Source organism: Balaenoptera acutorostrata, chromosome 17 (assembly GCF_949987535.1).
Source record: "Balaenoptera acutorostrata chromosome 17, mBalAcu1.1, whole genome shotgun sequence".
In the NCBI taxonomy this organism is placed as follows: Eukaryota; Metazoa; Chordata; class Mammalia; order Artiodactyla; family Balaenopteridae; genus Balaenoptera; species Balaenoptera acutorostrata.
Window position 1 is genome coordinate 45525033 of NC_080080.1, and position 254004 is coordinate 45779036.

At 36.7% G+C, this 254004-nt stretch overlaps 1 protein-coding gene and 2 pseudogenes across 1 annotated transcript; all 3 read right to left on the reverse strand.

Moving 5' to 3' along the window:
- Positions 1–12911: 12911 nt before the first annotated feature.
- SLC26A7 (solute carrier family 26 member 7) lies at positions 12912–212027 on the reverse strand. Its single transcript, XM_007177491.2, has 18 exons — positions 211835–212027; positions 157790–157900; positions 151915–152087; positions 113619–113783; positions 87514–87666; positions 83763–83845; positions 81062–81209; positions 78931–79044; positions 70786–70863; positions 69507–69602; positions 61610–61716; positions 60542–60608; positions 55303–55440; positions 49962–50010; positions 19472–19572; positions 14265–14319; positions 14079–14182; positions 12912–12998 (listed from the first exon to the last, which is right to left on the reverse strand). The coding sequence occupies exons 1-18, from the start codon at positions 212025–212027 to the stop codon at positions 12963–12965; spliced, it is 1971 nt and encodes a 656-aa protein (XP_007177553.2). The 3' UTR covers positions 12912–12962.
- Positions 56571–59455, reverse strand: LOC103008250 (serine/threonine-protein phosphatase PP1-gamma catalytic subunit B-like; annotated as a pseudogene).
- A 38626-nt stretch (positions 212028–250653) lies between the features above and the next one.
- LOC103006376 (40S ribosomal protein S20-like) lies at positions 250654–251078 on the reverse strand (annotated as a pseudogene).
- Positions 251079–254004: the final 2926 nt, after the last annotated feature.

Here is a 254004-nt window from a genome sequence, read left to right on the forward strand (position 1 = left end):
GAAATATAACCAGCTGTTTATATCCTCAATTACTTTGTCACTTTCAATATTGATTTTGCCTCCTCTTGGCATTGGTCAAGGTGAAGAAGAGAATAATCTCTGGACATGTTATATTGTTTTTTCAACAGTGGCTTGAATTAGTTTTGTTTTGTTTTGTTTTGTTTTTTTTAATTTGTTTCTCCTTGATGTGCCTTTCCACTCTTAATCATGGAAAGAAATAGGATGCTATGTGGATATCCTGACCAAAGAATTTTGCTATGAAATTCATGAGATGGGGCATGTATGGCTGTTAGCATAACTGATGCCATCTTGGGCCCTTACAGTTTCTTCTGTCCTTTCACTGACTCTACTCAGGACTGTATTGTGAGTAAATCACTCTCTGTCATCAAGGGCATTGTAGTTAATATATATTGTTTGTTAATCATTAGGATCAAGTAGCCTCTACGGTCTATTAGTCCCCAAACAATGATAAAAAACTTCACTGACATATTCCCAGTGCCCACGAGACTAGTTATCAATTCATAAACTTTGACTTAGGAATGTACATTCTGTTTCCAAGCACCCACCTCCATACCCTAGGTTAACTATAAAATTATCCCAATGGCCCCTCGGTAGTGCGGAGTGCAGCTGTGAATGCTTTTGGATCGTTGTCTGTCTGATCTTGATCTCACTCTGTAAGTTACCCGACTGACCCATTGATTATATGGCTATGATGCTCAGTTCGGTGGGCACTTTTTGTTCCCTCTGTCCTCCAACAGGGTGAGGCAACTGGTTGTTTAAGTCACAGATTGGGAAGTGGGAGTTGTCAGGTCAGGGAGAGGAGAAAATAGAGGCTGGAAGGAGGCTTATTAGTAGGGGCTGGAAGAGCAGTGAGGAAGTGCTGTTGGAGACTAGTAAGAATGAAACTGAGTTACATAGTGGCAGAACAACAGAGAGAATATTGCCTGCAGGAATTTGAATATAGAAAATGAATTTATGTATCTGGCTAAGGAGAGTGTCAGGTAGCATTGAAAGTGCCATTTGGTTTTGGTTTTTGTTTGTAGCTGTGTCTTGTAAGGTGAGGGAAAGGAGAGATGAGTTAAGAGAGAAATTTTCAGTTTGAAAGCAGAATGTAAAGGAAATATAGAAAAGCTAAGAATTGCTTGGTTAAAATATAAAACCAATTCGCATTTCCATCCTGCAGAAGATTCTCATGTAAGAAATGATCTATAAATATACATATAAATATAAAGTAAATATCTATTTAAATATGAAGTTATAAAACCCCTTGCTAAGATCTCAGAAAGACTAAGGGTGGTGGCTAGTTGATGCTTAATTAGTCAAAGGTTTTCTAAAAATCAAGTGTGTTGTCCCACAGCAGTTTTATATGCTCAAAGTAGATAGAGATCTGTTCCAAAAAGAATTATGTATATCACTTTTGGGGCATGGCATCAACCCCAATAAGATTCATGACAATTTGAAGAGAATGATATTGATGCAAACCCTGCCTCCTTGGACCAAAAGGAACAGAAACAGGAAAAGAAAGGCCTCTGGAACTTTAACTTTCTATGAAAAATAGAGCAGGCTAAGACAGCTACTCAACTGCAAAACCAGCTATTTCTATCAAAAAGAGAAGACTTCTTAGACAGCAGAACCAAAAAGCCTGAAGCTGAAGTCAAGATCCAAGAACAATGGATTTGAGAATCACTCCCAGGCTGCAGAACTTGACCCTAATTAAGGAACCTGCCTTGATCCCAGAGGAGGGAAAGCTGTTGACATGTACCCAATTGTTTTTCAAAATTACAAGAAAATCATGACTGCTATGTGCTTCCCACTCTTAGTCTCTTTGTTTTTCTTAAAGTTTTTTAAAATTTTAGATTACTTTTATATTTACTGAAAAGCTGCAAAGATAATAGAGAATTCCCATATACTCATCTACTTTCCCAAACTATTAACATTATACACAACCATGAAACATTTGTCACAACTAAGGAACGAATATTGTAATTACAATATAGTAATATAGTAATTACACTACTAATAATGAAACTCCACAGTGTTTCATTATTAAATAGTGAAAATTTTCACTATTTCCCCCACTGTCCTAATGTTCTGTTTCAGAATATTCTGCAAGATACCACAGTGCATTCAGTCATCACGACTCTTCAGTTTCCTCTGTGATGGTATCTTAGTCTTTGCATTTGATGACCTTGACAGTTTTCAGGTGTACTGGTCAGGTATTTTGAAGATGAACTGGGGGTCTTTGACCCTCTAATTAAGTTTTTCAGTTTTTTTTAATGACCTAGAACCAGCCATCTCTCCAAGGAGCTCTGGTTCCTTCTCTTGCTTAATAGAATTAGAAAGCAAGATGTGGGTGTTGAATATTCCCATTGCTCCATTCTTACATTTTTTGAACAGGAGTGTCTATTATGGTTATTCTGCCCCTCTCTTACCATTGTATACTGCAGTGTGTGACTGGAAGATTATTTATGTTTCTAGTTCCCAGCTCTTAGAATCAAAAGAAGCTGGACCTGAGGAGCTTCACCCACACTGAACCAGACACTGGTTATGAGATACTGGACTCAAAACCTGATACTATAATTGGGGTGAGAATTTGGAGTCCTTGGATGTGAGTGAGCATATTTTGCATGTTGAAGGAACGTGAATAATTTGTGTGAGCAGAGGTAGACTCTGATATATTGTTTGATGGTTAAAACATTATGCACATCCCTTTGTAAAGTGGCTTTGCCACTCCTCCCATGCAGAGATAGAGTCTATTTCTCCATTCCCTTAAAATTGAACTGGCCTTGTGGTGGAAGTGACATTTTTTGAGTTCCCGAGCATAGGCCTTAAGAGCCTTGCAACTGCTGCCTTCATTCTCTTGGAATCCTATGACTTCTCTAGGCTTGTGAAGAAGCCCAGCCATCCACACAATCCCAGGTGAGCCCAGCCCTCAGCTAACTCACCAGCTGAATGCAGCAACATGAGTGAACCCAGGGGAGCCCAGCAGAATCCAGCCGACAAATAGAATCATGAGAAATGATAATTCACTATGTTTTGGAGTAGTTTGTTAAGAAGAAATGGATAATTAACACAGTTCAACTGACTACCAAAAATATATCATATTTCTATTGATCCAATATGTAAGTTCTATTTACCCAAGTCAGGATTTTTGGTAGGCAATAAAATATAGTCAACTGTAATAGCAAGTTAATATCTTAATTTTCTCTTTTCATTTTATAGTATTTTTACTGATGACATATGGAATTAATGCTTTACTGGAAAAGAGTTTTATCAGTAAAAATTCTGACAATTGTCACAAATTGGCAAGGTATTTGGAGAATTGAAACTTCTGATTCCCCCTCAGATGTCATCATAGAGATACCTGCTTACTCCACCTGAAACTAGAGATTAGTTCTCTGGGAGTCAAGGTTAGGACACTGCAGTGTAATTGTGACTGGAAACTGGCAGGCTTATATTGTTCAGTAGAGACAGCAACTTTTTTTTTTTTTTTTTTTTTTTTTAAACTTTATTTATTTATTTATGGCTGTGTTGGGTCTTCGTTTCTGTGCGAGGGCTTTCTCTAGTTGCGGCGAGCGGGGGCCACTCTTCATCGCGGTGCGCTGGCCTCTCACTATCGCGGCCTCTCTTGTTGCGGAGCACAGGCTCCAGACGCGCAGGCTCAGTAATTGGAGACAGCAACTTTTTCATGAAGAAAGTTCTATTTACCTCTCCAGATTTACTTCAAGTTACTGACCTTGTTTATTCTGTCCTAAACACCCTGGCCTTCTGAGTCCATTGAAGATAGATGCCAACCTCTTTTCCTTAGTTGATTCCTAGGTTTTTAATATCTTTACATAGTGTTAATTTGGATTGACATCATTTTGTTCATCTCTTCAACAAACACATATTAAACATAACATTTAATGAACCAGGAATACAACAATGATTACTATATAGCTGATGCCTTTAAAAGGATACAAATGAAAAATTATCATTAAATACTGTCAGTGTAACCTTAGAGGAGGGAATGGGTAGGCATCTAATGTAAATTGGGTGAATTGTAATAAAGACTCTAACTCCATTATTTGACTACTGCTGACAGCTTTTAAACCAAACACCTTTCTTTCCCCCTCTAACCCACATCTGGGCAAACTTATAGGAAGGCTTGAGTGCTTCCTTCTTTGTTATGGGAGGTTCAAGAACACTTTCCCTGGCCACACCCCCTAACCACCATAAAAATCTCAAGCTAGTCTCCTTCCCTTGGTCTCTCAAATCATTTTTTATGAGGGTAGGAGGCCCGCCCACTATCCCCAGAAAGCTGATTATGTAAGTAACAAACATTTTCAAACCTTCTTTGTGCCTGTGTGGCACCATCATTCTCAAGCCAAATTTTGAGAAAGGGTAGCCATCTTGTCTCTAAAGAGTGACCACAAAAGAGGTGATCATGAAAGGTAGCCTGGATGATGTTTGAACAGCATCTTAAACTGTGTGTACTTAGCATGTAGGATTATAATTCTCTTTTTACCTATTTATGTCTTGCCCGGAAGTAACTAATATCCTTAAAGGCAAGAAATTACTCATTCTTGTATCCATATCAACCAGCATGGTACATGAAATGTAGTAAATGTTCAAATACTTTTTGAACACATGAATGGTTTTCAGATGCCAAGAGAGAGCACGATTTTAAGGAAGAGAGGGTAGTTGAGAGTATGAAAAGCAAAGAGGATAAATAAGAATTGTATTAAAAAGTAGCTACTGAGTTTGGGAATTTAGAAGTAAATGATCATGTTTTTTCAGAATCCTTTAAACTGTGATGAAGGCAAAAGTCAGACTGCGAAGGACAGAGATGGGCAAGTTGAGACAGTAAATGTTGACTACTGTTTTAGTGAATTGGAATAAAGATTATTCAGGCAAGACTGAAGATAAGCAGAGAGAAGAGCAAGAAAAGAAAGCGTGGCCAGGTGAGGAATTTTTTTTTTTTTTTCTTTTTTTGAAGAGGGGAATAAGATAACAAAGTTGTTTTTTTTTTTTTTTTAAATAAACTATGGTTACATCCAGTCAAGCAAAAGAGATTAAGATAAGACACTAGAAAGAAGAGTTAATTGATAGATCTTGCCGGGAAAGGCAAGATGGAAGTTTTGGATTTTAAAAAATGAAGCTAAACTAACAAAGAAAGGTGGGGAGGAGAAAATTGCATGTGGCAGATTTGATCTTGATTAGAAGAAAGTATAACTCAACCAAATATACTCAAACAATGTAAGTACATATGGATATGGATGTGTGTATCTTTTAGGTGGCTAGGATCAGCAGGACTTTGAGGGAGAAAATGCATAATGGCTTCCTAAAGTGGTGGAAACAAGGTTATCTGTGGAGGGCCCTGAGGAATAGGATTTAGAAGGGGAATTAAGGATGTGGTTATGGTTTAGAACACTGGAAAGTAGGAATGGCAGAATCACTGAGCACAGAGAAGTGAAAACATTGACAGAGAGCACACAAGGCCCACCTTGTGGTAGAGACTAGGACTTTTCAGGGACACTGATGTGCAGAAATGTGACATTTTCCCAGTCTGTATACACCACAAGAATTGGGATCCAGGATCTCAAGACTATACATATTAGATTCCCCTCCATTTTCACTCAGACTGCAACTAATTTTTCTAACAATTATTATGTCCTGTTTTGCTTTATCCTCTCTCTCCTTCACATTGGTGTTAACCTGGATGGTTTGTCCTGGGCAAGTAAGACATGGGAAGATGTGCAGAGAGGTCCCGCTCACAGCTCCTCTTGGACTTGGGTTGCAGAACATTGCTATATAACATTCACTTTAGAACAATTTCTGATTTCTTTAAAAAGAAAGAAATTTTAAAAAGATTGAGATGGAGTCCAAATACATATTTTTATTAATTTTTGGATCTTCTGAACATTTAATGCAATTAAATCAATTACCCATAGAAAGAGAATCACTTTAAAAAGTGGATAAGGTATATACTGAAGTAAGAATATTTCAGAAAAATGAAACCTGAAGACATACATTCACACATCTGGCAGTGATTCATAATTGAATATTATTTTCTCTGTAGTTATGATGGTTTACATCAACCCCATTCCCAAACTAAAAGTAGCTGAGTAATATTACTGACACCATCACTTTATCCTAGCTCCATACGTGCAGAATAAAAGATTTTAATTACAATTCACTCTGGTAGCATTACACAGGAAATTTCAATGAAAGTGTTGAAAGAAAATAATCACCCATGGAGCCTTAGGCTGGAAGGGAAATCTCTCTCTCTCTTTATGAAGTGTTTCTAATAGATATGTGTGAGGAGCAGCTTGGAGGATGAGACCATTTTCTTATATGACTATATTAGTAGCTTTCAGAAACAGTATAAATTTGTGAAACAAGGAGGAGACTGAAATTTTCCATGATGAAAGATATTAAATACAAACTTCCTGTCTTAGGAAATTCACCCAAGAGTATATGAATAGGGATAGTATGTTTCAGATACTTTCTGACTCTGACAAACTCATATTGATCAAAAGGTATGGTGAATTTGACACAGTTCTTTGCCATGTTATGCTCAGTTCTGGTAACTGAAGAATAGCACTGTAGATCCACTATATATCCACAATACACTGTGACTGATGCACAAGCCCAAATAAAACAAGTGGTGAACACATATGTGACTAAGACTTAGAGTACAGGGCTTCTTTCTAATACCAGACTAAAGAAAGCCTTTGTGACAGTGATTCCAAACTTTAGTGTGTAAAATGAAAGTGGATGATTTTTTTTAAAATTCATATCCACATAGTCACCCCAAAGAAATTCTGATCCACTAGGTTTGGGGTAGGGTGCTTAAATCTACATATGTAGAAAATACCCATGGTGATTCTTGTGCAGATATTATAAGGATCACATTTTAACCAAGATTTAGGAGAGAGCTGGCACCATCATTTTCTTGGTTTTAATTGATTAAGCCTCTACTCTACTCTGTTAAGTGAGACCCTCACTACTTCAATCTTTTCATTGGCAGAGTGAAGAGGAGCAATTGAACAAAAAAGGTTTACACAAGGCAAGAATTGTATGTCAATTCCATTTTTGGCAGTTACACTGCTATTCTCAAATTTTAATTCCAGAGCCAAAGCCAAAGGCATGGGTCCAAGCTCCAGGAAAAGGTGATATGTGGGAAGAACTGTGTTTGGCTTCATAAAAACCAGTTCCACCATGTCTGTGTCTTTGGAGTGAGGTGAAAGGGTGAGGGCCTGGCCACCCAGTTATGCCTGAGGCACACTGTTCAGCTTGTCTCCCAAAGCCACATCGCCATTCTCATCCCTGCCCTCAGCAGCACCCTGAACTCCAAAAGAGATCTTTAACCACCCTTTCCTCATCAAAATTCATTCTGTGCTTTGTTTTTCCCAGCCCTTGATGACAGTGTCATAAGCTTATCAGATGAACCAGTTCTTCCTAAGGCTAACACAATGCATGGCAGGACTTACATGTGTTCTTCCTTTCTTATAATATTTACTCCATCCTAAATAAGTGGTTAATGCTGAGAATCTCAGGTCCCTTGGAAGACTGATGAAGTATATATTTGTACTCAGAAGACAGCTAGATATTCCTAAAATCATAGGGTTTGCCATGCCAACCAACCTCCTCCTCATCTATTCACTACCTGCCTTTATCCTCAGCCTTTCCTCCTCCCCCAAAACCATCTAGTGCCTAGGCATTGCATTCACTGCCCTCCCTTCCCCATTCTCTCTCAGGCTTCATTAGCCTAAGGAAAGGCACCTTTATTTAAACAATAGATCCCTTGCTACAAATTAAGAAAATAGGGAGCATGGAAGCTTGAGAACTCTGTAGCATATAAATCAAGGTGTAAAGAAGTGTAGAAATAGGGCTGTTAAATATGGAAGTTGATTTGGAAAACATATTACAGTCTAATAGAGTCTGTCTTTCTTTACTTTTCTACCTTCACAAGGCCAGAAATTGCTTTAAAATGAAGAAGGGAAAAAAGGCAGCTTTAAAAGCAAGGGAAGTAAAGATACAATTCTATTTTTTTTAATTGAAGCATTTTATTTTTTTAATGCAACAATTGTTCTTGTTAAGTATAAATTCTTACTGGACTTATTCATTAGCCAATTTCTAAATGTGGCCATAAAAACAAGAGGCTCCAAATAGGAAAAAATACTAAAAAGCTCTCTATACTTAGTAGAGAGACTGGTCTTTATTATTTAGACAGAAAAGAAATATGTTTGACCAAGATAACTTTCCTGTTGCTGGATCAATAGAAAATGAGTGAGGATTTTTACATAATGAGCACTCTGAAAGCCATAATTTCAGAGCACTTAGCTAATTTGTAGTAACCTAGTATTCTTTCCTTCTTAATAAACAAACAAAAAAAACAAAGAAACAAACAAAAAGGTGGAAAGCTCTCACTGCAGTTAGCATCAGGACACTGTTCTGCAACTGTCTCTGTGACAACTGGGAGAATTAAGCATGTCTCTTGTTATTTTCTTTAACAATATGATAGTTAAGGGAAAGCTAACTAATTCAATTCTATCTTCAAAACAGGATGGCTAATCATTAGAAACCATCACCAGAATATAATATCTCAGCTTCTGAACAACCATTGGTATACTGCAAACCCATTCTGACCACTTCACATGTTTCATGGCCAGAATCTCATCTCAGTAGCCAGGTATGGCTAGTAATATCTATGCTAACCTATACTTTCTAGCATTGAAATGCTTTAACCAGACAGTTTACAATTATTTCTCATGTTTTTGATGCAAAAACATCACATTATATTAAATATAAATAAAATTCTAGTAAGCCTAATTTTCAGACATAAAAAAAAGAATTTTTTAATATATAAGAAATTTATAACTCCCTGCTATGGACTTGTGTCTCCCTAAAATTCATATATTGAAGCCCTAACCCCCAATGTGACTGTATGTGGAGATTGAGCATATAGAGAAGTAATGAAGGTTAAATAAGGCCATAAGGGTGAAGTCCTAAGCTTATAGGTTTATAGGATCCTTTAGAAGAGACCAGAGAGCACTCTCTTTCCACCATGTGAAGGACACACCAAGAAAGTAGCTGTCTACTACTAGCTACTAACTACAAGCCAGAAAAGAAGCTCTCACCAGAAAATTGAATCAGTTGCCACCTTGGTCTTTGACTTCCCAACTTACCAAACTTTGAGAAGTAAATGTCTATTGTTTAAGCTCACCAGTCTGTGGTATTTTATCATAGTAGTCTGCTAAGACATTCCTGTTATCACCATTCCTGCCACCCTATCTCAGGACACAGCACCCACATTTCTGCCATGCTTTCTATTTTCTTTCCTTAATTTATTCTTATTCTTAGCACATATTATCATTTAACTTATAATAAAGGTATTTAAAGTTTATCCCATTTATTTTGTCTTCCCTTGTTAGAATGTAAGTTCCATGAGGGAAGGGATGTTTTTTCTGCTTTATTCACTGCCATACCTCCAACACCTAGAAGAGTGACTTATCTTCTTGTTCTTTGAGCAGTAACCCTTAAAATGCTGGAGAATATTGAACTCAGCCTAGAAACTCAGGAAAGACAAACAACAGTATATAAATGAAGAACCCAAACAAATTAAAAAATTAAATTATATATTAATTAAAATTAGAACACAAAGGATTTAAACCTGGTGTAAAAGGATTGTGTAAATGTAGGGTTGCAGCAAAAAGTAACTTTATTAGCCTTCCATACATTGGCATACCATACCTTAAAATTTTAGGTTTAAATTTTGTAAGAACAAATTACGAAGAATATTTAATCCAGGAATTTTCAACACATTAGACTTTGGTCAGTCTAAGACAGGAAAATGTAATATTTGCTTTACAGGAGAGTACATAATTTGAAATAATGCACACAAATCCATTTAAACATAATAGTTACCGTATTTCAATTTATTTCCACGTAAATTAGTTGTTATATGCTGAGTCAGTGCAAAGGATTATTTAAAAGATAATTAAATGCATTGAAAAATATAAAAATATGTGTGACATATTAGATGATACGATTTTTAACTAAAAATCTTAAGATTGTACAAGCCTCACTTAACTCCCTATTGAAAATCTGGCAACAAAATCACTGCCCAAAAGCATATTTTACATTGAATTAGACGATCATCCCACAGAATGCAGAACATGCATTTCTAGGCATACGTATGTTCAAAAACATACTAATATATTTTGGTAACCACTAAATGTCAAACATTATCCATACAAGGTATTAACACATTAATGTTTTCATTAAAAAAGAGGGATTTCTTTCCTCATTACATTACATATTTATACAATAAAGATCTGTCACATAAATTACTGCAAAGTAATTCAAGTTAGACTTTATAACACTTGAATCATATAATCAGGGGAAAATAACCTTTAAAATGAAAGACAAATGGTAAAATTTAAGGGCATTTAATTTGCATAAATATAATGTTAACTGTCTTTTTCCTGGTTACACACTTTATGGTTAATTTATATATGTCACTCTATTAGGTCCTTAACTGGTCTTATAGGTCAGTTTTAATTTTTCCCAATTTTATTTTACCATAATAAGTAAAATGAAAGTAATTTATCATATACAAAAATAAGGTAATCTCATAAAACTAATTCATCATGATTAGAAAGAGTCTAGCATCAGTACCATATTATAGTTCTTCTGTTATTAATGTCTGCTTTGAAATAAACGTTTATGTTTTAGAATCTTCTGTGTCTGAAACTCATATTCAGTTATTAAGCTCTCAAAACTCAATCCAGGGGTGCCTACAGGTCTAGTCACTGGGACCTTAGTATGCAAGATAAGCCTTAGAACAAAGGGTTATTTATGGTACATGTTTTGGTCTTCCTTTACTTTGAATATAATAACATTTGACACCAAAGTTATTAGCTTTTAAGTTTTATCCATTAGATGTCTACTATAAACACTGAAATGCATTCAAATACATCTTCTCATACAACTATGTGTCAGCTTTGTTAATAAAATAGAAGAAACCATCCATTGATTACCTGTAATGATTTTAATGCCATCTACAGTCCATAATCTCTAACAAATTAGAAAATGCTTACAGTGCATGCATTTAATAATAGACTAAATTTGCACAGAAATACATCAATTTATACATAGCAAAATATATTTCTTTCTTAACTTCCCTTGACTCATGTTTATGTGCCTATGACCAATGGATTAGAGATGGTGACTGTTGCCACCATCCACCATTGGAATAAATTAATCAGAAAAGGAGAGTGAAATTCCTTTCTTTAAGGAAATTTTACTTCTAATTATTACTTCCACATTTTTTTGGAACAGTATTTGATGGGAAGAAAAATTGGCTTCACTCATTTCAATCCAAATTAGTGATGAAAGGATTGAAGCTTCCTGTGGGAAAAATACTACCCTTTGTAGTTCATGTCAATCAGAATTGACATGGCTAAATAAGTTACAAGAATTTGAAATGTTTATTATTCCCCTTTCATTTTATTACATTGTCTGCCTAGGACTCAATGGTAAAAATAAGGGCCATGTGAATGTTTACTACACATTTGCTAGGAACCATTACATCACACGGCAGATATTAGAATTTACTCTTACAGATGTTCTCAAAAACACCTAAATTACCAGTCTTTTAATTTTGTTTTCAAGCTACTTCTCAAACTCACTTTAAAGTACTTGCTTGGCTTTTTGTTAACTGGTAATTTCTAGAACAGTTAAAATGGCTTAAGACTAAAATGTGCATCTACATCTATCTTTGAAAGTGAGATTTCTTCATAGGTAAATCAAATTGTTAGATAAAAATATGAAACTATATAATTGTATGTAATTGAAAATATATGAAGAAACATGAAAACAATAACTTATACAAGTCAGCCTGGCCTGTGGTATTTATTTGTCAATACACTTGGTTTAGTGGGTTTAAAGATAATCACTTACCTAAGCTCCCTTCTAACAAAAGAAAAAAAAAAAAACATTCTAAGGAGATCTACCTATGTATACGGATATAGATAGATAAATGTATTATATTATATTGACTATCTCTCTGAAATAGGAAAGTCCCAAACTACTATAGTTAATCCTATATTGGAATAGTACAAAGCTATTCTACTGGTGATATTTTCTCTTCTAAAAATCGTATTTGTGAAAAAAACATAAAATGTGCAACTTCCACATTCTCCGATTCCAAAAAAACTTAAGCTGAAAATGGAAACTTTTATGGGGTGGGAATGTGGAAATTAGGGCTATAAGGTCTGAAGATCCTAAGCATTTCCAATATTCACAGCAAAACAGACTAATGTCAAGGACATGGTTTCACTGGGATACTACTTATGTTGAAAACATTCCTGAAGACATCCATGCATGGAAAGGTATGGAGAAGAACGGTTTCTAGTTTGTCATTTGTTTTTGTTTGACTTACTTTCTGTGAATTTCATAATCATATAGCATGAAGTAACATTTAAGCTTATTGATATTTAATGGCTTTTTTGGTTAGGGAAAATGGCACACTTGCTAAATTGTTTTTATGTATTAGTTACAGATGATCCTGCATTTTTACAAATGGCTTGCAAATGTTCTAAATCTCTTATATGACAAAGTATTTCTCACTTTTACAAATGAACTACAACAAACTGAATTAACACAAAATACTTTGGTATGAAAAAAGGAAATAAATTCATGTTTACCTTTCAGTACACTAAAACTAAATGCATACTGATTTTTATAAAATAACTATACAATAACCTACAGAGTGAATTTGCTTACTAACAAAGATTAGATAAAATTGTTGGCAAACCTTGAGCAGTGGTTATGTGGTTACTAAGTCACATCACACTTATTTTAGTAGAGGTCATTTGTAGGATCTACATAACAAAAAATGTTGTGAAAATACTTGAGTATGGCCTCTTCGGGGCAGTTGCTAAAGAAAAGAGCTGTACTGCAGCAAAAGAGTCTCAGATTTCACTGTGGTCACTGAGTTTGCTCAAATTCTGAAATAGAAGGGGAAGAAATTAGCACTTGCTACTTACTTAACCCTTAAGTTGATATCATAGTCAAAGAACAGTAGTAACTGAAGCAAGCTGTCCAGCCAAGCTAAGAAAATGGATATTCTCTGAGGCATCAGAGTATAGAAGTTTAAAGCTCCAGGTTCTAGGTCAGACTGCTGACTTTGAAACTGGCTCTACCACTTACAAATGGTATAACTTCCCTGGACCTCAGTTTCCCTATTTCTAAAAATAGGTTCAATAATAGTATCTACTTCATGAGGTTGTGGCAAATTTAGTGAAGTAACATAGGTAAAGCTCTTAGCACATTCCTGGAACATAATGAGCACACAGTGAATATTAGATATATAACAGTAGCAGCAGCAGCAGCAGCAGCAGCAGTAATAGTAGTAGTAGAAATGATAATAATGACAATAATGTTATTATTATTATTTTGTAAATACATACTGTTCTAATTGCACATAATAGGGATGACTCAGAGAGATAACAAATGCTGTTCTAGGGATAAGGAAAGGCCAAACAATTCAAAATCAAAGAAAAATTATGGGAAATCAAAGTTCTAGGAACAGTTCTAAAACTAACCATACAGCCCAGTATTGGAAGGTAACTTTGACTCTTCACACCATGTGAGTGTTGGGCTCTGCAAATAGTATTTCCAAAGGTGGCAATATGAGCTTAGAGTAAAGGGTATGAGAGCAGCAAAAAGCTATAAGGCTATATTTAGAGTTTTTGCATTTGACAGAGGTGGATTCCAATTCCCAGGATAGTAGATCCTGGAAGACGCATTTATTTTATAAGCAAGCAGTTTGCACTTAATAGGTGATCACCAAATCCTCTAAGCAGTGATATTGTTGGAAGATCCAAATTATTAAACAATTCATAACTTGTCCACAAAAGGAATGAAAAAATTCCTTTACTCGTAGCAGAGGACTCTGAGGAGAGGGCACATTTTAATAGGTTTTTAGATGTCAGTGGGATAATAGGCTAATATAAAAAAATGCAAAGCCCTTGTATTCTACATTCCAATTTTCTTATAATTCTGGCATGCAAACTTGCTCAACTTACCTTATTTAAGTGGATGTTACTTATTGCAGCAGACACTGATTCAAAAAAAATTGGTTTCTCTGAATCTAGGTTTCCCCAGTATTTCATTGCTTTTATCAAGGAAGCTATAAGAAAACACAAGTGATATAAGGTTACATGGAGCAGCAGAAGGATCATGTCCAATGTTAGCCAAGGATACTCCCTTACCTGTGCAGTGGACTAATGATACATCCACACTCTTGTTCTTACAGTCCGTGTAAACCTGGAAGAATTAAAATAGTACACCCACAATTAATTCAGGATAGCTGGCAGGAAGGAATAAGATGAGCTTCAGAAGGCAGAATTTCTAGTAAAAAAAGCCAGTGTTTATGATACCACACCACCAGGGGGTGGCACTGTAACACATTCAGGCATACTCTGACCCACTTCTAAAAGAGACGGTCTTAGCAAAGGAGGATGAACGCCAGCAAGGCATTTACCTTTTTTTCTTTCTTTCTTTCTTTCCTTTTTTTTAAATAGATCTTTATTGGAGTATAATTGCTTCACAATACTGTGTTAGTTTCTGTTGTATAACAAAGTGAATCAGCTATATGTATACATATATCCCCATATCCCCTCCCTCTTGCATGTCCCTCCTACCCTCTCTATCTCACCCCTCTAGGTGGTCACAAAGCACCGAGCTGATCTCCTTGTGCTGTGCTGCTGCTTCCCACTAGCTATCTGTTTTACATTTGGTAGTATATATATGTCGATGCTACCCTCACTTTGCCCCAGCTTCCCCCTCCCCCTCTGTGTCCTCAAGTCAATTCTCCATGTCTATGTCTTTATTCCTGCCCTGCCACTAGGTTCATCAGTGCCATTTTTGTTTTTTTTTTTAGATTCTCTATATATGCGTTAGCATACAGTATTTGTTTTTCTATTTCTGACTTACTTCACTTTGTATGACAGACTCTAGGTCCATCCACCTCACTACAAATAACTCAATTTCATTTATTTTTATGGCTGAGTAATATTCCATTGTGTATATGTGTCACATCTTCTTTATCCATTCATCTGTCAATGGACATTTAGGTTGCTTCCATGTCCTGGCATTTTCCTTTTACGTAACTAAGTTTTGCTGCTTACATTTTCCATTTTATTTAATAAAAATAAAAACACCACCTTTCCTTCCCTATAAGAAAGATATAAAATTGTTTTCAACCATCTTTTATTGGAAGTCAAGGACCCATCTGTGAATATGATGAAACTGCTTACCTACTGCTTACTTTAATATTTTACAATTTGTACACATTCATGGATTCTCTAAACCCCATCCATGGACAGTAAATTGAGAACCTCACTATAATCAAAGCCAAGTTTGATTGCCCAACTTCCATTTTTAGGGTCCACCAAGATGAGAGATCCTGACTAATTTTCTTGGCATACTGCAGGGTCTTGCCTTCTTTAAGTCCAAGAAAATCTCAAGTAGTAACAACCTTACTGAAGGCCCTGATCTTAAATTCACCCAGACCAAAGTCAGCCGACAAAACTCAGTAAATCCAGAAGTTCTAGTAACAGTAGGATGGATTTGGTTACATAATAGTAAAGTGTCATACATATAAAATGTAGAATGCTGCATTTACAAAACATTTTAAGAGTATGCATGATACACCCAAAAATTTCCCTTATATTCTTCCAGCAATAAGCAGTTATCTCTATGGTAGAAGAATTGTGGAATAATAGGAGACATCACTCTGAGCATAAATAAACAAGCAAATAAACAAATAAATAATACATGGCCTGAGACTCGCCATTGAATAAATGGCTCCCGTTTTTGTAAGATAAAATGACAATTCAAAGTGATCTGTCAGTGTTTTACTTTTTCTTAAGCTCAGTGAAGCACAAACACATTGCTATGGGTGGTTTGTTGATGCTGATAAACACATATTCTCTATTTCACTAAGTAGAAGTGTCCTAAGTAGAAGAATAAATAGAACTCACTCCATTTTCTTCAACCTATAACTCTTAGGAGAATCTTCCTTATACCAAAGTGACTAAGAAAATAATCCAGGGAGTGTTTTTGGGAAGCAGGAAGACATGCATGGCTGAAGAGACTCTGTGGCTCTTTACTCTGGACCCTATTTCAGGGTGGCAGGAACTCAGAAATAGTATTAGTTGCAGTGATATTATTTTAACAAATGACTTTTGCAAAATGAGAACAAATAATAGAAGCTAGCATTATTGAATACTTACTAACTTCTAGAAACCTTTTTATATGCTTTATATACAATATGTCATTTCTAAGCTTCACAACAACTTGAAGTATTTCTACTTCCAGTTTATAAAAAAGCAAACAAATACTTAAACCCAGATCCTAGAACTAGTTATGTAGCTAATATTTGGACCTAGAATTTGTCTATATTTAAAGTCTATGGTCATAACATACATCATAATTTACTGTAACCATGATGAAATAAACTAAATAGTAATAAGGAAACTAAAAATAGCAAATTGATACAAAACTGCTGGTTTTGTATATTCAGAAGTGCAAATGTCATTTTCTGCCAATTTAAAAATAAAATGCATCAGTTGACTTATTCCTTCATTATGTTGTATAGTATTTTAAAACCATTAAGATGAATTCTTAAAAGTTTCTTTCTCAGCGTGCCCAAAACCTAGATTATTTGAATTCCTCTGAATTTTCAACCTTAGATCTTAAACTCACTGACAATAAGTAACCATTTCCTCCTCTTTACTAACTCTAAGTCCTGATTTGCAATATCTAGAGAGGACAGCTAATAAATACTGGAGTATATTCAAAACAAATTTTAAATACAATTAAACAAAAAATATACATACTGACTTTTCCCAGTAAAAGGACAATCCTAGTCTAGTGTTGCTCAAAACATAATCCTTGGACAAACTACATTGTTCAAAATGATTATTCCTGGGCCAGAACCAGGACTCAGAAAACTGCATTTTTTTCCTTCCAGTTTTATTGAGTTATAATTGACATACATCACTGTATAAGTTTAAGGTATACAGCATAAGGATTTGACATACATACATCATGAAATGATCACCACAGTAAGTTTGGTGAACATCCATCATCTAATATAGATACAAAATTAAAGAAATAGAAAAAAGATATTTTTCCTCTGATGAGAACTCTCAGGATTTACTCTCTCAACAACTTTCATATATAACATACAGAAGTGCTCATTCTATTTATCATGCTGTACCTACATCCCTAGTACTTTTTAATCTTATAACCAGGAGTTTGTACCTTTTAACTGCCTTCATCCAATTCCCCCTCCCCTCACCCCTTGCCTCTGGTAACCACAAATCTGATCTCTTTTTCTATGAGTTTGTTTGTTTGTTTGCTTTTGGAGTATAATTGACCAACAACACTATGTTAGTTCCTGCTAATATAACATAATGTTTCAAAATTTCTGTACATTTCAAAATGATCACTCCATCAAAAGACTGCATCTTAAATAAGCTCCCCAGGTGATCCTTATACACATAGGTTTAACAGTGTTCTTCTAGACCTTGGCAACACAGTAAATAAAAGTGCTGAACACAAGAAGCCCTCCAATGATGAGATACTCTCTGTTTACAGTCAGGATTTAGATGCAAGAAAAGTATTGAGGTTGAACCCTATGCCAAATTGTGTGAAGTTTTTATGGTGAGCAACAAGAAATTAAAAGCATATTACACTTGGAAAAGGGTGATTTACCAAAAACAGCCACTAGATTTAAGGCCTAGGATATTTAAAATTCAATTCTTTTGCATAATTTATTTCTTTTTTGAATATCTACTAAATCTGAAACAAAATCGCCCCCCCCATTTTTACAAAATGAATAAACTGAGATCCAGACAGGTTACACAATTTTCCTAACACCTCCCAGCAGGTGTGATAGATCTGAGACTACACTCTGTCACATAGTAAGCTGCTTCTCTTCACATAGTCCCACCCCATCTTTACAGGAAAGCCAGACTGAAGCTGACCTTTGTACTATCTTGAGTTTGAAAGGTTGGACATTTCAAATTTAAAATATGAATGAATAGAAACAGTTATGCAACACTATGGGAAAGCGATCATAATCTACAATGTGAGACCTTCTAAAGACTACTGGTTTTAACTCTTTAAAAGTCAATGTCCAATTTTGACTTCTGGCCATGAAGAGTAATTAATATAAAGACTATCCTATCGTCCGTAAATAAGTAGACAAATGGAGAAAATATATAAATTGTTTTCCGGCAATGGGAACAGGCAGCAAAGGACTGAGTTCTCTGAAAGAAAGAAAACAAATGAGGTGAGCTCTCAGATCATCTCAGCTTTCTGCTGCAAAGCAGTTTGTGGACCACGACATGATGAGGGGGGACCCAAGCAAAATGCAGCCACTTCACTGAGCAAGAAGACAGAACTGGCATTCAGGAAGGATTGAGTGGGTGAAATTTATGGGAGAGAGTAATGGAAAGAAGGGACATATGCAGGGAAAGAGCTCCAGAAATTGCCATAGGTTATGATTAAGTTTTTGGCTGAATACAAAGCCTCACACAGCATGAGACTGTATGAAGCCAGGGTAAGAGAACCGCTGGGGAGCAAACAGCCAAAGGCGAGGTGAACCAAGTTCCACACAGCAGAAGCTAATGGAGGACTGAGGACAGCTGAGAAATAGACACTGCTTGATCCTCAAGATCTTCTTTCATATTTAAGGTATTGAGGAGAGAATAAATGGAAATAAGAAAGGGAGTACGTTCCTTGTTGACATAGTATTTACTCAAAAAAAAAAGGAGGAAACAATTCCAGAAGTGTCTGAGTTTTCCTTGAATTGGCAAAATTAGATGTTCTATCTAACTAAATGGAGGCTTCAGTTTTAAAGAAATAAAATTTTTATTTTTTGCAATCAGGATCATGGAGACCCCATGGAGATCATGGGGTAGAGGACACCATTGTCTGAGAGAATGGAGAAAAACCCCTGCACTGGGTATTATTTCAGAGACCAGGAATGGTTTCAGGTCAGACTGTACCCATCCACGATGTGAGAGACAACATCCTGCCATCATCAGGCCACTTGCTCATGGAGGGGACTTTTCTCCTTCTTTCTAGAAGCCTAGGAGTTGACTGCCCAGCATCTGCTATACCAATTACATCTCAAGTCTATGTTCTGTTCTAACACCCCACATGAATACCCACCTCTACTCCTCCCACCCCCTCCAGATTCACACACAGCTAGAAACTTCACGGCATCTCCTGAAAAGAAATCTACAGTAGTGGGAGAAATAAAGTCTATGTCCTTTGGGGAGAATGGGTGAGATGAGTATTGAAACAAGCAGGATCAAAACCCCAGAGCTGAGACAGAGGCTGGTGAAATCCTGTTACTAAAGGGAAGGGAAAGAATCAGTCCAAACACAAGTTGTGCAAATACCTCAACAAGCATGGAGACTCCAGAATAGTCAGAAAAGGTCAATCCACTGCAATCTAGGATTAAAGAACACTTCTGATTCAGGCAGGGTTGTGTTGCTTCTTCTGTAGGAGGAACAGAGTTGAGTTAGGGAGAATTCTTAGAGATTTTTACTATTGATATTGTTGAACATTGGGAAGATTAATGGTGGCCTCGTGTTTAACAAGGCCAATTCCAAACACTTTTAATTTTTACATTTTTTAGTTAATTACTAATTATTTTTGAACTCTTTGATTTTTGAATATTCAAATGTTATCTCAGGTAATTATTACATAACTCAGATAGGAAGATGGGCTAACTTAATTACCAGTATCATTTCACAGATAAACAAACTGAAGCTCGGCAAGTTTAGATGATTCTGAAAGGAGACCTGGCAAGTTAGTGCCAAACACAGCCCAGAACCGAGGCCGCTAGACATCCTCAAAATTCTCTTTGCAGAATATCCCACATTTTCCTTCATGCATATGCCCAGAGGTAGAGCCCGATTTTGTGGTGTCTGAAGTTTATACAATTTTCGTGTCACACTAAAGAAAAGATTCCATCTTGGAGCTTGTCCCTCAGACTTAGAAGCGTTCTGTGTGAGGGGCCTGAAAATTAAGCTTCATTTGGTTCATAGTAAATCTGACTCTGAATGCACCTGGTGGGAATTTTGTTTTTAATTAGGAGTTCATGACCTCTTTTTCACTAATGTCCTCAGGGCCACAGTTTTCTCGTGTGAAATGACATATTTCTAAACAGTGACAGGCCACCACATCTGAGGTCCCTCTAAGGAGTGATAATGTTCTGAGAGCAAATCATGTAGGCCAAGATTCCCCCACCATTAGTAGGGGGAATTCAAATAAACTCCAATTCATTCATTATTATGAAATTCTCTGAAAATATAAATTTTTAATTGGAATAGTTTTTGCTATGTAAAATGTCCATGGTTTTCCTCTATAGTGGCTACAGAAAAATGGGAATATGGTTGTTTCTCAATTAGCATTGAAGGGAAGTATGAGGGAAAATGGGTATTTTTAAAAACTAAGAAATGCTAAAAAGTAATTTTTAATGTATTTTAAGAGTGGTATTCAGGTATAGGATTTGTTTCCAAGTTTCATCTTTAGATGTATATTCATATTTATTAATTGAAATAATAACTATAGAGCATGAGTATGTTCAAGAAATTTTTTGAAATGAAGTGAACGATACAAATGTGCAAGATCCTATTACTTTCTTCTAGGAGTTTATTTTAGTGCCAAGGATAATATTGGTAAATAACACATGATTAAAAATGAAAGAGAATGGATATTTAAAAGAGGAAGAAGTGTCTTTGGGGCAATCAGGGAAGGCTTCACACAAAAGTAAGCTTGAAGGTTATGTTTAATTCTAAAAGGTAGAAATAAGATGGAGTTGTAAGCATTCTAATCATATGGACAGCTTTAATTAAACACTAATGATAGTCTGAGATCTCAAACTTTTCCTGCTCCCAGTCAATCAATATTTATTGGGGGCCTACCTCATGCCAGGTACTCTAGTAGTGCCTTCTGTTTCCCTTTTTCTCCCATGAGAAGGAGGGCTGAGGGTAAGTATAGATTCAGGCTATGATACTGGCTCAAAATGGTAAATTAGAAACTCAAACAAAATGAAAAGTGACCACAACTTAGCTCTTCCACTGACCACTTGGTAGTAACAATTATAGTTCAATATTTGCCTAACTAAAATAGGACCTAGCCCTACTATGTCAGGGCTCTTATTTATAACTCAGATATAATGTGTCCCTGCTCATTATCAGAGATTGGAGAGAGGGTTTAAGAATACAGAAAAAATAAAAATATGTATCTTAAACAAAGATAAACAGTGGAATGTTGATTGGTATTTATTCCTTTTATCTCCTAGTCTCACAGACACACACACACATGCACACACATATGCACACATATAGGTTGGCACTACATTAATTAGTTTAGAGATACATTTATTCCACCTTATTTAGAATTACAGAGGCAGAATTACTAGATCAATATTAAAAGATTTGCTAAGACATTTGGCCAATTATTTGTTTGTGATATGTATTTCCTTGCAATTTTTTTATGATTCATAAATATACTTTTATCCAATTTGGAAACATTTTATTGAATTTTCAGATTATAAGAATCTATAACAATTAAATATCAGATAAGCTTTCCTACAAAAGTTCAATAATTCACAAGACAAACATACATAAAATATATATAATGGATTAGATATTTCCTTACAAAGTTAGATATAAAAAACTTTAGTAAGACTAATCGTTTGCAATGTACCATGGAGTTCAAAATTTGAAGGGGTCATATGCAATTCTCCTGAATATATCTGTTTTAGAAAATAAACTGTATATGATTTTTTAAAAGACATCTCAGACCAGCTCTTTTTACATCTTTTCAGAATGTCAATAGTGTACATATCTTTTCAAGCTCTATGTTTAAAGAAAACATATTTATACCATGGAAATTGCCAAGTGCAACAAATCAGTGCTTTTCCACCACTCCAAGCCATAACCTCCACTCCAAGAGTTGTTTGTCAAAGACTTACCAGCACATCACTACGTAAATCTGGTACTCTTGTTAAACAAAGAAAATAATCAGTAATGTTTAAAAATTCAATGGCTTGGATTAAATAAATAAATGAAACCTCTGACATATTTAGCAATAGATCTTAAAATGACAGTGATGATCTACACACAGCCTGCTGTCTCTGCCTCCATCTTGAGTTGGGATGCTGTGCAACCACTTTGAGCTAGAAACTCTGGTCTGAAGGTGCTGGGTTTGAGGTCTCTGCAGGCTGCAACCTATGAGCCAGTGAAACTAGACTAAGTGCAAAACAAAAGAAAAAAAAAGTGGCCTGGAACTGTACCAGCAATATTTTCAAGGTTCTCCTGTATACAATTTAATGAGTTTGGACATATGCAAACACTCATGAAAACATCACCATTATCAAGCTGAAGGTGTCATTACTGTGATCTGTGGGATGATTCTGCACACGAGCTGGTATTTCTCTTTCCTCTCATCAGACTTGGAGCTGTGTGGCTGGCAGGGTCTTGGTGCTCCAGCCGGGTGTCGGCTCTGTGCCTCTGAGGTGGGAGAGCTGAGTTCAGGACATTGGTCCACTGAGACCTCCCAGCTCCATGTAATATCAACCAGTGAAAGCTCTCACAGAAATTTCCATCTCAACCCTAAAACCCAGCTCCACTCAGCAAGCAGTAAGCTACAGTGCTGGACAACCTATGCCAAACCTCTAGCAAGACAGAAACACAACTCCACCCATTAGCAGAGAGGCTGCCTAAAATCATAATAAGGTCACAGACACACCCAAAAAAGCCACCGGACGCAGTCCTGCCCACCAGAAAGACAAGATCCAGCTGCATCCACCAGAACACAGGCACTAGTACCCTCCACCAGGAAGCCTACACAACCCACTGAACCAACCATAGCCACGGGGGTAAAGACCAAAAACAATGGGAACTACGAATGTGCAGCCTGTGGAAAGGAGACACCAAACACAGTAAGTTAATCAAAATGAGAAGACAGAAAAACACACAGCAGATGAAGGAGTAAGGTAAAAACACACCAGAAAAAAAAAAAAAAAAAGAGGAAATAGGCAGTATTCCTGAAAAAGAATTCAGAGTAATGATAGTAAAGATGATGCAAAATCTTGTAAATAGAATGGCGAAAACACAAGAAATGTTTAACAAGGACTTATACAACTAAGAGAAAACGAAAAATGATGAACAACACAATAAATGAAATTAAAAATTCTCTAGAAGTAATCAACAGCAGAATAACTGAGGCAGAAGAACGGATAAGTGACCTGGAAGATAAAAAAAATGGAAATAACTACTGCAGAGCAGAATAAAGAGAAAGGAATGAAAAGAATTGAGGACAGCTTTAGAGACCTCTGGGACAACATTAACTGCACTGACATCCGAATTATAGGGTTTCCAGAAAAGAGAAAAAGAAAGAGTCTGAGAAAATATTTGAATAGATTATAGTTGAAAATTTCCCTTACATGGGAAAGGAGAAAATCAATCAAGTCCAGGAGGCACAGAGAGTCCCATACAGTATAAATGCAAGGGGAAACACACCAAGACACATATTAATCAAACTATCAAAAATTAAATACAAAGAAAAAATATTAAAAGCAGCAAGGGAAAAAACCAAATAACATACAGGGGAATCCCCATAAGGTTAACAGCAGATCATTCAGCAGAAATTCTGCAAGCCAGAGGAAGCGCCAGGACATATTTAAAGTGATGAAAGGGAAAAAATATACAACGAAGATTACTCTAACCAGCAACGATCTCATTCAGGTGTGATGGAGAAATTAAAAGCTTTACAGACAAGCAAAAGCTAAGAGAATTCAGCACCACCAAACCAGCTTTAAAACAATTGCTAAAATAACTTCTCTAGGCAGGAAACACAAGAGAAGGGAAAGACCTACAATAACAAACTGAAAACAATTAAGAAAATGGTAATAGGAATATACATATCCATAATTACCTTAAATGTAAATGGATAAAATGCTCCCACCAAAAGATAGAGGCCAGTTGAATGGATACAAAAATAAGACCCGTATATATGCTGTCTACAAGAGACCCACTTCAGACTAGGGACACATACATCCTGAAAGTGAGGGGATGGAAAAAGATATTCCATGCAAATGGAAAATCAAAAGAAAGCTGGAGTAGCAATACTCATATAAGACTAAATAGACTTTAAAATAAAGACTATTACAAGAGACAAAGAAGGACACTACATAATGATCAAGGGATCAATCCAGGAAGAAGATAAAGCAATTGTAAATATTTATGCACCCAACATAGGAGCACTTCAATATATAAGGCAAGTGCTAACAGCCATAAAAGGGGAAATCAACAGTAACACAATCATAGTAGGGGACTTTAACACCCCACTTTCACCAATAGACAGATCATCCAAAATGCAAATAAGTAAGGAAACACAAGCTTTAAATGATACATTAAACAAGATGGACTTAATTGATATTTATAGGACATTCCATGAAAAAACAACAGAATATGCTTTCTTCTCAAGTGCTCATGGAACATTCTCCAGGATAGATCATATCTTGGGTCACAAATCAAGCCTTGGTAAATTTAAGAAAATTGAAATTCTATCAAGTATCTTTTCTGACCGCAATGCTATAAGACTAGTTACCAATTACAGGAAACTATCTGTAAATAATACAAACACATAGAGGCTAAACAATACACTACTTAATAACCAAGAGATAACTGAAGAAAACAAAGAGGAAGTCAAAAAACCTAGAAACAAATGGCAATGAAAACACACAGACCCAAAACCTTTGGGATGCAACAAAAGCAGTTCTAAGAGGGAAATTTATAGCATTACAATCCTACCTCAAGAAACAAGACATCTCAAATAAAAAACCTAACATTACACCTAAAGCAATTAGAGGAAGAAGAACAAAAAAGCCCCAAAGTTATCAGAAGGAAGCAAATCATAAAGAACAGATCAGAAATAAATGAAAAAGAAATGAAGGAAACCATAACAAAGATCAATAAAATTAAAAGCTGGTTCTTTGAGAAAATAAATAAAGTTGATAAACCATTAACCAGACTCATCAAGAAAATAAAAAGGGAGAAGACTCAAACCAATAGAATTTGAAATGAAAAAGGAGAAGGAACAACTGATACTGCAGAAATACCAATGATCATGAGTGATTACTACAGGCAACTATATGCCAATAAAATGCACAACCTGGAAGAAATGGACAATTACTTAGAAATGCACAACTTCTGAGAGTGTAGAGTGTACCAGGAAGAAATAGAAAATATGAACAGACCAATCACAAGCACTGAAAATTAGACTGTGATTAAAAATTTTCCAACCAAAGAAAGCCTAGGACCAGATGGCTTCACAGGTGAATTCTCTCAAACATTTCGAGAAGTGCTAACACCTATCCTTCTCAAATTCTTCCAAAATATAGCAGAGGGAGGAATACTCCCAAACTCATTCTACAATGCCACCATCACCCTGATACCAAAACCGGACATAGATGTCACAAAGAAAGAAAACTACAGGCCAATATCACTGATGAACATAGATGCAAAAATCCTCAAGAAAATATTAGCAAGCAGAATCCAACAGCACATTAAAAGGATGATAAACCATGATCAACTGGGGTTTATCCCAGGAATGCAAGGATTCTTCACTAGACGCAAATCGATCAATGTGATACACCATATTAACAAATTGGAGGAGAAAATCCATATGATCGTCTCAGTAGATGGAGAAAAAACTTTTGACAAAATTCAACACCCATTTATGATAAAAACCTCTGGAAAGTGAGCAAAGAGGAAACTTACCTCAACATAATAAAGGCCATATATGCCAAACCACAGCCAACCTTGCTCTCAATGGTGAAAAATTGAAACCACTTCCTCCAAGATCAGGAATAAGACAAGGTGGTCCCTTCTCACCACTATTATTCAACATAGTTTTGGAAGTTTTAGCCACAGCCATCAGAGAAGAAAAAGACATAAAAGAAATCCAAAGAGGAAAAGAAGAAGTAAAGTTGTCACTGTTTGCATATGACATGATACTATACATAGACAATCCTAAAGATGATACCAGAAAACTTCTAGAGCTAATCAATGAATTTGGTAAAGTAGCAGGATACAGTGTTAATGTACAGAAATCTCTTGCATTCCTGTACATTAATGATGAAAAATCTGAAAGATAAATTAAGGAAACACTCCCATTTACCATTGTAACAAATAGAATAAAATACCTAGTAATAAACCTACCTAAGGAGAAAAAAGACCTGTATGCAGAAAACTATAAGACACAGATGAAAGAAGTTAAAGATGATACAAGCAGATGGAGAGATATACTATGTCTTAGATTGGAAGAATCAACATTGTGAAAATGACTATACTACCCAAAGAAATCTACAGATTCAGTGCAATCCCTATCAAAGTACCAATGGCATTTTTCACAGAACTAGAACAAAAAATTTCACAATTTGTATGGAAACACAAAAGACCCTGAATAGCCAAAGCAATCTTGAGAAAAAAAAAAAAAAAAAAAAAAAAAAGGAGCTGGAGGAATCGGGCTCCCAGAGTTCAGACTATACTACAAGGCTACAGTAATCCAAACAGTATGGTACTGGCACAAAAACAGAAATATAGATCAATGGGACAGGATATAAAGCCCAGAGATAAACCCACACACTTATGTTCACCTTATTTTTGATAAAGGAGGCAAGAATATACAATGGAGGAAAGACAGCCTCTTCAATAAGTGGTACTGGGGAAACTGGACAGCTACATGTAAAAGAATGCAATTAAAACACTCCCTAACACCATACACAAAAATAAACTCAAAATGGATTAAAGACCTAAGTGAAAGGTCAGACACTATAAAACTCTTAGAGGAAAACATAGGCAGAACACCCTATGACATAAATCACAGCAAGATCCTTTTTGACCCACTTCCTGGAGAAATGGATATAAAAACAAAAATAAACAAATGGGACCTAATGAAAGTTAAAAACTTTTGCACAGCAAAGGAATCCAAAAACAAGATGAAAAGATAACCCTCAGAATGGAAGAACATTTCTGCAAATGAAGCAACTGATAAAGGATTAATCTCCAAGATTTACAAGCAGCTCATGCAGCTCAATATCAAAAAAACATATAACCAATCCAAAAATTGGCAGAAAACCTAAATAGAGATTTCTCCAAAGAAGGTATACAGATTGCCAACAAACACATGAAAGGATGCTCAACATCACTAATCATTAGAGAAATGCAAATCAAAACTACAATGAGGTATCACCTCACAGCAGTCAGAATAGCCATCATCAAAATATGTACAAACAATAAATGCTGGAGAGGGTGTGGAGAAAAGGGAACCCTGTTGCACTGCTGGTAGGCATGTAAATTGATAAGCCACTATGGAAAACAGTATGAAGGTTCCTTAAAAAACTAAAAATAGACCTACCATAAGACCCAGCAATCCCACTACTGGGCATATACCCTGAGAAAACCATAATTCAAAAAGAGTCATGTACCACAATGTTCATTGCAGCTCTATTTACAATACCAGGACACGGAAGCAACCTAAGTGTCCATTGCCAGATGAATGGATAAAGATGTGGTACATATATACAATGGAATATTACTCAGCCATAAAAAGAAATGAAATTGAGTTATTTATAGTGAGGTGGATGGACCTAGAGACTGTCATACAGAGTGAAGTAAGTCAGAAAGAGAAAAATAAAAACTGTGTGCTAACACATATATATATATGGAATCTAACAACAACAACAAAATGATTCTAAAGAACGTAGTGTCAGGATAGGACTAAAGATGCAAATATAGAGAATGAACTTGAGGAAACGGGGAGGGGGGAGGGCAAGCTGGATGAAGTGAGAGAGTGGCTTGGACTTATATATACTACCAAATGTAAAGTAGATAGCTAGTAGGAAACAGCCGCATAGCACAGGGAGATCAGCTCTGTTCTTTGTGGCCACCTAGAGGGGTGGGATAGGGAGGGTGGGAGAGAGATGCAAGAGGGACGAGATATGTGGATATATGTATATGTATAGCTGATTCACTTTGTTATAAAGCAGAAACTAACACACCATTGTAAAGCAATTATACTCCAATAAAGATGTTAAAAAAAAGACAGCGATGATACAATTTGATAACAAAATTAATGAAGTCTTTTTTTACATCTCCTTACACAGAATTGTTCTTAACAAATGACATATGTCATATATAATATATTACATATTTCAAAATAAGCTAAATCTAAAATCCTTAGTCCAAAAATTTACATAGAAAAAGTTATCATTAATATCTAATCCCCCAAATTATATAAATTATGAATTTTTGAGATCTTTAAGCCGTATTCTGTATTTACTAGAAAACATAATTGTTATTGGCAATATTTAATATAATTAAATATATATATTAAATATAATCTGAAAAATATTAACAACTATTTTATTTGGAAAATGTCAATGCATTGCTTTTGCTGAAGGAGATACATAAATTATTACCCATAACTAACTTTATGGCATGTGTTCTATCATCCCCATTCCTTAGCAAGCCAAACATGGCTGATCAATCATGGTAATTTTTCCACTTAGATCAAAGAAGACCTCAGAATTTTTATCAATTCAGTGCTGCAGGAAGTCACTACTAGTTCATAAGAAATTTAATTGTTGATCTGAACATAATATTCCAGTGAAAAAACTCTGTATATATTATTTGGAGAGATTGATCACTAGATCTAAATGATTAGGAAATGGTGGTTAAAAGGTACAGAAAATTATTTAAGAAATAAGTTTTTTCTCTTTTCTATCCTATCACATTTATTTCACTTGTAAATTATACTTGCCATTCTCTGTATTTTCTTGCAATTATTTCATTATTTAAGTGATGATAGATTGTTAACTATGAAAATGTTTGGGTTTAATCAATAGAGAAACAAAAATTTTCCTTCCATTGTTTCAGTGTGCTTGCTTTGTCTTTCATTTTTACATTCGAGGTTCCTCTTTTCTGCTCCTTTAATCAAAATACATGCACATTTTCACATCATCCAAAACAAAATAAAAGAAAATAAAAGAATTGTGTCATGTATTTGTGGATAATCATTTAAGTAAGCTATATTAAGAGAAGCAATTCATGATGTTTTTTGTAAAGAAAAAGACATTCTTAATGGCAAAGTTACAATTTCACTCAAATGGAAATTTAAATACAATGGACATTTCTGAAATCTTCCCCAAAATAAGTGAAATTTTCTTTTACACTCTCAGTTCTGCCATTGTAATGATTTTATGGCTATATCCTTGGGTTCTAAGCTTCTAAGTAAATCAACCAGTGCAATAAAAATCACATTGTTATAGAAAAGAGTAAAGTGAATGCACAGCTACTATCCTGCCTTATACAAAATGAGGTAAGCTGGGAGTATGTACAAAAGAGACAACTAATCTGTACCCATGTGGGATGTGGTAAATGATGGGCTTTATCTACAAAACACAACATTTCAGAAAGAAATTAACGACCAGGTGTGGGTGAGCAATTAACTCCAGACTGTGCAAGCCAGCTCTTTCCTGTGGAATATTCATTAACTCCTTTTATTAAAAAGTATTCATAGTTGCATAATTTAGGAGTGCTTCTTTTATACTTCAAAATGTTCTTGACAGTCTGTGAGTCATTCATAATTTTTTAAAAGAAGGCATTTTCTGTTGATATCAAGTAACTATTGAGAAACAGATTTACATCTCAAACTTTTCAAGAAAACAAGGATATCAGAAATATTTAGGACAAACCAAAACACTATCATTTGAAAACATGTGCACATATTATTGAGCATCTCTCTAATTCATTCATTCATTCATTCATTCAAGCAGTCAATCAATATAGAAGTATTGGGTGCTTAGTCTAATCGTTGTCCTAAGAAATACAAGCAGAATGATGGACAAGAGAGATGATGGTCCTTACCCTCAATAGACTCACAACCAAGCTAGGAAACCAGTCAGTTGAACTAGTAATCTGAAGTGTTACAAAGACTGGGAAAGTTATGCAGAAAGTGCTAAGGAGGTACAGGATAGACCTGATATTATAGACAGAATAATGACCCCCAATTATGTCCATATCTTAATCCCTAGAACCTGTGGAATATGTTGCCTTACATGGCAAAAGGAATTTTGCAGACTTGATTAAATTAAGGATCCTGAGATGAGCAGATTACCCTGGTTTACTGTGGTGAGGGAGGTCCAATGTAAGTACAAGGGTTCTTATGAGAGGGAGGCAGGAGGGTCAGAGTCAGAGAGGGAGATATGGTGATAGAAGAAGAGGTCAGAGAGATACGAAAATGCCAACACTGCTGGTTTGAAGATGGAGAAAGGGGTCATGAGCCAAGGAATGTGGATAACCTCCAGAAATTGAAAAGGACAAGGAAGTAAAATTGTTCTCCCCTAGAGTCTCCAGACAAAATACAGCTGGTTTGGGGAACTGGAAGCGGGGGGGCAGTTGAGGGAGGGGAGCTAATTTTGGTTTCAGCATCCATGATGACAGAAATCATGCCTGCTTTCTTCATCCTTGAATATACAGCATCCATAATTGTGCCTAGGACTCAGAAAATGTCCATTAAATATAAAAATATTTGCTGAGTGAACAAGGACATGATAATACAGGAATGAAAGGAAGAATGGGACATGTAACCTGAGATTTGGAGGATAGTTTGAAGTTAAGCAGGTAAGAAGGTGGTGGAGGGAGACCTTCAAGATGTCAGAAGAGTAAGACGTGGAGATCACCTTCCTCCCCACAAATACATCAGAAATACATCTACATGTGGTACAACTCCTACAGAACACCTACTGAATGCTGGCAGAAGACCTCAGACTTCCCAAAAGGCAAGAAACTCCCCCACGTACCTGGGTAGGGCAAAAGAAAAAAGAAAAAACAGAGACAAAAGAATAGGGATGGGACCTGCACGAGTGGGAAGGAGCTGTGAAGGAGGAAAAGTTTCCACACACTAGGAAGCCACTTCACTGGCGGAGATGGGGGACAGGGTGGCAGGGGGGAAGATTCAGAGCCACGAAGGAGAGTACAGCAACAGGGGTGCAGAAGGCAAAGCAGAGAGATTCCCACAAAGAGGATTGGTGCCGACCAGCACTCACCAGCCTGAGGACCTTGTCTGCTCACTCACCAGGAAGGGTGGGGTCTGGGAGCTGAAGCTCGGCCTTCGGAGGTCAGATCCCAGGGAGAGGACTGAGGTTGGCTGCGTGAACACAGCCTGAAGGGGGCTAGTGCACAACATCTAGCCGGAATGGAGTCCAGGAAAATGTCTGGACGTGCCTAAGAGGCAAGAGACCATTGTTTCATGGTGCGTGAGGAGAGGGGATTCAGAGCACCTCCTAAATGAGCTCCAGAGATGGGCGCGAGGCAGGGCTATCAGTGCAGACACCAGAGACAGGCATGAAATGCTAAGGCTGCTGCTGCAGCCACCAAGAAGCCTGTGTGCAAGCAAAGGTCGCTATCCACACCTCCCCTCCCAGGAGCCTGTGGAGCCGGCCACTGCCAGGGTCCTGTGATCCAGGGACAATTTCCCTGGGAGAAAACATGGCATGCCACAGGCTGTTGCAATGTCATGCTGGCCTCTGCTGCCACAGGATTACCCCACACTCCGTACCCCTCCCTGCCCCTGGCCTGAGTGAGCTAGAGTCCCCTAATCAGCTACTACTTTAACCCCATCCTGTCTGAGTGAAGAACAGACACCCTCAGGTGATCTACATGCAGAGGCATGGCCAAATACGAAGCTGAACCCCAGGAGCTGTGTGAACAAAGAAGAGAAAGGGAAATTTCTCCAAGCAGGCTCAGGAACAGTGGCTTAAGTCGCCACAATCAACTTGATGTACCTTGAATCTGTGGAATACTTGAATAGACAATGAATCATCCCAAAATTGAGGGAGTGGACCTTGGGAGCAAAGATATGTATATTTTTTTTCCTTCTTCTCTTTTTCTGAGTGTGTATTTGTATGCTTATTTGTGTGATTTTGTCTGTATAGCTTTGCTTTTACCATTTGTCCTAGGGTCCTGTCTGTCCATTTTTTTAAATTACTTTTTAATTTTTAATAATTATGTTTTACTTTTTATTTTAATAAATTTATTTTATTGTCTTTCTTTATTTTTTTCTCCCTTTTCTGCTGAACCACGTGGCTGACAGGGTCTTGGTGCCACACCAAGGTGTCGGGCCTGTGCCTCTGAGGTGGGAGAGCCGAGTTCAGGACATTGGTCCACCAGAGACCTCCTGGCTACATGTACTATCAAATGGCAAAAGCCCTCCCAGAGATCTCCATCTCAATGCTAAGACGCAGCTCCACTCAATGATCAGCAAGCCACAGTGCTGGACAACCTATGCCAAACAAGTAGTAAGACAGGAACACAACCCCACCCACTAGCAGAGAGGCTGTCTAAAATCATGAAAAGGTCACAGACACCCCAAAACAAACCACCGGAAGCGGTCCTGCCCACCAGAAAGACAAGATAAAGCCTCATCCACCAGAACACAGGCACCAGTCCCCTCCACCAGGAAGCCTCCACAACCTACTAAACCAACCTTAGCCACTGGGGGCAGACACCAAAACCAAAAGGAACTATGAACCTGCAGCCTGTGGGAAGGAGACCCTAAACACAGTAAGTGAAGCAAAATGCAATGACAAAGAAACACACAGCAGAAGAAAGAGTAAGGTAAAAACCCACTAGACCAAACAAATAGGCAGTCTACCTGAAAAAAATTCAGAGTAATGATAGTAAAGATGATCCAAGCTCTTGGAAATAGAATGGAGAAAATATACAAAAGGTTTAACAAAGACCTGGAAGAACTAAAAAGCAAACAAACAATGATGAACAACACAATTAATGAAATTAAAAATTTTCCAGAAGGAATCAATAGCAGAATAACTGAGGAAGAAAAACTGAAAAGTGACCTGGAAGATAAAATACTGGAAGTAACTACTGCAGAGCAAAAAAAAGAAAAAAGAATGAAAAGTATTGAGGACAGTCTTAGAGACATCTGGGACAACAATAAAGACACCAACATTTGAATTATAGGGGTGCCAGAAGAAGAAGAGAAAAAGAAAGGGACTGAGAAAATATTTGAAGAAATTATGGTTGAAAACCTCCTTAATATGGTAAAGGAAATAGTTAATCAAGTACAAGAAGCACAGAGAGTCCCATACAGGATAAATCCAAGGGGAAAAACACCAAGACACATATTAATCAAACTATCAAAAATTAAATACAAAGGAAAAGTATTAAAAGCAGCAAGGGAAAAAAACCAAATAACATACAAGGGAATGCCCATAAGGTTAACAGCTGATCTTTCAGCAGAAACTCTGCAAGCCAGAAGGGAGTGGCAAGACATATTGAAAGTGATGAAAGGGAAAAACATACAACCAAGATTATTCTATGCAGCAAGGATCTCATTCACATTCGACGGAGGAATTAAAACATTTACAGACAAGCAAAAGCTAAGAGAATTCAGCACCACCAAACCAGTTTTACAACAAATGCTAAAGGAACTTCTCTAGGCAGGAAACACAAGAAAAGGAAAAGACCTACAATAACAAACCCAAAACAATTAAGAAAATGGTAATAGGAACATACATATCGGTAACTACTTTAAGTGTAAATGGATTAAGTGCTCCCACCAAAAGACATAGACTGGCTGAATGGATACAAAAACAAGACCTGTATATATGCTGTCTACAAGAGACCCACTTCACACCTAGGGACACATACATTCTGAAAGTGAGGGGATGGAAAAAGATATTCCATGCAAATGGAAATCAAAAGAAAACTGGAGTAGCAATTCTCATATCAGACAAAATACATTTTACAATAAAGACTATTACAAGAGACAAAGAAGGACACTACATAATGATCAAGGGATCAATCCAAGAAGAAGATATAACAATTGTAAATATTTATGCCCGCAACGTAGGAGCCCTCAATACATAAGGCAAATACTAACAGCCATGAAAGGGGAAATCGACAGTAACACAATCATACTAAGGGTATTTGACACCTCACTTTCACCAATGGACAGATCATCCAAAATGAAAATAAATAAGGAAACACAAGCTTTAAATGATACATTAAACAAGATGGACTTAATTGATATTTATAGGACATTCCATCCAGAAACAACAGAATACACTTTCTTCACAAGTACTCATGAAACATTCTCCAGGATACATCATATCTTAGGTCACAAATCAAGCTGTGGTAACTTTAAGAAAATTGAAATTGTATCACGTATGTTTTCCGACCACAATGCTATGAGACTAGATATCAATTACAGGAAAAAATCTGTAAATATTACAAATATGTGGAGGTTAAATAATACACTGTATAATAACCAAGAGATCACTGAAGAAATCAAAGAGGAAATCAAAAGAAACCTGGAAACAAATGAAAATGAAAACACACAAACCTAAAACTGATGGGATGCAGCAAAAGCAGTTCTAAGAGTGAAGTTTACAGCAATACAATCCTACCTCAAGAAACAAGAAATATCTCAAATAAAAAACCTAAACTTACACCTAAAGCAATTAGAGAAAGAAGAACAAAAAATTCCAAACTTAGCAGAGGGAAAGAAATCATAAAGATCAGATCAGAAATAATTGAAAAAGAAATGAAAGAAATCATAGCAAAGATCAATAAAACTAAAAGCTGGTTCTTTGGGAAGATAAATATAATTGATAAACCATTAGCCAGAATCATCAAGAAAAAAAGGGAGGAGGAGGAGCTTCAAGATGGCGGAAGAGTAAGATGTGGAGATCACCTTCCTCTGTACAAATACATCAGAAATACATCTACATGTGGAACAACCCCTACAGAACACCTACTGAACACTGGCAGAAGACCTCAGACATCCCAAAAAGCAAGAAACTCCCCTCGTACCTGGGTAGGGCAAAAGAAAAAAGAAAAAACAGAGACAAAAGAATAGGGATGGGACCTGCACCAGGGGGAGGGAGCTGTGAAGGAGGAAAGGTTTCCACACACTAGGAAGCCCCTTCGTGGGCAGAGACTGCAGATGCAAGAGGGGGGAAGCTTCGGAGCCACAGAGCAGAGTGCAGCAACAGGGGTGCAGAGGGCAAAGCAGAGAGATTCCCGCACAGAGGATCAGTGCTGACCAGCACTCACTAGCCCGAGAGGTTTGACTGCTCACACACCGGAACGGGTCGGGGCTGGGACCTGAGGCTCGGGCTTCAGAGGTCAGATCCCAGGGAGAGGACTGGGGTTGGCTGCGTGAACACAGCCTGAAGGGGGCTAGTGCACCATGGCTAGCCAGGAGGGAGTCTGGGAAAAGGTCTGGAACTGCCGAAGAGGCAAGAGACTTTTTCTTGCCTCTTTGTTTCCTGGTGCACGAGGAGAAGGGGTTAAGAGCGCTACTTAAAGGAGCTCCAGAGTCGGGCGCGAGTCGCGGCTATCAGGGCGTACCCCAGAGACGGGCATGAGATGCTAAGACTGCTGCTGCAGCCACCAAGAAGCCTGTGTGCAAGCACAGGTCATTATCCATACCTCCCCTCCTGGGAGCATGTGCAGCCCACCACTGCCAGGGTCCCGTCATCCAGGGACAACTTCCTCGGGAGAACACAGGGCGTGCCTCAGGCTATTGCAACGTCATGCTGACCTCTGCTGCCGCAGGCTTGCCCTGCATTCCATACCCCTCCCTGCCCCGGGCCTGAATGAAGCAGAGTCCCCTAATCAGCTGCTCCTTTAACTCCATCCGGTCTGAGCAAAGAACAGAAGCCCTCAGGTGACCTACATGCAGAGGCAGGGACAAATCCAAAGCCGAATCCCAGGAGCTGTGCGAACAAAGAAGAGAAAGGGAAATCTCTCCCAGGAGCCTCAGGAGCAATGGATTAAATCTCCACAGTCAACTTGATGTACCCTGCAGCTGTGGAATACCTGAATAGACAACGAATCATCCCAAATTGAGGAGATGGACTTTGGAAGCAAGGATATATATATATTTTTTTCCCTTTTTCTCTTTTTGTGAGTGAATATGCATATGCTTCTGTGTGTGATTTTGTCTGTATAGCTTTGCTTTTACCATTTGACCTAGGGTTCCATCTGTCCGTTTCATTTTTTTTTTTTTTTTTTTTTTTTTTTTAGTATAGTTTTCACCACTTGTTATCATTGGTGGATTTGTTTTCTAGTTTGGCTGTTCTATCCTTTCTTTCTTTCTTTTTTTTTTAATTAATTAAAACAATTTTTAAATAATTATTTTTGGTTTTTTTATTTTAATAACTTTTTAATTTAATTTAATTTAATTTTATCGTTTTCTTTCTTTCTTTCTTTTTTTCTCCCTTTTATTTTGAGCTGTGTGGATGACAGGCTCTTGGCACTCCAGCCAGGCATCAGGGATGTGCCTCTGAGGTGGGAGAGCCAAGTTCAGCACATTAGTCCACCAGAGATCTCCCAGCTCCACGTAATATGAAATGGCAAAAATCTTCCAGAGATCTCCATCTCAATGCCAAGACCCAGCTCCACTCAACGACCAGCTAGCTACAGTGCTGGACACCCTATGCCAAACAACCAGCAAGACAGGAACACAACCCCACCCATTAGCAGAGAGGCTGCCTAAAACCATAATAAGGTCATAGACACCCCAGATACACACCACCAGACGTGGACCTGCCCACCAGAAAGACAAGAGCCAGCCTCATCTACCAGAACACAGGCAACAGTCCCCTCCACCAGGAAGCCTACACAACCCCTGAACCAAACTTAGCCACCGGGGGCAGACACCAAAAACAATGGGAATTGTGAACCTTCAGGCTGTGAAAAGGAGACCCTAAACACAGTAAGTTAAGCAAAATGAGAAGACAAAGGAACACACAGCAATTGAAGGAGCAAGGTAAAAAACAATCAGATCTAAAAAATGAAGAGGAAATAGGCAGTCTACCTGAAAAAGAACTCAGAATAATGATAGTAAAGGTGATCCATAATATTGGAAATAGAATGGAGAAAATGCAAGAAATGTTTAACAAGGACCTAGAAGAACTAAAGAGCAAACAAACAATCATGAACAACACAATAAATGAAATTAAAAATTCTCTAGAAGGGATCAATAACAGGATAACTGAAGGAGAAAAACAGATAAGTGACCTGGAAGATAAATAGTGGAAAAAACTACTGCAGAGCAGAATAAAGAAAAAAGAATGAAGACAATTGAGGACAGTCTCAGAGAATTCTGGGACAATATTAAACACACCAACATTCAAATTCTAGGGGTCCCAGAAGAAGAAGAGAAAAAGAAAGGGACTGAGAAAATATTTGAAGAGATTATGGTTGAAAACTTCCCTAACATGGTAAAGCAAAGAGTTAATCAAGTCCAGGAAGCACAGAGAGTCCCATACACGATAAATCCAAGGAGAAATGCACCAAGACACATATTAATCAAACTATCAAAAATTAAATACAAAGAAAAAATATTAAAAGCAACAAGGGAAAAACAACAAATAACACACAAGGGAATCCCCATAAGGTTAACAGCTGATCTTTCAGCAGACAATCTGCAAGCCAGAAGGTAGTGGCAGGATATATTTAAAGTGATGAAAGGGAAAAACCTACAACCAAGATTACTCTACAAAGCAAGGATCTCATTCACATTCATTGGAGAAATTAAAACCTTTAAAGAAAAGCAAAAGCAAAGAGAATGCAGCACCACCAAACCAGCTTTACAACAAATGCTAAAGGAACTTCTCTAGGCAGGAGATATAACAGAAGGAAAAGACCTACAATAACAACCCCCCAAAATTAAGAAAATGGTAATAGGAACATACATACCGGTAACTACTTTAAGTGTAAATGGATTAAATGCTCCAACCAAAAGACATAGACTTGCTGAATGGATACAAAAAAAAGACCCGTATATATGCTATCTACAAGAGACCCACTTCAGACCTAGGGACACATGCATCCTGAAAGTGAGGGGATGGAAAAAGATATTCCATGCAAATGGAAATCAAAGGATATTTGGGGGGCTTCCCTGGGGCGCAGTGGTTGAGAATCTGCCTGCTGATGCAGGGGACACGGGTTTGAACCCTGGTCTGGGAAGATCCTACATGACACGGAGCAACTAGGCCCATGAGCCACAATTACTGAGCCTGTGCGTCTGGAGCCTCTGCTCCGCAACAAGAGAGGCCACGATAGTGAGAGGCCTGTGCACCACGATGAAGAGTGGGCCTCACTTACTGCAATTAGAGAAAGCCCTCGCACAGAAACGAAGACTCAACACAGCCATAAATAAATAAATAAATAAATAAATAAAATTTTAAAAAAATAGAAATCTGTAGTAGCAATTCTCATATCAGACAAAATTGACTTTAAAACAAAGACTATTACAAGAGAAAAGAAGGACACTACATAATGATCAAGGGATTAATCCAAGAAGAATATATAATAATTGTCAATATTTATGAACCCAACGTAGGAGCACCTCAATACATAAGGCAAATACTAACAGCCATAAAAGGGTAAATTGACAGTAACACAATCATACTAGGGGAATGTAACACCACAATTTCACCAATGGACAGATCATCCAAAATGAAAATACATAAAGAAACACAAGCTTTAAATGATACATTAAACAAGATGAACCTAATTGATATTTATAGGACATTCCATCCAAAAACAACAGAATACACTTTCCTCTCAAGTGCTCATGAAACATTCTCCAGGATACATCATATCTTGGGTCAGAAATCAAGCCTTGGTAAGTTTAAGAAAATTGAAATCATATCAAGTAGCTTTTCTGACCACAATGCTATGAGACTAGATATCAATTACAGGAAAAAATCTGAAAAAATACAAACACATGGAGGATAAACAATACACTACTGAATAACCAAGAGATCACTGAAGAAATCAAAGAGGAAATCAAAAAATATCTGGAAACAAAGCACAATGAAAACACAATGACCCAAAACTTAAGGGATGCAGCAAAAGCAGTTTTAAGAGGGAAGAGTATAGCAATACAATCCTACCTTAAGAAACAAGAAACATCTCAAATAAACCACCTAACCATACACCTAAAGGAATTGGAGAAAGAAGAACAAAAAAACACCAAAGTTACCAGAAGGAAAGAAACCATAAAGATAAGATCAGAAATAAATAAAAAAAGAAATGAAGGAACGAGAGCAAAGATCAATAAAACTAAAAGCTGTTTCTTTGAGAAGATAAACAAAATTGATAAACCATTATCCAGACTCATCAAGAAAAAATGGGAGAAGACTCAAATCAATAGAATTAGCAATGAAAAAGAAGTAAAAACTGACACTGCAGAAATACCAAGGATCATGACAGATTACTACAAGCAACTATATGCCAATAAAATGGACAACCTTGAAGAAATGTACAAATTCTTAGAAATGCAAAACCTGCCTAGACTGAACCAGGAAGAAATAGAAAATATGAACAGACCAATCACAAGCACTGAAATTGAAACTGTTATTAAAAATCTTCCAACAAACAAAGGCCCAGGACCAAATGGCTTCACAGGCGAATTCTATCAAACATTTAGAGAAGAGATAACACCTATCCTTCTAAAACTCTTCCAAAATATGGCAGACGGAGGAACACTCCCAAACACATTGTACAAGGCCACCATCACCCTGACACCAAAAGCAGACAAAGATGTCACAAAAAAAGAAAACTACCAAACCAATATCACTGATGAACATATATGCAAAAATCCTCAACAAAATACTAGCAAACAGAATCCAACAGCACATTAAAAAGATCATACACCATGATCAAGTGGGGTTTATCCCAGGAATGCAAGGATTCTACAATATATGCAAATCAATCAATGTGATACACCATATTAACAAACTGAAGGAGAAAAACCATATGATTATCTCAATAGATGCAGAGAAAGCATTCGACAAAATTCAACACCCATTTATAATAAAAATCATTCAGAAAGTAGGCATAGCAGGAGCTTACCTCAACATAATAAAGGCCATATATGACAAACCTACAGCCAACATTGTCCTCAATGGTGAAAAATTGAAACCATTTCCACTAAGATCAGGAACAAGATAAGGTTGTACACTCTCACCACTATTGTTCAACATAGTTTTGGAAGTTTTAGCCACAGCAATTAGAGAAGAAAAAGAAATAAAAAGAATCCAAATTGGAAAAGAAGAAGGAAAGCTGTCACTGTTTGTAGATGACATGATAATATCCATAGAGAATCCTAAAAATGTTACCAGAAAACTACTAGAGCTAATCAATGAATTTGGTAAAGTGGCAGGATACAAAATTGATGCACAGAAATCTCTTTCATTCCTACACACTAATGATGAAAAATCTGAAACTGAAATTAAGAATACACTCCCATTTACCATTGCAACAAAAAGAATAAAATACCTAGGAATAAACCTACCTAAGTAGACAAAGGACCTATATGCAGAAAATTATAAGACACTGAAGAAATAAGTTAAAGGTGATACAAATAGATGGAGAAATATACCATGTTCTTTGATTGGAAGCATCAACATTTTGAAAGTGACTATACTACCCAAAGCAAGCAACAGATTCAATGCAATCCCCATCAAACTACCACTAGCAATTTTTACACAACTGGAACAAAAAATTTCACAATTTGTATGGAAACAGAAAAGACCCCAAAGAGCCAAAGCAATCTTGAGAAAGAAAAATGGAGCTGGAGGAATCAGGTGCCCTGACTTTAGACTATACTACAAAGCTACAGTAATCAAGAGAGTATGGTACGGGCATAAAAACAGAAATATAAATCAATGGAACAGGATAGAAAGCCCAGAGATAAACCCACGCACATATGGTCACCTTATCTGTGATAAAGGAGGTAAGAATATCCAATGGGGAAAAGACAGCCTCTTCAATAAGTGGTGCTGGGAAAACTGGACAACTACATGTAAAAGAAAGAAATTAGAACACTCCCTAAAACCATACACAAAAATAAACTCAAAATGCATTAAAGACCTAACTGTAAGGCCAGACTCTATCAAACTCTTAGAGGAAAATATAGGCAGAACACTCTATGACATAAATGACAGCAAGATACCTTTTGACCCACCTCCTAGAGGAATAGAAATAAAAACAAAAGTAAACAAATGGGATCTAATGAAACTTAAAAGCTTTTGCACAGCAATGGAAAACATGAACAAGATGAGAATACAACCCTGAGAATGGGAGAAAATATTTGCAAATGAAGCAACTGACAAAGGATTAATCTCCAAAATTTACAAGCAGCTCATGTAGCTCAATATCAAAAAACAAACAACCCAATCCAAAAATGGGCAGAAGACCTAAATAGACATTTCTCCAAAGAAGATATACAGATTGCCAACAAACACATGAAAGAATGCTCAACATCATTAATCATTAGAGAAATGCAAATCAAAACTACAATGTGATATCTACTCTCACTGGTTAGAATGGCCATCATCAATAAATGCTGGAGAAGGTGTGGAGAAAAGGGAACCCTCATACACTGTTGGTGGGAATGTACGTAGATAGAGCCACTATGGAGAACAGTATGGAGGTTCCTTAAAAAACTAAAAATAGAACTCCCATACGACCCAGCAATTCCACTACTGGGCATATACCTGAGAAAACCATAATTCAAAAAGTCATGTACCAAAATGTTCATTGCAGCTCTATTTACAATAGCTAGGACATGGAAGCAACCTAAGTGTTCATCGACAGATAAATGGATAAAGAAGATGTGGCACATATGTACAATAGAATATTACTCAGCCATAAAAAGAAACGAAATTGAGTTATTTGTAGTGAGGTGGATGGACATCCAGTCTGTCATACAGAGTGAAGTAAGTCAGAAAGAGAAAAACAAACACCGTAAGCTAACACATATATATGGAATCTAGAAAAAAGAAAAAATGGTCTTGAAGAACCTAGGGACCAGAAGGTAATAAAGATGCAGACCTACTAGAGAATGGACTTGAGGACATGGGGAGTGGGAAGGGTAAGCTGGGACAAACTGAGAGAGTGGTAGTGTATATATATGGACATATATACAGTACTAAATGTAAAATAGATAGCTAGTGGGAAACAGTCACATAGCACAGGGAGATCTGCTCAGTGCTTTGTGACCAGCTAGAAGGGTGGGATAGGGAAGGTGAGAGGGAGGGAGATGCAAGAGGAAAGAGATATGGGGATATAAGTATATGCATAGCTGATTCACTTTGTTATAAAGCAGAAACTAACACACTATTATAAACCAATTATACTCCAATAAATACGTTTTAAAAAGAAAAAGAAAAAAAGGGAGAAGACTCAAAACAATAGAATTAGAAATGAAAAAGAAGTAACAACTGACACTTCAGAAATACAAAGCATCATGAGAGATTACTACAAGCAACTCTATGCCAATAAAATGGACAACCTGGAAGAAATGGACAAATTCTTAGAAAAGCACAACTTTCAGAGGCTTAACCAGGAAAAATAAAAAATATAAACAGATGAAACACAAGCACTGAAATTGGGACTGTGATTTAAAATCTTCCAACAAACATAAGCCAAGGACAAGATGGCTTCACAGGTGAATTCTATCAAACATTTAGGGAAGAGCTATCACCTGTCCTTCTCAAACTCTTCCAAAGTATAGCAGAGGGAGGAACACTCCCAAACTTATTCTATAAGGCCACCATCACCCTGTTACTAAAATCAGAAAAAGATGTCACAAAAAAAGAATACTACAGGCCAATATCAGTGGTGAACATAGATGCAAAAATCCTCAACAAAATAGTAGCAAACAAAATCCAACAGCTCATTAATAGGATCATACACCATGATCATGTGGGGTTTATCCCAGGAATGCAAGGATTCTTCAATAAATGCAAATCAATCAATGTGATACACCATATTAGCAAATTGAAGGAGAACAACAATATGATCATCTCAATAGATGCAGAAAAAGCTTTGGACAAAATTCAACACCCATTTATGATAAAAAAAAAAACCCTCCAGAATGTAGGTATAGAGGGAACTTACCTCAACATAATAAAGGCCATATATGACAAACCCACACCCAACATGGTTCTTAATGGTGAAAAACTAAAACCATTTCCACTAAGATCAGGAACAAAACAAGGTTTCCCACTCTCACCAGTGTTATTCAACATAGTTTTGGAAGTTTTAGCCAGAGCAATCAGAGAAGTAAAAGAAATAAAAAGAATCCAAATCGGAAAAGAAGAAATAAAGGTCACTGTTTGCAGATGACATGATACTACACATAGAGAATCCTCAAGATGCTACCAGAAAAATACTAGAGCTAATCAATGAATTTGGTAAAGTAGCAGGATACAAAATTAATGTACAGAAATCTCTTGCATTCCTATACACTAACAATGAAAGGTCAGAAAAGGAGATTAAGGAAACACTTCCATTTACCATTGCAAGAAAAATAGTAAAACACCTAGGAATAAACCTACTTAAGGAGACAAAAGACATGTATGCAGAAAACTATAAGAAACTGATGAAAAAATTAAAGATGATACAAACAGATGGAAAGATATACCATGTTTTTGGGTTGGAAGAATCAACATTGTGAAAATGACTCTACTACCCAAAGCCATCTACAGGTTCAATTCCATCCCTATCAAACTACAAATGGCATTTTTCACAGAACTAGAATAAAAAATTTCACAATTTGTATGGAAACAGAAAAGACCCCAAATAGCCAAAGCAATCTTGAGAAAGAAAAACAGAGCTGGAGGAATCAGGCTCACAGACTGCAGACAATACTGCAAAGCTACAGTAATCAAGACAGTATGTTACTGGCCCAAAAACAGAAATATAGATCAATGGAACAGGATAGAAAGCCTAGAGATGAACTCACGCACATATGGTCCCCTTATCTTTGATAAATTAGGGAAGAATATCCAATGGAGAAAAGACAGCCTCTTCCATAAGTGGTGCTGGGAAAACTGGACAGCTATATATAAAAGAATGATATTAGAAGACTCCTTAACACCATATACAAAAATAAACTCAAAATGTATTAAAGACTTAAATGTAAGGCCAGACACCATCAAACTCTTAGAGGAAAACATAGGCAGAACACTCTATGACATAAATCACAGCAAGATCCTTTTTGACCCACTGCCTAGAGAAATGGAAATAAGAACAAAAATAAACACATGGGGCCTAATGAAACTTAAATTCTTTTGCACAGCAAAGGAAACCATAAACAAGATGAAAAGACAACCCTCAGAATGGGAGAAAATATCTGCAAATGAAGCAACTGACAAAGGATTAATCTCCAAAATTTACAAGCATCTGATGCAGCTCAATATTAAAAAAACAAACATCCCAATCCAAAATTGGGCAGAAGACCTAAACAGACATTTCTCCAAAGAAGATATACAGATTGCCAACAAACACATCAAAGGATGCTCAACATCACTAATCATTAGAGATATGCAAATCAAAACTACAATGAGATATCACCTCACACCAGTCAGAATGGCCATCAACAAAAAATCTACAAACAATAAATGCTGGAGAGGGTGTGGGGAAAAGGGAACCCTTTGCACTGTTGGTGGGCATGTAAATTGATACAGCTACTATGGAAAACAGTATGGAGTTTCCTTAAAAAACTAAAAATAGAACTACCATGCGACCCAGCATTCCCAGTACTGTGCACATACCCTGAGAAAACCGTAATTCAAAAAGAGTCATATACCACAGTGTTCATTGCAGCACTATTTACAATAGCCAGGACATGGAAGCAACCTAAGAGTCCATCGACTGATGAATGGATAAAGATGTGGCACATATATACAATGGAATATTACCCAGCCATAAAAAGAAACTAAATTGACTTATTTGTAGTGAGGTGGATGGACATAGAGACTGTCATACAGAGTGAAGTAAGTCAGAAAGAGAAAAATAAATATGGCGTGCTAACACATATTTATGTAATCTAAAAAAATAAAACAAAAAATGTTCTGATGAACCTAGTGGCAGGACAGGAATAAAGACGCAGACATAGAGAATGGACTTGAGGACAGGGGGAGGGGGAAAGGTAAGTTGGGATAAAGTGAGAGAGTGGCATGGACTTATATATACTACCAAATATAAAATAGATAGCTAGTGGCAAGCAGCCGCATAGCACAGGTAGATCAGCTGGGTGCTTTGTGACCACCTAAAGGGGTGGGATATGCAAGGTCGGAGGTAGACGTAAGAGGGACTACATATGGGGATATATGTATATGTATAGGTGATTCAATTTGTTGTAAAGCAGAAACTAACACACCATTGTAAAGCAATTATACACCAATAAAGATGTTAAAAAAAAAAAAAGAAGGTGGTGGAAATGAACCTGAAAAATCACAATGCTAAGAGAGACGTTGACAGAGTGCCTCTTGGTAATGGCATAATGTGACTAAAGTGTTTTGGAACACAACATACTAAACATGTTAATGGAAGATTTGTTCACATTTGTGCAATTTTTTTTTTCATTCAGAGCAATATGATGACTTCCATGTTATTATTTATGTAGTTTATATGTATTTACATATTTTGATTATTCAATCCAATCTTCCTCTTCTGTAAAGATTGTTGGGGGTGGTATTTTTTATTATCTTTCCTCTTTCCTACTCCCTTTCCCAGCTAATATCTCCTTTTGCTTTAGTTACTTCCAGATCTCTTCAGTGGTCCCCAAAACTCATGGATGTCTCCTGCTGGTCTCACAGTATCTTAAATTCACTATCTTCTAAAATAAACTTCCCTTTCCTTTTAGCTACCCTCCTGGATTTCCTGTTATTTATCCCAGTTTGAGCGTTTCAAAGCTTCAAATCATCATTTGCATTGCCCTCTCTCTTCCCCCAACACCCAAACAGTGCTGGTTATGTTAATTACATACTGAAATCTCTTTTAAGTCCATCCTCTATCTCCATTTTCACAAGCTTTCAACCAAAGCAGAGGAAGATGGCACTGTCTGTTACCTCCTTTTCCCTGTATTAGCACCAACCCACCCTTCTTGGTTGTGTTCCTGCAGACTGCATCTGGCTCAGAACTCTCAAATCCCAACTTTAAGCAACCTTTCCTGTACACACATCTGTCTTCGATAGGGACTTGAGTTCCTCCTCTGTTCCTAACCAACTGCACAATCCTGAGAAAGTTACTTATCTATGTCCTCAACATTTTCATCAGTAAAATGAAGAATATCCTATTACCTGTTTGAAAATGGAAGTATAGTTACCAATTATCTATTTCAGTTATTCAGAAGAATGTCCTTTGAAAACTTGGAAGTGCTATACAAATATTAGCATTGTAATTTTCATTTACTGACCTAGTGTTTATTGGACAATGAAGGATAATGCAATGGAAATTTAAAATACATTTCTTCCCTTAGAAATCTAGTTAGGAGGAAAATATGCATGAATGAAACACTTTATAACCATGTAAGGTGATATGTGACTGAGTGAGGCATGTGGTAGTCTCTCCATGTTACTATGATTTCCATCTTATAGCTGAAGACACTGAATTCCAGGCTGCACTTGACTGTATATTCCCCTCTATGGATCTGGCTGACTTCTTTGTCTACCTGAGATTGCCAAAGAGTGTGTCCCTTCAATTTACTTTACTTCTTTATTAAACCTTGAAGAAAGTATAGTGTTTGGATTGGCAAAAAAGTAGATTGTTTTAGAAGGGAGAATATAAATAAAGGATCAGATCCAGGGACGATAAAATTAGATGTAGGGGCCATGAACTGATTCATCTGATTGGGAAAGAGAACTTGTGTAATGTGTAGTAAAAGGGAAATCAGTTTGAGAAAATAAGGAAAGGTTTTAGGTGTCAAGATGAGTAGTGGGCACTTGATCCTCAGAAGGGAACCTTTATAATCTCTAATGCCTAAGAAGGCTTTTTTAAAAAAAGGTGATTTAAGATTAATGTGTCATTACATCACAGAATAGAATAAAGCTGGATGGCAACTACATCTCAGCTTCTGTGTCAACACCAACCATTTGTAGCAGCTTCTTGCAACTGCCTGTTTAGAAGATTCTCAAGTTACTTTGGCTCATAGGAGGAAGTGCCTTGATTAATTAATTCTGTCTGATGTAAGCATGGGAAACTGGGTATTTTCTATCCGTGGAGTAAGACCAAGACTGTCTCATAGCAGAAAAAATAAAAAATATGAAAGTCATACTAATTCATTTTGAATATGGTTAAGGACAGAATTAGAGTCACAGAAGTGAAAATGTAAAGGCAATAAAACCAAGAGTTATAGGTTTTACTAGTTAAATTGAGAGAGGAAACCAAGAACATGAGCAGTAGATGAAACCTGAGGATTTAAAGCTCAGGGAAGTGAGAACAGGAGGTTGCCCCTGAACAAGAGTGAGAGATGGGAGAACCTAGGATACTCTGGAGTTTCAGAAGAGGGGAGAGAAGGAAAATACCAGAAAAATATTCTGGTCAACTAGTCCCGGCTACTATAAAAGGGCCACTGGGTGCCAAAATTTCACAAGGACACAGCAAAGGTGACCATGCCCATCAGCTACTGTTCTGTGCAAAGTGAGCCTGATTTAGTGATGCAGAGGTGAGAATGCCCTTAAAAAGTTTCCAGATTAGCAGAAAAGTGAGACCCTTAAGAAATGATCATTAAATAAGTACAATAACAGTATTATACAAGCGTCCTTTGAAAGCACAATGTAGGAGAAAGTAAATTTGCTACAAGAAGTCAGAAGAGACCAGAGAAGCTAACATCTGAGCTGCATCCTTGTTGATGTGGGTCATGCAATTAATTCATATATTTAGATGATATTTATTTTATTCTATTCTATATGTTATACATTTATTTAGAATACTTTACATAAATTAATATAATAGATATTATAATATGTATTTATTATAATAAGTATTTATATAAACATTCCATATGTTCTTTATCCACTGTACTGTTAATGAATATTTTAGTTGTTTCTGCATTTGGGAGAATTATAAACAAAGCTACTATGAACAATCTTGTATATGTTTCCAGGTACAAATATTAAGAGATTCCTTTTTTATTATCTTTAGAAAAACAAAAATCAATATGTCAGCTTTTCCTGTCTTTTTTTTTTAAGTTTATATAATGGAATTTGAATTTAATGTTTTCTTTCATCTTTTTATTTTTTCCCAATTATGTTTATAAGACTCATCTAGTTTTCATTATTGTATATGTATATAGTATAATAAATATATCAAATAAAAATTCAAATGTACAAATATTCCATAGTTATATATACCTGATAATTTTTTTTTGAAATATGAGCTGTTTCCAGATTTGTGTAGTTACAAACAATACTGTGTGAATGTTCTTGTTTATGTAACTTGCTAGAATGTATAAGTGGAATTGCTGGTCATAAGGTATGGTATCTTCAACTTTATATGATATTGCCAAACTGTTTTCCAAGATGGTTGTAACAGTTTACACTCCCACTAGCACTGCAAGAAACTTTTTGTTGCTGTACATCCTCACCAATACTTGGTATTGTCAGACTTTTAAAAATATCAATTATATATATATATATATATATATATATATATATATATATATATAGTGTTTTATTATGAATTTAATATACATTTCCTCAATAATTATTATAAATAACAATAGTGAATTTAAGCATATTCTCATATGTTTATTGGTATATTTGAAAATGTCTCATTTTGTGAAATGCCTGTTCATGTCTCTTGCCCATTTTCCTAACAGGCCATCTGCCATTTTTACTCCTTGATATGCTGGGGAGTGCAATACTTTCTCCATTTTATTTGTTACACCTATCTGCCTTTACTCTGGCTTATCTTTTTATGCTTTATATGGTGCCTTTTGGTAAACAAAAGCTCTTGATAATAATCTAGTGAATTTTAATGATAATGTTTAACATTTCTTATATATATTCTCCTATATTCTCTTCTAAATTTATAATTTGTCTACCACTCCTAGGACTTTGATCCAGCTGGTACTGATTTGGGGTATGGTATGAGATAAAGGTCTAATTTCATTCATTATGGATACATGATTGTCTCATCATTGTATATTAACAAAACTGTCTTTTACTCACTGCTCTGCAGTGCCACTTCTGTCACAAATAAAACGCCAATACATGTGAGATTTTTTTCCTCACTTCTGTGCTCTCTACTCTGTCCTATTGATCTGTTCACTTATCTCTGAACCAGTACCACACTGCACTGATTATTAGGGCTTTATAATACATCTATACATACATAAGAAAACATGCTCTCCCACTTGTTCATATATTTCAACAGTTGTGCCTATTCTTGGCCATTTGAGTTTTTGTACAAAATTTAGAATGAGCTTGTCCATTGCCATTAAAATGTCCTATTGGAATTTTAATTGTGATTCAATTTATATCTATAAATAAATTTGAGGACTGACATCTTTTCAATATTGTACATTCTGATTAGTGGACATTGTATTTCCTTCCATTTTTACAAAAAAATACCATTAATTTGTGTTTCAGGTATTCTTAATGCCTCATAATAAAGTTGTATACCTTCATCCTTTGTAGGTTTATACATCTTAAATTCACTTCTAAAAGATTAGGAGGATGAGAGGGAAAAAGAAGAAAAGAAGGAGGAAGGGGGAGGATAGAATAGGAGTGAGAAAAGAGAAAGAAGGAGGAAGAGAGAAAAAAGAGAGGAGGCTGGAGTAGGCAAGGAGGAGGGAGATGGAGGAGGAGAGAATGGGAGGAGGGAGGAAGAGAAGGTGGAGAGGAGAGGGAGGATGCAGATCAGGAGGAGAGAGGGAGGACAGAAGTAGGAGGCAGAGAGGGAGAAGAAGGGGAAGAAGATTTCATTCTCTGGCCTATATTCAAGTCAGAACACTTAGTTTTTTTTAAGCTAACTCACCATTGCAAATGCCATTGGATAGAGAATTGAGCAATGTGTTTTGTTCACACTGAAATGAAAACAAATATAAAGAAGAATAACATTATAAAAATTCATTTCTGTCCCTGAAAAAGAACATCATTCTTTTCTCCATAAATAACAAAGAAAACTAGTCTCCAATGATTATTTTTCCTAGCTTTTTTTCCAGAATGATAAATACAACAAACTAAAATAATAAAATAATTAGTTCTAAGTTTATGTTAGCTCAGTAGATAATTTAAATTATCAAGTCAGACTATCTTCTTTAGAACATTTTCTGCAAGATTACATTTGTTTTGATATTTGATCAGGAATTGAACATTTGTACATGTTTTTCATTGTAGCCTATCTAATCAGAAATTAACTTCATTAACACAGCACCCTCAAAGAGAGACCGCCAACCATATATTTCATATTATACAAAAGTTAGTTGTTCACTTAATATGATAAACTCTAGGTCCATCCATGTTGCTGCAAATGGCATTACTTTATTCTTTTTTATGGCTGAGTAATGTGAAGTAAGCCAGAGAGAGATAAATATCATATGATATTGCTTATATGTGGACTCTAAAAAATAATGATACAAATGAACTTATTTACAAAACAGAAACAGACTCATAGACATAGAAAACAAGTGTATGGTTACCAATGGGGAAAGCGTGGAGGAAGAATAAATTAGGATTTGGGGATTAACATATACACACTACTATATATGAAGTATATAACCAACAAGGACCTACTGTGTAGCACAGGGAATTGTACTTAATATTTTTTAATAACCTGTAAGTGAAAAGAATATGAAAAAAAAGATAAATATGTTTGTATAACTGAATCACTTTGTTGTAACCTGAAACTAACACAATATTGTAAATCAACCATACTCCAAAAAAAATAAAAATTTTAAAAGTTAGCTGTTCATCTGAAGCTCCATGAAAATGTCCAAGAAAAAACATTCCTGATTTATGAAAATGCTGGAGATTGAAAACGACTCTATATCCTACAATTAAACTTCTTTGAAATTAAAAATAATTGATGCTTCTAAAATTATAACATGCTATGTACTTCTCAAAAATGTGTTATTGTTATTACTGTTAATGATGATAGCAATTGTTATTTCTTGAGTACTTACTATATACCAAGAACTTTACATTAATCATTTAATCCTCAGAATAATCCTATGAAGTTACTGAACTCATTTTTCATCTGAAAGTTGGAAAATTTCTGAATTTGGAAGACTTCTAAAGATTGAAATTGTTAAATAATTTGACCAAAGTCACAAAGCTAGTAAGAACTGAGTTAAAACCTGAGCTCATATCTTTCCACTCTGCACCTCATGCTTCAAACTTCTACATTATACTGCTTTTCCCATGAAATCAGATTTCATCTTAGAGGGTGACCACAAAACATCTATTTTCCCTTCTTAATCCCAGTGGTTCAACTTATATATTTTAAGTCTGATTCTGACAGTTATCAAATAATTTTCACCAGGTTATTTTACATTTCTAAGTCTCAACTTTCCTTTTTTGTAACATTCAGGTAAAGTCAGTTACATCATGGGGCTGATGACAATTAAGTTAGATAGCCCATTTAAAGGGACTTGCCCTTGAGAGACAGTCAACAAATGTGCTTCCTTTCCCTCCTCTTAAAATATCTTGTCTGAAATCTCTCCTGCAGAAGAATTTTAAATCAGATACTCCACCCTCGAGAAGGTGGAGAATGACTCCACACTCCTTAATACAGGCTGCACATAGTGACTTGCTTTCAAGGACTACAGCATGGAAAGGCGAAAAAAGAGTAACTTTACAGTGAAGAAACCTGACAAATACTATCTCATCCAGGTGATCAAGGTCAACATCAACAGTGATAAATCATGTTTATATTATGTACCCTTGAAACAATGTGATGAAAATGGCACTTCACCTCTATAGTTTTCCTCCTGAAAACCCATATCTCCAGTCCTACCATGAGAAAACTAAGAGATAATTCCACCAGAGGGGCATTCTACAAAATACCTGACCAGTACTACTCAAAACTGTCAAGGCCATCAAAAAAGGGAAAGTCTAAGAAACTATCACAGCGAAGAGAACCTAAGGAGACAGGATAACTAAATGTAATGTAATATCCTGGTTGGAATTCTGGAGCAGTAAAAGGACATTAAGTAAAACTAAGTAAATCTGAATAAAGCATGGACTTTAATTAATGATAATGTACCCATATTGGTTGATCGATTATAATAAATATGTCACACTAATACAAGAAGTTAATAATAGAGGAAACTGTGTGTGGTGTGGGGTATATAGGAACTCTCTATACTAACTTCTTAATTTTCCTCTGTAAATCTAAAACTGTTCCAAAAAATAAAGTCTACTTTAAAAAAAAAACCTTGTCTGAGCAAAAGAAAATTTTAGGTAAACAGCAGATTGAAACTTCTCTTGCAAAGTGAGACCACAAAATGGTGATAATATTATAGTGAATATCTGTAGCCTATATAATAATGAGCATGAATCCATCAAACACTAGCAGCCTGAGATCCTTCTAAGCTTCTCCATTCAGGGAGATATTTAATAGTGATATACAGGAAGTATAGCAGTATAATGATATAGAAGTATATAGTTACATAACCTAACAGGGGATCCTTTTTCAGTCTATATTTTGAATAGGATGTAAATCTTCCTGCTCTGGAATGTTTTAAGTGCCCTTCCATCACTACTATCTGTTGAAAATGCAGCTGTCAGAGAAGAGAAGATCAAGTCCCTGGCAGAGCACTCCAGTTCAAGGCATAACTATAGACTGCTATGTTCAGCCTGATAAAGGAAGGCAAACCTGCAGCAGAGATTAATTGATGCAGACTTGTTACTCCAAAACTGAACTTACAATAAGTGCATAGTCCTTAAAATAAGTAGATATCCTAGGCAGACAGTGTGTGACAAGGACAATATGAGATGCCCAAAAGAGCATCCATGCTCAAGACTATCCTTTTAAGCATTCTGAATGAAGGTTTACCCCAGGTTCCTCTGAGAGGAGGAATTCCAGAGTGCCATCTGAATCCTTGGTGTGTCCTTTAAAATTCATAATATACAAATATACATACAATATTTGCTTTATTATCATTAGAGTAGAACTCAGTTTCAATAAATTTTTTCTTACCATCATAAAGTTCTGAGTTAAAGAATCCTTTTGGGTGCCATTACGTACCAATAATCTAGATTCAATAAACTCTATTTGATTTTTAGACTCAATTTTCTGAAGTCCCAAGTAGGTAAAATCATATATGTAGAACCTTCTCACAGACGACTGTGTTAATGAGATTTGTTTCTAAGGTATACTACAAGGTAAACACATGCTAATTTGCAATTTCTGAAAACAAGTTGGAGCAACCTTAATCTTGCAGGAAAATATTCTAAGGAAAACACTATCAACTATCGATAAATAATTTGTTATAAGAATCCTCATGTCAGGTACTCTACTAGAAATGATAAAGCCCACAAACTAGTATATTATTTCAATAAGTAAATTTAAATTTTGGTAAAATAAGACCACAACTTCTTGTGGGTTAATTAGGTTATTTGACACTCTAGACAGATTTTCCCACAATACTGTTACGCATGGTGGTTATGAGCTTCACGTCAGCCACAAGAACCTACCTCTCTCATAATACAGTTTAACACTCTGTAAGGTATAGAATGGCTTTGTGATTAAAAATAGACCTAATATACAACTTGAACAATTAGGAATATATCTCCCCCTTTGGCGTAAGAGCAAGTTCTTCTCACCCCAAAATCACAGGTGGTAGTTCTTAATATTACAATGAAAGTGACATCCTAAAGATCAGGTGAGGGGTAAAGAAGGTCTGGAGATATATAGACAGGGCCAGCTTCATGGGCTTGAGCCCTGTGCAGTCACACAGGACCCCATGCTTAGAAGGGTCTCTCATTTGGCTTAATGCTCTGTTGTCACCATTTTGAAATTCCTAACAATTCTTGAACGAGGAACTTCACATTTTCATTTTGAACAGTGCCCAGCAAATTTCATATCTGATCTTGTATTTAGGACCTCTGTTGTGTGGATCACTATGAGGCCCAGAGGCAGACGCATGAAGCTGCAGAGACAGGAATGTGGAATTAGCTCCTGAGACACCAGAAGTGGAAGGGCCAAGGTCTCCTATGCATCTGACTGACTGGGAGATAGTATATTCTCAAGGATACAAGAGAAAAAAGAGATCTTTGTTATGTAAAATAGTCAAGAAATGCTTCATTGAGAGGGCATTATTTGCACTCAATCAAACTAATAATACTAGCTAAAATTTTATAGTATTGAGTAAGCCAGGTGCTATTCTAATTTCTTTGTGCATATTAACTCATTTAATCATCTCTTGTACTGATTAGGAAACTGAAACAGAAAAGATTAAATAACTTGGTTAGGGTCCCACCGTTCCTAAGTGGCTCACCCAGGCAGCTTAGCTCCAAAGTCCATGCTCTTAACATTGCAGAGAGCATAAGGATTCAAATGATTACAGATAGCTCATTCACATGTACTCATCCTGATGCACATTTGATTTGCTATCTGTGTTAATTGAGATAATTTATGGAGATAAAGAATGATGACATTTAAAAATAACGTTATAATGATGGCAACAGTTTATACTTCTCTGAGTCATTTACCATATTCTCTTTTAGAGGTAGATCTAACTCTTCTTTCTCTTGGTAAAAAGATCCTTTGATTTAAGTGATTTGTCTTATTTATTCTTCTCAGGGTTATAGCACTTAGTACACATGTCCATTAGATATATGCTGAATTAATGAGTAAGTGAACAACTGAACAAATGAATGAACAAAAGCAATTACCTAAAAGCTAACTACAAGGGCCAAATAAAAAGTATAATACAGGGGGCTTCCCTGGTGGTGCAGTGGTGGAGAATCTGCCTGCCAATGCAGGGGACACGGGTTCGAGCCCTGGCCTGGGAAGATCCCACATGCCGCGGAGCAACTGGGCCCGTGAGCCACAATTACTGAGCCTGTGCGTCTGGAGCCTGTGCTCCACAACAAGAGAGGCCGTGATAATGAGAGGCCTGCGCACCGCGATGAAGAGTGGCCCCCACTTGCCACAACTAGAGAAAGCCCTCGCACAGAAACGAAGACCCAACACAGCCATAAATTAATTAATTAATTAAACTAAAAAGTATAATACAATATAAGGTTTTGTGAGGGAAGAGGTCTCTAAACACTTTTATAACATATTATATTTACATGATAACGTTTTGGGGGCATCATGATACAAGGTTATCTGTAGCATGATATTGTAATCATGAAAGAGTTGACCCTACCTTGCTGATTTCATCAAGTGGCTGGTTGCTGGCATTTTCTTTTTGGATTATGTTCATTAGATCAGCATGAAACTTCTTTACATTCAGAAAAACAAGTGGGTTGTTTATTGAGATAATTTTCACCTGCTGCAGGGTTTCCTTTTACAAGAAGAAAAAAGGAATAGATTCAGAGTTCTGAATGAAATAAATCCTACAATGAATCGAAATCCTACAAGTCCAAATGCCACTCATTTATGGAAGCAATCTCCTGGCTGATGTTTTCATTAAAATTTCTTTGGAGAATTTAATATGCTATCATACTTCTCGAGGAAAATATGTACTTCCTCTTTATTAAGACACATTAGTAACCATGAGATAAGTCTGCAGCTTTTCAGAAAAATGGCCCTTATCCCTACTAATTGGGTTTTGGGGAGGCAACAGCCTAGACTATCCAAAGAGTATCATGAAGACTTATCCTCCTAAAAGTACCTTTCCCACTCAGTCTAGAAATTTAAAATTCCTTTACCTAGCCATCAGTATTATAAAAAATGAAAATATGTCCTAAATGGTCACTATCAGTCATTTACCTCATAATGACATAGTCTTCCTTAGGCTGGAGTATAACCTTACAAGTGACTGATTGTTCTAATTGAGAGAAAGAAACCAAGAGGTATTATCAGGAAGGTAATTTCACTTTGGGCAGGCCTAGATTACATTGGATTTAGGATGTAGGCAAGACATGAGGAAATGGGGAAGGAAAAATTTCAATACAAAAGGTGTCTGCTTTGGCCATTTGCCCAGGTCTTCCTGGCAATACCGTCTTCTCCATGACCTTTGGGGCTGGGGTCTGTCTTAGAAACTGAGAGGACTGTAAGTTCTATGAAATGATAACTCCTTACCAACTAAATAAAGCAATATTCCTTCAGACTTTAGTACTCACATAGAGGAGGAGACACATACAGGCAGAGATAGAAAGATAAAAGAAAATATCAGATATGTAAATTTGGACAATTAGTTTAACCTCTCTTAGCTTCCTTGCTTTTTAAAGTAGGTAATTTTTTTAAACAAGTTCATCATTTAATAAGTCTGAATTCATTTTTACCACATGGTATTGTACATGGTCAGCTGTTGAAACAGATTTCTTTTAAACAGATCTTAGTTTTAAAAAAGTCATAGATACTGTGAGTTCTGTATAAACTGGTGGATAGTAAGTTAGTTCCTTTGTTTTGACTCATAAGCCGCAATTTCACCGCAGAATAAAGAATGTAGGCCAAAGAAAGCATAATAGATCACTCATATAGAACAGTATTATTTCTATAATTTGAAGCTTTCTGAATGGACGGGTTCAAGCCTGATATAACTGTAAAAAGATTATTTAATGAAAAGACTATATGGAAATCATACAAAATGTTATTAACTTTAATCAATAGCTTAAACAGCACTATGTTACTAATTGCTATTCAAACTCAAAAACCTGTTTTTGAATCCCCATGAAGGCAGCAGGGGTACACAACCATGCCACCTTGTACTTAGGGGAGTGTCAATATATATTTCAACAGAAACTTTGGCTTTAGGAAAGAGTCACAAACTTTAAAACAATGGCTTTAATTGTCATTTTAAGTATACCACAGGGGAAAGTGTGCTTTAATTAAATATATATACCAGTGATGCTGGTAAGGTTGAAAGTTACTCCTAACTTTGATAGCTATAAAAACTAGTTTGTACGTGACAAGACAATGAGAGAAAAAAAGAAATCCCTTTGAAACAAACTAACAAACAAAAAAGTTCCCAGTTTTTTGTATCCAACAGTGTGCATTTTATGACAATAACGTACAGATTGAGCACACTAGGTCTCTATATCCTAAAGAAAATGAGCATTTACATTATTCATGGGCTGTACTGAATTTTTAAAAAAGATCAACTATACACTCACCCCTTACACAGAATAAACTGTCCTGGGCTGTATAGCTTTAGCATCATCACTAAAGTTGTTGGCAAAAGGAACAGAGAACAAAACAAAACAAAACATTTTTTCCTTGGGAGTGGAGAATCTTTCATTTGCTGTTATAACCAGAAAATACCATTCATTAAGTCAAAAATGGAAGGGGGGAGGCCCATAAACACTATTTGAGCAAGCTGACCAATATACATTACAGTTTTAAAAATGAAGGATATATAGTATATGTTACAAGTCTCAAGTAGGCAGTGTCAAAATGACATCTATTTCTTTGCTTGCTTTGTGATCATACCCCTTGGAGGTGTTATGGGTCTCATGGTATTTGGTTTCTTTTTCTCTGCAGTCTTTAAAATCTGAAAAGAACACATTAGTGTTTCATCCACACTCATCATGGCACCTGCATTGTCAAACCCTCCACAACAATTGGGTGCAGAAAACAGAGTGACCAATTGTCTCTTTGCGAAAAATTTATATCCGTCTTCAACCACCTGATAGGCTCTACATATAAGATCCAAATCATACTTATGGAGAAATTTTGCAACCACTTCACCAAATGTGAAGGACACGCCTCTGTCATTTTCAACCCAGCCTAAGACATCTTTATCAGGGTCAGACCACAAAAGATCACAAAGAAGACCTTGATCTGGTACATCAATTGGTCGAATAATTCACTGAATCTGCTCCGTAGACTGAAGATCCTGGTGATAAACCTCCATGACAGCAGAATATTTTCTCATCCATGATGGCTGCTATCGGTAAACAGTTCAAGCAGTCTGTGAAAGTTTTCCATAGTTTAATGTTGTATCTTCTTTTACATTGATCATAAAATCCATAAATTCTATTGATGCTGGCACATTCGTGATTTCCTCTGAGAAGAAAAACATTCTCGGAATATTTGGTTTTGTAAGGCAATAAGAGGCATATAGTCTCCAACGACTGCTATCGCCTGTCCACATAGTCCCCAAGAAACAGGTACTTGCTTTCTGGCAGGAAAACACCGTACTCAAAAAGTCGAAGCAAATCATAGTATTGTCCATGGATATCACCACATATTTTGAGTGGTGCTTCAAGTTTCAGTAGGATAGGCTGACAGTGGAAGATCTCTCCGAACTTTAAGCAAAGTCCTCTGATTTCGTTCTCCTGTAGCTGTACAATCTTACCAGGCTTGGACTCTCTCACCTCCAGCAGCCATTGGATGATGCTGTTGATGTTCAGTTTATATCTTCCATTACGTTCCCACCGCCTACCCTCCCGCAGCGGCAACAACTACGGCTCGCGCCTTGGGATTCACGCCTCCTTTCCCACACCACCAGCACAGACATGGTGGTGGCTGCGGTGGCAGGGGCTCCCTGTTTCCTCCTTCTCTCCCCACTGGAACCACGAGAGCTAACGTAGGTAAATTTTTAAGCTAGATAATGTCAAAAAGTTTCTATAGCTACACAACTGTTTAAACTCTAGAAAGTGAGAAGATTTGCTGCAAATAAACAATTCAAGAAAACAAAAACGCTTAAGTTACCAAATTAACTTTTAATCAAGAGGAAATCTCTTATAAGCCAAAAATAAAACAATCATTTGGCCTGTCATGTTTAGTTATGACAAAGACCCACATCTTAAATTGACTCACTAATCACACCACATGTTTGTGCCAATATGCTTTAAGATAATATACTTTTTAAAGATAGGTATTTATTAAGGAACAGAGACTCAAATGGGGCAAAAAAAGAAATTCTCAATAGAGTTGAATTCACTGAGTGGGGAGGGGTCTTCCAAATTGAGAATGAGTGTTTCATGTGAAGAAGGGGTGGGAGCGTGCATAAACAGAAGGGAGGAGTGACAGATCACCACTACTCTTGAAGTTAGCTAAAAATTCCCCCTAAGAGTTCATATTCAAATCTTTCTCTATCTTAGTGTTTTCCCTCTTAGTTTTGATACAAAACATTAAATAACTAGTGAGGTATAATCTAATAAAATTAAGATTTCCATGTGACACTGTTATTATTCAGGTAGGTGGCTAGACTGGAACAAATCAAGTTTTAAAGACATGGAGAAATTTTAGCACTTTCATCTTCCTACAAATACCCTCATTCACTTCCTCACATATTTAGCTTGAAAAGAAGGTATGACTTAGGTAGAATTTATTAACCAGTGTTCTTTAAACTGAAAAATACCAAACTTGAATTCTGTTTCAAAGCTAAGAATGTCAAGGCTATGGTACATGGTTGTACGTGTCGGGTGGATACACTGAGGACTTTAGAGGCCTGAGTCAGTCTGGGACTTTGCATGAGCATTAAATTCCCATGGAAAATTTAAAGGAAGAAAAGAAAGGGATAGGAAAGAAAGGTAGCATTGGTGGAAAACTTGAGCCTGGGACACCTTCAAAGAAGTCTTTGAACTCCAATAGCTTTCTATGAAGCAAATCTTTCCATACTTGTTAAAAAGCACAAGCCATTTCCCTAGGTGTCACAGAAGGACTCCTGCTGCTACTTTCTACTTCCAGTCTACTCAGAAATACCCTGACACTGATCCTTATAGGAGGTCAGTTGTCTCTGTTCTGAGGGCAATCATGAGGTACTAAAACAAGTAAAAATGAAAAATAAAGAAAAAAAAGGTTAGTGAAACATTACAAAGCAGGTTCAAAGTGAGGCCATTTTTTTTAACTGACAAAAATTCAAGTTGACATTTTCTTTCTTCACTTTAAACTTGTTTGGGTCATCCTTCAGAACAAGAAGCTAGAACTCAAACATAACTGGCCTGCCTAAACATGGATTGAGTGAGACAATTTATATGCTGTTTCCTTAAAAAGGTGTCCACTGTGCAAGAAACAAATCCTAGTGGCATCAATTACCCTCTGCTAATAAAACAGAGGGTCACTGATTGTGTTAACAAATACCATGACCCCACTTTGCTTTATTCCCTTCCCTATTCCTTATCTTCCTCCATCATTTTATTTGGAATAGACTATTAATTTAGTTTGACTGTTTTATGTCAACTTAATAATGGAAAAGAGGTTTCCAAATACCTGAACTAGTCTGGACCATGATTATTCTGTGAACTGTACATCTATGAACCATGCTATCCTCTTATCTGCATGCTGATACAAGATTTCTGTTGTTGTTCTATTGATTTGTTGCATGTTGATTGCTATATTTATGGTGGTTACACATGTCACTGAAAGTTCAAACTAATCAAAAATAGAATTATCATTTTTAAAGTAGTAATTTATCTGCTTCTTATGATACCTTGAAACTATCTGACTTTTACAAAAATTACTAATTGCACGAAGGAAAAGGAAACTAAACTTACATCATCCATTTCTGTCTTCACTTTAAATTCCATTTCTTTCATATTTTTTATACTCAGAGTCTTTGCTCTAGAATTAAGGCAGATATAAAATACAATGTCATTTCCAAATTAGTACATTAACCATGAAGAAATCAAAAGGATAAGCCATTTTGTTTTAACAATTAGAACGTGTCTAGAATGGTTTAGATGCTATATCCCATTTGTTCATAAGACACTGGTAAATGTGTATCTTTCTGGGATCCTCAGAAACAGAGACATCTAAATAGAGATTTTAAAATGTAATTCATCTCAGCTGTGCTCCCAGTTACCATATCTTCAAGCTAAAGAGGTGGATTGATAAAGAAGAGCAATAAGGGAGAAGGCTAGAAAGTATACAGTATTTAAGAAAATCTTGTTTCAAGGTAAAGGAAATAAAGAGGGAATCAATGGCAAGATTGGACCACATAACAATGAATCTATATATAGAGACTTCATAAAGATAGAATCTATAAAGGTAAAACTTAAATTTTTAAGAATATATTATTTCACAAAGAATTTCAAGGGAAGGATGAGAAGTGAGTAGAAGCATTATCGGATGATGAACATTGGGAAACAGAAAAAGAATTGATCAAAATATGGAATGGTTTACAGATGTGCAGTAGAAAACAAAAAGAATGTGTTCTTTAATAAATTATCTAGAAAAAAGTATCTAGATTAATAAAGCTTCTGAAAAATTTGTTGAGGTTATTTAACTTTTCAAATGATTACATTGTTATATGGTTTGTGTCTCATTAGATACTATATCCATTCACTTAAAAAAATAGCTCTGTGGTGCACTGTAGAGCTGTGGGGTTAATTTATTTACTTTAATAGATTTTATATATTCTATTTTGTAGTTCTGACAAAATATTTCTCCTCATTAAGACCAGTGTTGTTTTATATCACATGTAGATAAAATCTTCTCTTTTTGTCTCTAAATATAAATAAAACATGAGAGTGTAATACTATCTATTCCACAGAAATAAAAGTAACTGGCAACAGTATATTTGCTGCTGTGTCAGAATAAACAACATTTAAATAAGATCTTACCTTGGGAAACGACCAATCACAATAGCTATGGTACACACAACACCAAACAGCAGTCCCACATTGGCAGCAAAGCATATTGTAAATATATATGTACTGACCCATATGCCCTGAAAGAGAAACAGGAAACAAGATATGGGTCCTTTGTATTCTCATCTTTCTCGTGATTGCTAAATTCATCACAATCTTCTTCTCTACCATTCCTGTGATGAAATCTCTCAGCAAGAATACATTACTCAAGGAGGTGGAAACAGAAGCCCAGGAACACAGAAACAAATCCAGGCCCCAGCGGACTCCCAGTGACAGAGGTTAAGGGAAAGGCAAAGGGAAAAGGCGCATTCTTTTTATATAGATGCTGCCAATCCTTAGTTCAATCCCCAACAAACTTTCTATTTAAGATCTGTAAATAGTTGGCTTATGTGCTTGGTTCAAAAGCATTCCATAATTTCCTACTGTTTTCTCATTTGGTGTAATAATATTACAAACAAGTGTTTGTAGACTTTTGGTCATTCTCAGCAATATTCTGTTTTCTCGGATTGCTATAAAAAGAACTTATACTTATTATTCTTATAATAAGGTAGCTTATTACTATTGATACATAGGACTCTCAAAGCCTATTTTTAAAATGACTGACTCTAACAGCACGACCAAAGCCACTTTTAGACCAACCACTATAAAAAATAGTTATACTTTTATTTGCAAGGGTTCACTTGTGAAATTGTGAAAGCTAAAAACTCAAGGCCACCTTAGTTCTTGGGAATATTTCAAAAGATTGCAAGAAAATTCTATTTCTCCTTTAATTGGGATTCCAACAATATTGCAGTTTTGTCTACCACCTGAAATTACAATTTGAAACAGGATACTGTATTATATTGGCAATTCTAAGTTTATTTCTGGCAAAAATAACTTTAAAAGGAAAATAATTTGTGAAATCCAGAAAGCTATATTTTCTAAACACAAAATTCTACATTTAGCAAATAGTAGACCAACAAAATTTTCAAACTCTCTTTTCTCCCAAATTATCTGCATTACTTTATGCAAGTAATTCTAAGTTGATTTCTTTCTGTCTCAATAGCTGTATTACCATTTTAAAACATTTTTAACAACATAATTCAATTCCATATGCTAATGAAAAATAAATTTCTCTATAATCTGAAAACAGCACAGATTCTTGGAGGGGTGTAGTTTTTTTTTTTTTTTTTTATCCAGACAAGTTTGAAACAAATGTTTCTAAAAGGTATTTTTTAACTTGAAATTTTTTACTTCTCCTTTGTCTGTATTATTTATCTACACTGAGCTTGAGTGGTTCTTAATGTTGAACTATTTTCAAAAGCTAAGCCCTTGGAAGCAAATGGACAGATTTTTATCTGTAAAATTCCTTTTTGCTATAGAAGAAACAAACATTTGGGAATAAACGAGAAACTATATTTTAAGTGTTCTCATGTTAAGATCCATCACCTACAAATGTAATGCTGTTAGTACTTATTATTACACCATCCTGTCATCTAATAGGTTAGACACTGAGATGTTTTTCCTCTATTCAGGTGAATGGAGAGTCATTTGAATCTTCTATTTGTACACAGTGTGTTTTTTCCTTCCCAACTTATTACACCAGACTTGACTGTGTACAAAATAAGGCTGCAAATTTTTGATCGTTACTTCAACTTGCCATGATTGCTCTGTTTCTCACTCTTCCCCTAATGTTTACTGAACCTGCCTGGGTGTGGCAGAATAAGACTTCACCAAAAGCTTTATAAGTCCTGTTCCTCCTGGCCAACCTCCATGATTCAATATAGCATGGGGAACTGAGGATCCTGGTCCCTGCCATTTAAAAAACACAGAGCCTGGAGGCCATGATTCATCAGAGGGACCAAAAATGTTGGTACCATCTGGTTCTATTTTTAAAGTGAATTTACTCTCCCACAATATCATCTATTGTAAGCTGGGCTTATAATGCTTAGTTATTTTCCAGGCCTACATTTATAACTTTGAAAAAAATATCAAATAGAAATTAGTAACATAGACAAGTAAATAGTCCCACTGGTTAGAGTAAGGCCCAACACTATTCTGTAACAATTCCTATTAAAGATCCAAATCCTAGATGTCATAGCTATAAGGAATTGGGTTCTTGAAACACTTTTTTTTTTTTGAAACCCTATTTTTTTGCATTATGCATTCTTACTTGATCTCCTCCCTATTTGGCACTCACAGCCCCTAAACATAATATAACTCCAAAGTTGGCCTCAAGTAGGGAACACATAAACTCTTCCTTTTATAGAAAATGTATCAGTGTAAAACACAGTTCAGCAGCTACTCAATCACTTCACCTCTTTGCTCCATCTGTTATGCTGTTTTGGTGATTGATCCATATTATTAAATTTCTGTAGGTTTTAATTCTATCTCTACTGTTCAGTTACTCAAACTCTGTTCTAAGTCCATCAGTAAGGCTTCCATTTTGGATCCCTATTTCCTCATTATCTCAAAGAGGGTTTTGATCTACAACACAAAGTAGAATTATTATTAAACTGTAAAAAAATTAAAGAAATAAAAATTTCTAATTTGTCTTTATTTTTTAAACATCTTTATTGGAGTATAATTGCTTTACAATGGTGTGTTAGTTTCTGCCTTATAACAAAGTGAATCAGCTATACATATACATATATCCCCATATCTCCTCCCTCTTGCCTCTCCCTCCCACCCTCCCTATCCCACCCCTCTAGGTGGTCACAAAGCACCGAGCTGATCTCCCTGTGCTATGCAGCTGCTTCCCACTAGCTACCTGTTTTACATTTGATAGTGTATATATGTCCATGGCACTCTCTCACTTCGTCCCAGCTTACCCTTCCCCCTCCCCGTGTCCTAAAGCCTATTCTCTACATCTGTGTCTTTATTCCTATCCTGCCCCTAGGTTCTTCAGAACCTTTTTATTTTTTTTTTAGATTCCATATATATGTGTTAGCATACGGTATTTGTTTTTCTCTTTCTGACTTACTTCACTCTGTATGACAAACTCTAGGTCCATCCACCTCACTACAAAAAACTCAATTTCGTTTCTTTTTATGGCTGAGTAATATTCCATTGTACATATGTGCCACATTTTCTTTCTCCTTTCATCTGTGATGACTACTTACATGTTTTCTTAAACTTTCAACTTTCAAATTACACATACATACATCTTTGGTAACTTTTCTTCGTGATATTTAGGTATATTCTAACTATTGAGTTATCTGGACATATTCTGTCTACTGGGTGATCTAGCATATATCCACAAAAGTCTGTGCAATGTTATCACTACAAATGCTTTTCCCAGATCATATTCCAATAACCCATGGCCTCTCACTGTTCAATTCCTTAACAACTAGAGATACCTGTCCACTTCAACAACAGGAGGCCATTGTCAAGCTAAACCCAACATCGCATTTAATTATCATGTACCTGCTATATCCATGTCACCTTTCTCAACATTATTTTCTTCACAAACCATACTCCCTACTTACTCCAGGTTTTCAACTATTACCTCTATGTAGGAGATTACAAATTATGAACCATTAAAGCAGTTTCAAACAGTCTACCAAATACCTTCAAACTCAATGTGTCCAAATGCAAACTCATTAACTTCACCCCCCAAGTCTTCTTCTACTGTTCTCTTTCAGTTATAACACTAATATTCTTCAAGACACTACAATCAGAAACCTTGGAATAATATTTTACTATTTCTCCTTTTTCATCTACTTGTCCAATCATTTCCAAGTCCTATCAATTATTAATAAAAAAATACCTCAAATTATACCCTCTTCTCAATTCGCTGATAATATCCTAGTTCATACTTTGTTATTGTTCCCTTAAACTGTTCTAACAGCCTCCTACTTAACTATCTGCTTTTGTTATCAACATTGTAAACCATCTGCCATACTGCTGCCAGAATAACCTTTCTATGTAGATTTAGATAGTGTATTAAAATCATTTTTACTTTACTCCCCTCTATTAAACTCCATCCAAAGCAGTATAAAAATGAATATATATGGAGGAAAATCCAACTTTGATGAAACAAGAACATGGTCACAACTCCTAACTATAAAATACAATGTAGACTTGCAAAATTTGTAAGATATCAAGGACACTGGAAGCCAACAAATTTATCCTCAAAGTTTAATCAATTATAGATTTCTCCATGAATGTCACAATTTATAAAATTCTATACAGTAATCTTCTGATAAGAGCTTTAAGTTCTAGGGGCAATAGTGGACCACCAGAGAAGAAGGAAAGGTACCCGTATGGTATCTATTTGATACTATATAAAGAAGGGCAGTAAGATAAAATGCCATTTGTATCACTTACAACCTAGCTTCCTAACCAAAGGAGACTGACAGAGATGAAACAAGGTGAAGAAGGTAGAGGAGACAACTAGTATCAGATCATCAGAGAGCCTGTGATTTGTGAGGCTTTATTTCAACTAGGGACAAATCTTCAGATGACATAGTCAAATCAGAGTCGTGGGATGCTCCACCTCACTTCCTACCTCCTGCCCTCCCCACATTATTTTTCAGCAAATAGCTACGTCCACTAAAGATGCATCATAATCATAAAGGAATAATCAAGGAACCTATTTATAAAAATTGGAAAAAGAAATAAAGTAACAAAATAGAGACAGAGGATAGGTTTAGGCAATAAAATCTCAGGAAAAAACCCTCAAAAATAGATATGAAGAGTCAAAGAAGAAAAACTGGGAAAGAAATTGGATGGAAACAAAAATATTACAGAGATAAAAGCCATATTTAAAATTTACTAAATAGGATAATCACAACAGGAAATACATAATCAGAGATACAGTGAATAGTCCAGAGAAGCCATACACACACAAACACAAACACACACACACACATGCACACCCCAAAATAATCACGGGAAAATGTACAGATTTTAAGAAACAAATTAAATTAAAAATACATAATTCATTAAGAGAACAGAACATATATATTTGAAAAAAATATTCGAAGACATATTAGAAGAAAAATTTTGTATGTAATTCTTGATTCTGAGATCACAAGGATATGTCACTCTCTTAGAAATTTGATACTAACTGTTCAACCACAAGAAATATTCTGACAACATTACCAAACTTTATGAGCAAGAAAGAAACTCACTGAGCATCCATTTAGAAAAATAAGCTCACGTTAAATAATAAAAAATTATGTTGACTTGTGATTTCTCTGCCTTATCCCTCAATGTCTGAAGATAATTCAAGCTTAAAAAGCCTGGGGGAAAGCATTTTAGACTCAGGCAAAAACTTCCTTCTAGTATAAAAAGAAAACATGTTTTCACCATGAAGTAGCTCTGGGAATATAAGACACATGAGCCCTTCTTGGAAAACTGCTTTGTGATAACATACGAAATACAACTAGAGGAACTGAAATAAATAACTCAGGAATGTGAAACTGTATTTTTTTTAAAGACTAAAGGTAACCACCAAATGCATTTAAGCTTCCATATTCTATAATTCAATGAATGACATCATTTTCCTCCAGTGATGTTCCTAACTGAAAACTTAGGAGCCACTCCAGACTGATGCACTTCATGTCATGAATTGGTGATGAGGGATAACTAATGAAACCTCTTTAGTATTTTTCAACTCTATTCCTTCCTCTTTAATCTCAAGTGTTAGTTTTGGTCCAGGCCTTCCTCATTTATTTGCCTGAATTATTAAAGGAGTGCTTCCAATTGTTGCATACTTCATCAGTTCGATCCATCTTCCTCAAATTACTCACATGACTTTTCTTATACATAAATCTTATTCTTATTTCTCCTTTCAGTGATGCCTCACTGCCTTCATGATGAAGTCTAATCTTTGCAGGACATAAGCAGGCTCTCTCAGTCCAACCCTTTCTTAACTTTTCCAACCCCATCTGTTACTACTCTCACCTTCATGCTATATGTTCTACCCATCATTTCCTGGAAAAAGCCTTCCCTGACACCTCTCCCCTTCCATTATGGTAATGTGCTCCCCCTTACGTGATTAATGAGTCCCTTAGAAATACCTTTATCATGGGGTTATAAATAGCTTGTTAAATAAGTTTACATCTCATTTTTCTGTTTCCATGTGCCACCTCACATATATCACCTTAAAAAAGTCATTATCCTCCATTAGCCTAGTTAATTTTGGTCTCTTGGACTGCCTACAAAATACTGTTCCTTCAAGTCTCAGTTCATATTTCAGCTCTGCTGTAAGTCTTCTGTATTAACCCAGTCCAAATTAAATGTTCCAGCCTCTATTTTTCTCCAGTACTAAGTTTTTTCTTTTGCTTCCAGGTTATGTTGTATCTTGCTTCATATAATAGTTACTGTTTCTGTGCCTGCATCCTGCACAAATGTTAGTGTCTAAAGAGGGTAAGTACTTCTTTATTCATCTCTGAATTCCACATGGCACCCACTATTGTACCTTGGTAGAAGCTCAGTAATATTGAGACTTAAGAGGAATATTATCTTTTTTTAACATCTTTATTGGAGTATAATTGCTTTACAATGTTGTGTTAGTTTCTGCTGTATAACAAAGTGAATCAGCTATATGTATACATCTATCTCCCCATATCCCACCTTTTGTGTCTCCCTCCCACCCTCCCTATCCCACCCCTCTAGGTGGTCACAAAGCACCGAGCTGATCTCCTTGTCTTATGCAGCTGCTTCCCACTAACTATCTATTTTACATTTGGTAGTATATATATGTCCATGGCACTCTCTCACTTCGTTCCAGCTTACCCTTCCCCCTCCCTGTGTCCTCAAGTCCATTCTCTATGTCTGCGTCTTTATTCCTGTCCTGCCCCTAGGTTCATCAAAACCTTTTTTTCTTTTTTTTTTTTTTTTAGATTCCATATATATGTGTTATCATACGGTATTTGTTTTTCTCTTTCTGACTTACTTCACTCTGTATGACAGACTCTAGGTCCATCCACTTCACTACAAAAAACTCAATTTCATTTCTTTTTATGGCTGAGTAATATTCCATTGTATATATGTGCCACATCTTCTTTATCCATTCATCTGTCAATGGACATTTAGGTTGCTTCCATGTCCTGGCTATTGTAAATAGTGCTGCAATGAACATTGTGGTACATGACTCTTTTTAAGAGGAGTATTATTAAAGTACATGCCAGCATAAGTAATCCCCCAAAGTCTCTCAGAGCAAAGGCTCTGAAGGAGGGAGAATACATAAATAATTGCATTTCAATATGGTGAATTCCATATTAGAGCTAAACAGAGGCTACTCATGAAATAATTCACCCATATAGGAGAGAGAGAGAATTTTGGATGTTCTTTCATAGATACATTTCTCTAGAACAAGTATATTAAATATTTATGTTAGTAAAATTCATATTTTATCATTGTTCAATATAATTTAATCTGTTCCTAGCAATATCCTATTAACATAATGCTCCTCTCAATGTAACCCATTTAAAAAACAATTCATGAGACTCTTTGTATTTAGAATGAATATGGTCACTATTAATATGTTTACCCTATATTAATGCAGCATACATTTCTTAGCAATTAATGCTGGTTTTTCAAATATGTTATAAATAGTCATATTTCTACTAGCTATTCTTTGATGAACTTCACTTCCAGAATCAATTCATAATGGAAACTGGGAATCCCCAAACCAATCAAGTTAGCTAGCATTTCTTTAAAAGTTCTTGGACACATCAATCAAAATTTGACAGAATTCCATTTCTGTTTCTTATAAAGACATTTTACATTTTAATATTTTTACTGAGTTTGAAAAAAGATAGCTTGTAAAATGTAAGTTTCAAATGGCTAAAACTATTTTTTGCAAATGGAACTATTAAAGCTTATTTTGTAACATGTGTTTAAGCCAAAGATAGTAATTTTAGATCAAATTTCTACTTACCCAATCAATTTTATCCACATTCCAATATTTTTTTAAATCCCGAAACTGTATTAGCATTCCCTTCAGTCCCACAACAATAATACTTGCAAGAACACACTACAAATAAGAAATAAGTTGATGAAGATGCAAGATAAAGATTTTAATCTAAATTTTAAAGAATCATGGTATTTTTATGTCTTTGTCTTTGAAGTACTTACTAAAGAAAAGCAATAACCATTTAGAAGACTGAAGTAATATTCATTTTGTTTCGAACTAACCTATTATTGTACTTTAGGAATATAATAGCAATTCTAGAAAATCACAGGGTACATGTTATGGCATTCTAAAAAAAAAGGAAGAAAGAAAAAGAAAAGTAATGAATTATAAGGGTGAATGTTATAAGGCTGAATGTCCTCTTAACTTTATAATAATTATTCACTGCCATTTGTTTGAAATCTGTTTGTTGCAAAAATTAAATATTTATATCATGTATTTCTTTATAATTGTCTTGAGTATCAATTTTCTGGTTTCACCTGAATATATTTATAACTCTCTTGAAAAGTAAACTTAGTTATTGGGAGATCCTCTCATGAAAGTGATTTATTCTTATTACATGAATGAAGAATTAGAACAAGAAAGGACTGACACTGTCTCTGGATCTCTGAAGACCAGGATCTTACTCACATCATTTTAGTGCCCCAGGCTTCCGAAAAGCAAGGTAAACAAGTGTACTAATATTCTGAGTCACTTTGTATAACCATGCATCAAGGGTGGCAAGATGAATTTTGTTGCCTACTCTCTTGCCCAGCATGCATTTTCTAAGAGTACAAATTTTATAAAATTCTTCCAAAGTCTACTTCTTATAACAGACTTCCCTGGTGGTCCAGTGGTTAAGACTCTGTGCTTCCACTGCAGGGGGTGCGGGTTCAATCCCTGGTCAGTAAACTAAGGTCCAGCATTCCACATGGCACAGCCAAAAAAAAAAGAAAAAAAGAGTGGCATATCCTTCTTATAACAGAGATTGCCTAGCTCCATCTTCCAAATGAATACAGAATAAATCTAATTCCATGATGTAATTTTTATACAAAAGCCTAAGAATTAGAAAACAGCCATGGTACCCTCCCATACCTTCCCCATCAAATGTGGGCTCTTTCTACCTTTCCTCCATTCAACCATTACTTATGTCACATAAGGTTTCAGATTTAGGATCACTGAGGTTGTTCTTCAAAGAAAATTTTAAAATATAATGATTCTCATTAAAAATAAAGTTAAAAAGTAAATAATAAAAAGCACTACTTACCATGGGCAGCCAGTAAAGCAAGGGTCCTATTGCATAGATGACTATCAGGATGAAAATGCAAGATATTAGACAAGCCACCTGTAAAATAAAAGACAGTCAAAAAAGAAAGCTTGAACTTCCTTATTATTCCACAGTTATAGGGGGAAAAAGATAATTCTTTGTTCTTCTTGATAAGAAGAAACAAAATGTTGGCACATGATTGTTAAATTAAATAGACTGTCATCTATATTTTGTAGCTGAAGGAACCCAAATGTGACAGCTGACAAACTGGTGCAATCAAATTAAGTCAGCAATGACAAAAAAGCAATTCTAAACAAAGAAATATGACACCATCAACTTTTATCACACATCACAGCATGGCTTTTTTGTTTGTTTGTTTAATAGTGAAAATGACATTTCAGCTAAAAGTCCTTTAGCCTATAGTTGTTCAGCCTGGCCCCCCTTCTCATTTCCTAGTTGTTTGGGTAATAACTGAATATGCAGCTTAGGGTTTTTCTGTGCTGATGACAAATTTCCACAGAAGCCTTTACTCTCTTCTTTGGAGTCCTTTGTTAATATGAAACAGTTATATGGGATTAAGGGAGCAGTCTCTGCAGTGAAACAGACTTAATTTTATTAATCCTAAAAAGTCATTAGTATTGTGTTCTAACCAACTCAACTTGCTGACAAAAGGTAATTCAAAACACTCACTCCTAGCTATGCTCCACTTAATGGAGAACAAATTTCACATAAGCAAATGCTCATGTCTTAATAGAAACATTTAGCCAAACTGTCAGCCTTACAAGAGAAGAGAGGGCTTTCACAGGACCACAAAGATACCTAAAATATCTTTATGGAGAAATCAAAGGAAATAAAGCCTATTAGAGTGGCTAAAAATAAATATATAAACAAATAATCAATAGCAAGGGCTGGCAAAGACTCAGAGCAACTAGAGTTCTCAGACACTACTAGTGGTAATTCAATATGGTACAGCCACTTCAAAAACAGTTTGGCAGCTTTTTATGGAGTTATGTATGACCCAGAACTACCTAAGAGAAATGAAAACATACACCTATGAAAATACTTACATGTAAATATTTATAGCAGTTTTATTCATAAATACCAAAAACTGTAAATAACTGATTTGTCCACCAGTTGGTGAATAGATAAATTTTGGGACATCCATACAATAGAATACTACTCAACAATAAAAAAGAACAGACTATTGATACATGCAACAGCATGGATGAAATTCAAAACCATCAAACTAAATGAAAGAAGCTTGATACAAGTTCCTTCTGTATTTAGTGGAGCTCATCTACAGCACTCCCCAGCATATAAAGGGGGAAAAGTCCTTCTGTGGGAAATAAGTCATTAGAGAACTAAGGATTGTCCATAAAAGAAGTTATAGTACACAAAACTGTCACTAAACTGATTATTTAGGAGTAACTGGTGATTTTACATGATAATAATTTTTAAATAACAAAATATTATGCCTGTAACTCCACTAGACTGGAGAGAGCTAGTTGTCAGAAGGCAGATTACAGGATTCATTCAGATACCCGTGTGACTGAGTATATCCATGTTTATGTGGAAGGAAAAAGACACCAACCAGTAAGGTGCACTTCATATCAAAAGACAATGGCATGAGGAGGACTTTCAAAGATGGTGGAGGATTAAGATGTGGCGATCACCTTCCTCCCCACAAATACATCAAAAATGCATCTACATGTGGAACAACTCCTATAGAACACCTACTGAACGCTGGCAGAAGACCTCAAACTTCCAAAAAGGCAAGAATATCCCCACTTACCTGGGTAGGGCAAAAGAAAAAAGAAAAAAAAAAAAAAAAGAGAGAGAGACAAAGGACTCAGGATGGGACCTGCACCTTTGGGAGGAAGCTGTGAAGCAGGAAAAGTTTCCACACACTAGGAAGCCCCTTCACTGGCGGGGGAGGGGGAGCTTCAAAGTGTCAGAGGAGAGCGCAACAGGGTGTGGAGGGCAAAGTGGAGAGATTTCCACACAGAGGATCTGTGCCAACCAGTAGGTGGGGGCTGGGGCTGAGGCTTGGGCTTTGCAGGTCAGACCCCAGGGAGAGGACTGGTGTTGACTGAGTGAAGACAGCCTGAAAGGGGCTAGTACACCACAGCTAGCCAGGAGCGAGACTGGGAAAACGTCTGGACCTGCTGGAGAAGCAAGAGACCATTGTTTTGGGGTGCTCAAGGAGAGGGGCTTCTTGCTCTGTGTGCCCACAGACGTCAGAGCACCACCTAAGTGAGCTCGAGAGATGGGTGCCAAGCCACGGCTATCATCTTGGACCCAAAAGCAGGCACGGACTGCTACTGCTGCTGCTGCTGACACCAAGAGGCCTGTGTGCAAGTGCAGGTCACTACCCACACCTTCCTGGGACCCTGTCAGCACACTACTGCCAGGGTCCCATGATCCAGGGCCAACTTCCCTGGGAGAACACACAGCACACCTCAGGCTGTTGCAACTTTACACCGGCCTCTGCCACCGCAGGCATTCCCCACATCACAATTGTGACTAGCGTACCCCTCCCTCTCCTTGGCCTGAGTGAGCAAGAGAGCCCTAATTAGCCGCTGCTTTAACCTTGTCTTGTCTGGGTGGGGAAGAGACACCTGAGGGTAGCCTACATGCAGAGGCAGGGCCAAAACCAAAGCTGAACTGCAGGAGCTGCGCGACAAAAGAAGAGAAAGGGAAATCTCTCTGTGCAGCCTCAGGAGCAGCAGATTACATCCCCACAATTGGCTTGGTAAACCCTGCATCTGTGGAATTCCTGAATAGACAACAAGTGTTTCCAAAATTGAGACTGTGGACTTTGGGGGCAACTGTGGACTTGGGGTTTAATTTCTGTGTTTGACTTATTTTTGATTTTATGTTTATCTTAATTTAGTTTTTAGTGTTTCTTTTCATTTGTGGGTTTGTTTATTGGTTTGGTTGCTCTCTTCCTTTTTTGTTTTTTTCACTTTTGTGATTGTGTGTGTGTGTATGTTTCTTTGTGTGATTTGTCTGTTTAGTTTTGCCCTTTAAAAAAAATTAAGCATCTATATAAATACTCAGGAATATAAAACTGGTCAGAAGGAATTTTGGGTTCATGTGATCTAGAAAATATTCAACATTAAACTGATATCTGGTATTGAAGGTGGCTTAAGCTTGTTGATCTAATTAATATAGACATGTCTTTAGAGTCATTAATATTTAGCATAATACTTTATTGTACCTAGGAATCAAATAAGACCTTATTACATCTGTTGCAAGGAAAATAACTTGATAGGATGAAACTTTAAATGTAAATGAGATAAGAGCTTTCAGGTAAATGCTATAGGAATAATTATGTTCTGAAAATTATCTAAAATAGTGTCTCCAGATTTTGGTAACTATTACTTGCCACTTGGTTTTCACTAAAAATTAAGGTTTTTAAGAGTTGGGAACTCTAATTTAAATATGTAATTAAAGCTACTAAAAATAATAAAATCTTTCACTATATAATAGGAAAGTGGGACATATGTTTTGAGTAAAAAGGAGTTTTATGCATGGTCAGACTGAGATTATATTAAACTTAATTGGGTAAATGGATTTTGTTATTAAAAGTAGACTGGTGCAGGACCAGACTTGGCTCCTCTCTGCTAAGAGAACAAGTTTACTTAGAATGCTGCTTTTGATAATATATTGTGTGAACTATCTTGCCATTAACTGAGCTGTATTTGTTATTAAATATTCTTTCTGACCAAATGCTTTTTAAGAAAAAACTTTTTGATATTTTGGATGAATTTCCTATCAAATTCTAATTAAAGTTCTTTTGACTTCAGCTAGCTTTGGGATGCTTCAGAGGGCCACAGAGAGCCTTCCTTATTGCATAGGTTTCACCTGTGGTGGAGCATTGGTTGGGATTTTCCCTTTTGAACTAGCCTTGGTCATTCATTCAGCTTTATCTCCGATGGGGCATTGGTTGGGGTTCTTCCCTTTTGGACTGATGAGGTACTGGTTTGGAATCTTCCATTTTTGTGGCTGAGGAACTGTGACCCCAAGAGACTGATTTCATAACAGGACTCGTGTGTGACAACAGCAGGGTATCTTTCCCTACTGCATTGGTTTTGCCTGTGGCGAAGCGTTGGTTGGGATTTTCTTCCTTTTTGGGGGGCTAGGGAACTGTGACCCTAAGGCACCTCAGAGGGGGGGGAAAATATCTATATATATATATATATAGATATATCTATCTATCTATCTATCTATCTATCTATCTATCTATATATATATATATTAAACTGACTAGAATTGGTTGGTATGCTAAATTACATGGAAAGCATTGTCAAATGAGCAATAAACCTCCTCAGATTATATGGTATGAATAAATGTTATTAAAATAGATTTTCTAAAAATTATACAAAGTTTCTGAAATTTGCATATGTCCTGGTATAATGCTATAGTTTTAGTTGTTATCTTAAAATGCTGTATGTCACAACAACTTGGATAAGCTTCTTTGCCAAGAAGAATTCTAATCAGATCTTCAACCTTGCCTTTTTAAGACTTTTGTCATTCATAGGCAGCTTAGGTGATGATTTGCAAAACTGCCACATCTTCAAGAAGGCTCATAAAAAGGAACATTTTTTTAACAAATATGTTTCTGATAGCCTTTAGATAATACCACTAGACTGGGTAACAAATGACAAATCTGGATGAACTGATTACTTCATCCAGATCAACAGGAATTACATGGGACTGAATGAACTGATGAATATGATTTATAACTATATGACTTTGGGAAATATACTAGCCTTAACCTTTGTTTTCCTTTTCTCTTTTGTTTCCTTTTCTCTTATGTTATGACCTACAACAAGTTGATAAAGTATACCCTTGTAAACAAAGATGAAACATTTATCTTTTTCTCTCTACCTGATCCTGCCTGAATTTGGCTTCTCCAGCTGGCTCTCCTGTGGACTTGATGGTTTATTGTAACTGGATTACAACCAGTTATACTAAGCATTGTTTTTGTTTATTCTTTGTTTCCAAATTGTTTATGCTTTGTGTCTTCCTGCTGCACTATGACTTTGTCAATGTTACTACCTACATTACTTATATCCTGTCTATTTTATAAGATTGTTGTCTCTTACAGTGTGCAATCAGGCTCCAACAAAATTGATGATGGCTAAACATCCTGAGGAAATAGATCACATTTATGACTCTTATAGAATAATTGTAATAGTATGATTCTAAGTATGGGAAGAAGCAATAAGGGAAAACATTTCTTGGATCATAATAGATTAGAAAGACAGAAGATTCAGAGAATCTTTAATTATCAACAGGTCCTAATCCAGAAATTAGCACCTGGAGTGGCATATCAACAAGAATTTTTGCCTAATCTGGGATGAGCCTCCCAGTGCTGTGGGACAAAATTTGGTCATGAAATGTCTCCCAAATACTGGTCAAATTCCAGACCAAGAGGAGGATCTGAGAAATTGAATATTTCCATTAGTCTGCCATCTTCTCAGACACCCATCTTTCTGAATAAAGTTGCTATTCCTTGCCTCAACACCTCGTCTCCCAATTTATTGGCCTGTCATGCAGTGAGCAGAGCAATCTTGGACTTGGTAAAAATATCAGCAAAATTGACTAGTTTTATAATTATCAGATACTTTCATTTTTCATTAATTCTTTCCACACATAGTTATTGAACACCTACTATGTGCTAAGTCTTGGGCTGGACACTGAGGATATGGTGAACCAAAGCAGACATGGGCTGTCTAGGAGCTGAAGTCAAGAGAAGAAGGCAGACATCAATCATATAATCACACTGATGAACACTTAAAGTCCAACAGAGCTAAGGTCTCTGAAGAAAAGAACACCGTTGACCCAAAAGTGTCAGTGAGATCTGAAGAATGGGAGGAGTTAACTTAGAGGAGGCAGCCACAGAGACAAAAGGAACAGACACTGGAGTCCACGAGGAAGGAGGAGCTGTGACTGGTGAGCTGAGACTGAGGTGGAGAAGAGTCCAAGATGAGGCTGTAGGGGGAAGCACTCAGTTTTGGTAACATAAAGGTCTGAATTCTAAGACCTATGCAAAACCTTTTATGGGCTCTAGGAGGAAGTAACAAGATCATATTTGTATTTTAAAAGATATCTTTCTACAGAAATACTAATAGTGTTTCTGAACATGAAAGAGTCAGTTGGTGAAATAATTGACAAATGCAAGGTGGTTCCCACTGCTACTTTGATTGGCTATTATTAGCCTAAAAGTTGAAGGGTTTAAATTCTTCTAGATTAACTTACTGGGTATAAGTCTAGTACCTATGAGAGACAGAGCTATTTAACGGATTTCTTTGTGAAGTCTTGTCACATAGAAAACTGGTTTCACAGCCTATTTAGAACAAAACTTTTAAGACTTGGCTTGCTCAGTGCCTTCTTCAAATCATGTCAGTTATCTCCACGTAAACTTAATAGTTGTAATGCCAAAATGACTACCATGGGAAAGCATCCTCGATTTGGGTATGCACATTAAATCAGATTCCTTCTCTGTACAATTTAATGGGAATTGTTGAGCAGATTAGCGACAATCTGAACAAGCAGAACAGCATGAAAATACTGTGCTGCCAAACTTTGATTCCCTGAACTAGTGTTTTGTTAGGTACCTTTTGTTTCTTCTGAAGTCTGATGAATAGAATACCATGAAGAAATGATGAGAGGAAATCTAACACATTCATCCTTGTAAGAAACTAGGTGGAAACCACTATAGAATCCTAGAATTTTATAGATAGAAGAGTCTCCAGAGTAAGGAATGATACTTGAGTACACTATGTATTAAACATTCAAATTTAGGTTACAAGTATCTGAGAGTTTGCAAAAATGTTTATGCCAATACACATGATGAACTTATGCTTTAAATCACTAACTGTGTAAAAATCAATCAAATTGTCATGTAAAACAATGTTGAATGAGAATTACACATCTTTGATGATGAGTTGTGGCAATAATATGTCAAATTATTATAGATTCAGAATTTGTTGCTGCTTCCCCTCTGCTCCATGGTACATTCATCAAATTTTATTAGTTAATTTTATGCAATATTTTAATGTTCATTTACCCATCTTTCTCTGGCCACTTGCCCCCAACGTCAAGAACAATATCCTTTTCAAATTTACTCTTCTACAACCCCCAAAAAGGACTTAGTATAAGGTAAACTCCTAATAAATGTTTAAATTATCACATAAAATGCTTTATAAATTCTCATTCAACTCCAATTTAAAATAAATGTGAATTGTTTTATAATGGTTAGCTGTTAATATTAATTTATTAAATTAAAATATACATGAATTTTCTTGTATAGAACAGTAGTTAAGAATGCAAGATTTGGAGTAGATCTATCTGGGTTCAAATCCCAGCTCTGCCACTTACAAGCTCTGTGACTTGGATAAGTCAGTTTAACCCTCTTTTCCTCAACTTTCTCATGTGGAAACCTAGCATAATAATTACACCTCCTTCATAGAGGTACCTAAAAGATTAAATGAGTTCATTTATATAAAATGTATGACATGCATATAACTCGATATATGCTTCCACCAACACCACCACCATCATCATCATCACAGAAACATCTTTATTACTACCATCGACATCTTATCAGTACCAAGCATAATAACTAGTATATAGCAGGTTCTCAAATGTCAAATTGATTTGAGTTCCTAAAAATACATAATTGTTTCTTAAAATCAAAATGTGCACAGACATCGTATTATTCAGTTACAAACATGTACATCTCTATAGACAGGAATGTCATTGTCAAGGGCTGATTTTTCATACAGTTGTTTTCATTTTATTTAAAGGAAGTGAACAAAAATTTTAAAATTTCAAATTGACTGGTTAGATTCGCAAAACGTACAATCAGAGACACCGCTAGAGGGAGCATTTGTTCAGAGATTGACAACAATAAAGCTGCCATTAATACAGGATTTTTTTGTCTGCTCATTGAATCATTCAGCTCCTCAAGGATCTTTCCTAAGAAAGAGAAGAGATAGAATTCCTTGATACTAGTTTTAAGAAATTGAAGAAGTAAAAATATTCTCAGGACTTTAGAGAGAAGCTCATTCTTCCCACTCTCCAAGGAGAGTAAAGACCCATCAGTTCTTTTGTCCCTGCTGAAAATAAAGTTACCTGTGTCTTTGCTCCCGTGCTATATAGGACAGCGGTCCTTCCCATGGCAGCAGCACTTGGTATGCAGAAGAAAAATGAAGGAATCACATTGCTGAGGCCATGGGCCAAAAATTCCTACAGGAATGATAATAGGAGGATATATCATTTCCTAATCACAATCAACTTTTAGAGACCACTGGTAAAACTTGTCATGGAATGAGACTTATTCTGTATTCTATTTCTGTTCTCTCCACTGGTCGTAATTTAACCATTATTTTAAGAATAGCTAACATTTATTGAGTGCTGACAATGAGCCAGAAACTGTTCTAAGCACTTCATTGTTTAATCCTTATAACAATAACAACCTTATAGGGAAGTACAAGGCATTTATTGTATCTGTTGTCAATTTCTCCTCTTTCAGGTCATTAGAATCAAGGTTTTGTTCCCACCACTCCACCAGTGACCTCCACAGTGCTAAATCCAATGGTTAATTTCTACCCTACCTGGCCTAAGATTAGCATTTGACACAGTCGCTCACTTCCTCCTCCTTAAAGGCTCCTTCTAGGACCTCTCACCCTCCTGGTTTTCTCCTACCTCCCTGGCCACCACTTCTCAGTCTCCTTTGTGGTTTCTTCTCATCTAACCAATCACAAATATTGGACCACTTCCCTCTCTAATCTTAGCTACCCAAATACACATTGACAGCTCCCAAATTTATATCTCCAGCCTAGACCACTCTTCTGAACTTAGACTGACATAGCCAACCTGCCACTCAGCGTTTTCATTTGGATGGTTAACAGATATCTCAAACTTACCTAATCAGGCTATGCTCTATATATTCCCACCCTGGTTCTCCCACATCCTTCCCTGTCTCAAGCTCCAGTTGCTTGAGCCAAAAGCTTTAGAGATAGTCTTGACTACCTCTTTTCCCAGATGGTGTCCACATCCAATGCAGAATTTGTCCCTTTCTCGTCTCCTTCACTGCTACATCCTGGTCCAAGTCATCAAGTGTCATTTAGATTATTGCAAAAGCCTCCTAATGTTTTTTCTGCTTCTGCTGTTGCCAGTAAATAATACAGACAAAAATCCCTGGCCTCACAGACTGGAGTTCTAGTGAGGGAATGCCAACAATAAACAAGATGAGTATGGAAAGTAAAGCAGAGAAAGGAGTGGAAAATTTTGGAATTTAGGATTTTAGCTTACCAAGGAAGGGCTCCCTGAGAAGGGAACATTTGAATAAAGGAGGCATGTAGCTACCTGAGGGTACAAAATTCCTGGAAACGGGGACAGCAAGTACAAATGTCCTGAGCTAGAAACATGACTAGTGAACTCAAGGAAAAACAAGGCAGTAAGTGTGGCTAGAACTATGAAAGAAATATGAGATCATAGAGGAAAAGGGATGGTGACAAGGTCAGGTATGGCCTTGTAAGCCTCGGTAATAGCCTTTTAATCTGAGTACTATGGGAAACCACTGGGAGGTTTTGAGATGAGGAAAGATATGGTCTGCATTATGTACCATTGTATCCCTTGTTCCTAGACCAGTACCTGGTAAATAGTAGGGTTCAATACACATCTGTTGAATGAATAAATCTGCTTTTTTACAGATGACAAAACTGGGACACAGAAACAATTTCAGAGTGAGATTTAGATATAGGTACTTTGGCATTCTAACCACTATTCCATAGCTATCTCTGCAGACCTGTGCAGAAATGAAGGGCCACAGGGCTTGAGACAAGACACTAGCAGAGGTAGATTCAGAAACATGCTCAGTAAACTCTTTATCCTTTGGTATTCTAAGAATAGACCCTTGTAACCTTTAGTTTTTTTACTAAGAAGAGTAATATTAGTGTTTTTTTGTATTTTGAAAGTCAGCATGCAATGATAAATATATTTAGATTCTCTCCTAAAACCAAATCATCAAGATGTCCCTCTCTAAAACACAGAGTGTACTATAACCAATCCAAGAAAGTCAGATTTTCACCTTTCAATGAATGACTTAGATATTTTCTTTTGTTTTCTTCTACCCATTTGTGTTATACACATAGGAAAGTTGTATTTTTCATAAGTTCAACATTTTCTGGATCTGGGAATACACTGTACAGTGATACAATAGCTATGGAGAGGTGTGGAGAGGGGTTGGGGCATACTCCACCTGGTTGTCATCAACTGAATATTTGAATTTTTTGGCAGATCCTTGAGCAAGAGCCAGTGAGGCCACATAGCCTACAAGTGCCACTCCAAAAGCTTCAGTGATTACTGCAGAGAGGATGTTCATTGGGGGAGCTCTAGGTGGAGGAATGCTGTTGAAATAAAGACCATATTGAACTCATCAACTTTCATGTTATTTCTGTAACAACTTGCAGTGAATTCAGCTATGGCAATGACTCTGAAGTTTACACAGAATACATGAAATATCCCTGAGAAAAGCAAGCAACCTTGCCCTTAGAAGCCTTTTGTTTTCAACATTATTTAGCAGAAAAGCAAAATCACAAAGAACACCACAAGGACAGCTCCGTGTATCTAACTGGCATTCACTCACAGAGAATTCAGGTTATAGCACAGAAAATTTGACTAAACAAAAATTTCCTGTATCAGAACAAAAGCAAATATGGAGCATTCTTTCATTGAATCTTCCTAAACTTTTATTTGGCTGGCATTAGAAACTGTATTTCCTGCCTTGAATACTACAGTGCTGTATGCAAACACTAGTTTACTGTGAGCTACGATTCCTGAGCTAATCTTTAAACTTTCCGTTGAGTTTATAATCTTAATTATGTTTTTTAACATGATTCTTTCACAGTACACTTAACTATTGTTAAAAAAGAGACAACAGGCCCACAGTGGAGTGACTTGTGCTAAGCCCCATGTAAGCAAACCAAGAATTAATACCTAATTTAACTGCAGTTTCAGCCTCTCCCGGGAATGTAACCTTAGCCAGTCAATCTAGAATTACCTGGTCAGCATTAGCAAGGTAATTTGCCCTTCTGTCCCACATAGGAAAGTGACCTTGCCTGAAACAATCCACTCTTTGCTAGAAACATCCTTTTCCTGCCCTTCCCCTTCTGACTATAAAAGCCTTTCATTTTGTACAGCTCTTCAGTGTTCCTTTTGATTTGCTAGATGGGTTGCTGTTCAATTAAGAAATTGTTGAACAAAGTCAATAAGACCTCTAAATGTACTCAGTTGAATTTTGTTTTTTGACTCTATGTATCCCATGTTAAGAAAAATATCTATAAAGTGTCCAGCTACACTCTGTTGCAAAATACAGGACCACAGTTAGCTGTTTCTCAGTTGTAAATAACTGTTTAAATATTTCTTCCAACTAATACACAGTCATTGTCTTATTGTCTTTTTGAAAACCACTTGAGCCCAGTGTCATTGTTTATTTATCCCTGATGATGCTTTGTGACACTTACTTCCCCTCTTTAAAAAAAAACCCTCTGGGGCAACATGTAAATTGAATGCTCAGCACTTTCATATTATCAGTTTTATTTAATTCTCCCCACAATCTCCAGACCAAGTACCAGTAATGCAATGTATAGAGGAGAAAACATTTTGAGAAATGTATCTAAATCACAAAATGAATTCAACCTCAGCTCCATTTCTTATCAATGCCATGTTTTTTTTTTTATTATTCTTTAAGAAGATGGGTCTGGAAAAGTTACTCAAAATAAAGAAGAATTAGACTGGATGGAGGAGAGGCATGATTTTTTTTTAACCACTCCTTCAAGTTTATCCCCAAGTCAAATTGATTTGTACCATTACAAGCCCTAAGATATATGATACATAAAAGTGTTACCATTTCAAACTATAAGAACTTTTGTTTCATAAAAAATTGAGCTTGGCTAATTATTAATAATGATAAACTAACCTGGAGAAAAAAACAATAAACTAAATTTGAAGGTGAAAAGTAGAGAACCCTTTAGAAAACACAAGTTGATTCCAATAATCACTATTAGCCTATATCTTTAGCATAAAGGCTAAAGACAGGCTTTTTTTAATTATCTTTTTAATCTCTGAGAATTTTTCTACTGTCCATCCATTTTAATGTAGTTAGAAGCCAAACTTTGGGACTGGAAAATAAAAATATAGAGGACTCAGCGACTCTAACTTTATCCCAAATTTATAAATATTGGTGTATAGTACAACCCATTAAAAGAGACATCCCCTTTCTCCCCTAAGATGACTTTATTTTCTTTCAGGCTATATTTGGAACAAAATTTTGTCTTTTTAGGGTGAACACCTCTTCTTCTTGTTAATCTTCCTCTTAGTGTCCTGAGGAAGGCTTTAAGACAGGTGGGGAACATGCCCTCATCTCCACTTCCACCCTCTCTTTCACAATTGTACACCACTCATATCTATAGGTTTGCTATTTCAGATGATGTTTGTGTATTTTTACTATGTTTTAAGTGAAATAAAAATAGTCATAGGAATATGTGAGTGGAATAGGGAAGATTATATCCTACAGCATGACTCTAATTTGGAAATTCAATGCCTTGCTTTCTTTTTCAAGTAATATTCATGCAATTTCCAAATCTTTTACCTGAAGCAACGCTGTATAAAATAGTTATCAACTTCCCAAGTAAGAGATAAGCAGTCTAAGAAGTTATTTTTTTCTTTATTGTGAACTGTTTGTTTCTATCATTGTAAAATAGAAATTAATTGGAATTTTGTCCCATAGAGAGCCTTTGAAAGAAATGAAATTCATACCCACCTACCCCCAGTTGCTTCCTCCATCAAAAAACAAATGAAAGAAAGAAAGAAAAGAAAGAAAAAGAAAGAAAGAAAGAAAAAGAAAGAAAGAAAGAAAGAAAGAAAGGAAGAAAGAAAGAAAAAAAAAAAGATTACATTACCCTTTTGGAATATGACCAACTACTTCTAATCCATATGTGTTTTCCATATTGGTACAATAACAAGTAAATGATGCAGCAATAATCTGTGTGGTTCCATTTGAAAAAAGAAAAAGAAAATTATTCCTGACTTCTCAAACATCTTAAAACTATTTTTAAAAGTAAACATTGTTCATGTGCCCCATGATTTTCTCGAGTAATATAGCAGTTGCACAGATTTTTAAAGACTAAGAAGAATTTTAAAAATCAAAAAATCCCTCTGGGATTTGACAGCACTTAATTTGCAGTCTCAAAAATTTAATGGTATTACAATAATACAACTTTTCTTATATCCTTCTCAATTGTGTCTGATTCTGAAGGGGAGCAGAACACAGACTATAGGAGCGTGTGTGTGCATGCGTGCATGCTTGTGTATGTACAGATACCACAATCCAACCTAAATACTTGTCTCTCGTAATATGAAGGGATGCTTTATAACACAGAACGTTTTCCCTCCATTGCAGCAACCACCTAAGAGTTTAAGATGTTGCATCAATATTCCTAATGTAGGTTAGTAATCAATGATGATTTACAGTCTCCTTGAATAATTTTGAATTTTGAGTTTTGCTATTTCTTGAAGTAAAATATCCTAGTTAATAATGTGTCAAACTTGATACTTTTGAAATTACCTCCCTGGAGTCTCAGGTACATGACTCTCTGTTATATGATATAATGATATATAATAAGTGAAACCAAGTGTTCTCTGAAAGTATCCATGATCACCTTTAAAATGTACGTTCAGAATTCTGTTCAGCATTTGTTTTTACCAGCCATGCCACCTTAATGTTTTCCATCCATTTTCACATTCTTTTTTCATTCTTCTGATAATTTAATAGGTGCTGTAAATTTCACATGGTTATCATATCAGTTTGGTATAACTATTTATATACTACACTTTTTTGTTTAAAAAAGGCACATTACTTACCTATTTAAAGTACAAATTTACCATATACATGGTCAGAAAAAAGATATAACAAAATCACACTAGCAAAATAAGGAATATCTAACAATGCCGATAATATTATTTTGTAGGGATTTTTCCTGTGTATTTCTGTTCTCTGTGATGATATTTAACTGAATTTATAGAAGTTTTTAAAACATTGAATAGACTTAAAAGCAAAAGAGTCTTGAGGATATTTTTTTAAAGGCAGCAAAACTCTACAGGTTATACTTTAAACTTTATAGATATTGTGCTATAATTGTATTTTCTACAGAATATAGTAGTAGTTAAAAGTTCAGGCTATTAGGTTGGAATCAGAAGTATCAATGTATTCAAAAATTCCTAAGCCAATAATAAACATTAATTGCTAACAATTTTCATGAAATATTTATATCAAGTCAGAAAATACTGTGAGCTGTAAAAGAAAATACACCATAGGCACAAGATGCTGGATCCTTATTGAAAATGGAAGAATACATGGTGTTTAATACACATAGCCAATATTAAAATTAAGTAATCTAAGTCACTAACTTGGTCTTTCAGACAGTGCTTTAGAGGGTTCTAATCTGGTCATCCTCCAACTGTAGCTCTCCCCATAAAATGGGAGTTTTGTGGGGGCAAAGGGAGGTACCCAACTCAAACCTGGACTCCTCTTTCTGGACCACACCCTGAATCATCAGGAATCTATAATTTCCTGTCTAAATGGCTCCAAGTCTACTTCCAGAATACCTTCACCAGGTCTATCCTTCCAGTGTACCCCAAGGAAAGACCAAGGGACAGTTGTGGGGCAAGGGTATCCACATTTATACTTATGAATCCCACTGTAGATGAGATAGAGCTGAAGTAGGAAGAGAAGAGGCAGGCCAAGGGACTGGCTTTCCCCTTGCTGCCACATTCTGGCAGAACCCAAAGGATTAGGAGAATTCTCTATTTTAACCTGACTTTCAAGGTAATCACTAAGGTATTTTAGTCAAGATAGGAAAATAGAACCTATTTTATTTAACATTTTGATCTATAACTCTTAAGTATTTGGGCCTGCATTATTATTTGTGTCTTAGGTCTTACACATATTAGGGGCAACACTGTATAAGGAGTACCTTTTATTTTTTGTAAGGATAATTCTTACAATTTTTGTATTGAATGAACAACTGTCTTAGTCAGTGTTTTATTCAGTATTGAATAAAAAGAGTTCAAGAGTCTTCTTCCCCAAGGTTATTTTCAATTTCTGGTTTCATGAAACATATAATCAAGCTTTTTTTTTTTTTTTTTTTACAAGGTGGGACATATATTATAAAATATTATAGGAATTCAAAAGAGGCATACACTACATCCAAACAATCAGAAGAGGCTGCTTACCTATCCTCAATTGTTATTACAGAGAGTTGCTTACTTAACATTTACATACTTAACACTTAAACTATATTCACTGCTTGACTTTTTCTCTTAACAAATCTGATGAATTATTAATAAAGTCCCATTTATTCCAAACCCAAGGAAACTTCAAACTCATTCATGAGATATTTATTAAAATAACACATTTAGGGAAAAAAAAATCAATACAATTGTATACATCATTACTGAAAACTGTATACCATCATACAAAAAAGGATTTTATTTTGGGAAATCAATTCCTAATTTATGGCAAGTTTTACTTTACTTTCAGAAATAAAACCACAAAACAACACAGGATATAATAAGAATTCCTTAATACCTGTAGAACTTTGGAATAAAATATGTTTCACAGTTGTTTCCATGAAAACTACTAATAATCATAGTACCCTCCACTTGTATGGCTTATTTGAAATACACACACATATACAAGCACACACACATTATATAGATTACATATATGTATCTCTACAAATTATACAAGGCCTAATTATGGAGAGAAGCCATCCATCTTAGTTATGCAGAAAAAAAGTCATATCCCTCAGAGACAGTTGCCAATGTGCTAGCCTTATACATTTACATAAATCTATACCATTTCAACAGTATGAAGGGATATTTCAATAGCTGAAATTATTTAGACACCACTTGTCATATACATGTATATAACCCAAAGACCATTAAAAAACGAAAGCCAATTAATAATAAGTAAGTTAGTAGACTGTGGTTGGCTTAACATTTCATTTTCAATGTAATGCTTTGTTTAGTTAAGAGTTCCCATTAGAGGCACTTAAAATTTCAAAATGTATTTTTTAATGCCATAAGCCTTAGGAGCAAAGTATGATTTGTTGCTTTGACAAGTACAACAACAACAAAAAAATCTTAGAGAATCAGCCCTGGCTAGTGAAAATCATGAGTATCCTTTAATAAAGCAAAATTGGGTCAATAAAAACAGTGTCAATAAATTTATCAATCATTAATGGAAATTTGTCAATTGATAATATTTCTATGCATCATACCATACAAATAACATATCAATAGGATGTGGTATCACTTTTTGTTGCTTTAGGAGAATCATGCAGAGATCTTTTAGGTCTCATCCTTAGAAATGTCTCCTTATTTAAAATCTTAAGCTACATGTTCTCTTATTTACCTAAAAAAATACAAGCATCTGTGAAAATTGAAAACATGTGTGCCTCCTTTTTAAAATTATTGACTCAAAATATTTCCTGTCTTTACATTAATGTATAGCCACGCAAATTAGCCCTGCTTTAATAAGAGACAGGATTAGCTGTGGCTTACTTTAGACAATAATGTGAGCCTCTGCAGGTTACCCACAGCAACTGCAAGCATTGCAGGGCAGAATGCTAAATGTTGATTCATACTTACCAAGACTAAGTCAACAGGAAGAACAATTTTAATTTTCTTTTTAAACTGTTCATTCAGCTCTTTAACCAGAACAAGCACCACGATGCTCAGCAAGGATAAGAGCAGTGCTTCCAGTCGCACAGACTTGATGTTTTCAAAGACATATGCATAGATCTACAGTAATGAGGAAAAATACAAACAAAATTCAGGATCACCCACAATATATCAAAACTAAAATCTGGCCCCCAAATGAACTCAGTGATGTTTTGTAAAAAATAGCTGAAGGGGTGGGAAGTGGAAAGGTGGGACATAGAAGGGTAGTCAGTGCTGATATAGAGCAAGCTATAATTCATTTGCATGTACAAAATTGCTTTGCCCTTGATTCTTCCACCAAACACAGTGTTTGTTCCTTCCTACATAAGGACGCTACTACACTTCCAGCTCCTCCCCAGACACTTATGGGCAGAGATGCTAAAACTCATTAACTACATGCAGATTCATCATTAAGAGCAAGTGAGGGGACTATAGGCTCCCTTGAACCCCACCACTCTTCTTCAAACCCCAGAATCAAAATACACACATACTTTAAATATCAATGGATATATCTGGAAGCTAATAGCTCTGTGTAAGGAGATAATTGTGATAATCTGTATCTTCCAAATTTTCTCTTACAAAGATGTATGACTTGTATAATTTTAAAGGTTTCACATAGGCCTTAAATACTTATCTTCAAAATGTCTCAGCTCCTCCTTTTCTTCGAATATGTTAAATCTGATTTTTATAAACTCATTTCTATTCATCCACAGCTGATTTATTAAGTGTAGTTTCAAGTGATAAAAACTAGTTTTTACTTTAGCATAGAGACAATTCTTATAGTAGCCCAACTTGTTGGTGTTCTTTGCCCTCTCTTTTTAGTATCTCAAAGATAATTTGACCACAACTAAAAATATTGGATTAAAATACTATATAGACAACAGATCAAAAGAATTTATATAGACTATGTTCCTCAGCATCTCCTAAAATTCTGCTTAGTAGGTTTCCTAATTGAACCCATCTGATCCAGGGATCAGGAACATACCTGGTGTAAATGAGGTACATCAGGCTATCTGAATATGGATTCTATATATTGAATACTATCATTAACACTGTAACTCTTTCAAACAAACAAAGAAAATATACTCAGTTAACATGGAGCCTTGTTGGGTGAAAGGGATGGGGGTAATGTAGAATCCAGAATCTCCTTTGTCCACACAGTTAGAAAAAATTGGTTGTGTAATCAAATACATTAAGGAATAATTTAGATAGCTTTAATTGTTACCTTTTTCATAGCATTCTAGTATTCCACACTCCTTGGAAAGAAAATCAGGTACTACAATATCATGGTTATCTGAGATGCAGACAATATTTTTCCTCTCTGCCTAAGCTGTGGATAATAACTGTTCACAGAACTCCTACAGCAAGTGAAGAAGCAGGCTCCATTTCTCATGGTTACCCCTTACTCAAAGCCTAGGACAAAAATCCAAAATGCTATTCAAAGAAATATATTCTATAGCAGATGGAGTCAGAGGGATGTCAAGAAAATTTGATACAAATACACAGCTTTCTGATGATTTATTATGATCCTAAGATAAAATTGAGACTATCATTCAGATGATTTGCCAAGAATAAAACAAGCATCCAAACGTTTTAAAACATTTAGAGGCTTATTCCTTCTGTTTTATCCATGGTATTAAAAGTATGCCATGACAGTGTTTGTATAAAAAATCAGAGAAATGTGAAAAACTCTCAAGCCATACCAAATTTGCTGTAATGTGCATTTCGAGAACATGTGTTTGCAGTAATAAAAATGGCCACCCCAGAATGAAAGGAATGAGAAACTCTCCCCAGGGTTTTTATTGTCTGTCTGAATTAAACTACAATTTGTAGAGCAAATTACGTCTCACAAGATGCTCCAGAAGAACATGGAGGTGGGCAGAGGCTTGTTACAACCAGCACGAAGAACACAATAGAAAAATAAGCTGATGAGGAGTTATACTAATGACTATCATGTGGACCCACATGGAGAAATCACAGCTAAAGATGGCTTGTAGGAGATGGGTGACATTTGGAGATAGAAATTGGGACAGGGACAGGTGTGTGCAAACACACACACATGCACACATTTACACATGCTCATTTAATATAGGTCTAGGCCTCCTAAACACACATTGACATTTCTCATTTCTAGTATAAATCGAGTCATTTGGGTATGCTATCACACACTACACTTCAGTAGATAAAAATTCCTATTGAAGATCATCATTCATTTCCCAGACCTCAGAGAAGCAATGATAGTTTATATGTGTATAGATAAATAAGTAAACTATTTCATCAGAACTGACCAATCTGTTTTATAAAATAGGAGTTTAGCTCATTTTGAGACTATAATATTAGTAATTCTTTAAACTGGCCATTTAATATAACTTGACATAAAATGAAAAATATCAATATATATAAACAAATGCATTTTGAGATATTTCAAAGAATGAAAATTGCCTATCCAACATATACATATATTATTTTTTATAACTTTCTTTAGAGAGGAGACTTTTCTGAAGCACTTAATGTACCTTTACACAAACACATTCATACACACCACTACTTATATAATGTGTTTTTATCTGATTTGGACATTCTTAATACATTTTTTTTTTCACTGATGGATTCTCAACTCCTAGAATAGAGTCTGGCAGATAGCAGGCACTCAATAAATACTGTTGAACGAATAAAATATTTGGTCTAACATAGTAATAGCAACAACAAATCTGTAAATAGGAGTAGATGTTACCCTGAAAAAGCAGAATGACAGAAGAACTCACACTCCTCTTTTCTCACTATCAATACTTAGCTATATCATATTAAGGGGATTTGTAGTTATCATTTATTCATTCACTCAACATATTTTTTCATGTTCATTCTGTTTATATTTTTTAAATTTTTATTTTATATTATAGTTGATTAACAATGTTGTTAGTTTCAGATGTAAAGCAAACTGATTCAGTTATACATATGCACGTATCTATTCTTTTTCAAATTAATTTCCCATTTAGGTTATTACAGAATATTAAGCAGCATTCCCTATGCTATACGGTAGGTCCCTGTTGGTTATCAATTTTAAATATAGCAGTGTGTATAAGTCAATCCCAAACTCCCAATCTATGCCTCCCCCTCTATCTTCCCCACTGGTAACCATAAGTTCATTTTCTAATCTGTATGTTTCTGTTTTGTAAATAAGTCCATTTGTATCATTTTTTTAAGATTCCACATATAAGTGGTATCATATGATACTTGTCTTTCTCTGTGAGACTTACTTCACTTAATATGATAATCTCCAGGTACATCCATGTTGAGGCAAATGACAATATTTCATTCTTTTTAATGGCTGAGTGATATTCCATTGTATATGTGTACCACATCTTCTTTATCTTTTCATCTATATATGGACATTTAGGTGGCTTGCATGTCTTGGCTATTGTAAACAATGCTGCAATGAATATTGGGGTGCATGTATCTTTTCAAACTATGGTTTTCTCTGGATATATGCCCAGGAGTGGGATTGCTGGCTCATATGGTAACTCTATTTTTAGTTTTTTAAGGAACCTCCATACTGTTCTGCATAATGGCTGTACCAGTTTACATTCCCACCAACAGTGTAGGAGGGTACTCTTTTTCCCACACCCTCTCCAGAATTTTTTGTTTGTAGATTTTTTGATGGTGACCATTCTGACTGGTGAGAGGTGATACCACATTGTAGTTTTGATTTTCATTTCTCTAATAATTAGCGATGTTGAGCAGCTTTTCATGTGCTTTTTAGCCAAATGTATATGTTCTTTGGAGAAACGTCTGTTTAGATCTGCCCATTTTATGATTGGGCTCTTTGTTTTTTTGATATTGAGCTGCATGCACTCTTTGTATATTTTGGAGATTAATCCCTTGTTGGTCTCATTGTTTGCAAATATTTTCTCCCATTCTGGAGGTTGTCTGTTCATTTTTTTTATGGTTTCCTTTCTGTGCAAAAGTTTTTGAGTTTAATTAGATCCCATATGTTTATTTTTGTTTTTATTTCCATTACTCTAGGAGACGGATCTAAAAAGATATTGCAGCGATTTATCTCAAAAAGTGTTCTGCTTATGTTTTCCTCTAAGAGTTTTATAATATACAGTCTTACATTTAGGCCTTTAATCCATTTTGGATATTTTTATGTATGCTGTTAAAGAATATTCTAATTGCATTTTTTTACATGCAGCTGTCCAGTTTTCCAAACACCACTTATTGAAGAGACTGTCCTTCCTCCATTGTAGGGTCTTGCCTCATTTGTTGTAGATTAATTGACCATAGGTGCATGGGTATATCTCTGGGCTTTCTATCCTGTTCCATTGATCTATATTTCTGTTTTTTGTGCCACTACCATACTATTTTGATGATGTAGCTTTGTAGTAGAGTCTGAAGTCAGGGAGCCTGACTCCAACAGCTCCAGTTTTCTTTCTCAAGATTGCTTTGGCTATTCATGGTCTTTATGTTTCCGTACAAATTGTAAAGTTTTTTGTTCTAGTACTGTGAAAAATGCCATTGGTAATTTTATAGGAATTGCATTGAATCTGTAGATAGCCTTGAGTAGTATAGTCATTTTGACAATATTGATTCTTCCAATCAAAGAACATGGTATATCTCTCCATCTGTTTGTGTCATCTTCGATTTCTTCATCAGCGTCTTAAAGTTTTGGAGTACAGGTCTTTTGCCTCCTTAGGTAGGTTTATTTCTAGGTATCTTATTCTTTTTGATATGATGATAAATCGGATCATTTCTTTAATTTCTCTTTCTGATCCTTCATTGCCAGTGTATAGAAATGCAACAAATTTATGTGTATTAATTTTGTATCCTGCAAATTTACTTTACTCATTGATGTAGGAGATTTCTGGTAGCATTTTTAGGATTTTCTATGTATAGTATCCTGTCATCTGCAAACAGTGACAGTTTTACTTCTTCTTTTCCAAATTGGATTCCTTTTATTTCTTTTTCTTTGCTGATTGCCATGGCTAGGACTTCCAAAACTATGTTGAATAAAAGTGGCAAGAGTGAACATCCTTGTCTTCCTCCTGATCTTGGAGGAAATGCTTTTAGCTTTTCACCATTGAATATGATGTTAGCTGTGGGTTGGTCATATACGGCCTTTATTATTTTGAGGTATGTTTCCTCTATGCCCACTTTCTGGAGAGCTTTTATCATAAATGGCTGTTGAATTTTGTCAAAAGCTTTTTCTGCATCTACTGAGATGATCATATAGTTTTTATTCTTCAGTGTGTTGATGTGGTGTATCACATTGATTGATTTGTGTGTACTGAAGAATCCTTGTATCCCTGGGATAAATCACACGATCTTGGTGTATGATCCTTTTAATGTATTGTTGGATTCAGATTGCTAGTATTTTGTTGAGGATTTTTCTGTCTATGTTCATCAGTGTTATTGACGTGTAATTTTCTTTTCTTGTGGTATCTTTGCCTGGTTTTGGTGTCAGGGTTATGTTGGTATCATAGAATGAGTTTGGAAGTGTTCCAAACACTGCAATTTTTTGGAATAGTTTCAGAATGATAGGTGTTAACTCTTCTCTAAATGTTTGATAGAATTTTCCTGTGAAGCCATCTGGTCCTGGACTTTTGTTTTTTTTGGAGTTTATTAATCACAGTTTCAATATTAGTACTTGTGATTGGTCTGTTCATATTTTTTATTTCTTCCTGGTTCAGTCTTGGAAGGTTGTATCTTTCTAAGAATTTGTCCATTTCTTCTAAGTTGTCCACTTTATTGGCATATAGTTGCTTGTAGTAGTCTGTAATGATCCTTTGTATTTCTGTGGTGTCCATTACAACTTCTTTTTCATTTATAATTTTATTGATTTGAGCCCTCTCCCCTTTTACTTGATGAGTGTGGTTAAGGTTTATCATTTTTGTTTATCTTTTCAAATAACCTGCTTATAGTTTCATTGATCTTTTCTATTATTTTGTTCATCTCTTTTCATTAATTTCTGCTCTGATCTTTATGATTTCTTCCCTTCTACTAACTCTGGGTTTTGTTTGTTCCTCTTTCTCTAGTTGCTTTAGGTGTAAGGTTAGGTTGTTTATTTCAGATTTTTCTTGTTTCCTGAGGTAAGATTGTATTGTTGTAAACTTCCCTCTTAGAACGGCTTTTGTGAAGATGGTAGTGGGGCAGGATACAGAGTTCATGTCTCCCCACATAGGGCACCTGCCAGACACTGTTGGGGGACCTCACTGCCCAAAGAAATGGGAGGAACCCCCAAGTGACCAAGTAGGACGTGGGGGGAGTGAGGGGGGAGGAGAAGTGGAGGCTGGACAGGACTGGTGCCCCTGAGGGGTGGCTGGGAGGGGAGGGGTTCCCACGCCTGGAGGGACCCTCAAGGGTCTCGGAGGATCACAGGGGAGCATGCCTAGCATTTCGCCTGCCCAATTGGACCCCAGGAAGCCTGCAGGGCTCCAGGCCGGGTCTTCCATTCTCTGGGGCCCCCTCTGACCTCGTGGGTCCTAGGGGCGTTGGAAGGAGGGAGAAGGGGGAATACCAGGAGAAGCAAACATGGAGGGGCCCTCTAGGATTGGAGGATCAGGGGAGGTGTGGGGGACATTTCCCCCACGCTCTTGAGCCCCAGGAATGCTGCTGGGCTCCTGGGTCTGGTCCTGCATCCTCTGGGGCCCTCTCCAGACTCGTGGGTCCTAGGAGCCTGTGAGGGAGGGAGGTGAGGGAAAGAGTAGAAGAGGTGGATGGTGGGTGGGTGACCTTCTACAACAGGAGGATCAGGGGAGGTGCAGCAGGCCTTTCACCTGCCCACTCAACCCTGAGAAGCCTGCCAGGCTCCCAGGCCGGGTCACCTGCCCTCCGAGGCCCCCTCCAGGCCACGTTGGTCCTAGAGGAGTAGGAAGGAGGTGGGGGAAAAGAGGAGAGGCAGATGGGGAGGGGCTGTCTGGGATCTGAGGATCAAGGAAGGCATGCAGGGCACTTCCCACACTCACTTGGGCCCTGGAAAGCCTGCTGGGTTCCCAGGCCTGGTACTCTGCCCTTTGAGGCCACCTCCAGCTGTAGGGGTCCTAGGGATGTAGGAGGGAAGGAGGAGGGGGGAAAAGGAGGAGAGGTGGTTGGGGGGACCCTCCAGGGCCAGGGAATCAGGGGAAGCACTGCAGGCATTTCCCCCACCCACTCAGGCCCAGTGAGCCTGCTGGGGTCCTGGACCTGGTCCTCCACCCTCCAAGGCCAGAAGCACTGATGGGTGCCTTGTGCTACACTGAGCCAAAGCCCAACCCCCTAGCCCCCTTAGCTGTGTGCATCCTAAGCATAGGCTCCGCCCACCACCTAAACCCTGCCCCTTCCTAAGCCCCAGCCCCACACAGCGAAAGCCTTTTCTGGCTTTTTTTTCCTCCTCTTTTTCACTATTGCGGTTCTGTTTTACCTTCAGTTGTTGTTTCATCTGTATTTTTATTTTTTATCTTTCTAACATATCTTTTATTTTTCTAATCTTATTTTATTTTTTACTCTTTGCTATTTTCTGCTCCTTTTTTTCGTTTTTTCTTTTTCTCACTCTGCATGGCTTGAGGGATCTTGGGACGTGAGCTGGGGGTTGGGCCACAGCTCCTGCAGTGAGAGCTCTGAGTCTGAACCATTGGACTAACAGAGAACCTCAGACCACAGGGAATATTCATCAGAGTGAGGTCTCCTGGATGTCCTCATCTTGGCACTGAGACCCAGCTCTACCCAACAGTCTACAAACTCCAGTGCTGGATGCCTCAGGCCAAACAACCAGTAAGACAGGAACACAATCCAATCAATCAATAAAAAGATGAGATGACAAAAAAATATGTCACAGATGAAGGAGCAAGGTAAAAACCTACAAGACCAAATAAATGAAGAGGAAATGGGCAACCTACCTGAAAAATAATTCAGAGTAATGATAGTAAACATGATCCAGAATCTCAGAAAGAGAATGGAGGTATGGATTAAGAAAATAAAAGAAACGTTTAACAAAGATTTAGAAGAACTAAAGAACAAACAGAGGCAAACAACACAATAAATGAAATGAAAACTACACTAGAAGGAATCAATAACAGAATAACTGAGGGAGAAGAACAAATAAGTGAGCTGGAAGACAGAATGGTAGAAATAACTGCCGAGGAGCAGAATAAAGAAAAAAGAATAAAAAGAATTGAAGACAATCTCAGAGACTTCTGGGACAACACTAAACTAACCAATATTCGAATTATAGGGGTCCCAGAAGAAGAAGAGAAAAGAGAAAGAGTATGAGAAAATTTTTGAAGGGATTATAGTGGAAAACTTCCCTAACATGGGAAAGGAAATAATCAAGGCCAGGAAGTGCAGTGAGTCCCATACAGGAAAAACCCTAGGAGAAACACACCAAAACACATATTAATCAAACTAACAAAAATTAAATTCAAAGAAAAATATTGAAAGCAGCAAGGGAAAAGCAAAAAATAACATACAAAGGAATCCCCACAAGGTTATTGGCTGATTTTTCAGCAGAAACGCTGCAGGCCAGAAGGGAGTGGCAGGATATACTTAAAGTGATGAAAGAGAAAAAAACTACAGCCAAGATTACTCTGTCCAGCAAGGATCTCATTGTGATTTGATGGAGAAATCAAAAGCTTTACAGACAAGCAAAAGCTAAGAGAATTCAGCACCACCAAACCAGCTTTATAACAAATGCTAAAGGAACTTCTCTAGGCGGGAAACACTAGAGAAGAAAAAAAACTCCAAAGAACAAACCCAAAACAATTAAGAAAATGGTAATAGGAACATACATATTGATAATAACCTTGAATGTAAATGGATTAAATGCTCCAACAAAAAGACACAGACTGGCTGAATGGATACCAAAACAAGATCCATATTTATGCTGCTTACAAGAGACCCATTTCAGACCTAGGGACACATACAGACTGAAAGTGAGGGGCTGGAAAAAGATATTCCATGCGAATGGAAATCAAAAGAAAGCTGGAGTAGCAATATTCATATCAGACAAAATAGACACTAAAATAGTGTTACAAGAGACAAGGAAGGACACTACATAATGATCAAGGGGTCAATCCAAGAAGAAGTTATAACAAATATAAATATTTATGTACCCAACATAAGAGCACCTCAGTACATAAGGCAGATTCTGACAACCATAAAAAGGGAAATTGACAGTAACACAATAATAGTAGGGGACTTTAACACCCCACTTACACCAATGGACAGATCATCCACACAGAAATAAATGAGGAAACACAAGCTTTAAATGACACAATAGAACAGACAGATTTAACTGATATTTATAGGACATTCCACCCAAAGGTGGCAGAATACACTTTCTTCTCAAGAGCACATGGAACATTCTCCAGGATAGATCACATCTTGGGTCACAAATCAAGCCTCAGAAAATTTAAGAAAATTGAAATTGTATCAAGCATCTTTTCTGACCACATGCTATGAGACTGGCAATCAATTACCAGGAAAAATAAAAAAAAATGGAAAATACACAAATACATGGAGGCTGAAGAGTGCACTACTAAATAACCAAGAGATCATTGAAGAAATCGAAGAAGAATTTTTAAAAATACATGGAAACAAATGACAACAAAAACAAGACAACCCAAAACCTATGCAATGCAACAAAAGCAGTTCTAAGAGGGAAGTTTATATCAATTCAATCTCACCTCAAGAAACAAGAAAAATCTCAAATAAACAGTCTAACCTTACACCTAAAGCAACTAGAGAAAGAAGAAGAAAGAAAATCCAAAGTCAGTAGAAGGAAAGAAATCATAAAGATCAGAACAGAAATAAATGAAATAGAAAAGAAGAAAACAATAGCACAGATAAATAAAATTAAAAGCGGGTTTTTTGAGAAGATAAACAAAATTGATAAACCTTTAGCCACATTCATCAAGAAAAAAAAAACAGACAGGACTCAAATCAATAAAATTAGAAATGGAAAAGGAGAAATTACAACAGACACCACAGAAATAGAAAGGATCATAAGAAACTGCTACAAACAACTATATGTGAATAAAATGGACAACCTGGAAGAAATGGACAAACTCTTGGAAAGGTACAATTTTCCAAGACTGAAACAGGAAGAATTAGAAAATATAAACAGATCTATCACAAGTATTGAAATTGAAACTGTGATTAAAAATCTTCCAAAAAGCAAAAGTCCAGGACCACATGGCTTCACAGCTGAATTCTATCAAACATTTAGAGAAGAGGTAACACCTATCCTCCTCAAACTCTTCCAAAAAATTGCAGAGGGAGGAACACTTCAAATTTCTTTCTACGAAGCTACCATCATGCTGTTAACCAAAACCAGACAAAGATATCACAAAAAAAGTAAATTAGAGACTAGTAACACTGATGTACATAGATGCAAAAATCCTGAACAAAATATGAGCAAACAGAATCCAACAACACAGTAAAAGGATCATAGACCATGATGGAGTGGGGTTTATCCCAGGAATGCAAGGATTCTTCAATATACACAAATCAATCAATGTGATACATCAAACTAGCAAAATGAAGAATAAAAAATATATGATCATCTCAATAGATGCAGAAAAAGCTTTCGACAAAATTCAACACCCATTTATGATGAAAACTCTCCAGAAAATGGACATAGAGGCAACCTACCTCAACATAATAAAGGCCATATATGACAAACCCACAGCAAATATCATTCTCAATGGTGAAAAACTGAAAGTATTTCCTCTACGATCAGGAACAAGTCAAGGGTGTCCACTCTTGCCACTATTATTCGACATAGTTTTGGAAGTCTTAGCCATGGCAATCAGAGAAGAAAAAGAAATAAAGGAATACAATTTGGAAAAGAAGTAAAACTGTCACTGTTTGCAGATGACAGGATACTATACATAGATAATCCTAAAGATGCCACCAGGAAACTACTAGAGCTAATCAACGAATTTGGTAAGGTTGCAGGATACAAAACTAATGCACAGAAATCTCTCACATTCTTATACACTAATAATGAAAAATCAGAAAGATAAATTAAGGAACAATCATATTTACCATCACAACAAAAAGAATAAAATACCTAAGAATAAACCTACATAAGGAGGCAAAAGACCTGTATGCAGCAAACTATAAAACACTGATGAAAGAAATCAAAATGACACAAACAGGTGGAGAAATATACCATGCTCTTGGTTTGGAAGAATCAATATTGTGAAAACGACTATACTACCCAAAGCAATCTACAGATTCAATGCAATCCCTATCAAACTACCAATGGCATTCTTCACAGAATTAGAGCAAAAAATTTCACAATTTGTATGGAAACACAAAAGACCCCAAATAGCCAAAGCAATCTTGAGAAAAAAAAAAAAAAAAAACAGAGCTGGAGGAATCAGGCTCCCCAACTTCAAAAGATACTACAAAGCTATATTAATCAAGACAGTATAGTACTGGCACAAAAACAGAAATATAGATCAATGGAACAGGATAGAAAGCCCAGAGATAAACCCACACACTAATGGTCACCTAATTTATGACAAAGGAGGCAAGAACATACAGTGGAGAAAAGACAGCCTCTTCAATAAGTGGTCCTGGGAAAACTGGACAGCTACATGTAAAAGAATGATATTAGAACACTACTTAACACCATACACAAAAATAAACTCCAAATGGATTAAAGACCTAAATGTAAGACTGGATACTTAAAACTCTTAGAGGAAAACATAGGAAAAACACTCTGACATAAACCACAGCAAGATCTTTTTTGACCCACTTCCTAGAGTAATGAAAATTAAAACAAAAATAAACAATTGGGACCTAATGAACCTCAAAAGCTTTTGCACAGCAAAGGAAACCATAAACAAGCTGAAAAGACAACCTTCAGAATGGGAGAGAATATTTGCAAATGAAGCAATAGACAAAGGATTAATCTCAAAAATATAGAAACAGCTCATGGAGCTCAGTATCAAAAAAACAAACAACTCAACCAAAAAATGGGCAGAAGACCTAAATAGACATTTCACCAAAGAAGACATACATATGGCCAAGAGGCAAATGAAAAGATGCTCAACATCACTAATTATTAGAGACATGCAAGTCAAAACTACAATGAAGTATCACCTAACACTGCTCAGAACGTCCATCATCAAAAAATCTACAAACAATAAAAACTGGAGAGGGTATGGAGAAAAGGGAACCCTTTTGCACTGTTGGTGGGAATGTAAATTGATACAGCCACTATGAAGAACATTGTGGAGATTCCTTAAAAAACTAAAAATAGAACTACCATATGACACAGCAATCCCACTACTGGGCATATACCCTTAGAAAACCATAATCCAAAAAGATACATGTACCACAATGTTCATTGCAGCACTATTTACAATAGCCAGGACATGGAAACAACCTAAATGTCCAACAATAGATGAATGGATAAAGACGATGTGGTACATACATACAACGGAATATTACTCAGCCATAAAAAGGAATGAGGGGCTTCCCTGGTGGCGCAGTGGTTGAGAGTCTGCCTGCCGATGCAGGGGACACGGGTTCGAGCCCTGGTCTGGGAGGATCCCACATGCCGCGGAGCGACTGGGCCCGTGAGCCACGGTTGCTGAGCCTGCGCGTCTGGAGCCTGTGCTCCACAACAAGAGAGGCCGCGATAGTGGGAGGCCCGTGCACCGCGATGAGGAGTGGCCCCCGCTTGCCGCAGCTGGGGAAGGCCCTCGCACAGAGGCGGGGACCCAATACAGCCATAAATAATAAATAAATTTAAAAAAAAAAAAAAAAAAAAGACCATCCTTTAAAAAAAAAAAAAAAAAAAAAGGAATGAAATTGGATCATTTGTAGAGATATGGATGGACCTAGAGTCTGTCACACAGAGTGAAGTAAGCCAGAAAGAGAAAAACAAATATTGTATATTAATGCATATATGTGGAATCTAGAAAAATGGTACAGATGAACTTATTTGTAGGGCAGAAATAGAGATGTAGACATAGAGAACGGACATGTGGACATGGGGGGTAAGGGGAGGGTGGGATGAACTGGGATATTAGGTTTGACATAAATACACTACCGTGTGTAAAATAGATAGCTAGTGGGAACCTGCTGTATAGCACAGAGAGCTCAGTTCAGTGCTCTGTGATGACCTAGGTGGGTGGGATGGGGAGGTGGGAGGGAAATCCAAGAGAGAGTGGATATAGGTATATATATAGCTGTTTCACTTCATTGTACAGCAGAAACCAACACAACATTGTTAAGCAATTTTACTCCAATAAAAAATTAAAATTAAAATTAATAAATTAATTAATTTTAAAAAGAATTGCTTTTGCTGCATCCCTTAGGTTTGGGATCATTGTGTTTTCATTGTTATTTGTCTCTAGGTATTTTTTTTTATTTCTTCTTTGATTTCTTCAGTGATCTATTGGTTGTTCAGTAGCATATTGTTTATCCTCCACATGTTTGTGTTTTTTTACAGTTGTTTCCTTGTGGTTGGTTTCTAACTCATAGAATTGTGGTTAGAAAAGATGCTTGATATGATTTTAATTTTCTTAAATTTACAATGGCGTGCTTTCTGGCCCAGCATGTGATCAATTCTGGAGAATGTTCCATGTGCACTTGAGAAGAATGTGTATTCTGGTGCTTTTGGGTGGAATGTTCTATAAATATCAATAAAGTCCATCTGGTTTAATGTGTCATTTAAGGCCAGTGTTTCCTTATTGATTTTCTGTCTGGATGATCTGTCCATTGATGAGAGTGGTGTTAAAGTCCCCCACTATTGTGTTTCTGTTGATTTCTCCTTTTATGGCTGTTTTATTTGCCTTATATATTGAGGTTCTCCTATGTTGGGTGCACATATATTTACAATTGTTGTATCTTCTTCTTGGATTGATCCCTTGATCACTATGTAGTGCCCTTCTTTGTCTCTTGTAACAGTCTTTATTTTAAAGTCAATTTTGTCTGATATGAGTATTGCCACTCCAGCTTTCTTTTGATTTCGCTTTTCATGGAATAACTTTTTCCATCCCCTCACTTTCAGTCTCTATGTGTCCCTAGATCTGAAGTGGGTCTCTTGTAGACAGCATATATATGGGTCTTGTTTTTGTATCCATTCAGCCAGTCTATGTCTTGGTTGGAGCATTTAATCCATTTACATTTAAGGGAATTACCGATTTTGTATATTCTTACTGCCATTTTCTTAATCGTTTTGGATTTGTTCTTCTAGGTCTTTTTCTTCCCTTCCTCTTTGTTCTCTTGTGATTTGATAACAATTTTAGTGCTGTGTTTGGATTCCTTTTTCTTTTTTGTGTGTTTATCTCTTGTAGATTTTTGGTTTGCAGTTATCATGAGGTTTTGATACAGTAGTCTATAAATAAACAAGATTGTTTTAAGTTGCTTGTCTTTTATTTTCAAATGCACTTCCAATATCCTGCATTGTGCTCTCCTCGTCTCACGATTGCTGGTTTTGATATATTTGTGTGTGGATGATTTCCTACCTTTCCTGTATGTTTGCCTTTACCGGTGTGCTTTTCCATTCATATTTTTCTTTTTACTAGTTGTGGCCTTTTCTTTTCCACCTAGAGAAGTTCCTTTAGCATTTGTTGCAAAGCTGGTCTGGTGGTGATGAATTCTCTTAGCTTTTTCTTTTCTGTAATACTTTTGATTCTCCATCGAATCTGAATGAGGGCCTTGCTGGGTAAAGTATTCTTGGTTGTAGGTTCATCCCTTTCATCATTTTAAATATATCATGCCACTCCCTTCTGGACTACAGAGTTTCTGCTGAGAAATCAGCTGATGACCTTATGGGAATTACCTTGTTTGTTATGTTGCTTTTCCCTTTGATGCTTCTAACATTTTTTCTTTGTTTCTAAGTTTTGTCAGTTTGATTACTCTGTGTCTTGACATGTTCCTCCATGGGTTTTTCCTGCCTGGGACTTTCTGTGCTTCTTGGACTTGGGTGACTGTTTCCTTTCCCATGTTTGGGAAGTTTTCATCTATTATCTCTTCAATTATTTTCTCAGGTCTTTCCTCTCTCTTTTCTCCTTCTGGGACCCCTGCCATGGAAATGTCAGTGACTTTAATGTTTACCCAGAGGTCTCTTAGACTGTCCTTATTTCTTTTCATTCTTTTTTCTTTATTCTCTTCCACGACAGTGATTTCCAGCATTCTGTCTTCCAGATCACTTATCCGTTCTTCTGCCTCAGTTATTCTGCTATTGATTCCTTCTAGTGTATTTTTCATTTCAGTTATTGTATTGTTCATCTCTGTTTGTTTGTTCTTTATTTCTTCTAGCTCTTTGTTAAACATTTCTTATATCTTCTTGATCTGTGCCTCCATTCTTCATCCAAGATCTTGGCTATCTTTACTATCATTACTCTGAATTCTTTTTTGGGTAGATTGCCTATCTCCACTTCACTTAGTTGTTCTGGGGTTTTATCTTGTTCCTTCATCTGGAACATATTCCTCTGCTGGCTTATTTTGTCTAACTTTCTGTGATTGTGGTTTCCATTCCACAGGCTGCAGGACTGTAGTTCTTCTTGCTTCTGCTCTCTGCCCCCTGGTGGGTGAGGCTGTCTAACAGACTTGTGCAGACTTCCTGATGGGAGGGACATGTTTCTACCCACTGGTTTGTGGAACTGGGTCTTGTCCCTCTGGTGAGCAGGGCTGTGTCAAAGGATGTGTTTAGCAGGAAGCTGTGTGCTCAGGAAGACTTTAAGCACCCTGTCTGCTGATGAGTGGGGCTGTGTTGCTGCCCTGTTGGTTGTTTGGCCTGAGGTGTCCCAGCACTGGAGCCTACAGGCTGTTGTGTGGGGCCCCCTCTTGGTGGAAAAATGGCAGCCTCCAGGAGTGTTCATGCCATTGAGTACTCCCCAGAACTACCACTGCCAATGTATTTGTCCCTTCAGTGAGTCACAACCACCCCCTGCCTCCACAGGAGACCCTCCAATTCTACCAGCTAGGTCTGAACCCAACACTCATGAGGTCACTGCTTTTTTCACCATGTCCTGGTGCACATGAGACTTTGTGTGTGGCTTCCAAGAGTGGAGTTTCTGTCTCCCCCAGTCTTGTGGAATTCCTCCAATCAAACACCACTGGCCTTCAAAGCGATTCTCTGGAGGCTCCTCCTCCCATTGCTAGACCCCCAGGCTGGGGAGCCTGATGTGGGGCTCAGAACTTTCACTCCTGTGGGAGAACTTTTGTGGTATAATTATTTTCCAGTTTGTGGGTCACCCACCCAATGGGTATGGGATTTTATTTTATCATAATTATGCCACTCCAACTGTTTCATTGTGGTTTCTCCTTTTTCTTTGGATGTAGGATATTCTTTGTGTTAGTTTCCAGCATTTTTTTTGTTGATGGTTATTCAGCAGTTAGTTGTGATTTTGATGTTTCTGTAAGGAGAGGTGAGTTCACATCCTAATACTGCACCATCTTTCTGAGGTAGCCCCTGGAAACCTGGAGATCCCATCATGACATGGCTACTGCTATTATTTGGAGAAGCAATCTTACTCAACATGTTTATTAAGGTTCTACTTGTGCAAGACATTGATCTAAATTTTAAACCTATTATTACAGTAAATCTCAAGTAATCCATCTTTGATATATGTTATCTGATCTAAATAATCAGGTGTTTAATCACTCTGTTTTTATAAGAATGAAGCAAAATCCAAAGCTAAGAAAACCTCATATTCAGGATTTAATTAAGAAAAAAAGGAGGTCATACTCTTTAAATAGTTTCCGCGGTCATACCCATTCAATAGTTTCTCCTTGTACAACTGTTACTGAAGTTCTAAAGAAGGCCCTGCATAGAAACACCTGTGCCCAGAGAAAAATAGGTTTGTGTTTCACTAGAGAAACAACAAAGTGATAGTATAACCAGCAACATTTAATAAATCTGACAGTACACTACTTTGTAGTAGGTATTAAGTACTGATCTGAAATCTATGAATCTTAATTCCCAATATATGACTTTGAGTCAGTCATCGACCACAAATCCAGGAATATCTCTAGAAAAATGGTAACATTCATACATGCTTGTTACCATGTGTTCAGACTTTGGTCTGAAAACACATTTGGCATAATCTGTGCATAGACATTTGTCTAAAATCCAGTGACCAGTACCCTTATAGGAGACAGAAGAGGAGCAGACACACACACAGAGGGGAAGGCCATGTGGTGACAGAGGCACAGTTTGGTGTGATGCAGCCACAAACCAAGGAATGTCTGGAGCTACCAGAAGCTAGAAGACAAGGAATGATTCTCCCCTAGAACCTCCAGAGCATGTGTGGCCCTGGTGACACCTTGATTTTGGACTTCTTGCCTCTGTAAATGAGAGAATAAATTTTTGTGTGCTGTTACCATGTTTATGGTAATTTATTACAGTAGCCATAGGCTACAAACACAGTTACCAAGTAAAATGCTTCTCACTGCTGAGACAATGCAAAGAGGGTGTTATGGGCTCAATTGTGTTTCCCTAAAATTCATATGTTGAAGCCCAAATCCTCAATACCTCATAATGTGACCCATAATATTTGGAGACAGGGCCTTTAAAGAGGTAATTAAGTTAAAATGATGCTTTTAGGGTGGGCCCTAATCCAATCTGACTGGTGTCTTTATAAAAAGAAGAGCTTAAGACAGATAGAGAGACACCAGGAATGCACATGCACAGAGGTGCTACCATGTGAAGAGGCAGGAGGGTGGTCATATACAAGCAAAGGAGAGAGGCCTCAGAGCAAACCAGCCATGCTGGCATCTTGATTTTTGATTTCCAGCATTCAAAACTGTGAGAAAATACATTTCTATTTTTTAAGCCACCCAGTCTATACAGTTTGTCATGGCAGCCCTAGCAATACAGAGGACAAAGGGACTCACAGCTTTTGCCTTTGGAGTTCCCTATATACCCTAGTAAATTCCTTCCTCTTCAAGTTAACAAAGATAAAAGTAACCAAGATAAAACACAAAATGAAACTAAACAGAAAGCTTTTAGTAACAGTGACTAAACAATTAGTACCATTAAGAGAGACAGCCAACTGATTAAGCACCTGTCACAAATAGGCATGGTGGATAGCTGTGGTAAGGATTTCAACTACAGTGCCTAACAAAGGCAGTATTTAGAAGACACTTGTCAGAGCTAGAAAGACCTTAGAAATCAACCAGTTGAATGTACTCATTCTACAGATGTAGAAACCAAGGCTCCAAAGATTTGTAACTTACCTTATCCTAGGAGACTTGCCTTGTGAGTGACAGAGTCAAGACTGTGACTCAGGTTCTCTGAACCCTAGAGCAACACATTCACCAATGCCTCACACACTATTCTCTTCTTTCAGTCCAGCAAACAATTTTTCCAAACTTCCCTGGTGCTTCCTTTTTCCCTTGGGATATATGGAGGGGAGATGCCACCCTTTGAAAGAGAGACTATCATGGAGCATGGAGTCTTTGATTTTGTTTGTTAGTGGTGGGATTCAATGGCACCTATCTGCTTCTCAGACAAACAAGCTCTACCCACCTGCTGCCTTGTGCCTTTAACACCAGCAGCAGAATCACGTCAATCCAAGGGAAGCAATAATGCCTTCCAATTTTATTCTAAAAACTGTGAGAACAGGAACCATGACTGTTTTTTCTTAACATATACACATTTGGTGAAAGTATACTTGTATCTATACAGTGCATTCACCTTAGTTCCTTCTCTCCACCTCGAATGGAAAGAAATTTTTATATTATCCCTACCACAAACATATGGTGGGAGGGCAGACTGAGATGGAAAGAATAGGAGAGATTGTTTAAAATTCATCACTTTCTAGAAGAGTGGGGGAACTAACATTTCCAGGCACTAGGCTAGCCAATTATATACAGTGACTCATTTAATTACTCAATTAATATAAGGTGAGCATAATCACTTCTTCACTCTATCACATTATCTGCTTCAATTACACTGCCTGGTTTTCTTCTTTAACACTATCTGAGATTATCTTGTTCACCAATTTTTCTCCTCCCTTCCTACTTCACATGGCCCCTACCTCAGCATTTCAATAAAACTCCATGAGAACAGGGATGTTATTTCTCAACTGTATTCTCATCACCTATGAGGTGGTCAATTAACATCTGTTGAGTAAATCCATTATAGTGGTTCTTAAACTCTTGAATCAAGGATGCACACTAATCGAAATTTTCCCATCCACGTGTAGATTATTCTGTTGAATATTTCTGGTTTTGAAACCTCACATTTAGTCCAACTCTCCCACTTTTCAGATGAGACTGAAGTCTGCTGCGGGCCCCGGCTTTTGTTTTTTAAGGTAGCTTTCACATCCTTCGAGCCTTTAAACATGAACCACAATTGCCCAGGCATACCCTCTCCCTGCCCCAACTTGCTTTCAACTTGATTATATTTGTCTTTTTTTTTTTTATGTTTTTTTTTTTTTGGCCGTGCCATGCGGCATTCGGGATCTTAGTTCCCTGAGCAGGGATCAAACCCATACTCCCTATAGTGGAAGCACGGAGTCTCAACAACTGCCCTGCCAGGAAGTCCCCAACTTGATTATATTTGAATTCTACCTCTAAGCAGATCTAGATTCCTGCTCAGGGACCATTAAAGCCATCTATGATAATTCCAAAATTGATGTTGGCACAAGTTCTCTCTGTTCTTAAGAATTTGATGTCTCCTATAAACTTTGCCTACATATCTTTAAACAATTTAGAATGGTTATTGTTAAGATCAAGCTCCCCTAATCCCTCTACTTCCCAAAGTAGCACACACTAATAGAAAAACAAGACTAATATTAAGTTTAAAGCTCAAACACAGTCTGTGTTTTCATGAACACAAACACAACCCCAAAAGGAAGAAAAAAATTACAACATTCTATTATTCTTTACATCATTTTATATACATATTTCTGATCAATAACTGCTTCTTACACTGGGAATTTATCCCAGTAAACTACGGCTTTAAGGAATACATTAAGTCTCCAACCAAAATGTGATCTAGGGGAAGTATGGTATGTTAAACAGCTAGAGACAGCATGGGTGCACAAAACTCACTTGCACCAAACTCACAATCAAGCATGCCAAGGCCCAAGTGGCATCCAGCCATCCCTTGTTTAGAAAACCAAGTTTAATTTGAATTACTTAAGCAACTGGATTTTGTGCTGATGCATTTTTCAGTGAATTGTGGGGGATGGAAAGCTTAGCCCAAGATAATTGAATTGCTAAAATATCTGCCTTCTGATTTAGAATTTTAAAGTAACTTTTGTTACAAATTCCCATATAATTGTTTCATATCCAAATTAAACCTGCCACATTTTCTCTCCCCTATAACCCTGATTGATTCAAGCTGCAGATTAACATTCCTTTTCTCTCCCCTTCAATTTATTCTGTCCATTTTTCAGGGTGTATTGAACGTCCTCACAATTCACAATAGAAATATCACAATAACTGCAGAGAAAATGTGGGCTGTCATAAACTACTAAAGCATGTCCTTGATTCAGAAATCCCAGAGGGCCTGTGTCTTCAAAGTAGATTTGTTCTCCACATATAAGCTTCATTTGTACATATTTAATTGTGATCTCATTCTCTATAAAAGAAAATGTTTCATTGGCTCTGATTTCCTTCTGATGTTTCTATCCCAGTTTGTTAATATTCTTGGTTCCTGCTTCATAGCCTTCAGAGCTACCCAAACTAGAAAAGTGCTTTGCTTGTACTTCAGGGATGGGAGTGGGAATGAAATTGCTTTCTGGTTCTGAAACTCCTCAATTTTAAAAAAGGAAATAAAAACTTCCCAAAGAGGGTAGGTGAATATATTGCCAAGCTTGCCTTGTGCTCTTGGGTTTAATGTACAGAACTGTACATAATTATTTAGAAGAGTTCTCATATAAAGCCATGCCAGTGAAAATAGCTTTGCCAAATTTATCATAGGCTGCTACAGGCTGAGACACTGGCGCCACCTCAAAGAAATTCACATTTGCTAATATGAACTAGTAATTTTTGTTTTATTGTGCCTTTTGGGGGGAAACATCCTTTCTAATAAAAAGATACATCATCATTTCTCAGTATAAAAAATCAATTTTTGTATTGACAAGAATAATTAGTCTTTTCCCTGTTATCTGTGTGGGACCAACTAGCAGTCAAAAAATTTAAATTTGATAAAAATTTTTATTTGGTCTTGACCTGCTATCTTCCTGCTCTCTGATTGCCTTCTCCAGAAGCTTTTAGGCATCAAAAATTCACATAGTGAGACTTTTTCTCTAGATTCTGGTTTTATCAATTAGAGAATTTGCCTTCTAATGAGTATTAAAATAAACTTCAAAATTATTTTTCTTTTTAAAAAAATCTCTCAAAAGGGAGCCCTAGTGCACTGTTAGTGGGAATGTAAATTGGTGCAGCCACTATGGAAAACATTATGGTGGTTTCTCAAAAAAACTAAAAATAGAACTACCATATGATCCAACAAGTACACTTCTGGGTATTAATCCCCCAAAATGAAAATGTTAATTCAAAAAGACACATGTACCTCAATGTTCACAGCAATATTGTTTACAGTAGTCAAGATATGGAAGCAACCTAAGTGTTCATCTATAGATGAATGAATAAAGAAGATGCGGTGTGTATATATATACCATATATATACAATGGAATACTACTCAGCCACACACACGAAAAAATGAAATTTTGCCATTTGCAACAACCTGGATGGATTTGGAGGGTATTATGCTAAGTGAAATAAGTCAGACAGAGAAAGACAAATACTTTATGATACCACTTATATGTGGGGTCTAAAAAATAAAGCTAAAAAATATAACAAAATAGAAAAAAATTTTAATTTGAGAACACAGGAATTAAATCATTTAACTGGTGAGCCAGGGTCCAAAGACAAGTGACTCATAATATTATTGCTTCTGCTTGTTTTACAATATATTGCAGAACTGTCTATAATTTATTAAATGGGTTTATAACTGGTTGGGGGGGGATTGAGCTGAATAGATGGAACTATTTTAAAATAAAAATAAAATTAAAAACATAGCATTTCTGGGCTTCCCTGGTGGCGCAGTGGTTGAGAATCTGCCTGCTAGTGCAGGGGACACGGGTTCGAGCCCTGGTCTGGGAAGATCCCACATGCCACGGAGCAGCTGGGCCCGTGAGCCACAACTACTGAGCCTGCGCGTCTGGAGCCTGTGCCCCGCAACGGGAGGGGCCGCGATAGTGAGAGGCCCGCGCACCGCGATGAAGAGCGGTCCCCGCACCGCGATGAAGAGTGGCCCCCACTTGCCGTAACCGGAGAAAGCCCTCGCACGAACCGAAGACCCAACACAGCCAAAAATAAAATAAAAAACAAAAAAAAAACAAAAAAAAACAAAAAAAACAAAAAAAAACATAGCATTTCTTTACTTCTGATGACTAACCCTCATTAATAGCAGCTAGTTTTTACGTTTTATAAATTTTGGAATCATCTATATTTGTAAGTTGAAAAAATGATATAATTTTGTTTTATTATTTAGATTTGCTTATCTGATAACAGTCCTCTAGAGAGGAAAAGGATTAGTATCTATTACTTATATAGCACTTTTTAAATTGCACTGACATAGAAAACAAACTTATGGTTTCCAAAGGGGAAAGAGAATGGGGAAGAGGGATAAATTAGGAATCTGGGATTAACAGATAAACACTACTATATATAAAATAGATAAACAACAAGGACCTGACTGTATAACACAGGGAACTATATTCAATACCTTGTAATAACCTTAATGGAAAAGAATCTGAAAAAGAATCACACCTGAAACAATGTAAATCAACTATAAAAGTCAAAAAAAAGGATCTATTGGAAGTGTGTTCTATAATCTGAGAGGGAAGAACTGAGCATGTAACACTAACCTTATTTGATTCAAATTAATCCTTTAAAATGTTCCATGGAAATAAGAACATCTGCCAGCCCTAAGTAACCAAAGAGATAGAGATTTTAGCTAATCAAACTAGAGAATTAGATTCTCTTAGTAGAACAGAATCAGGCATCCACTAGGAAGAAGACACTGTAGAAACCATTGCAGTGGCAGATGGAAGATACCTCAACATGTAGTGACCTAAGAACAAGATAAAGACAAAAGGCTATGTTTTCTCTCAAAGTTGACCAGAAGCACTGCTATTACTGAAATTAATTAATGCACATTTTGATTGGCCAATTCTGAATTGTTTTAGGAAATTTGAGTGTTCCAGCTGAGACTATTGGGAGTGGTGACTGGCTTATTGTATAAGAGTCTCAAATAGTCTAGATATTAATTTATGTTCCAAGGAATATCAGTAACATATTCTTTATCCTTCATCAGCCTGAGTAGCTTTCATAAAGGATATAACAGTTTTGAGAACTTAGAAGCAGAAAAAATCCAAAAATGTGTTAAATCACTCTCCTCTAGGTTCTTTGACCTGATGATCAAGGCCTCTATTTTGTCCTCTGTTCTATACCTCTGTGCTGAGTTCAGCTCTCCTCTTTCACATCCCACCTAAATGATCCATGGGCAAGTTCAGATTTACATTATTATCATCAGATTCTTTTTTAGCCTAACTACACCAAAGCACACCTTCCAAATGTCCCAGTGTAACCTATGCATGATGCAAAATCTATTTCTTAATCTAATGCTCAGATCACAATTTTTGACATTGCAATATCAGCATTAATTTTGAAACCTTGGCAAGAACCAAAGCATCATTCCTACCTAGGTGCCTAACAGTGCAGGGCTCTGAGACTTTGAAAAGCAAGAGCAACTTTTCTTTGTTTTCCATCTGCACAAAGCATACAAACTTCCACCAACTGAGTAATGCAAATTTAGTCAGCCATCTAACAATATTTCTAAATCTGATTACATTTCTGTATGAGAACTTACAAAAGACCCCCAAAAGTCACATTACAGTGTCTGATCTACAAGGCAAAGAAAAAATAGCTTGCAGTTTACCTTCCAAGGAAACAAAATTTTAAAAAGCATACACAAAACACTTCAATGTAACATTTTATGCATATTGCCACCAGAGAAACGAGCTGAAAGACCAAATGTTCTCATATCCGGCTATCCAGCTTCTTTTAACACAACTAGTGAAAAGAGGAATGATTATTTGTGTAATGTGAATATGACTGAAGTAGCCAACTTGTAACCTGCACGCATTTCTTTACACTGCTCATGCACAGACAAGCATGCTGTTCCCAGCCAGGAGATCAGGACAGAATCTAGTAGTGATTTGGTTCTGTTGGTGCACACCTGGCATCACCAAAAGTTTTAACTCAGCCAGTCACCTGATAACTTACAGCTATTTTGGTCTACTTTTGTTTGATCTGGAGCTTGGAATTATATTGTTTCCACTTCCAGTTTTAGTGTTCTTGTTTTAGTTTTAAGCTTTCTTATAATGAATGAATCACTGAGCAAGATATTACCTAAATAACAAAAATTCAGAACAAGCTTCCAGCTTTGTGTTGTCAATTACTATCTATATTAACTACTTTACCAACTAATCAGAGAAACACACAAACAGAAAAGTGATACTATTTTTCACATATCAAAATGGCAAATTTTAAAAATAGTAATAATCAGAGTTGACAATGATGAGAGTAAATATTAATTGGTACAGCTTTTCAGATTGATATTTGGCAAAAATATTTTAATCCAGTGATTCCATAACTAGGAATTCATCTCAATGAAATTATCAGGGATGCAAACTAGAACATAGGAATAAAACAAATCTTCATTGAGCTGTGTATAATGGTGAAATACCACAAACCACCTCAATAACAGGAATTAGATAATTTATTAAACTTCTACATGTAGAGCTACTATTCAGCCATTCCTTGATTAAGAGCAAGAATTTTATGAATGGGAATACTCTCATTATAAAACATTAATGTAATTCAGTATAGAACATTACATTGTAGTAGACCAGAATATGCCACTCCAAAATATGCCTCTTTGGTATAAGAATTATTTTTAGCTTATTATTTTGAGAAACAGCAGACACAGGGAACCTCTGAGAACAGTATAAGTTACCCTTTCATAGAGAAACTTACATTTGTATAGAAAATCTCTGTTTGCAAGGGTGTCTTCCTCTCAGTACCAGGAAGAAAAAGATGACTCTAAATCACAAGAGATTCTTACCAATGGAGAAGGCACCGATTTAAATCTGCATAATAAACCTTACCCATGTTCACTGTATTTTTCATGGTCACCTTCTCATAACTTGCTTCCCCCAACTCTTATTCCTTTGTTTTAATTGAAGATGGTATTTAAACCCAAATCCTAGCCACTTCTTTTGAGTTACTAATCCCAGAGTTTCTCCCATGTGTATATGAAATATACATGATAATATACTTGTTTGTTTTTCTCTTGTTAGTCTTTTGTTACAGGAGCTCCAGTTCCTCAAGGATAGAAGGAAAATATACTTTTCCTCCTCTACAATATAAAATTAAATAAAATGAAGTCTGGTTGCTCTCAACTTCATTAACAAGACATTGATTGTCTTATAAAACTCCAATAGGATGTGACTTCCTGAGCAGTCATAGATTTTAGGTCAGCTTCAAAAAGAGACTAAGAAGAATGGGGAATTATTAGGATAATATGTTGAAACTGGACACGTGTTCCTCTCTCAGGTTCAAGTGACTTTTAATAACTGATTGTCTGCTATTGGGACTCCAGACCCCAATTTTGACCAAGCCTCTGATTTGATCTATACCAGGGTTCACAATATGGAAAGAATGTGGTAAGGTGTACTGTTGTTACACTGGGCCACAAGCCTGGTAGATGGCTTCCATTAGAAGTTAGCAACATATCTGGTCACAGAAAAATTCAAGCTATTTTTTTCCAACCATGTTCCCAAATTATACCGTATTTAATTGTTTATTACAAAGAATTGCTCCCCAAATTAGTAGGTTTTACTAATTAAGCTAGTTTCATACCCTTAATCCCATTAAAAATATCCTAAAAGATTTTATTTAAGCCCAAGTTGCTTTAAAATAGAAAAATTTCAGCATTGTAATTAACCAAATTTTACTATGTGAAACACACACACAAAATATATGAACAAAGACATATGGAAAAACTCACATAAAAGAATCCAAGTGGTCCAGATATATATGGCATTTTCATTCCCAAGAGATATTTGACTTGTGAAGTCACGACATGGGTGGCAGCCCCAGTTGTCATCGCACTGATCACAGGCTCTGTAAGCAGGAATGTGGCACTACCCAGTTGTAGCACAAACATGGCCACCTAAGAGGACAAAGGAAGATGAAACTTCCCAAGCTTCCTAGAAGGATTAATATCTGACACATTTTCATTTTCAGTACACAGATATAGGGAACTGATGTGAAATGTGTTCCTTAAATTTTATACATTCAATAGCTTGAGTTTTCTTGAGAACATTACTAGTTTCCAAGATTTCCCAGATGTTTTTGGGTATGATTACAAGTGCTTCAGTTAAAGTTAACACAGTCTTTTTCTGAATATTTACTTATTTTCTCTTTTCCCAATAATATATGTTACTAAAAAGAAAATATGTTCAAATCAGTTAATATATGGGGTTCTGTGGGGAAAAATAAAATTTGCATTATCATATCTATATTTTTTTAAAAATCCAAAGGACATGATTCACTACTTTATACCCAGTAGGCTTAAAACTTCAAAAGCATTGAGGAGAAAAAGCCATTTCTTGAGTTTCTGCCAGGTTCTGAGAAATGGAAACCTACTGTTTTGACTAGATACTCCATCAAGTAGGTGTAAAGGGCAAATATTAATAGGAAAACATCAGGACTTATGTGTATATGGAGAAGAGCAAAAGACAGAAATAGGTTAAAGGTATATGTCTTAAGAAACCCAGGAATCAGTAGGAAAGTCATTCTCCTTAAACTTTTCCTTTCTGCTCCTAGCATCATGCTCCACTGCAAAACTATTTCATGGCCAGACAAAATCATCTCATCTGAGTAGAAGCTGTGCATTGAGCTCTGCTGGGCAAAAGATGGCAGCAAAAATCAATTCTCTTTTCTCTACTAACTACTAACATTGCAATGATTAGTTCAGAGAAAGAACTTTTAGGAGATGGCCCACTCTTTGACTGAATGCATCCATGTAAACTCAGTCATAGAGATTTGTTGCTTTGAAAGTAACATTAAATTATATTCATGAGTATCCACACTGGAAAATGAACACAAAGTGGGTCACACTGATATATCCTCTTAATGTGTTAGTTATAATATTTAGGTCAGGTCTTAAAATTCTTGTTGGAAAATAAGATTAACTATTAAAGAAAGCAAAGGAAAGAATAACAATGAGATCTCCTTCTTTCAAGAGGTCACAGTGATAAAAATGAGAAGTATAAAGTGCTATCTAAGTACCACCAGAGCATACATTGCAAAATATATCATTTCCATCATATCACAATGCCCCTTGGCCAAAAGCAGTAATACTCTAAACTTGTATTAGGGTGGAGTTTTCTGGGCTCAAATCTGAAAACTTAAGTTCTGATTCTGGCTCTAACACATCCTAGTTTTTGTGACTATAGAAAGCCTGTTAAAAATTTCCAAGCCTCATGATCTATAAATAATTAGAATGATATCTGCCCTATTGATATTGCAGAATTGTTGTAAAATGAATGTGAAATAATATATGAAAGAGCTTTGAAACCTGTAAAATGTGCAACATATGCGATGTACCTTGAATGTCATAAGGTGCCGTATATATTTACCCAGCATGGAAAACTAGCCATGAGATTTCAAAATGTAGAAAAGGCCACACCATATTTTCCATTTCTGGAGAATATGAACAAATTTTTCAGTGCAGAAAGAAATGTATTTGAACTGCTTGCATCTATGTGTCAGTTTGTCAAATAGAAATGTCCCAAGGGAAATACCCAATCAATCAGTAGTATAGGTACAGTTGGAACACACTGATTCATAGTCTGTTGATCTTCATCCTGAAAACACAATTAGTTAAGAAAAATATTGAACCAATTTTTCCCAAGTATCTTTTACTAGTTAATTCCAAATTATGACACTAACTCTTAAAGGCCATGAGGAGGAAATTAGCATATTATTGAGGTAAGATGAACTCCAGAGAGTTGGATTTTCATTTCAGCTAAATGCAGTATACAAGCAATCCAAATCTTTGAAATTGTGAAACCTGTTTGCATATATGGAATTTTATGCATACATGGAATGTTAGAAAGTTCTTATCTGTATGCCAAGAAATCTTATTTTCATTTATTTTGAGAAGCAAACTCCTTTGGGAGGCCTCTTATAGATCATCACCATTTTACTTTCTGGTTTTTATTTGTTTCCTACCCAGCATCTACTTAAAAGGGTTAATGATTTCTCATGCCTGAGAAACAAACATCACCTAACCTGAAGTGATACACCAACAACTTCCAGCTAACCACCATCTTCTAGTAGCAACTTCTTTGCCATTTCCACAACCTGAAAGCTACAAATGGAAGGGTATGGGGAAAGTTCGAGATATAAAAAGAGTTCAGCCCTTTCAAATGTTCAAAATATATGTACCTACCTTACAATATAAATCAAAAAGGTGAAGTATCCTCCTTTAAAACTTATCCAAATACTCAAAGTATTTTTGTAATAGTCTACTCGTACACATTTTTATACTTTAAAAAAAATCTTCCCAGCAACGAATAAATTCCTAAAATGGAGAATTCTTGACTTTGAAAGTTCAACAAGCCCCTTAAGACCTTATTTCTGATACAAAATATTGTGTATGTGAAGGATGATTGCAAACATGTGAGGTTTAGCTAAAAAGAAATTACTTTCTTCTGGATGACAACATTCTCCATAACCCAAAACAATGGCAGACATTTTAAGAGGGAAAAAGAGGAAGAGGAGGAGGGGGAGGGATAGGACAAGGAGGAGAAAGAAAAGAAGGAGAAATTTAAGAACTCCCCTTTCCCCAGCACCCAAATTTCAACAGTTTATTCACATCAAAATTAGGGATCTAGCATACAGAGGCTGAGGTACACAGGTTGAAGGCAGCAAGTACCTGTGCAACACAGGCTTTGTAAGAGGTGCCCACAGATGGAACTGTTGTTTCCAAGATTTTTCTGGAATTTAAGTATGTAAAATGAGGATCCTTCTAGAATATTTCGCTTGGAGGCCTAGTGTTTAAATTTTATGCCAATGTTAAACAATTTTTAAGCTAATGACTTAATAAAGAGCTACATAAACGCCTTTTACTAATAATAAGAATGATGATAATTCTAATCTGGCTAGCCAATTCCCAAAACTTGCCCATGCAACATTTTATGAGAAAATACATTTCTTACAATATATTTCAGCTGTTTGTAGTAATGTTGATGTTCTGGGCTAATGCTGAAAACCTCTGACACACATTATCAAGGTTCACTAGCATGATACTATTTGGTAATGCTTTTATAAACACCATATGTTCTATATAAATTGAATGTATGTCAGATTTCAGGCCATTTTTTGCAAGTGGCCTTCAAGTAGTGAAAAAAGAAAAGAGTGCATAGCAAACAACTATACTACCCAAGTGGATGGAATATTGCATGCATTTCAGGTTTTGTCAGTTTGTCTGCAGTCTGGCTCTCACATTATAACAAATCACTTATTTGTTTGTTCAGTGACTATTTATTGAATACCTACTAGGGGAAAGGCACAACACTGTTGCAGAATACAGAGATAAAGATATAGTTCACACTTTGAAAGACATTATAAAGTGAGATGAAATGCTGATGTTGGGAGCAGGGAATGTTAACCAGGAGCATAAAGAACTGTAATGCAGGTGTTAATAGGAAGGTAAGGTCTAAGAAGCTGTTTGAGTGGGAGCTAAAACCCTAAAAGCCCTTTGTTCTCTACTGAGTATGGTATGCAGCTTTGAGGGAGAGAGCTAAATTGCTCGTGATAATAGGAGAACAACTGAGTACTGTGTAGGGATATGGCAGAAAAAAACCTCTGTGTGACAAGAGAACATGAGAAAAAAATGTCAAATGGATACCTATGAGGTTATGTGCTGTGGAATTCAGAATATAAAGCCCTTCTCCATACTATTCAGTAATAAAAAGGAATGGCCTATCAAGCCATGCAAAGACATGGATGAATCTTAAATGAATATTGTAAGTGAATGAAGACAGTCTGGAAAGGTCACATACTGCATGATTTCATTTATATGACTTTCTATAAAAGGCAAAACTATAGAGACAGTAAGCAGATCAGTAGTTGCCAGGGGCTTAGGTGTTGGAAAGTATGTAAAAGGCGAAACATAGGGAAATTTTTATGATGGTGAAACTATTCTGTATGATACTATAATGGTGTATATATGACATTAAGCATTTGTCAAAACCCATGAACCTTAATGTGTGCAAATATTTAGAAAATCATTTGGTGGTCAGGAGACCCCAGAATGGAATGCAGAATGTGACAAAGAATCTAACTGATGACCAATGCTTCATTTATTCTCTATATATGTTTTGCCTTTTCTAGAGTGTCATTTAAATGGACTCATACAATATACCGATTTTTCAGACTTGCTAAATGTATGAACAAACCTCACTGAAAGGAATGCAGAAAATGTGCTCATGTGAATAACTCTGGAAATTGGTAAAGAATGTAAAACCAAAGGCAAAAAAGAAACACTGTACTTGAGTTGATACAGTTATTTCCCATGGGAGTAGAGGTTAACAATTCTGAAACCACTATAAATATACACTGGAATTGAAAAATCAAGTAAATGGATGGTCGACAGTGGGAGCCAGGTTTCTCACTATTGAATAAGTTATAGACACGTAAGGGGAGAAGGCTAGAATGATCAGTATGGGAGGGATAAGAGTTGCAGACATCAATAGGAAACCATGTTTAGTTTAACACAGATATAGATGGATACATTTAGAAATATATAGGTATGTTTACATACTTTTGTTGATATACACACATATATGTCCTTGCTGTGTCAGCTGAAATGGCTTAGAAGCCAACAACACCCCTGTGGCACACCTCACACCCAGATCTTAATCTCTAATACCATTGTCCAATGAAGGAAACCAGACCTCCTTAGAAAAATGGTTGATTCTAGGACTAGGGTAGGAAATATACACTATGAGCCTGGATCACCTTGTAGTGCCAGAAAGTGAAAAAGAACTCCAAAATTAAATAACAAACAAACAAATAAATAAGTGGGAGTATATTAAGGAGGGACATAGAAGCCAACTGAAAAAAAGCTCCCAATGTTCAAAGCTAGAACAATCTGAAGAACAACATAAAGTAGTATTGAATTATAACCCAAAGGATAAAATAAATATGCTTGAATCCACACTGATATAAATGGTTGATTAAATTTTAAAATGGGAGAGCTGGAAAACTACTGTTCAGAAGAATTCCAGTAATTTATGTAGATAATCCCCACTCTTTATCTTAACTCTCCTTTAACATAACTCTCACATGTTAAGAGTGGGCTGGGCATATTGACTTCTTTCCAAAAAATGCAGTATGCAAAAGTGGAAAATAGAGTAACTTAGAGAAACCTAACAAACTAACACTAGTTCAACCAGGTGATCCAGGTTAACATTAAGAGTGATAAGTTATGTTGATAGTCGATACTCTTAATAAGATGTGATGAGAATATCACTCTGTCTCTTTCATTTTCCTCCCAAAAACCCACAACCTTAGTTTAATCATAAGAAAAACATCAGACAAATCCCAATTGAGGGACATTCTAGAGAATACTGACCAGTAGTCCTCACAACTGTCAAGATCATCAAACACAAGAAAAGTCTCAGACATTTTCACAGTTAAGAGGAGCCTACCGGGAGACAAGACAACCAAATGTAATGTGGTATACCAGATGGGATCCTGGAACAAAAAAGAATATTAGGTAAAATTTAAGGAAATCTGATTACCATATATGGACTTTACTTAACAGCCATGTATCAATCTGATTCATTAGTTGTGACTAATACACCATGCTAATGTAGATATTAATAATAGGGGAAACTGTGGGTGGGTGGGGTACGTGGCAACTGTGTGTACTATCCTTGCAACTTTACTGAAAATCAAAAATTATTCTAAATCAAGGTTTGTTTTTAAAAAAAGAAAGAAAAGGAAAGAAAACCTCCTCTACCTCTCTCACAGAAACTTCAGGTAAGTCTACATTTCTCCAACATGCATGTGTTGTTTAATATGAATTCCTGAGTTCTGCATACATGGGGACAGGGGAAAAGAGGGACTCTAGAAGCTCCAGGCAGCTGGGTTTCAGAGGCATGATATGTGTAAATAACCACACCAAGACAAGTCTGCACACATATAAAAGAGAGGAATAGAAAACGTGCCACTAGTTTTCAGAAGGAGAATGCAATACTGCTGGACAGGGATAAAATTGTATCTTGGCACCTAAGGAATCCAAGAAGAAAGAAGTTATTAGAAAACATTTCGGAAAGAGGGAAGAATATGAGTATAAAGCAGGACAGCATGGGATATGCTCAGAAGACATGGCATTGTGAGTTTAGAAGAACAACTAGCCAAAAGGGAGTAATAAAAAATAAAGCAAGACATTTTGAAGTCAAAGTATATAACACCTTAAAAATAGTGAAAAGAGAGTTTTCCAGGTGTGAGGGTCATCACTCTTCCATACATTTATTAAACACTTAATTTTGCAAACAAGTGTGGCTCAAAACACTGGCTCAAAAATCAGAGCTGTGCTTTGGTAGGATCAATCTGATGATAAAATGTGAAACAACTAGCTGGTTTAAAAGGTTAGTATGAGAAGAGTAGCAAGAGGAAAAAGGACAAAAGCAGTTAAACTAGACATAGCAGGAATGGAGAACAGATATGAGACAAATATTGAATTATCCAGTAGGCAGACTTATCATATGTTTAGGAAACAAACACAAATTATTTTTTATTTGATTTTTTATTGTGGAATATATCAGAAATTCACAGGGCTTAAGAATTATTTTATTTGGAATTGCATGTTTGAAGGCAGCCTCATAATCTTTTCAGTTCTCAGCCTTTTCTAGAAAAAAAAAGCCTCTAAAGCAAGAGGCAGTGAGAATCAGAACTGCTAGGGATGGACAACAATTTGACTCTTCTGCCTTCCATTCTGCCCTAGCTAAAGAAAATGAAAAAGTTTTAAAATGGGATGACTGGAGCATGATATTATTAAAAGAACACAGGAGTGGGGGTTGTAGGAGTGGTTGTATTTTTATTTTTCTTCAAGTGTTGTCTGGGGGATAGTTGTGAGAAGAGGTGGGAGATTTCATTGACTAAGTCTTCACATTAGAGCTAGATGGATCTGACAAAATCCATGACCAAACTAGAAAATTATAATACATTTTCTTACTCTTTTTTCATTAAGAATTGCGTTAAAATTTAAATGGCTATAGACACATTCCCTATCTTCTTGTGGGGGATGGAGGGAGAAAATGATAAATTAGAAAAGGTAAAGATAAAATCTCAATTTAATTTTGGTTATTTGACATAGTGATACTACTAGCATTAAATTGATCTTATTCTTATACAAGTTATTCAACTCATATTTATTCTGTACCAGCTGTTAGAATTATAGAGGCCAACAATCTCTGTTCTATAGAAACTAACAGTCCAGAGAGACATTCAAGATGGCGGAAGAGTAAGATGTGGAAATAACCTTCCTTCACACAAATACATCAGAAATACATGTACATGTGGGACACTCCTACAGAACACATACTGATGCTGGCAGAAGACCTCAGACTTCCCAAAAGGCAAGAAACTCCCCACGTACCTGGGTAGGGCAAAAGAAAAAAGAAAAAAAAGAGACAAAAGAATAGGGATGGGACCTGTACCACTGGGAGGGAGCTGTGAAGGATGAAAAGTTTCCACACACTAGGAAGCCCATACACTGGCAGAGACGGGGGATGGCAGGGGAGAAGCTTTGGAGCCACGTAGGAGAGCACAGCAACAGGGGTGCAGAGAGCAAAGTGGAGAGATTCCTGCACAGAAGATCAGTGCCGACCAGCACTCACCAGCCTGAGAACCTTGTCTGCTCACCTGCCAGCCGGGATGGGTGGGGGCTAGGAGCTGAGGCTCGGGATTTGGAGGTCAGATCCCAGGGAGAGGACTGGGGTTAGCTGCTTGAACACAACCTGAAGGGGACTAGTGCACCACAGCTAGCTGGGACGGAGTCTGGGAAAAAGTCTGGACATGCCTAAGAGGCAAGAGACCATTGTTTCGTGGTGCATGAGGAGAGGGGATTCAGAGTACCGCCTAAAGAAACTCCAGAGAGAGGTGCAAGTGGAGGCTATCAGCGCAGACACCAGAGACGGGCATGAAATGCTAAGGCTGCTTCTGCAGCCACCAAGAAGCCTGTGTGTGAGCACAGGCCACTATCCACACCTCCTCTCCCAGGAGCCTGTGGAGCCCGCAATTGCCAGGGTCCCGTGATCCAGGGACAACTTCCCCGGGAGAATACACAACACACCTAAGGCTGTTGCAATGTCACGCCAGTCTCTGCCACCACAGGCTTGCCCCACATTCTGTACCCCTCCCTCCCCCCCGCCTAAGTGAGCCAGAGCCCCCTAATCAGCAGCTCCTTTAACTCCGTCCTGTTTGAGTGAAGAACAGATGCCCTCAGGCGACCTACACGCAGAAGGAGGGCCAAATCCAAAGCTGAACCCCAGGAGCTGTGCGAACAAAGAAGAAAATGGGAAACCTCTCCCAGCAGCCTCAGGAGAAGCAGATTAAATCTCCACAATCAATTTGATGTCCCTGCATCTGTGGAATAACTGAATAGACAACGAATCATGCCAAAATTGAGGTGGTGGACTTTGGGAGCAATGATATATGTATATTTTTCATTTTTCTCTTTCTGTGAGTGTGTATGTATACGCTTCTTTGTGTGATTTTGTCTGTATAGCTTTGCTTTTACCATTTGTCCTAGGGTTCTGTCTGTTCTTTTTTTTTTTTTTTAGTATAGTTTTTAGCACTTGTTATCATTGCTGGACTTGTTTTTTGGTTTGGTTTCTCTCTTCTTTCTTTCTTTTTCTTTTCTTTTTTTATTACTTTATAATTTTTTTTATTTTTAATAATTATTTTTTATTTTAATAACTTTATTTTATTTATTTTTCTTTCTTTCTTTCTTTCTTTTTTTCTCCCTTTTCTTCTGAGCCGTGTGGCTGAGAGGGTCTCAGTGCTCCGGCCAGGTGTCAGGCCTGTGTCTCTGAGGTGGGAGAGCTGAGTTCAGGACACTGGTCCACCAGAGACCTCCTGGCTCCATGTAATATCAAATGGTGAAAGATCTCCGAGAGATCTCCATCTCAAGGCTAAGACCCAGCTCCACTGAACGACTAGCAAGCTACAGTGCTGGACACCCTATGCCAAACAACTAGCAAGACAGGAACACAACGCCTCCCATTAGCAGAGAAGCTGCCTAAAATCATAACAAGGTCAGAGACAGCCCAAAACATACCACCAGACGTGGCCCTGCCCACCAGAAAGAAAAGATCCAGCCTCATCCACCAGAACACAAGCACCAGTCCCCTCCACAAGGAAGCCTACACAACCCACTGAACCAGCATTAGCTACTGGGGCAGACACCAAAAACAATAGGAACTATGAACCTGCAGCCTGGAAAAGGAAACCCAAAACACAGTAAGCTAAGCAAAATGAGAAGACATAGAAACACAGAGCAGATGAAGGAGCAAGGTAAAAACACAACAGACCAAACAAATGAAGAGGAAATAGGCAGTCTACTGGAAAAGGAATTCAAAGTAATGATAGTAAAGATGATCCAAAATCTTGGAAATAGAATGGAGAAAATACAAGAAACATTTAACAAGGACCTAGAAGAACTAAAGAGCAAACAAACAATGATGAACAACACAATAAATGAAATTAAAAATTCTCTACAAGGAATCAAAAGCAGAATAAGTGAGGCAGAAGAACGGATAAGTGACCTGGAAGATAAAATAGTGGAAATAATTACCTCAGAGCAGAATAAAGAAAAAAGAATGATAAGAATTGAGGACAGTCTCAGAGACCTCTGGGAAAACATTCAGTGCACCAACATTCGAATTATAGGGGTCTCAGAAGAAGAGAAAAAGAAAGGCACTGAGAAAATATTTAAAGACAGTATAGTTGAAAACTTCCCTAATATGGGAAAGGAAATAGTCAATCAAGAACAGGAGGTGCAGGGAGTCCCATACAGGATAAATCCAAGGAGAAACATGCTAAAAAATATTAAACAAACCATCAAAAATTAAATACAGAAAAAATATATTAAAAGCAACAAGGGAAAACCAAGATATAACATACAAGGGAAACCCCATAAGGTTAACAGCTGATCTTTAAGCAGAAACTCTGCAAGCCAGAAGGGAGTGGCAGGACATATTTAAAGTGATGAAAGGGAAAAAACTACAACCAACATTACTCTAAACAGCAAGGATCTCATTCAGATTTGACAGAGAAATTAAAACATTTACAGACCAGCAAAAGCTAAGAGAATTCAGCACCACCAAACCAGCTTTATAACAAATGCTAAAGGAACTTCTCTAGGCAGGAAACACAAGAGAAGGAAAAGACCTACAATAGCAATCCCCCAAACATTAAGAAAATGGTAATAGAAAAATACACATTGATAACTACCTTAAATGTAAATGGATGAAATGCTCCAACCAAAAGGCATAGACTAGCTGAATGGATACAATTACAAGACCCGTATATATGCTGTCTACAAGAGACCCACTTCAGACTTAGGGACACATACATCCTGAAAGTGAGGGGATGAAAAAAGATATTCTATGCAGATGGTAATCAAAAGAAAACTAGAGTAGCAATTCTCATAACAGACAAAATGGACTTTAAAATAAAGACTATTACAAGAGACAAAGAAGAACACTACATAATGATCAAGGTATCAATCCATGAAGAAGATATAACTGTAATATTTATAATTGTAAATATTTATGCACCCAACATAGGAGCACCTCAATACATAAGGCAAATACTAACAGCCATAAAAGGGGAAATCGACAGTAACAAAATGATAGTATAGGGGATTTTAACACCCCACTTTCACCAATGGACAGATCATCCGAAATGAAAATAAATAAGGAAACACAGCTTTAAATGATACATTAAACAAGATGGACTTAATTGATAATTATAGGACATTCCATCCAAAAACAACAGAATACAATTTCTTCTCAAGTGCTCATGGAACATTCTCCAGGATAGATCATATCTTGGGTCACAAATCAAGCCATGGTAAATTTAAGATAATCGAAATCATATCAATTACCTTTTCTGACCACAACACTATGAGACTACATATGAATTACAGGGAAAAATCTGTAAAAAATACAAATGCATGGAGGCTAAACAATAAACTACTTAATACCAAGAGATCACTGAAGAAATCAATGAGGAAATCAAAAAATACTTAGAAACAAATGACAATAAAAACACAATGACCCAAACCTATGGGATGTAGCAAAAGCAGTTCTAAGAGGGAAGTTTATAGCAATACAATCCTACCTCAAGAAACAAGAAACATCTCAAATAAAAAACCTAACCTTACACATAAAGTAAGAAGAGAAAGAAGAACAAAAAACCCCCAAAGTTAGCAGAAGGAAAGAAATCATAAAGATCAGATCAGAAATAAATGAAAAAGAAGTGAAGGAAACAATAACAAAGATCAATAAAACTAAAAGCTGGTTCTTTGAGAAGATAAACAAAATTGATAAGCCATTAGCCAGAATCATCAAGAAAAAATGGGAGAAGACTCAAATCAATAGAATGAGAAATGAAAAAGGAGAAGTAACAACTGACACTGCAGAAATACAAAGGATCATGAGAGATTTTTACAATCAACTATATGCCAATAAAATGGATAACCTGGAAGAAATGGACAAATTCTTAGAAAAGCACAACCTTCTGAGACTGAACCAGGAAGAAATAGAAAGTATAAACATACCAGTCACAAGCACTTAAAAAACTTCCAACAAAAGCCCAGGACCAGACGGCTTCTCAGCCGAATTCATCAAACACTTAGAGAAGAGCTAACACCTATCCTTCTCAAAATCTTCCAAAATATAACAGAGGGTGGGAAACTCCCAAACTCATACTATGAGGCCACCATCACCCTGATACCAAAACCAGACAAAGATGTCACAAAGAAAGAAAACAACAGGCTGATATCACTGATGAACTTAGATGCAAAAATCCTCAACAAAATACCAGCAAACAGCACATTAAAAGGATCATACATCACAATCAAGTGGGGTTTATCCCAGAAATGCAAGGATTCTTCAATATACACGAATCAATCAATGTGATATACCAGATTAAAAAATTGAAGGATAAAACCATATGATCATCTCAATAGATGGACAAAAAGCTTTCAACAAAATTCAACACCCATTTATGATAAATACCCTCCAGAAAGTAGGCATAGAGGGAACCTACCTCAACATAATAAAGGCCATATATGACAAACCCACAGCCAACATCTTTCTCAATGGTGAAAAACTGAAACCATCCCCTCTAAGATCAGGAACAAGACAAGGGTTCCCCTCTCACCACTATTATTTAACATAGTTTAGGAGGTTTTAGCCACAGCAATCACAGAAGAAAAAGGAATAAAAGGAATCCAAATCAGAAAAGAAGAAGTAAAGCTGTCATTGTTTGCAGATGATGATACTATACATACAGAATCCTAAAAGCTCTACCAGAAAACTACTAGAACCAATGAATGAATTTGGTAAAGTAACAGGATACAAAATTAACGCACAGGAATCTCTTGCATTCCTATACACTAATGATGAAAAATCTGAAAGAGAAATTAAGGAAACACTCCCATTTGCCACTGTAACAAAAAGAATAAAATACCGAGGAATAAACCTATCTAAGGAGACAAAAGACCTGTATGCAGACAACTCTAAGACACTGATGAAAGAATTTAAAGATGATACAAACAGATGGAGAGATATACCATGTTCTTGGATGGGAAGAATCAACATTGTGAAAATGACTATACTACCCAAAGAAATCTACAGATTCAATTCCATCCCTATCAAACTACCACTGGCATTTTTCACAGAACTAGAACAAAAAAATTTCACAATTTGTATGGAAACACAAAAGACCTCAAATAGCCAAAGCAATCTTGAGAAAGAAAAATGGAGCTGGAGGAATCAGGTTCCCGGACTTCAGACTATACTACAAAGCTACAGTAATCAAGACAGTATGGTATTGGCACAAAAACAGAAATATAGATCAATGGAACAGAATAGAAAGGCCCGAGATAAACCCACACACATATGGTCACCTTAATTTTGACAAAGGAGGAAAGAATATACAATGGAGAAAAGACAGCCTCTTCAATAAGTGATGCTGGAAAAACTGGACAGCTACTTGTAAAAGAATGAAATTAGTACACTCTCTAATGACATACACAAAAATAAACTCAAAATGGATTAAAGACCTAAATGTAAGGCCAGACACTATAAAACTCTTTGAGGAAAACCTAGGCAGAACTCTATGATATAAATCACAGCAAGATCCTTTTTGACCCAGCTCCTAGAGAAATGGAAATAAAAACAAAAATAAACAAATGGGATCTAATGAAAGTTAAAAACTTTTGCACAGCAAAGGAAACCATAAACAGGATGATAAGACAACCCTCAGAATGGGAGAAAATATTTGCAAATGAAGCAACTAATAAAGGATTAATCTCCCAAATTTACAAGCAGTTCATGCAGCTCAATATCAAAAAAACAAACAACCCAAACCAAAAATGGGCAGAAACCCTAAATAAACATTTTTGCAGAGAAGATTTACAGATTGCCAATAAACACATGAAATCATGCTCAACATCACTTATCATTAGAGAAATGCAAATCAAAACTACAATGAGGTATCACCTCACACCAGTCAGAATGGCCATCATCAAAATATCTACAAATGATAAATGTTGGAGAGGGTGTGGAGAAAAGGGAACCCTCTTGCACTGTTGGTGGGAATGTAAATTGATACAACCACTATGGAGAACAGTATGGAAGTGCCTTAAAAAAAACTAAAATATAGAACTACCATACGACCCAGCATCCCCACTACTTGGCATATACCCTGTGAAAGCCATAATTCAAAAAGAGTCATATACCACAATGTTCATTGTAGCTCTATTTACAATAGCCAGGACATGGAAGCAACCTAAGTGTCCATCAACAGATGAATGGTAAAAGAAGATGTGGCACATATTTACAATGAAATATTACTCAGCCATAAAAAGAAACGAAATTGAATTGTTTGTAATGAGGTGACTCTATGACCTAGAGTCTGTCATAGAGAGTGAAGTAAGTCAGAAAGATAAAAACAAACACCATATGCTAACACTTATATATGGAATAAAAAAAAAAACAGGTTATGAAGAACCTTTGGGCAGGACAGGAATAAAGATGCTGATGTAGAGAATGGACTTGAGGACACAGGGAGGGGGAAGGGTAACCTGGGACAAAGTCAGAGAGTGGCATGGACTTATATATACTACCAATTGTAAAATAGATAGGTAGTGGGATGCAGCTGTTTAGCACAGGCAGATCAGCACAGGGCTATTCGACCACCTAGAGGGGAGGGTGGGAGGGAGATACAAGAGGGAGGAGATATGGTGATATTTGTATATGTATAGGTGATTCACTTTGTCATAAAGCAGAAACTGACACACCATTGTAAAGCAATTATTCTCCAATAAAGATGTTAAAAAAAAAGAATTGGTATGTTTAGCTATTGATTCTATATATAAAAAAGAAACTAACAGTCCAGAAAGGGAGGTAAATACATGGAAAATATTTTCTGGTAGATGAAAAGTCCTATAATGTAAGTTATGAGCAATGTCTCATAGAGGAAGTAAGGATAATCACTTAAAACCATATTAAGAGATGTCAGTGAAGATTTGTCTGAGATGATTATATTTAAGCTGAGCCCTGAATGACATACAAGTGTTGTCATATAAATGGTGTTAGAAAGGACCTTGAAGGTCTCAAGAATGGCAGGTACACAGTTGTACAGCCAAGTCCATTGTCCTACCAGATACCAGACAAGTCATGCCTAGCACACAGGTTGCTGCTACTCTTAAGGAGATAAAATGTTGGAGAGAACTAGCACAATGCCTGGCCGGAGCAGGTGCTGGATTGAATTTCCTTGCTTCCTTTCTCAGTATTAGTTTAAAAAGCTGTGTAGGGGGCTTCCCTGGTGGCGCAGTGGTTGAGAATCTGCCTGCCAATGCAGGGGACACGGGTTCGAGCCCTGGTCTGGGAGGATCCCACATGCCGCGGAGCGACTGGGCCCGTGGGCTGCAACTACTGAGCCTGTGCGTCTGGAGCCTGTGCTCCGCAACAAGAGAGGCCGCGATAGTGAGAGGCCTGCGCACCGCGATGAAGAGCGGCCCCCGCTTGCCGCAACTAGAGAGAGCCCTCGCACAGAAACGAAGATCCATCACAGCCAAAAATAAATAAATAATTTAAAAAAAAAAAAAAAGCTGTGTAGCATAGCACTTAAGAGACTGTATACTTGAGTCCAACTCCTACCCGCCAATTCCTAACTATGAGATTCTAAATAAGTCGCTTAACTTTCAATATGTTCATCAGTATATTGAGAAGTATAATATTATTTATTTCATAAAATGCTGATGGAGATCAAATATATGAATACATGCAGTAAGCTTAGAACAGAGTTTGGCACATAGTAGGATAATAAATATTATTACTGTTTTTAATATGAGGAATTTTCAATCTATAATTTTAAGGATGTTATAATCCTAAATTTATTAAGTGAATTGCTTCTTAGATTTGCCAGGTACAAACACAGCTGGAAAGATTTAGAGTAAACAGAGTAATGGTTTCCTGTCTGTAATGGTTGTGAAATAGTAAAACATCATCAAAAGGGACTTTAGATTGTCTTCCCCAGCATTACAAAAGAATAAATTTGATTTTTCTGGAAGGAGTAAGAATGATGTGTTGAATAAGCAGGCTAAATGAGTTAACATCTTAAATCCTTTCTATACTCATGATCCTATTATTTAGAAAATGCAAAAAAATATTTAGTACAAAATAAAAAGTAAATGGAAAATCTCTTATTTGGTCTGCAGCTGGTTTTTATCATTTGTGAAGACATAAGACTATGTGTTTCCAGAATGTACCAGTATGAAATAAAAGACTCTGTCACTAAACACCCCCACCTATGTCACCCCATGCTTGTGCAACTGTTGAACAAAGGAGTCGTATATCCCCACATCCTCCAGGGCAGAAATCCTGTCCTGTGGTTGCTTCAGAAAAGTAAAGCTTGGGGAAATTTCCAAAGGTAAATGGATGGAGGACAATCCCAGACTCCTCTAAGTTCTTGGAAAAAGGAATGGGCAAAGTGCCCATTATGGAGAATAATAAGAGCTACAGGGAAAAGAGAACAATGGTTTTTAAAGTGCCATAATTTTTAATGAGTGTTTGTTTCCCCAACAAAAATGCTTATGAGTGTTTTTTTCCCCAACAAAAATGCTTTGTTTCCCCAACAAAAATGGTTCCACCTTGCCTTGAAATTAACACCTCATTGCTCTATGCAAGCAATCAATTCCTCTCTTGGCTGCTACCATTTTTTGGCTAGAAAATTTTTCCTTGTTTTGAAAAGTAACAATAATAGTGCAAACTTACATCAGTAACATTAGCGTTTCTTTGTAAAACGAAACATTTAATGTATCTTATAAATAGATGACAGAAATGGAAATAAAAATATTCCCAGAGCAGTCAGTTCAGTCACAATCAGATAGTGCATGAGTTCTACTCACAGAGGTCCCTACTGTGTTACCAAACCATTACAATAAAACTAGAAAATCAACAACAATAAAGTTATGCAGAGGGAAATAAACCAGACAAAAATAATACAATGGATACATTTTTATAAATCTCTAGAAAATATAAATTAATCTATAGTGCTTAGTGGTTGATGAGAAGGGGGTTTCCTAAAGGAGTGAGAAGGTCAAGTATCAGGGGAATAATTTAAGGGAGTGACAGATATTTTCATTATATTGATTGTTGTGATGGTTTCATGGGTATATCCATATGTCAAAACTTACTCCAAATATGTGGAATTTATACTTCGATAAAGATGTTTTTAAAGAGCCCATAATGTAATCTACAACATAGAAACGTATCACATTACATCACTGTGGTGTAAAAGTACACTTTATACTAGCAACATAAATGAAATAGTAAGGGAGAAGAGAAATAGGAAAGATTTATTTTACATGAATGACAATGAATGAGAGGTATTTGAATGCATTATGACTCACATATGTACAGTTTACCTAAAAGGTGATCAAACCACTACAAGGCAACGTCTATTTATTTTGATGAAGGCAACCTACAGTAATGAATGCACCATTTTTAATGCAAGAAAGATCAAGTAGACAATAATAATAATAATATTAAAGACATAACAACATAATCAGTAAGGTAGACATTAAGAAACACTTTTTCTCCCAAGTGCTCATGAAACATTCACAAAAATTTATTATATATTAGGTTATAAGGAAAATGTTTGTAAATTAGAAAATGTAGAGCTATTACAAATAATAATCTCTGACCACAATGCAACAACAGTAGAAATTATAGACAAAATTGAAAAAAAAAAGCCTCATTCATTTGGAAATTTAAAACCCTTTTCCTAAATAATTGTTGGGTGAAAGGAGAAATATGAACTGAAATCACAAAAGTTCTAAAAAAATCAATATTGAAACACAATCATAATCTATAGAAAATATTTCAAGCTATAAGCATAGGAAAATTCATAGTCCTAAATGTTTTTATAAATAAAAAAAATTTAAGTTATAATAAATAAATTGAATTCCTAGCTCAAAAACTAGAAAAATAATAAACTAAAAAAATAGCAAAAGGAAGGAAATAATAAAGATAAAAGCAGAGATACCAATAGAAAAAAAAGATCTACTATTTCAAAATCCTGTTATTTAAAAAAATAAAGAATTAACAAAATAGACAAACCACCGGCTAATTTGTTCGTGAAGAAAGGATAAAAGCACAAATATAAAAATAAGAAATGACCAAGGGGAAAAAAGATTAAAATAAGAGATTATTTTAAAATCATAAGAAATTAAAGACCTACATACAAATGAATTTGAAAAGCTACACGAAAATGATAATTTTCTACAGAAATTTTTTAGCAAAATTCCAATTGCCAAATTTGACAAATTAGAGATAGAATGCTTAAACTGATCAACTTTTGTAGAAGAAATAGAGTACATTATCAGTAAGTCACCCCAAAGAGCACCAGGGAGCAAATGATTTCAATGGGAGATTCTTTAAAGGAGGATTCTACAAAACCTTCAAAGACTAGATGTTCCAAAAGTATGATACATTGCTTAAGAACATTGGAAAAGAATGTTAAGAAGAAAGAAAAGCATTGATAACTAGATCTGATAAAGATAGTACAAAAACGAAAACTATACACCAATACCACTGAAGAAGAATAATGCAAAAGTACTAAATAAAAATTTAATAAACAGAATCCAAACCACAATAAGAATAAAATAGAGGTGTGGCCAAGATAGTGGCGTAGGAAAACCCTGAACTCACCTCCTCCTATGCGCACACTAATATTACAACTATTTACAGAGCAACTATCTATGAGAACAACCTGAAGAGTAGCAGAAATGATGTTCCACAAACAGAGATATAAAAAGGAAACCACAATGAGATGGGTAGAAGGGGCAGAGATGCAGTACAGTCAGGAACCACACCCTAGGTAGGCAACTCACGAATGGGAGGACAATCACAATTGCATGGGTTCTCCCCAAGGAGTGATGGGTCCTAGTCACACATCAGGGTTCCGAGCCTGGGGGTTCTACACCAAGAAAATGAGCTCCCATAATGTCTGGCTTTAAAGACCAGGAGGACTTGCATACAGGAGAGCCCAGAGAGTTGTAGGAGCAGAAACTCTCTTCTTAAAGAGTGTTTGTAAAGTCTCACATGTTCCAAGTCCCAGCATGAAGGCAGTGATTTAAAATGAGCCTGGGTCAGATCCAACTGCTGATCTTTGAAAGTCTCCTAGAGAGGCAGGAGGTGACTGGGGACACAGATGCTGGGGTCAGCCATTTTTTGGAGCTTGTTCTACCACAAAATCACTGGTGCTAGCAAGTGACATTTTGAAATCCTCCCTCTAGTCTATTAGTCCTGAGGGCATACTTGTCCACCAGTGGGCCAGCACCATCCTGGGCCCACGACAGCTAGCCACCTGAGGATGCAGCCCTGCCCAACCGTGACACTGAACCACCCCAGGATCTCCCAAAATTCATGGCCAGCTATCCCACAACCACTACATGATGCAGGTTCTTAAAATAACCAGGCCAGTGGCTAGGCCCACGTATACCCTAAAAGGGCCCACACAGCTCATATAAGAGGAAACCTTCAATCATATAGCTCTGGTGACCAGAGAAGAGTGTGCTGCTGAGCCCCACATGAAGTCTCCTACATAGTCACTTCTCTAAGATACAGAAACATAACTGACCTAATAGATAGAAAGAAACACAGAGATTTGGGCAAAATGAGGAGACAGAAGAGTATGTTCCAAACAAAGGAGTAAGAAAAAAGCCCAGAAAAAGAACTAAACAAAGTGGAGATAAGCAATCACTTGATAAAGAGTTCAAGGTAATGATCATAAACATGCTCAATGACCTTAGGAGAAGAATGGATGAACACAGTCAGAATTTTAACAAAGAGTTGGAAAATATAAAGATAACCAAATAGAGATGAATAATAAAATTAATTAAAAATACACTAAAAAAAAAAAATCAAAAGGATATTAGATGGTACCAAAGAAACGAATCAGTGAACTGGAAGACAGGTTAGGGGAAATCACTCAAGCCAGACAGAGAAAAGAAAAAAACGAATTTTAAAATAAGGATAGTTGAAGAGACCGCTGAGACAACATTGGGACAACATCAAGCCAAGTAACATTAACATTATAGGGATTCCAGAAGAATAGAGAGAGAAAGGCGCAGAGAACTTATTTGAAGAATTAAATAAATTAGAAAATTTCCTAATCTGGGAAAAGAAACAGAAATCCAGGTCCACGAAGCACAGAGACCTCCAAACAAGATGAACCCTAAGAGGTCCACACTAAAACACATTATAATTAAAATGCCAAAACTTAAAGAAAGAATTTTAAAAGCAGCAAGAGAAAAGCAACTAGTTATATACAAGGGAACTCCCATAGAGCTATCAGCTGACTTTTCAGCAGAAGTTTTACAGTCCAGAAGGTAGTGGCATGACATATTCAAAATAATGAAAGGAAAAAAAAATCTATGACCAAGAATACTTTCTCCACCAAAGATATTTTTCAGATTTGAAGGAGAGGTGAAGGGTTTTACAGACAAGCAAAAGCTAAAAGAGTTCAGTACCATTAAACTGGCTTTAAAAGAAATGGTAAAGAGACTTCTCTAAGTGGAAAAGAGAAGACCACAACTAGAACTAAGAAAATCACAAAAGTAAAATCTTATTGGTAAAGATAAACATATAGTAAAGACAGCAGATCAACCACTTATGAAGCTATCAGAAAGGTTAAAAGACAAAAGTAGTAAAATCCTCTATATCCACAATAAGTAGTTAAGAGATACACAAAACAAAAATATGCAAAATAAGATTTCAAAGAAATTAAGTGTGGGGGGGATGAATAAAAATGCAAGGTTCTTCAAATACATTTGAACTTAAAAGATCATCAACTTGTTATATATGAACCTCACGGTAACCACAAAACAAAAACTTATATACACACAATAAAGGAGAAAGGAATCCAAGAATAACACTAAATATAGTCATCAAATAACAAGGGAAGAGAGCAAAAGAAGAATAAAGAAACAAAAAACAACTACAAAAATAATCAGAAAACAATTAACAAAATTGCAATAAGTAGATAACTATCAATAATTATTTTAAAAATTAATAGACTAAAAGCTGCAGTCAAAAATCCACTTCACAGAGTGGCTGAATGGGTTAAAAAAAACAAGACTCATATATATGCTGCCTACAAAAGACTCATTTCAGAAATAAAGACACCCACAAACTGAAAGTGAGGAAATGAAATGAGGAAATGAAAGTAAACAAATGAAAATGAAAAGACAGGTGAGGTAGCAATATTTATATGACACAAAATAAACTTTAAAACGAAGACTGTAATAAGACACAAAGAAGGAAATTACATGCTGATAAAGGGATCAATCCAACAAGAAGATATAACAATTTTGAATATATATGCACCTAACATAGTAGCACCTAAATACATAAAGCAAATATTAACAGAAATAAAGAGAGAAGTTAACAGTAACTCAATAATAGTGAGAGACTTTAACAACACACTTACATCAATAGACAGATCATTCAAACAGAAAATCAATAAGGAAAACTGGCCTTAGATGACACATTAGACCAGATAAACTTAATAGATACATAGAGAACATTCCATCCAAAAGCAGCAGAATGCACATTCTTTTCAAGTGCACATGGAACATTCTCCAGAATAGATCACATGCTAGACCACAAAACATGTCTCACTAAACTTAAGAAGATTGAAATCATATCAAACAGCTTTTCTGGCCACAATGGCATGAGACCAGAAATCAACAAGAAAAAATGCAAAACCACAAACACGTGGAGGCTAAACAATATGCTACTAAAAAACCAATTGATCACTGAGAAAATAAAAGAGGCAACCAAAAAATACCTGGACATAAAAAGGAAAAACAATGATCCAAAATCCACGGAATACCACAAAAGTAACTTTAAGAGGGAAGTTTATAGTGATAAAATCTTACCTCAGGAAACAAGGAAAATCTCAAAAACAATCTAATCTACACATAAAGGAAGTAGAAAAAGAAGAACAAACAAAACTCAAAGTTAGTAGAAAGGAAAAAATTCATAAAGATCAGAACAGAAATAAATGAAACAAAATAAACAAAATTGGGACAAACCTTTAGCCAGATTCACCAAGAAAAAAAGAGAGAGGACCTAAATAAATAAAATAAATAGAAATAAAAGAGAAGATACAACCAACACCACAGAAATACAAGAGGTCATAGGAAATTACTATGAACAATTATATGCCCATAAAATGGACAACCTAGAAGAAATCAATAAATTCTTAAAAAGTTCAATCTACCAACTCTGAATCAGGAAGAAATATAAAATATGAACTGACCAATTACCAATAATGAAATTGAATCAGTAATTAAAACAAACAAATAAATAAAAGTCCAGGATCAGACAGCTTCATAGGTGAATTTTACAAAATATTTAAAGAAGAGTTAACACCTATCCTTCCCAAACTATTCCAAAAAACTGTAGAGGAAGGAACACTTCCAAACTCATTCTATGAGGTCAGCCTTACCCTGATACAAAAACTAGGCAAAGACACCACTAAAAAAGGAAATTACAGGACAGTATCACTGATTAAAAATGATGTAAAAATTCTCAACAAAATAATAGCAAACCAAAATCAACAATACAGTAAAAGGATCATATACCATGATCACGTGGGATTTAACCCATGGATATAAGGATGGCTCAATATTCACAAATCAATCAATGTAATACACCACATTAAACAAAATGAAGAATAAAAATCATATGATCATCTCAATAGATGCAGAAAAAGATTTTCACAAAATTCAACATCCATTTGTAAAAATCTCAACAAACTGGGTATAAAAGGAACATACCTCAACATAATAAAGACCATATACACCCCACAGCTGACATCATACTCAATGGTGAAAAGCTAAAAGCATTTACTATACGATCAGAAATAATACATGGATACACACTATTGCCACTATTATTCAACATAGTATTGGAAATTCTAGCAACAGCAATTAGACAAGAAAAAGAAGTAAATGAAATCCAAATTATAAAGGAAGAAGTAGCAAATGACATGATACTGTGTATAGAAAATCCAAAAGACACCACCAAAAACTATTAGAACTAATATAGGAATTCAGTAAAGTTACAGGATAGAAAATTGATATACAGAAACTTGCTGTTTGTATACACTAACAATAAACAATCAGAAAGAGAATTTAAGAAAACAATCCCATTTACAATTGCATCAAAAAAGAATAAAATACCTAAGAGTATACCTAACCAAGGTGGTAAAAGAACTGTCCCCTGAAAACTATAAGATTGATGAATGAAATTGAAGATGACACACACAAAAAAAATTGTAAAGATAATACTGTGCTCACAGATTGGAAGAATTAATATTGTTAAAATGATCAGACTACCAAAGGCAATCTACAAATTCAGTCTTTATCAAAGAATCAATGGCATTTTTCATAGAACTAGAACAAGTAATTCTAAAATTTGTATGGAAACACAAAAGACCCAGAATAGCCAAAACATCTTGAGAAAGAACAAGAAAGCTGGAGGTATCATGCTGCCTGATTTCAAACTATATTACAAAGCTGTAATAATCAAAACAATATTGTACTGGCACAAAAATGACACATATAGATCGATGAAATAGAATAGAGAACCCAAGACCTCACACTTATATGATCAAGTAATCTACAATGAAGGAAGGAAGACTATATAATGGGGAAAAGATAGACTCTTCAATAAATGATGTTGGGAAAATTGAACAGCTAAATACAAAAGAATCACTCTAGACTATTTTCTCACATCATATACAAAAATAAACTCAAAATGGTTTAAAGATTGAAATGTAAGACCTGAAACTATAAAACTCCTAGAAGAGAACATAGGCAGTACATTCTTTGACATCATCCTTAGCAATATTTTTTTGGATGTCTCCTCAGGCAATGGAAATAAAAGCAAAAATAAACAAATGGAACCACACCAAATTAAAAAGCTTTTGTATAGCGAAGGAAACTATCAACAAAGCAAAAAGGAAGCCTACTGATGGGAGAAGATATTTGCAAATATATGTCTGATAAGGGATTTATATCCAAAACATATAAAGAACTCATACAACTCAATATCGATAAACAAACAACCCAACTAAAAACTGGGCAGAGGACCCAAAAAGGCATTTTTCCAAGGAAGACAAACAGATGTCCAATAGACACATGAAAAGATGCTCAACATCACTTATAATCAGGAAAATGCAAATCAAAACTACAATGAGATACCACCTCACACCTGTCAGAATGGCTATCATCAAAAAGACAACAAATAACAAGTGTTGGCCAGGGTGTGAAGAAAAGGGAATCCACATGAAATGTTGGTGGGAATATAATTTGGTGCAGCTACTATAGAAAATATTATGGAGGGTCCCCAAAAAATTAAAAATATAATTACCATTTGATCCAGTAATTTCACTTCTGGGTATTCACTTGAAGAAAACAAAAACACTAATTCAAAAAGATATATTCACACTAATGTTCATTGCCACATTATTTGCAATGGCTAAGATATGGAAGCAACCTAAGTGTACATCAACAGATGAATGGATAGAGAAGATCTGGTATGTATATACAATGGAATATTACTCAGCCACAAAAGAGAATGAAATCTTGCCACTTGTCACAACATGAATGATCTACAGGGTTTATGCTAAGTGAAATAAGTCAGACAGAGAAAGGCAAATACCTCATGATCTCACTTATATGTGGAGTCTAAAAAGCAAAACAAAGAAAACAAAATAAAAACAGACTTATAGATACAGAGAACATATGGGTAGTTGCCAGAGGAAGGTAGGGTGGGAGGTAGGGAGCGAAAGAGTTTCAGGTGATTAAGAGGTACAAACCTCCAGTTATATAATAAATAAGTCACAGGGATGTGATATACAGCGCAAGTAGTATGGTCAATAATACTGTAATAACTTTCCATGGGACAGATGGACTAGACTAATCATGGTGATCATTTCATAATGTATATATATGTCAAATCATTATACAGTACAACTGAAACTAATTTAATATTGTACATGAACTATATTTCAATTTAAAAAAAGAATAAAATACACCATGATCAAGTGGTATTTATTTGAGCAATATGATGTTGGTTCAATATTAAGGAATCTATTCATATAATATACCACATAATAGATTTAAGAAGAAAAAAATCATATACTTGTCTCTATATATGCTGAAAAAGCCTATAACAATATTCAACACTTTTTCGGATTTCTATTCAAAACACAAAATTATAAAACAATAAATAATTTCTTAACATACTAACATATATAGACTTTATTTTTAAGGCCAGCATCTTAATTGAGATGCTAATGGCATTTTGAGTAAGCTTAAGAAAAAGACAAGAATGCCCACTGTTTCCACTATTATTTAACATTATAATAGAGGTATCATCTAATGCAATTGGACATGAGAAATCACAAATTATATGAATTTGTAAAGAAGTAAAAATATCTTTAGAAAATACTAGAGAATCAATGAACAATAAAATGAATTTAAATAATGAACTCAATAAGCTATCAAGATATATATAAAAAATCAATAGCTTTCATAGACACAAACAATAACTAACTAGATGGCATAGTGATAAAGAAAGCCTCATTTGTAGTAGCAACAAAGATGATTAAATACATAGGAATAAACTTGACATAAATGTGCAAAACCCACGACAGGAAACACTTCTGAAAGACACAGAATTATGGTTGAACAAAAGGTAAGGCATCCCTGTTATTGGATAGGACAACTCAACATCATAAATATGTCAGTTTAACACAATCCCAATAAAAATATCAACAAACTTTTGTATGGAGCTAGACAAGGTGATGCTAAATTTTATAAGGAAAAACAAACGTATAGGAATAGATGGAACATACTAAGAAATAAAAACTACAAAGGTGGATTACTGCTGCAAGATATTAAACCATACTATAAGTCTCCATCTCTAAAACAGGGTGGTACTGCCACGAGGATTTTATGTATAGACTAATAGAATAGAATAGAAAGTCCTGAGCTAGATCTAAATAAATATGGATATAATGAAGGTTGCATCTTAAAACATGGAAACAAAGATGAGCTTCTTAATAAATGTTGCTGGCATAACTGGCAAGCCATGTAGAAAAAAGATAAAGTTAGATCCATCTCATGCCACACACAAGAATAAACTCCACACTGATCATGAAACTAAATGTAAAAGAAAAATTATATATAAACATATATATAATAGAAAATAATTTAATAAATTAACGTGGAAAAATATGGTGAATTCCTCTGTAAACTCAGTGTAGGAAAAAGATTTCTAATGCTGACTCAAAATCTGGGGGCAAAAAAAGAAAGAATTCATCAATTTGACTATATAAATTTTTTTAATGGAATGGTAAAATAAAGTTAAAGAAGAACTGTCAAATTAGAAGAAAACATTTGCAGCATATATCACAGATAAAGGACTAATATCCATAATACATAAAGAACCCATAAAATTTGAGAGGTAAAGGACCAAAACTGTGATAGAAAAATGGGAAAGATATATGAACAGACAATTCACAAAACTGATATAAATGGTCTTAAACATATGAAAAAGTGTCAAACCTCTCATAATTTAAGAAACACAAATTACCCTTGTAATATAATTTCTCACCTACCTGATTGGCTAAAATTGAAAAGTCTCACAGCACATTCTGTTGGAGAGGCTGAGGGAACTCTCATACATTTCCATGGGAATGCAAACTGCTACAACTCCTTTGGAAGGGAATTTGACAATATCTAACAAATGTACATATGCACGGACTTTTTGGATCCAGGAATTCCATTCTAAGACTTCACCTTGAACAGATACCATTAACATTATGAAAATTCATGTGCACATACATAGCAGCATTGTTTACAATTGCAAAATATTGGAATCAACCAAAATGCTCAAATATAGATGTGTTGAATCACTATGATATATCTATATAATTAAGTACTATGCAGCAATAAAAAAGCATGAAGGACCTTTCTATGAGCTGACATGGAATGATTTCTAGGATATATTGTAAAATAAAGTAAAATACAAAAGAATACTACCTTTCATATGACAAAATGTGGCAAATAAGAAAATACACATGTATCTTCTCATTGTGCAATAAGAAAAACTAGAAGTATAAACCTGGAATGAACGAGATGGGTTACCCCCAGAAGGTGAGTGAGACTTGGATAGAAATGATGAGGATATGGGGAGTGAAGTGTGAGGAGACTGAAATTCTATGAGTGTGCCTTCTTTTAAAATGCCCTCTTGATATAATCATAATTAAAATCAACAAATGTCAGACTCAATTATTTTTTTAATCACAAAATTATTACCTGGCATAATGTTTGCTATTTCTTAGGTTTCAGATTCCTGAACTAATATAGGCATATCTCATTTTATTGTACATTGCAAATACTGTGTTTCTTTTAAAAATTGAAGATATGTGGCAACCCTACATCAAGAAAGTCTGTGCCATTTTTACAACAGCATTTGCTCAATTTGTGTCGCTGTGTCACATTTTGGTAATTCTCTCAATATTTGAAAAATTTTCATTATTATTATATTTGTTATGGTAATCTGTGATCAGTGATCTTTGATGTTACTGTCACAAGCCTCTGAAGGTTCAGGTGATGGTTAGCATTTTTTAAGCAATAAAGTATTTAATTAAGGTATGTACATTGCTTTTCTAGACATAATACTATTTAATACTTAATAGACTATAATATGCTGTAAACATAACCTATATTTGTACTTGGAAACCAAAAACTTTGTGACTTGTTTTATTGCAATATTCACTTGAGGACCTGGATCCAAAAGATCCAACAGACCATAGGGTTTTGGTTGACAACAGACAGATGGCTTTGGAGGTCAAATAAAGTCCAGCCATTTGTTTAAAAATTGGCTAAAATATAGGTCACATGTCCAGGATCAGAGCTAATGAAAAAGAAAGCAGATGCTTGATGAAGTTACAAGACAAAATATGTAACTCTGGATCAGATCTTACAAGTAATAAAAGGCCATGAAAACCAAACTATTTTTACTATCTTTGATAATATCTTGTTTTAATCTTGTGATTCTATGGAGTTTCATTCTGGGAAATGAGACATTTATTTTTATGTTACTAGAATTCTGGCATTTACATTTATATTTTATTATCATTTAAATTATTAATCCAGGAAGCAACCTAAATGCCTATTGACAGATGAATAGATAAAGAAGATGTGGTACATATATACAATGGAATATAACTCAGCCATAAAAAGGAGTGAAATTGGGTCATTTGTAGAGACATGGATGGACCTAGAGACTGTCATACGGAGTGAAGTAAGTCAGAAAGAAAAAAACAAATATCGTATATTAATGCATATATGTACAATATACAAAAATGGTTCAGATGAACCAGTTTGCAAGGTAGAAATAGAGACACAGATGTAGAGAACAAATGTACGGACACCAAGGGGGGAAAGTGGCAGCAGGGGGGTGGTGGTGTGATGCATTGGGAGACTGGGATTGACATATATACACTAATATGTATAAAATGGATAACTACTAAGAACCTGCTGTATAAAAAATAAATAAAATTCAAAAAATAAATAAAATAAAATAAAAGAGGTTGCTCGATCTTATTGCTAATTATATATGCCCTTAGAGTTTTAAAAAATACTAAAACTACTTGTTCCTAAAACTACTTGTTCCATGCTGAATGGGATAAGAGAAGGTCCAAACCTAGGAAAAATCATAAATTCAAAGAGAAATATGAATGGATAACAATGGGACCAGAAGAAGTAGTGATAATATCTTTGCTGTGTTAACACAGAGATTTTTATTTTAAATGAACATAAATTAAGGAAAATCTATACCAAATCTATGGCAACATATCCAAGTCTGAATCACCAGTTCACATGGCTGATTATTTCTGAGATGGACACAGATAATAGATTCATGAAGGGGACTCACATAGGCCAAGCTAGGAAGAAAAGGCCACTAACCTTGCTTTTGCAAGTCTCAGAAATAGGCTGACATCATTCATGTCATGTTAAAAATAAATAGCAAAGGTTATAAGGTACCCAGGCAACAGGTTTGTATTTCATGAAAGCACAGACTCAGCCACAGAATATATCTATTGGCCTTCTAGTCTGATAATCTCCTAGGTAAAGCTACCACTCAGATGATCTGTTTTCTGAGGAACTGTGAATGCTGGAGTTCTTTGTCTTACATATTTAATTCTTCCATCCTTTTTACATAGCTAGAAGGCAATGTAACTCTAAGAATTTTAATGTTTCTTTCCCTCTAGGTTATATTTTTCTTCCTACCATCCAATTACAGGCAATCATCAACTATTTTTCTCTCTTCTTGTAATTTACACCATCTTTGACCTTGTGAATAATGTAATACTGTAAAATAGAGCCTCTAGCAACCCAGAAAACAGCCACCAAGGAAGTTAATGTATACCTAAGCCAGTTTAAAATGAGAGAGTAAGCCAAAATGGCTATCAAGTAGGCAACCCATGTCTAATAGTCAGTACTTGTCTACATTTATTTTATTTTCACTTCTGAGCTATCTAATTTTGACAACTGATTAGAAACAGTAAATTACACTGTCTGAATTTTTTTATCTTCTAAATTTATTTATTTATTTATTTATTTATTTTTGGCTGTGTTGGGTCTTTGTTGCTATGTGAGGGCTTTCTCTAGTTGCGGCGAGTGGGGTCTACTCTTCATTGCAGTGTGTGAGCTTCTCATTGTGGTGATTTCTCTTGTTACAGAGGATGGACTTTAGGCATGTGGGCTACAGTAGTTGTGGCATGTGGGCTCAGTAGTTGTGGCTCGTGGGCTCTAGAGTGCAGGCTCAGTAGTTGTGGCACACGGGCTTAGTTGCTCTCTGGCATGTGGGATCTTCCCAGACCAGGGCTCAAACCTGTGTCCCCTGCATTGGCAGGTGGATTCTTAACCACTGCATGACCAGGGAAGCCCCCATAGTCTGATATTTTGAAGAAACGGATAGACTAGAGCAGATCTGGCAACAACAAACATGCTTGATGCTGAAAGGGGCAGACTGGTACAGATCTGAATACCAAACCCTCACACCAGCAAGTCTATGGCACAAACTAAATACCATTTGTTAACTGATGTAGGCAGTAAAATCATAAGATCTGAAAATTGGGAAGGATCCTAGCAATCTAGTCATGTCTCCTTCCCATTGTAGGAATTTTTCCTACATTATCCTATGGTGATGATCTGATCACTGTGTGAATACAAGGACTACATCATTGCCTTACAAGGAAGGCCATTCCCTTTTAAAAAACATTTTATAGAAAGCTTGTTCTTGAAAAGTGAAGAACTCCTTCCCTGTAAATTCTATTTATTGATTTTAATTCATTTATTCAACTGGCACTTATAAAGTAACTACTCTATTTAGTAGACAATATTTTCATAAAGATAAAACACATATGCCCTTTATCCATGTAGAGAGACAAACCCATGAACAAGAATAAAAATAAAGCAACAGAGTAAGTGGCCAAGGTGGGGGAGTAGGGAGACCCTGAGCTCACCTCCTCCCACAGGCACATCCAAAATTACAACTATATACAGAGCAACTATTGATGAGAAAGACTGGAAGACTAGCAGAAAAGATCTTCTACAACTAAAAATATAATGAAGGAACCACAATGAGATGAGTAGATGGGTGGAGACACAGTATAGTTGAGACTCACTCCCCTAGTAGGTGACCCACAAACAGGAGGATAATTACAATTGCAGAGGTTTTCCATAAGGAGTGAGGGGTCTCAGTCCCACATCATGTTCCCTAGCCTGGAGGTCCTGCAGTGGAAAGAAGAGCACCCAGAATGTTTGGCTTTGAAGGCCATGGGGGCTTATTTTGGGGAGCGCCAGAGGACTGTGGAAATATAAACTCCACTCTTAAAGAGCACACACAAAATCTCACATGCTCTGGAACCTAGGGCAGAAGCAGTGATTTGAAAGGAGCCTGGGTTAGACACATTTGCTGACCCTGGAGAGCCTCCTGTAGAGGCAGGAGGTAACTGGGACTCATCCTGGAGACATAGACACTGGTTGCAGCCACTTTAGGGAGCTCATTCTACCATGAGGACACTGGTGCTGGCAAAGGCCATTTTGGAATCCTCCCTCTAGCTTATTAGCACTGGAACCCAGCCCCACCCACCAACCTGTAGGCACCAGTACTAAGATGCCTCAGGCCAAGCAGCTAATCAGGCAGGGACACTGCCCCAACCACCAGCAGCACTGCTGCATTAAGACCCTCTGAGCCCATAGCCACCGTGGGACAGGTCCTACCCACAGATGGCTGACACACCAGTGCAACCATACTAGCCTGAGGCCACACCCCCCCATGCCTCACAGCCAGAAATAGGGACCCAGCCCCACCCACCAGTAGACCAACATCAACTCTGGAAAACTCAGGGTCCTGAAGCCAGAGACCCTGGGACCCAGCTCTGCCCACCAGTGGGCAGGCACCAGCCCTAGGACTCACTGAGCCCTGGCACCACCCATTAGTGGGCCAGTACACCAATGTCAGATACCCAGGGCCCTGCAGCCAGAGACCCTGGGACCAAGCTCCACCCACCAGTGGGCCCACACTAGCTTTAAGAAATGACTTCAACCACCAGTGGGTGGACACCAGCCCAAGGACCACCGTGACCCTGCAGCTTGCGATGTCATGACACAGCCCACCCACCAGCAGACCAATGTCAGCACTGAGACACCTTGGGCACCTCAACCAGCCACCCCAGGAACCTGCCCCACCCACCAGAAGGTTGACACCAGTTTTGGACACCCCAGACTCCCAGCCAACTGTGTCAGGAACAGGTCCTGTCCAGCAGTGAGAAAACTCCAGCTCTGGGACCCTTAGGGCCCTGTAGCCAGAGAACCCAGGACCTGGCTTCACCCACCAGTGAGCTAGCACTAGCCACTGGACCCCCAGGGACCAGGCCCCACATACCAGCAGGCTGACACCAGCTTTGGGAAACCCCAGACACTGCAGCCAGCCACGTCAGGAACTGACCCCACCCACTAGCAGGACAAGACTACATCCAAGATTATTGGGCCCACAACCACGCACCCCAGAACCCAGTTCCACGTACCAGCAGGCCAGCACTAGCCCTGGGACCACCTGGGGCTTTGCAAACAGCCACATCATTACCAGGCCCTGCCCACCTGCAGCAGGCAGTTTTCCCAAAAGGCAGGGCCTAGCAACCAAGCTGGACAGACCATCTACAGTAGTCAGCCTGCAAAAACAGAAGGATGCATACAGCTCAATAGGGGGCACACCTACAATATATAGAACTGGTGATCAGAGAGTAGTGTGCTGCTGGGACAGATAGGACATCTCCTACAAAAAGCAACTTCTCCAAGGTCAGGAAACATAGCCAACCTACCAAATTCATAGAAATAAAAGTAACAAATTAGGCAAAAAGAGGTAACAGAGGAATATATTCCAAATGAAGGAACAATAAAAAAAAAAAAAACAAAGTGAAGTGGAGATATGCAACCTCCCCAATAAAGCTTAAAGGTAATGATCATAAAGATTCTCAGACAACTCAGGAGAAGATTAGATGAACAGAGTAAGAAGGTAGAAGATTTTTAGCAAAGAGTTAGAAAATATAAAGAAGAACCAAACAGAGATGAAGAATACAATAACTGAAATAAAAAAACACACTAGAAGGAATCAACAGTAATTAGAAGAATGGATTAGGAAGCTGGATGACAGAGTAGTGGAATTCACTGAAACTGAACAGAAAAAAGAATAAAAAGAAATGAGGACAGTTAAAGAGACCTCTGGGACAACATCAAGCATACTAACATTCACATTTTAGGAGTCCCAGAAGAAGAGAGAAAGGGGCAGAGAACTTATTTGAAGAAATAAGGGCTGAAAATATCCCTAACCTGGAAAAGGAAACAGACATCAAGGTCCAGGAAACACAGAGAGTTCCAAACAAGATGAACCAAAATAGGTTTACACAAAGGCACATTAAAATAACAATGTCAAAAATTAAACATAAAGAGAAAATATTAAAATAAGCAGGGAAAGGAAACTAGTTATGTAAAAGAGACTTCCCATAAGGCTATCAGCTGACTTTTTGGCAGAAACTATACAAGCCACAGGGAGTGGCATGATAAATTAAAGTGAGGAAGGAGAAAACCCTACAACCAAGAATACTCTACCCGGCAAGACTGTCATTCAGATTTGATGAAGAGATGAAAAGTTTTAAAGACAGGCAAAAACTAAGAGTTAAACACCACCAAAGCAGCTTTACAAGAAATGTTAAAGGGACTTCCCCAAGTGAAAAAGACCACTAGATACATAAAAATTGAGGAAGAAAAAAATCTCATTGGTAAAGGCAAATACATAATGAAGGTAGTAAATCAACCACATATAAAGTTAGTTGGGAGGTTTAAAGACCAAAGTAGTAAAATCATCTAAACCACCATAAGTAGTTAAGGGATATTTTTTAAAAGTTGTAAAATATGAAACATTAAATGTGGGGTGGGGGATGCAGGACTGTTAGAATGCATTTGAACTTAAGAAATGAACAACCCCAAATAATCACATATACATATAGAGGTTGCTATACATAAACCTCATAGTAACCACAAACCAAAAATCTATAATAGATACACACTCAATAAAAGAGAAAGGAATCCAAAGATAACACTAATGATAGTTATCAAATCACAAAGGAAGAGAACAAAAGAAGAATAAAGGAGCAAAAACACCACAAAACGATCAGAAAACAATTAACAAAATGGCAATAAGTAGATAAATATTAATAATTACTTTGAAAGTTAATGGACTGAATGCTCCAATCAAAACTCCACTCTACATAGAGTCACTGAATGGATAAAAAAACAAAACCCATATATATGCTGCCTACAAAAGACTCACTTCAAAAATAAAGACACCTGCAAACTGAAAGTGAGGTGTTGGGAAAAGTTATTCCATGCAAATGAAAATGAAAAGAAAGATGAGGTAGCAATATTTATATGAGACAAAATAGACTTTAAAACAAAGACTGTAATAAGAGACAAAAAAGGACATTACATAATGATAAAAGGATCAATCCACGAATATATAACAATTGTAAATATATATGCACTCAACATAGGAACAACTAAATACATAGAGCCAATATTAACAGACATAAAGAAAGAAATTGACAGTAACACAATAATAGTGGGAGACTTTAACATCCCACTTAAATCAATGAATAGATCATCCAGACAGAAATTCAAAAAGAGTGGCCTTAAATGATGCATTATACCAAATGGACTTACTAGTCATATATAGAACGTTCTATCCAAAAGCAGATGAATATACATTCTTTTCAAGTGTACATTGAACTATATTCAGGATAGATCCCATGCTAGACCACAAAGCAAGTTTCTGTAAATTTAAGAAAACTGAAATCATTTTAAGCATCATTTCCGACCACAACACTTTGAGACTAGAAATTAATTACAAGAAAAAAAAACTGCAAAAACACAAACTCATGGAAGCTAAACAGTATGCTACTAAACAAAATTTAAAAATCAAAGAGGAAAAAATCAAAAAAGAAATCAAAAAGTATCAGGAGATTAATGGAAATGAAAAGATAAGGATCCAAAATTCTATGGGAAGCAGAAAAGGCAGTACTAAGAGGGGACTTTAGAGTGATACAAGCTTACCTCTGGAAACAAGAAAAATCTCAAATAAACAACCTAACCTGATACCTAAAGGAACCAGAAAAGGAAGAACAAACAAAACACAAAGTCAGCAGAAGGAAAAAATATATATAAAGATCAGAGAGGATATAAATTAAATACAGACTAAAAAAAAAATTTAAAAGGTCAATGAAACCAAAAGCTTGTTCTTTGAAAAGATAAAGGATCATAAAAGATTACTAAGAAAAACTATATGCCAATAAAATGGACAACCAAGAAGAAATGGACAAATTCCTAGAAATGTACACTCTCCCAAGATTGTACCAAGAAGAAATAGAAAATACAAATAGACCAAATACCAGTAATGAAATTGAATCCATTAAAAAAAATAAAAAACAAACTACCAAGAAACAAAAGTCCAGGACCAAACAGCTTCACAGGTGAATTCTAGAAAACATTTAGAGAAGAGCTAACATTTACCCTTCTCAAACTATTCCAAAAAATTGCAGAGGAAATAGTGCTTTCAAACTCATTCTACAGCACCAGCATCACCCTGAAACCAAAACCAAAGGTATCAAACTAAAAAGAAAATTACAGGCCAATAGAACTGATGGACATAGATACAAAAATCATCAACATAATATTTACAAACCCAGTTCAACAATACAGTAAAAGGATGATACAGCATGATCAAGTGGGATTTATCCCAAGGATGTAAGGATGGTTCAATATTTGCAAATCCATTGATGTGATACACCACATAAACAAAGTGAAGAATAAAAATTGTGATTATATCAACAGATGCAGAGAAAGCTTTTCATAAAATTCAACACCCATTCTTGATCAAAACTCTCAACAAACTGGGAATAGAGGGAACATACGTCAACATAAAAAAGAACCTATATACCCCACAGCTAACATCACATTCAATGGTGAAAAGCTGAAAGCATTTACTCTAAGATCTGAAATAAGACAAGGATGCCTACTCTCACCACTTTTATTTAACATAGCATTAGAAGTCATAGTCACAGCAATCAGACAAGAAAAAAGTTAGTAATTCAAATTGGAAAGGAATAAATAGAACTGTCACTGTTTGTCCATCACATGATAAAATACATAGAAAATCCTAATGACACCACCAAAAAACTACAAAGAATTCTGTAAAGTTCCAAGATACAAAATTAATATACAGAAATCTGTTAAATTTCTATACACTAACAATGAATGATCATAAAGAGAAATTAAGAAAACAATCCCATTTACAATTGCATCAAAAAGAATAAAATACCTAGGAATAAATCTAACTAATGATGTAAAAACCTGTACTCAGAAAACTATAAGACACTGATGAAAAAGTTGAAGATGACACAAACAGGGACTTCCCTGGTGGCACAGTGGGTAAGATGCCACACTCCCAATGCAGGGGGCCCGGGTTCGATCCCTGGTCAGGTAACTAGATCCCACATGCATGCCGCAACTAAGAATTCTCATGCCACAACCAAGGAGCCCATGAACTGCAACTAAGGATCCCGCCTACCACAACTAAGACCCAGTGCAACCAAATAAAAAATAAATAAATAAAATATTTTTTATAAAGATGACACAAACAGTTAAAAAGATATATCATGTTCATAGATTGGAATAATTAATATTGTTAAAAGGACATACTATCCAAGGCAACCTACAGATTCATTGCAATCTGTATCAAAATCCCAATGGCATGCATTTTTCACAGAACTAGAGCAAATAATCCTAAAATTTATATGGAACCACAGAAGACCTCTAATAGCCAAAGCAATCTTGAGAAAAAAGAACAAAGCTGGAGGTATCACACTCCCAATTTCAAACTATACTACGAAGCTACAGTAATCAAAACAGTATGTTACTGGCACAAAAGCAGACACATAGATTAATGGAACAGAATAGAGAGCCCAGAAATGAACCCACACTTATATGGCCAATTAACCTACAACAAAGGAGGCAAGAATATACAATGGGGAAAAGACAGCCTCTTCAATAAATGGGGTTGGGAAAACTGGGCAGCTACAAGCAAAAGAATCGAACTGGACTACTCTCTTACACTATGGACAAAAATTAACTCAAAATAGATTAAAGACTTAAATGTAAGACCTGAAGCCATAAAACTCTAGAAACAGGCATTATGTTCTTTGGTTCTGTTTTTTTTTTTTTTTAATTAAAAAGAAAAATTCAGGTAGTATGCTCTTTGACATTGGCCTTAGTAATACTTTTATTGGATATGTTTCTTCAGACAAGGGAAACAAAAGCAAAAATAAACAAATGGGATTCATCAAACTAAAAAGTTTTGTACAGCAAAGTAATCTATGAACAAAACAAAAAGGTCACCTACTGAACGGGAGAAGATATTGCAAACAGTATATCTGATAATGGTTTAATATCCAAAAAGGTATAAAAAACTCATAGAACTCAACATAAAAAATAACATACAACCCAGCTAAAAAATGGGTAGAGGATCTGAACAGACATTTTTCCAAAGAAGACATACATTTGGTCAAAAGACACATGAAAAATGCTCAACATCATTAATCATAAGGGAAATGCAAATCAAGACCACAATGAAATATCACCTCACATCTGTCAGAATGGCTATTATCAAAAAGACAACAAATAACCAGTGCTGGTGAGGATGCAGAGAAAAGGGAACCCTGGTCCACTATTTGTGGGAATGTAAATAAGTGCAGCCACTATGGAATACATTAGGGAGGGTCCTCAAAAAATTAAAAATAGAAATACAATATTATCCAGCACTTCTACTCCTGGGTATTTATTCAAAGAAAATGAAAACACTAATTAGAAAAGATATATGCACTCCTATGTTTATTGCAGCATTATTTATAATAGCCAAGATATGGAAGCAACCTAAATGCCCATCAGTAGAAGAAGGAATAAAGAAGATGTGGTCTATGTATACAATGGAATATTACTCAACCATATAAATAATGAAATCTTGCCATTTGCAACAACATGGATGGACCTAGAGGGTATTATGCTAAGTAAAATAAGTCAGACAAGAAAAGACAAATACTGTATGATTTCAATTATATATGGAATCTAAACAACAAAACAATAAATAAACATAACAAAACAGAAGTAGAAATATAGAGAGAACAAATAGGTGGTTGCCAGAGGGAGGTGGGTGGGGAAAGGAAAGAAATAGGTGAAAGAAAATAGAAGTACAAACTTCCAGTTGCAAAATAAATGAGTCACAGGTATGAAATGCACAGTGTGGGGAATATAGTCAATAATCATGTAATATCTTTGTATGGTGACAGATCTTAACTAGACTTATTATGGTGATTATTTTGAAATATATAGCAATATTGAATAACTATATTATGTAACTATAAGATAAATAAGTACAATGTGATAAATGTAATTAACACTGCTGTATGTTATACATGGAAGTTGTTAAGAGGGTAAATCCTAAGTGTTCTCAGTACAAGAAAAAAATACTTTTTTCTATTTCTTTAATTTTGTATCTATATGAGATTATGGATGTTCATTAAACTTAAATTCCATGATGTATGTATGTCAAATCATTATGCTGTACACCTTAAGCTTATATAGTGCTGTATGTCAATTATCTCAATAAAACTGGAAGAAAAATTCAATTGACAAGAAAAGTTGACTTTAATAAATAAAGCACCAATTGCCTTTTCTTTGCTACTGTCTCCCTTTCTTTATTCCCAAGTTTCAGTATACTTACCTGAATCACACCTCCCAAGAAGGAAACAGCTGCAGCAACACCAATCCTTTGCATCTCAAAGTCAGATAAGCCCAGCACACTTGTGTTACTCTGTGTGGTAAGGTTCTGACTGTTCAGAGGGACAAGCCGTTCCACTGCATTAGCTGATATTAAGGATGTCAAGGCAAACGTGCCTAAAGCGGGTGGGGGGGGGATCTTCTGTTAGTAACAGACTCGGTAAACATTATTGGATTCCACCATTAAAGTTGAATCCATGTTTTAAAACCAAAACAGATCTATTAGAAGCACTCTCTTCTGCACCCCCACTATTCCACCCTTCACTCCATGGAATAAACAGAAACCCACCTTTTTATATACACATATTTCTTCCACATACAGCCACGCCATCTACTTGCTATTTCCTCCTAAGCCATACATTTTCCTACCTCTCTGCAGACCTACATAGAGAATGTCCTCAGGACAGGGATTAAGATCATGGTGTGGATTTGAATCCAGCTCCTCCATTTATCACTATCACGATTTAGAGCACATTACTTTGAGTCTAAATCGCCTCATCCATAAAATGAGGGTAATAATGCCTATATTTTAGAGTTTGAGAAGAATATAAATGAGATGATAAATATGAAGACCTCAGTAGGCTCAGTGGAAAATATGACTCTTTGCTGAATCTGGGGCTCATTGACTGAAATGCTTGCTCCTCCAATCTACTTATGAAAACATTCTTGTCTTTCCTGGTCTGGCTCAAATTCCATATTCAACATAGATCCATCCCAGGCCAGGTTAAATCTTTCCATTCCCTGTGCTCTCATAACAGAGTACACCTTTATTATAGTATAACAACAACATGCTGTGGCCCATAAAATGATGAAACATATCATTTCTGTCTATTGTAACTAGATAAGTTTCAAAGGTATTTCCCAGGAATTGTCCTGGCCTCACACAAATGCAGGACCATTTTCAGTGTGTTCCCCTCTTCCCACCAAGAGTTCTGATGCTCTTATCTTGGCACAGCATGTCTGAGAACGTAGCCACACTGGCAGGGAAATGCCATTTCCCAAAGAGAGGGTTCAGCAATTTTGGATTAAAGAAACAAATTGCAGCATGGTGCAAACATTCCCCCAACCCTTTACCTAAAGACCTTACTATGCCCCAGGTCATAAATGACACTGTGTAAAAAAGGGTCTGTCACAAGATGTAGGCATCTCAACAAATGGCATTCAGCCTCATAGGGCAAGAGAGCCAAGTCAGACAGAAACAAGGTCTCAGTGGAAAGCCGACACAGACAATCCTTTGGTTTTACAGGATAAGCGAGGCAGTATGTGCTGTGATTCAGAATAGTATGGTGATTGTAGCCTCCAATAAACCTCACCTTAAATCTCAGTACCATCTTAATCTCTTTATCTAAAGACAGAAATCATTCCTCACCCAATGGGGTTGTGATGAGACTTAAATGAAATAATGTACTATACCACATATCACAATATATTGCATGTAGCTGACACCTAAAAAAGGTAATTCTTAATAAGATTAAAACCAGAATGCTCTGTTATAGTCTGTTATTCAATGTTCACTGTTGCATTGAATTGATGGTATATAAATACATAGAGCAAATTGAATATAGTTCTCTTAGGGAGCTAAGTCATTCTCAATAAATCATCAATAAATATCAACTGTCATGATCACTCTTCTCATCATATAGTACTAAATGCCATAGGATCTGCTCTTGCCTTATTTTTTCAAGATATGCTACAATAGAATTTCTCAAAGTCTGATATTCCTGAAAGTAAAGAAGTGTGTATTTTGGTCTTTAAATCTAGAACATAGAGCAAAATGATTTGTACAAAAGCCACTGAACAAATGACTAGCGAACTGAGAACAAAAATGATCTAGAGTTAATTTTTGAGTTTAGGCCTAGCTTTCCTAAGATTTGAAAGAAGATAAGAAGGAATTGAATGGTAAGAGAGAACAGCCATCAAAAATGTTTTGTTGAGAAAAGAAAAGTGAGTCTCACCTGTGTGTGAGTCACATCCCAAGAAATTCTCTAGAGAGAGACATTGCCAGCAATGGATATGGGGCTACCTACTGTGCCAACATGGTTATGGGAGTATTGCCTCTTTTCAAAGGATGACACTTTTCTGTTTCTGAGACAGTTGAGAACAATCAAGGATGTTGAGGCTGCTGGTGACTATATGATGATGTTGTGAATGACATTTTACCTTCTCTATCTTATTGGTCTTGCTTTGTCTTTATCTCCTCCCTACTACTCCTCCGCTCTTTCCTTCACTTTCTCAACTTTTCATTCTGGTTAGGCTTTAAACCTACTAGTGGTATCCTTAAATACCACTAAACCCATCTAGTAGCTTAAGAGTGGGTGGCAAGACCTAATAGGAAGTGAATTGGGGCCTCAGAATTGGACAGGCCTAAGTTCAAATTCCTGGTCAAGTTACCTAACCTCTCTCAGCTTGCTTATTTGTAAGATGATGATAAAATATATAGCTACAAAATATGGGTAGAGATTAAATGATATTTCATATATAAAAATATCTGTCACAATTCCTACCACATTTGGTAAATAATTGTTTGCTTATTTTCTTTTCTTCTACAGAGTATTCTATGGTCTCCCTAATCTTTTCTCTAAATTAATGAACATATTTTTCTCTTTAAAATTTTTTTCTCTAATTTAGAAGATAATTATATCCTACAAATTGTCACATATGGGTTATCTTCAACAATTTTTTTTCCACTGGATTGATACCCAAGTTTCTGTTCTTTTCCTTTTTATTCTAAGTTATGTTCTTTGCAAGTCACAAGAAACAATCAATGATTTATTCCTTTTTAAAATATATAGGTATTTTAAATTAAAATAAGAAAATTGTGCTGTTAAAAATACAGCATATTTGGTGTCTTTATATTCTAGCTTTTGAATTATTTGCTTTTAAAGATAGCTCAAGCATTATTTATTATTGCATTTAGTAATTCATTATTGCATTCTGATTACCTGAGTTAGAGGTAAAATCCCAGATAAAGTGATTTTTCTTTATGAAAGCAACATCAATCTCTTAATAGTAAAATAGTAAAATGGAAGTAGGCATTCCCACACACATATATACACCAAAAGAAAGTACAATAATATTATTTAAAAGAAAAATATGTTCTCTATACTAAATGTTTGCAGAAAATTTAGGTTGGTTCCTATAATTAAGATCATAGGAAGGTCAAAAATAATTAGCTTGTATATTTCTCCTGATATATATATTATATATATATATTATATTTAATATTATTAAATTTGTTAAATACAGAGCCTTATACAAGTGGTAATGTGTATATATATATATAAATATAATACTATGAGGAAAAAGGATCATTTCTTCTTTACTGATTCTAAAGAATTCTAAATCTGTTGGGATAAAAAGAGAAATGAGGAGGTCCAGATGACTCTGTCTTTTGGAGAAGTGCTTATGCAGAAATAAAATGCTTTAAGCATTTATTGTGCTATACAGTATCTATAGTAAAGTCTGTAAATTATATGTATTTTGAAATGTATATTATTTACCTAGTAGACTACAAGATTCTTATAGCTGTTAATAATATTTGTTAAATACAAAGTTTTATATAAATGGCAATTTCAAAACCATATCACCAGTAAAATGTTTATGATTCCTTAGGAAATAAAGTGGTTTATGTAAATACATACTTAGGTATATCAAGTTAAGTATTTTTGACTTCTTAAAGTAATTATGGTCTATTGGGAAAAATTTTTTTACCTTTTCTTTTATCCTTTGTTTAACAGAGATGTTTTGAGTTCAGCTCTAAAAATAATCTGCTTTTTCTTGCTAATGACATATTTAAATGTTTTGAAGAATGAAAATAAATTTCCCTAGGAAATTAGGGAGCAGGAAATTTTGAATGTAATAGGCTTCAAGAACTTCTAATTCATTATTGTGCTTTTCTCCCTTTACATCAACACTAAAGGAAACTGCATTCTTGAGCAGCTGGTTGTAAAGAGGAAAAGCTTGGGCTTCAGATTTGGCCACACCTGGGTTGTAATCCACCTACAACTTAATCTGTGCTGTCACAGAAAACTTTATGAAATGAAGAGGTATTTTTAACCTAAATATGCAAATAATGACGTCTATTTAAAATAATTTTATTAAGATAAAATAACATATGTAAAGCTCTTAATAAAGCATCTAATAAATAGTACATCTAAGGTTCTCAAATTTAAGTACATATATACACATACATGTGTAGATAGATAGATAAGTTTTTTTTAAAAAACTGAAGATTGTGTGAAAATGCTGATTCTGATTGAATAGATCTGAAGTGAGAACCAAGATTTTACATTTCTAGCAAGATTCCACATAAAACTGATCCTGCTGGTTCGTGGACCATACTTTAGGTAGCAGTGTTGTAAATGTCTGATAATTGTTGATCCTATCCTCCATGACAAAGTTGATTACATAAGAAGCCAAATTTACATAAATAAGACATTATTTTATGGGTTAATTTCTGCATGAGAAAATGCATGTATCAATGTGGTAGGCAGAATTATGGCCTTCCAAATGCATCCACATCCTGTAAATACCTTATGTTACATGTCAAAGGGTAATTAATGTTGCAGATGGAACTAAGGTTGCTAATCAACTGACCTTCAGATAAGAAGATTATCCTGGATTGTCCAGGTGTACCCAGTGTAATCACAAGGGTCCTTTAAACATGGAGGATGGAAGCAAAAGATCATAATCAGAAAGAGATTTCCCTGCTGGCTCTGAAAATGAAGCATTTGAGCCAAGAATTCAGGAAGCCTCTAGAAGCTGGAAAAGTTAAGAAAACCAAATTGTTCTCTAGAACCTCCAGAAAGAAATGCAGCTCTACTGACATCTCAATTTTAGCCCTGTGGGCCTCATTTCAAACATCTGATCTTTAAAACTATGGGATAATAAATTTTTCTTGTAGGAAATAAAGTTTTCTTCAATAACACAAACTGACCACTGAAGAAATAGACACAAAATGGTATTACTTGCTTATAGACTGATATCTTGCATAAACAAAATGGATAAAAATGCCTCTATGGATATTTCCCCTTGAGTACTTTTATTATTATTACCATAATATTTAAGATTAAGGTATCATTTTTGTAATGATAGCAGCTTTTATTAATTTTTATGTAGCAAGTAATAAATTAGACACTTGTACATCAATTATCTCATCAATACAATCATGATTTTTTTGACATTTTACTATCAAGAAAGCAGCAAATAGGCCTTTAAAACTTTGCCCAAGCTCATGCAGATAGCAAACACCAAATGTGACACACACCCAAGTCTATCTAACTTCCAAGCCCTTGTTTTTAACCAGGCTGCTCTATTATCAGATTACTTGTTCACATTTTATTTGGTAATGAAATGCTAGGCAATGTAAGAGATATACTAATTAGAGGGCATTGTAGAACCTAGCTTGGAAGAACTTAAAAGATTGTTTAATCTAAATATTAATTACATGGAAAATAATTTTTAATATTTGAGTAACTAAATTTTATAGTCTTTTCCTCAAAGTGCTTATTTTCATTTCATTGTAAATTCAGAACATTTATCCTTCTCTTACAGTCTTTTTACAACTTAAAAATGAACAGATTCTCTAACAATAACCTTGGTTACATAGTAATATAGCAATAGATCACAGTATGTGTTGAGGCACAGAAAGTTAAATGTCTTGCCCTAATATTTGCTGATATTATTTGCTGATGATATTTGCCCTAATATTTTCAGTAATAAAGTAAGAATTACATTGGAAATGTAATCCATAACAAATGATCACTTGAGTCCCCTTCATTAGTAATATGAGAAGCATAAGCATAGACAGAAGTTATTACCTGTGGCAACATGACGTCCCATTCCAAATATGGCATAAATGATGGCAGGAAACAGAGACCCATACAAACCAAACACGGGGTGCACAGATGAGAGAACAGCAAAGGCCAACCCTGTGAAGAAGAACCACAGTAAATAGGACCATCTTATAACCCCAAGATACAGTCCATTACAAAGTAGAATGGATATTGGTTTATTTAATGATGAAAGGAATTATGATGTAATTATTCTACTTGCTCAGTGAAAGACTAGCATCATTGTCCTAAAAAACAGAAAATTTACTCATTAGCTCATATTTACATTTCAATTCTAAAACCATTCTTTTTGGCCTACTACTTTGTACTTGATTACAGAGATGGCTACAAGAAGACATTAGCTCAGAGTGTCTTCCTGGTAAAAGTGAGAATCATTTTCACAAGTTCATTTTATTCACACAATAGCATCTGTGAAATAGGCAGAACTAGTAGCAATACCGCTGACAGATAAGAAGCCTGACATGAAAGGTAATTAAGGCTGGGGCAAAAAGGATGCACACATTCAAAGGTGCCTGGTTGTCTGGCTAGCTGGCTGGCCTAAGATTGTGTATCCCAGTGTTGGGCCAGTGTGTGAATCCATGCATCTCTCATAACTGGACCCCAGCCTATATTCACGTACAATTTCTTAGAGTGAAAAATAATCAACTTCATTTATTCAAAGAATAAGTAAGGTGTACCTTAAAATTGTTCATTTTTGTTCTCCTTAGATACTACTGCCTGCACAGTTTGTCACAGGCACATAGAAAATTTTCCTAGACATGTCTAAATTACCACTAGCTATTTAAACGTGACCACAGTATGCATGAGGATAAATTGATTAAAGTGATCTTGTTTGCCGCTGATCCTTGGCATTAAACAGCTAGTTCTGAGGCAGGAGATAGATGGGCCCCAGGATAGAAATTTACAACTTGCCCGCCTGTTTACATTCCTTGGGGAGAGAAAGAGATGGGCTTCAGGCTGGACACTTACAACTAGCCTCCTGTTTACATTTCCTGAGACAGGAGATAGGTGGGCTCCAGGTTAGATATTTACAACCAGCCTCCTGTCTGTACTTTGAAATAGAAATAACAACAGAACAGGGTAAATAGCTAGGCTTTGTCTCCTGAGGACACTCTAAGATAACAGTCATGGCAGGAACAGAGAGGGGCTAAACCCTGTCTGAGTAAAGATCAAGAGGTCATGCATTTCCCATCCTTGGGGCAAGGGAGACACTGCACATGCGCAGAAAGGCTCAAAAAGGAGGGGGCACCACCCCATAATATGTGATGCTAAGGCCACCCCTGGGCTGAAATCCATTATGGAAAAAAGTTGCGCGTGCATATTGGGAAGCGTCCTACGGCAGGTCAGGTGTGGAAAAAGAAACCAGATAATTGGCCAAAGATAAACAAAGACCCTGAAGAACTGCCCTATATAAGTGACTTAACCGCCTCTTTACTGCTCTCCTCCTCATTAGGGAGGACGCCCACACCCTTTCTCTCTGGGTGTGCGTCTCTGCCTCGCTTCTATCTTAACAATTTCTTTGTGTTCTATCCCACTTGTTGTGCCATGTCTCTAATAATAAACTTTGTACCTGTTTTTACAGTTTTTGCCTCCATGAGAAATGCATTTTTCACTGGGGGCGAGAGCCGAGGAGAAATAACTTCTAGCCTCTAGCCCTTGATGGTCTGGTGGCTAAAGTTCCTGGTTTTCATCCAGGCTACCCAGGTTCAAATCCTGGGCAGGGAATTAAGCCACTGCTCACTGCTGCCTCTCCAAGATCAGTTCAGCTAGGTTCTGATAATCCGTTCAAGTTTACACGGTTTAATGATAGCCATTTGATTGAGCATAATGGACTTGACAAGCTACAGAAAGATTTGAGGAAGGAGCTGGCATTAGAACCTAGATTACCTGAACATTAGGCCAGTTAATTATTCACACTATGGAGCCTGGCAATCTGGTTCCCATATCAGTACTTTCTACTGTTTAACCTTTACTATTTTAAAGTTAAATTTAATCTCTTTAAAATAAATAAACTCTAGTTTTACATCAAATATTTTGTTTTAAGAAGTACAAGATATTTCAGTTACAATTAAAATGCATGAAAGATCTACCAATAACCAGTCCCTTCTTCAGTGTTAAAAACCTGCTTGGGTTGCTTGTTTGCTGACAATGTATTCCTAAAAGTCTGGTAAAGACAAATAAAAAGTTGTTATAAAAGAGTCAGTGGCAGAGGCTGCTCTAAAATTTCACACAGGCAGGATGAGAGGCAGCAATCTTGCTGTTGAGAAAGGTCATGTGAAAGTGCAAGTCTCCAAGCCAGGTTAACAGTATAAAGCTAAACTTTCCCCCACCCCAATAACAAACACCTCCTGGCATTTATTATAGTGTAAGCAACTGTGTAAAAACATTGTGTGCATTAAATCAGTCATATGGAAAGCTAAAAAGCAACTTTTTCTCATCCATTTTCAGAATGAGTTACCTGATAAAAATTACCTATCAAGAGACAGAAATACAGAGTGCTTCCAACTAAGAAAAAATGTTGCCCACATTTCAGATCACCCAGATCTACTAAATCAGTGATGGGGGGAAAGGGAAATAGGCATGTGGCATATTTAACAAAAGCACCTTGGCTGAATTGCATGGACACTAAATTCTGAGAGATGAGGTAAATACCAACAGAATCAAGTTTGCTGGAAGTACCCTATTTGGCTAATTTCTACTCCACCTGCAACAGCAAACGTAAATACAAAACTAGAAGCAGCTGGATTCTCTCCTCTTGCCTTGTGAGTAGGTACTTTTTGTTTGCTTTATTACAAAACTCATCTCTCTCTCTCTCTCTCTCTCTCTCTGTTCATCCCAAGTGAAATCTATAAAAAATTAGTTCAAAAACAGAATTTCTTTGGATCTCTTATTCCTATCAAATTAAAATAGGAATAATCATGGAAAACATTTCTAACTGCAATCTTTAAAAGATCTCTAGACCTATAAATGCAAAATATCACTTCAGTAGATTTTACAAGAACGATCTCAAAGACCAGAAATCATGTAGACACTTCCTTTATCTCAAATGACACTGATACTGAGCTTTCACATTAAGCAAGTGTTGTACACTCTCAGTGAGAATCTACTTCTCTGCTAATATGACAATGAACAATGGCCAAAATGAAGGAATGAACTAATTCAGAAATACAATGCTTTAAAATTTCAAGTACCCCTTCCATAGATAACTAAAAAACCCAAACCACCCTCCCATACCCACCTCCAAAAAGGAGAGGAAACTGCATAAAGTTTTCTTTCTCTGATTCATTTATTATTCTGGTTCATACTGTAACCAAAATACATATTTTCATACAAACTAAAATATGTTAAATCCTCCAAAAATAATGAAAATATTAACTAGTTAGAGTCACTTACAAATTAGTAGAATTATCTACACTTTTCTCCATGTTTAATAAAACAGGGTGTTCAATTCAATCAGAGCAGAATTAGAACTCTCTATTACTTTGGGGGAAAATTGCTGCAAATACTGATAGATATTTGTATTATTTAATCTCACTTAGATAAGAGCAAAAGCAACACAACAAACAAAAGTATAGAAGAATAAAAACAAAATGAGTATTAGGCCAAAGGGTGCCAAAAGGGGACAGAGGAGGAATGAGAGGAGAAATGGAGAGAGAGAGAGAGAGAGATTGATTGATTGGAGGAGAAAACCCATAACGAGAAATTTAGATAGCTGATTATTTTTAAAAATCAAAAATCATGTATTGGTAATGCAAGTCTGATATATCCACTAAAGAATGGTCACTAGAAGACTTTGAAAGATGCAATTTTTAAGAAAACATGTTTAATAGGTGTGATAACGGTTATTATAGTAGAAGAGACTCCATATTCCCATGTCAATATTATCAGCAGTTTCAGGGCTTATGAACACTCTCCACCTTTTGAGGGACCCTGAGTGTGAAGTTCGACATTTACCACTGGCACCTCTTGCCCCTCCAACCCAGGCTACAGTGAAAATGGCTTCCCTAGACTGAGTGCCTGACTTCTGCCAAGGAAGAACACGAAAGCAGGTAGTTAGCTCATTCTGCCTCTGCACTTAACTACAATCTCTTGGCTGAGATTGCTAGAAAGTGACCAATCACTGCTAGTGAGAATGAGAACTGTTTATCACAGAGATGATATTTTATATTTTAAGATACATATTTTTATTTCAGCTTCAGACCAGTTTTATTTGGATTTGCCTGATAGCAATTATTTAGAAAATTAAAGAAAACTGGAACTGCAAAAGATCATGTCTAGAAATTAAATAGTGTATCTGAAGTTGTTAATTGATGCTGGAATTACATACAGAGAGCTGCTCTATTGGGGACTTTATATTTTCTTGGCTTAGTGACCTCACTTCTTTATTGAGAGTCCAGGCAGCTAAGACTCAGAGGCACTAGTTTATTCCCCTCAAGCATGAATACAAGAACAGCAGTATTTCATAGACTGTAGCATTTAGTTATGGAGCTTCAAATACTACCCAGAAAACTGCAGTTACCACAACTCAATGAAACAACTATTCCAGTAGAATTCACTGCTCCCAGAAAGTCAATTCTTTTCATGAAACACCTTTGGGCTTTCTTAGGGGTTGAACTGTTCCCCACTCTGATTCATATGTTGAAATCCTAATTCCTAGCACCTCAGAATATGACCTTATTTGGAAATAGGGTCATTGCAGATATAATTGTGTAGGATGCAGTTATCCCAGAATACAGTGAGTTTATAAACCAATATGACTGATAAAAGAATGCCATGAGAAGAAACATAAGCACACAGGAAGAATGCCATAAAAAGATGAAGGCAGAAATCAGGATAATGATTCTGCATACCAAGAACACCAAAAGTTGCCAGCAAACCACCAGAAGCTAGGGGAGTGGCACATTAACAAATTCTCCCTCACAGCTCTCAGAAGAAATCAACTCTGCTCATACCTCGATTTTAGAATTCTAGCCTCCAGAACTGTGGGGTAATAAATTTCTGTTGTTTAAGTCACCCAGCTTATGGTATTTTGTTATAGGACTCCTAGCAAACATACAAGTATTAGTTTTTGGAGGGAGCAGAAAGTAAGAGGTCATTTGATGCTGTGTTGTTCAATCTCACATTCTGAACAGGACTGAAACACTTATCCTTAAAAAATATTAAATAATATTACCAACTTTGAACTTCCAATTCATAATCCCTAAATCTATATAATATCATTAAAAATTCGTATTTTGAATCATCTAAAATAGCATCTAAGCAATTTAGTTCCTAAATAATGAGTGTCTAGAAATTAAGTTGCTAAATGTTAAAGATAGTCTTCTGAAGACTGCTTACTCAAAACTCAGAAGTGAAAGGTAAAGTCCCATTCAATCTCTATTATACATGGTACCATCACTAGAAGTTGTGTTGGGAGGAGTCTCAAGGGCACTATTCTTAGTACTCAGCTTCCATAACTTTAAGGAAATGGAGCTTACTGAGTATCTAAAGGCAAATGTGAGTAAATTTGGGCCAACCACATTTGGAACTGTGGTCAGTCTTTCAAGGCTTTGTAGAACTGAATTTCTACAAGAAGTAACTTCTTCCACAAGAAGTAATACAATTTGTCTCATTAGTTTCTCCAATTTCTAGTACACAAGAGAGAAAATAGTTGTAAAAATACTAAGAAAGCTGAACCCATGCTGACCTGCTCAAGCAAAGCTCTTACAGGATCTTGGCCTCTGCGGCCAGCCCATATCTAAACTTACCTGCTGCTAAATCATTCAGTAGCCTTGTGTAAATTAGAAAAAGGGACCCCCTGCTAGATGATCTAACCAACCTTATTTGTGAACAATGACTGAGGAAATGCCACTCTCCAAAAAGCACTGATAGCTTCCCCCTATCTTCTACAAAAATGGAAAGCTTTGGTCAATTCTGAAAATATTCATTTCTCAAAATCATGTTAAAGAACTGTATTCATTTTTTGGAAGTTGCCAAAGAGAAACCAAACAATGATTTTCAATTCTAAATGTTGAGCTCACAGGTGAATTACTACATTTGGCTATAATAGAAGAGGAGATATTTATTTTAAAACCAAAGGTAAGATTTTTTTATCCTAATAAGTCAGACTACATGATAAATCATAGCATTATCCCACCAGAGTGCATCCCTGTGCACAATCACAAGGGAGCTAAGCTAGATCCAGGGAAGAGTCCACCACCATTGAAGAGCTTCCTATGCATTCCTGTTCACATTTGGGAGGGGGCAGCTCAGTGGTGTGGCACCAACCTCTCTGGCCCTGACCCAGCCTCTAACCAAGGTGCACACACTGGGGAAAAAGTAAAATCAGCACAGAAGTGCAGTCCCAAGCCCTCAGATCATAGCTACCTCCCACCTCCACCTCAAACCAAGGTGGAGACTGCCATCACACTCGAGAAACCCAACTTTGCTACTGCTCCAGCCCCTCAGGCCCCAAACACAATTGGACTGTGATGACCACCGAGTACAGTAGAAGCCTGACTTGCACCTGGCTCTGGCTCAAGCCCCTCCAATTCCAGACCACCCACTAAGGTGATGGCTGCCAGCACAGAGGAAGAGGAGCTCACGATCACTTCAGATACAGCTCTCCCACCAAAGACATGGGCACATGCAGACTACATAGGGATGCTCACACACAAGGGCACTGGGAACATGCAGACTGCATAGGGATGCCTTCAAGATCAGGATAGATAAGTGTTTCACATCATTTCATAGAGTCAGAGAAAGTTAAACAAATTAAGAAGACAGAAGAATATGTTTCACATGAAAAAATAAGAAAAAAGCCCTGAAAAAAACCTAATGAAACAGAGATAATTTACCTAATAAAGAGTTCAAAGCAATACTAATAAGAATGCTAACTGAACTGGGGAAAAGAACAGATTAACATAACGAGAATTTTAACAAAGAACTGGAAAATATTATAAAGAACCAGTCAGAGCTAAAGAAACAATAACTGAAATTAAAAATACACTGGAGGGGATTAATAGCAGATTAGGTGATACAGAAAAAAACATAAGTAATCTGTAATACAGAATAATGGAATTCACACAGTCAGGAAAGCAAAACGAAAAACAAATTAAAAATAATGAGGACAGTTTAAGAGACCTCTGGTACAACATCAAGCATACTAACATTCACATTATAGGGGTCCCAGAAGGAGAAGAGAGAGAAAAAAGAGTTCAAAAAATATTTGATGAAATTATGACTAAAAACTGAAGAATTAAACAGATGTCCAGGTACAGTAAGCACAGAGTCTCAAATAAGATGAAGTTAAAGAGACCCATACAAAGATATATCATAACTAAAATGGCAAAAGGTAAAGATTTAAAGACAGCAAAAGGAAAAAAAAAGAGTCACATACAAGGGAAACCCCATAAGACTATAAGCTGATTTTCAGCAGCAACTGCAGGCCAGAAGGGAGTGGTGTAATATAATTAAAGTCCTGAAAGAAAAAAAATGTACAACCTAGGATACTCTCTCCAGCAAGGTTATCGATCAAAACTGAAGAAGCTATAACTTCTTAGAGAAGCAAAAAATAAAAGAGTTCAGCAATACTAAACTGACCTGACAAGAAGTGTTAAAGGGTCTTCTTTCAGTGAAAAAGAAAAGGTTACAACAAAAAACAAGAAATTACAGGAGGAGGAAAATTCCACTGGCAAAGGAAAATTTAAAGACTGTGGTTCAACAATTGAAATAAGCTAGTACATAGGTTAAAGACAAAAATTGAAAAATCAGCTATGATTGCAATAAACAGTTAAGGGATCGACATGAAGATGTAAAATATGACATCAAAAACATAAAGCACTGTTGTGGGGGAGGGAAAATGTATGGAACTTTTAGAATGTGTTTGAGTTAAATAAGTATCAGTTTAAAATAAGTAGATATAGTTATAGTTCAATATACATGAACTCCGTGGTAACCAGAAATCAAAAACTTACAATAGATATACAAAAACTAGAGAGAAAGGAACATGAACAGAGAAGAACTGCAAGAAAACAAATAACAAAATGGCAGTAAGTATATAACAAACAATCAATTTAAATGTCAATGCACTAAATGTACCAATCAAAAGACATAGGGTGGCTGATTTTATAAGACAAAACCGAAAACACCATTCTATATGATTCCTACAAGAGATTCCCTTCAGAGCTAAGAAACACACAGACTGAAACTGAGGGGGTGGAAAATGATATTCCATGCAATGGGAAATGAAAAGAAAGCTCGGGTAGCAATATTCATATCAAAGTAAACTTTAAAACAAAGTTTATAATAAAAGACAATGAATGATATTATATAATAACAAATAAATCAATACAAAAAGATGATACAATATTCACAAACATATATGCACCTAATGTAAGAGCACCTAAATATATAAAGCAAATATTAACAGACACAAGGAGAAATTGACAGTAACACAATAATAGCAGGGGACCTTAACACCCCACATACATCAATGGACAGATCATCCAGACAGAAAAATCAGTAAGGAAAGAGTGGCCTTAAATAACACAGTAGACCAGTTGGACTTAATAGATATCTACAGTACATTCAATCCCAAAACAGCAGAATACACATTCTTTTCAAGTGCACATGGAATTTCTCCAGGATAGATCATATGATAGGCCAGAAAACATGTCTCAACAACCTTAGGAGGATAGAAATTATATCAAACATCTTTTCCAACTACAATGGTGTGAAACTAGAAATCAATTACAGAAAGAAAAATGGAAAAACACAAACATGGGGAGACTAAACAACATGCTACTAAAAAAGCAATGGATCAATGAAGAAATCAAAGTGGGAACCAGAAAATACCTTGAGACAAATGAAAACGAAAACACAAATTTCCAAAGTCTATGAGACACAGCAAAAGCAGTTCTAAGAGAAGTTTATAGTGATTAATCCCTACCTCAAGAAACAAGAAAAATCTCAAATAAACAATCTAATCTACCATCTAAAGGAATTAGAAAAAGAAAAACAAACAAAGCCCCAAAGTCAGCAGCAGGAAGGGAATAGGAAAGATCAGAGAGGAAATAAATAGAGATGAAAAAAGCAACAGAACAAAAAATCAATGAAACCAAGAGCTGGTTTTTTGAAAAGATAAACAAAATTAATAAACCTTCAGCCAGGCTCACTAAGAAGAAAGGAGAGGAATTAGAAAAAGAACAAACAAGCTCAAAGTCAGCAGAAGAAAGGAAATAATAAAGACCAGAGAATAAATAAATAAAATAGAGATCAAAAAGGCAATAGAATAGATCAAAGAAAATACGAACTGGTTTTTTGAAAGTATAAACAAAATTAATAAATCTTTAGCTGGGCTAACTAAGAAGAAAAGAGAGGACCCTAATAACAAAATAAGAAATGAAAGAGGAGAAATAACAACCAATACCACAGAGACACAAAAAACTGTAAGAGAATAATATGAACAGTTATATACCAACAAACTAGACAATCTAGAAGAAATGGTCAAATTTCTAGAAACATACAACCTACTAAGACTGAATCAAGAAGAAACAGACAATCTGAACAGACTGATTACTAGAACTGAAGTTGAATTTGTAATAAAAAATTCCCAGCAAAAAAAAAAAGTGCAGGACTGGACTGCTTCACAGGGAAATTCTACCAAAATATAAAGAAGAGCAAATACATAAGCTTCTCAAACTATTCAAAAAATTGAAGAGGATAGGACACTCCCAAATTCATTCTATGAGGCCCAATTACCATGATACCAAAACCAGACACTAAAAAAGGGAAAAGAAAATTACAGGTCAATATCTTTGATGAATACAGATGCAAAAATCTTCAACAAAATGTTAGCAAACCGAATCCAACAATATAGAAAAAGATCATAAACCATGATCAACTTGGATTTATTCCAGGGATTCAAGGATGGTTCAACATCTGCAAATCAATCAATGTGATACATCATATTAACAAAAGGAAGGATAAATATCATGTGATTATCTCAATAGACACAGAAAAAGCATTTGACAAAAATTCAACATTGATTCATGATAAAAACTCTCATCAAAGTTGGTATAGAGAGAACATATCTCAACAAATAAGGTTATTTATGACAAACACACAGCTAACATCATACTCAGTGGTGAAAATCTAAAAGCCTTTCCTCTATTTTCAGGGTAAGACAAGGATGCCCACTCTCTCACTTCTATTTAACATAGTATTGGAAGTCCTAGCCACAGAAATCAGACAAGAAAAAGAAATAAAAGGCATCCAATTTGGAAGGGAAGAAGTAAAACCATCACTATTTGCAGAATGGCATGATCCTTTATATAAAAAACCCTAAAGTCTCCACCAAAAACTATTAGAACAAATATATAAATTCAGAAAAGTTGCAGGATACAAGATTAACATACAGAAATCTGTTGCTTTTCTATACACTAATAATGAACTCACAGAAAGAGAAATTAAGAAAAAAATCCCATTTAAAATCACATCAAAAATAATAAAATACCAAGGAATACACTTAACCAATGAGGTGAAAGACCTGTACACTGAAAACTATAAAACATGAAGGAAGCTCTCTTAGAGAAGATACTGGAAGAGTAAGACGCAGAGATCACCTTCCTTCCCACAGATACATTAGAAATACATCTACACGTGGAACTGCTCCCACAGAACACCCACTGAACGCTGGCAGAAAACGTCAGACCTCCCAAAAGGCAAGAAACTCCCCACATACTTGGGTAGGGCAAAAGAAAAAAGAAATAACAGAGACAAAAGAATAGGGGCGGGACCTGCACCAGTGGGAGGGAGCTGTGAAGGAGGAAAGGTTTCCACGCACTAGGAAGCCCCTTCGTGGGTGGAGACTGCGGGTAGCAGAGGGGATAAGCTTCGGAGCCACGGAGGAGAGCACAGCCACAGGGATGCGGAGGGCAAAGCCGAGAGACTCCCGCATAGAGGATCGGTGCCAAGCAGCACTCACCAGCCTGAGAGGCTTCTCTGCTCACCCGCTGGGGCGGGCGGGGCTGGGAGCTGAGGCTTGGGCTTCTGTTGGATCGCAGGGAGAGGACTGGGGTTGGCGGCATGAACACAGCCTGAAGGGGTTAGCGCACCACAGCTGGCTGGGAGGGAGTCCGGGAAAAAGTCTGCAGCTGCTGGAGAGGCAAGAGACTTTTTCTTGCCTCTTTGTTTCACGGCGCGCAAGGAGAGGGGATTCAGAGCGCCGCCTAAACGAGCTCCAGAGACGGGCGTGAGCCGCAGCGATCAGCGCGGACTCCAGAGACGGGCATGAGACCCTAAGGCTGCTGCAGCCACCACAAAAAGCCTGTGTGCGAGCACAGGTAACTCTCCACACCGCCCCTCCCGGGAGCCTGTGCAGCCCGCCACTGCCAGGGTCCCGTGATCCGGGGACAACTTCCCCGGGAGAACGCACGGCGCACATTGGGCTGGTGCAACGTCACGCCGGCCTCTGCTGCGCAGGCTCGCCCCGCCTCCTCCGTACCCCTCCCTCCCTGCGGCCTGACTGAGCCAGACCACCGAAGCAGCCGCTCCTTTAACCCCGTCCTGTCTGGGCGGGAAACAGACGCCCTCAGGTGACCTACACGCAGAGGCGGGTCCAAATCCAAAGCTGAACCCCGGGAGCTGTGCAAACAAAGAGTAAGGGAAATCTCTCCCAGCAGCCTCAGAAGCAGCGGATTAAAACTCCACAAACGACTTGATGTGCCTCCATCTGTTGAATACCTGAATAGACAATGAATCATCCCAAATTCAGGAGGTGGACTTTGGGAGCAGGAGATATTAATTTTTCCACTTTTCCTTTTTTTGTGAGTGTATATGTATATGCTTCTGGGTGAGATTTTGTCTGTATAGCTTTGCTTTATAATAGCTTTATTTTACTTCACTATATTATATCCTCTTTCTTTCTTTCTTTCTTTCTATTTTTTCTCCCTTTTACTCTGAACGGTGTGGACAATAGGCTCTTGGTGCTCCAGCCAGGCATCAGGGCCGTACCTCTGAGGTGGGAGAGCCAACTTCAGGACACTGGTCCACAAGATACCTCCCAGCTCCACATAATACCAAACGGCAAAAATCTCTCAGAGATCTCCATCAAAACATCAAGACCCAGCATCACTCAATGACCAGCAAGCTACAGTGCTGAACACCCTATGCCAAACAACAAGCAAGACAGGAACACAGCCCCATCCTTTAGCAGAGAGGCTGCCTAAAATCATAATAAGGCCACAGACACCCCAAAATACACCACCAGACGTGGACGTGCCCACCAGAAAGAAAAGATCCAGCCTCATCCACCAGAACACAGGCACTAGTTCCCTCCACCAGGAAACCTACATGACCCACTGAACCAACCTTAGCCACTGGGCACAGATACCAAAAACAACGGGACCTATGAACCTGCAGCCTGTGAAGAGGAGACCCCAAACACAGTAAGATAAGCAAAATGAGATGACAGAAAAATACTCAGCAGATGAAGGAGCAGGGTCAAAACACACCAGACCTATCAAATGAAGAGGAAATAGGTAGTCTACCGGAAAAAGAATTCAGAATAATGATAGTAAGGATGATCCAAAATCTTGGAAATAGAATAGACAAAATGCAACAAACATCTAACAAGGACGTAGCAGAACTAAAGAGGAACCAAGCAACAATGAGAAACACAATTAATGAAATTAAAAATACTCTAGATGGGATCAATAGCAGAATAACTGAGGCAGAAGAACGGATAAGTGACTTGGAAGATAAAATGGTGGAAATAACTACTGCAGAGCAGGATAAAGAAAAAATAATGAAAAGAACTGAAGACAGTCTCAGAGACATCTGGGACAACATTAAACGCACCAACAATCGAATTATAGGGGTCCCAGAAGAAGAAGAGAAAAAGAAAGGGACTGAGAAAATATTTGAAGAGATTATAGTTGAAAACTTCCCTAATATGGGAAAGGAAATAGTTAATCAAGTCCTGGAAGCACAGAGACTCCCATACAGGATAAATCCAAGGAGAAACACGCCAAGTCACATATTAATCAAACTTTGAAAAATTAAATACAAAGAAAACATATTAAAAGCAGTAAGGGAAAAACAACAAATAACACATAAGGGAATCCCCGTAAGGCTAACATCTGATCTTTCAGCAGAAACTCTGCAAGCCAGAAGGGAGTGGCAGGATATACTTAAAGTGATGAAGGAGAAAAACCTACAACCAAGGTTACTCTACCCAGCAAGGATCACATTCAGATTTGATGGAGAAATTAAAACCTTTACAGACAAGCAAAAGCTGAGAGAGTTCAGCACCACCAAACCAGCTTTACAACAAATGCTAAAGGAACTTCTATAGGCAAGAAACACAAGAGAAGGAAAGCACCTATAATAACAAACCCAAAATATTTAAGGAAATGGGAATAGGAACATACATTTCGATAATTACCTTAAATAGAAATGGATTAAATGCTCCCACCAAAAGACACAGACTGGCTGAATGGATAGAAAAACAAGACCCATATATATGCTGTCTACAAGAGACCCACTTCAGACCTAGAGACACATACAGACTGAAAGTGAGGGGATGGAAAAAGATATTCCATGCAAATGGGAATCAAAAGAAAGCTGGAGTACCAATTCTCATATCAGACAAAATAGACTTTAAAATAAAGACTATTACAAGAGACATAGAAGGACACAATATAATGATCAAGGGATCGATCCAAGAGGAAGGTATAACAATTGTAAATATTTATGCACCCAACATAGGAGCACCTCAATACATAAGGCAAATACTAACAGCCATAAAAGGGGAAATGGACAGCAACACAATCATAGTAGGGGACTTTAACACCCCACTTTCACCAATGGACAGATCATCCAAAATGAAAATAATTAAGGAAACACAAGCTTTAAATGATACATTAAACAAGATGGACTTAATTGATATTTATAGGACATTCCACCCAAAAACAACAGAATACACATTTTTCTCAAGTGCTCATGGAACATTCTCCAGGATAGATCATATCTTGGGTCACAAATCAAGCCTTGGTAAATTTAAGAAAATTGAAATCGTATCAAGTATCTTTTCCGACCACAACACTATGAGACTAGATATCAATTACAGGAAAAGATCTGTAAAAAATACAAACACATGGAGGCTACACAATACATTACTTAATAACGAAGAGATCATTGAAGAAATCAAAGGGGAAATCAAAAAATACCTAGAAACAAATGACAATGGAGATACGACGACCCAAAGCCTATGGGACGCAGCAAAAGCAGTGCTAAGAGGGAAGTTTATAGCAATACAAGCCTACCTCAAGAAACAGGAAACATCTCGAATAAACAACCTAACCTTGCACCTAAAGCAATTAGAGAAACAAGAACAAAAAAACCCCAAAGCCAGCAGAAGGAAAGAAATTATAAAGATCAGGTCAAAAATAAATGAAAAAGAAATGAAGGAAACAATAGCAAAAATCAATGAAACTAAAAGCTGGTTCTTTGAGAAGATAAACAAAATTGATAAATCATTAACCAGACTCATCAAGAGAAAAAGGGAGAAGACTCAAATCAATAGAATTAGAAATGAAAAAGGAGAAGTAACCACTGACACTGCAGAAATACAAACGATCATGAGAGATTACTACAAGCAACTCTATGCCAATAAAATGGACAACCTGGAAGAAATGGACAGATTCTTAGAAACGCACAACCTGCCGAGACTGAACCAGGAATAAATAGAAAATATGAACAGACCAATCACAAGCACTGAAATTGAAACTGTGATTAAAAACCTTCCAACAAACAAAAGCCCAGGACCAGATGGCTTCACAGGTGAATTCTATCAAACATTTAGAGAAGAGTTAACACCTATCCTTCTCAAACTCTTCCAAAACATTGCAGAGGGAGGAACACTCCCAAACTCATTCTACGAGCCCACCATCACCCTGATACCAAAACCAGACAATGATGTCACAAAGAAAGAAAACTACAGGCCAATATCAGTGATGAACATAGATGCAAAAATCCTCAACAAAATACTAGCAAACAGAATCCAACAGCACATTAAAAGGATCATACACCATGATCAAGTGGGGTTTATTCCAGGAATGCAAGGATTCTTCAATATATGCAAATTAATCAACGTGATACATCATAATAACAAATTGAAGGAGAAAAACCATATGATCATCTCAATAGATGCAGAGAAAGCTTTCAACAAAATTCAACACCCATTTATGATAAAAGCCCTGCAGACAGTAGGCATAGAGGGAACTTTCCTCAACATAATAAAGGCCATATATGACAAACCCACAGCCATCATTGTCCTCAATGGTGAAAAACTGAAACCATTTCCACTAAGATCAGGAACAAGACAAGTTTGCCCACTCTCACCACTATTATTCAACATAGTTTTGGAAGTGTTAGCCACAGCAATCAGAGAAGAAAAAGAAATAAAAGGAATCCAAATCGGAAAAGAAGAAGTAAAGCTGTCACTGTTTGCAGATGACATGATACTATACATAGAGAATCCTAAAGATGCTACCAGAAAACTACTAGAGCTAATCAATGAATTTGGTAAGGTAGCAGGATACAAAATTAATGCACAGAAATCTCTTGCATTTCTATACACTAATGACGAAAAATATGAAAATGAAATTAAGAAAACACTCCCGTTTACCATTGCAACAAAAAGAATAAAATATCTAGGAATAAACCTACCTAAGGAGACAAAAGACCTGTATGCAGAAAATTATAAGACACTGATGAAAGAAATTAAAGATGGTACAAATAGATAGAGAGATATACCATGTTCTTGGATTGGAAGAATCAACATTGTGAAAATGACTCTACTACCCAAAGCAATCTACAGATTCAATGCAATCCCTATCAAAGTACCACAGGCATTTTTCACAGAACTAGAACAAAAAATTTCACAATTTGTATGGAAACACAAAAGACCCCGAATAGCCAAAGCAATCTTGAGAATGAAAAATGGAGCTGGGGGAATCAGGCTCCCTGACTTCAGACTATGTTACAAAGCTACAGTAATCAAGACAGTTTGGTACTGGCACAAAAACAGAAATATAGATCAATGGAACAGGATAGAAAGCCCAGAGTTAAACCCACGCACATATGGTCAACTTATCTTTGATAAAGGAGGCAAGCATATACAGTGGAGAAAAGACAACCTCTTCAATAAGTGGTGCTGGGAAAATTGGACAGATACATGTTAAAGTATGAAATTAGAACACTCCCTGACACCATGCACAAAAATAAACTCAAAATGGATTAAAGACCTAAGTGTAAGGGCAGACACTATCAAACTCTTAGAGGAAAACATAGGCAGAACACTCTATGACATACATCACAGCAAGATTCTTTTTGACCCAGCTCCTAGAGAAATGGAAATAAGAACACAAATAAACAAATGGTACCTAATGAAACTTAAAAGCTTTTGCACAGCAAAGGAAACCATAAACAAGACCAAAAGACAACCCTCAGAATGGGAGAAAATATTTGCAAATGAAGCAACTGACAAAGGATTAATCTCCAAGATTTACAAGCAGCTCATGCAGCTCAATAACAAAAAAACGAACAACCCAATCCAAAAATGGCCAGAAGACCTAAATAGACATTTCTCCAAAGAAGATATACAGACTGCCAACAGACACATGAAAGTATGTTCAACATCATTAATAATTAGTGAAATGCAAATCAAACCTACAATGAGATATCATCTCACACCGGTCAGAATGGCCATCATCAAAAAATCTAGAAACAATAAATGCTGGAGAGGGTGTGGAGGAAAGGGAACACTCTTGCACTGTTGGTGGGAATGTAAATTGATACAGCCACTATGGAGAACAGTATGGAGGTTCCTTAAAAAACTACAAATAGAACTACCATACGACCCAGCAATCCCACTACTGGGCATATACCCTGAGAAAACCATAGTTCATAAAGAGTCATGTACAAAAATGTTCATTGCAGCTCTGTTTACAATAGCCAGGACATGGAAGCAACCTAAATGTCCATCGACAGATGAATGGATAAAGAAGATGTGGTACATATATACAATGGAATATTACTCAGCCATAAAAAGAAATGAAATGGAGGTATTTGTAATGAGGTGGATGGAGTTAGAGTCTGTCATACAGAGTGAAGTAAGTCAGAAAGAGAAAAACAAATACAGTATGCTAACACATATATATGGAATCTAAGGGAAAAAAAAAAAAAAGGCCATGAAGAACCTAGTGGCAAGACAGGAATAAAGACACAGACCTACTAGAGAATGGACTTGAGGATATGGGGAGGGGGAGGGGTGAGATGTGACAGGGTGAGAGAGTGTCATGGACATATATACACTCCCAAATGTAAAATAGATAGCTAGTGGGAAGCAGCTGCATAGCACAGGGAGATCAGCTCGGTGGTTTGTGACCACCTAGAGGGGTGGGATAGGGAGGGTGGGAGGGAGGGAGACGCAAGAGAGAAGAGATACGGGAACATATGTATATGTATAACTGATTCACTTTGTTATAAAGCAGAAACTGGCACACCATTGTAAGGCAATTATACTTCAATAAATATGTTAAAAAAAATGAAGGAAATTGAAGATAATAGAAAGAAATGAAAAGATATCCTGTGCTCTTTGGTTGGAAGAATTAATATTGTTAAAATGGCCATACTACCCAAAGCAATTTACAGATTCAATGTAATCCATATCAAAATACCTATGACATTTTTCAAAACTAAAACAAATAATCCCAAAATTTTTATGGAACCACCAAAGACCCCAAATAGTCAAAGCAATCTTGAGGAAAAAGAACAAAGTAGGAAGTATCATGCTCCCTGAATTCAGAAAATACTACAAAGCCACAGTAATCAAAACAGTATGTTACTGGCACATAAACAGACACATAGATCAATGGAACATAACAGAGAGACCAGAAATAAACCCACACGCCTATGGTCAATTAATCTATGATCAAAATATACAATGGGGAAAAGACAGTCTCTTCAAAAATTGGCGATGGAAAAAATGGACAGCTACATGTAAAAAATGAAGTTAGAACATTTTCTCACACCATGTACAAAAATAAATTAAAAATGGATTAAAGACCTAAATGTAAGACCAGAAACCATAAAATTCCTAGAATATCATAGGCAGTATGCTCTTTGACATAAGTCTTAGCAATATTTTTTTGGATCTGTCACTTCAGGCAAGGAAAACAAAAGTAAAAATAAACAAATTGGACCTAATTAAACTTAAAAACTTTTGCACAGCAAAGAAAACCATTGACAAAATGAAAAGACAACCTACTGAATGGGAGAAGATATTTGCAAATATGTCTGATAAGGGGTTAATATCCAAAATATAGAAATAGGTCATACAACTCAACAAAAAAATAAACACCCAATTTAAAAATGGGCAGAAGACCTGAATAGACATTCTTCCATAGAAGACATGCAGATGACCAACAGGCACATGAAAAGATATTCAACGTCACTAAGCATTAGGAAAATGTAAATCAAAACAACAATGAGCTATCACCTCACACCTGTCAGAATGGCTATAGTCAAAAAACAACAAATAATAAATGTTGGTGAGGATATGGAGAAAAGGAACCTTAGTTCACTGTTGGTAGGAATGTAAATTGGTACAGCCACTATGGAAACCAATATGGAGGTTCCTTAAAAAATTAAAAATAGAACTACCATATGATCCAGCAACTTCACTTCTTGGTATATATCCAAAGAAAATGAAAACACTAATTAGAAAGCATATATACATCCAATGTTCATAGCAACATTATTTTTATAATAGCCAAGATATGGAAGCAAACTAAGTGCCCATCAACAGAAGAATACAAAAAGAAGTGGTATATATACAGAATGGAATATTACCTATTAAAAAGAATGAAATCTGGACCTAGAGGGTATTATGCTTAGTGAAGTCAGTCAGATAGAGAAAGACAAATACCACATGATCTCACTTATATGTGGAATCTAAAAATAAAATGAATGAATATAATAAAATAGAAACAGACTCATAGATACAGAGAACAAAGTAGTGGTCACCAGTGGGGAGAGGGGTGGGAAGAAGGACAAGACAGGGGAAGTGGATTAAGAGATGCAAAGTACTAGATACTGTGGACAAAGAATGTTGCCTGCCATATCAGTAAATAAAAGATGTTGCAGCCATCAGGCCATCAGCCACTGCAGCTGCCATCCCCGAAGGTGCGTCATGGAGAAAAAAACAGGACATTGGCTCTAAACAGTTAAGGTGCATATCAAAGGAATAATTTCATTAAGGCCAGACTTTTGCATCTTCCCATACATAGAAAAGTGCTAAATTCAATAGCTTGAGATGTCCTTTTTTTTTTTTTTTTTTCAAAAACTCCTACATATCCTGCTCCTCCCATCCCCTTTGAAACAGTCCCTCAGAGCTATCCGGGCTTTAGTCCTCAGTAAGTCTGTCGAGTAAATCCTAATTCTCAACTTTTAGGTTGTGAATTTTTTTCAATCAACAGTATAAAATAAATAAGATACAAGGATATAATGTACAACACGGGAAATATAACAAATATTTTATAATAACTTTAAATGGAATATAACCTATAAAAAATATCAAATCATTATGTTGTACACCTGAAACTAATATAACATTGTAAATCAACTATACTTCAATAAATAAATAAATAATATTTAAAAAATAATCATAGCATTATCCAAAAAACACCCCCTCATTAAACATATTTCATATGAATAAAAGTTAGCCATTGACAAAAACTTATTTCTTAGAAAGGCTGGGTGTTAGTAGTGGAAATGACAGAGTGATATCTGGAATACTGAGCATCAGAGGTATTTTTGTATGCTTTTCAGAACTTATTCTGAGCCTAGAATTGCTAAAAATTTATGCACTTAAAAGTTCTCACGGACTTCCTTGATGGTCCAGTGGTTAAGACTTTGCCTCCCAATGCAGGGGGGACAGGTTTAATCCCTAGTTGGGGAGCTAAGATCCCACGTGCCTCGTGGCCAAAAAACCAAAACATAAAACAGAAGCAATATTGCAACAAATTCAATAAAGACTTTTAAAAAATGGTCCACATCAAAAAAAAATTTTTTTTAAAGTTCTCATCGCAAGGAATAAGGGCTAAGTACCAATAATTCCATAAATAAAAGAAACAGTTTAGAATTGGAGAAAATACTAACAATGAGACCCAACAAAAGGAAATGAAAGATTAAATCCTGTGCTGCATTCCTTAATCGCCGACTTAAGGTTCATATGGAAGGCAAGGTGAACCTGAGACAGTTTTCTAGGTTAACAATTAGAAAGAAGGATGGTTACTTAAGGAAATGTGAAGGTATTGTGCAATTCTCTTCTCCCTCCCTCCAACGCTCTCTCCCTCCTTTTTCCTCCTAACATTCTTCTTTTTCTCTGTTTTTTAAACTAGTTTTTATTTTCTCTGATTCAAAAGGAGGTGGTGGAAATATTTGGAATCTCTTAACATTGGGACAGTGGGAAGATAAGAATCTTGAGTCACGACAAATGGCCTATCAGCTACACATTTCATTTCTTCTTCAAATGAAGTTATTTGTCCCAGGAATAGAGGCAAACTTGATGCATTTATAAATCTAATAATGAAAGCTAATTTTGGATATGTGCCCACACACGCACATACAAAGTCAGGAGCTGCACACCGTGTGGAATGTTTCTGGGCAGGTTACTGACAGACTGAACAAAGGGCATTCCGTATACTACACAGGCCACTGACTTTTAGCTCCTCCAGAGAAGTGGGCCTAGACATACCCTTACTCGATACATGGATTCTGTTTGGAAAAACCTCTGAGGCCTTAGAAATCAAAGTTAATTAGTTACTACTGACTCCTACATGTTGCTGAGAATATTCACTTCTCAATTCTAGATAGGGTATAATAACCTTCATAGGGTAAACAAAATGGACATGAGTTCCAAGTTGATCAAGTCGCCCACCATAGCTTTAGGCTAACTGAACTTTTATTGAGTCAGATTTTACTAATAAAGTGATACATGTATAGAACTTCAAAGCCTCAGTGTTTCTGTTCTTCCTATGCTCCCATAGGATGAAATCCTTGTCTACAACATGGGAACAATGTCACTCACCTGCCTCAGTGTTTAAACAGGCCATTAGCTCCTGTTACGGTAAGATGTTTGCTATATTTTAGCCACCCAACTCCATTCTCCCTTCTTTCGTTAGCAGCACACCAATTTCCTTCAAGAAGTCACTCTTTCCACCTGAAGTACATGGGCTGAGAATAAGGGAATTGACCTCTACCCCAAATCTAGGCATGGCCACATGACTCAGCCCAGCCAATAGGAGGTTTGCACTGCCCTCACCATAATATCTGGTTTAGAGAAGGGCACAGGATGCATGTATGTTCAGTGAAATCTCATTATACTTTTATTGGAATTGTTAGATGAATACATAGTTACATAAGAATTACATTGGAATGTATACCTAATACTGTGTATTACAATACTTTATGTGCTGATTAAATATGGAAATGACCTGAATGCCCATCAGTATGAAGATGGTTAATAAATTCTGGTACAATGATGTTATGGAATATTATGCAGCTGTAAAAAAGACTGAATTAGAACCATAGCCATTAATCTGGAGAGATGTCCACTATATATTGTTAGACATGACAGGTTTCAGGCTTATATTTTTTTGTATATAATTTACATAAAAATCCAAGAACAAGGCTACTGGTGTTTCTTATACATCTTTGAAAGATATTTTTTCACCTTGTACAATGAGTTCATAAACCTATACAATTTAATTTTTTATATAGACTTTTTAAAGCAATCTGAACATTATCATGAATGTTATACAAGTCTTTAGAAGATTTTTTTCTAATGGAAACAAGGTAATGAAGTTTGCTTTTTAAGTGGTCAACATAACAGTTGTATGGAAGACACACTAGATTGGTGGGAAAAAAGAACAGTTAGGAAATTACTGCTTATATCCAGGTAGTCGCAGTAGAGAAAAAGACACCATTTCTCAAGGAAATATAGTTCCATCATATATAAATAGATGTTACTCAGACACACTTAAAAAAAACAAATCAGTTCCATTGCCCTTGGCTTTAGCAGAGAACACTTTCTTCCTAGAACATGTCAGAGGACCAAAGTTGATTGATTAAATATGAGCAGGAAATGACAGGAACCTCCTAAAAGACAACTAAAGTCCTGGATTAAGTCATTCAAAGAGAGTGGTCATATTAGAGTAAGATGAGCAGAAGGCTGGAGGCCTTAGTCAACACCAGAATTCAAAGAGTGAAGGAATTGTCAGATGCATAGAAAAAGAACTAGAAGAAAAGAGTATAAAAAAGCCAGGGCTAGGCATCTGCAGCAACTCCACAGAATGGTATTCATGAAAAAGAGCAGAAGTTTCTGTTGAATTGATAATACAGGGTTCTGGTGACCTTAAGAAGATCACTTCTTGGGGAATCGAGGGTGTAGGAACCAAGGGGAGCAGTTTAAGAAATAGATATGAGTGGAGGGAGAGGAGTCAGGAAACATGAAATAGTCTTTGAAATACCTTGTTTGTGAAGAGGAGAGGGAAAGGCTTGGTGCCAAATGAGGACATGGGATAAGAAAACTTGTTTGTTTATTTTTTTATTAGTTTTCAGATAGGATAAACTTCAGCACAGGAGTGATCCAGGTTTTGTGAGCCCTAAATCCTATATATCGTAGGGGCTTCCTAGAAAAAAGATAAAATTACAATATAAAATTAATTACAAAGGCAATGTATTTAAAATGAGAAATCACAACAAATTATAAATTTTAAAACGCTGGCAAATTCCATGATCAAATATCCAGAAAAAAATATAATATTTTTATTAACTATCTGTCTGATATACCTGTATAATACCTTTTCCCCTTACAATTTTAGGTTGTATATTCAATGATTTTTGCAATGTTTTCTATAGAGAGAATAGAAAGATAATTTTGGCTTTCCTCTTGCATATCAGACATTTCTAATACATCATTTCAGTGCTGTTGGTGTTGCCTGTTTCTTGTAGCTCTGCAAAGGCTGTCTGACTTCATGTGGTGCAATCTGACAGCTCCACTTTTTCTCATACCCTGGGGTTTCCCTGTTAACACTTGCTCTGGGATTCAACTGTTAATGCCCAGACTCACCTATGCAAACTCAGAGGAACACTGAGAGGTGAGCCTTTGACCAATGAGAGAGTGAGCAGTCCATGTTTCCTCTTTTCTCCCCACTGAAAGATGGTTTGGAGGTGCAGTTGATACCTACTCGGGGGTATGCTCCAGTGATAGAGCCATCTGTCTCCCTTGGAAGCAGCCAGCCCTGTAACAGGCATTCTCTGTCCCCTGTCCCTCACTTCTGCTCTCTGGGTTTACACTCCCTAATAATAAAGTAGTACATAAGCCCTCTGTCTCAGGCTCTAATTTCTGGGGAATCAGAGTAAAGTATACTTAAGTTCATTTTTCATATCAATAGGTTAGAAATTTTTATTTTAGCTTTATAACTAGTTAAAAATATCATGTGAAATTCAAACTGTCAAACTGAAAACCTCTATTAGAATTCTTGGTAACTATAAAATTTCAAGGCATTTCAAGTTTTCTTATGCAAAAACTTAAATATTATTTGAAAATTACAGACGTTAATTAACCAGGTCATGACAATGTCCTTTATACAATGAGCTTTATTTGATCTTCATCAAGTCAGTTTTTTGTGGCAACTTACTCTTAATCAGACCCCAAAAATATCTGCAGTCACTCCAAAGCCACCAGACATAAGAAGCATGATTCAAGGGAAGTTGAGTTGGGAAAAGACAGTACTCTTAATTTCTGTTAAAATATCTTTGGAAATTCTACAAAAATATATGACCATGTGAAGACAATTGGCCTTGGAAGTGGCACATGCAAATGGAGATGCAGTACTGAACAAGATACATATTGAGAATGTAAATATAAGTGTGATATGTTTTATACATAAATTATCAAGGGCAATGGAAGAACGAGTAGCTTCCACTTGAGAGGGGTGTTTGGGAGATAATGCCCTTAAATGAGAGAATCAGCTTTTAAGAAAGGCAAACAGGATGTCTTGTGAAAATTCTGAAAGTTCAGTTATTCCCTAAGTAAGAGTGGTTCCTCCTCCTACACTGTTGGTGGGAATATAAGTTGGTACAACCACTATGGAAAACAGTATGGAGGTTCCTCAGAAAACTAAAAATAGGATTACCATATGATCCAGCAATCCCACTCCTGGGCATATACCCAGACTAAACTATAATTCAAAAAGATACATGCACTCCTACATTCATAGCAGCATGATTCACGATAGCCAAAATGTGGAAACAACCTAAATATCTATCGGCAAATGAATGGATAAAGAAAATGTGGTATGTAGTATACACATGGAATACTACTCAGTCATAAAAGAATGAAATAATGCCATTTGAAGCAACATGGATGCAACTAGAGATTATCATACTAAGTGAAGTAAGTCAGAAAGAGAAAGACAAATACCATACAATATCACTTATATGTGGAATCTAAAATATGACACAAATGAACCTACCTATGAAACAGAAACAGAATCACGGACATAGAGACCAGACTGGTGGTTGCCAAGGGGCAGAGGATTGGGGGAGGGATGGAGTGGGAGGTTGGGGTTAGCAGAGGTAAACTATTATATATAGAATGGATAAACCACAAGGTCCTACTGTATAGCACAGAGAACTATATTCAATATCCTATGATAAACCATAATAGAAAAGTATATAAAAAAAGAATGTATATATGTATATAACTGAATCACTTTGTTGTAGAGCAGTAATTAACACAACATTGCAAATCAACTATACTTTGATTAAATAAAAAAGTGGTTCCTGAGGATGCATTTGTAAAGGCTTGTTGTGAAGCTATCAGTGGAAGTACAAGCCAGGGCGGAGGACACACATGGCAGTGTCAGAGGAAGAGAAGGGAAAGATGACCAAGAAAGGACCTGATTTCATGTGGTGACCAATGATGACATGAAACAGAGACAAATGTGCAAGTATATACTTAATTATACATGACATATGCCATTTTTCTGTCTCTTCTTACCATATTTATATTGGACTCTTAAGACCTCCTGATTAGAAAGAGAAAGAGACTACCATAATGGTCCCTGGTTTTCCTGGTCTTGAAGTAGGTCAATCTGAAGGACTTTTTCTTTGTCACTCTCATCTTTTAATATTTTTAATAAAAGAGATGTTACTTATATATAGTCAAACTTCTAATTTTCAAAGAAAAACAAAGAAGTAATCTCTTAGCTTTAGTGATACAATTATATAAGTAAACATCAGACCATGAATGTAAGCAGACTGGGCAGACCAGTGCAGAGAGCTGCAGTCAGGCTGGCACTCCCTTGTCACAAGATGCAGCCTTAAAGAAGGAGGCAGGGGCTTCCCTGGTGGCGCAGTGGTTGAGAGTCTGCCTGCTAGTGCAGGGGACACGGGTTCGAGCCCTGGTCTGGGAGGATCCCACATGCCGCGGAGCAGCTGGGCCCGTGAGCCACAATTGCTGAGCCTGCGCGTCTGGAGCCTGTGCCCCGCGACGGGAGGGGCCGCGATAGAGAAAGGCCCGCGCACCGCGATGAAGAGCGGTCCCCGCACCGCGGTGAAGAGTGGCCCCCGCTTGCCGCAACTGGAGAAAGCCCTCGCACGAACCGAGGACCCAACACAGCCAAAAATAAATAAATAAATAAATAAAATCAAGTAAAACTTTAAAAAAAAAAAAAAAAAAAAAAAAAAAGAAGGAGGCAGCTTGGCCACACAAGATGGTACCAGGGCAATAATGATGATGCTTCTCTCTGTGCAGTGCCATCCTCTGGCAATACCCCAGTTTAATGAAAATGGTCATGGACCTATAGGATACAAATAACTACTAAAATGTTCTTTTACTCAATCATGGATATAAACGTTGGTTCATGTGCCTAGAGACCCAAGCAGAATGATGCAATGAACTTAAAATGCTAATTAGGCTACTTGGCATCTCTTCCCACTCCCTTTAGGATTTGTTTGTTTTCACTTGTTTCTATTTTACCTGTGTAGATGGGGCAGGAAAGAAAGGGCAATGAGACAGAGATGTGTATATTCATGCAAAGACTACCTGCAGATGTTAAATAATGTCTGTCTAACAATTGACATTGGTAGTAGCTAAGATTTGGAGAGAAAGGTTCAAAGTATCCGTCCTTGGCAAATTTGGGAGGGTGTCCTTGACATTTTTTAAGAGGCCTAGAATTTCTCTAATTTACTGTTTTGAAAGATTTTTTTGTGAATTCCCTGGTGACACAGTGGTTAAGAATCCGCCTGCCAATGCAGGAGACACGGGTTCAATCCCTGGTCCAGGAAGATCCCACATGCCGTGGAGCAACTAAACCTGTGCACCACAACTACTGAGCCTGCACTCTAGAGCCCACAAGCCACAACTACTGAGCCCACACACTGCAACTACTGAAGCCCACATGCTCTAGGGCCCATGTCCCACAAATACTGAGCTCGTGTGCTACAACTACTGAAGCCCACATGCCTAGAGCCTGTGTCCCACACAAGAGTAGCCACCGCAATGAGACGCCCATGCACTGCCACAAAGAGTAGTCTTTGCTCACCACAACTAGAGAAAGCCGGTGTGCAGCAACAGAGACCCAATGCAGCCAAAAATTTAAAAAAAAAGAAAGATTTCTTGCAAACTGATATTCTCCACCTTCTTACCTTCCTCTTATCTTCAAGTAGCAGAGTTAAAACCCAGAGGTAAAAAATATCTACCTAGAATTAAACACCTACTATGTGCCAGGCACTTGAGATAAATCAATTAACAACCCATGTAAAAATCCTCACTTCCGTGGAGTTTACATCTCGTGAGAAATAGAAGATGGTAACAATAATAACATTAAAATAAGTCTTTATGGAACACTTCTTTTGTACTAGATTCTGCCCTGACTGCTTTATTTTCTCTCCTTTACTCTTCAAAGCAATTCTGTGTACTAAGTATTATTATCCCCATTGTACATATAGGAAGACTTAATCTTAGAGCAGCTAAAGCACTTGTCCAAGTGATGTATCTGGAATTCAAAACTGAGGTCTTTGACTGTTAGCCTACAAGTACTCATAAAGCTCTTACTATGTATCCAAATCCACTTATTAAATTCCATGAGAGATTTAAAGGAACATGAAATATGAACTATAAGGTCCTTGCCTGAAACAAACATTATCCAACATAAAACAATTATATGTGCAGTTTATAGAATAATCAGTGTAGTCAAAGTTTAGAGAAGATAGAGAAATTATGAGAGACATAATCAGAGAAACTTTTATTGGAAGATTATAATTTAAGTGTGGGTTGAAGGATAGACAGAATTTTTACAAGTTTTTTCCATAGATTGCCCACATTCCTGAAGAGTTGTGAAACACTTTATTCTGGTACAACTGATTTTGTCATTAAGAATATTTTCCAGGGCTTTCTGTTGAATTTTACATTTTTGGTTTCTAAGCATTATTGCTTTCATCCTGGAAACTCTATGTTTCATACATACATTTTACACTGTCAACCATACCTTTCTTAAAGCTCTTATCCATTGGTTCCCAAAGCACCATGATGTTCACGGACCACGTCTTCTCATTCCTTTTTGCCAGCCCCTCAGCCACTAAAATATCAGTGTTTCCCAAGGCTTCTTCCATTCTGATTCCTCTTTTTATTGTACACATTAACCATGATTATCCCATCCATTCCCATGACATTAGTCATAGGATCTTAATCTTAATATATCTTAATAATATCTCTCCTAAACTCCAGATCCAGACATACAACAACTAGAGATCCCACAGGTGGGGGAGGAGTCAAGATGGCAGAACAGGAGGACACAGAATTTGTCGCTCCTCACAAGATCATCAAAAACACATTTACGAATGGAACAGTTCCCACAGAGCTCCTGATGAACAGTCGCGGTAGACTTCAGACACCTAAAAGAATGAAAGAAAGAAGAAAAAAGAAAAGAGGAATCAAAAAAAGAGACCAGAAACCCTGGAGGGAAGCTGAAGGTGAACAGAGATCCCCACATTAAAAAAGATTCCCTCACGGAGGGGAAATCAGCTGGGACAGAAGAGGAACTTCGGGGGATCAAAAGAGAATGCAGCAGATGGTCTGTGGAAGGCAAGACAAGGTAAGAACCGCACGCATGATCTACACCACAGCTCTGTGCATTCCAGCCTGAATCATGAGTTGCCTGTTGCAAAGGGGAGCTGGGTGCTGGAAAGAGGAGTTTGGAGTGCAGACCCAGGGAGAGGAGAGCTCTTGGCTGTGAAAAGACAACCCAAAGGGACAGGAGCAAGGGGCACCAAAACTGGGAAACTCTGTGGAAAAAGCATGACATGCCATAGCAAGGCATCATTGTCAAATGGTGTGCAAGGGGCGGAGCCACCATTATAACCTTCTTCCCCACCTGCCGGCTTCTTCGGCCTCTGTGGGAATTGGGAGGGGCTCCCACCTTAGTGGGCCTGCCCGCCACTCTGGCCCGGGTCACCTCCACCTGCATAGGCTCTGGGACCCTGAGCGCTGCTCACCCCAAAATCTCCTTAGGAATCAGCCCTGGGCACCCCTGCCTGGGATGAGAGTCCACCAAAGCTGGCAGGGTCAGAAGGCTTTAGCGTGGGGTTGGAAGAACAGACCCAGGGAGAGAAAGGCAGTTGGCTACACAGATACATAGAAGGGACAGAAATAGGGGATGTGCAGCTGGGAATGCCCCTAGAGGAAGCAGGGTCTGCCTGGAAGGTGAGGTGCCGTTGTTGAGAGGCACGCAAGGGGCGGGGCTGACAACGCTCTCGTACACCAGCTCCTGCCACTGCAGCAACTGGGAGTACCCAAGTGTGCTCCAAGCAGCCACTGCTTTTGCTCCCACTCACTTGGGCAAGGATCAGATGCCTTAGGTTGGCACAGACACAGAGGTGGGGTTAAAACCAAAACTGAGACTAATGGGGATGCAACCAAGGAAGAGAAACACAAATCTTTCTAGGCAGCAGCACAAGCTGTGAATTAAATCCCCAAGATCGGCGGGGTAAATCCTGCATTTGTGAAATACCTGAATAGACGAATGTTTCAAAATCTGAGACAAGTGTAGCCTTTGCAGTACTGGACTTTGGGCCAGATCAGTCTGAGCTGGCCCCACAGTGTCCACAGCAGGTCCAGACCTAAATAGAAGTATTGGAAGTCCTCCTGGGGAGGTGGCTCCAGGAAAATATTCTTAGTACTAATATTTCTTTGTTGGTTTGTTTCATTTTGCTCACTTGTTGGTGCTGCTGCTTTTATTATTTTTTACATTTTATTTTTTATTTTCTACTTTTTAAAAAATGTTTTTATCTTATGTTATTTTCTTAATATATATAAAGTTTTTATTTTTATATTTTTCCTTTAATTTTTTGGTTGCTCTGTGGCTTTTGTCTTGTTTTTGTTCTTCATTTTATATATATTTTTCCCCTTTTCTTTTTTTTTCAATTGTTTTTAAGTGTATATTCTATGTTTTATTTGCTTTGCTGTTGTTGTTGATGTTGTTTGCTTGCCCCCATTTCTGTTTTATTTTTCATTCTTTGTTTTCATTAGTATAATCCTTATTGACTGTTCTTATATCAGAATTCTCTTGTTTTGTTGTCTGTTCCCTTGGGTTTTTTTCTTTTCTGTGCGTGTGTGTGTGTGTTGTGTTGCTGTTGCTACTGTTTGTTTGCTGCTGTTCTTGTTATTTGCCCTGAGCTTTGTTTGTCTGTTTTTGTTCTGTTTTGTTGTTGTTGTTTGGGTTTTTTGTTTTTCTTTTTTCTTTTCTTTTCTCTATTTTTTGTCAGGCCACACTGTGCAGCTTGCAGGCTCTTGGTTCCCCAACCAGGGGTCAGGGCTGGGCCTCCTGGGTGGGAACATAGAGTCCAGGATGTTGGAACACCAGAGAATTCCTGGGCCCAGGGAATATTAATCGGTGTGCGCATTCCTGAAGGTATCCATATCAACACGAAGCCCTGACCCCACACAACTGCCTGCAGGCTCCAGTGCTAAACACCTCACACCAAACAACCAGCAAGACAGGAACACAGCCCCACCCATCAGTAGACAAGTTGCCTAAAGTTGTACTAAGCTCACAGATACCCCAAAACACACCACCTGACATAATCCTGCCCATCAGAGGGAAAATACTCAACTCCATCCAACAGAGCTCAGGCACCAGGCCCTCCCACCAGGAAGCCTACACAAGCCCCTGGACCAACCTCACTCAATAGGGGTCAGTCCACAGAAACAAGAGGAACTATGACCCTGCAGCCTGCAGAAAGAAGACAATAAACACAATTGGTTAGACAAAATGAAACAACAGAGAAATACACTGCAGACAAAGGAGCAAGGTAAAATCCCACAAGAACAAATAAATGAAGAGGAAATAGGCAAGGTATCTGAAAAAGAATTCAGCTAATGATAATAAAGATGTTCCAAGATCTAGGAAATAGAATGGAGAAAATACAAGAAAGGTTTAATAAGGACCTAGAAGAACTAAAAAACAATCAGTGATGAACAACACAATAATTGAAATGAAAAATACCCAAGAATGAATCAACAGCAGAATAACTGAAGCAGAAGAATGAATAAGTGAGCTGAAAGATAGAATGGTGGAGTTAAACAGAATAAAGAAAAAGAATGAAGAGAATTGAGGACAGTCTCGGAGAATCTGGGACAGCATCAAACACACCAACATTCGAATTATAGGGGTCCCAGAAGAAGAAGAGAAAAAGAAAGGAACTGAGAAAATATTTGAAGAGGTTAGAGTTGAAAACTTCCCTAATATGGGAAAGGAAATAGTAGATCAAGTGCAGGAAGTGCAGAGAGTTCCACACAGGATAAAGCCAAGGAGAAACATGCCAAGACACATATTAATCAAGCTAACAAAAATTAAATACAAAGAAAAATATTAAAAGCAGCAAGGGAAAAGCAACAAATAACCTACAAGGGAATCCCCATAAAGTTATCAGGTAATCTTTCAGCAGAAACTTTGCAGGCCAGAAGGGAATGACAGGATATATTTAAAGTGATGAAAGGGATAAACCTACAGCCAAGATTACTCTCCCCAGCAAGGATCTCATTCAGAATCGACAGAGAAATCAAAAGCTTTACAGACAAGCAAAAGTTAAGGGAATTCAGCACCACCAAGCCAGCATTACAATAAATGTTAAAGGAACTTCTCTAGGTGGGAAACACAAGAAAAGAAAAAGACCTACAAGAATAAACCCAAAACAATTATGAAAATGGTAATAAGAATATACATATCGATAATTACCTTAAATGTGAATGGATTAAATGCTCCAACCAAAAGACACGGACTGGCTGAATGGATACAAAAACAAGACCCATATATATGCTGTCTACAAGAGACCTATTTCAGACCTAGAGACACATACAGACTGAAAGTGAGGGGATGGAAAAAGATATTCCATGAAAATGGGAATCAGAAGAAAGTTGGAGTAGCAATACTCATATCAAACAAGATAGACTTTAAAATAAAGACTATTACAAGAGACAAGGAAGGACACTACATAATGATCAAAGTATCAATCCAAGAAGATATAGCAATTGTAAATATCTATGCTTCCAACATAGGAGCACCTCAATACATAAGGCAAATGCTAACAGCCATAAAAGAAGAAATTGGCAGTAACAATAATTGTGAGGGACTTTAACACCCTACTTACACCAATGGACAGATCATCCAAACAGAAAATAAATAAGGAAACACAAGGTTTCCTTGTGCACTTTTTTCTCAAGTGCACATGGAACATTCTCCAGGATAGATCACATCTTGGGTCACAAATCAAGCCTTGGTAAATTTTAGAAAATTGAAATCATATCAAGCATCTTTTCTGACCAAAACGCTATGAGATTAGAAATCAATTATAGGAGATCCCACAGGCACTCACATAGCAAACCCAAAATGAAAATTATTTATTAATTATTTATTTTGATCCCTCCCACAACAAATTCTACTATAACAACAAAACAATATGCATTAAAAACAAAACAAACAGACAAAAATGCTGGTAGTTCCTTGTTTACTTATGCCCTATCTCAGAAAATGGCATTGTCACCCATATAGTCACCCAATTCAGAAACCTAGAAGTTATCAAAAATGTTATCATCTCCTTCTCTTTTTCACCCTCACATTGCAGAGCACATTGATCACCTTATTTATTCCATTTAATACTGGTGGATTCTGTCTCTCCTACTGCTCCTAATGCTGCCTTTCTCCGTTCAGACCACTGTTTTTTCTTTCCTGAACAGGATTTCTCCGAATTAGTCTTTCCTAACTAGTTTCTTGTCTCTGTCAAGTATGTAACATAAGCTGCTGCCAGAGTGATTATTCTATAACACAAACTTTTGTCACTCCCTGGCATCCTTCAAGATCCATCAATGTGCTCCATTACCCTGGAAAATAAGCCCAAACACTTTTTCCATGTTACTCAAGAAGACTTTTATCTGGACTTTGCTAACTTCTCCAGCTACAACTCCCACCAAGTTAGATTATTGAGAAGTATTTAAACAAGCTATGTTCTTTTATTCTTCTTAACATTACATATTTTTCTTCTTTCTATAGTGGCCTTTATCCATGGGCTACCTGGGAAACTTGTATTAGCCTTCAAGATTCAGTTAAAGTATAATTTCCTCTTGAAACTTCCCTGACTACCAATCTCATCCCCACTCTAGGAAGAGTTGATAATGTTATCAGTGCTATTGCTGTACCTTATACATTCTTCATTTGTACAACCTATCAAAATTATTATAATTACCTGCTTTTGTGTCCAGGTCTCCAATTATATTGTGAGATCTATTGTTAAGGAAGCTAATAAGAATTAATTCCATTTGTAAGTAAACTAGTGTGTGTCAAGCAAAGTACTGGTATCTCTTTCATGGGCCTCCAATAAGCAAAGAAAGAGGCCTTTGAATAAAATGAAACATTTACCCAAAGCTATGAAGAGTATGAGAAGAAAAACAAAGGATCAAAACAAATAATGTCCTGATTATCAGGTGGATGAAGGCATAAGAGAAGTTAAGTGGTCAAGAAAATTATAAAGAGGTCAGGAAATGAGGTTAATAAGCAGTTCATTGCAGAACCCAGTACCAACTCAAGGGTGCTGAATGCTAGATTTTTTAGGAGGTGCTGACCACATAGAGCATGACTGGGAGCTTCAAGGCTTCTCACAGGTCCTGACTCTCTTTCCCCTTGAATACTCTGAGTAAAGTTGAACAGGAACTTTACCATGGCATATTTTATTGGGTTTTTTTGTTTTTGTGTTTTGTTTTTTGAGGACCAAGTTTATATAGCACTCCTCTAAACCACACACTAGGCCCAGGACCAGCAGAGGATAAGAACTTTTCTCCCCACTTTACATTAACTGCTGGCTAATGTCTTCTTCCCTATTTCTCTTTGCCAGCTTGGTGCATCTTCTCACTACCTCCTATGGGATCAGGCCCACCTACCAAAATTTGAGGCCTGCTCATGTCCTGGATAGAAAATTAGAAAAGGCTAGGAGATCTATCCATGTTGCTGGGTCCCCAGACTGTAATTGAAAACTTTTTACCCAGAATCTTGGACCCAGGTACTAATCCTGAGTTGCTCTTACACTTTGCCTGAGCTTTGACACTTTATTTTCCAGTTTTATCTTTTGTGTTCTGGTCCCACTTGTTGACACCCAGGTGCTAAACTTTACACTCACAGGCTGAGTTTGTATGCCTTAGCTAACCTCCCTGGACCTGACCTCAATTCTACCTTCTCAAATATCTTGATTCCATCCACCTCTCTCTAGTTACAGTGCCACAACCTCAGCTCAAGTGGTAGAGCAGAAGTCCTCAGACTCCTCTCCACCACCTTCCACTTCTCCCACCCAAGAGGAGGACTGCTAATAGGAGGGGTCAAAGTAGAACACCGAGGAAGACAGATTTCTTGATGGGAAAGGCTATGTCCACATGTGTATGTTTTTGCTCTTGTACTATTTATTCATCCATGCTACTGATATGATAAAAAGACCAAGGCTTGCCTCAGGGTCAGCTCTGATACATCTCTTTTCTTTCTACAAGCACATCCAAATCTTAGCTTTACAAGAAAAAAGGAAATAGTTCTTCAATCTCAGGCCTAAATCGTTTTGCTCCACTCCAGGTTTGCTAGATCTATGCTTTAAAACACTAATTCAGCTAATAAAGTAGGATACATTCCCTAAATGTTACCTGTGTATATAGTTCCCTTGAGATCCTCTCCAGAGAAAGAGTGCTTGGCAGGACCTGATTTCTTAAAATTCCATTTCATACAATACCATGTACCTTTAGGTAATCAAATCTTGCCAATTTTTTTTAAGACTGTCACTTTGTTCTCTATGTTGATCCAGTTTTTACAACCAAATATTCATTTCATGTCATGTTATATAGATAGGATTGTACTACTCTTCATCTTTCTTAGTAAAAACACAGAAATCTTTGGCGGCTCCCAAGGTTATAGTCTATTCAGAAAGTGGCTGAAACCAATACTCTACAAACTTTCATTAAGAAAATGTTCCCACTCTTATGTACCCACACCAGAATATCTTCAAGGTTGAAATAACAAGATCATATACTTTTGTACAAATTTCTGAGGAAGGAAAAAATAATAAGGCCCTTGTGGGCTGGATTGTTGTCTTTTTCTTCTCTCTTTCCAAGAACATAGCAAAGGACTATTTTTTCAAGTATTTTTAAAAATAGAAATGAATAAAGAACCTTAGGAAGACAGATTAATATTCTTGAAAACAAAATAATTAGGTGGTAGTAGGCACTTCCAAGAATTATATATAAGAAATCAAACACAAACTGTGTGGGTAATGATAAAAGTTATTTCCCTCTGGCAACTGGTTTATGGTGGTCTTAGCACTGTTATTAACAAACTACAATATAATCAGCTGTCTGGTTTACAGCATCAGTGGGCTCAGGGTTAAGTGATATTACAAGTGGATCTCTCAGGGTAAATTTACATATATCCAAGAAACACAACTGTATGAAACAAAATTCCTATAGAAATACATTCTCTTGGTTCACAGACAAGTATTGTTAATCAAAGATCATTGGTTTTAATCACTGGAGGGGTTAAGGCAAAATACATCATGTTTTCATACTGTAGCTTATTGTACAGGTGAGATCTCACAAGAGTGAAAATAATTACCATGATCAAAAAGCTTCATGATCGGGCTTCCCTGGTGGCGCAGTGGTTGAGAACCTGCCTGCTAATGCAGGAGACGCAGGTTCGGGCCCTGGCCTGGGAAGATCCCACGTGCCGCGGAGCGGCTGGGCCCGTGAGCCACAGTTGCTGAGCCTGCGCGTCTGGAGCCTGTGCTCCGCAGCGGGAGAGGCCGCGATGGTGAGAGGCCTGCGCAGCGCGATGAAGAGTGGCCCCCACTTGCCACAACTAGAGAAAGCCCTCGCACAGAAACGAAGACCCAGCACAGCCAAAAATAAAAAAAAAAAAAAAAAAAAAAAGCTTCATGATCAACAGACCTACAAGCTTAAATATTAGAAACAGTAAGAGATTAAAAGTTTCCATGGGGAGAGTAGCCACAGGAAAGCTCTATCCCATCATCTCAATTATGATTTTTTACTATCAAGAAACATTTGAGCACCTACTATGTGCCAAATACATTGATAAGAGCTAAAAGCGTTTCTTAGGACTCAGGACATTCATTGCTAAAACCAGGATGATTTGTCATCCTAGACGGTAAACAGTCCCTGCCACCAAGGAACTTATAGCTTAGAAGAAAAATCAAATATAAATCAAAAACAAATGTGACAGAGTTAAGTGAATAAGAGAGGGTACTTTGGGAAAACAAAATAGAGGTATCTATCAAGCATTTTCTGAAAGCCCATAGTTCTCAACCCTAGCTGCTCATTTTACTTTATTTTTTATCATTAGTTGAGGAAGCTGAGGTGCAGAACATTAAATGATTTGCCCTAAATTCCTCAGAGATTTTGATTTAATTGGCATAGGGCTTGCTTGGGCATGGGTATTTTTTTTAAGTGCTGAAAGAGATTATAATATGCAGCCAAGGTTCAGAACTACAGAGCTAAACCCAGCCTGAAATGTGCTAAGATATAATCAGGTGAAGGGGGCCAGGGGAGAAAGTTTATCCATTTAAGAGGAAGCAGTATGTGCAAATGTCCTGAGGCAAAACAAGCATGATCCTTTAGAACACTAAGAGCAGTTCAGTGTAACCAGAACATAGGATGAATGTAAGGAGAGATGTACGTGAGATCCAGATATTGAAGGGCCTTGAATAAACATTTTCAGAAGTTCATGCCTGTGTAAAGAGAGAAAAGTTGGATATTTATAGTTTGCTTTTTATATAAAACAACTTGTTTTTCTGAATGCTTTGATAGGTTTGGACAATCAAAGTGTCTTTAAGTTGAGTTTGAGAACATCCTACTCTAGATCTGAAGAGGATGAATAACAGGAGTGAAGCAGTATTAATGTAAAAGGATAGGGAGTGTTGGGGAATATGACAAATTGCAAAGTCCATGCCTACACAAAGGGTGCAGGCACCGGTCAACTTCAGCCTATTGTTTCCATTCAGGAATATTAGCCCTTTGCTGTTAGATGATTAGATTTAAATGAGGAAAAAACTCTCAATTTTAAAATGAAGTCTTCTAATATTTATACGTTGGCTCCCAACATTATACAAGCCAACAAAAATGCACCTGCGGTTTCAGTTCCAGGGAAGTATTTGGAATTCCAGGGAGCCAAGAAAGAAGGGATGAGAAGGAAGACAGTAAGGGAAAGTGAGAGAGGCCAGTGAGATGGTGTGAAGCAAGGATGCTATGAAGAGTAAAATAGCAAATTAAAAAGCCATTTGCAATGGCACAGCTGAAGGAATTTAAAACAAAGATACAGAGAGGGGGGGCAAGATGGCAGAAGAGTAAGACGGGGAGATCACCTTCCTTCCCACAGATACATTAGAAGTACATCTACACGTGGAACTGCTCCTACAGAACACCCACTGAATGCTGGCAGAAGACGTCAGACCTCCCAAAAGGCAAGAAACTCTCCACGTACCTGGGTAGGGCAAAAGAAAAAAGAAACAACAGAGACAAAAGAATAGGGGCGGGACCTGCACCAGTGGGAGGGAGCCGTGAAGGAGGAAAGGTTTCCACACACTAGGTAGCCCTTTCACGGGCGGAGACTGTGGGTGGCAGAGGGGGGAAGCTTCGGAGCCACGGAGGAGAGCGCAGCCACAGGGGTGCGGAGGGCAAAGCAGAGAGATTCCCGCACGGAGGAGCGGTGCCGACCAGCACTCTCCAGCCGGAGAGGCTTGTCTGCTCACCCGCCGGGACGGGCGGGGGCTGGGAGCTGAGGCTCGGGCTTCGGTCAGATCGCAGGGAGAGGACTGGTGTTGGCAGCGTGAACACAGCCTGAAGGGGTTAGCGCACCACAGCTGTCTGGGAGGGAGACCGGGAAAAGGTCTGCAGCTGCCGAAGAGGCAAGAGACCTTTTCTTGCCTCTTTGTCTCACGGCACGCAAGGAGAGGGGATTCAGAGCGCCACCTAAACGAGCTCCAGAGACGGGCACGAGCCGCAGCTATCAGCGCGGACCCCAGAGACGGGCATGAGATGCTAAAGCTGCTGCTGCCGCCACCAAAAAGCCTGTGTGCGAGCACAGGTCACTCTCCACACTGCCCCTCCCAGGAGCCGGTGCAGCCCGCCACGGCCAGGCTCCCATGATCCGGGGACAACTTCCCCAGGAGAACGCACTGCATGCCTCGGGCTGGTGCAACGTCACGCCAGCCTCTGCCACCGCAGACTCGCCCCGCATCCGGACTCCTCCCTCCCCCTGGCCTGAGTGAGCCAGAGCCCCCGAAGCAGCTGCTCCTTTAACCCCATTCTGTCTGGGAGGGGAACAGACGCCCTCAGGCGACCTACACGCAGAGGCGGGTCCAAATCCAAAGCTGAACCCCGGGAGCTGTGCGAACAAAGAAGAGAAAGGGAAATCTCTCCCAGCAGCCTCAGAAGCAGCAGATTAAAACTCCACAAACAACTTGATGTGCCTGCATCTGTTGAATACCTGAATAGAAAACGAAACATCCCAAATTCAGGACATGGACTTTGGGAGCAGGATATATTAATTTTTCCCCTTTTCCATTTTTTGTGAGTGTATATGCGTATGCTTCTGTGTGAGATTTTGTCTGTATAGCTTTGCTTTCACCATTTGTCCTAGGGTTCGGTCCATCCATTTTTTTTTTTTTTTTTACTTAAAAATTTTTTTTTTCGTAATAAATGTTTTCTTAATAATTTTTTCCTTATTTTCTATTTTTAAAAATTAAAAAAATTCTTTTCTTAATAAGTTTTTTCATATTATTTATTTTAAAAAATTAAAAAAAATTTCTTGGGGCTTCCCTGGTGGCACAGTGGTTGAGAATCTGCCTGCTAATGCAGGGGACACGGGTTCGAGCCCTGGTCTGGGAAGATCCCACATGCCACGGAGCAGCTGGGCCCGTGAGCCACAACTGCTGAGCCTGCGCGTCTGGAGCCTGTGCCCTGCAGTGGGAGGGGCCGCGATAGTGAAAGGCCCGCGCACCGCGATGAAGAGCGGTCCCCGCACCGCGATGAAGAGTGGCCCCCACTTGCCGTAACCAGAGAAAGCCCTCGCACGAACCGAAGACCCAACACAGCCAAAAAAAAATAAAAATAAATAAAGTCTCCTATAAAAAAAAAAAAAAAAAAAATTTCTTAATATTATTCCTTAATATTTTTTTCTTATTTTTTATTATAAAAAATTAATAAATTTATTTTTAAAAATTAAAACAAATTTTTTTCTTAATAAATTTTTTTCTTAATTTTTTTCTTATTTTTTATTATAATAGCTTTATTTTATTTTATTTTATCCTCTTTCTTTCTTTCTTTCTTTCTATTTTTTCTCCCTTTTATTCTGAGCTGTGTGGATGAAAGGCTCTTGGTGCTCCAGCCAGGCATCAGGGCTGTGCCTCTGAGGTGGGAGAGCCAACTTCAGGACACTGGTCCACAAGAGACCTCCCAGCTCCATGTAATACCAAATGGCGAAAATCTCTCAGAGATCTCCATCTCAACATCAAGACCCAGCTTCACTCAACGACCAGCAAGCTACAGTGCTGGACACCCTATGCCTAACAACTAGCAAGACAGGAACACAGCCCCATCCATTAGCAGAGAGGTTCCCTAAAATCATAATAAGACCACAGACAACCCAAAACACACCACCAGATGTGGATGTGCCCACCAGAAAGACAAGATCCAGCCTCATCCACCAGAACACAGGCACTAGTCCCCTCCACCAGGAAGCCTACACAATCCACTGAACCATCCTTAGCTACTGGGGACAGATATAAAAAACAACGGGAACTACGAACCTGCAGCCTGTGAAAAGGAGACCCCAAACACAGTAAGATGAGCAAAATGGGAAGACAGAAAAACACACAGCAGATGAAGGAGCAAGGTCAAAACACACCAGACCTATCAAATGAAGAGGAAATAGGTAGTCTACCTGAAAAAGAATTCAGAATAATAATAGTAAAGATGATCCAAAATCTTGGAAATAGAATAGACAAAATGCAAGAAACATTTAACAAGGACGTAGAAGAACTAAAGAGGAACCAAGCAACAATGAAAAGCACAACAAATGAAATTAAAAATACTCTAGACGGGATCAATAGAAGAATAACTGAGGCAGAAGAAAGGATAAGTGACCTGGAAGATAAAATGGTGGAAATAACTACTGCAGAGCATAATAAAGAAAAAAGAATGAAAAGAACTGAGGACAGTCTCAGAGACCTCTGCGACAACATTAAATGCACCAACATTCGAATTATAGGGGTCCCAGAAGAAGAAGAGAAAAAGAAAGGAACTGAGAAAATATTTGAAGAGATTATACTTGAAAACTTCCCTAATATGGGAAAGGAAATAGTTAATCAAGTCCTGGAAGCACAGAGAGTCCCATACAGGATAAACCCAAGTAGAAACACGCCAAGACACATATTAATCAAACTGTCAAAAATTAAATATAAGGAAAACATATTAAAGGCAGCAAGGGAAAAACAACAAATAACACACAAGGGAATCCCCATAAGGTTAACAGCTGATCTTTCAGCAGAAACTCTGCAAGCCAGAAGGGAGTGGCAGGATATATTTAAAGTGATGAAGGAGAAAAACCTACAACCAAGGTTACTCTACCCAGCAAGGATCTCATTCAGATTTGATGGAGAAATTAAAACCTTTACAGACAAGCAAAAGCTGAGAGAGTTCAGCACCACCAAACCAGCTTTACAAATGCTAAAGGAAATTCTATAGGCAAGAAACACAAGAGAAGGAAAAGACCTACAATAACAAACCTAAAACATTTAAGAAAATGGGAATAGGAACATACATTTCGATAATTACCTTGAATGTAAATGGATAAAATGCTCCCACCAAAAGACACAGACTGGCTGAATGGATACAAAAACAAGGCCCGTATATATGCTGTCTACAAGAGACCCACTTCAGACCTAGGGACACATACAGACTGAAAGTGAGGCGATGGAAAAAGATATTCCATGCAAATGGGAATCAAAAGAAAGCTGGAGTACCAATTCTCATATCAGACAAAATAGACTTTAAAATAAAGACTATTACAAGAGACAAAGAAGGACACAATATAAGGATCAAGGGATTGATCCAAGAGGAAGGTATAACAATTGTAAATATTTATGCACCCAACATAGGAGCGCCTCAATACATAAGGCAAATACTAACAGCCATAAAAGGGGAAATCGACAGCAACACAATCATAGTAGGGGACATTAACACCCCACTTTCACCAATGGACAGATCATCCAAAATGAAAATAAATAAGGAAACACAAGCTTTAACTGATACATTAAACAAGATGGACTTAATTGATATTTATAGGACATTCCACCCAAAAACAAGAGAATACACATTTTTCTCAAGTGCTCATGGAACATTCTCCAGGATAGATCATATCTTGGGTCACAAATCAAGCCTTGGTAAATTTAAGAAAATTGAAATCGTATCAAGTATCTTTTCCGACCACAACGCTATGAGACTAGATATCAATTACAGGAAAAGATCTGTAAAAAATACCAACACATGGAGGCTACACAATACACTACTTAATAACGAAGTGATCACTGAAGAAATCAAAGGGGAAATCAAAAAATACCTAGAAACAAATGACAATGGAGACATGACGACCCAAAACCTATGGGACGCAGCAAAAGCAGTGCTAAGAGGGAAGTTTATAGCAATACAAGCCTACCTCAAGAAACAGGAAACATCTCGAATAAACAACCTAACCTTGCACCTAAAGCAATTAGAGAAAGAAGAATAAAACCCCCCAAAGATAGCAGAAGGAAAGAAATCATAAAGATCAGGTCAGAAATAAATGAAAAAGAAATGAAGGAGACAATAGCAAAGATCAATAAAACTAAAAGCTGGTTCTTTGAGAAGATAAACAAAATTGACAAACCATTAGCCAGACTCATCAAGAGAAAAAGGGAGAAGACTCAAATCAATAGAATTAGAAATGAAAAGTAGAAGTAACCCCTGACACTGCAGAAATACAAATGATCATGAGAGATTACTACAAGCAACTCTATGCCAATAAAATGGACAACCTGGAAGAAATGGACAGATTGTTAGAAATGCACTACCTGCCGAGACTGAACCAGGAAGAAATAGAAAATATGAACAGACCAATCACAAGCACTGAAATAGAAACTGTGATTAAAAATCCTCCAACAAACAAAAGCCCAGGACCAGATGGCTTCACAGGTGAATTCTATCAAACATTTAGAGTAGAGCTAACACCTATCCTTCTCAAACTCTTCCAAAATATAGCAGAGGGAGGCACACTCCCAAACTCATTCTACGAGGCCACCATCACCCTGATACCAAAACCAGACAAAGATGTCACAGAGAACGAAAACTACAGGCCAATATCAGTGATGAACATAGATGCAAAAATCCTCAACAAAATACTAGCAAACAGAATCCAACAGCACATTAAAAGGATCATACACCATGATCAAGTGGGGTTTATTCCAGGAATGCAAGGATTCTTCAATATATGCAAATTAATCAACGTGATACATCATAATAACAAATTGAAGGAGAAAAACCATATGATCATCTCAATAGATGCAGAGAAAGCTTTCAACAAAATTCAACACCCATTTATGATAAAAGCCCTGCAGACAGTAGGCATAGAGGGAACTTTCCTCAACATAATAAAGGCCATATATGACAAACCCACAGCCATCATTGTCCTCAACGGTGAAAAACTGAAACCATTTCCACTAAGATCAGGAACAAGACAAGTTTGCCCACTCTCACCACTATTATTCAACATAGTTTTGGAAGTGTTAGCCTCAGCAATCAAAGAAGAAAAAGAAATAAAAGGAATCCAAATCGGAAAAGAAGAAGTAAAGTTGTCACTGTTTGCAGATGACATGATACTATACATAGAGAATCCTAAAGATGCTACCAGAAAACTGCTAGAGCTAATCAATGAATTTGGTAAAGTAGCAGGATACAAAATTAATGCACAGAAATCTCTTGCATTCGTATACACTAATGATGAAAAATCAGAAGATGAAATTAAGAAACCACTCCCGTTTACCATTGCAACAAAAAGAATAAAATATCTTGGAATAAACCTACCCAAGGAGACAAAAGACCTGTATGCAGAAAATTATAAGACACTGATAAAAGAAATTAAAGATGATACAAATAGATGGAGAGATATATCATGTTCTTGGATTGGAAGAATCAACATTGTGAAAATGACTCTACTACCCAAAGCAATCTATAGATTCAATGCAATCCCTATCAAACTACCAGTGGCATTTTTCACAGAACTAGAACAAAAAATTTCACAATTTGTATGGAAACACAAAAGACCCCGAATAGCCAAAGCAATCTTGAGAATGAAAAATGGAGCTGGAGGAATCAGGCTCCCTGAGTTCAGACTATATTACAAAGCTACAGTAATCAAGACAGTTTGGTACTGGCACAAAAACAGAAATATAGATCAATGGAACAGGATAGAAAGCCCAGAGATAAACCCATGCACATATGGTCACCTTATCTTTGATAAAGGAGGCAAGCATATACAGTGTAGAAAAGACAGCCTCTTTAAAAAGTGGTGCTGGGAAAATTGGACAGGTATATGTAAAAGTATGAAATTAGAACACTCCCTGACACCATACACAAAAATAAACTCAAAATGGATTAAAAACCTAAGTGTAAGGCCAGACACTATCAAACTCTTAGAGGAAAACATAGGCAGAACACTCTATGACATAAGTCACAGCAAGATCCCTTTTGACCCACCTCCTAGAGAAATGGAAATAGAAACAAAAATAAACAAATGGGACCTAATGAAACTTAAAAGCTTTTGCACAGCAAAGGAAACCATAAACAAGACAAAAAAGCAACCCTCAGAATGGGAGAAAATATTTGCAAATGAAGCAACTGACAAAGGATTAATCTCCAAGATTTACAAGCAGCTCATGCAGCTCAATAACAAAAAAACAACCAACCCAATCCAAAAATGGGCAGAAGACCTAAATAGACATTTCTCCTAAGAAGATATACAGATGGCCAACAGACACATGAAAGAATGCTCAACATCATTAATCGTTAGAGAAATGCAAGTCAAAACTACAATGAGATATCATCTCACACCGGTCAGAATGGCCATCATCAAAAAATCTAGAAACAATAAATGCTGGAGAGGGTGTGGAGGAAAGGGAACACTCTTGCACTGTTGGTGGGAATGTAAATTGATACAGCCACTATGGAGAACAGTATGGAGGTTCCTTAAAAAACTAAAAAGAGAACTACCATACGACCCAGCAATCCCAGTACTGGGCATATACCCTGAGAAAACCATAATTCAAAAAGAGTCATGTACCATAATGTTCATTGCAGCTCTATTTACAATAGCCAGGACATGGAAGCAACCTAAGTGTCCATCATCGGATGAATGGATAAAGAAGATGTGGCACATGTATACAATGGAATATTACTCAGGCGTAAAAAGAAATGAAATGGAGGCATTTGTAGTGAGGTGGATGGAGTTAGAGTCAGTCATACAGAGTGAAGTAAGTCAGAAAGAGAAAAACAAATATAGTATGCTAACACATATATATGGAATCTAAGGGGAAAAAAAAGTCATGAAGAAGCTAGTGGCAAAATGGGAATAAAGACACAGACCTACTAGAGAATGGGCTTGAGGATATGGGGAGGGGGCGGGCTAAGATGTGGCAGGGTGAGAGAGTGGCATGGACATATATACACTACCAAATGTAAAATAGATAGCTAGTGGGAAGCAGCTGCATAGCACAGGGAGATCAGCTCAGTGCTTTGTGACCACCTAGAGGGGTGGGATAGGGAGGGTGGGAGGGAGATGCAAGAGGGAAGAGATATGGGAACATATGTATATGTATAACTGATTCACTTTGTTATAAAGCAGAAACTAACACACCATTGTAAAGCAATTATACTCCAATAAAGATGTTTAAAAAATAAAAAAATAAAAAAATAAAACAAAGATACCCACTGTATAACTTAATTTTTTTGTGTAGTTTGAAAATAGATAATAGAGGGGCAAAATTATAAATGAGAAGACATTCTAACTGGCAAGAAGTGAATAATGGTGACTTTTTTTTAACATCTTTATTGGAGTATAATTGCTTTACAATGGTGTGTTAGTTTCTGCTTTATAACAAAGTGAATCAGTTATACATATACATATGTTCCCATATCTCTTCTCTCTTGCGTCTCCCTCCCTCCCACCCTCCCTATCCCACCCCTCTAGGTGGTCACAAACCATCGAGCTGATCTCCCTGTGCTATGCGGCTGTTTCCCACTAGCTATCTATTTTACGTTTGGTAGTGTATATATGTCCATGCCACTCTCTCACTTTGTCACAGTTTACCCTTCCCCCTCCCCATATCCTCAAGTCCATTCTCTAATGGTGACTTTTTATTAAGATAGGAGCACGGACTCAAGAGTTAGAAAGACACACATTTAAATACTTCCTATGCTTTACAGAAACTGTATTACCTTGCAATACAAGCAAACTAATCAGCTTTCCTTCATCTGTAAAATATGAATAATATCAAACTCTTGGGTTATTATGAAGATTCAATGATATAGCACGCAGTGAATGTTTAGCACAGTTTGTGGCACATTTTAAGCATTTAGCAAATGTAATATATACTATTACCAGGGAGGTTGCCACAAGGACAATGGGCATTTAGATACATTAGAGAGACATTAAGAGGAAATAATTTATAGAACTTGAATAATTGAATATGGCTGAAGGGGGAAAAGGCAGTAAAGATCCCCACTAGACTTCTGGCATAGACAACTGAATAGATGGGGGTGACTTTCAGCATAAGAATAGAGGATAAGGACTATTTTCCCCTTTTATTGCTCCCTAGCTTTTAGTAAACTCTCATACAGACATTTTATCCTGTGTCACCTCTGCCACATGGTAAAAGCTATTGTTCGTTGATGCTCAGGCCAGTATTAAAGCACATCTCTCCTTCTTCCCACACCCTAAGCTAGTGTAGCAGGGGGTATGAGAGGCTCTCAAGGGAAAGAACAGGAGCTCTGGTATAGGTACTTCTTCCCACTGGCACAGCCCTCTTCCCCTCTCAACCAGAATCTCTGGGTTTTATTTTATCAAGGAAGGTGACATGTCATCATGTGATGGGGCAGCCTGAGGGGCTGTTGTGCAGTGTGCTACTCAGTGTCATTCCCAGTCCCACTCAGGTTATGTCTGTTATACACAAAGCAAACTGGAGAACAGAAAGCAGTGAGGTATGAAAGATGGAGCCCAGCAGATTTACATTTCAATCTCTCTTAGCAGTACTAGAATTGAGGGCAAGTCACCCAATGTTCTCAACCTCAAACTCCTCTTCTCATGAAAAGGACTATAAATATAAAGTATGAAATACCTATCTTGCTGGGTTTTATAAAATTAGAGACAATTTGTGTAACACATTTAAATTGTAATAACCCTCAAATGTGTAGTTAAGGTGATTAGAAGTAACCCAACTTAAACCTAATTAACAACAACCAAAAAAGTGTTTGCACATGCAAGTGAAAAGTCAGAAGTGTACTAGCTATCATCAGTACTCAGTTTCTCTCTGCTATGCCCTTTGCTGGGTGGCTTCATTTTCAGGCTTTGGAGGCCCAGGGAAGTTGTAGAGGCACATCATCCTTACTGTTAGTAGTCTCAGCACAAAAGAAGATGTCTTTTCCTTTCTTCCTGAAAGGTTCCACACATGTCCTAGGATCCAGAGTGATTGGACCTTTCAGGTCATTTGTATTGCCATCACCATTTTAAAATAAGAAATGACTGGTTTGTTGTGTTGTAAACCCCCTTGTGCCTAGGGGGGAAATTGTCACCATTGAACCAGTCACTGGCCAGGTGTATGGAATTGTGCTAATTATCAAGACGAGCCACAAGTCTTCACCTGGACCAACAACTGTGTGGATGCAGCTCTCAACACTGATGCACATTAGAATCTGGGACAATTTAAAAAAGAAGAAACACAATGCCTCCATGTCTGGGAACTACTCCCAGGAAAGCTGATTTAACTGTTTGTCACGCAGCCCAGGTACCAATGTTCTTTTAGGTCCCAAGGTGGTTCCAGTGGGCCCCAAATTTGAGAATCCTGGTTGAGGGAGACTTATTTTACTGACCATCCTAGAGCCAAAATTAGAATCTCACCTGAACCATGTATACCAAAAATGGAAGAGGGGTTGTTCCTCAAAACAAATCCAAGGCATAATTACTAAAAGAAGCAAGGATGGATCCTAGCTGGCAAAAACAGAAGTCTATTACTATATACGTCACACACCTTATCTTCACAGCCACTACACATCTGTTTGCTGAAAACCTTCCCAAGTTTTCAACCCTCTAAAATGGAAGGTCATGGTTCTTCCATGTGAACAGGTCTAAATATTATAGGGAGTATTATTCTAAGTGCAGAAATATATAAATAGCCTTTTAATATACAAATCACCATTAATTTACATTTAAGAAAAAAAGGAAATCAGAAGTGCTGAATGAAGCCTAGAGCTATGGGTAAGAGCATGTGTCATGGGATGAGGGGAAATGGAGAAGTGAAAAGCCAGCAGAGTGTTCCTAGCTCCTGGGTACATTTTTATGGAGGTCAGGGAAAGTATAATTTAGATTTATTTAGCAATATCTGGCTGTCATTGTTCCTGGAGAAAAGTTACTAGATATAATAAATCATTATAATCACTCTACATTATAATCTACATGTTTATAGTGATTAAGGGGGTTAGGTTAGAGATATGTAGCTAATGCTAGGATTCTTAACCCTCAGGGCTGAGACCATGGAGGGAAAAATTCTCAGATAAGACTTTAATTTTCAAAGTGCAGTATGCTTCAGGAATTTCCACTTATCGTTCCATGTGTCACTAAGCTGCCCTCAGGAGTGCAATGAAGCTCAGCTTCCACACATTTTGGTGCCAGTAATGCCACAAGTTTTACATAATTATAAGGAACATACACCCTTTGTCTATGGCTCAGAACACTGTGGTTTGAACATCAGGCAACCCTATGGCAGCATAAAATTTTCATGGTTTGGCAACAAAAATTCTAGGTGATCCCTTGGAATGCAAGTCAAAACATTCTCATATTCCTCCTCAGTGTATTAGGTACTTATATGGCAAGTCATGCATTTTAGGTCTCCACCCTGTCTCAATGCTTGAGTTTTTCAGATTGGAAAAAAAAGAAAATATTTCCTGCAAGTGGTCATGCAGGGTAGAATGTGAACTAAATACTCTAGAGTCATACTGCTTAACTTGCCAACCATGTTAGTGACAAGTTCAAGTCAATGACATTCTCTAGAATGTTTGTTCACCTTAAAACTACATTCTGTAGTGAGGTCCTACAAGATGTCAGTTAAAGAACATTGTGGTAGATGCCAGTTATAATGGTTTTCACCTGATGTTAGTACTGAGAGCTCCCAAATGTTTTTAATATTTTAAAAAAACACAAATCATTTCTAAGAAATATTTGAACATGGTGAAAGAATGACCTAAAATTCCTTTTCTTTTTTTCTTTGAAATGAGCACACATACACTTATATTTATTTACTTTGGGGAGTAAATATCTACTTTGGGGACTCCTTTAGAAGTCTGGTATAACCTATGAACCCCTTCCTAGAATACTTTCTTAACATAAGTAACAGAAAATACATAGAATTATAAACATGAAGTATTCACGCTCTCCCTGGCCGGGCCTAAGCCACGCCAGACTAGGGACAGACATTCCTGCCCCTCGCCTCCCCTACCCCCAGCCCTGTCGAGGGGTGTGTGGAAGGCAGGGGTGCGGCCTCCGGCCCTGACCCTCAGTCTCCCGCCCACTGCCTCACAGCCTCGGGGGAGCTGTGGTCCTCTGACGCAGCAGACACTCTCGCTTTGCCTCCTTGGAGTGTGCCTCGCCAGTGGTTCTCCCCGAGGCTGGGGGGGGGGTCCCGGGGGGGTCCCGGGGGGGTCCCGCCCTGCGCTGCACTGCGCGCCCCTGTCGGTGCCTGAGCGTGCCTCTCCGGGCCCTCTGTGGTGCCCCTGGAGCACTCCAGGTCGTCCCTCATGTGCCTGAGGCCGAGCGGTGGTGTCATTCCCTTTCCCAGCGTGCTCCTCTCGTCCCCGCCACGGTGGTGTGTCCCGTGAGCAGCTCTCTTGGGGGGTTCCAGACGGTAAGAGAGGCGTGTCTGTCCCCCCCTTCTGTTGAGCTAGGTGTCACCTCGTCGTGGTCGTCCTCTTGCGGTGTGCCCTGGGGAGACTGACTTAGGCCGGGCGAATGCCACGTGTACCCCTTTGTGGGGGTCGCAGGTGGGCATGGGGGTGATAGTGGTGGGCCAGGGCCTGCGAGAGGGGTGCTGTCACGCTTCTCGGGCGTGCTCCCCCCCCCTTCAAGAGCCCGCTGGACGAGCCTGAGAGCAGCACAGGTCGTTCCCCAGCCCTGACGGTGAACACTCCTGTGGGCCGTGTGCTTACCCATACTGCAGAAGCCCCCGTCCTCTGCCCAGTAAAGGACTGGCGGCTCGTGGAGCGCCTCCGTGGGCCCGAAGGGAAGACGATGGGTGGGGGACGACGCACCCTCGGTGAGAAAGCCTTCTCTAGCTATCCGAGAGGGAGCCTTGGGGTACCAGACCCCCCAGCTGCTGCCCCTCCCAAGCGCAGTGGCCACTGTGGCGAGTGCCAGAGCACGTGGACAGAACCCCTTGCCTTCCCCAGATGGGTGCACTGGCCTGCAGTGGGGCCCAGCACCTGCTTTTTGAAAAAGAAAAAAAGAAAAAAAAATAGAAAGAAAAAAATTAAAAACAAAAGAAAAACAAAAAAAGAAATGAAGTATATTAGAATATATTAATGCAAGTTCACAGACCTGAAAGTTGTGCAGATTTCAGTTAAGAGCCTAATCTTAGGTATTCTCTCTTAAAGGTTTTATTCAAGAATGAGTTCAAGGCATTTCAACAAAACATGTTAGAAAATGTCTTGGCAGGGGATACAAATTCAGACTCTCATAGGGATAGGCAGATAATAGGGATACTAGGAGGAAGGGTGGTAGCAGATGTGTGAATGGTGGGAACTGTAGCAAAATACAAAGCACATGCCCTGTCCACAGGGGGAGCCAGCAGGTTTTTACCACATGGGAACATTGGCCCCTTATGACCAGGTATTTCCCTTTTTCAAGAGAAGCCAGGCACCTAGATTTTCATATGAACTATACAGAAGGGTTAATGTTGGTTGGAGAAAAAATTAAACACTGGGACGAAGGAAGCACAGACAAATCTTTTACCAGATTTGTCTGGTGGGTTATAAGTTTATAAATTCAGGAAAGTAAGGGGAATTGGAAGAAATTAATTACTCACATTTTTATGTATTTTTTACTATCGATATCTTTATTACATTTATTTTGAAAACATAAGAATTAATTTAAATTTAATTTCCTTCCTATAGTGGCAGCATGTTACCGTAGAACAATCAGAGGCTTCAGGAGCTAAATTGTTTATTTAATGATATCGAGAAACATTTACTGAAAACCTATGTTACTGAAAACCTATGTCGTTGCACCAGGTACAAGTCGGCAAAAATATAAAGATTAAGACATTCTTTCCAAAGCTTACCCACCAGTGCATAAAGAGTTGTACCAAAAGATTACAATACAATCTGTTAAGGCCTATTATAGAGATATGTAAAAAGTACAAAGGGAGTAGGAGGTAAGAAAACATACATCTTTCCCAGGAGATTGGGAGGGATTCTCAGGGGAATGATCTCTTTGAGTAGAACTTTGCATTAAGGGGTCCAGATTATTAATGATCTAATAGATTATTCTGAAGAATCGGGCTTTTATCCTAGAGAAAACAGAGAGTCACTGAAGAATTCTGAACGGGGAATTGATGTTTAGATTTTTATGATCATTCCAGCTACAGTATGGAATGGCCTACAGGAGGAGATAGAGTAGAGAATGAAGACCCACAAGATGATGATTTCAATAGGTCAGTGAACTAGAGCAGTAGCCGGGAACATGATGTAAGACTATTAGTTTGGAAAGATATTTAGGGAATAGAAACAACAGAACCTGGTGGTTGATTGTACACTAGATGGTAGAGTAGCAAAAGAGAGGGAAGAGTTGTGAATGACTTGAGACTCTGTGAGAGTCTGGTACAAAGGTGAGAACATAGTCCCTGGAGCCAGACCACTTGGGTTAAAATCCTATCTCTTCTAACTCATTTACTGTGTGACTTTAAGCAAGTTATTTATTCTCTGTAAGCCTCAGTTTTGTATATATGTCAAGTGTTCTTTTGTGTCTAAAACTTACTGTTATTATTATTTATTATTATAATTCCGGTTAGGATGGTGGTATCATTCAGTTTGTTTCTTTTAGAAGACTAGCATTGCATTTGAAGTGCTTTTAGGAGATTCTAGGTTTGTATAGTTGAATACGTGGATCTCAGGTTGAGAAGAAAGTTTCAGTAGTACAGTGAAGGTGGTTAGAGCCTCTGTGGCAGATAAAATAGCCTAAGACATTTTCAGAGAAGAAGGCCCAGGGTTTGAGTCTCCAGGACACTAATGTTTAATGGGTAGATAGAGTAGGAAGCAAAATCTGCAAAGGCTCATAATAAGAGAAGGCCAGAGAGGTAGCAGAATGTAAACAGAAGAGCAGTGTCTAAAGCGCAAGAGAAGAAATGGTTTTAGAAAGGCTATAGTCAACACAGAAAATACTACAGAGGAATCAATTATGATGATGACTGACAAGTGTCTATATTTAACAACTAGGAAATCTTTAATAAAATAATTTAAAATGGCTCCTTGGTATTTGACACATAGAAAAGGCTCAAATGTTAGTTTCCTTTAACCTTAATTTTAAATGCATTTCTAGAGAAAGAAGAATTAAAAACAACTACTGGATTGAATTATATAATTTTTTGTATTTGTAGGTTAAAAAACATTGAATTCAACAATTTCATGTAATTCAACTATGTTGAATAACTGAAAAGCTGCTTCAAAGACTGGTAGAGTAAAATCAGATCTTTGTTTCTATTGTTTGCATTATGATGCAAGAGCAAAAATTACCCCTTTTTTCTTCTAATTTTTCCTAAATAAATGGAGTTGATAATGATTGCCAATACTCTATTCATATGAATAGCAGGTAATGATATCTAAGTGCCTTCCTTACTCCATGTTCTACTGTAGTTATTTCCCTTGTCACTCTGCCTTTGAGTCTAAAAACTACAGGGGTGAAACCTAAATGCAAAGGTAATTTAAAGGAAAGGATATTCGCACCTTTCCAAAGAAATGCCTTCTATTACTAATAACATTGGTATTATGAAAAAAGTCTACTTATTTTGGCAGTGTAGAGTATAAAGCATAAAATGTTGAGTGTTAGCTTTGGAATCAATTTCTGACTCTACCACTTATCAGGCATGAGGTCCAGGGAAAATTATTTACTTGTCTAAGCTTCCACTTTCTCATATGGAAAATGGAGGACTGCTATCATTTGGGATTTTGTTGTGATAGGGTAAGATGATAATGTATATAAGGGATTTACAGCTATGCCCCTTACAACAAATGGTAGCTTATGATATTTACCCATAGTGGGTAAGCATGAGAAAGTTTGAGAATTGTTTTTAAAGTACTTTTAGAAGGATTAGTCTGTCCATACACCAACAAAAACCTTTAAGTTCTTTCTAGCAGTGTAGCCTTCCTTTCCCAATCCCTGGGAGCCTTCCAAGAGAACCAAGAGCCAGATCCATAACTTTCAAGACACAAGGGCTGAATAAGCTTTGTGCTTCTCATCAGTCGGGGGCTGGCCAACATATTTCTTCATAACCAGTGAAATGCATGACTCATAAAACAAAACCCCTCAATATTTATATCCAAAGGAAAGCCATACAATTAACTACCAAAGACACATAAATGATAATGCTAATGATGTATCACAGGTATCTTTATCATATCCCCCAATTTTCTTATTAACCTGATATTTAACAAAGATGAAAAAAATTTAGTTTTAGAAATATATTTTTCTTTCACTTTACAATAAATTAAAGCAAAATAAATTTATAAAATATACTGAAACTGTCTGGTGAAAAAGTCCTTGTAAGCTCATCACCTTAGTTTCAAAGTCCATGGTAGTGTCTCATTTCGAATTTAAAATTCAATAAATACAATCCTAAAAAATGCCTTAACCTGCTATTAACTTTGCATTTTTATGAAAGACTACTATGCTTTGCTTTTGGCAAAATGGTCATTAAACATATAATAGAAGACTATTCAGGGAAATGGAATCCCAGAAAGTACGATAGTATTATGGATCTTAAAGTAAAGCCACCAGTGCATATGTTCCTAATCATACTAAAAACAGAAACACATAAACCAGTTTGTTCCAGCTACAGAATAATTCAATTAGAAAAGTACTTGTAATTTAACGGTATGAATAATAGTTCAAGCCAGGGAGGTAGTAAAACTGCAAAAAAAATATAAATCTACAGAATCTGTGCCAAGGAACATTTTACAAATTCTCAAGGCTGAAAAAATCAGTTCCTTTTCTTGCTACAGGTAGAAAATTATTACCTGAATTAATTTTTAAGAATACAATGAATATACCTTTCAGGAAAATACACACACAAAAAAACAGATACATGCTCATACACTGTATGCACATTAGTTACCTAAGAGCTTTCACCAAGAGAAACACCTATCTAAATCCAGAATATCATTTATAATCTGCTTTGGGAAAGTTAAAATCAGACTTCTCACCAGTTTAAATTTCGCATTGAGAAACAAACAGTATGTAATGTGATACAGAATTAAATCAGCATGTGAAAACATAAGCTCTAAGGACACACAGGATTCTCTCTGCAAATAATGATCTTGGCAAAGAGCCTCCTTTATGTACAGAAAGGTCTGCTCCTTGCTTATAGTAACTCTCAAGACTACAAAGGTAATTGCATGTTGCTAATTAGGTTTACAAATGACTTGTTCAACCCAGGAGATATTTTATAGCTTGATTCAGCTTAAGTAGGAAGCTGTATCAGCAAGGTCAAACTATAAAAACTCATTCTCCCACAATTACTGAAATTATTGATCTTTACTCATATAGTATGAATTTTAACATTGCAAATATATAATGCCATTAAAAAATTGGTTTGATGCTTATTAGTTATCAAAAAATAGCAAAAAAAAAAGACAACTAGGAAAACATTTGTATACAGATATTCAATGTGTTTATTCCCCCAAAGTTAATTAAAATACATTTCATTAGTAGATCTTAGGTCACAATACTCTTCCAAGAAAGCAAAGTGATATCTATTCTGCATAAGACAGGAAAATCAAATGCAGTACGTTACCTTGTGTCACCTGTTGAACTGCCAGCATTATCCCAGACACAGCGTCTGGAAGCAAATTTTCTTTCAGATTGTAATGTGTTGCCCATTCCAAAATAGGTAGCCGCCTTCTACACCACTGTTTAAAGTCTTCACAATGGGGCATATGCATCTTGCTCCACAGCACACTTTTCTTTTTTCTCTTTGCCTCTGTCATTTTCAGATTACCTCTTGTAGAAGTAAACTTCTTTAAACAAGAAAAAAATCGTTGCAGAACACCTCCTTTCAATGCCAGGCTCCAACTCGTCTGTGGTTTACAATGTCAAAGCAATCCAGAAAATAAATCAATAAAAGAAAGAGGGAGAGAGACAGCACTTAAATATATGCAGCCAGGCTGTATGTGTTATTATGGTACAGCTAGTTATGCTAGATGAAAGATACAGATTAAAACCTTGAATTCTTATTTGAATGAGATGGAGAAATGGTCCCTGTTAGTATAATATTTTTCTCATCTTGGAAAAGTAATGGATTCAGTGTTAAGTTGGTGTAGAGTTCTCTTGCCAGTAATTCCCCTTATATTCACTGTAGTTTTATGTTTTGGCTTAAATCCCAGCAGCTAATGAGGTAGTTCTGGGCATGTGTTGGAAGTGGGCTGGGTTATGCTAATGAACCCAGGAAGCATTTAGCTATTCCCGTCTCTCCCTACAAACTATGCAAAACCATAAAATTGCCAGAGAGGTTTGCCATGCAAAATGTATTCAGAGAATCTAGATTTACTTCTTTGGGGAGTGTATATTTTCAATATATCAAACAACTGCCAGTTCTAAAACATTCAGAAACGTAAGAGGCATTGCTAAATGTCCTTATTTTTTTTTTTTTTTGCCTGGGAGATGAGATTTTCATTCATACAGAAACATTCAGACAGCCACTGCCCAGTCTGGGAACAGAATAGCCAGTTCTCATAAACAAACTGAAATTTCATTTCATGGGCTAAGAAAATAAGCATACAATGAACAATTATTTGTGGCAACAGTTCTTTCCTGTCTCTGAATTGTTCATTCAGTTTTCTCTATTTTTCCAATTATATAATTCTCACACTCGTGCTCTTGTAACTGAAATTTCTGAGGAATGACATATGGTTCATACTACTGTTTGAAATGTCCCCAATATTTTTTATGATTCTGGCCTATTTTCACAAGACTTTTGGGGGGTTTCTCTATTTTAAAAAAGATGTTACATTTTATAATGGAACAGTCAGGCTGTCAAAGACCTTTATTTTATGATTGTAAGGCCCAGCCCCCAGAATAAAAAGCCTACATTTATGAGCTGTGCCATTCGAATTAAACCAAAAAGCCAATATATTAACTAAAGTTGTGAAGCTAAGAAAAAGAACACCATGTATAAAGTTTGCTGGAGCCCTCTTAATGCCTATTTGTCCAGAGAGTAGAGATCTGTTTTCTGGAAGTCCTTAGAATAACGAAGTACTTGGACACCTTGGCTACCTCCAAGGTTTCCTGCTATAATTTTTCCCATTGTTTTTAAATCAAGGTGAAGATCCAGTCTCTCAGTCTTCCAAAAATGACATCACTGGCTTTCTATCTGTGCAAAAATACCTCTCTTTTTATAAATCCAATGGATCCTAAATATGTAGTGATATATGTACACTTTATTCATGTGTACAGAATAGAATTTGCTTTGTGTTTTTCCAAATGTTTACATATGTTACATTTATGAACCTTTCATTAATTTAGATTTGGAGTCCCATCAGAGACTCAGTTGTAGTATTTTAGCCGTATTCTTCTGGTGTCAGAAGTAGACTCATCAGATAAGGAAATCCACCTTTAATAGAGATGCTATGTTGCTTTTTCTTCACAAATGGCAATCTAACTTTGTTTTATATACTCTACTCATTACATAAACCAAGAAATTCAGAAGCTATATATAAACTGAGTATTATTACTTTTATAATCAAAATAAACAGTAAAGTTTTTTTTCTAAACATATCTAGGTGAAAAATTCAAATCCATGTTAACAAAATGAGAAGAATAATTGAAAGCTTAAATACTGAAATCACCAATCAACAGCTATGATTTGTGTAATTTCAATCATGTAAAAAAAAAATTGTGTTCAATGTTAGTAACAAAGAATTCACATGAATAGAATTTTTAGAATTAAAGATGAATCTATATAGAAATATCTAATCATATTAGTGCCAGCAATTGCTCTAAAACATCCTAAGATCAGGAGGGAAAAGAAATTAGTTTGATAAAATAGTTCTGTAGTCTCTCAATAAAAGAAAAAAAACTCCTAAAAGTTACAGTAAATCTTTCCTAAAAATATTTTTTTAAGTATAAATCTGGAATTACAACTCCAGGTTTTCTTCCAACTCCATGTGCTTAGACATTATTTGAAACATGCCAAAATCTCACTCCAAAGCATGGTATCAAGAGTAGGATTGATTTATTATAACCAGCAATACCAAAAAACCTTTGTGAAAAAATTTATTCACACCCACGAGACTCTTAGAGCACTTTACCCAGCCCATATAATTCAAGAGTAAACATATTTATTCAAAAGTTTCAATGGCTAAAATTAGCTTAAAGTTCAGGACTACATGTCATCTATATAAGATATCTCTTCCCAAATCTCCAGGTAACACCTATACAAATAAAAAGTTGAACTTATCTTCCACCTCCCATGTAGAACAACAGAAAAATTCTTCTTCCTAAACTATTTTGATCACATCCCTGACATGTTAGAACTTCCAGTGATTTCCAATATTACACTTAAACTTATTAGCACAAGCATGTGACCATTTCTCCACATCTCTACCCCTCCTCTAACTACATATCAACTCTATTTAAATCAGCAAGTATTTATTGATCAATCACATTTTGCTAGACTGTGGGAAATGTGATAGAAGGATGGGGGAGGGGAAGATATTGTCTATTTTCTAGGGGTTATTTAGTGAAGGAAATAGACAAAGACAGAATAGGATAAACTAACAATCAAGTCACGCAATAAGTGTCATGGGAGCTCAAAGGATAGAGAGTTGCATTCCCAGTGAGGAAAAGGGCTTCCCACCTTGCCTAGACCCTGTGTTCTAGCAAGTTAGTATACTTGCTATCTGCTGCACACTGACTCTTCAGTTTATCTCTATACTAATTTCCCTAGTTCCATGGTTTTTTCCTTGTCTAAACAGTTACTCAATACTTACCTCTTCCATGAAAATTTCCCTGGCTTCCCCACAGTTCTGTTCTTTCTGAACACCCAAGATCCAGGTAACCAGGCTATTCATGGGTATACAGCTATAGTCATTTTCACTGTCTATTGATTTTCTTCCTCAAAATTTATTGTGTGTGATTTTAACCAGTCTGGCTCATGAGATTGTAAATTCCTTGTGAGTAGGGATTATTCACATAACTTACTTTGCTTCTTTCCTCAGGATCTAATGGAAGGTTCTGCAGACATAAGATCTACTCAGTAAGTATTAACATATGAATGTCCCTACTCTTGAAATTACCAAAGAATCATTTAATCTATCTCAGCCTAGTTTCAAGACTGTGCTGTTAAATAATCAGGAAAATAGGTAGAGATAGAAAGAGAGTTAGAGATAGTAGTGGGAAAAATAAGGAGAGATTCTGTTTTTACTTGCTCAACCTCTCCCTATTCTTTCATAATATAAGGAAAATCCTATCTTTTTCAACACGATTCCTTTTTCTTATATTATAGAATCTGAAGAATGTAAAGAGGAAAAACTAGAGTAAATGCAGAAGAAGAAAGAGAAGAGACAAAAGAGAGAAAACCTCATGGACAGGAGTTTCAGAGAGAGTTTTAGAGGGTTAGTGTGTGACAGGAAAATTGCTCTGGAGCAATTATGAAAAAAGGGAACTGAGCCAGGCACAAATGAAGAAAAATGTTAAAGAAAAACATTTTAAGAAAAGTTGTGCACTGTAAACTGGATCACATTTAATAGTTTTTGAGAAACACTAGTAAAGACTGAAATTCTTCTCACATTACTTTTTATTGTGACACTATGCTTCTTTGAATGTGGTCTATATGGAGACCAGAACACCTAAAGCAGTGATTTATAGTCACATTACACTTGGAAATGTAGACTCATAAATATTAGAGGGCATTAACTCCAAACTCAAGCCTACTTCAGGAAGTTGATCTACAGCATTCCTAATAAGAGGACATTGCAAAAGTTTCCCATCCGAGTAGGTAAGTAGTAGCTGAAACTGAATCCATGTTCCACTAATTCATGTAACTGACATGGCAATACATCAACACAGAGAGAGCAACTTTAATTAACTCATCCACTAGATATAGTACCTTTTTCACAATTTACCTAAAATGTCATATAGGCTGGCCTAGCCCTGAATTCAACCTATGTTTTAATTCTGCTAATGACTGTAATTGACAAGCTTAGAAAAATAGCTTTTTCCAATTTTCAGACATTCTAATTGTTAGAACATTTTTTCCTATTAGCAATTGAGCCAAGATCTGCTATTTAAAATACCCACTCTTGACCAAAGGACAGACAGCAGAAGCAAGAAGAACTACAATCTCACAGCCTGTGGAACGAAAACCACAATCACAGAAAGACAGACAAAATGAAAAGGCAGAGGACTATGTCACAGATGAAGGAACAAGATAAAACCCCAGAAAAACAACTAAATGAAGTGGAGATAGGCAACCTTCCAGAAAAAGAATTCAGAATAATGATAGTGAAGATGATACAGGACCTCGGAATAAGAATGGAGGCAAAGATTGAGAAGATGCAAGAAATGATTAACAAAGACCCAGAAGAATTAAAGAACAAACAAACAGAGATGAACAATACAATAACTGAAATGAAAAATACACTAGAAGGAATCAATAGCAGAATAACTGAGGCAAAAGAACGGATAAGTGACCTGGAAGACAGAATGGTGGAAATAACTGCTACAGAATAGAATAAAGAAAAAAGAATGAAAAGAAATGAAGACAGCCTAAGAGACATCTGGGACAACATTAAATGCACCAACATTCACATTATAGGGGTCCCAGAAGGAGGAGAGAGAGAAAGGACCCGAGAAAATATTTGAAGAGAATTATAGCTGAAAAATTCCCTAACATGGGAAAAGAAGTAGCCACCCAAGTCCAGGAAGTGCAGAGTGTCCCAGGCAGCATAAACCCAAGGAGAAATGCACCAAGATACATAGTAATCAAATTGACAAAAACTAAAGTCAAGGGAAAAATAACAAAATACATACAAGGGAACTCCCAAAAGGTAATCAGCTGGTTTCTCAGAAGAAACTCTGCAAGCCAGAAGGGAGTGGCATGATGTATTTAAAGTGAAGAAAAGGAAGAACCTACAACCAAGATTACTCTACCCAGCAAGGATCTCATTCAGATTCAACAGAGATATCAAAAGCTTTACAGACAAGCAAAAGCTAAAAGAATTCAGCACCACCAAACCAGCTCTACAACAAATGCCAAAGGAACTTCTCTAAGTGAGAAACACAGAGGAGAGAAGGACCTACAAAAACAAACCCAAAACAATTAAGAAAATGGTAATAGGAACATACATATCAATAATTACCTAAAGTGTGAATGCATTAAATACTCCAAACAAAAGACACAGACTGGCTGAATGGATACAAAAACAAGATCCATATATATGCTGTCTACAAGAGACCCATTTCAGACCTACAGACACATACAGACTGAAAGTAAGGGGATGGAAAAATATATTCCATGCAAACAGAAATCAAAAGAAAGCTGGAGTAGCAATACTCATATCAGATAAAATATACTTTAAAATAAAGAATGTTACAAGAGACAAGAAAGGACACTATATAATGATCAAGGAATAAATCCAAGAAGATATAACAATTTTAAATATTTATGCACCCAACATAGGAGTGCCTCAATACATAAGCCAAGTGCTAACAGCCATAAAAGGGGAAATCGACAGTAACACAATAATATTGGGGGGTTTTAACACCTCACTTATGCCAATGGACAGATCATCTAAAATGAAAATAAATAAGGAAACAGAAGCTTTAAATGACACAATAGACCACATAGATTTAATCAATATTAATAGGACATTCCATCCAAAAACAGCAGATTACACTTTCTTCTCAAGTGTACATGGAACATTCTCCAGGATAGATCACCTCTTGGGTCACAAATCAAGCCTCACTAAATTTAAGAAAAGTGAAATCAAATCAAGCATCTTTTCCGACCACAACACTATAAGATTAGAAATAAATTACAGGAAAAAAATGTCAAAAACACAAACACATGGAGGCTAAACAATATGCTACTAAAGAGCCAAGAGATCACTGAAGAAATCAAAGAGGAAATCAAAAAATACCTAGAGACAAATGTCAATGAAAACACAAACATCCAAAACCTATGGGATGCAGCAAAAGCAGTTTTAACAGGAAAGTTAACAGCAATACAATCCTACCTCAAGAAACAAGAAAAATCTCAAATAAACAATCTAACATTACACCTAAAGGAACTAGAGAAAGAAGAACTAACAAAACCCAAAGTTAGTAGAAGGAAAGAAATCATACAGATCAGAACAGAAATAAATTAAATAGAAAAAAGAAAACAATAGCAAAGATCAATAAAACTAAAAGCTGGTTCTTTGAGAAGATAAACAAAATTGATCCACCTTTAGCCAGACTCATCCAGAAAGAGGGAGTGGACTCAAATCAATAAAATTAGAAATGAAAAGGGAGAAGTTACAACGGACACCACAGAAATACAAAGCATCATAAGAGACAATTACAAGCAACTAATACCGATAAAATGGACAACCTGGAAGAAATGGACTTCTTAGAAAGGTATAACCTTCCAAGACTGAACCAGGAAGAAATAAAAAATATGAACAGAACAATCACAAGTAATGAAATTGAAACTGTGATTAAAAATCTTCCAACAACTAAAGTCCAGGACGAGACGGATTCACAGACGAATTCTTTCAAACATTTATAGAAGACCTAACATCTATCCTTCTCAAACTCTTCCAAAATATAGCAGAGGGAGGAACACTCCCAAACTCATTCTATGAGGCCACCATCACCCTGATACCAAAACCAGACAAAGATAACAAAAAAAGAAAACTACAGGCCAATATCACTGATGAACATAGATGCAAAAATCCTCAACAAAATACTAGCAAACAGAATCCAACAGCACATTAAAAGGATCATACACCATGATTAAATGGGGTTTATCCCAGGGAAGCAAGGATTCTTCAATATACGCAGATCAATCAATGTGATACATGATATTAACAAATTGAAGGATAAAAACCATATGATAATCTCATGCAGAAAAAGCTTTTGATGGAGAAAAGGCTTTGGACAAAAGTCAACACTCATTTATGGTAAACACTCTCTAGAAAGTAGGCATAGAGGGAACTTACCTCAACATAATAAAGGCCATTTATGGCAAACCCACAGCAAACGTCATTCTCAGTGGTGAAAAACTGAAACCATTTCCTCTAAGATCAGGAACAAGATGCAGATGACATGATACTATAGATAGAAAATCCTAAGGATGCCACCAGAAAACTACTAGAGCCAATCAATGAATTTGGTAAAGTTGCAGGATACAAAATTAATGCACAGAAATCTCTTGCATTCCTATACACTAACAACAAAAGAACAGAAAGAGAAATTAAGGAAACAACCCCATTTACCATTGCAACAAAAAGAATAAAATAACTAGGAATAAACCTACCTAAGGAGGTAAAAACCTGTACTCAGAAAATTATAAGACACTGATGAAAGAAATCAAAGATGACACAAATATATGGAGAGATATACCATGTTCTTGTATTGGAAGAATCAATATTGTGAAAATGACTATAGTACCTAAAGCCATCTACAGATTCAATGCAATCCCTGTCAAATTACCAATGGTATTTTTTACAAAACTAGAACAAAAAATCTTAAAATCTGTATGGAGACACAAAAGACCCTGAATAGCCAAAGCAATCTTGAGAAAAAAAACAGAGCTGGAGGAATCAGACTCCCTGACTTCACACTATACTACACAATATGGTATTGGCACAAAAACAGAAATATAGATCAATGGAACAGGATAGAAACCCAAGAGATAAACCCATGCACCTATGCTCAACTAAGCTATGACAAAAGAGGCAAGGATACACAGTGCAGAAAAGACAGTCTCTTCGATAAGTGCTGCTGGGAAAACTAGACAGCTACATGTAAAAAATGAACTTAGAACACTCCCTAACACCATACACAAAAATAAACTCAAAATGGATTAAAAACCTAAGTTAAGACTCGACACTATAAAGATCTTTTTTGACCCACCTCCTAGAGTAGTAGAAATAAAAACAGAAATAAATGGGAGCTAATGAAACTTAAAAGTGTTTGCACAGCAAAGGAAACTATAAACAAGATGAAAAGAAAATCCTCTTAATGGGAGAAAATGTTTGCAAACGAATCAATGGACAAAGGGTTAATTTCCAAAATACATAAACAGCTCATGCAGCTCAAAAAAAAAAACCAAAAAAACAAAAAAAAAAAACCCCAACAACCTAATGAAAAAATGGGTGGAAGACCTAAATAGACATTTCTCTAAAGAAGATATACACATGGCCAAGACGCACATGAAAAGCTGCTTAACATCACTAATTATTAGAGAAATGCAAGTCAAAACTACAATGAGGTATCACCTCACACTAGTCAGAATGGCCATCATCAAATAATCTAGAAACAATAAATGCTGGAGACGGTGTGGAGAAAAGGGAACCCTCTTGCACTGTTGGTGGGAATGTAAATTGATACAGCCACTATGGAGAACAGTATGAAGCATCCTTAAAAAACTAAAAATAGAACTACCATATGACCCAGCAATCCCACTACTGGGCATATACCCAGGGAAAACCATAATTCAAAAAGACACATGCACCCCAATGTTCACTGCAGCACTATTTACAATAACCAGGTGGTGGAAGCAATCTAAATGTCCATAGACAGACAAATGGATAAAAAAGATGTGGTACATATATACAGTGGAATACACTCAGCCATAAAAGGAACAAAATTGAGTCATTTGTAGAGACGTGTATGGACCTAGAGACTGTCATACAGAGTGAAGTAAGTCAGAAAGAGAAAAACAAATATCGTATATTAATGCATATATGTGGAATCGAGAAAAACGGTACAGATGAACTGATTTGCAAGGCAGAAATAGAGACACAGATGTACAGAACACACATATGGACACCAAGGGGGGAAACAGGGGGGTGGGATGAATTGGGAGATTGGGATTGACATATATACACTAATATGTATAAAATAGATAACTAATAATAACCTGCATCAAAAAATCTACCAACAATAAATGCTGGAGAGGGTGTGCAGAAAAAGGAACCCTCTTGCACTGTTGGTGGGAATGTAAATTGATACAGTCACTATGGAGAACAGTATGTACGTTCCTTAAAAATCTAAAAATAGAACTACCATATGACACAGCAGTCTCACTACTGGGCATATACCCTGAGAAAACCATAATTCAAAAAGACTCATGTACCACAATGTTCATTGCAGCTCTATTTACAATAGCCAGGACATGGAAGCAACTTAAGTGTCCATCAACAGATGAATGGATAAAGAAGATGTGGCACATATATACAATGGAATATTACTCAGCCATAAAAAGAAACGAAATATTGAGTTATTTGTAGTGAGGTGGATGAACCTAGAGACTGTCATACACAGTGAAGTAAGTCAGAAATAGAAAAACAAATACCGTATGCTAACACATATATATGGAATCTAAAAAAAAAAAAAAAAAAAGCTTCTGAAGAACCTAGGGGCAGGACAGGAATAAAGATGCAGTTGTAGAGAATGGACTTGAGGGCCCAGGAGGGGGAAGGGTAAGCTGGGACGAAGTGAGAGAGTGGCATGGACATATATACACTACCAAATGTAAAATAGATAGCTAGTGGGAAATAGTTGCGTAGCACAGGGAGATCAGCTTGGTGCTTTGTGACCACCTAGAGGCATGGGATAGGGAGGGTGGGAGGGAGACGCAAGAGGGAGGGGATATGGGGATATATGTATATGTATAACTGATTCACTTTGTTATACAGTAGAAACTAGCATACCATTGTAAAGCAATTATACTCCAATAAAGATATTAAAAAAAAAAACAAAACCTGCTGCATAGCACAGGGAACTCCACTTTGCTGTATAGTAGAAACTAACACAGCATCATAAAAACAACTATACCCCAATAAAAAACATTTAAATAAAATAAAATACAACAAAATGCCCACTCTTTAGTCTTTATCCTAATCCCTGTGACACATAACAACCTCTCAGGACTAATTCATTTAGTGCTATACCCAAAAAAGCTCTGATGCTTTTATGATGCTGTTCATTTTAGAAAAACTGCTACATTTAAATGTGGATGCACATATATGTCAATTACAGTCCTTAATAGTGCAGTTAATATTTTACTCATGATAAGCCAACCAGTAAAGAAAAATGAGCACAAACCTGTGTTCTCAGTGTTGATTGCTAACGTAACTTACTTTGCTCTCTTTGGATTAAATAACACTTTACTATCTGTTTCTTTAACATGTTTTTTCTTCTGCCATTAGTTTATGTTCTGTGACTTATTTTGCTTCATAATAGGGGTCAAAAGGAAATAGCTCTAGTGAAGTAAAAAAATGCCTAGGGAAAAGAATCACTTGTACTTTCAAATGAATGTTTTACCAGGATCCAAGGCATTTTCAAAGAAAAAGGAGAGAAGGATGGGGGGAGGGCAGGTAGGGAGGGAAGACAGAAGGTGTTATGGACTGCAGGTTTGTGTCCCCCCAGTATTTTTATGTTCAAACCCTAACAACCAGTGAGATGGTATTAGAAGGTGGGGCTTTTGTGAAGTAATTAGTTTTATACAAGGTCTTGAGGGTGGAAACCATGTTGGGATTAGTGTGTCTATAAGAAGAGAAAGAGACTAGAGCTTGCTCTCTCAGCCATGTGAGGATACAGCAAGCAACTGGCAATCTACAAGCCAGGAAGAGGTCCTCACCAGATATAGAATTTCCTGGTGTCTTGATCTTGGACTTCCAAGTCTTCAGAAATGTGAGAAATAAATGTCTGTTGTTTAAGCCACCCAGTCTATGATATTTTTGTTATAGCAGACTGAACTGAAAAAGAAAGGAAGTAAGGAAAGAAGGAAGGAAGAAAGGAAGGAAAGAAGGGAGGGAGAAAAAAGGAAGGAAACAATAAAGAACAGCAGTTCACTAAGGATTAGTAAAAGCTCCTTCTCATTTCTGACCAACAATTGATAAACAGTAAGTAAAATAAACTATGGCTGGGGACACAGCATGACATGAAAAGATCTGATGATACCAAGAAGGAATTATCCCATGCAGTGCTAGAAATTCACTTCCTTAGAAGTGCATGATTGTAGATCTATGACTGCTGCTTCAGCTGTCCTATTTGTAGGAGCAATAACACTCATGCTGAAGGAAATATGTGTAAATATGTGTAAATATTTATATGTCCTTGTATTTAATGTGGATTTCTTATAGGCAGCATAGAGTTGGGTCTTGTTTTGTAATCCATTGTCACAATCTCTGCCTTATTTGGAGTATTTAGACTATTTATATGTAACGTGGTTATTGATATGGTTGGGTTTAAATCTATCAATTTGTTATTCTGTATTTATCTCATCAGTTCTTTATTTTTTTCCTTTTATTACCATCTTTTGGATTAGTTTTATGATTCTATTTTACTCCTTTGTTGGTTTATTAACTATAACTCTTATTTTGGTGATTGCTTTAGAGTTTATAATGTACATCTTTAACTATTAAAGTCTATCTTCAAATGATAGCATACCACTTCACATTTAGTATAAGGACATTACAACTGCATAATTCCATTTTCCTTTGTACTACAGTTGTCATACATTTATGTCTACATGTGTTATAACCCGAAAATAAAATATATATATTTTTTTGCTTTAAAGTTGCATATCTTTAAAAGACATTAAAATAATTTTAAAAGTCTTTTATATTTACCTGCAGAGTTACCATTCCACTATTCTTCATTTTTCGTTGGATAGTTCCAGATTTTCATTTGGTATGATTTTCCTGCCTGCAGTACTTACTTTAACATTTCTACTAGTGCAGGTTTGCTGGATAAATTATTTATATATCTGAAAAATGTTTTATCTTCCCTTTGGTTTTTTTTGTTTGTTTTTAATTAATTTTTATTGGAGTATAGTTGCTTTACAATATTGTGTTAGCTTCTACTGCACAGCAAAATGAATCAGCCATACATATACATATATACCCTCCCTTATGGATTTCCCTCCCATTTCCCTCCCACTACAGTGCATTAAGTAGAGTTCCCTGTGCTATAGAGTATGTTCTCATCAGTTGTCTATTTTATACATAGTATCAAGAGTGTATATGTGTCAATCCCAACCCACCCCTTTCCCCCTTGGTATCCATACATTTGTTCTCTACGTCTGTGTCTCTATTTCTGCTGGGTAAATAAGGTCATCTATAACATTTCTCTAGATTCTACATTAATATACAATATTTGTTTTTCTCTTTCTGACTTACTTCACTCTGTATGACACTCTCTAGTTCCATCCATGTCTCTACAAATGACCTAATTTCATTAATTTTTATGGCTGAGTAATATTCCATTATATATATATACCACATCTTCTTCATCCATTCCTCTGTTGATGGACATTTAGGTTGCATCCATGTCCTGACTATTGTAAATAGTGCTGCTATGAACATTGGGGTGCATGTGTCTTTATGAATTATGGTTTCCTCTGGGCGTATGCTCAGTGATGGTATTCCTGGGTCATATGGTGGTTCTATTTTTACTTTTATACGGAACCTACAAACTGTTTTCCATAGTGGCTGTATCAATTTACATTCCCACCAACAGTGCAAGAGGGTTCCCTTTTCTCCACACCCTCTCCAGCATTTGTTGTTTGTAGATTTTTTGATGATGGCCATTCTGACCGGTGTGAGGTGATGCCTCATTGAAGTTTTGATTTACATTTCTCTAATAATTAGTGTAGTTGAGCAACTTTTCATGTGTTTCTTGGCCATCTGTATGTCTTCTTTGAAGAAGAAGGTCTTCCACCGTTTTTTGATTGGGTTGTTTGTTTTTTGATATTGAGCTACATGAGCTGTTTATATATTTTAGAGATTAATCCTTTGTCAGTTGCTTCATTTACAAATATTTTCTCCCATTCTGAGGAATGTCTGTTCCTCTTGTTTATGGTCTCCTTTGCTGTGCAAAAGCTTTTAAGTATAATTAGGTCCCATTTGTTTATTTTTGTTATATTCATTTATCTAGGAGGTGGGTCAAAAAAGATCCTGTTGCAATTTATGTCAAAGAGTGTTCTGCCTATGGTTTCCTCTAAGAGTTTTATTGTGTCTATCCTTACATTTAGGTTTTTAATCCATTTTGAGTCTATTTTTGTGTATGGTGTTAGGGAGTGTTCCAATTTCATCACTCTACATGTAGCTGTCCAGTTTGCCCAGCACCACTTATTGAAGAGGCTGTCTTTTCTCCATTGTATGTTTTTGCCTCTGTTGTCATAGATTAGGTGACCATAGGTGTATGGATTTATCTCTGGGCTTTCTATCCTGTTCCATTGATCTATATTTCTGTGTTTGTGCCAGTACCATACTGTTTTGATTACTGTAGCTTTGTAGTATAGTCTGAAGTCAGAGAACCTGATTCCTCAAGCTCAATTTTTCTTTCTTAAGATTACTTTGGCTATTTGGGTCTTTTGTTTTTCCATACAAATGGTAAAATGTTTGTTCTACTTCTGTGAAAAATGCCATTGGTAACTTTATAGGGATTACACAGGGGAAAAAGAAGAAATACAAACACATGGAGGCTAAACAACACGCTACTAAAGAACCAAGAGATCACTGAAGAAATCAAAGAGGAAATCAAAAAATACCTTGAGACAAATGACAGTGAAAACATGACAACCCAAAACCTATGGGATGCAGCAAAAGCAGTTCTAAAAGGGAAGTTTATAGCAATCCAGACTACCTCAAGAAACAAGAAAAATCTCAAATAAACAACCTAATATTACACTAAAGCAACTAGAGAAAGAAGAACTAACAAAACCCAAAGTTAGTAGAAGGAAAGAAATCATAAAGATAAGAGCAGAAATAAATGAAATAGAAATGAAGGAAACAATTGCAAAGGTCAATAAAATTAAAAGCTGGATCTTTGAGAAGATAAACAAAATTGATAAACCTTTAGCCAGATGTATTAAGAAAAAAAGGGAGAGGGTTCAAATCAATAAAAGTAGGAATGGAAATGGAGAACTTACAACTGACACCACAGAAATACAAAGGATTATAAGAGCAACTATATGCCAATAAAAATGGACAACCTGGAAGAAATGGAAAAATTCTAGAAAGGTATAACTTTCCAAGACTTAACCAGGAAGAAATAGAAAATATGAACAGAACAATCACAAGTATTGAAACTGAAATTGTGATTAAAAATCTTGCAACAAAGTCCAGAACCATATGGCTTCAGAGGTGAATTCTATCAAACATTTGGAGAAGAGCTAACATCCTTCTCAAACTCTTCCAAAAAATTGTAGAGGAAGGAACACTCCCAAACTTATTCTATGAGGCCACCATCACCCTGATACCAAAACCAGACAAAGATACCACAAAAAAATAAAATTACAGACCAATATCACTGATGAACATAGATGCAAAAATCCTGAACAAAATACTAGCAAACAGAATACAACAGCACATTAAAAGGATTATAGCCATGATCAAGTGGAATTTATCCCAAGGATGCAAGGATTCTTCAATATACACAAATCAATCAATGTGATACACCATATTAACAAACTGAAGAATAAAAACCATATGATCATCTCAATAGATGCAGAAAAAGCTTTTGACAAAATTCAACACCCATTTATGATAAAAACTCTCCAGAAAGCGGGCATAGAGGCAACCTACTTCAACATAATAAAGTCCATATATGACAAACCCACAGCACACATTATTCTCAATGGTGAAAAACTGAAAGCATTTCCTCTAAGATCAGGAACAAGTCAACGGTGTCCACTCTTGCCACTATTATTCAACATAGGTTGGAAGTCCTAGCCACGGCAATCAGAGGAGAAAAATAAAATAAAATAATACAAACTGGAAAAGAAGAAGTAAAACTGTCACTGCAGATGACATGATACTATATGTAGAAAATTCTAAAGATGCCACTAGAAAACTACAAGAGTTAATCAATTAATTTAGTAAAGTTGCAGGATACAAAATTAATACACATAAATCTGTTGCATTTCTATACACTAACAACAAAAGATCAGAAATAGAAATTAAGGAAACAATCCCATTTATCACTGCAACAAAAAGAATAAAATACCTAGGAATAAACCTACCTAAGGAGGTAAAAGACCTGTAAGCAGGAAACTATAAGATACTGATGAAAGAAATCAAAGTTGACACAAATAGATGGAGAGACATACCATGTTCTTGGATTGGAAGAATCAGTGTTGTGAAAATGATTATACTACCCAAAGCAATCTACAGATTCATTGACTTTGTTTTTGAAAGATATTTCCATTAGGTGTAGAATTCTAGGTTGGCAGGTATTTTTTGCTGCTATGGTCATTTTCTTTTTGTTTTAGTACTTTAAAGACATTGCTCCACTGTCATCTAGCTTGCATTGTCTCCAACAAGGAATTTTTTTGCCATCTTTATTGTTCTTCTGTACATGTTTTCTTTTTTTCTCTAGAGGCTTTTAAGATTTTCTCCTTAGGTCATCTTAAAGCACCGAGTTGATCTCCCTGTGCTATGCTGCTGCTTCCCACTAGCTAACTATTTTACATTTGGTAGTGTATGTATCTCGATGCTACTGTCACTTCACTTGGGATAGGGAGGGTGGGAGGGAAGTGCAAGAGGGAGGCAATATGGGGATATATGTATGCATACGGCTTCTTCACTTTGTTGTATACCAGAAGCTAACACAGTATTGTGAAGCAATTATACTCCAATAAATATCTATTTTTTAAAAAATAAAAAAAAAAGATTTTTATTTACCATTGGTTTTAAGCAATTTCATTATGCTGTACCTTGGTATTTCTTCCTTCCAACATATTTTGCTCTTATTTATTTATTTATTTATTTGTGCTTGGCATTTGTTGAGCTTCTTAGATCTGTGGGTTTACAGTTTTTAACACTTTTGGAAAATGTCTAGCAATTATCTACCGAAATATTTTCTATCCTACTTCCTTTGGAAACTCCAAATAAATATATATTAGGCTACTTGATGTTGTCACACAGTTTAATGGTGCTTTGTGTATTTTTTTAAGACATGTTTATGTTTCATTTTGAGTAGTTTTTATTACTATGTTTTCAGGTTCACTAATTTTTTACTCTACCATGTCTAATTCAGCGTTAATTTCATCCATCTTTTTTTTCATCTCAAAAATTAAAAGCCAAACCTGAATTATACTGATAGGTGGGACAAGAGCAACATTTATTCCCACTATTGTGGCTGAACTCGTTGCCACTTGACGCTCTGTGGACCATGGAATTTTCACTCTGGGTAATGGAAACATGAACCTTGTGTGAGTCCCTGGGATTGCTCCTTCTAATCATTTCCCCAGTGTCTGTAAATTCCCTACATTTCTGTGCTAATCTTTACTTAGCTTAACACTATGCACAGGTGTAGATTTCTGGGGCTCTCTCTCTGGCACTCTGCCATGTGAAGTCTAGCTACTTCAGCCTCTCTAGACTTCCAGGTCCTTCTCTTCAACTTAGGGAGACTGTCTCCTCCTGGGTTCTCCTCCACCTTCATACTCTGCTGCACAATGGCCTGGAAACTCTCCTAGCAGTAAATTGGGACAATCACTGGGCTCATTTCATTTGTTTCCGACCTCTCCAAGATTATTGTCTTTTGTTGCCCAATGTCCAAAATCTTGACAATATTATTTCATATTTTGTCAGGTTCTTATTTGTTTCAGGCAGGAAGATAAATGTTCCTGCAACTCCATTCTAGCTGGAAATTATCATATAATATGACTTTTTATTTATTTATTTATTTATTTATTTATTTATACATGAAGAAGGATTTTTTTTTTTTAATTTCGTTGTGCAGGGTCTTAGTTGCAGCAGGTAGGCTTCTTAGTTGTGGCATGCAAACTCTTAGTTGTGGCATGCATGTGAGATCTAGTTCCCTGACCAGGGATTGAACCCGGGCCCCCTGCATTGGGAGTGCAGAGTCTTAACCACTGTGCCACCAGGCCAGGGAGGTCCCCATGTAATATGACTTTAAAATTGTCCATCATTATGATCACCCTCCTCATGATTTGCTACAGCTTGCCAATTTTCCTTTTAGTATGTGATACCAAAATTTAACAGTGCTTAGCTCTGTTCTGGCTTGAAAAGTGTAAACAATACCATACAATTAAACTCTTTTTCCAAACCTACTCTGTTAAGTGATATATTCTCCATCCTTTATTATGTAGGAGCCCTTTTATAAAAATCTAAGCACCAAGTTTTATATTAAACCTTACCTGATATATTGAATCTGGTCAATTAATTCGTTGTGACAAAATCTTTCTGAATCTGATCTAGTCATTATTAATACTGATAATTATGTACTTCACTTAAACATATAGCTATTCCTCCAAACATTGTTACCTGTATTATTAGTCAGCTCAGGCTGCCATAATAAAATACCATACACTGGGTAGCTGAAACCACAGGAATTTATTTCTCACAGCTGTGGAGACTGTGAAGTATAAGATCAAGGAGCTGGCCAATTTGGTTCCTGATGAGGGCCCTCTTCGTGGCTTGCAAAGAGTCACATTCTCACTTTGTCTTCATATAGCAGAGAGAAAGCAGAAGTACCTCATGACATGACCTAAAACTAATTATCTCGTAAAGGCCTCATCTCCAAATACCATCATATTGGGGGTTAGGACTTTAACATATGGATTTTGGGAGACATAACACAGTCCATAGCATTACCCAAAAATTGATGAAGCATGTCATATAAGTCCTTATTCAAATCAATAAATAAGAAAACCCAGATACATCTACTAGACTCTGTCCTTCAGACTGAAATTTATTTAGTAGGAATTGAGAACAGTCAAATATAATGTTTTTTTCACTTTGTCCACAAAGGTATCTTAAGAATTCATATCAAACTTATTACTGAAATCAAATATGTCTTCAGTAGTCATGTAATCTTTCAGTTTAGTACTTCTATTAAAAGAGATAATAGAGTTTGTCTAATAACTTCATTAGACTTTCCCTCTGGGTACAGAGTCTCATCTAGAAGGTATCATAATAACAGAGAAAAAAAATCGACTCTGGGATTGTTGTGTTACTCAGAAGAAAAATGCCTAAAATACTCCATACAGCCTATATTTCTGCAAAGGGATCATCAAAAAAGCAAGTTTCCCCAACACTTTCAGTGTTTGATTTATGCAATTACTTTTAGTGGAAATTCAATACTTGCACGGATCTTGTAGCGTTACCTCATTAGGTCTTAAGTCTTAAAGTTGAAATAGTACCTAGAGATAACTCCTAGTGAAGAGGATTCAAGCAGTGTGAAAACATTTTTATAACATTCCTGAGAAATGGTCACTCAGCTTTTTATGCATGAAATAAGGAGCTAGTCTAAGATTCAGGACTGATAATTACTCTTAGGGTCTCACTTACTTGCAACAAGAAGAATTTTTATCAAAAGATAATTATTGTGTATATGAAATATGAGTAAACTTACAAAACTGAAAAATAACCAAATGCTCTCATATATATATATATATGTATTAAAATATCAAAAATTAAAACCCAAGTTTCTACTTATTCCATTGCTTTTACTTTCCGTGGTCAGCTTCCATGTTTGCATACTTTGTGCCAAGGAGCAATAGGGCAAAAAGTAGAACACTTGCACTTTGATAAGAATTCAGAAGCCATTTATTTTTTCCAATAATTTTAATTTTTCTGATTATTACATAATCAAATTACTATTATAAAATAGAAAGTTTTGCAAAGTATAGAAATGGTGGTGTTGTTAAAAAAAAAGATATGTTCCATGATCACACTGTTGATTAAAATTTTGACATAGTTCCATTTTTTTTTCTATGAAATATTTTTCTTTACATAGTTGAGACAATACAGTACACATAACTTTTTTTTTATTTCACTGAACATTATAAGCCTTTGCTATATCATGAAAAACTCTTAGAGAACACCATTTTTTTCATGAGTGCACAATATTCCCTCATAAATATGTACCAAAGTTTACATAACCATCTTCCTAGGAATAGATCCTTTGGTTCTTCCAGTTTTATGGAGTTTTTTTTTTTTTTTTTTTCAAATAACACTAGGATACACATCTTACTAATCATGTCATTTTTTTTTTTTTTGGTGGATATTGTTCTCATGCTCCAATGAGGCTTTTTGGACTAACATCTTATGCCAGCCAAGATGTATAAGAAATTCATCTTTTGAGTGGTTTTATTGGGACATTCTTCAACATGTTACATGTTGACTTCCACAATACTTAAGGATGTCTAGTTTTCTGGATCAATTGACTCCCCAATGGGAATTTAGAGCACTTACACTTAGAATTTCCTGGGACCTTCAAGCCACGAAACATATTTTTCTTTTGAGTTAGTTTTTTCTTGCTGGTTTACATTCCATACTTAACGACATAATTCAAATATGGGTTGCTACCACTAATGTCTTATTACCAAAATGTACATAATAATATTCAGAAATTCTCAGTGCTCAAGCTTATTTGTCCCCATAGGAAGTCAAATTTGGTGGCTAAGTATAACTCAGACAGTGGAGTCAAATTAAAAAAAAGAAATATTTATCATTTATTGGAAGATGTAGACAAATACTTGAATAATTTTAGCTTATTGAAAATTCAAATCTTTGAGGTACTTTTTAGGCCTTCCATAAAGCATTTCTTTCACTTCAAGAAGTAGCATGTAGGGAATAGTACCAGAGTTCTCATTCTCCCAATTAACTATTGGCATAACTGAAATTTACATGAGAAGTTGCAAGATCTATATTGCACATAGATTACAATGATATTTTGTACCATATTCACCATATATTTGGCAGTAAAAAAAAAACAAACAAAACATATACTAGAGGAGATAAACTAAGCCCGGGGAGCATTACTTTTTATTCACGTCAAAAGGAGAACAAGAATAAAGAAATAGTTGAAGTGTTGTACTATGAAGCCAGATAATCAACCAGCACATTGGCGAACAAAGCTAAAATTCCATGCCAACTTTTCAAGGTCTTTGAGGGGAGGATTTAGATAAGTAGAGTACCAAGGACAATGTCTGGCATATGGGAAAAGCACTGATAAATGTTAGTTGTTAGTGCCTATAAATTTATTTCATTAGTTGCTAAGACGATTTGAATAATGTATTTCAATAGTTTTGAACTGACTTTTTAATATGCCTTAATACATTGAAAGCATAAAGTAAGAAAACCATATATGTCTTACTTCCCATCATTATTCAGTTAGAATGGAATATTTTCTTCTTCTGGGATGAACAATCTTATCCAGTTTATATTTTTTGCAAACCAGCCTACTTAGATTCCAAATAGAATAACAACCCAAATCTATTTCTATCTGCCTTGCTTGAAATCAAAATTCTGAATTGGACTATGACATTATTTATCCTCAAAAAAAAAAAAAAAGGTAATGTATCCCTGTTTAGTTTGAAGACCTGCATGTCAGCTCCATTCTTCCTTTTCAGACTCTAACCTTTGTCATGTCCTCAAGGTGATCCTGAAATGCCTAAACTCTTGACTTTATTTTATCTTCTGGTATTTATACCTTCTACATTCTGAAAATGATTAACAAAAAGGCCATCCATATCCTGGGTCAAACAGATGAATTAGTTCTTAACTGAATTACTGAAATGAGGTCAGAAGAATTCTGAAGCAGTGCATCCATGCTCAGCAAGAAAGTTTGCATAAATCTCTTAGTGATATATGCCATGGTTATTGATGGGAGTGTAAACTTAACATTATTGCTCTAGCAGTTATTAATCTAAATCAATTCTTTATGAGAGCCAGGAGAAATATTTTCGTCTATAAACTGCTTTTAACAAATTGACTGGGGGGTCTCAACCCAATCTATAAAAACAAGGTTTTACTGTACCTAGAAACTTAAAACTCGTGTGAAGTAAGAAGTGATGAATATGCTTAGTAGCACATAGTATTTATGCCTGTCAATTCTTTCAGCTGTCTATAGAGAAGGGATTACTGTTGGTGGACAGCCTATTAACCTGTGCTTAAAAGAAAAACTCCACTTAATTAAATTTATACTCCAAAAGTCTCCAATCCAATGAACAGTCTTATTATTTGAAGCCACTGTTTTAATTGGTTGCTTTAAAAATTACACTGGATGATCAGAATGTTTTCTGATACATCTCCATGGATTATTCATTCCCAAGGAAGTCCCAAGAATGAGGGAGAATTATACTTCAGGAGACTTAACATAATTAGGATTGTAAAACCAAGAAAAATAGATTTAAAAATTCAAGGTCTAAACTTCCCTTCTGGAATTGATTTCTGAGATTAGGAATAAGGTAGATTGTATGTATTATCTTTCTCACATTCTAATCAGCATCTTAAGCAGATAATGCCCAAAACAGTGAATGTAGTGAAAGTACCTATATCACATTCAGCAACAAAGCAGTTTCTGAATCTGATGACCCATTTCAGGTATAGGAGAAAAGAATTACTTTCATATCTAACCTCCATTCTCATGGACTAGAAGATCACTGTCAAATAGCGACCAGCTGAAAGCAGAGAGCTTATCAACTTATTCATAAGTCCAGAAAAAAAGAACCCCACCACAGAATATGCCTTTTACTTCTGGCAGTCCCAGGATAATCATCAGTTAAGGGGATGAAGGTGAGAAAGATGAAATACAATTCCTTTACTGTCAATCTTAAATCCTTTTGAAGAATCCTCTTCCTTTTGATGATAATGTAATCAGAATGAAAATCAAAAGGAATAGAGAGATGCAAGAATGTAGTAGAGGTAGAAGCCACATAATACGGCAGAAAAATTGGAGACCAAAAAATGTCAAAGAGGAACGTTTTTATGTGACTGAGTATATTATATGGTGATGTCATTACTACAATGGAGATACAATTCTCATTCTACAATGAGAATCTGAGAATCTATCACAAGAAGAAGGTGATGATTCATCCATGAGAAAAAATACAGAGAGACTAAAATAAAGAACTAGAGGTGGAACACCATCAAATAGAGAGGAAAAAAAGTAAGACGAGGGCTTAGAAAAGTATGGAATTTAGCAATTAGAAAGCTGTTGAATGAGTTTTGGGAGAAAAGTTTTATTACCAGTTGCAGTTGTTTGAAGAGTAAATGGGTGATAAGAAAATAGGGTCTACTCTTTGAAGAAGTATAACCAAATAGGGTACAGAAGAAGCTTGAGGGTTTTTTGAGGTACAAATCTCTAATCACTTTTATAGATGGGAAAAAGACATAGTAGTGAGAAAAACAGTGAAAATGAGACAGGCATGATGATAACAAATGGCGCAAGTCTGGAGAGAAGCAGGAAGCAAAAGGATAAAGGATACAGATCACAGGATCATCCTCTAAAAGGACAAATATATATTCCTCAGGAGTGGAGGGGGAAATAGTGAAGGGAGAGAGTCCAAGATAGAAAGGGAGAAAACTGAGTGAGTTTTGTTAAACTGCCCCAAATTAACTGAAATAATAGATAAGGTAATGTTGACAGATTTAGCAAATTAAAATAAAGGAGACCTACTTAAATTTGTATTTCAGATAAATAAGAAATAATTTTTATTTTTAATATAGATATGCCCCATGCAATACTGGGGACATACTTATACAAAAAATGTATATATTTATTGTGTACCAGAAATACAGATTTTTGTATGGGACATACTTATGCTAAGAAATCATTTTTCTGAAACACAAATTTAAATGGGAATCCTGTGTTTTATCTAAGAATCCTAAGTTAAGGTTTCCTCCTGTGAATAAAAATATTAGTAGGTATACCAAATAGACCCAGAGTTTTTTCACAGATATGAGTTTCCAAGAACACCTTTTAAAAAGTGTTTTGTGATGACCTAGATGAGTGGGATGGGTGGGGTGGGGGTGGGAGGGAGGTCCAAGAGGGAGTGGATATATGTATACATATAGCTGATTCACTTCATCGTACAACAGAAACTAATACAATATTGTAAAACAACTATACGCCAATTAAAAAAAAGTGATGGAAAGGAAACTATATTATGTTTATGTTAAACTCACCCTACTATTTTTCCATAGGCCCTCTTATTTTGATATAGACAACTTGATTGGAAATACATACCATCACAGAGCTCAGGTGGCAACCTATCACTAAGCTCGCTGTGTGACTAGCAGCCACATCTGTCAATAAAGGGGCCAGAGAAGCCGTCAAACAATGTTTGAATTTCAGTTCTGCCACTTCTTAGATTTGTAATCTCCTACAAGTTTGATTGAGAGAAGGATTAAATTAAAGTACAAAGCACAAAGGTCATCACAGAGTTGACCAATTTTAGACATTGGCCTGGTGGTGTATGGTACTAGGAGTAGCAACAGCAGTAGTAGTACTTAGTAGTTTGTTTTATTATAAACATGTGTAGATTTTATATAATAAATAGTACTGTCAGAACTATTTTTAATAATGCTGATGATCAGTATTAGTCCAATTTCAGGCTAATATAAACAATAGTGCTTCCTGTATAACTTGTGTAGCTAATGGAGCTTCCTGCACTAACTTGGTGAAGCAACAGTGTCACCTAGTGGTTGTCAACAACGAACGATTACGAACACCTGGATAAAGGTTGCTAGGGCAAAATCTGCACAGAACTTAACGAATTTATGTCAGTGATGACTTTGATGGTAATTGATATTTTCCATAATATATTACATCAAAGTCATCTCACTTTGCATTAAAATGATGCACACACTACCCACAGAAGGGTACTGGCTATCTGCTGCTTTTACCTACCTTCACCTAACAGTCTAACATACTTTGTTAAAGAAACAAATTCCTGCTGTCCAGGATGTTTTAATTATAAAATTACTCATAGTTTTTGAACTTCTCACAGCATCTTCTAACTCTACTATTCCCTGAAAACCTCAGCAGAAGGGGAGGAGATGGTGGGGAGAATTGGAAATATGAAGCTTGAGGCCTACTTAATTACCAGCTTCAAATTGATTTTCCTTCTATGCAGGTTAGAGGTTTCTCTTTTCTTTTGCATGCAGTCAAGAGGATCTATGATTTTCTTTGGGAAAAGAAAAGATGTTACTTTTCTAAAACTCAAATTGAGATATAAATATTCAGTTACAAATTTTGTTTCTATATGAGCTGGGAACCAGTGTCTACTCCAGTTATATTTTATAGCTTCTGTCCTGAAGGCCTCTCAAGGAGATAAGAGACTTATAGCTCTTAGGGTTATGTATGTAAGTAAAATTTTTAAGAAGTAATGAATAATGCAGCTTGTGATCACTTCCAAAAATGTCAAGAGAAATTAAGAATCCCAAGTAGCCTTTGGGGGAGATTTTACTCTGACCCTACTTAATCTACTTCTTATATGAGACTATTATAGAAGTCCCAAACCAGAATCCCATGGACTAGTGGTTAACAGATGGTTAAACTAAGTAAACATTGCATTAAAATTGGTAATATATCAACTCAGATGTGACTCAAGAGTTATTAATCAATGACTACTAGAAATATTTCCTGAGTTTGTGAGAAATATACACACATACACACACACACACACAATTTCAAACATTCGTTAGGAATCATTCCTTTTAAAGAACCAAACTTTATTAGACATATATTTTAAATCCCCAAAGATTCTTAATTATCAAAATATTTCTGTGGCTCCCAGACTTTTCACAGTTCTTTCTTCCCCAGACTCCATCCAAAAGCTTTCATAAATATTTCATGGCTGACATTGTTTCACAATGTTCCTGGACTGGTGGGAATTATGACTTTCTCTTTTTCTCCTGATAAGAATGAGTAAAAATATTCAGATGGATAATTTATTAGAAAGCACATGCCACAGTCCCTAAAACCAGTCCTAAACATGAGCAAAAGTCCTGTAAGATTTCTTTCTATCTCCTCTAGTTGTTCCTTCTCCTCTTGATGGTTATTTTTAGGACTTAGGGGGACTAAGTTATCAATACCAGAGGTAGATAGCTTACATACAATTCTACCATGCAGAAATCCCAGGCATAGCAACAAGGCCAGAGCACTTCATCCCACAAAAACCTCCAACTCCAGCATACCTGGGAAACCACCTCACTAATTCATGTCGCGTCTATTTGCAGGACATCAATGACTGCTACTAGAAGAAAAGCTAAATTTGAAGTAACAGGAGATATCACAGAATCCCCTTGAACTAATTTATGAGTCAGTCAAGGAAAAGAATGACATGCTCTCCTTGAATGTATGTACTGCTTACCTGAATATGTCTGAGAAAACCAAGTAGCAACACGAAGACTGTTTGTCCATAACATGTGTATTCATTGAATAACACTGTTTTCAATCATGATCATTTACCATCTGAAAAAAATACAGGGTCTCATTCAGGTTTAGCTGTCTTATTTAAGAGCACCAAACACTTAAAAAATAACTTCTCAATTCCTTCATTAGAATTGAGAATGGGCCAGGTATTTTATGCAGATGAAAAGAAGGCAAAGATATGTGCCCTTCACTGCTAAGTCTCTCTGCAACATTTTCATAAATAACAGAGGAGCCTCCCAATTTTAATCGATGCAAGAACTATGACATATATGTGTGTGTATACATACATATATAACTGCTTTAGTAATGACTTAATGATAAGCAACTATTCTACTTCATAATCTACTTCTTAAGGAATCTATAAAAATTTTCTAATACACAAACCAACTAATGAAGCTTTTGGGGAGCCACTATGAAAAAATAACAGGTTTAAAACTTTCAGCAATAATTTTTTAATAAATTTATTATAAGGCTAACAGATTTTATTAAAACCAATTAATTTATAAGCTAGTGATCTCCAAAGTATATTTTTTTTAAAGTTTGTTTTTTGTTTGTTTGTTTTTTGTATTTAATTAATTAATTAATTAATTTATTTATGGCTGCATTGGGTCTTCATTTCTGTGCGAGGGCTTTCTCTTGTTGTGGCAAGTGGGGACCCCTCTTCATCGCAGTGCGCGGGCCTCTCACTATTGCGGCCTCTCTTGTTGTGGAGCACAGGCTCCAGACGCGCAGGCTCAGTAATTGTGGCTCACGGGCCTAGTTGCTCCGCGGCATGTGGGATCTTCCCAGACCAGGGCTCGAACCCGTGTCCCCTGCATTGGCAGGCAGATTCTCAACCACTGCGCCACCAGGGAAGCCCCAAAATATATTCTTAACCAACATTCCACACCTATAAGGATGGTGGTCACACTGTGAAGAGAAAAAAACAAACAAACAAAAAAAAAACAGATACTTTGAAAATTTCAGAGAACTGAGAATTACAGGCATACCTCTTTTTATTGTGTTTCACTTTATTGCACTTCGCAGGTATTGCATTTTTCACAAATTGAAGGTTAATGGCAACCCTGTGTTGAACAAATCTATCAGCACCATTTTTTCTAATAGCATTTGCTTACTTCATGTCTCGGTGTCACATTTTGGTAATTCTTGCAATACTTCAAACTTTTTCATTATTATTATATTTGTCATGGTGATCAGTGATCTTTGATGTTACTGTAAGACTCACAGAAGATTCAGGTGTTGGTTAGCATTTTTTAACAATAAAGTATTTTTTAATTAAGGCATGTACATTTTTTTTTAGACATAACGCTATTGCACACTTAATAGACTATAGTCTGGTGTAAACATAACTTTTGTTTCTTTTTTTATTGAGGTATAGTTGATGTACAATATTATACAAATTTCAGGTGTACAACTTAGTGATTCACAATTTTGAAAGGTTATATTCTACTTATAGTTACTATAAAATATTGGCTATATTTCTTGTGTTGTATTATATATCCTTGTAATTTATTTATCTTATACATACATAGCAGTTTGTACCTCTTAATCCTCTACACCTATTTTGCCCCTCCCCCATCCCCTCTCCCCACTGGTAACCACTAGTTTGTTCTCTATAACTGTCACTCTGTTTCTGGTTTGTTATATTCACTCACTTGTTTTATTTTTTAGATTCCACATATAAGTGATATACAGGATTTGTCTTTCTCTGTCTGATTTATTTCACTAAGTTTAATATCCTTCATGTCCATCCATGTTGTTGCAAATGGCAAAATTTCATTCTTTTTTATGGTTGATTAGTATTCCATTGTATGTATATACTACATCTTCTTTATCCATTCATCTGTTGATGGACACTTAGGATGCTTCCATATCTTGGCAATTGTAAATAATGTTGCTATGAACATTGGGGTACATGTATCTTTTCAAATTAGTGTTTTTTGGGGTTTTTTTTTTTTTTTGATAAATACCCAAGTGTGGAATTGCTGGGTCATATGATAGTTTAATTTTTTAGTTTTTTGAGAAACCTCCATACTGTTTTCCATTATGGACACACCAAGTTACATTCCCACCAACAGTGTATGAGAATTCCCTTTTCTCCACATCCTTGCCAAAATTTATTTGTGGTCTTTTTGATGATAGCCATTCTGACAGGTGTGAGGTCACCTGTGGTTTTAATTTTCATTTCTCTGATGATTAGTCATTTTGAGTATCTTTTCATGTGCCTGTTGGCCATCTGTATGTCTTCTTTGGAAAAATGTCTATTCAGGTCTTCTGCCCATTTTTTAATCAAGTTGTTTGTTTTTGATGTTTGTTGAGTTGTACAAGCTATTTATATATTTTGGTTAACTCCTCATTAGTATATCATTTGCAAATATTTTCTCCCATTCAACAGTTGTCTTTTTGTTTTGTCAATGGTTTCCTTTGCTGTGCAAAAGCTTATATGATTAGGTCCCATGTGTTTATTTTTGCTTTTATTTCCTTTGCTTTAGGAGACAGATCCAAAAAAATATTGCTATAATTTACGTCAGAGAACCAAAAATTTTTGGTTCTCTGACATAAATTGTCTAGAACCAAAAATATCTCCAAGGTGTGCCTATATGTATAACAGTTGAAAAGAAGTTAAACTAAGTTAAATATGAAAATGAATTTCAGATTCACAGCAAAGTTAAATCCATTCTTTTCATTGTCCCAGTCTTCTACATCTGCCATCTAATCTATTTGGAATAAGCAGATGTTTCTGAAAACTCAGATTTAGAATACCATCCTTAAGGGTGTTGGAGAAGAAAAGAGATAAAGGACAGAGTAAAGGAGGGTCACAGGGCTAAAAGGCAATAACTGCACTTAAGTGTTTAAAGAACAGCATTTGTGTAGCAACAAGGAAATTAAAGAGATATGTTGTAGAAATTCTGGTTTTCTGGAAGACTCTATGGGCAAAGTATAGGCATAGTTGAAATAAAACACATTGAACTAAGCAGGGAGCTAAGGGTTTAGGCTTTTCCACTGACACACTGTATGATTTTGAACAAGTTACTTTACCTTTTCAGGTTTCAGAAACATATTTGTTTGAAAAGCAAGATGTCAGGTTATATGCCCCTCTCCCATGTTTTCTGAGGGGAAAGCTGCCTACTGTTTTTCCACACTGTCTCTTCAGTGATCAACTTCTTTATTCCTTTTTCTCTTCACATTTCCTCTTCTCACCTTCTGGGGCTCACTCTGCTTTACAGTACTTTACAGTCCCCTTAATGAAAGGGTCAATCTGATGAGTCTTAACTAGGCTAAAATAAATTATTCTTTGTTTCAGGGTTGCTTCTTCATCAGGCTCTCTAAAGCATACTAAAAATGCAAAATTTAAATACAATCAGTCATGAAAGCATCTTTCAAATCCAGGGTATTCTCCACCAACTTGGGAATATTCCCAATATATTTCAGCTCTCCCAATGAACACTGAGCAGCATTCTTGGCTAGAGTTGTCAGACCTTAATTTGTCAGTAATCACCAGGTTTAGAAATGCATAGCCCTTCTTGGAACCACAGGACCAAAAAAAAGTCTCAAGAGATCACCTCGTTCAATCATCTGTATTGTCTAAACGTTTTTCCCCCTAGACAAATCAACATTTTGTATACATTGAAGCTACACAGAGTTGTATCATAAGCCTGCTAGGCATAGGCAGTGCCTGATTTTTTATATAATACTTAGAGTCCTGTGAGTGTTAATTCAACAGACACTAGCACCACGAAATAGACAAATTTAGCATACCTGGAAACATCTTCACTACTTTTCCCCCTCCTTGTCACCTACTCAAGCATTCTGGCACTATGGTTTCCCCATGCCAAACCACTGTGATTACCTTAGATGCTTCTGAAATTCAGCAAGACATGCTCAACTAGAACTGATTATGGGACATACACCCTGGAAAATATATCAGTACTAAGCAAATAGGAATCCCCTTAGCATTGTGAGAAAAAATAGTACAGTGGAAAAATACTTTTCTAACAAATAATTCCTTTCATGAAATGAGAAGTTTGGAATTAGTGGTAAGATAACTGGTATCTGGTACATGAAAGATTCTCTCCCTTTCTCTAAATACCTCGCTAAAAATATAATGTATCAGAATTCTAGTTCATAACACAGATCCTCATATGAACAAAAATACAAATAACATATTATGAACAGACTCACATGGTTAGATAACCTCTGAAAGTGCTTAAATTGAAAGAATTTAATTCCATGAGTATTTCTATCAGGTAGGTGCCCACATATACTTTTAAAATACATCCAGGAGAGTTAAGATGGTGGAGGAGTAGGAGGATGTGGAGTTCATCTCTTTCCACGGATGCATCAGGAATACACCTATAGATGCAACAAAACTCACAGAACACTGGCTGAACACTAGCAGAAGACCTTAGACACGGGAAAGGACTATAAAGATCCCTGCATAACTGGGTAGGACAAGAAAAAGAAGAGAGAAGGAGGAGGAGAGGAATCGGGATGGGACCTGCACCCTAGCACAGGGGAGCTGAAACAGAGGAGAGATTCCCGAATTTGAGGAAACCTCTTTCTGATAGTAAAATCGACTGGGACAGAAGGGAAGCATTTGAGTCTGCTGGAAGAGGGTGAAGCAGCCAATCTGTGGCAGACACGACAGAGTGAGAACTACACAGATGGTCCATACCACAGCCCTATGTAACCTGGACTGGGATGTGTGTTCACAGATGTGCAAGGGGGCTGGGAGCTGGAGAGTTGGGATTGGAGAACAGGCCCAGGGTGAGAACTGCTGTTGGCTGTGGGGAGACAGACTGAGGGGATGGGAGGGAGGAAATCCATAGCAAGGAATGCCTATGGAGGAAGACTGGATTGCCATGGAAGCAGGCACTACTGCTGAGTCCCACGCAGGGAGAGGAACCACTATTGTAGCTTCTCTCTCCCCACACGCCAGCACCTGCATGGACAATAAAGGAAGCCCTCTCAGGGCTGGACTTCACAGGCCGGCTTCAGGGCAATAAAAACAGCCCCCTCAGGGCTGGTCCTCATGCACTTATGCCAGGAGCTAGAAAAGACCCTCACTAGGGCCATATCTCTTGTGCCTGTGACCACCGGCTTCCCTGAACATTTGGTGCATCCCAGGGCTTCTGTGATCTAAGCAGTCATACCACCTCTGCACCCTTTTCTCACTGGGGCAGACCAAGAGCTCCAAGGCAGCCTCAGGACCAGACTCCTCTGGGTGGACCACATGCTGAGGTGGGGATAAAACCAAAGCTGAACCCCAGGGGTGGGGCGACTAAAGAAGAGGATCAAAAAACTTTCCATGAGCTGCACAAGCTGCAGATTAAATCCCCACAATCAACTAGGTAGACCCTGTGTCTATGTAATATCTGAGTAGACAATGAGTGTTCTCACAAATGAAAGCAGTCTAGCTCTGGCATCTGAGGACCTTGGAGGCAAGTACACGCAGGAATTGGGCCAGATCAGGTTCTGAATGGTCCCCACAGGGCCCACAGTAGGTCCAGAGACCAGTCCGGAGGCAGAGGAGGGCCTCTTGGAGAGGAAGAAGTGGGCTGTGGCTCACAGTGTATGCAAGGACACTTACAGCTGAGACTCAGGGAAACATAATTATTACTATTATTTTTAATATGTTTTGACTCATTCTGCTGTTGGTTATCGCTTTTTTTGTTTGTTGTTTTAATTTTTTTATTTAGTCTTTTGGGATTTTCGTGTTTTATAACATCTTTTTTATTTTTTTTTATATATTTCTATTTTTACTTTGCTTTTCTGTTGTTCTGTGTTCTTTTCCCTTATTTTTTTCTTCTTCTTTTTCTTTAACATATTTTTTATACTTCTGTTTCTACTTTGCCTTTGTGTTGTTCTGTGTTTCTTCCCTTTTTTAAAATTTTAATCATTTTTATCAGTTTGTTCTGTTTCTGTGCTTTATTCTTCAGTGGGCACACTGCTTTGGTTTTGTTTTTAGGTTTTGTGTTTTGAATAGTTTTGATTTTAATTGTTTGATTTCACTTTGGGTTCTTCTGTTTGTCTGGTTGTTCTCTTGCTTTTTGTTTTATTTGGTCCTGTTTTTGTTTCTTTTGTATGTGTGTGTTTCCTTGTTTCTGTTTTTGTTTGTTTGATTTTGCTTTTACCATTTGTCTGGGGTATTGTTTGTCATTTTTTTATTCTTTAATATTATTATTTTTTAATTTCTATTTCTACGTTGCTTTTCTGTTGTTCGGTCTTTTTCTTTTTCTTTTATCATTTTTGTCAGTTTGTTTTGTTTCTTTGCTTCATTCTTCAGTTGGCACTCTGCTTTGGTTTTGTTTTTTGGTTTTGTTTTTTGGTTTTGTGTTTTTGTTAGTTTTCTTTTTAATTATTTGATTTCATTCTTGGGTTCTTTTGTTTGTCTGTTGTTCTCTTGCTTTTTGTTTTATTTGATTCTTTTTTTTTCTTTTGTGTGTGTGCGTGTTTCCTCATTTCTGTTTTTTTTTGTTTGTTTGTTTGATTTTACTTTTTACCATTTTTCTGGGGTTCTGTTAGTCTTTTTAAAAAAAAAATTTTAATCCCTTTTATTGCCAGGACAAGCGAACTGTGAGGTCTTTGTTCTCTGACCAGAAGTCGGGCCAGAGGCTCTGGTGTGGGAGAACTGAGCCCAGGATGTTGGACCACTAGAGAATTCCCGGCCCCAGGGAAAGAGCTCACATGGAGGCCACTATCTGAACCCAAAACCCAGCTCCACCGAACTGCCTGCAGCTCCCAGTGCTGGACGCCTCACACCAAACAACAAACAGGACAGGAACACAAACCCACCCATCAGCACACAGACTACCTAAAGTCACACTAAGCTCACAGACATCCCAAAACACACAACCTGACAGGGCCCTGCTTATGAGAGGTAAAAGACTCAGTTCTACCCACCAGAATGCAGGCACCAGTCCCACCCATCAGGTAGCCTACACAAGCCACTGGACCACCCTCACCACCAGGGGCAGAGAACAGAAGCAAGAGGAACTACAACCCTGCAGCCTAGGGAAAGCAGACCTCAAATACTATAAATTAGACAAAATGAGAAGAGAGAGAAAGATCTTGCAGGCAGAGCAGCAAGATAAAACCCCACAAGACCAAATAAATGAAGAGGAAATAGGCAAACTACCTGAAAAAGAATTCAGAGTAATGATAGTAAACATGATCCAAATCTCGAAAATAGAATAGAGAAAATACAAGAAACGTTTAACAAGGACCTAAAAAAACTAAAGAGCAAACAAACAGTAATGAACAACACAATAAGTGAAATTTAAAACACTCTAGAAGGAATCAATAGCAGAATAACTGAGGAAGAAGACCGGATAAGTGAACTGGAAGACAGAATGGTGGAAATAACTGCTACAGAGTGGAATAAAGAACAAAGAATGAAAAGAATGCAGCACAGTCTCAGAAACCTCTGGGACAACATTAAGCACACCAATGTTCAAATTATAGGTGTCCCAGAAACAGAAGATAAAAAGAAAGGGTCTGAGAAAATATTTGAAGAGATTATAGTCAAAAACTTCCCCAACATGGGAAAGGAAATAGTCAAGTCCAGGAAGTGCAGAGAGTCCCGTAAAGGATAAACCCAAGGAGAAACACGCAGAGACACATATTAATCAAACAAACATTAAACACAGAAAAAAATATTAAAAGCAGTAAGGAAAAAGCAACAAATAACATATAAGGGAATCCATCTAAGGTTAACAGCTGATCTTTCAGCAGAAACTCTGTAGGCCAGAAGATGGTGGCAGGATATATTTAAAGTGATGAAAGGGAAAAACCTACAACCAAGATTACCCAGCAAGGATCTCATTCATATTTGATGAAAAAATCAAAAGCTTTATAGACAAGCAAAAGTTAAGAGAATTCAGCACCACCAAACCAGCATTACAACAAATGCTAAAGGAACTTCTCTAGGAGGGAAACACAAGAGAAGGAAAACACCTACAAAAACAAACCCAAAACAATTAAGAAAATGGTAATACAAAAATACATATCAATAATGACCTTAAATGTAAAAGGATTAAATGCTCCAACCAAAAGACACAGACGGGCTGAATGGACACAAAAAAAAACCCATATACACACTGTCTCCAAGAGACCCATGTTGGACCTAGGGACATATACAGACTGAAAGTGAGGGGACAGAAAAAGATATTCCAGGCAAATGGAAATCAAAAGTAAGCTGGAGTAGCAATTCTCATATCAGACAATATACACTTTAAAATAAAGACTATTACAAGAGACAAGGAAGGACATTACCTAATGATCAAGGGATCAATCCAAGAAGAGGACATAACAATTGTAAATATTTATGCACCCAACATAGGAGAACCTCAATACATAAGGCAAATGATGACAGCCATAAAAAGGGAAATCAACACTAACACAATAATAGTAGGGGAATTTAACACCCCTCTTACACCAATGGACAGATCATCAAAATGAAAATAAATAAGGAAACACAAGCTTTAAATGACACATTAGACCATATGGACTTAACAGATATTTATAGGACATCCATCCAAAAACAATAGAATAAACATTCTTCTCAAGTGCACATGAACATTCTCCAGGATAGATCACATCTTGGGTCACAAATCAACGCTCGGTAAATTTTAAAAAATTGAAATCATATCAAGCATCTTTTCTGACCACAGTACTATTAGACTATATATCAATTACAGTAAAAAAGAATCTGTAAAAAATACAAACACACAAAGGTTAAACAATACTAAATAATCAAGAGATCAATGAAGAAATCAAAGAAGAAATCAAAAAATACCTAGAAACAAATGATAATGAAAATGTAATGACCCAAAACCTATGGGATGCAGCAAAGGCTAAGAGGGAAGTTTATAGCAATACAATACTACCTCAAGAAACAAGAAAAATCTCAAACAATCTAACCTTACACCTAAAGCAATTAGAGAAACAAGAACAAAAACACCTCGAAGTTAGCACAAGGAAAGAAATCATAAATATCAGAACAGAAATAAATGAAAAAGAAATGGATCAGATCAGAAATAAATGAAGGAAACAATAGCAAAGATCAATAAAACTAAAAGCTGTTTCTTTGAGAAGATAAACAAAATTGATAAACCATTATCCAGACTTATCAGGGAAAAAAGGGAAAAGACTCAAATCAACAGAATTAGAAATGAAAAAAGAGAAGTAACAACTGACACCACAGAAATACAAAGGATCATGAGAGACTACTACAAGGAACTATATGCCAATAAAATGGACAACCTGGAAGAAATGGACAAATTCTTAGAAAAGTACAACCTTCCAAGACTGAACCAGGAAGAATTAGAAAATATGAACAGAACAATCACAAGCACTGAAATTGAAACTGTGATTTAAAATCTTCCAAGAAAAAAAAGCCCAGGATGAGATGGCTTCACATGTGAATTCCATCAAACATTTAGAGAAGAGCTAACACCTATCCTTCTCAATATCTTCCAAAATATAGCAGAGGGAGGAACACTCCCAAACTCATTCTGAGGCCACCATCACCCTGATAATAAAACCAGATACAGATGTCACAAAAAAAGAAAACTACAGAACAATATCACGGATGAACATAGATGCAAAAATCCTCAACAAAATACTAGCAAACAGAATCCAGCAGCACATTAAAACTATCATACACCATAATCATGTGAGGATTATTTCAGGAATGCAAGGATTCTTCAATATATGCAAATCAATCAATGTGATACACCATATTAACAAATTGAAGGATAAAAACCATATGATAATTTCAATAGATTCAGGAAAAGCTTTCAACAAAATTCAACACCAATTTATGACAAAAACTCTCCAGAAAGTGGGCAAAGAGGGAATGTACTTCAACATAATAAAGGCCATATATGACAAACCCACAGCAAACATCATTCTCAATGGTGAAAAACTGAAAGCATTTCCTCTAAGATCAGGAACAAGTCAAGGGTGCCCACTCTTGCCACTATTATTGAAAATAGTTTTGGAAGTCCTAGCCACAGCAATCAGAGAAGAAAAAGAAATAAAAGGAATCCAAACTGGAAAAGAAGAGGTAAACCTGTATTGTTTGCAGATGAGATGATATTATACATAGAAGATCCAAAAGATGCCACCAGAAAACTATTAGAGCTAATCAATGAATTTGGTAAGGTAGCAGGATACAAAATTACTGCACAGAAATCTCATGCCTTCCCATACACTAACAATGAAAACTCAGAAAGAAATTAAGGAAACACTCCCATTTACCATTGCAACAAAAAGAATAAAATACCTAGGAATAAAGCTACCTAAGGAGGAAAAGAACTGTATGCAGAAAACTATAACACACTGATGAAAGAAATCAAAGGTGATACAAACAGATGGAGAGATATACCATGTTCTTGGATTGGAAGAATCAATATTGTGAAAATGACTATACTACCCAAAGCAATCTACAGATTCAATGCAATCCCTATCAAATTACCAATGGCATTTTTCACAGAACTAGAACAAAAAAGTTTACAATTTGTATGGAAACACAAAAGACCCCACATAGCCAAAGCAATCCTGAGAAAGAAAAACAGAGCTGGAGGAATCAGGCTCACAGACTTCAGACTATACTACAAAGTTACAGTAATCAAGACAGTATGGTGCTGGCACAAAAACAGAAATATAGATCAATGGAACAGAATAGAAAGCCCAGAGATGAACCCACATACATATGGTCACCTTATCTTTGATAAAGGAGACAAGAATATACAATGGAGAAAAGATAGCCTCTTCAATAAGTGGTGCTGGGAAAACTGGACAGTTACATGTAAAAGAATGAAATTAGAACACTCCCTAACACCATACACAAAAATAAACTCAAAATGGATTAAAGACCTAAATGTAAGGCCAGACACTATAAAATATAAAACTCTTAGAGGAAAACATAGGGAGAACACTCTATGACATAAATCACAGCAAGATCCTTTTTGACCCACTTCCTAGAGTAATGGAAATAAAAAAAATAAATAAACAAATGGGACTTAATGAAACTTAAAATCTTTTGCGCAGCAAAGGAAACCATAAACAAGATGAAAAGATAACCCTCAGAATGGGAGAAAATATTTGCAAAGGAATCAATGGACAAAGATTAATGTTCAAATATACAAATAGTTCATGCAGCTCAATATCAAAAAAGACAAATAAACCAATCCAAAAATTGGCAGAAGACCTAAATAGACATTTTTCTAAAGAAGATACAGATTGCCAGCAAACACATGAAAAGATGCTTGGCATCACTAATCATTAGAGAAACACAAATCAAAACCACAATGAGGTATCACCTCACACTGGTCAGAATGGCCATCATCAAAAAATCTACCAACAATAAATGGTGGAGAGGGTGTGGAGAAAAGCGAACCCTCTTGCAATGTTGGTGGGAATGTAAATTGATACAGCCACTATGGAGAACAGTATGCATGTTCCTTAAAAAACTAAAATTGGAACTACCATATGACCCAGCAATCCCAGTACTGGGCATATACCCTGAGAAAACCATAATTCAAAAGGATACATGTACCACAATGTTCATTGTAGCACTATTTACAATAGCCAGGACATGGAAGCACCTAAATGTCCATCAACAGATGAATGGATAAAGAAGATGTGGCACATTTATACAATGGAATATTACTCAGCCATAAAAAGGAATGAAATTGAGTTATTTGTAGTGAGGTAGATGGGTCTAGAGACTGCCATACAGAGTGAAGTGTCAGAAAGAGAAAAACAAATACCGTATGCTAACACATATATATGTAATCTAAAAAAATGGTACTGTTGAACCTAGTGGCAGGGCAGGAATAAAGACACAGAATCTAAAATCCTGCTTTCTAAGCAGCTTTGCTCTTTTAGCTTTTGTAGCTCACTGATCCACCACCAACCCCCATGTTTACTTATAGTGTTGTCCTATTACCCATCTTCACTCACTCCAATGCTGTACCTAGAAACAGGGCACATGTCCTGGACTCCCTTCCACCATAGGGGATTTCTCTGGACCCTCAGGACACCCACTGAGTGGGATGAGAATTATTTAAAAGTCTCCTCCTTAATCCTGGTGTGCCAGGGCTGGTCTAGGTCTCAAGGGCCCTCTTGAACTCCAATAGCTCCAATAGCCTTCATGAGATATGTAGCCCTGTGGCCTACAAGAAGGCTCCCAAAGTTCCAGCAGCAAGTGTGCAGAAAATCTGCACAGGGACTTTCTCTGTGCCAAGAAGCAAAACAATTCTTTAGCAAGTGCAGGAGACTTCCAGCCATTTATTATCTCACAGCTGCAGTTTAGAAAATAATCTACACAACAAGGATCATGCAAAGAGCTATTTTATGAAAAAATGCCAGTGAAGGTTCCAAGTGTTTATTTTAGAGATTTTAGAAGCTTTATTCAGCAAAAGAAAATTAAATCTACCTTCATTTAAAATTTTCTCAGTAATCTCCATTAACAAATATGATAGTATAAAAGAAAACAATGTTTTTCAACATAAATTTCAAAAAAAGCAAATATCCTTAATGGCTTATTGCTTCGATTATAGAAAAACAATTATCAGTACTTTACCTAGATCTATTGATTTTTTAAAAAATAAATTTATTTATTTATTTAATTTTGGCTGCATTGGGTCTTCATTGCTGCATGGGCTTTCTCTAGTTGTGGCGAGTGGGCACCACTCTTCGTTGTGGTTCACATGCTTCTCATTGCAGTGGCCTCTCTTGCTGCGGAGCACGGGCTCTAGGCTCCCTGGATCTAGAGTGCAGGCTCAGTAGTTGTGGCGCAGAGGCTTAGTTGCTCTGCGGCATGTGGGATCTTCCCGGACAAGGGATCAAATCCATGTGCCCTGCACTGGCAGGTGGATTCTTAACCACTGTGCCACCAGGGAAGTCCCAAGATCTACTGATTCTTTACCCACTGGATTCAACTAACATCATTCTGAAAACTTGTTAGAGCTCTTGGGTAATTACATAGAGAAAATCTGTCTTGGATTATGTAAACAAAGGAAACACAGAAATGTTAATAATCAGAGATTATTCTTGAATTATTACTAATCCTAAAATATATATTTTTCTCTTTGAAACTACTTCCCCACAACACAGATGATAACAATGTATAACAGTAAAAGAGACTTGAGTTTTTACTCTTTTTTTTTAACAACTGATTATCGATTTATTAAAAATGTTGATTTAAGCATCTGCAGTGGTGACTTCGACCTCGACTCCTGGCTCAATACTGATGGACGTGATCTGCTTGAAAATCTCAGAAGGACTGTGCAGGTCAATGAGTCGCTCGTGGATCCTCATCTGGAAATGATCCCAAGTCTTAGAACCTTCACCACAAGGAGTTTTCCTTGTAGTTATTCTCAGAGTCTTGGTAGGCATCCGAACGGTCCTTTCACTTTGAGATTCTGTTCCTTAGCGTGTCTGATCAGTTCAGCACATACCTTCTCCAAAGACTTCACGTTGCGGCTGGTGAGGGTGATTCTAATCCGGTGAATCGCCACCTCTGGCTCCACGGAAGTCTTTCCGGTCTCTGTAAAGCCATGGCTGCGGCACGGCTTCCTGACTGACTTGTTCCTCAGCGAGGGCGAACAGCAGTGAGTCAGGAGCATGAGTGGGTGGCCTGAGGCTCTGCTGCAGTGGTGACCACGTCTTCCTCCAAGAGCTCTCCTATGTCTTTATGAGGCAAATGTGAGTGAACCAAAAAAATTCCAGAGAGTACCCACAGAAGAGAAAAAAAGAAAAATATTAAATCCAAAAAATTCACGAAAAGTTAATGCTCCAATTGCTTCAACTTCACTTGAATAAATAAAGGTTGGTTGTAATTGTTAGAAAATAAAAATATTTTGCAGTGTTTCACATTCCAACAATGTTTCAAAAGTATTATAGATTGGCAAGAAGAGACCACAAACTCACATGCATAGAGAAACCCACATTTATGTGGAGTAAGATTAATTTCTGATTTAATAAAATAATGATTCAGAACACAGGGTCGTCCCACAGGGCAGAAGCAGATGCATCCTTCCCAGTCTAGTTCCCATGGTGACACTTGATGCATGACCATGCATCCAGCAACACTAAATCTCCTGACCTCAGAGTCATGCTTTCTCTTTAGCACACATTCAGTTATTTGGTGCTTTCTAGCATCATCCTGAACTTTATGCCTTTCAAACACTCAATTGATTCCTATTCATTATACCCACAGAATTCATTCCCTCACTTGTTTCAAATTTTTTATCAAATATTACTTTATCAGACACAGACTACCCTGTATAAAAAGTATTCTCATAATTTCTCTATCTCTCGAATCTTATTTTACTTCTCTTCAAAGTACATATCACCATATTATTTTCCTGGTTTTATTGTTTGCCTCCCCCACCCCATCAGAACATAAGCTTTCTGAAATCAGAGACCCTGTCAGTTTTGTTCATTGCTATATCTTTAGAACAGAAAACAGTGCCTGGTAGACAGTAACCCCTCAATAAATATTTGCCTAATACATGAATAAATAATTTGTGAAGAAGAGAATCAATTCTATTTTAGATATGTTGAAATTGAAGAGCTTGGAAACATGGGTTAAAAATGAAGAAAGAGATTTAGCAGCTACCCACCTAGGTGTGATAAATGAAGCTAAATGAAACTGATAAGAGTAGGTGAGTTCCTTCAGGTAAAGAAAAAGTGCTAAGAGAGAATAAAATGGACTAAGTAGAGTAATCTCATAGAATCCTTGTTTTTTTTTTTTTTTATATAATTTTTATTTATTTATTTATTTATGGCTGTGTTGGGTCTTTGTTTCTGTGCGAGGGCTTTCTCTAGTTGTGGCAAGCGGGGGCCACTCTTCATCGCGGTGCACGGGCCTCTCACTATCGCAGCCTCTCCTGTTGGGGAGCACAGGCTCCAGACGCGCAGGCTCAGTAGTTGTGACTCACGGGCCCAGCCGCTCCGCGGCATGTGGGATCTTCCCAGACCAGGGCTCGAACCTGTGTCCCCTGCATTGGCAGGCAGACTCTCAACCACTGCGCCACCAGGGAAGCCCGAACCCTTGTTTTTGAATGAAGGTATAGAAGAGAATTCAGTTAAAGGTATGGGGAAGAGGCCATCAGAGAAATAAAGAACGATCCTAAGGCATACAGTTCCAAGAGGCAGAAGATGGTCAATCGAGCCCAAACCTACAGAGAAGAACAGCCAGATAAGGAGCAGCTGGATTGGTAGGAAGTCACTGATGGCCTCTGAAATACCAGTTTTGGAATAGGGCAGAAACTAAGTCTCGATGCCTTGAGACATGAAGAGGACGGGGTGAAAATGTGGAGGCAGAGAGTCAAGAGTCTCTTCATGTCCCCTGAACTTCAAGAGTACCTGAAATATTTGTTGAATAAATGAGTACATAGAAAAATGAATACAGTTTTCTCCCCAGAACCAAGACAGCACATAAATTGCAGCTGAAGTCATGAGATTTAAATGGTAAACAAAACACTCTTTTCAACAATATAGGTTGTATAAAAATATTTCCCTAATCAAAATCAATTTTCTCAGTAGTTTTCCCTCAATAAACATACAGTTTATTCCTGTAACTCACTTTTAAGTGAGCTCCTATGACTTTCATTTGTACCTTGTTTTTTATTTTTGTTTAAAATGCATTCTTGGTTAATGGAGCCTTTAGAAATTTACCTCGAGGCCCTGACTCTATCTCAGTGGGGACTGACCCTTGATTTCTTTGGAATTGATAGCCTCTCAGCTGTGCTCCATTGATTTAGCTTCCCAGGTATGCCAGAGGCAACCCTAGCGCATGAAGGAGTATTTCCTGAAGTGAACTAATAAAGGGCCTAGTTAGGAAGGTAACATGGTAATAAAATATGTGTAAGATGAGAAATCACTCAGCTTTCCACAAGAAGAACCACCAAATAGTTACATGAAGAAACATGTTTCTAGTGGGGTTTAAAAATAAATTATAATTAAATTTCTTGCTTTTCTGAACCCACAGCAAATTTATCTTAATCTGTCCCTGGGGTTCTCAAATAAGAGTGTGCATCAAAATCACCTGGAGGAGCTGTTCCACCACAGACTGCTGGGCCATACTCCCAGTTTCTGATTCCGTGGTCTGGGGTGGGGACAGATAATCTGCACTTCTAACAAGTTTTCAAGTGATGTGGATGCTGCTGGACAGAACCACACTTCCAAAAACTACTGGTCTATGAAAACTGTATACATATTTTCATAATTTTTCCCCTACTTTTCTGTCGTCCTTCAGAGAAAACGAGTCAAATTTCTCATCCCAGCACTACTTCCCTGGTTTCTGTCAGTTTCTCTTGTGGAAAAAAAATTTTAAAGCTTTAAAAGCAAGAACAAAGTGATGTTAGGAGTAACCAAGCCTGGGTTTTCAGCTTCTACTCATTTTTAAGTGGAATGAAGGTTTTATCTTAGTCAATAAGACGTTAGTGTCCCTTAGGAAAAAGAAGATGGTGGTATGACACTCCTGATTTCATATTATACTACAAAGTGAAAATAAAACATCATGGTATTGACAGAAAAACATATACA

Excerpts from the sequence above, each read along its gene's own strand:
- SLC26A7 (XM_007177491.2), bottom strand. The coding sequence starts at position 212,027 with ATGACAGAGGCAAAGAGAAAAAAGAAAAGTGTGCTGTGGAGCAAGATG. Across the intron at positions 70,864-78,930 it reads GCACGGGAGCAAAGACACAG|GTGGCTTGTCTAATATCTTG; the intron begins GTAACTTTATTT and ends TTTATTTTACAG. Across the intron at positions 55,441-60,541 it reads TGAAGACAGAAATGGATGAT|GAAACCCTGCAGCAGGTGAA; the intron begins GTAAGTTTAGTT and ends TTCTTGTAAAAG.